This window comes from Dendrobates tinctorius, unplaced genomic scaffold, assembly GCF_039654945.1.
Source record: "Dendrobates tinctorius isolate UK_male_01 unplaced genomic scaffold, ASM3965494v1 ptg000382l, whole genome shotgun sequence".
NCBI classification, from domain to species: domain Eukaryota; kingdom Metazoa; phylum Chordata; class Amphibia; order Anura; family Dendrobatidae; genus Dendrobates; species Dendrobates tinctorius.
In genome coordinates, this window is record NW_027362048.1 from 6569 (window position 1) to 294926 (window position 288358).

General features: G+C 47.9%; 2 protein-coding genes across 5 annotated transcripts; both read right to left on the bottom strand.

The window, feature by feature from the left end:
- Positions 1-5067: 5067 nt before the first annotated feature.
- LOC141075955 (oxysterol-binding protein 1-like) lies at positions 5068-54041 on the bottom strand. The gene is made up of 6 exons (XM_073563153.1): positions 53650-54041; positions 12282-12490; positions 11943-12193; positions 10605-10797; positions 6576-6684; positions 5068-5206 (listed from the first exon to the last, which is right to left on the bottom strand). Exons 1-6 carry the CDS (start codon positions 53931-53933, stop codon positions 5083-5085), a joined length of 1170 nt encoding a protein of 389 aa, XP_073419254.1. The 5' UTR covers positions 53934-54041; the 3' UTR covers positions 5068-5082.
- A 23472-nt stretch (positions 54042-77513) lies between these two features.
- PATL1 (PAT1 homolog 1, processing body mRNA decay factor) lies at positions 77514-232986 on the bottom strand. 4 transcript variants are annotated; one of them, XM_073563150.1, is made up of 19 exons: positions 232829-232986; positions 212176-212266; positions 210365-210555; positions 192068-192145; positions 191669-191869; positions 191535-191591; positions 162837-162920; positions 159825-160018; positions 147453-147539; positions 139597-139777; positions 135955-136078; positions 132398-132495; positions 132237-132296; positions 128211-128356; positions 89919-90078; positions 89696-89836; positions 86403-86491; positions 78583-78732; positions 77514-77881 (listed from the first exon to the last, which is right to left on the bottom strand). In XM_073563150.1, exons 1-19 carry the CDS (start codon positions 232841-232843, stop codon positions 77863-77865), a joined length of 2166 nt encoding a protein of 721 aa, XP_073419251.1. In that variant the 5' UTR covers positions 232844-232986; the 3' UTR covers positions 77514-77862. The 4 variants fall into 4 exon arrangements, with proteins under 4 accessions (XP_073419251.1, XP_073419250.1, XP_073419252.1 ...); XM_073563149.1 differs by having other exon boundaries at positions 192068-192166; XM_073563151.1 differs by lacking the exon at positions 162837-162920 and having other exon boundaries at positions 192068-192166.
- Positions 232987-288358: the final 55372 nt, after the last annotated feature.

Sequence of the window (288358 nt, forward strand, 5' to 3'; positions counted from 1 at the left end):
GTGCTGAGCCATGGAGGGCTTTGTGGGTGAGGGTAATAAGTTTATACTGAATTCTGGAGTGGATGGGTAGCCAGTGTAATGACTGGCACAAGGTAGAGGCATCGGTGTAACGATTGGCGAGGAATATGATCCTGGCTGCAGCATTCAAGACAGATTGGAGAGGGGAGAGTTTGGTAAGAGGGAGACCGATTAGAAGAGAGTTACAATAGTCGAGACGAGAATGAATAAGAGAAACAGTAAGAGTTTTTGCAGAGTCAAAAGTAAGAAAAAGAAAGAGAAAGAAAGAGAGAAAGAAAGAGAAAGAAAGAGAGAAAGAAAGAGAGAAAGAAAGAGAGAAAGAAAGAGAGAAAGAAAGAGAAAGAAAGAGAGAGAGAAAGAGAGAAAGAAAGAGAAAGAAAGAGAGAGAGAAAGAGAGAAAGAAAGAGAAAGAAAGAAAGAAAGAAAGAAAGAAAGAGAAAGAAAGAAAGAGAAAGAGAGAGAGAAAGAGAAAGAAAAAGAAAAAGAGAAAGAAAAAGAGAAAGAGAGAAAAAGAGAAAGAGAGAAAGAGAGAAAGAGAAAGAGAGAAAGAGAAAAAGAGAAAAAAAAGAGAAAGAGAGAAAGAGTAAGAGAGAAAGAAAGAGAAAGAGAAAGAAAGAGAAAGAGAGAGACTAGGACGTCGTAACCGATGACTAGAAGGTCGCGGTACCTGGCTACTTTGTGGATTATCGGAAACGCCATTAGGTCGACGTCCGAGGTGCCTCATCTTTGACTAATCTGATTGAAGAAGACGGCGTGGAGAGATCACTCACATGACGCGAGGCCCTGACAACTCAGGTAGTCGGCTGCCCAATTGTCCACCCGTGTGATGTGGACTGCTGATATTGCGAATATGTGACCTTCTGCCCAAAGCAGGATTCTCACTACCCAAGTCAAGACCGACTTGCTGCGTGTCCCGCCTTGGTGATTTATATACGCCACGACTGTGGCATTGTCTGACTGAACGCGGACTGGGAGACTCTCGAGGCAATTCTGCCAGTGGAAAAGGAAAAAGGTAAATCACTGTTGATTTCCAGCAAGTTGATGGGAAGAGCCGCCTCCAGTGAATTCCAGTGACCCTGAATGGTGTGATGGAGAAAAGACCGCTCCCCATCCAAGGAGTCTGGCGTTAGTGGTGACAACTTGCCAGCAAGGCAGGAAGAGGATCTCCCATGCAGAACAGAGGCGGAGAGGGTCCACCATGACCATGTCAGATACTGTCTCACCTGGAGAGACAAGAGAATGGGCCGGTCTAGGGAAGAGGTCCTCTTGTCCCAAGCTGACAGGAGAGCCAGCTGAAAGGGACAGGTAAAGAACTGGGCAAAGGGCTCAGCTCCCATCATCTTCTCCAGTACACTCATGCAGAGTTGCCAGGGATGAAGACATGGCCATCTCAAAACAAGGATTCCCAGGCAAATAGAAGAAAACATCTCCTCTGGAAGGAAGATAGTGGCTCAAGCTGTGTAGAACAGTATGCCCAAGAATACAAGACGCCTAAATGGGGTCAGGGAAGTATTTTCCCCTGTTGACTATTCTGAAGGCTATGACGGCAGCTTCGGAAAGATGATGATGATGAGCAAGCCTTTGAAAGGAAGGAAGACCATGATAGATGTCATAACCTTCGTAAATACCCTGGAGGCAGAGGCCAGGCTGAAGGGAAGGGCCGTGATTTGGTAGTCTCCTAGAAAGCGAACCGGAGAAATCTCTAATGCGGAACACAAATAGTGATGTGCATCTAAGCAACCTGAATATCGACAGTAGAGAAAATCCTCCAGTACCATAGAGGCGGTTACCGAGCGCAGAGACGCCATTCGGAAGAGAGAGACGGAACCGCCGGTTAAACTGCTTGAGATCCAGAATAGGACAAAGGGAGCCGTCCTTCTTTGGAATGACAAAGAGAATGGAGTAAAAACCTGAAAAGCATTCATGAAAGGGAACTGGTACTATTACCCCTGTCCATAGGAAGGAAGAAAAAACATGAAAGAGGGGCAAGCCGGAAGGATAGCTTCTTTCACGTTCCACGCCTTTAACCAAAGAGTCCTCCGAAAGGGAACGATATTGCTCGAGACCCGAGCTGAGCGACTGGCAGCGTCCAGTGACATGGTCGGTAAATATTTCCCTGTGTGCGTGATCTGAACCACATGTCGGCTAGCTCCTCCAGAGTTGGAGAATTTTCGCCGAGGTGGAGATGGTCTGGCTACCCAGGAGAAAGAAAAGAAGGGACACATGGAGGTGCCTGCAGCTTCAAAGGCTGATTTTATCTAGGGACTCTGCCTGTCAGTGGAGTCTTTAAGGAAGGAACACTGAGATCAACAGTTGGCGACTGTGAACCTTTTTTTTTTTAATGAGGTTTGGATTGAATGGGTGTGTTGTGCGAACATATAAATCCCCTAAAACACAATTTATTAAAGTAGATTAAAAAAAACACCTATTCCAGTGAAAAAATGGCAAATGCCATAAATGAAAAGACCTAATCTGGGATGCTACATAGCCCTACAATAAGGCTTACTGATACCTTCCTAGCCGTGGAGGTTGGCACCCTATAAGAACGAATTTTGGCGCCCCCACTCAACGAGGATTGTCCCTCACTCCCCTACCAGTCCCTAATAAGACAGGAGGGAAAACAATAATCCGATAGTGCAGAAATGAATATTCAAATTGCCCTAAGCTAGAGCAAGACCCCAAACAATTGGTACTCCCGCATCCTGATCGCTTATAAACTAATATATCAAACAGACAGATGATAAAAATCAGCCCCCCACAGGTATCAAGTAACCTGGATAACATTATTCTGAGAAGGGAATGTGAGTGGATCTTCAGGTTACAGTCCCTCTCCCCAGATGGGATGAATGAGTGCATGTCATATACCTGTTTTATATAATAATAAAAAAAGTATTCCTGATATAGCCCGAATGTTCACAAATACGTGGTTTTGATTGATGGGGGTTCTTTATCTGGAGGGCATATCTGAGGATGCTTGTAAGGCATACGCTGCATTGAAAAGGCGGCATTTATTTGTTATATTGGTTTGCTGATTTGTATCTATATATAGAATTTTTTGTCCCCAATATGGTCTCTTTAATAAAAGGCATGTGATGAATTATTATGTGCCTTTATTTTTAGTGTAAATGAGCGAGACACATATATTTTGTACTTTGGAACATCTTGCGCCCTGCTTTGGGTTCAGCGTTCCGATCTCTCCATGGTAACCCTGGAGGCGGGGTTAGAAGGATGAAGACCGGAAGGTCCGGCGCCATTTTTGGTGCGCCCCGCTATGAAGTGTACACTGCCTGCTCCTCCCTGTATCCAAGGGCGGAAGCTTTTTGAATGCCGGTATTGAAGGTATGGAGCTAGATTATAGCTGCTGGAACCGGAAGTTCCGGCGCCATCTTGGATGCGCTCCACTGTGGAGCGCACGCCGGGGCTTTCCAGCCCGATATGTATCTGGGGCGGTTATGATGACGTGGGACACTAATACTGACGCTGAGGACAGGTGGCTATTGATTATGTTATCATGTGGATGCATTCGGGCCATCACTACCGTCTCTTATGTGATTTGACCACCGGATAGTGGGTGGGGCTGATTTGTGGCTGTGCATCATGGTGGTTATTTAAATCCACCCTTTCCTGACCACCGGTACCATCATGCATCATCTGGGTATCGTATATGGATATAATGGTTATTGATTGATCCTCCTGATGAACCGCTACAGGCGGAGAAACGCGTCAGGGTACACCTGCACATAAGTGACTGTTTATTATATTATGATTCATAATATACCCCTGAGAGGGGCGAATCTGTATTATCTGTCTCTTTGACATATTAGTCTGTCACAAATGATCATGATGTGGAGATATTAGAATTTTATATATCTGTGATATTATTCTGGGGTCCTGCTTTAGTCAAAGGCAATTTGAATATTCATTGTTGTATTATCTGAGGGGCATACCTGCACATGACAAGCAATTCAATAGTTTAAAATATACCCCTGTGGGGGGCTGATTTTTATCATCTGTCTGTTTGATATATTAGTTTATAAGCGATCAGGATGCGGGAGTACCAATTGTTTGGGGTCTTGCTCTAGCTTAGGGCAATTTGAATATTCATTTCTGCACTATCGGATTATTGTTTTCCCTCCTGTCTTAATAGGGACTGGTAGGGGAGTGAGGGCGCCAAAATTCGTTCTTATAGGGTGCCAACCTCCACGGCTAGGAAGGCATCAGTAAGCCTTATTGTAGGGCTATGTAGCATCCCAGATTAGGTCTTTTCATTTATGGCATTTGCCATTTTTTCACTGGGATAGGTGTTTTTTTAATGTACTTTAATAAATTGTGTTTTAGGGGATTTATATGTTCGCACTACTTTTTGATTCCCATGAGTTATACATTTCATATGTTCAAAATTGGATTGAATGGGTACAGAAAATCCAGTTGTTTCCCATCAAGAAAACAGATTCCCAGAATGTTCCCATTTTAGTGTGTCAAACTCTCTGTGATTAGCAAACGACCGAGATGGATATTTAACCCCTATACAGGGGATTGACAGATCCGGGGGATCTGCAGAGCAATCACATGGCCCCACTCATTAAGGTAATTAATATTCATTCCACGCCTATGGGAGTGGGAGACGTGAATATTCATTACCTTAATGAGCGAGGCCATGTGATCGCTCTTAAGGAAGTGTTGCTGGCGCCTTAACAAAGGAGATGCAGGGAAGGCATGTAGGATGTGTGCTGGAAGCCGGCGGCTTCGGTTGTCACTGTGCATGCTATAAGAGAAATGAATATTCATTTATTTTTAGCAGCGGCACAGGCTGTAGCCACAGACACCGGCTCCTGCCTCTGATCCGCTGCTCCCCCTCCCCTGTCGGCTTTCTGTGACTATTAACTCGTGTATGAGCCGAGAGGGGCTTTTTCCGCAAAAAAAAATGTGCTGAAAAACTTTGCTTATACACGAGTATATACGGTAACTGAATTCTGTGTTTCAACCTCTATCTCCTGCGGTCTTCAGATTACATAGCAAAATCTGCTGGACAAATTCCCTTTGATAAAATATATATCAGAAAATTCACTTTTCTTCTAAAAGTTCAAAATTTTCACTTCTAGAAGACTGTGTAACTTCCTGAATTTTGCTCCTTACCTGTTCCTCCATGATGTCGCAGCTTGCAGCACTGATGTTGCTACCAGATCGTCTGTAAAAGAAGAGATGACAAAATATATAGAAAGACATGTCTATTCATTTCATGAAAATACTAAGCAAGTATTAAATTCCTATAACAGGGCTTCTTATATTTTATGACACCAAATTAGTTTTAATCAGTTTACTGACATTTTACATAATTCTTTGGCTCTCAAGGTATGTTCATGGCATTTTCATGCATACTTTTACAGACAGAAAGTAACGTGGTATTTATCTTTTAAACCTATAGCCTTAACTCCTTCTGGACCAGGTGATTTTCCGCTATCATTTTTCTCTAACAGCCATAACTCAGTTTTCCTCTTTCTAGCAGTCTGAGCGCTTGTTTTTTTTTTTGCTGGATGTGTTGCAATTTTGAATGACCCCATCCATTTTATCGTGTGATGTACTGGAATGACGGAAAAAAAAATTCCAAGTGCGGCGAAAAAAAAAGAATTGCTTTTTTTTTTATTTACGCTGATTATTATACAGTAAAGATAACCTGTGATAATGATTCTTCAGGTCCGTACAACAAAAAAAATATAAAAAATTGGGAATTTGTATTTGAATATTTTCTTGGTGTTGCCATTTTCCGAGAGCCTATATGGTTTTAATTTAGGGACTATGCGAGGGATTATTTTTTGCGCACTAAGCAGATTTTTCTATTTAAATCATTTTGGGGTAGATACGATGTATTGATTACATTTTTTGAGCTGCTGAAGGGGGAAACGAGAAAAAAATAAATAAAAATATCGCCATTTTGCATTCGGTTTTCTTTTTCTATTGTTGAAGTGTATATTTAACTTTAAAAAAAAAATCCTAATGGGAGAAAGGGTGGTGATCAAACTTTAAAACACAAAACACAAACAACACTTTTCAGCAAACCTCCAGGTGTCAGTGGAACCCAAAAGTGCTCCACAATCAAGCTGATGGGCAGTAGAACAATGTGCCCTCCTGGATGTTAGATGTAAATGCCACAGTCACAGATTAACAGCAGCAATTAACAGGTTAACTGCTGCATGCATAGTCCCGCCCCACAATGACAAGTCCCAATAGTTGCAATGACACCCCAAATCTGACATTGCCTGCAAATTGGTCCAATGTTGTAGAAAAACAAGCAGATGATTGTGTCAAATGCATGAAGAAATGATTTTGGTTTTTACAGCATGTGCATTAAAGGCCAATTCAACTCTTTGGATGGTCTATCAATACAGGACTAGGGCAACTTCTATTTGTTCATTGATGGTGGCCTCATATATATGTATATATATTTTGTTGGTTCACTTTTATGGTTAAGAAATTTTGAATTAAAAAGAAAAAAAAAGTTTTGCAGTTTTAAATGAAAGAATGAGCACATTTTTTTTTAAACATTCCTCGCCACTTACTTGTGCCCCAAGCCATCTTGGGAAGGACTGCTAATTATTTCAGGAGCATCAAAGAATTCATTCTCATCATCTTCATCACTAAGGTCTCCTTTGCCAGTCCCGCATGGGTCTAAAGACACAAAGGGAACTTGACATCATACATATACTTTTCACCAGGGCTGTGGAGTCGGAGTCGTGGAGTCGGAGTTAGTTTTGGTTGGAGTCGGAGTCGGTAGAAATGTACCGACTCCAGCTTTAAAAAAATGTATTAATATTTCATAATTGAACTTTCATATGAATTTTATAAATGTTACTCAAATATATATGTTCTATCAAACTATGAACAACAGTGATAAGCAGTTCTGATGGAGATAGAGACATTTCTTACTTCTTGTGTGTCACTGTTCTCCACTGCCCTTATCTAATCTTATACTTGGTTAACCTCATGCTGCCCCAACCCCCCTACTTACAATGTATGAAACTGAAAGTGAAAATGTGTTGCAAATTCTTAGTAGTAAAGCTCCTCCTCTAGACTAGATCATACTAGGTGTGCGTCTTCCAAGCATCTCACAGCTGCCTGCTACTCAGAAGAGGAAGACTGTAAGAAGTATTATCCTTTCAACAAACTTTGCATCAGTTAACTGTGAGTACATGAGGAATAATAACAGTATTACTGACCACTATATCAGTTGTACGACCTGGCAATAATTTTGTACAATTGTTTTTAGGAAAAACAATTGTCATTTGGATTGTGAATGCAGAATTAAAAACCTGAGAATGTCAAAGAAGCATCACATTAAATCAGCTGTATTTGAACATTTCACCATCACTCAAGATAGAAAACATTATGTCTGTCAGTGTATGACAAATGATCCAGACGAAAACAAATGCTGTGAAGCCAAGATGAGTGCATATTCAGGCAAAGATAAAAATGCTCCTACCAGAGCTTCTAATCTAAAGAGACATTTACAGCGCTTTCATCCAGAAGTACTGAAAGCAGTGGATGAGAAAGACTGCATCCAAACCAATGAACCAGTGCCCAGCTCTTCCAGCCAAACAAAGTAGCAGAGAACTTTGCAGCCATCAGTTGCAAGATATTTTGTCAGTGACAAAGTTACTGTGACAATGACAGTAGATACATTTAAAAAACAGATCATAGAGCTTGTTGTAAAGGATAGTGTGCCTATTTCATTATTTTCAAGACCAGCTTTTATGTGTCTGAATGGGGAAATGGCCCGCAAGCTTGGTGTTTCTCTGGAGAGAGAGAGAGTATTAGAAAATTAGTAATCGAAGAAGCTTTTAAACAAAAGGAAGAACTTAAAAAAACTCTCAAGGGACGTTTTCTGTTTCTTAAAATGGATGCCTGCACACGTCACAGAGTGAACTATTTTGCCATCAGTGTCCGATTTGTTTGTGACAAAAATGAAATAGTTACCAAGACATTGGCAGTAAAAGACACCAAAGCTCATCACACCAGTGAGTTTCTCCAGGTCTTGGTGGAAAAGGTTCTGCAAGACTATGAACTTAAAAAAGAGCAAGTTCTTTCTGTCGTAACTGACAATGCTTCAAATATGATAAGTACTATTAAGCTAATGAATGAGAGTAATGATGGTGACCAGCAGCTAGAAGAACATTCTGGGTCCACAGACACAGAAATGTTTGAAATAGAGGAACACAGTATTGTAACTGAGGAGCAAACTGAAGTTGCTTCAGATGAACAGCAACATGATAGTTTAGATGATCTTGTTGAAACTGTGTCAATATGTTCTTTCATTCATCACATGCGCTGTCTTGTGCATACGCTACAGCTGGCTATAAGAGACAGTCTGCAAGAAGGACATGCTGCTGCACTGATTGGCAAGGTGAGAAAATTGGCTACTGTTGCCAGAACCCCTAAAGTTGACTCAATTTTGAAGAGACGTGCTGGAAAAGGTGCAATTAATGATCAAGCCACACGATGGGGCAGTACTTACTTAATGATTCAGCGCTTGGTTGAACTGAAAACCTTTCTTGTAGACATGGCTAACCCTCAACTGACGCTAAATGAAAGTCAGTGGAATCAGGTGACTGAGCTGGAAAAATTGCTAGAGCACCCATTTACAGTGATTAAAAAATTACAAGCAGAGGACTTAACTCCAGGTATTTTCTTAAAGGAGTGGAAGAACCTGATGTTTCGCCTGTCCCAAAGAGGAGGGTTAATTGCAAGTGGCATTGCTACATCAATGAAACGGAGAGAGGAGCTACTATTACAAAATAACATTCTTTTGGCAGCTGTTTATGTAGACCCAATGCATCGGATTCTTCTAGATGATCAACAGCTAAGTAAAGGAAAAGAAGCTCTGCTTGAAATAGCAGTAAGGATGAAAGGGTTGCAGAACAGTCAGGAGGAACAAGAAGAATTTGGTCGTCCTGCCACATCTTCACCCTCATCATCAACTGATGAAGAATTTAATTTCGAAAAATATTTGGATCACAAGGACCGTGCAAAGCGTTCCCGCATAGAAGAGGGGATGACTCTTCTAACCAAAGTTGACTCAATTTTGAAGAGACGTGCTGGAAAAGGGGCAATTATTGATCAAGCCACACGATGGGGCAGTACTTAATGATTCAGCGCTTGGTTGAACTGAAAACCTTTCTTGTAGACATGGCTAACCCTCAACTGATGCTAAATGATCAACAGCTAAGTAAAGGAAAAGAAGCTCTGTTTGAAATAGCAGTACGGATGAAAGGGTTGCAGAACAGTCAGGAACAAGAAGAATTTGGTCGTCCTGCCACATCTTCACCCTCATCATCAACTGATGAAGAATTTAATTTCGAAAAATATTTGGATCACAAGGACCGTGCAAAGCGTTCCCGCATAGAAGAAGAGTCATCCCCATCAAGGAACACAGCGAGTACATTTCAGCAGAATTTTTCATGTGCACTAAAAGAAATTGAGAAATTTGACCGTTCATCAAAAATAACAGTGCAACAAGCGATTCCTCTGTATCCTGACATTGTCAGAGATGTTGCCCGAGTGGTTACTGCTTTGCCACCAACACAAGTTAGTGTAGAGAGGTTGTTCTCTGCTCTCAAAATAATTAGATCAGTAGTTTTTGCTCTAAGTGGTCTGATTACTTATATGATGGTGAGAAACTGAATAAGCACGATGTTTAATATTTTACAACAGTAAATTTGTTGTTATGAATTGGCCATTTATGAAGGAGTCGGAGTCTGATAAAATCCAGGAGTCGGAGTCGCAACTGTGGCTTACCGACTCCACAGCCCTGCTTTTCACCCACCTGGACAATTTGTGATAATGGTGTGTCTGGATGTGCTAAATTTTGAACCAAGGACAGATTGGCTGAATGATCCATATATCCTAGACACTACATAGCCAGCAACGCAATACAAAACTACAATATAACCAACACTGTAATACTTGATTCCAAGAACAAAGGATACACACACCACTTGTACTGTTAAATTTGCAGATGAAAATCAATATTAGAGTTGGATTGGAACCCAAGACCTCAGTAATGCATAGAAACGGTACTAAACCTGCCCTTCTTCAGCTGGTGGCAAAGAGACTGGCAAGGGGAGATAAACTAAAAGCCTCTGTGAAATGTAAGTAATTTGAAACCCAGAAGTTTCCTCCAGCACACTGTGTTTAAGGGGGATGGGTTTTTGTGGACAACAATAGAGCAGGTGGGAGGTTGTCCACCTTATCGCCACCCCAGGGTGTGGTCTGGGGTGTAAATAGTCTGCCTTCTGAGGCAGTGTTCAGTAAGCCTGGAGAGAGGAATGCAAGTACTAGGTGTCCGGACAAGGAAGCTGAACATGCATATGTTGGTTTTTCCTGAGTGGGAAGATTCCTGCAACCACACGGACTGTGCTGTATATTTTGCTCTTCCTTAGTCCAAGAAGGCCTTAATTTATTTTTATAAAGCTGCACTGGCTTATTCAGCATTCCTAATAAACCAGTGACAGTCTTAAAGAGACCGTGTTCCATCGTCTATCTACGTGTGCAGCCGAGTGAGCCAATCTACTACAGGGTGCACGGAATCTCACCTTTAGAAATCCCAGAACGAGTCTCTGCAGGCAGCACAGTGGCTCCACGGAAAACCCGCTCCAGGTGGTTGTGCTGCTTTGCTAACTGTTCCAACGTCTCTTCTAAGCGTAACCTCTGATCTCGTTCGTATTGCAAAGCTCTCTGCCAGCGCTTACTGTGACTCTCTGCGAGAGACATGAAATCTCGACATGCCTGAATGGAAAAAAAGAAAGAATGGGAGAAAATTCAGGATTCTCAAATCAGTTTATTTTTCCTGCATAGAAGAAGGGTTCTGAGAAACAACACTGTTTACATTGTTGGTTTTGTAGTGTATCTGCCTGGGAAATTCTGAGCAGAAGATGGCCATCTGACATCCAAATGCCACAACAGTAAGGACAATCTCATTAAACCAGGATTATTGTGGTGGTGAAGGGGGGGTTGTAAAGACACCTTTACGTTCAGGTAGGCTTTCCACTTAAAATACTTACACATCAATGAGACGATATTGAAACAAATAATTCTAGGCATTATTTATACTTCACCAAAATGCTTTACAATGTTATATGTAGATTGTATTATTTTGCATTCCTTGACATTTATATCTAAGTATAAAGATAGAAAAAAAAAATAGACTGGAAGCAGCACTACAATGGAAATCCGTGAAAAAAGTGGACTTTATTCACACAGATACTTGCAGCGCTTCAGCTCCTCATTTGATGCCCTTCTCAAGCATTGCATGTATCTGTGTGAATGAAGTCCACTTTTTTTTCACCGATTTCCACTGTACTGCTGTTTCCAGTCTATTTTTTCTACATTTGGAGGCTTCTTGGCTAATTGCTTGTGGAAATACTGCGCACACCACATCAAGACTGTGTGACTATTTTTCCTTATTACCATAAAGCACAATATTGCATTAACAGCACAGCTGAATTATTAAAACAAACCTCATACTTGTGACTGAGGGGTGTCAGCATAATCAGCAGAGGAACTGTACCAATCCGAGAGGCAAGCATGAAGGATATTTTGTTTTTTTAGACAAACAGTAAAGCTGTTAATAGGAGATTAAAGAATGCAATACCCAACAGCTTGCCTGTCTCAAAACTTCATACTTGGCTCCAGTACTTGCCCAGTTCCTCTGCTTACAGCGATGACTGCCTCTGGCGGGCACGTGACAGGACAGGAAACTCTGTGCAGACATCAGAGGACAGGCATCAGTCACAGAAAGGTGTTTTCTCTATCCCATCAAACAGCCAAGCTGATAAAAAGGGGTTGTCCAACTCCTTTAACAGATTCATATACTGCTAAATTAAAAATAAATGTACCATCAAGAATTGTACTGTATAGTCCTTCTCACTCACATTTATCATAGCATTAGAGGTGATCCTGAAAAGTGTTGCTCTTTCATTGACCTGCTTGATCTTTTCGGAGCTGTCTTGAGGGAGGCGCAGACTCTCTAACTCACTCAGAGAGCGTTGCAGTGCGGTGCCATGTTTCGCAATAAGGTCATTGCATGTACCCAGATCTTCAACCTTCCCTGAGAGTGCACGCAGCGTGCTGTGAACTTCTGCTTTATCTGTCTGAGAAGTGGGATCATCATCTCCAGAATCATCTGCAAGAGACAACCAGTATAGTTATCCTATTCAGCAGCAATAAGTCAGCAAGGCGTATGAATTCCAACAGCTTCAAGTCTGGCTTACCCGATTCTGCCTGCATCTTGACAGCCCGCGCCTTGGCAAGCTCTAATGCTGTAATCCATCGTTGGCGCTCCACTTCAGAGCTTGCTTTCAGGTGATATGTCTGAGCTCCACCATTGGAAATCACAAAATTACAGGAATCCTCCACAGAAATATTGGCAGTGGCCAGATTGATCGTGCCCCGACAGGTATGCCGCATCTCTGCTTTCGATCTGCAGAAAAACAAATGTAGAGTAACTTTAGAAGAACTTTATGTGAACAACAACAGTTTGCGGGTACTCTTACTGTGGGCAACAGTAACGTTAAAGGGAACCTGTCAGATGGATTGTGCACAGCAACCTACAGACAGTGTCAGGTCAGTGTCGTTATACTGATTACAATGATACCTGGGTGATGAAATCAGTCTGTACAACCTGATTTATGGGGCAGTAATCACAAGAGTTCATCAACACAGAAGTCTCCTGCGTCAGCAGGTCACCATTTCAACCTGATCTTTCTGCTCCCCACTAATGAGAGAACATAGCATTCATTCATTTCATGGAACAAAACACATCACTGTCAGGAAAAGTGTTAAATACGATAAAATTACTATTCAGCTTAGAGATATCAAAGACTAAGAGGAGAAAGAAAAGGATTGAATCAAAAGGTTAATACAGAGGGTATTTTCTGGGAATCCTGTCAATTCTCAGTGACATGCAGTGATGTCTCCAATGTGATAACCTATGGGTCAGACTATGGTGTCACAATGCACAGCGTGCCAATCAGGAGGTGTGCACAGGGGACTGTCTTCCTTCTGACACTTATCTCACTGCACCTACAGAATGCTCAGTTATAGAAAAGGAAGTAAGCAATTCAAGTATATGTAAACATTTGCAACCATTTTTATTGCTTGGAGTTGCCTACTTTCAGGAAACTGGACCCCAAACTGTAAAATACCTGACCAGCTCACCCAGGTCCAGCATCGGCTCTCAACCGCAGCTCCAGTCCTGATATTTTGGCTGTAGCAGTTACATTACGAGTCATCACCAGCTAGTCACTGAACTCCATGGCTCATACACAAAGCTCAGCGGCAGTGCTGAAGTTCATGGAGCTGACCATCTACAGTGGCGATGTGTCCTTTTGATGCAGCATTCCCACAGCAGCGGCAAGAAGCCAGGGCTGGAACCAGGGAGGGAGAATACCTGTTGAGTTTATCAGTTAGGTATTTTGCACAGTTTGGGAACCATGTTCATGAATGTGGACAAACCCTTTAAAGCAACTTTATAAACCTCCTTTAAGGGTATGTGCACACGTTGCAGATTCTGCTGCGGATCCGCAGCGGATTTGGCCCTGCGGATCCACAGCAGATCTGCAAGTGATATACACTCACTGGCCACTTTATTAGGTACACCATGCTAGTAACGGGTTGGACCCCCTTTTGCCTTCAGAACTGCCTCAATTCTTCGTGGCAGAGATTCAACAAGGTGCTGGAAGCATTCCTCAGAGATTTTGGACCATATTGACATGATGGCATCACACAGTTGGCGCAGATTTGTCGGCTGCACATCCCTGATGCGAATCTCCCGTTCCACCACATCCCAAAGATGCTCTATTGGATTGAGATCTGGTGACTGAGGAGGCCATTTGAGTACAGTGAACTCATTGTCATGTTCAAGAAACCAATCTGAGATGATTCGAGCTTTATGACATGGCGCATTATCCTGCTGAAAGTAGCCATCAGATGTTGGGTACATTGTGGTCATAAAGGGATGGACATGGTCAGCAACAATACTCAGGTAGGCTGTGGCGTTGCAACGATGCTCAATTGGTACCAAGGGGCCCAAAGAGTGCCAAGAAAAAATTCCCCACACCATGACACCACCACCACCAGCCTGAACCGTTGATACAAGGCTGGATGGATCCATGCTTTCATGTTGTTTACGCCAAATTCTGACCCTACCATCCGAATGTCGCAGCAGAAATCGAGACTCATCAGACCAGGCAACGTTTTTCCAATCTTCTACTGTCCAATTTCGATGAGCTTGTGCAAATTGTAGCCTCAGTTTCCTGTTCTTAGCTGAGAGGAGTGGTACCCAGTGTGGTCTCCTGCTGCTGTAGCCCATCTGCCTCAAAGTTCGACGCACTGTGCGTTCAGAGATGCTCTTCTGCCTACCTTGGTTGTAACGGGTGGCAATTTGAGTCACTGTTGCCTTTCTATCAGCTCGAACCAGTATGCCCATTCTCCTCTGACCTCTGGCATCAACAAGGCATTTCCGGCCACAGAACTGCCGCTCACTGGATTTTTTTTTCTTTTTCGGACCATTCTCTGTAAACCCTAGAGATGGTTGTGCGTGAAAATCCCAGTAGATCAGCAGTTTCTGAAATACTCAGACCAGCCCTTCTGGCACCAACAATCATGCCACGTTCAAAGGCACTCAAATCACCTTTCTTCCCCATACTGATGCTCGGTTTGAACTGCAGGAGATTGTCTTGACCATGTCTACATGCCTAAATGCACTGAGTTGCCGCCATGTGATTGGCTGATTAGAAATTAAGTCTTAACACACAGTTGGACAGGTGTACCTAATAAAGTGGCCAGTGAGTGTACAGTACCATTTTAGCCAAAGTAAAACAAAAACGCTGTGTGCATGCCGCAGATTTTTCTGCGCGGATTTGAATCAGCAGCATGTCACTTCTTTTGTGCAGATCCGCAGGGTTTTGACATATGCAGGTGTCAAAATGCAGGAGATAGCCGCACAAAATCTGCAGAAAACCCGCAGTTAATCTGCACTAAATCTGCAGGTAAAACGCAGGTCAGTTTACCTGCGGATTTAGCAAAATTCCACAGCAGAATCTGCAACGTGTGCACATACCCTTACAGCTGCTTTGCAGACCATAATGTCTCCAGGTTTAAAGATTACAAATAATCCTTTTAGTTTTCCCCTACGCTCATAAAAGTGTCCACACACAGACTAAAGTTCATGAATCTGGACAACTTCAACCAGTACCAACAATTGTTTCAGCTGAATGGTCACTGTCATGGCTTGGGACAAGGAGAAAAAAAAAAAAAAAAAGTTGGTCATGTTTGAATTTTTAAGATCTCTCATTCCCAGACAAATGTTCCAAGAAGTATATTTCACTCTTCGCTCGTTGTCACTGAAAATGTATGGTCTAAGACTAAACTCAAGAGCACTGGGAATACTCATACACTTGGCAGGTGTACCCCTGATGGAGGGCTATGAAGACTGGTCAGGAACTTTTAGCAATGGCCACTTTTAGGGATACGTCTTCAGCTCATAAAAAAAACCTGAGGAAGGAGGGGAGAAGAGTGTTGAACATGAGGGTTTAGGGCAGAAGCTGGCACTATATTTTACAGTCACAAGTTATGTAACCTCATACAATGATCGACACAGAGCTACAATTTATTTGCAGCCTATAGCTGGCAACCTTTAGGGAGAAAGTCAGCGTAACCATGAAGTCACCTAGCCAAAAAATAAGTGCAGTGCTATCATATGACAGCTGTCAACTACACACCTTTACCTGTGCCCTTTTTGCTAACCTTTCACCAATCTGAGGTTGCCCTTTTTAGTGGGCAGCCCCAGGCTGGTGATTTTAATAAAAAAGTCAAAAGTGCTCCTAATGTCCCCTTAAAAGGGCCTTTCTACAATAGTCAGCCCGAACTTCCAGGTTGTGAGATTCCAGCATGTACAGCGTAATCCCACAACTGTTTGCAGCCTTACTCACAGTGAAAGAAGGAGATCACTCTTGATGCAGAAGACAAGCACTACATTGTACATTAATGTTACCATTGGGTAACCGCTTAGCAGAGCAGTAACAGGTAGGCAACCGCTTAATAGAGCAGTAACTGTTAGGCAACCGCTAAATAGAGCAATAACTGGTGGGTAACCGCTTAGTACAGCAGTAACTGGTAGGTAACCGCTTAGTACAGCAGTAACTGGTAGGTAACCGCTTAGTACAGCAGTAACTGGTAGGTAACCGCTTAGTACAGCAGTAACTGGTAGGTAACCGCTTAGCAGAGCAGTAACAGGTAGGCAACCGCTTAATAGAGCAGTAACTGTTAGGCAACCGCTAAATAGAGCAATAACTGGTGGGTAACCGCTTAGTACAGCAGTAACTGGTAGGTAACCGCTTAGTACAGCAGTAACTGGTAGGTAACCGCTTAGTACAGCAGTAACTGGTAGGTAACCGCTTAGTACAGCAGTAACTGGTAGGTAACCGCTTAGTACAGCAGTAACTGGTAGGTAACCGCTTAGTACAGCAGTAACTGGTAGGTAACCGCTTAGTACAGCAGTAACTGGTAGGTAACCGCTTAGTACAGCAGTAACTGGTAGGTAACCGCTTAGTACAGCAGTAACAGGTAGGTAACCGCTTAATAGAGCAGTAACTGGTGGGTAACCGCTTAGTACAGCAGTAACTGGTAGGTAACCGCTTAGTACAGCAGTAACTGCTAGGTAACCGCTTAGTACAGCAGTAACTGGTAGGTAACCGCTTAGTACAGCTAAAACTGGTAGGTAACCGCTTAGTACAGCAGTAACTGGTAGGTAACCGCTTAGTACAGCAGTAACTGGTAGGTAACCGCTTAGTACAGCAGTAACTGGTAGGTAACCGCTTAGTACAGCAGTAACTGGTAGGTAACCGCTTAGTACAGCAGTAACTGGTAGGTAACCGCTTAGTACAGCAGTAACTGCTAGGTAACCGCTTAGTACAGCAGTAACTGCTAGGTAACCGCTTAGTACAGCAGTAACTGGTAGGTAACCGCTTAGTACAGCAGTAACTGGTAGGTAATCGCTTAGTACAGCAGTAACTGGTAGGTAATCGCTTAGTACAGCAGTAACTGGTAGGTAACCGCTTAGTACAGCAGTAACTGGTAGGTAACCGCTTAGTACAGCAGTAACTGGTAGGTAACCGCTTAGTACAGCAGTAACTGGTAGGTAACCGCTTAGTACAGCAGTAACTGGTAGGTAACCGCTTAGTACAGCAGTAACTGGTAGGTAACCGCTTAGCAGAGCAGTAACAGGTAGGCAACCGCTTAATAGAGCAGTAACTGTTAGGCAACCGCTAAATAGAGCAATAACTGGTGGGTAACCGCTTAGTACAGCAGTAACTGGTAGGTAACCGCTTACTACAGCAGTAACTGGTAGGTAACCGCTTAGTACAGCAGTAACTGGTAGGTAACCGCTTAGTACAGCAGTAACTGGTAGGTAACCGCTTAGTACAGCAGTAACTGGTAGGTAACCGCTTAGTACAGCAGTAACTGGTAGGTAACCGCTTAGTACAGCAGTAACTGGTAGGTAACCGCTTAGTACAGCAGTAACTGGTAGGTAACCGCTTAGTACAGCAGTAACTGGTAGGTAACCGCTTAGTACAGCAGTAACTGGTAGGTAACCGCTTAGTACAGCAGTAACAGGTAGGTAACCGCTTAATAGAGCAGTAACTGTTAGGCAACCGCTAAATAGAGCAATAACTGGTGGGTAACCGCTTAGTACAGCAGTAACTGGTAGGTAACCGCTTAGTACAGCAGTAACTGCTAGGTAACCGCTTAGTACAGCAGTAACTGGTAGGTAACCGCTTAGTACAGCTAAAACTGGTAGGTAACCGCTTAGTACAGCTAAAACTGGTAGGTAACCGCTTAGTACAGCAGTAACTGGTAGGTAACCGCTTAGTACAGCAGTAACTGGTAGGTAACCGCTTAGTACAGCAGTAACTGGTAGGTAACCGCTTAGTACAGCAGTAACTGGTAGGTAACCGCTTAGTACAGCAGTAACTGGTAGGTAACCGCTTAGTACAGCAGTAACTGGTAGGTAACCGCTTAGTACAGCAGTAACTGGTAGGTAACCGCTTAGTACAGCAGTAACTGCTAGGTAACCGCTTAGTACAGCAGTAACTGGTAGGTAACCGCTTAGTACAGCAGTAACTGGTAGGTAATCGCTTAGTACAGCAGTAACTGGTAGGTAATCGCTTAGTACAGCAGTAACTGGTAGGTAACCGCTTAGTACAGCAGTAACTGGTAGGTAACCGCTTAGTACAGCAGTAACTGGTAGGTAACCGCTTAGTACAGCAGTAACTGGTAGGTAACCGCTTAGTACAGCAGTAACTGGTAGGTAACCGCTTAGTACAGCAGTAACTGGTAGGTAACCGCTTAGTACAGCAGTAACTGGTAGGTAACCGCTTAGCAGAGCAGTAACAGGTAGGCAACCGCTTAATAGAGCAGTAACTGTTAGGCAACCGCTAAATAGAGCAATAACTGGTGGGTAACCGCTTAGTACAGCAGTAACTGGTAGGTAACCGCTTAGTACAGCAGTAACTGGTAGGTAACCGCTTAGTACAGCAGTAACTGGTAGGTAACCGCTTAGTACAGCAGTAACTGGTAGGTAACCGCTTAGTACAGCAGTAACTGGTAGGTAACCGCTTAGTACAGCAGTAACTGGTAGGTAACCGCTTAGTACAGCAGTAACTGGTAGGTAACCGCTTAGCAGAGCAGTAACAGGTAGGCAACCGCTTAATAGAGCAGTAACTGTTAGGCAACCGCTAAATAGAGCAATAACTGGTGGGTAACCGCTTAGTACAGCAGTAACTGGTAGGTAACCGCTTACTACAGCAGTAACTGGTAGGTAACCGCTTAGTACAGCAGTAACTGGTAGGTAACCGCTTAGTACAGCAGTAACTGGTAGGTAACCGCTTAGTACAGCAGTAACTGGTAGGTAATCGCTTAGTACAGCAGTAACTGGTAGGTAATCGCTTAGTACAGCAGTAACTGGTAGGTAACCGCTTAGTACAGCAGTAACTGGTAGGTAACCGCTTAGTACAGCAGTAACTGGTAGGTAACCGCTTAGTACAGCAGTAACTGGTAGGTAACCGCTTAGTACAGCAGTAACTGGTAGGTAACCGCTTAGTACAGCAGTAACTGGTAGGTAATCGCTTAGTACAGCAGTAACTGGTAGGTAATCGCTTAGTACAGCAGTAACTGGTAGGTAACCGCTTAGTACAGCAGTAACTGGTAGGTAACCGCTTAGTACAGCAGTAACTGGTAGGTAACCGCTTAGTACAGCAGTAACTGGTAGGTAACCGCTTAGTACAGCAGTAACTGGTAGGTAACCGCTTAGTACAGCAGTAACTGGTAGGTAACCGCTTAGTACAGCAGTAACTGGTAGGTAACCGCTTAGCAGAGCAGTAACAGGTAGGCAACCGCTTAATAGAGCAGTAACTGTTAGGCAACCGCTAAATAGAGCAATAACTGGTGGGTAACCGCTTAGTACAGCAGTAACTGGTAGGTAACCGCTTACTACAGCAGTAACTGGTAGGTAACCGCTTAGTACAGCAGTAACTGGTAGGTAACCGCTTAGTACAGCAGTAACTGGTAGGTAACCGCTTAGTACAGCAGTAACTGGTAGGTAACCGCTTAGTACAGCAGTAACTGGTAGGTAACCGCTTAGTACAGCAGTAACTGGTAGGTAACCGCTTAGTACAGCAGTAACTGGTAGGTAACCGCTTAGTACAGCAGTAACTGGTAGGTAACCGCTTAGTACAGCAGTAACAGGTAGGTAACCGCTTAATAGAGCAGTAACTGTTAGGCAACCGCTAAATAGAGCAATAACTGGTGGGTAACCGCTTAGTACAGCAGTAACTGGTAGGTAACCGCTTAGTACAGCAGTAACTGCTAGGTAACCGCTTAGTACAGCAGTAACTGGTAGGTAACCGCTTAGTACAGCTAAAACTGGTAGGTAACCGCTTAGTACAGCTAAAACTGGTAGGTAACCGCTTAGTACAGCAGTAACTGGTAGGTAACCGCTTAGTACAGCAGTAACTGGTAGGTAACCGCTTAGTACAGCAGTAACTGGTAGGTAACCGCTTAGTACAGCAGTAACTGGTAGGTAACCGCTTAGTACAGCAGTAACTGGTAGGTAACCGCTTAGCAGAGCAGTAACAGGTAGGCAACCGCTTAATAGAGCAGTAACTGTTAGGCAACCGCTAAATAGAGCAATAACTGGTGGGTAACCGCTTAGTACAGCAGTAACTGGTAGGTAACCGCTTAGTACAGCAGTAACTGGTAGGTAACCGCTTAGTACAGCAGTAACTGGTAGGTAACCGCTTAGTACAGCAGTAACTGGTAGGTAACCGCTTAGTACAGCAGTAACTGGTAGGTAACCGCTTAGTACAGCAGTAACTGGTAGGTAACCGCTTAGTACAGCAGTAACTGGTAGGTAACCGCTTAGTACAGCAGTAACTGGTAGGTAACCGCTTAGTACAGCAGTAACTGGTAGGTAACCGCTTAGTACAGCAGTAACTGGTAGGTAACCGCTTAATACAGCAGTAACTGGTAGGTAACCGCTTAGCAGAGCAGTAACAGGTAGGCAACCGCTTAATAGAGCAGTAACTGTTAGGCAACCGCTAAATAGAGCAATAACTGGTGGGTAACCGCTTAGTACAGCAGCAACTGGTAGGTAACCGCTTAGTACAGCAGTAACTGGTAGGTAACCGCTCAGGCTGGTTTCACATTTGCGTTTTTAGCGCTGGAAAAAAACGCATACGTGCGCATGCGATTTTTCCCCTATATTTAACATGGGTGCGCATACCTGCGCGCTGGCATGCGCACGTATGCGATTTTCATGCGCTGCGTTTTTTTGGGGTGTGCGTTGGTATTTTCCAGACGCAGCAAGTTGCATTTTTTGGGCCTGGAAAAAAGCGCATGCGCACGTATGCGCACGTTTTGCGCTAAAAATGGCCATTATAGCCTATGGATGCGCATACGTGCGGACTGGCATGCGCAGGTATGCGTTTTTTTAGCGCTGAGTTTTTTGGGTGGTGTCCACTTGTTATCCTAGTTATAATCTTCTAAAGTAAAAAAAAAAAAGTCTATATAAAGGAGGTGCCTGCCAAAACTCTGCCACTACTACACTGACAGATTGAAGAGCAGACAGTCAACCAAGAACCCATTATATCAGCGAAGAATGTGAGTATATTACATTATATGCCTGTCCTTTTAAATTATGTATGTACTAATGATTTTTATTATTTTTACATGCAGTATGTCTTCAGAATCCGAGTATTCCCCATCGCGGCAGGAATTGGCGCAAGCAGACCGTGAGGTGATTATTTTCGTGCATCTGGTAAGTATATCTGCTGCTTCTCCAAATCTCTTACGTTTTTTTCAACTTTTTTAAGACATCGTCATCATCATCTGCGGACGGGACTAGTGAGGGCGAAGAGCAGGAGCAGCGAAGCCAAGTCCCGGTGGTGATACGGAATGTAAGTATCAAATGATTTGTAATGTTCTTTATTTTTTATCTTCTATTTTTACTCTTTTTTTTGTTTCTTTTTTTGTAACTTTTTATTCAATTTAAATTTGATTATTCTAATGAATGTGTTTTGTCTAGGTTCCACAACGGGATGAAGACGTCTACCTGGATAATGAGCAGCTCATCAGCCTGGTCCAGGAGCGTTCGCCGTTGTGGGACAGCCGTGACCGGCTGTACAAGGACAATGTGGTGACCCGGCGGCTATGGAATGAGGTGGCCGCAGCGTTGATGGATGGCTGGGACAGCGCCACAGCATCCTCCAAAAAGGCGTTTAGTGAGTATTTCCCTGCTCTGTATTGTGCCGCAGTGACTGTTGTCCTTGACGGCACTGTTGGGTTTCGTGCTAGGCATATTCTAGCAGGAAACCCAACAGTGTCATCGGGGTCTACAGTGACTGCTTTGAGTATTGTATTGCTACATTGTGCCTCAGTGACTGTTGTCCTTGACGGCACTGTTGGGTTTCGTGCTAGGCGTATTCTAGCAGGAAACCCAACAGTGTCATCGGGGTCTACAGTGACTGCTTTGAGTATTGTATTGCTACATTGTGCCTCAGTGACTGTTGTCCTTGACGGCACTGTTGGGTTTCGTGCTAGGTGTATTCTAGCAGGAAACCCAACAGTGTCATCGGGGTCTACAGTGACTGCTTTGAGTATTGTATTGCTACATTGTGCCTCAGTGACTGTTGTCCTTGACGGCACTGTTGGGTTTCGTGCTAGGTGTATTCTAGCAGGAAACCCAACAGTGTCATCGGGGTCTACAGTGACTGCTTTGAGTATTGTATTGCTACATTGTGCCGCAGTGACTGTTGTCCTTGACGGCACTGTTGGGTTTCGTGCTAGGTGTATTCTAGCAGGAAACCCAACAGTGTCATCGGGGTCTACAGTGACTGCTTTGAGTATTGTATTGCTACATTGTGCCGCAGTGACTGTTGTCCTTGACGGCACTGTTGGGTTTCGTGCTAGGTGTATTCTAGCAGGAAACCCAACAGTGTCATCGGGGTCTACAGTGACTGCTTTGAGTATTGTATTGCTACATTGTGCCGCAGTGACTGTTGTCCTTGACGGCACTGTTTTTTTTTATCAACAGTGGACAAAGTCCGAACACGTTGGCGTTCGATCAAGGACCGCTTCAACAGTGATGTTCGTGCTGAGGGCCAGGTTCGCAGTGGATCTGCGTCAAGGACCAGAACTAGATACCGTCACTATCACGCGTTGCAGTTCCTAAGACCGGTCCTTGCCACGAGATCGTAAGTATTATACATTTTGGGTTTTTATTTTTATTAATCTGTGTTTTTCTAATCCACAGCTGATGCTTCTTGTAAAGGCATGGTAGTAATGATTTTCCTTTCTTCCACAGCACCTGGAGCAGCACCCTGCAACCTGGCCCTGGAGCGGTCCTTCCTCGGACGTCCTCTGACCCGTCCCAGCCATCCGACAGCCGGGAAGCACCTTGCAGGTCAACCACACACACAGCTGGTGACCAGGAAGCTGGGCCATCAGGTGATCCCCTGTCCCAGGTATCTGCCACTGGTTATGCGGGCACTACCCGCCAGCGGCAGAGGGCCTTGGACAGGAATGTCTTGCCCGAGTTTATGCATTTGAGCGAGACATTTAATTCCAGCCTCAAGTCACTGTCCGACAGAGTTGAAAGCGGTTTTGCACTCATGGAACGTGGTTTTAACCACTTTGAACACCGCTTCAATTCTGTAGAACAGCGCCTTGACCGTCTGGAGGCCGACCTCAACAGACCAGCACACCATTTTTTTAGTAAGATTGAAAAGGGCATGGCGGAACACCTTAGTCCTGATCAACAGCTGAATGTGCTGCAGGCCTGCAACAATGCTTTCTTGCAGGCTATGCAGCATAATCGGTACGGTCAGCAGTCAGTGGTGTCCTTTCCACCTGTGCCACCATTGACTCGCTTCACCTCACTACCGACTTGTGCTGCATACCACTGCACGGACACCTCTATTCAAAGCCAGGACACCCACCGTTACACCACCACAAGTCTGAGTGCAGCTGGTCACTTCACCGACACCACCATGGCAAGCGCTGCTCCTGTCTGGAGCACCACCGCCAATCCCATGCATGCGTGGAGCTCAGCCACCACTAGGCAAACATGGAACAGCCCTGCCGCTACAACAACATGTAGTAGCCCTGCCACCACCACTCTGCAAACCTGGACCATCACTGCCGCCACCAGTCCTCCTGCAAGGACGAGCACTGACAACGAAGAGCAGCAGCAGCCACCTCAGCAGCAGCAGCCACCTCAGCAGCAGCAACCACCTCAGCAGCAACCACCTCAGCAGCAGCAGCCACCTCAGCAGCAGCCGCCACCTCAGCAGCAGCCGCCACCTCAGCAGCAGCAGCCACCTCAGCAGCAGCCGCCACCTCAGCAGCAGCCGCCACCTCAGCAGCAGCAGCCGCCACCTCAGCAGCAGCCGCCACCTCAGCAGCAGCAGCCGCCACCTCAGCAGCAGCAGCCGCCACCTCAGCAGCAGCAGCCATACCAGCAGACGGGGGACCTACATTCCATATTTGCCCCTAGTTCAAGGCGAAATCAATCAAGGCGGGCATTGGGCCAAAGTCGGTCCAGGCACACAAGCCTACGGCGACATGCCATTACAACTAATGTACCTGAACAGATTTCCTCTCCTCCAAGTGTTCCTAGTTTAATTCCCTTAACTGGACTACCTTCCCCCACAAGTTTTGTTGCCCCTTCCCCTCAAACACCGTCTTCAACTGCAAGTGTTGCATATTCCCTGCACACCCCCAAATTGAAACCATCTGCCCCAAACGCCGTAAAAAATAATTTTTAGGTTTATTTTTGTGATAAAAAATAAATTTACATTTGTGGTTCACCATTACTAAGTTTCATTAATGTTGTTTGCGCCGCTCACACACACTGATGGGTAAATACATGTTAAAAACCAACCCAAGGCCTAGTATAGTCATATGTGAAATAACATGGACTAGTATAGTCATACCAAGGCCTAGTGTAATAACTCGAGTTTTACCAACTTGGATCTGGTTTCATGAAAAACAAACTGTTGAAACTTGTCTTAAAAATAAGTTTCTTTCTAGTTTCACCAGTTTGTTTTTTGTGAAACAAGATGCTAGTTGTTAAAAATCGAGTTATTACAGTAGGCCTTGGTATGACTATACTAGGCCGTGGTATTTCACATATGACTATACTAGTAGGCCCAAGGCCTACTATACTCATATTTGAAATACCACGGCCTAGTATAGTCATTCCAAGGCCTAGTGTAATAACTCTAGTTTTACCAACTAGAATCTGGTTTCATGAAAAACAAACTGTTGAAACTTGTCTAAAAAATAAGCTTCTTTCTAGTTTCACCAGTTTGTTTTTTGTGAAACAAGATGCTAGTTGTTAAAAATCGAGTTATTACAGTAGGCCTTGGTATGACTATACTAGGCCGTGGTATTTCACATATTACTATACTACTAGCCCCAAGGCCTACTATACTCATATTTGAAATACCACGGCCTAGTATAGTCATTCCAAGGCCTAGTGTAATAACTCTAGTTTTACCAACTAGAATCTATTTTCATGAAAAACAAACTGTTGAAACTTGTCAAGTTTCACCCGTTTGTTTTTTGTGAAACAAGATACTAGTTGGCCAAAATCGAGTAGGCCTTGTTATGACTATACTAGGCCGTGGTATTTCACATATGAATATACTAGTAGGCACAAGGCCTAATATACTCATATTTGAAATACCACGGCCTAGTATAGTCATTCCAAGGCCTAGTGTAATAACTTGTAATGGAGCAGATTACATGAGCAGATTACATTCATCCACTCAATGCTGACTTGTATTCCCCATGGACTTTCATTGGGGTTGGGTTTTGAGGGTTGTGTTTTGAGAAAATCACATACTTTGTTTTAAACTAGTTGCACAATTTTCTCTTGAAAAAAAATTGTTTCCTGATTCATGGCCTGCAGCTTTGCTCATTCCAATATATTTCACGCAGACTAGCAATGCTGCATTTTAACTCATATGTGTATTTACCTGCCCAGGTGTGTGAACATAAAAAAATTCAGTTATACATGGGAAGTTTTTTAATTAATTGGAGTTTAAAAAGTATAGTGCACTCAGTATTGGTATCAAATAAGGATTTTTATTACCATAAACAAACAACAACATTACACCATTTCATCTTGCCAGTGCACCCGTCCTACATCAGAAATAAAGTAGGCCGCAAATTTGTCCCTCATTTGGCCAACTTCAACGGATGACCTGAGAGTGTGCTGAGTGAATTCAGGCAATGGGTTAGGAGCATCATCGTCCAGTTCAAAGGTCGGGTGCTCTTTAGCCATCACAAAGTTATGTAGAACCACACAGGCCTTCACCACCTCATCGACTGTTTCAAGTTTAAGATTAATGGCCGTGCCCAGAATTCGCCATCTGGAAACAAGAATCCCAAAAGCACACTCGACAGTTCTTCTGGCCCTGGTCAGCCTGTAATTAAATATTTTTTTGGTGTGGTCCAAGTCCCGGCTGGAGTAGGGTTTCAGTAAGTTTCCGCACATTTGAAAAGCCTCATCGCCAACCATTACAAAGGGCAGTGGCGGAGCTTCGGTGTGAGGAAGAGGCCGTGGCATAGGGAAATTAAATTGGTTGCCATACAACCTCCGGCCCATGTCTGAGTTTTTAAAAGCCTGTGAGTCATTACCATGGCCAAATGCTCCAATGTCCACTGCTACAAACATACATCCGGCATCCGCAATCGCAATGAGTACTATTGAAAAGTACTTTTTGTAATTATAGTACTCAGATCCCGTTCTTTGGGGTTTGATGATCCGTATGTGTTTCCCATCAACAGCTCCCAAACAGTTGGGAAAATTGCATACTGTCCAGAATTTGTCAGCAATTTCCATCCACTTTTCAGCGGTGGGCAGGGGCATAAATTCTGGGCAAAGAACATTCCAGAGAGCCCGGCAGGTGTCAGCAACAATTCCAGACAAGGTAGAGATTCCAATACGGTACTGGAAGTGTAGTGAAGATAGGGTTTCTCCAGTCGCCAGGAATCTGTGAACAGACAAAGAAGTAAAATTAATATTTATGTATATTATTTTTAAAAACTATAAAATAAAATATTAGTACATTCACGAAAACTAATTACCCAAGGTTTTGAATACTAAATTTACAAAAAAAAACATCAGACCACACCCCTTGGTTTTTAAAACATACCGTAATGTCACCAGTAGCCGTTCCTCAGGAGGAATCGCACGACGGAGCTGTGTGTCCTGTCTCCGGATGGATTGTTGGACACGAGCAAGCAAATCCATGAAACTTTCGTGGGACATCCGGATATAATCTGTAAATTTCTCCGGGTTTGCCCGTAGCTCGCTGTAGAGGGTGTGGTATGCCCCACGGCTCTCCCGGAGTTCAACAATCGGATGTATCCACATACGCCGCCGTCTTCGCTGCCTCTCTCTCTTCCTTTGTTCATGGCAAGCAACTGCATACGCCTGAGCCATCGCGATGTCCAAATCCAAGTTGAAGTGAAAACTCTTCCAGCGCAGATCCATGGTCACGAGAAGAATCAAGCAAATGTGAAGAATACTGTAGACAGGGTCTATATATTAACATACCACACCCACAATGAAGTCCCATTGGTCTTGTGTGTTGTTGAATGGTTGTTTTTTCATTTTTGTGGGGTTTTTCAAAAATCTGTAAAAAAACGCTAACGCACAAAAAACGCATACAAACGCGCAAAAACGCTGCGTTTTTTTCCTGCATGCGCATAAAAATGCTTGAAAAAAACGCAGCGTTTGTATGCATTTGTATGCGTTTTTTTAATGCGTTTTTTTGCGGGAAAAACGCGCTGCAAAAAAAAGCAAGTGTGAAACTAGCCTTAGTACAGCAGTAACTGGTAGGTAACCGCTTAGTACAGCAGTAACTGGTAGGTAACCGCTTAGTACAGCAGTAACTGGTAGGTAACCGCTTAGTACAGCAGTAACTGGTAGGTAACCGCTTAGTACAGCAGTAACTGGTAGGTAACCGCTTAGTACAGCAGTAACTGGTAGGTAACCGCTTAGTACAGCAGTAACTGGTAGGTAACCGCTTAGTACAGCAGTAACTGGTAGGTAACCGCTCAGTACAGCAGTAACTGGTAGGTAACCGCTCAGTACAGCAGTAACTGGTAGGTAACCGCTTAGTACAGCAGTAACTGGTAGGCAACCGTTTAGTACAGCAGTAACCGGTGGGTAACTGATTAGTAGAGCAGTGACTGGTAGGCAACCGCTTAGTAGAGCAGTAACTGGTGGGTAACCGCTTAGTAGAGCAGCAACTGGTAGGCAACCGCTTAGTAGAGCAGTAACTGGTAGGCAACCACTTAGTAGAGCAGTAACTGCTAGGCAACCGCTTAGTACAGCAGTAGCATCTCTCTCACACTCCTCGCCCCAGCAACAAACATGGTGGAGGAGTTGGCTTGCTCCTGTCTGATACCTGCTCCTTTACCCCAATTCCTCTGCCACCCTCCGCTACTCTTCCCTCGTTCGAGGTGCACTCCCCCTCCACCCGGCTGTCATCTACCGCACCCCAGAACTAGTCATCTCCACCTTTCTCGACCACTTCACCTGGCTACTCCATTTCCTTTCTACTGACATCCCCACCATCGTCATGGGCGATTTCAACATCCCCATTGACACTTCCACCCTGGCTGCCTCTAAACTTCTATCGCTCATGGCTTCCCTCGGCCTCACTCAATGGTCCTCTGCGGCCAATCACAAAGATGGTCACACGCTGGACCTTATCTTCACACGTCTCTATTCCGTCACTAATCTCAATAACTCACCCCTCACCCTGTCTGACCACAACCTACTGACATTCTCTTCCCTCTCCTCTCCTACTCCACAATCCCCGCTCCATAAACCCACTCACCCTCGCAGGAATCTCAATTTACAATCACTCTCTGAGTCCCTTCTCCCTCTTACAGACATAGCTTCCTTTCATGACACAGACTCTGCTGCCACTTTTTATAACACCACAATAACAGCAACACTTGATTCGGCTGCCCCCCTCACGCAGAACAAAACTCGAACAACAGGCAGCCCTGGCTGACCAGCCTGACCAAAGAACTGAGACGGGTTTCCAGAGCCGCTGAGCGGAGATGGAAGAGAACCCATTCCACTGAGCACTTCAACGCATACAAGCAGTCCCTTGCCAGCTTTAAGTAAACGCTCTCTGCCGCAAAACAAACTTACTTCGCATCTCTCATATCCTCCCTGGCTCACAACCCTAAACAGCTCTTCAACACTTTCAATTCTCTACTCCGTCCCACAGCACCTCCTCCCTCTCCTCTCATTTCTGCTGAAGACTTTGCCTCCTTCTTTAAGCAGAAGATCGATACGATCAGACAAAACTTTGGCCCGCAGCCCCCAATGCCCCTCTTAGCCGGTCAGCCATGTTCTGCAAAAGCCAGCTTCTCCACCATGACAGAAGATCAGCTCTCCACCCTTGTCAAGATCACACCTCACCACTTGTGCCCTCGACCCACTCCCGTCCCACCTCATCCCTAACTTGGCCATAGTCTTCATCCCATCTCTAACACACCTCTTCAACCTTTCACTTACAAATGGTGTCTTTTTCTCATCCTTCAAACATGCCTCAATCACACCAATCCTCAAAAAGCCCTCCTTTGACCCATCCTCTGTGTCTAACTATCGCCCGATATCTCTTCTCCCTTATGCCTCAAAACTACTGGAACAGCATGTATATCTTGAACTGTCCTCCCACCTCTCCTCCTGTTCCCTCTTTGACCGGTTACAATCTGGCTTCCGACCGCATCGCTCAACTGAAACTGCCCTAACTAAAGTCACTAACGACTTACTAACCGCCAAGAGCAAGCGACATTACTCTGTCCGCCTCCTGGACCTGTCCTCTGCCTTCGACACCGTGGACCATTCCATCCTGCTACAGAGTCTCTCCTCTTGGCATCACAGACTTGGCCCTATCCTGGATCTCGTCATACCTAAGGCTGTGTGCACACGCTGCGGAATTCGCTGCGGATTCATCCGCGCAAATTTTGCAAAATTCGCAGATAAATCCGCAGGTCAAAAGACCTGCGGATTAGCCTGCGGTTTTACCATCTCCACAATGGTGGAGATAGGAAATCGCTGCGGATTCCGCAGAAAGAATTGACATGTGAATTCTTTCTGCGGTTTCAAAACCGCAGGAAAACCGCGCGGAAAAATCCGCACCGTCTACACAGCGTTTTTTTTTTCCATTCATTTGAATGGTACTGTACACCGCAGCTAAAACTGCTGTGGGTCCGCAGCGGCCAAATCCGCTGCGGAACCGCAGCAGAATCCGCAGCGTGTGCACACAGCCTAACTGATCGAACATTCAGTGTCTCCCTCTCACACACCACCTCCTCACCTCGCCCCCTGTCTGTAGGTTTTCCTCAAGGCTCTGTCCTAGGACCCCTACTATTCTCCATCTATACCTTCGGCTTGGGACAGCTCATAGAATCCCACGGTTTGCAGTATCACCTCTACGCCGATGACACGCAGATCTACCTATCTGGACACAACCTCACCTCCTTACTGATCGAAATCCCACAATGTCTGTCTGCTATCTCAGCCTTCTTCTCTGCTCGTTTTCTCAAACTGTACATGCACAAAACAGAATTCATCATCTTTCCCCCATCTCACTCTACCCCTCCACCAGACCTATCCATCAATGTCAATGGCTGCTCTCTTTCCCCAGTCCCGCACGCTCGGTGCCTTGGGGTGATCCTCGACTCTGCGCTCTCTTTCAAACCACATATCCAAGCCCTCGCCTCCTCCTGCCAACTCAAACTCAAAAATATCTCCCGGAACCGCTCATTCCTCAACCACGAAACCACAAAAAACACTAGTGCATGCTCTTATCTCCCGCCTCGACTACTGCAACCTCCTCCTCTCTGGCCTCCCCTCTAGCACTCTGGCACCACTCCAGTCCATCCCACACTCTGCTGCCTGACTAATCCACCTGTCTCCCCGCTACTCCCCAGCCTCCCCCCTATGCCAGGCCCTTCACTGGCTTCCTATAGCTCAGAGACTCCAATTCAAAACCCTAACCATGACATACAAAGACATCCACAACCTGTCTCCTCCATACATCCGTGACATGGTCTCCAGGTACCTACCCACACGCAACCTGCGATCATCTCAAGATCTCCTTCTCTACTCTCCCCTTATCTCTTCTTCCCACAACCGCATACAAGACTCCTCCCGTGTTCCCCCATACTCTGGAACTCTCTGCCGCAGCACATCAGACTCTCACCATCAACGGAAACTTTCAAGAAGAACCTGAAGACCCACCTGTTCCGACAAGCTTACAGCCTGCAATGATCCTCGGTCTACTGAACCACCACATGACCTGCTCTACCCTCTCCTACTGTATCCTCACTCATCCCTGTAGACTGTGAGCCCTCGCAGGCAGGGTCCCCTCTCCTTATGTACTTGCGTCCCCCTTGTCTTACACATGTTTATTATACTTGTCTATATTTCCCCTTTTCACATGTAAAGCGCCATGGAATAAATGGCACTATACAAATGCACAATAATAATAACTGGTGGGTAACCGCTTAGTAGAGCAGTAACTGGTGGGTAACCGCTTAGTAGAGCAGTAACTGGTGGGTAACCGCTTAGTAGAGCAGTAACTGGTGGGTAACCGCTTAGTAGAGCAGTAACTGGTGGGTAACCGCTTAGTAGAGCAGTAACTGGTGGGTAACCGCTTAGTAGAGCAGTAACTGGTGGGTAACCGCTTAGTAGAGCAGTAACTGGTGGGTAACCGCTTAGTAGAGCAGTAACTGGTGGGTAACCGCTTAGTAGAGCAGTAACTGGTGGGTAACCGCTTAGTAGAGCAGTAACTGGTGGGTAACCGCTTAGTAGAGCAGTAACTGGTGGGTAACCGCTTAGTAGAGCAGTAACTGGTGGGTAACCGCTTAGTAGAGCAGTAACTGGTGGGTAACCGCTTAGTAGAGCAGTAACTGGTGGGTAACCGCTTAGTAGAGCAGTAACTGGTGGGTAACCGCTTAGTAGAGCAGTAACTGGTGGGTAACCGCTTAGTAGAGCAGTAACTGGTGGGTAACCGCTTAGTAGAGCAGTAACTGGTGGGTAACCGCTTAGTAGAGCAGTAACTGGTGGGTAACCGCTTAGTAGAGCAGTAACTGGTGGGTAACCGCTTAGTAGAGCAGTAACTGGTGGGTAACCGCTTAGTAGAGCAGTAACTGGTGGGTAACCGCTTAGTAGAGCAGTAACTGGTGGGTAACCGCTTAGTAGAGCAGTAACTGGTGGGTAACCGCTTAGTAGAGCAGTAACTGGTGGGTAACCGCTTAGTAGAGCAGTAACTGGTGGGTAACCGCTTAGTAGAGCAGTAACTGGTGGGTAACCGCTTAGTAGAGCAGTAACTGGTGGGTAACCGCTTAGTAGAGCAGTAACTGGTGGGTAACCGCTTAGTAGAGCAGTAACTGGTGGGTAACCGCTTAGTAGAGCAGTAACTGGTGGGTAACCGCTTAGTAGAGCAGTAACTGGTGGGTAACCGCTTAGTACAGTACGCAGCTGCGCTGAGTAAGTGCAAGTAGTGAGGTTTTACTATTTCATCAGTACAGACATCCGCTTTAACTGAATGTTGATGAGCTGCAGCCGACAAGTCGTCACCCCCAGGAAAAAGAGGGAACGTTTCTCCTTGTAGAGTGACGTGCCTGACATACGACATGCAATGCGCCTCTGAGATATTAAATATGCACACTGCCTCATCAGGTAAGAAGAGGACTAAAACTAGTGCCAGCAATCCTAAGGCTATGTGCACATGGTGCGGATCCTCCCGCGGATTTTTCCGCACAGATTTTACTAAATCCGCAGGTCAAATGACCTGCATTTTTCCTGCGGATTTCTTCCTTTTTTTTTTTGCGGTTTTTGTGCGGTTTTCCACCTACGGATTTGTAGAATGGAGCAGGTGGAAAACTGCAGCAAAACCGCACAAAAGAAATGACATGCTGCTTTTTTTTTTCCGCACAAAAAACGCGCGGAAAAATCCGCAGCATGTGCACAGCGAGTTTTTTTTTTTTTTTTTTTTTTTACATAGGCTATAATGGTACTGTACATCACCTGCAGTTCTGCTGCGGATCCGCAGTAGAAACCGCACTGTGTGCACAGACCCTAAAAGTCAATGTTGAAATTTACTTGTAGGATTGCTACATCCAGTAGGTGGCACTAGAGTGCAAGTCCTCCTCCTCTGTGAAGAGGCAATTTGTTTATTTAATTTCTCAGGAAAAAGCAACTGTGACATAGCTAAACCCGCCCAGCTGCAGGAGGGAGTGGCCAGTATATATTCTATGTCGGGTCCTGGATTTATTAAGCTGGAGTTGTCCAGTAGTGCACAGCGCCTTTAACAAATACTTATGTACATGTATAAAAATCTTGTTTCTTTAAAGGGAACCTGACACCAGTTTTGTCATATATCAACTAAAACTATAAAACTATCACCTTATTCAGTGCCTGTGCTGTATTACACAAATGCTTATATAAAAATCATGACTCCCACTGTATACCCCAAAAAACCTTTTTAAGTTCTCCCGCACTGTATGGCAATCCGGTCGGTCTGGTCCGATGGGTGTTGTTTCGGGCCTCTCCATCCCTCCCCCCGGGTTGCTGCGCACCGCCCTCCTTTTTTAATTGACGTGGATGATGCCTCATGTCATCCACATTGCTAGCTGAGAAGCTGCACCTGCGCACAGAAATTGCGACAACTCACTATGCCTGGCTGGTCCTACTACGGGCGCATGCGCACTTATGCTTTCGGTTCTGCCCGCAGTATGGCAAAGCAAAGTGCGCCGGCGCAAGATGCGATTTCTGTGCACAGGAGCGATATTTGGCCTGGCAAAGTGGATGGCGCAAGGCATGTTCCACATCAATTAAATAAGGAGGACGGTCAGAAGCAAATGCCAGCAAAGTTAAGTAGTATGGCTCCACAACTAAGGGTACGATTACATGAGACGATAGCAGCCATTCAACCACCGCCAACTGGTTAAATAGAAACCTACTGGTGGCTGTTTTATAGTCTGTTTAGACTGAATGTTCATGCACACAGAAGATTGTTAACATAATCGTTCTGTACGTATAGAATGATCAATAACACAATCGATCTATCATGGGACATGCTGCTACAAACAGTTTTCATGAGAACATAGATTTTTATGTAAGATTAAAAATAATTTCACTTGATTAACGAGCAGTTATCGTCAGGGGTGGATTAAGGGTAGCCAGGGCCCCGGGCTGTTCAGACTTTGTGGGCCCACCGGTGATGTGACGGGGTCGGGAAGTCACTAGTTTTCATGACGCATACTGTGCGTCAAGGAGCGGGAAGGGGTTAAATACTGAGGTAAAAAACAGGGCTGTGGAGTCGGTAAGCCAAACCTGCGACTCCGACTCCTCAATTTCCCTTACACCGACTCCGACTCCAACTCCGACTCTGACTCCCACACATATTGCTTATATTTAAGTGAAAAATTTATTGTAGTACAATGTGAACCTCAGACATTTAATCATTTTTATGATCCAATAATCAAGATATTTAGATAGAACAGAATATATATTGGTGTACTACCCGGTTTTCATTCTTTTTGGTACAGATACGATATGGATAGACAGATATGGATAAATGGATAGATAGAGCAGATTTCTAATCTGCTTTTGATATTGAAAACATTATCTATGAGCTCAAAAACCTTTCAGGTGATGCGGTTTTTTAAAAAGATGATCAGCTTTTGCAGCTGAAAAACGTATCCTCAAAAAACACAGGAAAAACGCTGTGTGTGAATGTAGCCTTAGATCAGGAATAGAACAGCCATTTATAGGACATTTCATAACTTTCCCAAACTCCTATGAAAAAATATTCAGCACATCCTGAATTGAATTACTGTACCCAATTTATTATATATTTTAGGAGTCGGAGTCGGTCCATTTTATACCGACTCCAACTCCGACTCCACCAAAATGAGCACCGACTCCGACTCCACGACTCCGACTCCACAGCCCTGGTAAAAAACTCAGAAAATACACGTGTGCACGAGGCCTCACAAATACTGAGGTAAAAAAAAAACAAATACTCAGCGTGTCCATGAGGTCTTACAAATACTGAGTGAAAAACTCACCAAATACTCAGCGTGTGCATGAGTCCTTATAAATACTGAGGTAAAAACTCACCAAATACTCAGCGTGTGCACGATGCCTTATAAATACTGAGGTAAAAACTCACCAAATACACAGCGTGGACACGAGGCCTTATAAATACTGAGGTAAAAACTCACCAAATACTCAGCGTGTGCACGAGGCCTTACAAATACTGGAAGGCTTCCACCCAACATTAGTCCTGACTCACCTGTACCTAACATCGAAACCAGCTAATAGTCTGCAATCACCTGCTGACCTGGACCCATGACCTGTCAGACAAGTTACTTCACATGAGTCACACAGAGGCTTCTGCTTCATGAACTTCCCCAGATAGAAGAAGCATCCTCCGGTGTGAAGCCTGTGGCCGGATACACAGGAAGAGACGCTCCTCGTCACAGGCTGTGCCCAACATGGCAGCAGAGCGGTTAACGCCACAGACAAGTCACCATCTCCTCACACACTGGACACGACGCTGCATCTGCCGACGAACAAGCGCACATTGCGCAATATTAGTCATGTCCCAGATGCTCAGCATGTGATGACCAAGGGGGGACAAAAAAGACCCCAGGATTGGAACAGGAGCATGGGAAAGTGGACGGCGGTCGGAGTGGCAGAGTTTATATAGGGGTCGGAGTAAAAAAAAAAAAAAATTATTATATACACACACACATATTACTACATGCGGGCAGCGCACACATGCACAACCCTCAGGTTGTATAATTTTCAACTCGTCAAAACATTTCTCTCAGTAGGCCAAGAAAGAAACGTGGCTGGAATAAAGTACATCTCATAGTAACTTATGTGTGAGGCAGAGGTTTCAAGACCCGCCATCTCGTGCCCACCTTACGAGAGGTGCCCACTGCCCACATATAACAAACTTGATGCAGACGACTTCCACTATGATGATTGGTTACCGGCCGCCCGACCACACCCATTTCACAACTAGTCACACCCATGTCCACGCCACAACCACACCCATTTAGCACTGCTGATCACACTGACTGGTACTGAGGGCACAGTGGCTGGTAATGAGGAAAAGAAAGGAGAGAGAGAGAAAGGAGAGAGAGAGAGAGAGAAAGGAGAGAGAGAGAGAGAGAGAAAGGAGAGAGAGAGAGAGAGAGAGAGAAAGGAGAGAGAGAGAGAGAGAGAGAGAAAGGAGAGAGAGAGAGAGAGAGAGAGAAAGGAGAGAGAGAGAGAGAGAGAGAAAGGAGAGAGAGAGAGAGAGAAAGGAGAGAGAGAGAGAGAAAGGAGAGAGAGAGAGAGAAAGGAGAGAGAGAGAGAGAGAGAGAAAGGAGAGAGAGAGAGAGAAAGGAGAGAGAGAGAGAGAAAGGAGAGAGAGAGAGAGAAAGGAGAGAGAGAGAAAGAAAGGAGAGAGAGAGAAAGAAAGGAGAGAGAGAGAGAAAGGAGAGAGAGAGAGAAAGAAAGGAGAGAGAGAAAGAAAGGAGAGAGAGAAAGAAAGGAGAGAGAGAGAAAGAAAGGAGAGAGAGAGAGAAAGAAAGGAGAGAGAAAGAAAGGAGAGAGAAAGAAAGGAGAGAGAACGAAAGGAGAGAGAGCGAACGAAAGGAGAGAGAGCGAACGAAAGGAGAGAGAGCGAACGAAAGGAGAGAGAGCAAACGAAAGGAGAGAGAGCAAACGAAAGGAGAGAGAGCAAACGAAAGGAGAGAGAGCAAACGAAAGGAGAGAGAGCAAACGAAAGGAGAGAGAGCAAACGAAAGGAGAGAGAGCAAACGAAAGGAGAGAGAGCAAACGAAAGGAGAGAGAGCAAACGAAAGGAGAGAGAGCAAACGAAAGGAGAGAGAGCAAACGAAAGGAGAGAGAGCAAACGAAAGGAGAGAGAGCAAACGAAAGGAGAGAGAGCAAACGAAAGGAGAGAGAGCAAACGAAAGGAGAGAGAGCAAACGAAAGGAGAGAGAGCAAACGAAAGGAGAGAGAGCAAACGAAAGGAGAGAGAGCAAACGAAAGGAGAGAGAGCAAACGAAAGGAGAGAGAGCAAACGAAAGGAGAGAGAGCAAACGAAAGGAGAGAGAGCAAACGAAAGGAGAGAGAAAAAGGAGAGAGAGAGCAAACGAAAGAACAGAGAGAAAGAAAGAGGGGAAAAAAAGAAAGAAAAGAGGGGACAGAAAAAAAGAACAAAGAGAAAAAGAAAGGGGAAAGGACAGAGCTAAAGAAAGGACAGAGCTAAAGAAAGGACGAACAGAGAGAGAGAAAGAAAGATTAGAGCGAAAGAAAGAGGGGAAAGAAAGAGAAAAAGAACAGAGCGAAAGAACAAAGAGAAAGAGAAAGAAATTACAGAGAGAGAGAAAGAAAGAAAAATTCTATAACGATACTATACCAGTCTGGCTCACATTGTAGCGCCCACCTGAGCCTCCTGGTGCAGAAAATATCATGATCCACTCACATGGCCGACATCCCCCATTCTAAGATGATCCCGCTGTCCGCGCTGTTGGAGGAGGACACGGTGATGGATCTGAAGCATTCCCTGAAGTGCCTCCATGGTTCTGTCAATCTCCTCCCGAAATTACCTCATTTACGGTCAGCTTCCAGCACGTCACTTCCGATGGAACGTCACGTGCGAGTTTTCAAGTGCTCCTCGGAGCTCCGCCGCGTACTCCTGTGTCCGCGGGAAAAGTTAGTTCCCGGTCAGGGCAGTGGCGCAGACTCTCAAAATCTGGAACGGTTTGGAGTTATGAATGCTCCCCATCATGCACCTTGTACATGCATGGCTCCACACACCTCATACACACACGATTCCCCTTTGTATGCCTGCCTCGTACACACACGGCTCCACTCAGTACACACATGGCTCCACTCCGTACACCTCGTACACACGCGGCTCCGCTCCGTACACCTCGTACACACACGCAGCTACATCCACCCTGTAAACCCCTCCTGACCCCACACATACTTGACCGATTCAGCATGATGACAACCAGCACAGCAGAGTCCTGCATAGTTACATACATCGAGAGCTGTGCGTGCGCACAGGACCTGTGATGAGGTCACAGGAGGGGAGGAGTCAGGAGTTACATGATCACGGGCCTCCGACTGAGATACAAACACCAGAAAGGAAGGTGGTGTCAGGTAAAGAGCAAGGAAAACAGCATACACATAGGACAGGACGGTGGTGTCAGGTAATGAGCAAGGAAAATCGCTTACACACAGGACAGTGGTGTCAGTTAACAAGGAGAAGAGCATACACCCAGGCTAGGACATTGGAGTAAGGTAGTTAGTAAAAAGCGCATATACAGTACACACACAAGACAAGACAGTGGTGTCAGGTAATGACTAATTAGAACACCGCATTCAATGGGCAAAACGGTTGTGTCAGGTCACAAGAAAGGAGAACAGCATACACAAAGGACAAAACTGGACAGTGGTGTCAAGTCCCAAGAAAGGAGAACAGCGTACACACAAAAGGACAGAACGGTGGTGATTAGACACAAGAATAGAACAGCATACAGAGGACAGTGGTGTCAGGTAATGAGTAAGAAAAGCATACAACAGGACAGGACGGTGGCGTCACGTAACGAGTAAGGCTGGTTTCACATTTGCGTTTTTTTTCCGCGGTAATTTAGCGCTAAATAGCGCATGCGTTTTTTTTTCCTATACTTTGCATGGGATGCGCTTATGTGCGCATACACATGCGTTTGTACGCGTTTTACAGCGCATGCGTTTTTTTGCGGTATGCGCTCGGGCGCACAAAATGCAACCTGTTGCATTTTTTGTGCGTCCGATTTGCCTCAAAAAAATGCATGCGCGCGCAATGCGTTTTTTTACAGCAAGACACCCAATATAAGTCTATGGGTGCGCATATGTGCGCATTGGCATGCTTATGTATGCGTTTTTTTGCACATGCGTTTTTTTTTGTTAACCATGGAATTTAGGGGTTTGGGTTAGAGTTAGGGTTAGTTAAGGGGGTGTAGGGTTAGGGTCAGGGTTAGTTAGGGTTTAGGGTTTGGGTTAGGGTTAAGTATGGTTTGGCTAAGGGTTAGGGTCAGGGTTAGTTAGGGTTAAGTATGGTTTGGTTAAGGGTTAGGGTCAGGGTTAGGGTCAGTGTTAGTTAGGGTTTAGGGTTTGGGTTAAGTGTGGTTTGGTTAAGGGTTAGGGTCAGGGTTAGGGTTAGTTAGGGTTTAGGGTTAAGTATGGTTTGGTTAAGGGTTAGGGTCAGGGTTAGGGTTAGTTAGGGTTTGGGTTAGGGTTAAGTATGGTTTGGTTAAGGGTTAGGGTCAGGGGTTTGGGTTAGGGTTAAGTATGGTTTGGTTAAGGGTTAGGGTCAGGGTTAGGGTCAGGGTTAGGGTTAGTTAGGGTTTGGGTTAGGGTTAAGTATGGTTTGGTTAAGGGTTAGGGTCAGGGTTAGGGTTAGTTAGGGTTTGGGTTAGGGTTAAGTATGGTTTGGTTAAGGGTTAGGGTCAGGGTTAGGGTTAGTAAAGTCATGGTTTGGGTTAGTGTGAGGGGCCACCTAATGTTGGAAAAAACCGCAAACGCGGTAAGAACGCACTAAAGACGCATACAAACGCATAAAAACGCTGCGTTTTTTTCATGCATGCTCATAAAAATGCTTGAAAAAAACGCAGCAGTTGTATGCTTTTGTATGCGTTTTTTCAATGCGTTTTTTTGCGGGAAAAGCGCGCTGCAAAAAAAAAGCAAGTGTGAAACTAGCCTAAGATGACCATACATAGGACAGGACGGTGGTGCCGCCATGTAACGAGTAAGAAAAAAAATCAGCGTTTACAATGGACAGGAAAGTTGTGTTAGTTCACGTAAAAGGAGAAGAGCGTACACAACGGACAGTGGTGTCAGGTATCGAGTAAGGAGAACAGTATACACACAGGACGGGACGGTGGTATCAAGAAACAAAGGAGAACAGCGTACACAGTAAACAGTGCTGTCAGGTAGCTAGTAAGGGGAAAAGTGTACACAGGATAGGAGATAACAAGCAAGAAGAAGAGTTTACAAACAAGACAGTGGTGTCAGGTCACAAAGGAAACCAGCGCACACACAGAACAGTGGTATCCTGTAACAAGAAAGAAAAGCGTGCACACTGGACAGTGGTGTCTGGTAACGAGTAAGAAAAAGAGCGTACACACAGGTCAGGATGGTGGAAGAAGGCAATGGGTGAGTAAAGTGCAGGTAGAGGACAGGACGGTGGTAACTAAAACGTTGAGAAGAACAGTGTAGATTCAGTATGCTGTAGATAACAAGCAACACACTGATCAAATAGGACAGTGACATCCTGAGTGAACAGACTTGGCGGTTTAAGAGGGGGGTTAACAAATCACAAGTTAATATGCTGTATATACAGAAGAGAACAGAGGTGATAAGTCAGGACTACACCAGCTGGGTACGAGCGCTAATATATGACAGCATGTCGGGTCAAGTACTCTGTAGATACAAGATGGTGGTGATAGGCCAAAGGTGAAGTACAGTGAACATATACCACTGCAGCATGTATAAGGGTTAAAATGACACGGTAATAGGTCTGTAGGTGAATAGTACACTGTCAGTATACAGCTGGGCATGGCAGATTATATAAAGTCAATAGGGATACTCTGAGTTAACAATACACAGACAAGTACAGGACATTGGGTGACAAGTTAAAGGGGTTGTCCGGGCTTTTCACATAATCTCAGTACATATCTGGGCTGCAGAATTATGACAATAAGTAATTTACTTTCTGTCACTAGTTTGCACGGTTTTCTAGATATTCTGAACAGAACGTCCAAGGGGGGGGGTGTTATGGCATTGAAATGAGAACTGGTCGTAACCGCCTACTCTACTCCAAACATGCCCTCTATAGCAACAACCCCTCCCTCCATAGCTACAGGCCCTCCCCGTCCACATGAAGAAGCCCTCATCACACAGTAACAAATCCTCCCCCTCTAGCAGCCTCACTGCAGAGAGCAGACCACCCAGCTGCTCCTCCCCCAGACACATGCTGAACAGTGATCTATGGAAAGTGAAACCAGTGAGGGAAAATCGTCCTGTATTCTGGGCCACTCCATGATTACAATACATAACTCATTATCAGTAATTCCTTCTCTCACTGTCCCAGGCTGCTGGCAGCAGTGAGAACAGACTGTGTGATGGCCAGTGATGGGGGTCTGCAGCTTCTAGTCTGCACAGGGGATGGCAGTCACTGATGTAATCTGTTGTGTGACAAAGCCTCTGCTGTGTGAATGAGACAGCTCTGTGTCACTGATGTCTTCACACAGCAGCAGATTTGGTGCAGTGTATGTTTGAGCACTGTGTCTCTAATGACACAAATACTGATGGGAGCAGCCTGTCCCAGAATACAGGACAATTTTCCCTCCTCACTAGTTTCACTTTCCATAGATCACTGTTCAGCGTGTGTCTGGGGGAGGAGCAGCTGGGTGGTCTGCTCTCTGCAGTGAGGCTGCTAGAGGGGGAGGATTTGTTACTGTGTGAGGAGGGCTTCTTCACGTGGACGGGGAGGGCCTGTAGCCAGGGCTGTGGAGTCGGTAAGCCACAGTTGCGACTCCGGCTCCGACTCCTTCATAAATGGCCAATTCATAACAACAAATTTACTGTTGTAAAATATTAAACATCGTGCTTATTCAGTTTCTCACCATCATATAAGTAATCAGACCACTTAGAGCAAAAACTACATTTATTAGAATACAATTAGAATATAGCAAATAACTTTTATAAACTTTTCTAAACTGTAAGTAAATATGCAATAAACACTTTTATGCAGTTAATAAGAAATCTATAAATTTGTCCTCAGAAAAAGTATTGCCTCTGTCAGATCCTCCTTCATGAATGCCCTCAAATCTGATCTAATTATTTTGAAAGCAGAGAACAACCTCTCTACACTAACTTGTGTTGGTGGCAAAGCAGTAACCACTCGGGCAACATCTCTGACAATGTCAGGATACAGAGGAATCGCTTGTTGCACTGTTATTTTTGATGAACGGTCAAATTTCTCAATTTCTTTTAGTGCACATGAAAAATTCTGCTGAAATGTACTCGCTGTGTTCCTTGATGGGGATGACTCTTCTTCTATGCGGGAACGCTTTGCACGGTCCTTGTGATCCAAATATTTTTCGAAATTAAATTCTTCATCAGTTGATGATGAGGGTGAAGATGTGGCAGGACGACCAAATTCTTCTTGTTCCTGACTGTTCTGCAACCCTTTCATCCGTACTGCTATTTCAAACAGAGCTTCTTTTCCTTTACTTAGCTGTTGATCATTTAGCATCAGTTGAGGGTTAGCCATGTCTACAAGAAAGGTTTTCAGTTCAACCAAGCGCTGAATCATTAAGTACTGCCCCATCGTGTGGCTTGATCAATAATTGCCCCTTTTCCAGCACGTCTCTTCAAAATTGAGTCAACTTTAGGGGTTCTGGCAACAGTAGCCAATTTTCTCACCTTGCCAATCAGTGCAGCAGCATGTCCTTCTTGCAGACTGTCTCTTATAGCCAGCTGTAGCGTATGCACAACACAGCGCATGTGATGAATGAAAGAACATATTGACACAGTTTCAACAAGATCATCTAAACTATCATGTTGCTGTTCATCTGAAGCAACTTCAGTTTGCTCCTCAGTTACAATACTGTGTTCCTCTATTTCACACATTTCTGTGTCTGTGGACCCAGAATGTTCTTCTAGCTGCTGGTCACCATCATTACTCTCATTCATTAGCTTAATAGTACTTATCATATTTGAAGCATTGTCAGTTACGACAGAAAGAACTTGCTCTTTTTTAAGTTCATAGTCTTGCAGAACCTTTTCCACCAAGACCTGGAGAAACTCACTGGTGTGATGAGCTTTGGTGTCTTTTACTGCCAATGTCTTGGTAACTATTTCATTTTTGTCACAAACAAATCGGACATTGATGGCAAAATAGTTCACTCTGTGACGTGTGCAGGCATCCATTTTAAGAAACAGAAAGCGTCCCTTGAGAGTTTTTTTTTTAAGTTCTTCCTTTTGTTTAAAAGCTTCTTCGATTACTAATTTTCTAATACTCTCTCTCTCCAGAGAAACACCAAGCTTGCGGGCCATTTCCCCATTCAGACACATAAAAGCTGGTCGTGAAAATAATGAAATAGGCACACTATCCTTTACAACAAGCTCTATGATCTGTTTTTTAAATGTATCTACTGTCATTGTCACAGTAACTTTGTCACTGACAAAATATCTTGCAACTGATGGCTGCAAAGTTCTCTGCTACTTTGTTTGGCTGGAAGAGCTGGGCACTGGTTCATTGGTTTGGATGCAGTCTTTCTCATCCACTGCTTTCAGTACTTCTGGATGAAAGCGCTGTAAATGTCTCTTTAGATTAGAAGCTCTGGTAGGAGCATTTTTATCTTTGCCTGAATATGCACTCATCTTGGCTTCACAGCATTTGTTTTCGTCTGGATCATTTGTCATACACTGACAGACATAATGTTTTCTATCTTGAGTGATGGTGAAATGTTCAAATACAGCTGATTTAATGTGATGCTTCTTTGACATTCTCAGGTTTTTAATTCTGCATTCACAATCCAAATGACAATTGTTTTTCCTAAAAACAATTGTACAAAATTATTGCCAGGTCGTACAACTGATATAGTGGTCAGTAATACTGTTATTATTCCTCATGTACTCACAGTTAACTGATGCAAAGTTTGTTGAAAGGATAATACTTCTTACAGTCTTCCTCTTCTGAGTAGCAGGCAGCTGTGAGATGCTTGGAAGACGCACACCTAGTATGATCTAGTCTAGAGGAGGAGCTTTACTACTAAGAATTTGCAACACATTTTCACTTTCAGTTTCATACATTGTAAGTAGGGGGGTTGGGGCAGCATGAGGTTAACCAAGTATAAGATTAGATAAGGGCAGTGGAGAACAGTGACACACAAGAAGTAAGAAATGTCTCTATCTCCAGCAGAACTGCTTATTACTGTTGTTCATAGTTTGATAGAACATATATATTTGAGTAACATTTATAAAATTCATATGAAAGTTCAATTATGAAGTATTAATACATTTTTTTTAAAGCTGGAGTCGGTACATTTCTACCGACTCCGACCAAAACTAACTCCGACTCCACGACTCCGACTCCACAGCCCTGCCTGTAGCTATGGAGGGTGTGGTTGTTGCTATAGAGGGCATGTTTGGAGTAGAGTAGGAGGTTACGACCAGTTCTCATTTCAATGCCATAACACCCCCCCCCCTTGGACGTTCTGTTCAGAAAATCTAGAAAACCGTGCCAACTAATGACAGAAAGTAAATTACTTATTGTCATAATTCTGCAGCCCAGATATGTAGAGATTATGTGAAAAGGCCGGACAACCCCTTTAAGGCTGTGTGCCCACGTAGCGATTTTTAAGCGTTTTTGCCGCGATTTTCGGTGCGAAAACGTTTAAAAATCGTGTACAGAACGCCCCCCATGCATTCCTATGGCATTCCGCACATGCTGTGCTAATGCTGCGCTTTTCTCCGCGGCGGAATCGCATCGCGGAAAAAAATCGCAGCATGGTCATTCTTTTGTGCGGAATCGCAAATAATTGCCGCGATTCCGTACCCATAGGAATGCATGAGAATCGCTTACTTCCCGCATGTGGCTATGCCCACCATGCGCGAAGTTAAGCGTCTCATGTGCGGTTGGTACCCACGGTGTGGAGGAGAGGAGACTGTCCTCCAGGCCCTGGGTACCATACCCCTGTAAAAAAAATAAAAAAAAAATAAAAAAAATCGGGGTATATTTACCTTCCGACGTCCCGCGCTGCATTCCCGGCCTCAGCGCTCCCAGTAATGCCTTGCGGCAAGGTCCTGTGATGACGGAGTCTCACGTGACTCTAGCGGTCTCATGAGATCGCTATAGCAATGCGAGACCAACGTCATTACTGGTCTCGCAAGGCATCGCTGGGAACGGGAGCGCTGCTGAGACTGCGCGGGACGTCGGAAGGTGAATATAACCCGATTTTTAATTTTTTTTAATCATTTTTAACATTCTCTCTTTTACTATTGATGCCGTGTAGGCAGCCTCAATAGTAAAAATCCGGTCACACTTGTCAAACACTATGTTTGACGAGTGTGACCAACCTGTCAACCACTTTCCAAGCGATGCTTCAAATCGCTTGGAAAGTGCTTGAATATTGCACGCGAAAATTGCGGCAAAATCGCGGTAAAAAACGCGCGATTTCTGGGAAGGAGTCCGGATTTCAGTGTGCGTTTTAAAACGCTACGTGGGCACATAGCCTAAGGGTTTATGAGAAAGGACAACAGAAAGCCTCCCTGTGATCACACGACTGTTTGGACACTCCGTTTAAGAAACAATAAGTGATTTGCTGCTTCAGTTTTGAAACGGAAAGCAGAGAGGCCACATGGGTTATTATGGAGGCCTTCTGGGTTCCATGTTTTAAAACTGAAGAAAAAGTTCCACATGGAGGACTGTTTCCGTCTTAAAAATCAACAGCAAATGAACCCCATAGTAAATAGGCACTGGTGTGTCCAGATTAGATTACTCATTCCACAGAAAACTGCACTGAAGATGAAACAAATACACGTGAATGGAGGCGACAGGCCGGGGGCACGCCGCAGCCGACAGGCCGGGGGCACGCCGCAGCCGACAGGCCGGGGGCACGCCGCAGCCGACAGGCCGGGGGCAGGTCAGGCTACACTGTAGAGACAGGCCGGAGGCGACAGGTCAGGCTACACTGTAGAGACAGGCCGGAGGCGACAGGTCAGGCTACACTGTAGAGACAGGCCGGAGGCGACAGGTCAGGCTACACTGTAGAGACAGGCCGGAGGCGACAGGTCAGGCTACACTGTAGAGACAGGCCGGAGGCGACAGGTCAGGCTACACTGTAGAGACAGGCCGGAGGCGACAGGTCAGGCTACACTGTAGAGACAGGCCGGAGGCGACAGGTCAGGCTACACTGTAGAGACAGGCCGGAGGCGACAGGTCAGGCTACACTGTAGAGACAGGCCGGAGGCGACAGGTCAGGCTACACTGTAGAGACAGGCCGGAGGCGACAGGTCAGGCTACACTGTAGAGACAGGCCGGAGGCGACAGGTCAGGCTACACTGTAGAGACAGGCCGGAGGCGACAGGTCAGGCTACACTGTAGAGACAGGCCGGAGGCGACAGGTCAGGCTACACTGTAGAGACAGGCCGGAGGCGACAGGTCAGGCTACACTGTAGAGACAGGCCGGAGGCGACAGGTCAGGCTACACTGTAGAGACAGGCCGGAGGCGACAGGTCAGGCTACACTGTAGAGACAGGCCGGAGGCGACAGGTCAGGCTACACTGTAGAGACAGGCCGGAGGCGACAGGTCAGGCTACACTGTAGAGACAGGCCGGAGGCGACAGGTCAGGCTACACTGTAGAGACAGGCCGGAGGCGACAGGTCAGGCTACACTGTAGAGACAGGCCGGAGGCGACAGGTCAGGCTACACTGTAGAGACAGGCCGGAGGCGACAGGTCAGGCTACACTGTAGAGACAGGCCGGAGGCGACAGGTCAGGCTACACTGTAGAGACAGGCCGGAGGCGACAGGTCAGGCTACACTGTAGAGACAGGCCGGAGGCGACAGGTCAGGCTACACTGTAGAGACAGGCCGGAGGCGACAGGTCAGGCTACACTGTAGAGACAGGCCGGAGGCGACAGGTCAGGCTACACTGTAGAGACAGGCCGGAGGCGACAGGTCAGGCTACACTGTAGAGACAGGCCGGAGGCGACAGGTCAGGCTACACTGTAGAGACAGGCCGGAGGCGACAGGTCAGGCTACACTGTAGAGACAGGCCGGAGGCGACAGGTCAGGCTACACTGTAGAGACAGGCCGGAGGCGACAGGTCAGGCTACACTGTAGAGACAGGCCGGAGGCGACAGGTCAGGCTACACTGTAGAGACAGGCCGGAGGCGACAGGTCAGGCTACACTGTAGAGACAGGCCGGAGGCGACAGGTCAGGCTACACTGTAGAGACAGGCCGGAGGCGACAGGTCAGGCTACACTGTAGAGACAGGCCGGAGGCGACAGGTCAGGCTACACTGTAGAGACAGGCCGGAGGCGACAGGTCAGGCTACACTGTACAGACAGGCCGGAGGCGACAGGTCAGGCTACACTGTAGAGACAGGCCGGAGGCGACAGGTCAGGCTACACTGTACAGACAGGCCGGAGGCGACAGGTCAGGCTACACTGTACAGACAGGCCGGAGGCGACAGGTCAGGCTACACTGTACAGACAGGCCGGAGGCGACAGGTCAGGCTACACTGTACAGACAGGCCGGAGGCGACAGGTCAGGCTACACTGTACAGACAGGCCGGAGGCGACAGGTCAGGCTACACTGTACAGACAGGCCGGAGGCGACAGGTCAGGCTACACTGTACAGACAGGCCGGAGGCGACAGGTCAGGCTACACTGTACAGACAGGCCGGAGGCGACAGGTCAGGCTACACTGTACAGACAGGCCGGAGGCGACAGGTCAGGCTACACTGTACAGACAGGCCGGAGGCGACAGGTCAGGCTACACTGTACAGACAGGCCGGAGGCGACAGGTCAGGCTACACTGTACAGACAGGCCGGAGGCGACAGGTCAGGCTACACTGTACAGACAGGCCGGAGGCGACAGGTCAGGCTACACTGTACAGACAGGCCGGAGGCGACAGGTCAGGCTACACTGTACAGACAGGCCGGAGGCGACAGGTCAGGCTACACTGTACAGACAGGCCGGAGGCGACAGGTCAGGCTACACTGTACAGACAGGCCGGAGGCGACAGGTCAGGCTACACTGTACAGACAGGCCGGAGGCGACAGGTCAGGCTACACTGTACAGACAGGCCGGAGGCGACAGGTCAGGCTACACTGTACAGACAGGCCGGAGGCGACAGGTCAGGCTACACTGTAGAGACAGGCCGGAGGCGACAGGTCAGGCTACACTGTACAGACAGGCCGGAGGCGACAGGTCAGGCTACACTGTACAGACAGGCCGGAGGCGACAGGTCAGGCTACACTGTACAGACAGGCCGGAGGCGACAGGTCAGGCTACACTGTACAGACAGGCCGGAGGCGACAGGTCAGGCTACACTGTAGAGACAGGCCGGAGGCGACAGGTCAGGCTACACTGTAGAGACAGGCCGGAGGCGACAGGTCAGGCTACACTGTAGAGACAGGCCGGAGGCGACAGGTCAGGCTACACTGTAGAGACAGGCCGGAGGCGACAGGTCAGGCTACACTGTAGAGACAGGCCGGAGGCGACAGGTCAGGCTACACTGTAGAGACAGGCCGGAGGCGACAGGTCAGGCTACACTGTAGAGACAGGCCGGAGGCGACAGGTCAGGCTACACTGTAGAGACAGGCCGGAGGCGACAGGTCAGGCTACACTGTAGAGACAGGCCGGAGGCGACAGGTCAGGCTACACTGTAGAGACAGGCCGGAGGCGACAGGTCAGGCTACACTGTAGAGACAGGCCGGAGGCGACAGGTCAGGCTACACTGTAGAGACAGGCCGGAGGCGACAGGTCAGGCTACACTGTAGAGACAGGCCGGAGGCGACAGGTCAGGCTACACTGTAGAGACAGGCCGGAGGCGACAGGTCAGGCTACACTGTAGAGACAGGCCGGAGGTGACAGGTCAGGCTACACTGTAGAGACAGGCCGGAGGTGACAGGTCAGGCTACACTGTAGAGACAGGCCGGAGGTGACAGGTCAGGCTACACTGTAGAGACAGGCCGGAGGTGACAGGTCAGGCTACACTGTAGAGACAGGCCGGAGGTGACAGGTCAGGCTACACTGTAGAGACAGGCCGGAGGTGACAGGTCAGGCTACACTGTAGAGACAGGCCGGAGGTGACAGGTCAGGCTACACTGTAGAGACAGGCCGGAGGTGACAGGTCAGGCTACACTGTAGAGACAGGCCGGAGGTGACAGGTCAGGCTACACTGTAGAGACAGGCCGGAGGTGACAGGTCAGGCTACACTGTAGAGACAGGCCGGAGGTGACAGGTCAGGCTACACTGTAGAGACAGGCCGGAGGTGACAGGTCAGGCTACACTGTAGAGACAGGCCGGAGGTGACAGGTCAGGCTACACTGTAGAGACAGGCCGGAGGTGACAGGTCAGGCTACACTGTAGAGACAGGCCGGAGGTGACAGGTCAGGCTACACTGTAGAGACAGGCCGGAGGTGACAGGTCAGGCTACACTGTAGAGACAGGCCGGAGGTGACAGGTCAGGCTACACTGTAGAGACAGGCCGGAGGTGACAGGTCAGGCTACACTGTAGAGACAGGCCGGAGGTGACAGGTCAGGCTACACTGTAGACACAGGCCGGAGGTGACAGGTCAGGCTACACTGTAGACACAGGCCGGAGGTGACAGGTCAGGCTACACTGTAGACACAGGCCGGAGGTGACAGGTCAGGCTACACTGTAGACACAGGCCGGAGGTGACAGGTCAGGCTACACTGTAGACACAGGCCGGAGGTGACAGGTCAGCAGTACAGTCATGGCCAAAAGTTTTGAGAATGACACAAATATTATATTTTCACATGATCTGCTGGCCTCTTGTTTTTATGTGTGTTTGTCAGATGTTTTTATCACATACAGAAATATAATTGCAATCATATCATGAGTAGCAAAAGGTTATATTGACAGTTAGAATGAGTTAATGCAGCAAGTCAATATTTGCAGTGTTGACCCTTCTTCTTCAGGACCTCAGCAATTCTCCCTGGCATGCTCTCAATCAACTTCTGGATCAAATCCTGACTGATAGCAGTCCATTCTTGCAAAATCAATGCTTTTATTTTGTCTGAATTTGAAGGTTTTTGTTTGTCCACCTGTCTTTTGATGATTGACCACAAGTTCTCAATTGGATTAAGATCTGGGGAGTTTCCAGGCCATGGTCCCAAAATCTCTATGTTTTGTTCCCTGAGCCATTTAGTTATCACCTTTGCTTTATGGCAAGGTGCTCCATCATGTTGAAAAAGGCATTGTTGATCGCCAAACTGCTCTTGGACGGTTGGGAGAAGTTGCTCTTGGAGAACATTCTGTTACCATTCTTTATTCATGGCTGTGTTTTTAGGCAAGACTAAGAGAGAGCCCATTCCCTTGGCTGAGAAGCAACCCCACACATGAATGGTTTCAGGATGCTTGACAGTTGGCATGAGACAAGATTGGTGGTAGCGCTCACCTGGTCTTCTCCGAATAAGCCGTTTTCCAGATGTCCCAAACAATCGAAAAGGGGATTCATCAGAGAAAATGACTTTACCCCAGTCCTCAGCAGTCGACTCCCTGTACCTCTTGCAGAATATCAGTCTGTCCATGATGCTTTTTCTGGAGAGAAGTGGCTTCTTTGTGTCATGATCCAGTGTTGGATCTGGTGGTATTAAATTGCACTGGGTGAACTTTTTTTACTTTGGAAAGTTCCAAGGTGTCTTGACTGTCCCCGGTGGTGGTTAGCAGTATTGCACTTTAGGTTTTTGTGCACTTAATTAGGGATCAGGTGTTACACCCGATAAAGGTGTGCTAGAGGTGTGCAATCACTGCCTGTGATATTGTGAGTTTGTGTCCACTCTGTTTTTGGAGAGCCTGGATGAAGGATGGAGCTGGTGAGGAGTCCTGCGCAGCTTAGCCAGGGGGGACGTGTTGCAGCTATGGTGTCTGGACGAAGGGCTGGCATGGCGTGGTGGAGTCGCAGTGATGGTGTCAGCGGGAAGTGTCTGCATGGGCTGGTGGAGTGGCTACTATGGAGAGTGGCGCTCACCATGTGGGACTTGGCCGCTGAGCTGGACTCAAGCATGCTCGACTTCGTGTCAGCAGCTGAACACTTCCTTGGGACTCTGGTACTAAGCAGCTGCAACTGGTGTTGGACTCTGCTCCGAGGCTGCACTAAGGTGAAGGATCCTGTTATGGTGATGGATCCAGGTGGAGGAGAAGATGCACTCAGGTGGAGGGCTCTGTTGCTGGGAGCGCACGCAACAGAGCAAAGCTAAGTGGTGTTTCCCCTGTATTGTCTCTTTCCTCATGTGTGTTATTAGTGCAGTGGTGGGATTAGTTTCCGCACCGACCTATTCCCTAGTGAGGGTTTAGGGTCAGGGCGAGCTAGGGCGTTGAGGTACGCGTGCGGCGCCCGGTGCGGAACCGGCATAGGGAACGTTAGGAGTGCAGGGACACTGGCTCAGGGGAGCTCAGGAGGTCTCCAATTCCCTTTTCCCTATTGCAGGGCCCACCATTGTTAATGTTTCCCAGGTCCCCCTTATTATTTAAATTCGCCATACTGGAGGCGGGGTTTCCAGAATGTTTATTAACGTGTAATACCTAAATTCGCCAGGTGGAGGCGGCGTATCCACCTGCACGTATTATTTAAATGCGCCCCACTGGAGGCGGTGTATCCAGGGTCACGTGTGTTATGGGTCCGCCTTGCGGAAACATCTGCGTCCTGACACACGTGATCATGACACTTTGCTGCCCTCCTTGAGACCAGGCCTTGCTCCAAGAGTCTCCGCCTCACAGTGCGTGCAGATGCACTCACACCTGCCTGCTGCCATTCCTGAGCAAGCTCTGCACTGCTGGTAGCCCGATCCGCAGCTGAAACACTTTTAAGAGACGGTCCTGGCGCTTGCTGGTCTTTCTTGGGTGCCCTGGAGCCTTTTTGGCAACAAGGGAACCTCTCTCCTTGAAGTTCTTGAAGATGCGATAGATTGTTGACTGAGGTGCAATCTTTCTAGCTGCGATACTCTTCCCTGTTAGACTATTTTTGTGCAGTGCAATGATGACTGCACGTGTTTCTTTAGAGATAACCATGGTTAACAGAAGAGAAACAATGATGCCAAGCACCAGCCTCCTTTTAAAGTGTCCAGTGGTGTCATTCTTACTTAATCTTGACAGATTGATCTCCAGCCCTGTCCTCATCAACACCCACACCTGTGTTAATGGAGCAATCACTGAAACGATGTTAGCTGGTCCTTTTAAGGCAGGGCTGCAATGATGTTGAAATGTGTTTTGAGGGATGAAGTTCATTTTCTATGCAAATATTGACTTTGCAAGTAATTGCTGTTAAGCTGATCACTCTTTATAACATTCTGGAGTATATGCAAATTGCCATTAGAAAAAATGAAGCAGTAGACTTTGTAAAAATTAATATTTGTGTCATTCTCAAAACTTCTGGCCATGACTGTACACTGTAGACACAGGCCGGAGGTGACAGGTCAGGCTACACTGTAGACACAGGCCGGAGGCGACAGGTCAGCGGTACACTGTAGACACAGGCCGGAGGCGACAGGTCAGCGGTACACTGTAGACACAGGCCGGAGGCGACAGGTCAGCGGTACACTGTAGACACAGGCCGGAGGTGACAGGTCAGCGGTACACTGTAGACACAGGCCGGAGGTGACAGGTCAGCGGTACACTGTAGACACAGGCCGGAGGTGACAGGTCAGCGGTACACTGTAGACACAGGCCGGAGGTGACAGGTCAGCGGTACACTGTAGACACAGGCCGGAGGTGACAGGTCAGCGGTACACTGCAGACACAGGCCGGAGGTGACAGGTCAGCGGTACACTGCAGACACAGGACGGAGGTGACAGGTCAGCGGTACACTGTAGACACCGGACGGAGGTGACAGGTCAGCGGTACACTGCAGACACAGGACGGAGGTGACAGGTCAGCGGTACACTGCAGACACAGGACGGAGGTGACAGGTCAGCGGTACACTGCAGACACAGGACGGAGGTGACAGGTCAGCGGTACACTGCAGACACAGGACGGAGGTGACAGGTCAGCGGTACACTGCAGACACAGGCCGGAGGTTACAGGTCAGCGGTACACTGCAGACACAGGCCGGAGGTTACAGGTCAGCGGTACACTGCAGACACAGGCCGGAGGTTACAGGTCAGCGGTACACTGTAGACACAGGCCGGAGGTGACAGGTCCGCGGTACACTGTAGACACAGGCCGGAGGTGACAGGTCAGCGGTACACTGTAGACACAGGCCGGAGGTTACAGGTCAGCGGTACACTGTAGACACAGGCCGGAGGTTACAGGTCAGCGGTACACTGAAGACACAGGCCGGAGGTTACAGGTCAGCGGTACACTGTAGACACAGGCCGGAGGTTACAGGTCAGCGGTACACTGTAGACACAGGCCGGAGGTTACAGGTCAGCGGTACACTGTAGACACAGGCCGGAGGTTACAGGTCAGCGGTACACTGTAGACACAGGCCGGAGGTTACAGGTCAGCGGTACACTGTAGACACAGGCCGGAGGTTACAGGTCAGCGGTACACTGTAGACACAGGCCGGAGGTTACAGGTCAGCGGTACACTGTAGACACAGGCCGGAGGTGACAGGTCAGCGGTACACTGCAGACACAGGACGGAGGTGACAGGTCAGCGGTACACTGCAGACACAGGACGGAGGTGACAGGTCAGCGGTACACTGCAGACACAGGCCGGAGGTGACAGGTCAGCGGTACACTGCAGACACAGGCCGGAGGTGACAGGTCAGCGGTACACTGCAGACACAGGCTGGAGGTTACAGGTCAGCGGTACACTGTAGACACAGGCCGGAGGTGACAGGTCAGCGGTACACTGTAGACACAGGCCGGAGGTGACAGGTCAGCGGTACACTGTAGACACAGGCCGGAGGTTACAGGTCAGCGGTACACTGTAGACACAGGCCGGAGGTTACAGGTCAGCGGTACACTGAAGACACAGGCCGGAGGTTACAGGTCAGCGGTACACTGTAGACACAGGCCGGAGGTTACAGGTCAGCGGTACACTGTAGACACAGGCCGGAGGTTACAGGTCAGCGGTACACTGTAGACACAGGCCGGAGGTTACAGGTCAGCGGTACACTGTAGACACAGGCCGGAGGTTACAGGTCAGGGGTACACTGCAGACACAGGCCGGAACTAATGCACGTTTAGAGCTGTAAACATGAGAGGAGCAATACATTACCGGTAATAGGACAGGAGGCCATTGCTGAGGACGAACCACCTCCGCTGGTAACCTTTGATATAGTTGGTCCACTTGAAAAGCCAGCCTTCCCGAGCTGAGCCAGAAGCGGAGCCCGAGGAGCTGCTGGAGCTCTCCCGAGGCGGGGCCGGGCCGGAGCCTGGTGGCGGCGGGGCAGGCGGAAGCGGAGGTATAGCTCCCGGCGCCGGGCCGGCAGGAGGCGGAGGAGGCAACAGAGTCGGGGACACTGAACCGGAAGCGGCGGACCCAGCGCGCACCTCCGCCATCAGGAGACACCGAGGCGGACGAGCCGGAACCGGGCTGCCGGAACCAGAAGAAACGTCATAGACGGATGGGTGTGCATGATGGAGGCGGGGCCTCGGGAGGACGTCCGGCTTGGGCAGCGCTGACTGCGGAGGAACTCCTTGGCCGGGGTACCGCGCTGCTTCCTCCTTGGCCGGGGCTGCTTTTTTTCCTCCTTGGCCGGGGTACCGCGCCGCTTCCTCCTTGGCCGGGGCTGCTTTTTTTCCTCCTTGGCCGGGGTACCGCGCCGCTTCCTACTTGGCCGGGGCTGCTTTTTTTCCTCCTTGGCCGGGGTACCGCGCTGCTTCCTCCTTGGCCGGGGTTGCTTTTTTTCCTCCTTGGCCGGGTTACCGCGCCGCTTCCTCCTTGGCCGGGGCTGCTTTTTTTCCTCCTTGGCCGGGGTACCGCGCCGCTTCCTCCTTGGCCGGGGTACCGCGCCGCTTCCTCCTTGGCCGGGGTACCGCGCCGCTTCCTCCTTGGCCGGGGCTGCTTTTTTTCCTCCTTGACCGGGGTACCGCGCCTTTTCCTCCTTGGCCGGGGTACCGCGCCGCTTCCTCCTTGGCCGGGGTACCGCGCCGCCTTCCTCCTTGGCCGGGGTACCGCGCCGCTTCCTCCTTGGCCGGGGTACCGCGCCGCCTTCCTCCTTGGCCGGGGCTGCTTTTTTTCCCTCCTTGGCCGGGGTACCGCGCCGCTCCCTCCTTGGCCGGGGCTGCTTTTTTTCCTCCTTGGCCGGGGTACCGGGCTGCTTTTTTTTCCTCCTTGGCCGGGGTACCGCGCCGCTTCCTCCTTGGCCGGGGTACCGCGCCGCTTCCTACTTGGCCGGGGCTGCTTTTTTTCCTCCTTGGCCGGGGTACCGCGCTGCTTCCTCCTTGGCCGGGGTTGCTTTTTTTCCTCCTTGGCCGGGTTACCGCGCCGCTTCCTCCTTGGCCGGGGCTGCTTTTTTTCCTCCTTGGCCGGGGCTGCTTTTTTTTCCTCCTTGGCCGGGGTACCGCGCCGCTTCCTCCTTGGCTGGGGTACCGCGCCGCTTCCTCCTTGGCCGGGGTACCGCGCCGCTTCCTCCTTGGCCGGGGTACCGCGCCGCTTCCTCCTTGGCCGGGGCTGCTTTTTTTTCCTCCTTGGCCGGGGTACCGCGCCGCTTCCTCCTTGGCCGGGGTACCGCGCCGCTCCCTCCTTGGCCGGGGCTGCTTTTTTTCCTCCTTGGCCGGGGTACCACGCCGCTCCCTCCTTGGCCGGGGCTGCTTTTTTTTCCTCCTTGGCCGGGGTACCGCGCCGCTTCCTCCTTGGCCGGGGTACCGCGCCGCTTCCTCCTTGGCCGGGGTACCGCGCCGCTTCCTACTTGGCCGGGGCTGCTTTTTTTCCTCCTTGGCCGGGGTACCGCGCCGCTTCCTCCTTGGCCGGGGTTGCTTTTTTTCCTCCTTGGCCGGGTTACCGCGCCGCTTCCTCCTTGGCCGGGGCTGCTTTTTTTCCTCCTTGGCCGGGGTACCGCGCCGCTTCCTCCTTGGCCGGGGTACCGCGCCGCTTCCTCCTTGGCCGGGGCTGCTTTTTTTCCTCCTTGGCCGGGGTACCGCGCCGCTCCCTCCTTGGCCGGGGCTGCTTTTTTTTCCTCCTTGGCCGGGGTACCGCGCCGCTTCCTCCTTGGCCGGGGCTGCTTTTTTTCCTCCTTGGCCGGGGTACCGCGCCGCTCCCTCCTTGGCCGGGGCTGCTTTTTTTCCTCCTTGGCCGGGGTACCGCGCCGCTTCCTCCTTGGCCGGGGTACCGCGCCGCTTCCTCCTTGGCCGGGGCTGCTTTTTTTCCTCCTTGGCCGGGGTACCGCGCCGCTTCCTCCTTGGCCGGGGCTGCTTTTTTTCCTCCTTGGCCGGGGTACCGCGCCGCTTCCTACTTGGCCGGGGCTGCTTTTTTTCCTCCTTGGCCGGGGTACCGCGCTGCTTCCTCCTTGGCCGGGGTTGCTTTTTTTCCTCCTTGGCCGGGTTACCGCGCCGCTTCCTCCTTGGCCGGGGCTGCTTTTTTTCCTCCTTGGCCGGGGTACCGCGCCGCTTCCTCCTTGGCCGGGGTACCGCGCCGCTTCCTCCTTGGCCGGGGCTGCTTTTTTTCCTCCTTGGCCGGGGTACCGCGCCGCTTCCTCCTTGGCCGGGGTACCGCGCCGCTTCCTCCTTGGCCGGGGTACCGCGCCGCTCCCTCCTTGGCCGGGGCTGCTTTTTTTCCCTCCTTGGCCGGGGCTGCTTTTTTTCCTCCTTGGCCGGGGTACCGCGCCGCTTCCTCCTTGGCCGGGGTACCGCGCCGCTTCCTCCTTGGCCGGGGCTGCTTTTTTTCCTCCTTGGCCGGGGTACCGCGCCGCTTCCTCCTTGGCCGGGGTACCGCGCCGCTTCCTCCTTGGCCGGGGTACCGCGCCGCTTCCTCCTTGGCCGGGGTACCGCGCCGCTCCCTCCTTGGCCGGGGCTGCTTTTTTTTCCTCCTTGGCCGGGGTACCGCGCCGCTCCCTCCTTGGCCGGGGCTGCTTTTTTTCCTCCTTGGCCGGGGTACCGCGCCGCTTCCTCCTTGGCCGGGGTACCGCGCCGCTTCCTCCTTGGCCGGGGTACCGCGCCGCTCCCTCCTTGGCCGGGGCTGCTTTTTTTCCTCCTTGGCCGGGGCTGCTTTTTTTTCCTCCTTGGCCGGGGTACCGCGCCGCTTCCTCCTTGGCCGGGGCTGCTTTTTTTTCCTCCTTGGCCGGGGTACCGCGCCGCTTCCTCCTTGGCCGGGGCTGCTTTTTTTCCTCCTTGGCCGGGGTACCGCGCCGCTCCCTCCTTGGCCGGGGCTGCTTTTTTTCCTCCTTGGCCGGGGTACCGTGCCGCTTCCTCCTTGGCCGGGGTACCGCGCCGCTTCCTCCCGTTGGGCACTCGAGGAAAATTGCATTGGTTCGCTTGAAGTGGAATGTCCCGTCACTGCAGCCTATGCCGCCGTTACTATTCTGTCAGAGTGGGTGTCTGCTGTGGTGAAATACTGAAGGCCTGCAGCTCATTAAAGGCAATGTGACAGATCCTCCATGCCTCCTCAAACCACCAGCATTTGTAGCTTCCTTTATAAATTCCCTTTATTACAATTGACACAAACATCTTTAGATAAAGTATTTCTGAAGGCTGTTTATCATATACAAATTAAACTTTTGACTAGTTGATGGGGTTTGTTTCCGCAGACTAATCGTCATATGCAAAGTGTTGTTACACCCTCTGGGAATCAAATAGTGCTCCGTCCCCCCAAGTCTTGCCGTGCGGCTAAGAAAATGGAAAGCTGCACTCTGGTTTAGAATGGTCCATCTAGTAAATTGGGACTGCATTACTGCCATAAAACATTGGTTAAGAGCTGAATTATGTACATGTGAAATTTTGAAAAATGCAAAATTTGATATCGGAAAGTTTACAGTAAATAGAAGGTACTTGGCACATTGGCCAATGTTTAGGAATCCACCTGCAATGTCAATGCAGACAATACAGCGGGGTCTCTGTCCGGATCAGGCTAGTTTCACATTAGCGTATGGAGGAGCTGCGGACTTCCTCAGTGAAGCTCCTCCCACTGCTGCGCCTCTTCAGGTCAGCTCCGCCTACGTCGGCACACTGCCTGCGCACCCTGTCTTTAACATTGGGTACACAGGCCATGCCGATGTATGCGGATGCCTACGCATGCGTCTTTTTGACGGTGCAGCGACCGAACCAAAATGCAACACGTTGCGTTCGGCGCAGGTCTCCGCACTGTCAAAAAGACGCAGGTATCCGCATACATCGGCACGGCCTGCGTACCCAATGCTAAAGATAAGGTACACAGGCCGCATGCCGACGGAGGCAGAGCTGACCGGAGGAGGTGCGGCAGTGGGCGGATCTTCACCGAGGAAGTCCGCAGCTCCTCCATACGCTAGTGTGAAACTACCTAAGACACCTCTTCTGGACTAAAAAGCCAACAATTTATGGGGCAGGAAGGAACCAGCTAGTTAAAACCACCTGAATCTGCTAGAATTGGATATGGGAGTTCACATGTCACATAAGTTTGCTACAAAGAGAAAAAGGCTGACCAGCACATCCCTATTATTTATTTTGTACATGAGACTGGTTACATCAAAATACAAATATCACAGTAAACAAACTAATAATGACAGACTGGTACAGAGGGGAGAGGACCCTGCCCTTGCAGGCTTACTTGCTACAGGATTATAGGTAAGGAGACAGTAGGTCAGGGGTTGCAGTAGCTCCGAAGGTGTTGAGGTAGCTGTGTGGTCATTACAGGTTGTAAGCTTTTTTCAAGAGATGGGTTTTCATGTTCCGTCTGAAGGATCCAAATGTGGTGGATAACCGGACGTGTTGGGGCACAGAATTCCAGAGGATGAGGGATATTCGGGAGAAGTCTTGGAGGCGATTGGGTGAGGAGCGAATAAGTGTGGAGGAGAGAAAGAGGACCGGAGATTACGTGAGGGAAGATATTAGTTCGGAAATATATGGAGGAGAAAGGTTATAGATGGCATTGTAGGTCAGTGTTAGTAGTTTAAACTGGATACGCTGAGAAATTGGGAGCCAGTGAAAGGATTTGCAAAGATAGGAAGTAGGAGTGTAGCGAGGAGAGAGATTAATTAGTTGGGCAGCAGAGTTGGGGATGGACTGGAGGGGTGTGAGAGTGTTAGAAGGTAAGCCACAGAGGAGGATGTTGCAGTAGTTGAGGCGGGAGATGATTAGGGCATGCACAAGCATTTTGGTAGAGTGAGGAAAGGACGGATTCTGGAAAAAATAATCAAAAATTGATCCAAAAAGGGTATCCAACAGTTAAATCATATATATCCCTACAAATTATCTTTATTGATTAGAAAAACCATATGCAATGGTTCACACCAAAAAAAAACATACACAAACAAAAACAACCGTGTTCTAAAATTACCAATTAAAAATGGGTAAGCTAGAAGTCCCTCTTACGTCAACTAGGCTGTCGCCTTCCTGGCTGCGGAGGTTGGCACCCTAGGAGGAGGAACGTTGTGGCCCCCCCGCTCCACGATGGCTGACCCTGGGAGCCCTATATTCCCTGCAGCCATTTGGGGAACCCTTCCCGATGTCCTAAAAGAACCCCTATCAAAAGACATAGAAGATTGTATATCTAAGAGGACCTTAGACCCCAATTAAAAACAAAAAAGAACACAATAGGCAATTGGTGACTGACAATTTCACAACGTGGTCAAAGGATAACAATACTCCAGGGGTTTGGGCCCTTGGCTTGCCAAAATAGACTGTAGTCTCTTAACATGCAGACTAAATTTCAAAAGTTGCTACAGAAATTAGATACTGCTTACACTGCCAACTAATAGTTGGCATAGATGACAAAATGGTGCTCAGAAAACTATTAGAACCAACTCAGATGTGGTCACTGTAGGAAAAACCTAATGTTGGTTAAATCAGTGTTTTCTAAGCATGCAGTGTATGTTCATACTCTTTCCAATAGCAACAAAAAGACCAACAATGCCACATTTCAAATGTGACCAAAAATGCTGCATGATGTTGCCCCAAAGAAGTTATAACCCCATCATTAACCACGTATATAAAATGGAAGTGGTTTCTAAGCATGCAGACTGTGTTCAAAAACTGCTGCAGTAGATACTGCTTTTTAATGCCAATTGTTAATGACACAGATAAGCACCAATGCTAAACCAACTTAAAACTACAACCAACATTAGGTTTTTCCTACAGTGACCACATCTGAGTTGGTTCTAATAGTTTTCTGAGCACCATTTTTTGATCTATGCCAACTATTGGCAGTGCAAGCAGTATCTAATTTCTGGGATGAGTATCAATGGCGCTTGTGCAAAAGAGTTTTATAGCAGCAATTGCTTAGACACTTGTCACACTGTCAAAAAAATAATGGAACACAATGTAAAAAGCATGCGCATAAAATACTCAAAGAAAAATGGGGTTTGAGCACGTATAATAGTCAAAAATCAATAAGGATCAACTCTATCCCACATAAAAAATAAACATATATGTATAAGAATGTTTAGAATCCAGAGGATGCTGTTCACAATATAAAAATGATGATCCAATGTTCATGCAGTGAAATCTCAAGCGCCAAAGCATGAGCTTAATAGTTTAAAAGCAGTACCTGTAGCGATGATGCAGTGGAAATTCTCCTTCCGGTGAGTGATATAGTAAAAAGTATGCTGTAACTAGCAGCGTATGACCAAAAAGATATTCTTTTAAGGTACAGGGGCCGTCCCGGCCAGCGGCAGCCTCCTGCCTCCTTCCCTGAGGAAGCCACAATTTGTGGCGATACGCGCGGGAATTTATCCCCCACCTCTCTCTCCCCTTGCCAGGGCCCTGGCTCGCATCTTTGTAGCTGATGTGTGAACTTTTTTTTGCCTTGGGAATAGGTTTGTTTATCTATCTATCTATTGCAGTTTACCAGTCTTATTATTTCCTGGCGATTGTTTAAAAAGTCTGGATTGAGTGTGGCTATTATTGCCTTCTCTCTGGCATACCTTTTCTCCTTGATATTTTGATGCTTGCTTTATTGGACCCATATGGCACTAGTTATATGCTTCGGCTACATGCACTTTAAAATTATTGTGTATACAATCTAGTTCTTCTGGGGTATTTTTTTGGTATCCATTCTAAGTCCCTTGCTGGGACTTTTATATATTTAATCTACTTTTCATATCTGGGTCTGTATGACAGCACTTATGCAATTGTATTAGTTATAAATTCATGCAACATTGATGTGACATAGCAGCTGTTTTTTCATCTCTCCCAGAATTGTCTGAGTATCCCAATGGTGAATGTTGGACCACCTGTAGCAGTTCCTATATATACTGTATAGACATATATATCTTTTGTGCTGTTCAGGGGAGATTTTCAGGTGTGGGGTTATCATTGCCTTTATTTTACGGCATGATTTTGAACAGGATTTCTCTTTTTTTAAATGTCTTTTAATATTTTTTTTTTTTTGCTGTTGTATTATAGCTATTTAATAAAGTGTTATGTTTTTTATACATGTTTGAGGTGCTCCTTGATTATGGGCGTGATCTTTTTCTTGTTCTTGGATTCTAGATGCCAGCTAACTTAACAATTCTAAGAAAATAGAAAGCTGCACTCTGAATTGTTTAGAATGGTACATCTAGAAAATTGGAGCTGCATTACTACCATAGAACATTTGTTAAATGCTAAGCAGCACTGTACAACAATATATGGGGTATTGCCACATTGTCATGTTCAGCAGAAATTGTGGGACAAATTTTATTGCCATATTTTCCCATATGAAAATGTTAAATCTGAGGCTAAAACGGATTTTTTTTTTGTTAAAAATGTAATCATTTTCACTTCCCAATGGTATACAATTATGTGGGGCACATGTGGTGTCAACATGTTCTCTGTGCCTCTAGATAATTGGGGGGTGTAGTTTGCAAAAAGGGGCCACTTATGGGAGGTTCCACTGTTGTGGCACCTCAGGGGCTCTGCCAATGCACTCTCAAACCATTCCAGTAAAATCTGAACTCCAATATGGCACTTCTTCCCTTCTGAGCTGTGTACTGTGCCGCAAAGGTAGTTTTCAATCACATATGGGATATTGGCGTACTCAAAATTGCACAGTGAATTGTGCTGTCCATTTTCTTCTGTTTCCCTTGTGAAAGTCAAAATTTGGAGCTAAAGCAACATTTTTGTGAGAAAGTAACATTTTCATTTTTATGTTCCTCATTGCTTTAATTCATGAGAAGCTCCTGAAGGGTTAATAAACATCTGTAATGGAAATATGTATACAGCTCTGGCAAACATTGAGACCACCACATCTAAACCCTGTCATAGGCAGCCCATTCTCCAGAACTTAACCCCATTGAAAACCTCTGGAATGTAATCAAGAGGATGATGGATAGTCACAAGCCATCAAACAAAGAAGAACTGCTTACATTGTTACGCCAGAAGCAGAGTGAAAGACTGGTGGAAAGCATGCCAAGACGCATGAAAGCTGTGAATAAAAAACATGGTTATTCCACAAAATATTGATTTCAGAACTCTTCCTTAGTTAAAACATTAGTATTGTTGTTTCCTAAATGATTATGAACTTGTTTTCTTTGCATTATTTAAGGTCTGAAAGCAATGTTTGTTTTTTTTAATTTTAACCACTTTTCTTTTTCAGAAAAAAAGACAATGTATTGCTTGGAAATTGGGAGACATGTCAGAAGTTTATAGACTAAAAGAACAATTTTACTCAAATTAGCCTATAAAGAGAAAAATCATACAAACTGAACATTTGAAAGTGGTCTCTTAATTTTTGCCAGAGCTGTATGTATGGCCGGCAGTTAACTAGCATCTGTCCGTAGGCTGCAGGTCTCACAAGAGTCACAGCATATGTTTCCAGGCTGCAGCTCTTTAAAAAGGTCACAACATATGTTATCCTGAGAAGACTGTTTTCCTGCTGTGACCTGAGGGGGCCTTCCTGAGCGCACACAGATTTGGAGACCTTTCACACCTTCTGGGGCCCTTGAAGGGAGATGCCAAATTGCAGCCTGACACTGTATATTTACTATGACAAGAAAGGTTACACAAAGAGTGTTCAGAGAAAAAATAACATTCATCTGTAAAGTAGCCATGGTCCAGTGACAAATCAGGAATTAGAATATTAACGTGAGAGGCTGGTCTAGAAATCTGATCTCCAGGTTAAATCTATAAATTAGGCCTTACACAAAGAAAGTTGTTCACAGTCGAGAGATAGCCATGCTGACGTGATACATTTCATATTCCCCTGGAAATAGAATACCAGACTGCATGGTTTATATATTTCTGTAAGTTTCTCCCTTTATTTTTAGAACCTTTTTGCATATTTGTATGGCACTTGTTATTTCCATATTTTTTTTTTTTATACATTTAAAACTGTACTGCACTGTACCTATTTCTATTAAAGCTTAAAACTTTAAAGTATGAACCTTGTTGCTCTAAAAGAATCCATAGCCTTAGATTGTGTGACCCTGCTGATTGGCAGACAGTAATAGTAGTAGTACTTCCGGGACTCTTCACCCGTGTGTTCGGTGAGTGGTGGCAGTGTATATGAAGCAGGGTGCTTGGTCCATGTTGGAGTGGGATTTATGCTCCCATTGCATCATAGGCCAGAGGTGGAATGCTGGACTGAGTGAGAGGATAGATTAACCCTTGCAGGCGCAACCACAAGTCACGTGCTGAGAAGCGGGTATGGGACAAATTGGTTGCAGGGCGGTGGGACAGAATTTATTTCTATTAGTGCATGGTGTACGCAATTATTCCCTGTACTAAAGAATTGATATCCTTGCGATGAGTACACCAGTTCTGCAAGGGTTAACTCAATGTTTACTTAGACATACTTTCAAACGGTTTCCCTTCCCCGTTTACTTTTCTATCTTTTATTTTGCAAAAGGCCGTTCATTGATATGGCAGCCCTGTACAAGAAGCAGATCAAAGAGGCTCTGATCGACCTCTGTGAGCAGAGAGAAATAGAGACAGCCGGCAAATCCAAGGAACTGCTGATATAGGCCTTGGTCGAGCAGTACATAGTTCAAAATAATGAAGCGCCTCGCCAAAATGAGAGTCCACCTCAGAGAAACCCAGCAATGGCAGCTCTTTCACCAGATACCTAATGGAGGTGCCAGTGCTGCGGAGCCTATGGACTTTACTTTACAAATGGACTTACAACAGCTGTGAACAAGTGATTTCAATTTGCGCCTGCAGCTTATTCTACAGTACCGACAGGCTGAGAGAGGCTGCGGCTGCAAAACGCCGGGACCAGGTTGAGAGGCTGCTGCTGCAGAATGCCAGGAGCGGGCTGAGAGGGAGGCTGCAGAACGCCAGGAGAAGAGCGCTTTAAAGCATCAGATGGCTCAAATAGAAAGGGGTAACAGTCCTCAGCTAACCCCCTCTCAGGACAAATTAAAGGAGACCACATTTTGAAAATCCTGTGATGGAGAAGGATACGGACTTAGACTTTCGGGGGTTTGAAAAAACCTGCAGGCAATATCATCTACACCGTGAGCAGTGGGCGCAGTATCTAACTCCAGGTTTGACAGGCAAAGCTCTGGAAGTTTTTGCTGGCCTCCCACCAGAGATAGATGGGAACTATGAGGCAATAAAAGAGGCCCTGATCAGGAAATACAACCTAACCCCAGAGGAGTATCGGAGAAAGTTCTGGAACCTACAACGTGGATCAACTGACAGCTATGCGGATGTTGTGAACACCTTGAGGACCAAGATCCACCAATGGATCAGGGGACATTCTGTTAAGTTTTGAGGACTTAACGGATCTTATGGTCAAGGATCAATTTCTTCATATGTGCCCCACGGATGTACAACAATTTGTGTATGATCAAGAGCCACAAACTGTGGATCAGGCTGAAAAGACTGCAGACTGTTATGTGTCTAGCAGGATGCCTGAGGTGCGTAAGCCACCAGGATTCAACTGGAAGGGATGTAAGCCAAATGGGGACCCTTCTCCCTCTGCCGGCCGATCACCAGTGCTACCCAAGCCCACCTCCTATGTGGTCCCGGGGACTATTCTTTAGGCAATGCAAAACGATGCTTCTCCTTCAACAAAGTGGGACATGTCAATGCAGTCTGCCCCGATAGGGAGAAACGCCCTACTACAACCACAAAGCCGTCTGCGTCCCCACCTTCTGTCCTCTTTGTGGCCAGCTCTGATGTGAGGACCAATGAGAACTGTCAATCTATCACTCTGGGCAATAAAGTCACCATTGGCTTCAAGGACACTGGAGCAGAGATAACTGGTGCGTCCAAAAATGGTTAACCCTGCAGATATACCAGGAAAGACTTTCTATAACCGGGATTGCCGTGCCCATGGCCCTTGTATACCTGGACTGGGGAGCAGAGAAATTGAGAGAGGTGGGAGTAGCAGAGGCTATTCCCATTAATGTGTTGCTAGGCACAGACTTGGTTAGGATGGTGTTCCACTATATCCCTCCCTTGCAAGCAAATGCTTCAGAGAAGGTAGAAGCAAGTGACCCGCCTGAGATCCCGTGCGAGGGAAAATGTACCAATGCAGAGAAATGTATGCATGTGGCACCTGTGAACCGGAGTCAGGCTGCAGCTCAGACTCAACCCCAGTGCCAGCAAGTCCGCGCTTGAAAATCCTGGAGGGAGCTTCGTCGCAGAAGCGCGGCCAGCTAAGGAGAAAGTGTTTTGTGTCTTTTTATTGAAAGCGGCAAGCCGCAATATGTTTCGCTGGCAGAATGGAGACACATGGACCATCAAGGTGTGGTTGATGTGCACATCTTGCGCTTTTTTATATTGGACATTTGCAGAGAGATCTTAAGGGTATGTGCACATGTTGTGGATTAGTCTGTGGATTTTTCTGCGGAGAATCCACATGTCTTGGCATAAAAAGCAGGGCTTAACGCTTGCGGTTTTCCCGCAGAATTGATGCGAATTCCTTGCGGTTTTCCTGCAGACTGTAGTGCGGATTTGTTGTGAACTTTCTTCCTTGTGCTGAGAGAGATTTGTTTATGAGCCAGAATGGAAACCACAGCTGCGGATCCACAAAAAGAATTGACATGCTGCAGAAAATAAACTGCTGTGAGTCAGCGCGGAATTTTCCACAGCATGTGCACAGCGTTTTTGCAATACCCATTCATTAACATTGTGTGAACGCTGCACTGCGGATTTGAGGCAATTCCACGCGTTCACAAACGCTGCGGAAAAATCCGCAACGTGTGCACATACCCTTAAAATTGCTGTTGGGAGAAGGTGCCCTTCAACTATGAGACACCTGGCGCAGTTTGCAAAAGAAGAGTGGTCCGAAATTCCATTTGTGATGTATAAGAATCTTGTTTTTGGTTATTGTAAGCGATTTATTGCAGTTATTTATTCCAAAGGGTGTGGAACCAAATATTAAGTTGAGGGTGCCAACAATTTTGTATTGCCCATTTTTGTGTAAAATCAAAATTTGCCTCTTTTTGTTGTGTTTCAATACACACAAAGGAAATAAACATGTGTATAACAAAATAAGTGTAACTTCAAAAATTTTCTGAAAGAAATACTTTTTCTGGAACAATTCTAAGGGTGCCAACACTTTCGTCCATGACTATATTACTTTACAAATACATATTTTTGGTAGATTTAATTTAAAGTACCGGGTGAGTCATAAAGGATGGACGTTTTTAAACTAATCATAAAATCGTTAAATATTTATTAAATATAAATGTATTCACAGATTTGGTTACGTATACTAATAGCATTTGACAAATTCAAGTGTGGAAAACAACATCTGCCATGTGGTGGCAATTATCAGTGATGCATTTCCAAAGGCGTTCTTGGAAGTTGGCATCAACACGTTCCAACACAACTCTGTCGATTTGGGCAACTTCCACTCGAATAGCTTCCTTCAGTTCTTGTAATGATCGAGGCTTAAGCTTGTATGCACGTGATTTGAGGTGACCCCATAAGTAATAATCGCACATGGACAGGTCTGGGGACCTAGGAGGCCAATTAATATCGCCAAACCTGGAAATGATGCGACCAGGGAAGAGAGGGCGAAGAACGTTCATTGTTGCTCCGGCTGTGTGGGCCGTTGCCCCATCTTGTTGAAACCACACACTAGAGATGGGGATATGTTGCCGTCGTAACTCAGGAACAAAGAAGTTATTTATCATGGCGATATAACGTTGTGAGTTCACGGTAACAGTATTGCCATTATCGCCTTCGAAAAAGTACAGACCGATCACGCCATATTTGCCCATAGCGCACCACACCGTTACCTTAGGGCTGTGCAGCGGTACGTGCCGTTCGTGGAGCCCCCGGTGGTCGTTTGTTCATTAGTGTACCTCGTGTACGGAGTGCTTCAACCCAACGTAGGATAGTGTTACGAGCGGGAACAGCTTGATTTCTGTGAATATTGAAATGACGCCGAAACTCACGCTGAACGGCTGTGATACACTCATTATTCTTGACAAAACTGTCGTACGCAAAAACGCGATGTTCTATCGTCCACGGCACCATAGCTTAAACTGAAACTAAAATAAAAACAATGCTTTCACCTCACAAACATAACCCCGCCTCCCGCACATCTCTACCTCCACCTGGTGGTGAGTTATAGCCACTTCAAATACATCCGTCCTTTATGACTCACCCGGTATAATGTTTTCATGTATTTATATTTTCATAACAGTTGCACATATACAGTACAGACCAAAAGCTTGGACACACCTTCCATTCCTTGTGTTCTTTAGCCCAAACAAGTCTCTTCTGCTTGTTGCCTGTCCTTAGCAGTGGTTTCCTAGCAGCTATTTTACCATGAAGGCCTGCTGCACAAAGTCTCCTCTTAACAGTTGTTGTAGAGATGTGTCTGCTGCTAGAACTCTGTGTGGCATTGACCTGGTCTCTAATCTGAGCTGCTGTTAACCTGCGATTTCTGAGGCTGGTGACTCGGATGAACTTATCCTCCGCAGCAGAGGTGACTCTTGGTCTTCCTTTCCTGGGGCGGTCCTCATGTGAGCCAATTTCTTTGTAGCGCTTGATGGTTTTTGCCACTGCACTTGGGGACACTTTCAAAGTTTTCCCAATTTTTCGGATTGACTGACCTTCATTTCTTAAAGTAATGATGGCCACTCATTTTTCTTTACTTAGAATTTGTATTATGGCAAGAAAAAAGCAGCTAACAGTCTATTCAGTAGGACTATCAGCTGTGTATCCACCAGACTTCTGCACAACACAACTGATGGTCCCAACCCCATTTATAAGGCAAGAAATCCCACATATTAAACCTGAGGGCACACGTGGGAAGTGAAAACCATTTCCGGTGACTACCTCTTGAAGCTCATCAAGAGAATGCCAAGAATGTGCAAAGTAGTAATCAAAGAAAAAGGTGGCTTTGAAGAACCTAGAATATGAGACATATTTTCAGTAGTTTCACATTTTGCTAGTTATATAAATTTCACATATGTTAATTCATAGTTTTGATGCCTTCAGAGTGAATCTACAATTTTCATAGTCATGAAAATAAAGAAAACTCTTTGAATGAGAAGGTGTGTCCAAACTTTTGGTCTGTACTGTATAAATGTATTTATATTAGTCATAGCTTTATTTATGCAACTGTTTATTCTATAGAACTTACATTTCCTATTTCAATATATTCCATATTTCCATTTATCTTCATATCTATACCTTCAACCTACTACATATCTTTAGAAATATTCAAACATATTGATCATGTGGCTACTAGGCCACCCAAGTGATCAAAAAGTGTCTACACAAAAGGACCTAATACAATGTTTTTATTGAAATACACTGTAATAAAATAAATTTTAGTGCCAATATTTTCTTATCTTATTATAGTGTATTACAATAATGTTTTTATTGAAATACACTATATTATGTCCTTTTGAGTAGACACTTTTTGATCACTTGGGTGGCCTAGTAGCCACATGATCAATATATTTGAATATTTTGTGAAGTGCTGCCCTTCCTGTGTTTAAGGAAATGGGCCTGGGTAGTATGTTTATCATATCTTTAGAAATACAGAATTATTTGCACTAGCCTTCATATGAGCTGATATATTTACTTTTTGGATATATGCTTTGATGGTGGCTTGTGCTGATGTATACAGGGACTATCGCAATGTATTTAGTGGGGCTATATGGGGTGGTGATACAACATATAAGGTAACTGTGTGAAGACTCACTGTATATAGAGGCATGGTGGTGCTTATACTCACACTATATACAGGGGGCTATGTGGGTGCTCACACAAGGGGCTGTGGGTATCCACACTGTAAATAGGGGGGCTGTGTTTGGGCTCATATGGCATATAGGGTAGGCATCAGCATATTTAATTCTGGTCAATATAAAATAATTATAATGAACATGCAAGTATTAATATTGAGCAGAATAGCAGCCTATTCATTCAGCCCTCCACAACAGTGAGTCTCACGTGGTCCCTCAGGAAAATTTATTATCCACCCCTGGTATAGCCCAATCTAAGCACATACACGCCAGTACCAGTAACAGTCTTGATAATCTCCATATTAGAGGCTGGTATTTATGGCAAGTCCCTTTAAGTGTACCTTCCCACCTGCTTGTTTTCCCATTATCCCCCCCCTTTGATTGACAGTTTGGGATTGATAGAGCCAGAGAAAGCCTGTAGGTAGATGGGAAACAGCAGGTGGGAAGGTGTACTTAAATGTTTGGACTCACCATGGTGCAACAAGCGCCTATACTTGGTTTAAACAGTCATTTTGTGCAGACAGTTCCTTTAAATTGTTTTAGATACCATTTATGCGGTGATTAGCAGGTGCCCTGTCTGTGGGAATTCTTCTGAAGCTTTCCTTTAAATTATTTCATTAAATAAGTATATTTTTAGAGACCCAACACTCAGTGGGTTTGTAATTCTACAAAATGTGTGTTTTTAGTAGTCACTCAATGTACACAGCAAACTTTTTTATATTTTAGATCATGTAATATTAACAAGTTAAATGAAACAAATTTCAGCTCACCGGTAAAGACATCTTGAGAATCAGAACACGGAGCCACCGTGTCATGCCGTGAAACAATTCTAATGAGAAAATAGTCCAGCTCCAAGATGAAGTGAATAAATTCTTTATTCACTAGAACATTTTCAACTAGAGGATAAAAATGTCAGCATAGGTGGTGCAAAAAGGAGATTTTTGTGTAATCACCGTAAAATCTCTCTCTTAGCCTCTAATAGGGGGAAACAAAACCATGGGTGTTATGCTGCTGTCCACTAGGAGGCGACACTATGCATAATCTGAAAAAGAAACTATGGCTCCTCGTCTGCAGTATACACCCCTGGACGGCGTTAGCCTTCTCCAGTTTTGTGCAAAAGCATTAGGAGGAACATAACAGAAATAACATAACCATGCCTGTAAGAAGGCCACTATGTACGAGCTCAAAGAACAATATAAGAACTAAACCGTAACAACAGCCCGTAAGGGCAACAGGGGTGGGAGCTGTGTCCCCCAAATAGAGGCTAAGAGAAAGATTTTACGGTGAGTACACAAAGATCTCCTTTACTCTGTCGCCTCATTGGGGGACACAGAACCATGGGACGTCCCAAAGCAGTCCCTGGGTGGGAAGCAATGGACGAATATTGTGCAGACAGGTCCCTAAACTTGGGCACCGCCGCCTGCAGAACCCGTCTACCCAGGCTCGCGTCCGCTCATGACTGGGTATGAACTCTGTAGTGTTTAGTAAACGTGTGTAGGCTAGTCCAAGTGGCCGCCTTACACACTTGTGGTGCCGAAGCCTGGTGCCGAATGGCCCAGGAGGCCCCTACCGCCCGTGTAGAATGTGCCGTAATACCGGCCGGAAGAGACTTTTTAAGGCGGTAAGCCTCTTGTATGGTGGATTTGATCCACCTGGCAAGGGTAGCTTTGGAAGCCAGCAGACCCTGGCGGACGCCTTCCGGAAGAAGGAAAAGTGAATCAGACTTCCGGAAGGGTGCAGTCCAAGACACGTATATACGCAATGTCCTGACAAGGTCAAGCGTATGCAGAGCCTTCTCCACTCTATGAACTGGAGCCGGGCAAAGGGATGGCAGTGAAATTTCCTCATTGAGGTGGAAGTTGGACACAACCTTTGGAAGGAAGGAAGGGACCGTACGAAGAACCACCTTGTCCTGGTGAAAAGCCAGGAAGGGCCGTCTGCAGGAGAGTGCTGACAGTTCAAACACCCTGCGTAGCGAGGTGATGGCTACCAGAAAGACCACCTTCTGGGATAGAAGGCGGAGTGGGACTTCCTTAAGGGGTTCGAATGGTGGTCCCTGCAATGCTGTCAGGACCAGGTTGAGGTCCCACGTTTCTAGTGGACGCCTGTAGGGGGGAACCAATCGGGAAACCCCCTGAAGAAAAAAGTCCTTACATGCGGCTTGTTAGCAATGCGTCTCTGAAAAAGCACTGAGAGCGCTGACACCTGGCTCTTTAGCAAGCCCAGGGACAGCCTGGCATCCAGACCCGATTGGAGAAAACCAAGTACTTTGGGGAGGGAATAAGGGAGTGGGATCTGGCCACGAGATTTGCACCAGGTAAAGAAGGCTCTCCAGGTACGGTAATAAATCTTGGCGGAGGCTGGCTTCCGTGCCCTGATCATGGTTCCAATGACGTCCGGTGAGAGCCCTGCCTGGGTTAGAACCCAGGTTTCAAGGGCCACGCCGTCAAATTAAGAGCCCCTGAGTTCTGGTGGTAGAACGGGCCTTGTGACAGAAGAGCAGGACGGTCGGGGAGACGCCAGGGAGCGTCTGCTGTAAGTTGAACGATGTCGGCAAACCATGTACGTCTGGGCCAGTCCGGAGCGATTAGGATGGTTGGAACTCCCTCTTGTTTGATCTTCCTCACCACTCTGGATATCAGGGGGAGAGGTGGAAAAATGTACAGAAGCTGGAACTGGGTCCAGTCCTGAACCAGGGCATCTGCTCTGAGCGACCGCGGATCGTGCCATTGGGTCCACGTCCGGGGTCCCCCAGGGATGGCAGATCTGGCGAAAAATTTCAGGATGGAGAGACCACTCTCCCGAGTCCATTCCTTGTCTGCTGAGGAAGTCGGCTTCCCAGTTGTCCACACCCGGAATGTGGACTGCAGAGAGTACCGACCCTGTGTCTTCCGCCCAGTGGAGGATAGGTGTCACTTCTCTCATTGCCTGGGTACTGCGGGTCCCGCCTTGGTGGTTCACATATGCCACTGCTGTGGCACTGTCCAACTGTACTCTGAGAGGCTGCCAGTAAGTGACGAAAAGCTCTCAACGCCAGGAAGATGGCCCGAATTTCCAGGATGTTGATGGGCATGTTCGCTTCCACTGGTGACCAAATTGCCCTGTGATGTAGGTGCACCGCACCCCAACCTGTCAGGCTCGCGTCGGTGGTCAGGACCTTCCATTGACCTGTAAGAAAGGATTTCCCTGTTGCAAGCGAGGTTGGCTTGAGCCACCAGTGTAGGGACCTCCTGGTTGACGATGTTAGCTGGAACTCCCTGTCGAGGGAAAAAGGATTCCTGTCCCAGGACTTGAGAATGGCTAGTTGAAGAGGCCTGAGGTGAAACTGGGCAAATGGGACCGCTTCCATTGCTGCCGCCATCCTGCCGAGGACTCTCATGGCTAACCGGAGATCGGGGGGACTGCGGAGGAGGATGCGAACTCCTAGACGGAGAGCCAGTGCCTTGTCCTTGAGAAGGAGCACCAGACCCCTGGAGGTGTCGAATAGCATCCCCAGGAAGGTCAGAGACTTTCAGAGTCGATGACTTTTGTAGGTTGACTAACCAGCCCAGGCGACTCAGTGTCGATTGTGATTGAGACGCTGAGCTCGCAGTCCTTGAAGGTGGAAGCCTCGATGAGGCTGTGAGAACTGCTTGTTAAGGATAGCCTTAAATTCAGGGTGATTAAAGACCTTAGGCGGTTTCAGAACACCTTCAAAAGGAAATCTTGTGTTCTGGGGCCTCCGGGGGCAGATCAGAAATATCCAGCACCCGATGGATGGAAGAGATTACATCCTCAACTAGCGCTGTATTGCTAGGGGGAATTGGGAGCAGGGACCCCTCCGTTTCGTTGTCTGAGGCGGAGTCACAGATGCCTTCCGAATCTTGTGTATCGCTGAGGCGTCCCCTGGTGGGTCAACTGGGGCGGAGGTCTTCTGTGATCGGGGATCGCTGTGGGGATCTGCGTTGTCTGTCTCTGGTAGGGGACGGTCTAGGTGACCTGGAACTTCAGTGTCTCTCCCTAGAAGGGGATGACCGTGTGCTATGGGATGACGCAGATGAACGCAACCTGTGGGTCCGCTTACGTCTGGATGTGCCCGGGACGGCATGTCCCAGAGTCGCTATCCCTTTGCTGGGTAATGTTCATAGCCGAGGTATGACCCTGCAGAGCCTGAAGCAATGTGGAAGTTAGGTTATCTATAGACTGCGTCATAGATTGCCACATCTGAGTAGCCCATTGCGGCGTGGTAGCAGACACCGAGGCATTGGTAGGGGCTTCTTGGGGTTCTGACCCAGTAGACTGGATACAGTCCTGGCAGTGCGGGTACGTGCTGCCACTGGGGAGAGTGGTTTTGCAGGCTGTGCAGAATGCATAAAAGCAGTCCTGCCTGGTTCTCTTGTACTTTGAGCCTGGCATAGTGCACAGAGTGCAGAAAGGGCTGGCTATGCAGAGGACCCTACAGGGGTGGCTATGCAGAGGAACCTATAGGGGAGCCTTATAGGGAATATGGATTCACAGCCGAGTAAAAAAAAAAAAAAAAACCCAGCTGTGATCTTACCCCACCAGTTTGCCCCTAGGTCCTGCGCCGAAGATCCACAGTCCTGTCCCCCCCGGAGACTGGCTGGCCTGTTCCTGCTGATGTCCTGCAGCAGAAATGGCCGCCAAGAAGAGGAGGAAGGGGAAGAAGGGGGCGGAGAGCTGAAAAAGCACGGCAGAGCTGTGTAAAACGCACCCTGTCTCGATCCGCCCCCTCTATGACACTGTAGAGTGTCATATTTGTCATCCGGGGGGCAGGCCAGAGAGGAGGCGGCGGCTTCAGCTAGGCCAAAGCCGCTGCCTAAATTAGATGCCTGATGCCCAGAAAGGCTCCAGGCCGGCACGAAAGTCCGGGAGGGGGTCAGATCTGAACCGGATTCCCCCGGATTTAAAGGCAGGCTAGCGGAGGGGCTATAAGCGGAAGGGGGGCCCTGTGAGGGATCCCCCTGAGGCACTATAGAGCTGGTGCTGCCGCAGAGACAAGGGCGCAGGGAGCCCTGTTTCTCTATTGTGCCATCTTGCCTGCACTCCCCCCAGCGCCGACAGGATCCCGCAGCTGGGCTGGGGTCCCTGGATGCAGCCGCAGTGTGCTGGCCTATGCTGCTGGGAGCTGCAGAGTGCTGCCTGTACAGACCCTACCTGAGGCATCTCAACCTAATGCACCCAGAGGGGGATTAGGGAGGGTGCTGCTGTCACCATCAGGGGGCTTTATCCTCGCCTCGACCTCAACCCAGAAACCAAAAGGAATTGGGGAAGGAGGGGGGTCTCGACTTCGAACCAGCACCCGAGGGACTGGGGAAGGAGCGACAGGGGAAGAGCCATCTCTACTTCAACCGGGCACCCCGTAATAGGGGACCGAGGAAGGGGCCATGCCGGGAGCCTCACAAGAGACTGACTTTTCTTCATCTGCAATCCCGTCGGAAAAAAACGGAGTGAAAAAAAAAAAAAAAATGTAGGTGTGCCTCCTATGCGACACTAAGCAAAAATTGGAGAAGGCTAACGCCGTCCAGGGGTGTATACTGCAGAGGAGGAGCCATAGTTAATCTTTTTTTCAGATTATGCATAGTGTCGCCTCCTAGTGGACAGCAGCATAACCAGGGCTGTGGAGTCGGACTCGGAGTTAGTTTTGGTTGGAGTCGGTAGAAATGTACCGACTCCGACTCCAGCTTTAAAAAAAAAAATGTATTAATATTTCATAATTGAACTTTCATATGAATTTTATAAATGTTACTCAAATATATATGTTCTATCAAACTATGAACAACAGTGATAAGCAGTTCTGCTGGAGATAGAGACATTTCTTACTTCTTGTGTGTCACTGTTCTCCACTGCCCTTATCTAATCTTATACTTGGTTAACCTCATGCTGCCCCAACCCCCTACTTACAATGTATGAAACTGAAAGTGAAAATGTGTTGCAAATTCTTAGTAGTAAAGCTCCTCCTCTAGACTAGATCATACTAGGTGTGCGTCTTCCAAGCATCTCACAGCTGCCTGCTACTCAGAAGAGGAAGACTGTAAGAAGTATTATCCTTTCAACAAACTTTGCATCAGTTAACTGTGAGTACATGAGGAATAATAACAGTATTACTGACTACTATATCAGTTGTACGACCTGGCAATAATTTTGTACAATTGTTTTTAGGAAAAACAATTGTCATTTGGATTGTGAATGCAGAATTAAAAACCTGAGAATGTCAAACAAGCATCACATTAAATCAGCTGTATTTGAACATTTCACCATCACTCAAGATAGAAAACATTATGTCTGTCAGTGTATGACAAATGATCCAGACGAAAACAAATGCTGTGAAGCCAAGATGAGTGCATATTCAGGCAAAGATAAAAATGCTCCTACCAGAGCTTCTAATCTAAAGAGACATTTACAGCGCTTTCATCCAGAAGTACTGAAAGCAGTGGATGAGAAAGACTGCATCCAAACCAATGAACCAGTGCCTAGCTCTTCCAGCCAAACAAAGGAGCAGAGAAATTTGCAGCCATCAGTTGCAAGATATTTTGTCAGTGACAATGTTACTGTGACAATGACAGTAGATACATTTAAAAAAACAGATCATAGAGCTTGTTGTAAAGGATAGTGTGCCTATTTCATTATTTTCACGACCAGCTTTTATGTGTCTGAATGGGGAAATGGCCCGCAAGCTTGGTGTTTCTCTGGAGAGAGAGAGTATTAGAAAATTAGTAATCGAAGAAGCTTTTAAACAAAAGGAAGAACTTAAAAAAACTCTCAAGGGACGCTTTCTGTTTCTTAAAATGGATGCCTGCACACGTCACAGAGTGAACTATTTTGCCATCAATGTCCGATTTGTTTGTGACAAAAATGAAATAGTTACCAAGACATTGGCAGTAAAAGACACCAAAGCTCATCACACCAGTGAGTTTCTCCAGGTCTTGGTGGAAAAGGTTCTGCAAGACTATGAACTTAAAAAAGAGCAAGTTCTTTCTGTCGTAACTGACAATGCTTCAAATATGATAAGTACTATTAAGCTAATGAATGAGAGTAATGATGGTGACCAGCAGCTAGAAGAACATTCTGGGTCCACAGACACAGAAATGTTTGAAATAGAGGAACACAGTATTTTAACTGAGGAGCAAACTGAAGTTGCTTCAGATGAACAGCAACATGATAGTTTAGATGATCTTGTTGAAACTGTGTCAATATGTTCTTTCATTCATCACATGCGCTGTGTTGTGCATACGCTACAGCTGGCTATAAGAGACAGTCTGCAAAAAGGACATGCTGCTGCACTGATTGGCAAGGTGAGAAAATTGGCTACTGTTGCCAGAACCCCTAAAGTTGACTCAATTTTGAAGAGACGTGCTGGAAAAAGGGCAATTATTGATCAAGCCACACGATGGGGCAGTACTTACTTAATGATTCAGCGCTTGGTTGAACTGAAAACCTTTCTTGTAGACTTGGCTAACCCTCAACTGACGCTAAATGAAAGTCAGTGGAATCAGGTGACTGAGCTGGAAAAATTGCTAGAGCACCCATTTACAGTGACTAAAAAATTACAAGCAGAGGACTTAACTCCAGGTATTTTCTTAAAGGAGTGGAAGAACCTGATGTTTCGCCTGTCCCAAAGAGGAGGGTTAATTGCAAGTGGCATTGCTACATCAATGAAACGGAGAGAGGAGCTACTATTACAAAATAACATTCTTTTGGCAGCTGTTTATGTAGACCCAATGCATCGGATTCTTCTAGATGATCAACAGCTAAGTAAAGGAAAAGAAGCTCTGTTTGAAATAGCAGTAAGGATGAAAGGGTTGCAGAACAGTCAGGAGGAACAAGAAGAATTTGGTCGTCCTGCCACATCTTCACCCTCATCATCAACTGATGAAAAATTTAATTTCGAAAAATATTTTTGATCACAAGGACCGTGCAAAGCGTTCCCGCATAGAAGAGTCATCCCCATCAAGGAACACAGCCAGTACATTTCAGCAGAATTTTTCATGTGCACTAAAAGAAATTGAGAAATTTGACCGTTCATCAAAAATAACAGTGCAACAAGCGATTCCTCTGTATCCTGACATTGTCAGAGATGTTGCCCGAGTGGTTACTGCTTTGCCACCAACACAAGTTAGTGTAGAGAGGTTGTTCTCTGCTCTCAAAATAATTAGATCAGATTTGAGGACATTCATGAAGGAGGATCTGACAGAGGCAATACTTTTTCTGAGGACAAATTTATAGATTTCTTCTTATTAACTGCATAAAAGTGTTTATTGCATATTTACTTACAGTTTATAAAAGTTTATAAAAGTTATTTGCTATATTCTAATTAATGTAGTTTTTGCTCTAAGTGGTCTGATTACTTATATGATGGTGAGAAACTGAATAAGCACGATGTTTAATATTTTACAACAGCAAATTTGTTGTTATGAATTGGCCATTTATGAAGGAGTCGGAGTCGCAACTGTGGCTTACCGACTCCACAGCCCTGAGCATAACACCCATGGTTCTGTGTCCCCCAATGAGGCGACAGAGTAATATTGCGTTATCAACGCGTTTCTGGTGTCCAGGCACCCTTAGTCATGACTAAGGGTGCCTGGACAACAGAAACGTGTTGATAACGCAATATTTTGCACCACCTATGCTGACATTTTTATCCTCTAGTTGAAAATGTTCTAGTGAATAAAGAATTTATTTTTTTTACTTAATCGTCAAGCTGGACTACTTTCTCATTGGAATATTAACAAGTCACCATCTGGATTTTAATCTAAAAAAATCTGATAAACTCAACTATTTTTCTTGCTTTCAACTTGTCATATCAAAGCATCTTTTATATTCTAATAACCAGTGTTGGTAGGCACATGTACAAATGCGTGGTCATTAATGAGTCCAGTTTAATAATACTTTATATTTATTTACATGGCGCTATATATGTATAAAAAAAATAAACAGGATTCATCTTAAAGATCCTTTCAGTGACATTAGCAATGATGGATCTCACAGAGCCATTCTTTAACAACATCCTACACAAAAAACAGTATGGGCTCAGCCTGGTACATATTCTGTCTCGCATCGGTTTAGCTGTGTCTTCCTGTAGATGGAGGGCAACCACGCCTTTCTCCTTACTGCAATGCTTCATCATATACACCTTTGCGGAAACATAATAAAACCTTACATAAAACCCTTGAAGCAAAGACTGAAAGGTAGTTTAGGGCTGCGGAGAGTCCAAGGTGCAGTTTTTCTCACGGACTAGGAGCGGACCTAAATTTCAAGGAAAAACAAACTCTTAATGAACAAGATATGTACAGTCATATGTTAAAGTTTGGGCACCCCTATTAATGTTAACCTTTTTTCTTTATAACAATTTTGGTTTTTGCAACAGCTATTTCAGTTTCATATATCTAATAACTGATGGACTCAGCTATATTTCTGGATTCAAATGAGGTTTATTGTACTAACAGAAAATGTGCAATCTGCATTTAAACAAAATTTGACCGGTGCAAAAGTATGGGCACCTCAACATAAGTGACATTAATATTTCGTAGATCCTCCTTTTGCAAAAATAACAGCCTCTAGCATTTTTAGCTTACATTGGGGAATACAGAACTTAAAAGGGGGTTGTCCAAGTAGTGGACAACCTCTTCACTACCAATGAGATGGGTGATCTCTATTGCCCGACTACTGTCAAATGGCTTTTCAGTTCTATGTAGTCACTGCAGTACAATAAACCAGACCATATTCTCTCAAATTTAGGTCTTTATTGTCTGTGCTCTGAATGGTCCAAATGGGATGTTCTCTAGCACCAAAGGAAAGTAGTTAAAACTTAGCCTGTAATCATATAGCATAACAAGTGGCAGAATGTGCACATATTAAAGCCATAATGCTTACACATTTGAAAGCCTTAATCATGTATTGCCTACAGCTTCATACAGCAGGTAAAAAGAAAAAAAATACAATTTCACCTGAACTTTGACTGCAATTGACTGAGACTCTGATCATCGAGGTAACGTGAAAAGTGCAGTAGAGCTGTGTCCGGAAAGCAGAGGGGCTGCGGTAGGAATCTGGCTTGGACCTGCAAAAGGCAATGGGCAACTTGTGCAACAAGGGGTGTCCTAAAACACAAAACATGCAAATTCATATAAATCAGCAGATGAATATGCAAGTCTTGCTTGCGCAGAAGTCTGTACACAGAGGCTGATGCATTTTCCTGACAGCTTAGCAACACAATCATTACACAAAGCAAGTGGCTGCTCATGGGCCAAAATTAAAAGGAAAATGAACATGACAGGTTTAGCTGTGCAAGGCTGAAAATAATAAATATACATAAAAAATACACATATATATATATATATATATATATATATATATATATATATATATATTTTACACACACACACACACAGTATATACATACACACACAGTATATACATACACACTCGTGTGTAAGCCAACCCCCTAAATTTGCCACAAAAAACTGGAAAAACTTATTGACTCATGTAAAGCCTAGGATGGAAAATGCAGCAGCTACTGGTAGATTTCAAAAATAAAAAAAGATACCAATAAAAGATTACTTGAGACATCAGTAGGTTAAATGTTTTTGAATATCCATATTGAATCGGGAGCCCCATATAATGATACATACAGTTCATGATGGCCCCATAAGATGCTCCACACAAAATACACCCCATATAATGCTGCACAAAGGTTAATAATGGCCCCATAAGATGCTCCACACAAAATACACCCCATATAATGCTGCACAAAGGTTAATAGCCCCATAAGATGCTCCATAAAATATGCCCCATATGCTGCTCCATAAAGGTTATGGCCCCATAAAATATTCCATAGATTATGCCCCATATAATGTTCCATAGATTATGCCCCATAAAATGCTTCATAAGTTGCTCCATAGATTATACCCCATATGCTACCCCATAAAATACTCCATAGTTTATGCCCCCATATGCTGCCGCTGCAAATAAAAATGACACTCACATCTCGTCGCTGGGGGCCCGGTGCCGGTGTCCTGAGTAGGCGGGGACAGGTGCTGATGTCACCGCTGGCTCAGGACCCCGGCACTGGTGATATTTACCGATCCCCGCTCCATGGCTGCACGTCACTCTGTTTGCTGGGTCCCTCTGTCAGTGACGTTCAGGCAGAGGGCGTGGTGCGCACTAACTACGTCACCGCGCCCTCTGACCTGAACATCACAGAGGATGCAGAGGAGAGGACAGAGCAGCGCACGATGGAGTGGGGGCAGGTGAATATAGCATATACTTACCCCCCTGGTCTCTGCAGCCCCTTCTCCCGGTCTCAGGCTCCCTCCTTCAGTGGTCACATGGTACCGCTCATTTAAGTCATAAATATGCGCTTATTCAGGACTTTAATGAGCGGTACCACGTGACCGCTAAAGGAGCCCGAGACCGCGCCAGGGGGGTAAGAATGATGTCTGACACCCCCGCTCCCCCTCCGACCCCTGGTATATGACTCGCGTGTAAGCCAAGAGGGGGACTTTCAGCCCCAAAAAATGGGCTGAAAATCTCAGCTTATACGAGGGTATATATATCGGAACTTTCAGCCTTGCACAGCTAAACCTGTTGTATTCATTTTCTTTTTAATTTTGGCCCATGAGTAGCCATATGCTAAATGGAAATATAGAATATAGATATTGAAATAGGAAATGTAAGTTCTATAGAATAAACAGTTGCATAAATAAAGCTATGACTAATATAAATACATTTATACAGTACAGACCAAAAGTTTGGACACTTTCTCATTCACAGTTTTATTTTCATGACTATGAAAATTCTAGATTCACTCTGAAGGCATCAAAACTATGAATTAACACATGTGGAATTATATAAATAAAAAGTGTGAAAACTGAAAATATGTCTTATATTCTAGCTTCTTCAAAGTGGCCACCTTTTGCTTTGATTACTGCTTTGCACACTCTTGGCATTCTCTTGATGAGCTTCAAGAGGTAGTCACCGGAAATGGTCTTCCAACAGTCTTGAAGGAGTTCCCAGAGATACTTAGCACTTGTTGGCCCTTTTGCCTTCACTCTGCTGTCCAGCTCACCCCAAATCATCTCGATTGGGTTCAGGTCTGGTGACTGTGGAGGCCTGGTCATCTGGCGTAGCACCCCATCACTCTCCTTCTTGGTCAAATAGGCCTTACACAGCCTGGAGGTGTGCTTGGGGTCATTGTCCTGTTGAAAAATAAATGATAGTCCAACTAAAAACGCAAACCGGATGGAATAGCATGTCGCTGCAAGATGCTGTGGTAGCCATGCTGGTTCAGTATGCCTTCAATTTTGAATAAATCCCCAACAGTGTCACCAGCAAAGTACCCCCACGCCATCACACGTCCTCCTCCATGCTTCACGGTGGGAGTCCATCCGTTCACCTTTTCTGCGTCCCACAAAGACACGGTGGCTGGAACCAAAGATCTCAGATTTGGACTCATCAGACCAAAGCACAGATTTCCACTGGTCTAATGTCCATTCCTTGTGTTCTTTAGCCCAAACAAGTCTCTACTGCTTGTGGCCTGTTCTTAGCAGTGGTTTCCTAGCAGCTATTTTACCATGAAGGCCTGCTGCACAAAGTCTCCTCTTAACAGTTGTTGTAGAGATGTGTCTGCTGCTAGAACTCTGTGTGGCATTGACCTGGTCTCTAATCTGAGCTGCTGTTAACCTGCGATTTCTGAGGCTGGTGACTCGAACTTATCCTCTGCAGCAGAGGTGACTCTTGGTCTTCCTTTCCTGGGGCGGTCCTCATGTGAGCCAGTTTCTTTGTAGCGCTTGATGGTTTTTGCCACTGCACTTGGGAATACTTTCAAAGTTTTCCCAATTATTCGGACCAACTGACCTTCATTTCTTAAAGTAATGATGGCCACTCATTTTTCTTTACTTAGAATTTGTATTATGGCAAGAAAAAAGCAGCCAACAGTCTATTCGGTAGGACTATCATCTGCGTATCCTCCAGACTTCAGCAAAACACAACTGATGGTCCCAACCCCATTTATAAGGCAAGAAATCTCACCAATTAAACCTGAAAGAGCACACCTGTTAAGTGAAAACTATTTCCGGTGACTACCTCTTGAAGCTCATCAAGAGAATGCCAAGAGTGTGCAAAGCAGTAATCAAAGCAAAAGGTGGCTACTTTGAAGAACCTAGAATATAAGACATATTTTCAGTTGTTTCACACCTTTTTGTTAATTATATAATTCCACATGTGTTAATTCATAGTTTTGATGCCTTCAGGGTGAATCTACAATTTTCATAGTCATGAAGATAACGAAAACTTTTTAAATGAGGTGTGTTGAGGAGATTGGGATCCAGCAAAAGGATGAAAGTTCACCAGATTTGTAAAAACTACTTCTTTATTAATCCATTATGTCATAAAAAGTAAGAGGAACTCCAATCAATTATGTCATATACATACATATATATATATATATATATATATATATATATATATATATATATACACACACACACTCACTGGCCACTTTATTAGGTACACCTGTCCAACTGTGTGTTAAGACTTAATTTCTAATCAGCCAATCACATGGCGGCAACTCAGTGCATTTAGGCATGTAGACATGGTCAAGACAATCTCCTGCAGTTCAAACCGAGCATCAGTATGGGGAAGAAAGGTGATTTGAGTGCCTTTGAACGTGGCATGATTGTTGGTGCCAGAAGGGCTGGTCTGAGTATTTCAGAAACTGCTGATCTACTGGGATTTTCACGCACAACCATCTCTAGGGTCCGAAAAAGAAAAAAAATCCAGTGAGCGGCAGTTCTGTGGCCGGAAATGCCTTGTTGATGCCAGAGGTCAGAGGAGAATGGGCATACTGGTTCGAGCTGATAGAAAGGCAACAGTGACTCAAATTGCCACCCGTTACAACCAAGGTAGGCAGAAGAGCATCTCTGAACGCACAGTGCGTCGAACTTTGAGGCAGATGGGCTACAGCAGCAGAAGACCACACCGGGTACCACTCCTCTCAGCTAAGAACAGGAAACTGAGGCTACAATTTGCACAAGCTCATCGAAATTGGACAGTAGAAGATTGGAAAAACGTTGCCTGGTCTGATGAGTCTCGATTTCTGCTGCGACATTCGGATGGTAGGGTCAGAATTTGGCGTAAACAACATGAAAGCATGGATCCATCCAGCCTTGTATCAACGGTTCAGGCTGGTGGTGGTGGTGTCATGGTGTGGGGAATTTTTTCTTGGCACTCTTTGGGCCCCTTGGTACCAATTGAGCATCGTTGCAACGCCACAGCCTACCTGAGTATTGTTGCTGACCATGTCCATCCCTTTATGACCACAATGTACCCAACATCTGATGGCTACTTTCAGCAGGATAATGCGCCATGTCATAAAGCTCGAATCATCTCAGATTGGTTTCTTGACCATGACAATGAGTTCACTGTACTCAAATGGCCTCCTCAGTCACCAGATCTCAATCCAATAGAGCATCTTTGGGATGTGGTGGAACGGGAGATTCGCATCAGGGATGTGCAGCCGACAAATCTGCGCCAACTGTGTGATGCCATCATGTCAATATGGTCCAAAATCTCTGAGGAATGCTTCCAGCACCTTGTTGAATCTCTGCCACGAAGAATTGAGGCAGTTCTGAAGGCAAAAAGGGGTCCAACCCGTTACTAGCATGGTGTACCTAATAAAGTGGCCAGTGAGTGTATGTATGTATGTATGTATGTATGTATGTATGTATGTATGTATGTATGTATGTATGTATGTATGTATATATATATATATATATATATATATATATATATATATATACACACACACACACACACGCTGAAGAGCCCGGCGCTGCCCAGGCATAGTAACTGGTTAGTTGTAGCAAATAATAATTATCCTCCATCCCATAGTCCCATGCCTATATACCCATCCTCCATCCCATAGTCCCATGCCCATACACCCATCATACATATTCGCCATCCCATAGTCGAGTGCCCATATACCCATCGTACATATCCGCCATCCCACAGGCCCGTGCCCATATACCCATCATACATATCCTCCATCCCATAGTCCAGTGCCCATATACCCATCACACATCCTTCATCCCATAGTCCCATGCCCATATACCCATCATACATATTCTCCATCCCATAGTCCAGTGCCCATATACCCATCATAAATATTCTCCATCCCATAGTCTCATGCCCATATACCCATCATACATATTCGCCATCCCATAGTCAAGTGCCCATATACCCATCACACATCCATCTCATAGTCCCATGCCCATATACCCATCATACATATCCTCCATCCCATAGTCCCGTGCCCATATACCCATCATACATATCCGCCATCTCATTGTCCCGTGCCCATATACCTGTCATACATATCCTCCATCCCATAGTCCAATGCCCATATACCCATCACACATCCTCCATCCCAGTCCCGTGCCCATATGCATATCCGCCATCCCATAGTCCCGTGCCCATATACCCGTCATACATATCCTCCATCCCATAGTCCAGTGCCCATATACCCATCACACATCCTCCATCCCATAGTCCCGCGCCCATATACATATCCGCCATCCCATAGTCCCGTGCCCATATACCCGTCAAACATATCCTCCATCCCATAGTCAAGTGCCCATATACCCATCACACATCCTCCATCCCATAGTCCCGTGCCCATATACATACCCGCCATCCCATAGTCCCGTGCCCATATACCCGTCATACATTTCCTCCATCCCATAGTCCAGTGCCCATATACCCATCACACATCCTCCATCCCATAGTCAACCATTATGACATCATAATGAGCGGCGGCGGGGCTTGCGACATATGACATCAGCGTCGCCATGGCAACCGTTGTGACATAATGAGGGGCGGGGCTTGATACGCACACACTGCTTCCCCAGTATGCAAATAGGGGCATTATAACATCACAATGAGGGGTGGGGCTTGACACGCACACACACTTTTTCCCCCAGTATGTAGATAGGGGCAAAATTGTTTGGCGAATTGGAACGCGCCGGGTTAAAATTTCGCCTCACAACACAGCTTAGGACGCTCTCGGGGTCCAGACGTGCGACTGTGCCAAATTTTGTGGCTGTAGCTGCGACGGTGCGGATGCCTATCCCGGACATACACACACACTCTGAGCTTTATATATTAGAATATATATATATATATATATATATATATATATATATATATATATATATATATATATATATATATATATATATATACACACATACATACACACACATTAGTTATCAGTCACATGGGATAGTTGCCCATTACAGCCAATCACATTTCAGAGACACCATTGGAAGACTTACTTCTATAGAAAATATGAACCTAATGTGATATTCATCCCCCTGATACATGACTAATGTAGCACTGACACATCCTGATATGTTTACTTTTGTATGCTGTGAGTATTTTCTTTTTACATGGTTTTGTCTGTAGTGTTATGCTCTGCTCAAAAGGAAAGTGCATAATGGTGGAGAACATCAGTTGTATGGATCAAGAAAGTTCCTGGTCATCGCTTCCAGTCGAGCAGAGGCTGTCTGAGCGGCACGGAAAGCAATATTCTCCAGGCTAGCTTTTCACCGGAGATGCATCTTGTGTGCCTTAAATTTGTTCAATCCACGCTGGATCTTAAAATACATTGATACTGGGATATAAACCTGTGTAGGGACTTCATGTTCAAAGATGGTGTCCTGTGAAAGATTTTTATTAGATTTCTAAAAGAAAAAAATAGATTTCAAATCTACCAGTCACACATGTGAAAGGAACAACTCCTCTGCATCTTGTGTACAAAAACAAATCTCCATTTTTTTTTCTTCTTATGAACAGTCAAGAAACAGTGTTGATATGTAGAGGTACGTGCCATAAAATAATCACAGATTACACGATTGTGTTCCCTACTAGTCAAGTCCTTGCAGCACGTTAACCGACAAAGGGAAGTATTCGTGCACATTGGCACAGGGAAGGGTTAACTAGGAAAGATTAAAGTACAATATATATGATGGCGCATACAAGATGATCAGCGCTTGTTTACTGGCCTGTTTATACAATACTAAAATAAAAAAAACAAGCGGATGGGAACAGAATAAAACCATAACATAACTATAATATGATCACTCTGTCCCAAAATGCATCATGTGGCCAACAGCACATTCCCCATTTTCATTGGGCAGTGTCCTGCAGATAAAGTGCATTTAGGCAGGCCGGTAAGCAGTATAAATCATTAAGAGAGGATTGTCCTCTCATTGATGAGGGAAAAATGTTGTCCAGCCTCCAATTTTTTGAATGGCAAAACGGATCACACATGCTGTGTATACAAAAATATAATAGGGCCGAGTCCTCAAGACTGGTGTTGCGCATGCTCGTGCCATGCCAGTCTTGACAGTACACAACGCCGAATTCATTACGAGATGCATGCCACTCAGTGAGATGGTGCCTCTAGTTAGCGACATGCACCTTCATGTGCAGCACCAGAACTACTACTCCAGACAGATTTGATTAAATCAACAGAGGTGTTGCCATGCCCAGACTCCTCCTGCCCAGTCTCCTCCCCAGCTTCACCCATTTCAGCAGAGCTGACGTACAAAGTCGTGACAATGCCAAAATTTGCCAAATCCTTACACAACTGTGGGTTGTGCAAAAATTTTGTGACTTTTCAAAGCTTCTAAGACACTATTGAGGTGTTTGAAGAATCGACCACATTGTCTTGTAGACAATTTTCATTTAATGATCAGATGATACAACATACCAGAGAGATTGGTTCAGTGCGGTAGGACATTTAGAGCTCATCAATTCTTCACCTCGGTCAAGAATCTGGCAAAGGAGGGTCAAGCCGAGCTGTGGGGTAATAAGAACAATACAAGAGCGCATGGTGATGTTACTATGCTCACTAATATAAGCAATAGATAGAAAAACACTTTGCTCAATAAGATTCAACATGTAGTCACCTTATAAGGAAAAGTGCCTAGTTTTCTACTGTCGTGGAGCCTTTCTGCTGTACTCATGGCAGAAAGCATAAGCCATCTAGTTTTAGCAGAATGCAAAGGGATTGAGTGTACACATTACTGCTAAACTCGTCTAGTTTCCTAGCATGGGCCTAAAGTCTGTTTGAAATGATTGGGAAGGAGAGGTCACTCCTGCACTGCTGCTAATGAATCTACAATGGTTTCCAACAGACAAAAATTTATTAAATAGGTTTACAGGGTCAACGTGTTTCAAGGTTGTGCAGCACCTCTTCATCAGGACAGAAACCTAGACCACACAAAAAACAGTGTGAAAATTACACACTGTGCAATAAAAAAATAAAAAAAAGTTGCTTCTTGATGCAAGGCCTAAAGGTCACCCTAACAAATAATTGCTTTAACCCCTTACTGCCATTGGACGCAATAGTACGTCCAATGGCAGTACCCCAGCTTTGATGAGGGCTCCAGCGGTGAGCCCGCTGACATGTGCCCGCATAAGAACCAGAGGTCTCCTAGAGACCTCTATGGTTGTTGATGAGGCATTGCTATGAGCGCCACCCGGTGAACGCCGCTCATAGCAATGCTGTAATTCTGCTCATCGATTATATGTAGCCGAGCCGATTGAGTTGTCGATGCTTCTAGCCTCCCATGGAGATTATTGAAGCATGCCAAAAAAAAAAAAAAAAAAAGTTTAAATCACCCCCTTTCGCCCCGTTCAAAATAATAATAAAAAAAAAAAAAATCACACATACACATATTTGGTATCGCCGCGTTCAGAGTCGCCCGATCTATCATATCAATAAAAAAAAGGATTAACCCGATTGCTAAACTGCGTAGCAGGGGGGAAGAAAAAAAAAAAAAAAAAAAAAAAAAAAAAAAAAAAAAAAAAAAAATCGAAACGCCAGAATAACGTTTTTTCTTGTCGCCGCAACATTGCGTTAAAAAGCAATAACAGGCGATCAAAATATCGCATCTGCACATAAATGGTATTCTTAAAAACGCCAGCCCAGTGCACAAAAAATAAGCCCTCACCCAACCCCAGATCATGAAAAATGGAGGCGCTACGGGTATCGGAAAATGGCGCAATTTATTTTTTTTTAGCAAACTTTGAAATTTATTTTCATTACTTAGATATAAAAGAACCTAGACATGTTTGGAGTCTATGAACTCGTAATGACCTGGAGAATCATAATGGCAGGTCAGTTTTAGCATTTCGTGAACCTAGCAAAAAAAAAAGCAAACAAAACAAGTGTGGGATTGAACCTTTTTTTGCAATTTCACTGCACTTGGAATTCTTTTCCCGTTTTCGAGTACACGACATGCTAAAACCACAACTCGTCCCGCAAAAAACAAGCCCTCACATGGCCATATTGACAGAAAAATAAAAAAGTTATGGCTCTGGGAAGAAGGGGAGGGAAAAACGTAAAGCCAAAAATTAAGGGGTCAAATGTGGGTGTGATTACTATTTGAGAAAGTAAAGGAATTTGATGGTTTTCCCTGTGGCATCAAGTTTTACTGTTTCTATGTTCTTTCCGGAATCAATTTTCATGTGATAATGAGTGGTCTCATATAACATGAATATGGCCTTGTTATATGAATGATATTTTCACTAGTGATGAGCGAGTAGCATTGTTGCTCGGATGTTCTCCGAGTGTTGGCGTGATCGGAGATTTAGATTTTCGTCTCAGCTGCATGATTTACGACTGCTAGACAACTTGAATACATATGTGGAGTGCCTGTTTGTTAGGGAATACCCACATGTATTCAGCCTGTCTACAAGTCGCAAGTCATGCAGCTGAGAGACGAAAACTAAATCTCCGAGCACGACAAAATACTCGCAGATCACCTGAGCATGCTCAGGGACATCCGAGTAACAATGCTACTCGCTCATCACTAATTTTCACCCTTTGGCATAGAATCACGCATAATTCTGATATGTGCGCTCATTATCTAAATGATAAATATAGGTTGAAATCCTGTATAAAAGGCCACTGAGAACATTATGCACTCTGGATGTTTAAGTGACTGGATATGAACTGTGATACGCCGCGTTCACATGTTCAGAATATATGGTGAGTTTTATATCTCCGTATTTATAAGCCAAAACCAGAAGTGGAACAATCAGAGGTAAAGTATAATAGAAACTCGTGACCACTTCTGTATTTGTCACCCACTCCTGGTTTTGGCTTACAACTACTGATGTAAAATATTGACCAATTATTGAACGTGTGAACATGGTCTTATACTCCAAGCGAACAGATAAAAGTTCCTTAAAGTCTGACAGTTTCCTCAATTTGTAAAATTAGATTGATACAACCATTTGCAGATAGAGTGGGTATAACAAGAAAGATACAAAAAGTGGGAGAAGAGTGAAGAACCCAGCCACATTATCAATTTGGTATTTCCAGTAGCTCCAAGAATGAACAAGAGTAATGAACAAGAGGCATTTTTTATATACACATGACGGCCATACTCAGAAAAGTATAAATACTATAGTGGTGCTTCAAAGTTTGTGTCTGGAAAGACAAACCACATGTCAGTCTCCGCGGGTGAGCCTTGGGCGTCTCTGGACGCATAGTGGACGTGAGATTTCTTGAAATCCCCTCCACTATGCTGTAACATCTGGACGCTGCGGGTTGGACACTGCAGAGGTACGCACTGTCCAACCCGCAGCGTTTACTGACCTTATGCACTATGTAGAACAGGAGGTCAGTTTTCACTGCATGACTCATCAGTCACTGCAAAAGTCCCTGACAGGGGAGGAGGTGAAAAGGGGACTGATTTCTGCAGGGACAAGAAACTTACTGTTTCTACATAGAGCAAAGAGAAGAGTTAACTGGGTAGAAATGCAAAATGAGCAATTGTAAGTACACAGTGCTAGATAATATGATGACTGCAACATATTAAGAGGATACAAACTTTGTTGGAAGGAGTAGTTCTTTAACATGATAAAATGGAGCGGTATAGGTACAAGCACAATGCCATTGTCGATCTACTGGACCAAACATTTAGAAAAGACTTTTACACATTTACATAATTGTGTATGTTATTTTTTTCTAAAAAAGCATTTAAGCTTTACCTTATTCTGGAGAAGAGATGTAAGTTGCTGTTGAGGAGAAGTAACGCCAGATCCACAGAGACACTGCAGCAGAGAAGTGATGCTTGATCCAGACAGCTGGCTCACCACTTGAGCACAGGGAACAGCCAGGCATGGCAAAATCTGGGAGAGATCAGTTGTAACAAAATTTGCTTGAAACATATAAGAAATGGAGATTTGCAAAACACTAGTAAAGAATGGACACCTGATCTTGAACATCTTTCTTGATGAGGAAGGGCAAGCTGTGTGCTGCAGTGGAAATCAATGAAGTACACTGCTGCAAAGGAAAGAAAGGGAGAATCCGTCCCACCAAGCGCTTTCCCTTTCTAATGCACATGATCTGGACAATCTGTTCCTCAGTTGCTCTGTGGGTAAAGTTGAAAGCAGGATTAAGCAAACTGCATGTATCTAATCAACAGAGAACCTAACCTAGTTTGTTTAATACTATTATTTGTCCAATTTCAATATGGAATTGTGTCATTTGTTTCCTTAACACCTTCAAACCACAGTCTGTTTTCACCTTCACGACCAGGTCAAAATTGCTCAATTCTGACCAATGTAACCTTTATGTGGTGGGAACTATGGAACGCTTCAATGATCCCACTGATTGATATTTTTTGTGACACATTGTACTTCATGATAGTATTAAATATTCAGTGTGAAAATATCATTTAATCAAAATTGAGATTTTGAAAAAAAATCCCGATTTTTTAATTTTCAAACTTTTTTTAGAGTTTAAAAATTCAAAGAAAAGAAAACACACAAAATACTGAACGACATTTACCACATGTCTACTTTATGTCAGCCTCATTTTTAAACATTACGATGTGTAATAGGTTTAAAAATTAGCAGTAATTTTTCATTTTTCCAAAGTAACTGAGGGTCCGATAAGTCAGACCCTATTGTAAAAATGGCACCCCTCGTGGTATTCAAAACTGCATTTGCAAAGTTTGTTAACTCTTCAGATGTTCTAACAGCAAATTGAAAGAAAATAAAAAAAGTTACATATTTATAGTGAAAATATTGCTTTAGCGCCAATTTTTTCATTTTCATAAGGGTAACTGGAGAAACTGGATCACTCAATTTGTTGCACAATTGTTTCTGAGTATGTGATACCCCATATGTGGGGAGAAAACTACCGTCTGAAAGCAGTGCTTGGATGGGAAGAAGTGCTATTTGACTTTTCAAGTGCAGAATAGACTATGGACACCATTGTTGCATTTGAAGAGCCCCCGAGGTGCCAAAATAATAGACTCCCACCCATAAGTCACCCCCCCCCCCCCATTTTGGAAACTACACCCCTCAAGGAATTTATTCTATGGGTGTGGTGAATACTTTAATATTTTGAACCTACTGATTCACAGAATTTAACAATATTGGAACAGAAAAATGAAATATATTATTTTCCACAAAAATGTTGCTTTAGTCCCACATTTTTCATTTTCACAATGGTAACAAGAGAAAATGGATCAACCAATTTGTTTTGAAATTTCTCCTGAGTACGCCGACACCCCATCTGTTTGGGCACATGGCAGGGCTTGGTAAGGAAGAAGCTCCATTTGACTTTTGAAGCACAGATTTGGTAGGATTAGACTGCGGGCACCAAGTAGCATTTAAAAGGAGCCGCTGGGATAAAATAGCAGAAACTTGCCAAAAGTGACCGCATTTTGAAAACTACACCTCTTGAGGATTTCGTCTAGAGGGGTGTATTGTGCATTTTAAACTCACAGCTAATTCACAGGATAGTGTAAACATTCAGCTGTGGAAATAGAAAGAAATTCCCACTTCAATTTTGTTTTAGCCCCAAATTTTCAAAAGGGCTAAGAAAATAGACCATATACTTTGTTACACAATTTCTCCTGAGTACGCCAATACACCATGTGTGGTCGGAAACTACTTTTCATATCCAATGGAAAGCTCAGAAGGGAAGCAGCACCATATAGAAATGCAGATTTTGCTTGAATGGTTTGCAGGTGCCATGAGCCATTGGAAGAGCCCCTGAGGTGCCCTATTGTAGTGCGAATATAAAAAGGAGATTTTTGTGTACTCACCGTAAAATCTCTCTTAGCCTCTAATTGGGGGACACAAGACCTTGTGTTATGCTTTCTGTCCACTAGGAGGTGACACTATGCTTAATCTGAAAAAAATTTGGCTCTGGCTCCTCCTCCACAGTATACACCCCTGGGCGGCATCCGCCTTACCTCAGTTTTTGTACCCAAGCAGTAGGAGGAGATAACAAATCCAACATAACCAAGCCTATAAACAAAGGCTACTATGTACAGCTCAAGGAACAATATGAGTACCCAACATAATAACAGCCCGCAAGGGCAACAGGGTGGGAGCTGTGTTCCCCAATTAGAGGCTAAGAGAAAGAGATTTTACGGTGAGTACACAAAAATCTCCTTTACTCTGTCGCCTCATTGGGGGACACAAGACCTTGGGACGTCCCAAAGCAGTCCCTGGGTGGGAAGCAATGGACGAATATTGTGCTGACAGGTCCCTAGACTAGGGACACTGCCGCCTGCAGTACCCGTCTACCCAGACTCGCTTCCACTGAGGACTGAGTATGCACACTATTTTGTTTCGTAAACGTGTGTAAGCTAGTCCAAGTGGCCGCTTTACACACGTGTTGTGCTGAAGCCTGGCGTCGAATGGCCCAGGAGGCTCCTACCGCCCGTGTGGAATGTGCCGTGATACCGGCCGGAATAGGAGAATTGTTTAGGCGGTAGGCGCCATGGATGGTGGACCTGATCCACCTGGCAAGGGTAGCTTTTGAAGCTGGTAAACCCTTGCGAATGCCTTCTGGAATAAGGAAAAAAAAAGGAATCAGACTTCCGGAAGGGTGGAGTCCTAGACACACACACATACGCAATGCCCTGGCAAGGTAAAGAGTATGCAGGGCCCTCTCCACTCTATGAACCGGAGCCGGGCAAAGGGTCGGTAATGAGATGCCCTCATTGAGGTGGAAATCAGACACAACCTTTGGAAGGAAGGATGGAACTGTACAGAGAACCACTTTGTCCTGGTGGAAGAATAGGAAAAGCTGTTTGCAGGAGAGCGCTGACAGCTCAGACACCCTGCGTAGCGAGGTGATTGCCACGAGGAAGACCACCTTTTGTGATAAAACTCGAAGTGGAACTTCCTTAAGAGGTTGAAAAGGAGGTGCCTGTAGAGCAGGTAGGACCAAATTAAGGTCCCACGTATCCAGTGGACGTCTGTAAGGAGGGACCAATCTGGAGACTCCCTGAAGAAACGTCCTGACTTGTGGTTTGTTAGCAATACGCTTCTGAAAGAGCACTGAAAGCGCTGACACCTGACCCTTAAGCGATCCTAAGGATAGGCCGGCGTCCAGACCTGATTGAAGGAAACCACGAACTTTCGGAAGAGAGTAAGGGAACGGAATTCGCCAACGAGAGAGTCGCACCAAGTAAAATACGTTTTCCAGGTACGATAATAAACTTTGGCGGAAGCTGGTTTCCGTGCCCTGATCATGGTTCTAATGACGTCTGGAGCAAACCCTGCCTGGGTTAAAACCCAGGTTTCAAGGACCACGCCGTCAAATTGAGAGTCCCTAAATTCTGGTGGTAGAACAGGCCATGAGACAGGGGATCGGGACAGTCTGGAAGACGCCAAGGGGTGTCTGCTGTAAGCTGAAGGATGTCGGCGTACCATGTACGTCTGGGCCAGTCCGGCGCAATTAGGATGGTCGGAACTCCTTCCTGTTTGAACTTCCTCATGACTCTGGCCATCAGGGGAAGAGGTGGGAAAATGTACAGAAGCTGGAACTGAGTCCAGTCCTGAACCAGGGCATCCGCCCCGAGCAACCTCGGACCGCGTGTCCTTGCCATGAAAATGGAGACCTTGGCATTGAGATGAGATGCGAATAGGTCCACGTCCGGAGTCCCCCAGCGATAACAGATCCGACGAAAGATTTTGGGATGGAGACCACTCCTCCGAGTCCATTTCCTGTCTGATGAGGTAGTCGGCTTCCCAGTTGTCCACACCCGAACTGTGGACCACTGAGAGTACTGATTTCTTGTTTTCTGCCCAGCGAAGGAGACGCGCCACTTCTCTCATTGCCTGGGGACTGCGAGTCCCACCTTGGTGGTTCACATATGCCACTGCCGTGGCATTGTCCGACTGCACTCTGATGTGAGAGGCCTTCAGCAGATGGCAAAAAACTTTTAGCGCCAGGAAGATAGCTGGTATCTCCAGAATGTTGATGGGCATGGTCGCTTCTATTGGAGACCACGTGCCCTGTGAAGTAGGTGCACTGCACCCCATCTTGTTAGACTCGCATCGGTGGTCAGGACTTTCCATCGACTGGGAAGAAAGAATTTTCCTTTGGCCAGTACGGGTGGTTTAAGCCACCAGTACAGTGATTTCCTGGTTGACTCAGTCAGTCGGAACTCCCTTTCGAGGGAGAAAGGTTTCCTGTCCCAGGATCTGAGAATGGCTAGTTGAAGAGGTTTGAGGTGGAACTGGGCAAATGGTACCACCTCCATTGCTGCTGCCATCCTGCTAAGGAGTCTCCTGGCAAACCGAAGAGATCGGCAAGGTATGTGGATTAACATGCGAACTGCACAGCGGATAGCTTGTACCTTGTCCTTGGGAAGGTGTACCAGACCCCTGGAGGTATCGAATAGAATCCCTAGGAAGATCAGTGACTGACTCGGGAGTAGTTGACGACTTCTTAAAGTTGACTAGCCAGCCTAGACGAGTTAGTGTGTTGATCGTGATCGAGACGCTGTCTTCGCAGTCTTTGACAGTAGGTGCCTTGATGAGTAGATCATCCAGACATGGGACGACCACTATGCCTCTGAGTGTAGGACATCCATGGTGGCTGCCATAACCTTGGTGAATGTTCTGGGAGCCGTGGCTACTCCGAAAGGCAAAGCCACGAACTGGTATTGATTCTGCCCTATTGTGAACCTGAGAGATCTTTGATGAGCAGGCGCAATAGGGATGTGCAGGTATGCCTCTTGTATGTCTATGGAGGCGAGATATTCTCCCTGTTCCATAGCCGCAATGATGAATCGAAGGGACTCCATGCGAAACTGCCGAACTCTTACAAACTTTTTGAGTTGCGTTAGGTCCAGGAATTGGCCGAACGCTGCCTCCCTTTTTGGGAACCACAAATAGGTTGTAGTAGAGTCCTCGGAATCTCTCGTTTTCGGGAACCCGTATTATGACTCCTGCTTGAAGGAGAGAGAGACACTATTTCCTTGACCCACCTGTCCTCTGTAATAGGCAGCCAGACTTGCTGAAAGTTTAAAAGTCGACCGCCTACAGGTGGGGGTGTCTTCCGTATTTCGTGAGTCATGACGAGGAGAAATTCTGGAATTTCCCTCCTTTGGGCTTTGCCTGGCCTGATGTTGACCGCCAATTCTTGTCCGTCCTGTGTGCTGTCCTTTGGTTGTCCCTGTGAGGGGGAACGGTTGTAATTCTGTGAAGGACGTGAAGCGGCCTAGCCTGAGGAGTTCCGAAAAGACCGGAACCTAGCCTGGTTACGTCGCTTAAACATACGTTTAGGTTGCGGTTGGGGAAGAAAGGTACTCTTACCCCCCATGGCATTGGAAATCATCTTGTCTAATTTTTCCCCGAAAAAAAAAAAAAAAATCTCCCACTGACGTACGGGAGATCCGTAAGAGGCTTGTTTGAAGACGCGTCCGCTTCCCATTCTCGCAGCCAGAGGATACGTCTGATTGTAATTACATTCGCTGCTATACCTGCTACGCCTCTTGCAGAATCAAAAGCTGCAAGGCGTATGTAATCTGCCACCACCGCTATCTGAACTAATTGATCGTACATCTGAGGAGCAGACTTTTGGAGGTTCTCCTGCAATCTTTTGGCCCATTCCAGAATGGCCGTGGCTGCCCACGTTGAGGTGGGAGCCAGGGAGGCTCCTGCAGCCTCAAAAATTGAACGAGCCATGCGCTCAACCTGCCGATCTGCTGTATCCTTCAGGGTTGAGCTATCTGGCTGTTAGAGGAGAGACTGTGCTGCAAGCTTAGAGATAGGGGGATCGATTTCCGGTGGATCTGTCCACTTCTTGGTCTTTTTGAGGAAAAAAAAAAAAAAAAAAAAAGTATCTAGCCCTTTTTTACGGTTGGCGAATTTTTTGGCAGACTGCGAAAAATGCTTATCAAGGATGTCCTGAAAGCTTGGGTGAAAAGAAAAAAACTTTAGGGACTTCAGGGGCCCCTCAAAACAGATCTTATGTTTTGGGGGTTCTTGGGGAGCATCGGATAAAACCAGCACCCGATGAATAGAAGTGATAATGTCCTCAACTAGCGCTGTATTGCTAGGAGGACAAGGAGCCTGAGACTCCTATGTTTCCTTTTCTGATTCGGAGTCACAGATGCCCTCTGAATCCTGCGCATCGCTGAGGCGTTGCCTGGAGGGAGATCTGGACCGCCGCTTTTCCATGCCCGAAGATCTCTGTGGAGATCTGCTGCGCCCGTCTCTGGAATGAGACGGTCTAGGAGACCTAGAATTAGAGTGTCTCTGCCTAGAGCAGGACGACCGTGAGCCATGGGAGGATGTAGCTGAACGTGACCTATGGGGCCGTTCACTACTAGCATTGCCAGGGACTGCCTGTCCGCTTATAGCTGGGATATGACCCTGCATAGCCTGAAGCAATGTGGAAGTCAGCGTATCTATGGACTGTGACATAGATGCAGCCCATACCGGCATGTCAGTGGAGTTGAAACAGTGACAGGAGCCTCTTGGGGCACTGACCCAGCATTTTGGGAACAACTCTAGCAGTACGGTGCATGTTGCCACTGGGAAGATTGTCTCTCTCTTCTTCTTTCGGACCTGGAGACAGACATAGTGCACTGAGTGCCGGCAGGTTATTCTGACCAAAAACCTTACAGGGGTGGCTATGCAGAGGAGCGCTATAGGGAACCTATAGGGAGTCTGCGTCCACAGCAGGATATTATCCTGCTGTGCCTTACCCCACCGGTGTGCTCCTAGATCCGGCGCCAGCAGAAAAACTTCGGTTCTGCGCCCCCTGGAGACTGTGCAGCGTTCTTGAGTAATATAGCAGCGCTGCTGTCTTCCCTGAGGTAAAGAGGTGGGAGGGAGGAGGGGCGGAGCAGAAAAAGGGCACGCAGACAGGTAAAACTGCGCCTTCCTGGCTCGATCCGGCCCCTGTATGACGCTGTGCAGCGTCATTATCATCATCCAGGGGGGCAGGCCGGGGGCGGTAACAAGGGGCGGCGGCTTCGGCTTAGGCCGAAGCCGCGGTCTAAAGTAGAAAATCCTGCCCGGGAAGGGCTCCAGAGCGGCGCGGTAGTCCGGAGGGGGGCGGAAAACGAACCAAAACCCCCCCGGATGAGTGCCATATCGCCCTGACGCCCCTATATACGCAGCGCAGCCCTGTGAAGGGTCTTTTTGACCCCTTTTGAGGGCTGACGCTGCCGCAGGGACAGGAATCCCTGCATACTGTGGCCCAAATATGACAGCCCCCGGCCCCATAGCAGACCTCAGCAGTGCTGGGGCTACAATAAAGTTAGCACTGCGAACGCAGCTCCTACCTGTGGCGTCTCAACCTAACATCCCTAGAGGGGGTTAGGGAGGGCGCTTCACCGCCATCAGGAGGAATTCTTCCTCACCTCAGCCTCAACCCAAAAAGCCCAGGGCCTGGGGAAGGAGGGGGGTTCTCGACCTCGAACCATGCACCCGAAGGGCTGGGGAGGGAGCGACATGGGGAAGAGCCATCTCTACCTCAACCGGGTACCGCTAAAAAGAGGACCGAGGAGGGAGCCATGTCGGGAGTCTCAGAGAGACCCTCTTTTCTTCATCTGTGTCAAGAAGAATCTTCTTAGGTGTGCCTCCTTGCGACACTAAGCAAAAACTGAGGTAAGGCGGATGCCGCCCAGGGGTGTATACTGTGGAGGAGGAGCCAGAGCCAAATCTTTTTCAGATTAAGCATAGTGTCGCCTCCTAGTGGACAGAAAGCATAACACAAGGTCTTGTGTCCCCCAATGAGGCGACAGAGTAAATGGCTATTTTTGAGTCCATATTGAAATATACAGCATGCATTCAGAACATGACAGAGCTGCATTTCTGGTCAAACAGTTACAGACCGAGAATGACGTAATCTGTCTGTGGTGGGTTTATCAGACCATTAAGGCCCCGTTACACAAAACGATGTCCCAGCGATCCCACCAAGGATCCGACATGATGGGATCACTGGGACATCGTTGGGCTGATCGCTGGTGAGCTGTCACAAGACAGCTCCTCCAGCGATCAGGACCAGCGACATGGACGGTGGTTTCTAATGTAAACATCGGGTATCCAAGAGTCTCGGCTCTTGGATACCCGATGTTTACCTTGGAAACCGGCGTACACGCTAGCTCCTGGATACCCGATGTTTACATTAGAAACCAGCATCCTGATCGCTGGTCTCTCGCTGCCACACGCAGCCGATGCATGCTGGGCAGCAGGACACCATCGATTAAAAAAAATGGCCCAGGCCGATCAAGCACGATCAGCGATAACCAGCAGGGGGGCCGGTCGCTGATCCCAGTCACATACAGCGATCTCACTATCGAGATCACTGTGGTGACGGGGCCTTTAGATAGCTGCATTTCTGATGTGAAAGACAATGCTCGCAAGTGACAATCTTCAGAACTGTTGTTTCACAAATAGTTCTAAGTTTCTATGTCATTGTAAATCATTAAGGTTTATTTAACCTCTGTCTGTGTTGGTTTTATCTAAATACATGTGGCTTTTATATTGTAAGGGTTTTTGTTTTGTTATTTGGTAATAGTGTGTCAGAGAATGCAAAATGTGAAGAAAAAAAATTCTAGATTTTTTTTAATTGATTTTCAAAGTTCGGAAAAAGTGCAAATTTCGGTGTTGCCTGCCTTTACATTTCTCCTCATAACTCAGATAGAGAAACAAAATAAACACCATTCTACTCAGAACTGTACAGGCTTTCACTAGATATGTCAGAAGAGTATCTTTGTTAATATTTTACCCACGCGAATGCAAACGCAAAATCTTAAAACGCATTTTCGATAAAAACATTTAATTTAAAAATTTCAAAAAATGCACATGTGCCTGCTATGCGCCTAGCCACATCTGTACCAAAATTCAAGTTGGGATCGCGATGGGATCATATTTAAAAATATATCTATTACAGTGTCAATTCGAAAATCTTGGATTCAGATTTGTTCAGCCTGTGGTCTAAAAGTGTGGGGTCTATATTTACCAAATCCATGATTTGTAGATATTACTGTATTATTTTACAGGTTAGAAGAAGAGGACAGAGGAGAATGCTTTGTTAGGGCTCAACCTGAGAATAAACAGGGGTAGACAGTGAATGCAGAGCAGATGACAGGCCAGCAGCTCTGTCAATCATGTTAAGTATCTGCACCCCACAGAGTCAGGAAGACAGAGCTTCCGAGCTTTCATGTCCTGACATGCCTGGACATGTTCACTCTTGAACAAACAATAGTCTCTAAACAGGCATCAAGGGAGCCGGTGTGCTCCAATGTTGGTGAATGTGTTTAAAGTTTGAGTAAATTTATATTAATAGTTTAATGCTTTACTTATTATTAATGGCTAATACACACACAGCGCTATTCTGAGTGATCATCGTTCAGAAAAACACCCCCATTGATTTCAATGGGGTTAAACACATGCAGTGTTTGAGTAAATCACTGCTTGCACTACTTTTTGATTGCGGCAATAAACGCAGCATTTATCACGATTTATATAAACTGCCATAGTTTTCACTCGCGATAAAAAAACTAATGCAGATATAGTGAAAAATAGGTAGAAAAATGCTGCCAAAACTGCAGCGTTTATCCGCAGACAGAAAAAGCTGTGTGCGCCCTAGCCCTAATACTTACTTTATAGTAACACAGTTATATCTCAAGTGTACTATAAATCTTTATTTTTATTACCCATCTTCCTTAACCCCTTTCTGCCATTAGACGTACTATCCCGTCCATGTGCCCTGGGACTTAATTCCCAAGGACGGGATAGTACGTCTAATGCGATCAGCGGCGCCCACGTGGTGAGCGCCGCTGATCGCGGCCGGGTGTCAGCTGATTATCACAGCTGACACCCGGCACAATGTGTCAGGGGCGGTCACGGACCGCCCCGACACGTTAACCCCTTGTACACCGTGATCAAACACGATCGCGGTGTATCGGGAGTTAAAGGGAAGCTTCGCCAGGGAGGGGACTCCCTCCGTGCTTCCCTGAGCCCCCCACGGCAGTGCAATGTGCAGCGCTGCTGCGGGAGGCTCTTTCCCTACAGGCCCCCGGATCCAAGATGGCGACGGGGGACTGTAGGGAGTGGACTTCCTCACTGCCTGCAAAGCGCAGGCATGAGGAAGTCTGCAGAACTGCCTGTGACAGATTGCTGATCTGTCACAGTGATGTGATGTGACAGATCAGCGACTATGTAATAAAGTAAAAAAAAAAAAAAAAAAAAAAAAAAAAAAAAAATCGCTAAATAAATTAGTAAAAAAAAAAAATATTCCCCAATAAATTCATTCTTTGAAAAAAAAAACAAAAAAAAACAATAAAAGTACACATTTGGTATCGCCGCGTCCGTAGCGACCCGCCCTATAAAACTGTCCCATTAGTTAACCCCTTTAGCGAACCCCTTAAAAAATAAAAAACGAAGCAAAAAATAATGATTTATTATACCACCGAACAAAAAGTGCAATAACGCGCGATCAAAAAGACGCATATAAATATCCATGGTACCGCTGAAAACGTCATCTTGTCCCGCAAAAAACGAACCGCCATACAGCATCATCCGCAAAAAAATAAAAAAGTTATAGCTCGCAGAATAAAGCGATGCAAAAATAATTATTTTTTACATAAAATTGTTTTCATTGCAAAAAACCGACAAAACATAAAAAAACGACCTAAATGAGGTATCGCTGTAACCGTACTGACCCGAAGAATAAAAGCGCTTTATCAATTTTACCGCACGCGGAACGGTGTAAGCGCACCCCCCCCCCCCAAAAGAAATTCATGAAACGCTGGTTTTTGTTCATTCTGCGTCCCAAAAATCGGAATAAAAAGCGATCAAAAAATGTCACGTGCCCAAAAATGGTACCGATAAAAACGTCAACTCGTCCCGCAAAGAATAAGACCTCACATGACTCGGTGGGTCAAAATACGGAAAAATTATAGCTCTCAATATGTGGTGATGCAAAAACTTTTTACAATAAAAAGCGTCTTTTAGTGTGCAACAGCCGCCAAACAAAAACCGCCATAAATAGTAAATCAAACCCCCAGTTATCACACCCTTAGTTAGGGAAAAATAAAATTAAAAAAAAGTATTTATTTCCATTTTCCGGCTAGGGCTAGGGTTAGGGCTAGGGTTAGGGCTAGGGCTAGGGCTAGGGTTAGGGTTAGGGTTAGGGTTAGGGTTAGGGCTAGGGCTGGAGTTATAATTGGGGGGTTTCCACTGTTTGGGCACATCAGGTGCTCTCCAAATGCAACATGGTGTCTGATCTCAATTCCAGCCAATTCTGCGTTGAAAAAGACAAATGGTGCTCCTTCCCTTCCAAGCTCTGCCATGCGCCCAAACAGTGTTTTACCCCCACATATGGGGTATCAGCATACTAAGGACAAATTGCAAAACAACTTTTGGGGTCCAATTTCTCCTGTTACCCTTAGGAAAATAAAAAATTGGGGGCAAAAATATCATTTTTGTGGAAAATAATGATTTTATTTTCACGCCCAGGCGTTATAAACTTCTGTGAAGCACTTGGGGGTTCAAAGTGCTCACCACACATCTAGATAAGTTCCGCGGGGGGTCTAGTTTCCAAAATGGGGTCACTTGTGGGGAGTTTCAATAGTTTAGGTACATCAGGGGCTCTCCAAACGCACATGACACCCGCAGACCAATCCATCAAAGTCTGCATTCCAAAACGTCACTACTTCCCTTCCGAGCCCCGATGTATACCCATACAGTAGTTTTCTCCCACATATGAGGTGTCAGCGTACTCAGGACAAATTGGACAACAACTTTTGGGGTCCAATTTCTCCTTGTACCCTTGGGAAAATGAAAAAGTTGGTGACTAAAAGATCATGTTTGTGGAAAAAATACGATTTTTGTATTTTCACGCACGGGCGTTATAAACTTCTGTGAAGCACTGGGGGGTTCAAAGTGCTCACCACACATCTAGATAAGTTCCTTGGGGGGTCTAGTTTCCAAAATGGTGTCATTTGTGGGGGGTTTCTACTGTTTTGGTACATCAGGGGCTTTCCAAACGCAACATGGTGTCCGATCTCAATTCCAGCCAAAAACATCAAATGGCGCTGCTTCCCTTCCAAGCTCTGCCATGCGCCCAAATAGTCATTTACACCCACATATGGGGTATCAGTGTACTCAGGACAAATTGCACAACAACTTTTAGGGACCTATTACCCTTGGAAAAATAAAAATTGGGGGTGAAAAGATCATTTTTGTGGGAAAAAATATGATTTTTTAATTGTACCGCTGCACGTTATAAACTTCTGTGAAGCCCTTGTGGGTTCAAAGTTCTCACCACATATCTAGATAAGTTCCTTGGGGGGTCTAGTTTCCAAAATGGGGTCACTTGGGGGGGGTTTAAACTGTTTAGGTACATCAGGGGCTCTCCAAACACAACATGGCGTCCGATCTGAATTCCAGCCAATTTTGCATTGAAAAAGTCAAATGGCGCTCTTTCCCTGCTGAGGTCTGCCATGCGGCGAAACAGTGGTTCCCCCCCACATATCAGGTATCGGCGTACTCAGGACAAATTGCACAATAACTTTTGCAGTCCAATTTCTCCTGTTACCCTTGGTAAATTAAAAAAAATTGAACCTGAAGTATTTTTTTAGTGAGAAAAAGTTAAATGTTCATTTTTTTTTAAATATTCAAAAAATTCCTGTGACGCACCTAAAGGGTTAATAAACTTCTTGAATGTGGTTTTGAGCACCTTAAGGGGTGCAGTTTTTAGAATGGTGTCACTTTTGGGTATATTCTATCATATAGACCCCTCAAAGTGGCTTCAAATGTGATGTGGTCCGTAAAAATAAAATGGTGTTGCAAAAATGAGAAATCGCTGGTCAACTTTTAACCCTTATAACTTCCTAACAAAAAAAAATTTTGGTTTCAAAATTGTGCTGATGTAAAGTAAACATGTGAGAAATGTTACTTATTCAGTTTTTTGTGTGCTATATCTCTGAATTAAGGGCATAAAAATTCAAAGTTGGAAAATTGCGAAATTTTCAAAATTTTCGCCAAACTTCCGTTTTTTTCACAAATAAACGCAAGTTATTTGAATGAAATTTTACCACTAACATGAAGTACAATATGTCACCAGAAAACAATGTCAGAATCACCGGTATCCATGGAAGCGTTTCAGAGTTATTACCTCATAAAGGGACAGTGGTCAGAATTGTAAAAATTGGCCTGATCATTTACGTGCAAACCACCCTTGGGGCTTAAGGGGTTAATATTAACTATTTCTCACACAGCAATGGCTGCTACTTCTCAAGGAACAGCATTTTATAATATCTGCTGTTGCAATCCTTTTGAAAAAAACTGGACACAGCAAGAAAAAAAAATCTTAGGCCGCAAACAAGATTGGATGCTTCATATAAATCCATCAATCAATGCAGGCATGAAAATTTGTGACAGTTGTAGAAAGCAACTTGAAAGAGAAAAATACTCTGCAGGCAGAAAATTTTGAAGAACCTGTAACTTCCAACACAGAGGATTTTATAAATCCTGATGTAACAATAGAGCATTTTAATAAATCACTTTCTAACATCGAAGAATCACCCATTGCAAAAAAAAAAAAAAAAAAAAAAGTCCATTATCCAGGTTATTGCAAAAAATGTTTGAAAGAGTCACAAAAAAATTGACCCTTGAGCTGGTAGGTGAAACAGTTGAAGGTGAAGGAAAATGACACTGATTCAGAGATCATTCTGCAGCTTAAAGATAAATTTAAATCCACCCATAGCAGAAGTGAACAGTTCATGATACTGACTACACTACCGAAGAGTTGGACATACAAAAGAATAGAAAATGAATTTAACGTTAGCAATAGAATGGCTAGAAAAGTCAAATCTCTAGTTGAACAAAAAGGTTTCATGTCTTGTCCAGATCCTAAACCAGGCAAAACATTAGATGACGCTAAAGTGGGTAAAGTGAAAGATTTTTACAATAGTGATGAAGTGAGCCGAATTATGCCTGGCAAGAAAGATTGTGTGACTATGAAAGTCAACGGTACGAAAACTCATGTCCAGAAGATGCTGGTTCTTACCAATTTGAAAGAAATCTATGAACTTTTTGAAGAAAAAAAATTCCACTTCTGCCAAAGTAGGGTTTTTAAAATCTGCTGAACTGCAACCGAAGAATTGTGTCCTGGCTGGTGGTAGTGGTACACACTCAGTATGCGTATGTACTTCACACCAGAACACTAAGCTCATGATTGTAGGGGGTAAGCGGAAAGATATTCAGATTGGCGAGTCCAACCTTGGCGATTACAAAGTATGTCTGCTTCAAATATTGTGTCCAGAAAAGAGTTGGAGTTATCTCAATATTTGCAAAAAAAATGTCCTTCAGTATTGGCTCTCAAAGAAAAATTATTAAATTATTTTGAAGAGGCTATGGTAGATAATATAATATATAAACAGTGGATATCTGTTGATAGATGTACTTTTGACACGGTTTGTAAATGTGCAGAACATTTTATAGAATGTTTTTCTGAACAGCTGATAGTCCTTAAGAAACACTCATTTATAGCTCGCCAACAGTCTGACTACTACAATCACCTCAAAGAAAGCATCAAACAGAATGAGGCAGTAATAAGCTTAGACTTTTCAGTGAACTATTCCTTTGTTGTTCAGAATGAAGCAGTCTTTTCACTGGAACAATGAACAAACAACTGTGCACCCTTTTGTGATCTATTACAATGAGAATGGAGAAATAAAGTACAAAAGTGTATTTATGATATCTGTGTGCTTACTTCATGATTCAATAGCTGTTCATTTGTTCCAAAAAATTGATTTCATTGATAAAAGCGGACATCCTACCAAGTTTGAGCAAGAATATATCAACAAAAGTCCAAAGAAGATTAATAGGGCACTTCAACCATAGGTATACAACTATTCCCCCATTGAAAAATGAAGGGCCAAAGAACAGATTCCACAATAATAATCAAGTTTCAGCAAGGTCTACTACTTTTCGGATGGCTCTTCTGCACAGTATAAAAACAGGAAAAACTTTATAAATGTATGCAATCACAAGAAAGATTTTGGAGTGGAAGCTGAATGGCACTTTTTTGCCACTGCTCAAGGCAAAGGTGTATGTGATGGTTTAGGAGAGACAGTGCAACGCCTTGCAGCTTGAGCTAGCATTCAGAGGCCATATTCAGACCAAATATTAACACCCATGCAACTTTTTACATGGAGTGAGAAAAATATTCTTAACATCTAGTTCATGTATTGCACAAACAAGGACTACGAACATCGGTTACAGGAAGTAGAACCCATCAAAGGGACTCAGCAATACCACACTTTTATTCCATGTAGTGAAACAGAAACAAGGATTTTTTTTATTCAGCAAAGACCGTGAAGTCCATGAAGTGGTAGAAGGCGGCACAAGATTGGCAATAAATGACATAACTGGTTATGTGACCTGTGAATATGATTGGTGCTGGTGGCTGGCTACTGTACTCTCCAAAGATTGTGCAAATGAAGTAGAAGTGACTTTTGTGCATCCTTCTGGTCCAGCGCCATCTGGTCCAGCGCCATCCTTTGTGTATCCGAGAAAACCCAGACAAGTGAACAAAAATCAGATTAAGTGTACCGTTACACCTAGCGATGCACCAGCGATCCCGACTAGCGATATAACGCGGTCAAGATCGCTGGTGCATCGCTAGGTGGTCGCTAGTGAGCTGCCACACAGGCAGATCTCACCAGCGACATCGCTGGGGACGGGGATCGCTACTTACCTGTCAGACGAGGCGATCCTGCGTCCTCCCGCCCCGGCTCCACGCGTCGCTCGTCGTCACAGCAGGAAGCGCCGCAGGAAGCTGACGACGAGAAATGATCCGGCAGCTTCTCGCGTGATCAGCGATAACCAGCGGGGGAGCCGGTCGGAGGTAAATATCACATGCAGCGATATCGCTAGCAATATCGCTGCAACGTCACAAAATCGGTGACTTTGCAGCGATATTGCTAGCGATATCGCAGTGTGTAACGGGGGCTTAACTCAGGTGGAGCCGAACACCATGACAGGCCGTACATACTCTGACACAAAAGGAAATGGTCATTGCTAGTAAGCGCTTATGGACAAGATTACATTTCACCCACTAGAAGGGACAAATTGAGGATAAAAGGCCAGTTTAAAAAAGTACTATTAATTGTTTGATTAGTTCATATTTTATAGTTTGATTAGTTCATATTTTATAGAACGAGGATTTAACTACTAATCTATTCTTAAACACGTCATAAATTACATGTTTAGTGATATAATAGAAAAAAATTGTTACATGTGTAAATAGGTGGTAAAAATATTGGTTCTTTAAATCTTGTTTTTTAGGATGAGACTGTATTTAGAAAATCACACTTGCATTCAGGTTGAAAATGCTGAGCAAGTTGTGTGATGATTAAGATGTATTTATTCTGGCACTTCCGTTATTTGTTTTTTTGTTTCTTTATTGTTGCATATAAATGTTGAATTCAATAAGTTGTAATTTGAAAAGAAAAAAGGAAGAAACTCAAACATAAAATCAGATGATTAAAGGCTTACAAAAAAAATTATATATATTTGATAGGTCCCAAGTTGAATCCCTGTACAAATATAAACAAGGACACAAGTAACACGCATGCAGTCTCACAGATTTAAAACATACGTTTTTTTCACAACTGCGAATCAAAATTTTGAATTTGAATTTCTCCAAAACAAAATATAAAGAAACAGTCTTGTGACATATTAAATGAAAGCTGATACCATTCTGAGAAAAATGATGCCTCTCCCACCTCTATCTTAATTCTAGCCCGAGATATGATAAAAAATGTAAAGCCATACCAGGCCAAAAGTCGCGCTTTCAAAACTTGAGAAGTCTGTAAAAAATTAACTGATGAAAAAAAATCAAAACTTTTAATTTGTAATTAACTAAAGTTGTACTTCATAATAAAAAACGTCAGGTAAAAAAAATATTCTTATTTGGATCACTTGATCTGGAATGACCCGATACATGCCTATATGACTATACTATTGTGGGATAAAAACAAAAAATTATCTTCATCAAAATGGCGACGGTCACAGCTTGCACCATTTTCATGAAGTTCCTTTTTTTTCCTAACCCGACAATAGTATATGCAGTATGTAAAATAGGGGGCAGGTCATTGAAGGATCATCAACCAGTATCATTTTAATCAGTATAACAATGCCAACCTGACAGTGTCCGTAGTTTACTGAGCAAAATGCTGCTGACAGGTTCCCTTTAAATCACTATAACCGCATGGTGAACAGCGAATATATTTATAATAAAAAAATACAACTCTGTTCACCAAAAAAATAAATAAATAAAAAAGTTACAGCTCTCAGAATATATCAATTTTGACTGATTTTAGAAAAAAAATAAAAACAGGGATTTTTGTGTGTATTCACCGTAAAATTCTTTTCTTCAAGCCAATCATTGAGGGACACAGGACCATGGGTGTTATGCTGCTGCCACTAGGAGGACACTAAGCAAATATATAAAGAAAATTGACTCCTCCTCCGCAGTATACACCCTCTGCTGGCTCTATCCTGATCCAGTTCGGTGCTAAAGCAGTAGGATTTCACAGATAGCAAACAAAAAATGCAACATGTCTAAAGAACAAAGGACAACCACAAGCCAACAGGCTAACCGGGTGGGTGCTATGTCCCCCACTGATCGAGCCAATCAATGGGGGACATAGAACCCACCCTGTTGGCTTGTGGTTGTCCTTTATTCTTTTGACATGTTGCATTTTTTGTTTGCTATCTGTGAACTCCTACTGCTTTAGCACCGAACTGGTTCAGGATAGAGCCAGCAGAGGGTCTATATTGCGGAGGAGTCAATTTTCTTTATGTATTTGCCTAGTGCCCTCCTAGTGGCAGCAGCATAACACCCATGGTCCTGTGTCCCCCAATGATTGGCTTGGAGAAAAGGATTTTACAGTGAGTACACAAAAATCCCTGTTTCTCCTTCGACTCATGGGGGGGGGGGGGGGGACAGGACCATGGGACGTTCTAAAGCAGTCCCTGGGTGGGAAACAGCACAACAGCTGAACCTTATGCACCCAACGATTAATCTGGCCTATAGATGCGCTACTGTCGATTGCAGAATTTGTCTGCCGAGGCCCGCATCTGAAGATGCTTAAGGCCTCTTTCACACTTCCGTTTTTTACAATCAGTCACAATCCGCCAGGTTTTGAAAAAAAACCGGATCCTCAATTTTTTTTTGAGGATCCGTTTTTTTCCCATTGCCTTGCATTAATGGCGGATTGTGACGGATTGCCGTCTGTTGCATCCGTTTTTTGTGAGGATCCGCCAAAAGTTGCTGTCCGTCACCATCCTCAAAGATTTCAAAACGGAGCTTGTAACGTTTTTTCCTCTGGCGCATCCTCCAGACACTCATTTAACCCGAAATTCTTTCTGGGTGCCGGACAAAAAAAAAAAACTCTCTCTCTCCAGCGATTCCTTTAAATTTCTTCATTTTCAGGATCCGTCTGAAAACGGATCCTGTGCCATCCGTTCACATCAGTTGAGAACAGATCCGCTTGTCCGCCTTTTTGGCGGATTATAACTGATGCAAAAAACTGAAGTGTGAAAGAGGCCTAAGAATGAATATTGTAATGCTTAACCAACGTGTGAAGACTGGACCAATTTGCAGCCTTGGAAAATTGTAAAGTAAAGACCTCATAAAATACATCACACCAACAAGATCTAAAACTATCAAAGGTGTACATTATTAATAAGGACATAATGCTGGAAAAATCGCACAAGGAAACCATGATAAACAAGAGAAAACTGCGATCAAAACATTTTTCAACATGTGCTATTTGGTGGACCCCTTCCCCTCCTGCTACTGTTGTATTAATAAAATATCTGAGCCTTGGAAACTTGGTGTAGCGACGCCTGGAGCCGAATGGCCCAGGAAGCCCCCACAAACCGAGTGGAGTTTGCCTTGAGGCCTGTCGGGATTGGCTGACCTCTGACACGGTAAGCTTCTTGAATTGGAGAGCGGACATATCTGGCTACTGTAGCTTTAAAAGCAGGTAGGCCTTCTCTGAGTCGCTCTGGAAACACAGAGGGAATCCGTTTTGCGGAAAGGCACTGTTTTGGAAATATACTTCCTGAGTGCTCTCACCGAATCCAAAGTGTGGAGAGCCTTTTCAGTTCGATGAACCGGAGCTGGGCAGAACGAGGGCAAGACTATGTTCTTATTCAGATGAAAAGAAGAAACGACCTAGGAGAAGCCCCTTCACCCCCAAGGGTGGTTTGCACGTTCATGACCGGGCCAATTTTTACAATTCTGACCACTGTCCTTTATGAGGTCATAACTCTGGAACGCTTCCATGGATCCCGGTGATTCTGACACTGTTTTCTCGTGACATATTGTACTTCATGATAGTGGTAAAATTTCATTCAAATAACTTGCGTTTATTTGTGAAAAAAATGGAAATTTGGCGAAAATTTTGCAATTTTCCAACTTTGAATTTTTATGCCCTTAAATCACAGAGATACGGCACACAAAAAACTTGATAAGTAACATTTCCCACATGTTTACTTTACATCAGCACAATTTTGGAACCCAAATTGTTTTTTTGGACGCCATGTCACGTTTGGAGAGTCCCTGATGTACCTAAACAGTGGAAACCCCCCACAAGTGACTCCATTTTGGAAACTAGACCCCCCCAAGGAACTTATCTAGATATGTGGTGACAACTTTGAACCCACAAGGGCTTCACAGAAGTTTATAACGTACAGCGGTACAAATAAAAAAATCATTTTTTCCACAAAAATGATCTTTTCACCCCCAATTTTTATTTTCCCAAGGGTAACAGGACCCTAAAAGTTATTGTGCAATTTGTCCTGAGTACGCCAATACCCCCACATGTGGGGGTAAACCACTATTTGGGTGCATGGCAGAGCTTGGAAGGGAAGCAGCGCCATTTGACGTTTTTGGCTGGAATTGAGATCGGACACCATGTCGCGATTGGAAAACCCCTGATGTACCAAAACAGTGGAAACCCCCCACAAATGACACCATTTTGGAAACTAGACCCCCCAAGGAACTTATCTAGATGTGTGGTGAGCACTTTGAACCCCCAAGGGCTTCACAGAAGTTTATAATGCCCGGGCATGAAAATAAAAAAATCGTCTTTTTTCCACAAACATGATCAATTAGTCCCCAATTTATTTATTTTCCCAAGGGTAACAGGAGAAATTGAACCCCAAAAGTTGTTGTCCAATTTGTCCTGAGTACGCGGACACCCCATATGTGGGAGAAAACTACTGTATGGACACACGTCGGGGCTCGGAAGGGAAGTAGTGACGTTTTGGAATGCAGACTTGATGGAATGGTCTGCAGGTGTCATGTGCGTTTAGGTACATCAGGGGCTCTGCAAACTATTGAAACTCCCCACAAGTGTCCCCATTTTGGACACTAGATCCCCCACGGAACTTATCTAGATGTGTGGGGAGTACTTTGAACCCCCAAGTGCTTCACAGAAGTTTATAACGCCCGGGCGTGAAAATAAAAAAATCATTTTTTTCCACAAAATGATATTTTTGCCCCCAATTTTTTATTTTCCTAAGGGTAACAGGAGATATTGGACCCCAAAAGTTGTTTTGCAATTTGTCCTGAGTAGGCGGATACCCTATATGTGGGGGTAAAACACTGTTTGGGCGAATGGCAGAGCTTGGAAGGGAAGGAGCACCATTTGACTTTTTCAACTCAGAATTGGCTGGAATTGAGATCAGACACCATGTTGCATTTGGAGAGCACCTGATGTGCCCAAACAGTGGAAACCCCCCAATTCTAACTCCAACCCTAACCCCAACACACCCCTAACCCTAGCCCTAACCCTAGCGGGAAAATGGAAATAAAAACATTTTCTTTTAATTTTATTATTTTTCCCTAACTAAGGGGGTGATAAAGGGGGGGGTTTGATTTACTATTTATAGCGGGTTTTTATGTTTTGGCATCTGTCATACGCTAAAAGACGCTTTTTATTGTAAAAATAGTTTTTGCATCACCACATATTGAGAGCTATAATTTTTCCGTATTTTGACCCACCGAGTCATGTGAGGTCTTATACTTTGCGGGACGAGTTGACGTTTTTATTGGTACCATTTTCGGGCACGTGACATTTTTTGATCGCTTTTTATTCCGATTTTTGGGACGCAGAATGAACAAAAACCAGCGTTTCATGAATTTCTTTTGGGGGGGTGCGTTTACACCGTTCCTCCTGCGGTAAAATTGATACAGTGGTTTTATTCTTCGGGTCAGTACGGTTACAGCGATACCTCATTTAGGTTTTTTTTATGTTTTGCCGGTTTTATGCAATGAAAACGATTTTATATAAAAAAATTATTATTTTTGCATCGCTTTATTCTGTGAGCTATAACTTATTTTTTCGCTGATGATGCTGTATGGCAGCTCGTTCTTTGCGGGACAAGAGGACGTTTTCAGCGGTACCATGGATATTTATATGCGTCTTTTTAGTCGCAAGTTATTGCACTTATTGTTTGGCGGTGTGACAATAAATCATTTTTTGCTTCGTTTTTTAGTTTTATTTTGTAAGGGGTTCGCTAAAGGGGTTAACTAATGGGACAGTTTTATAGGGCAGGTCGTTACGGACGCGGCGATACCTAATTTGTGTACTTTCATTGTTTGTTTTTTTAATTTCCAAAAAATGGATTTATTGGGGGAATTTTTTTTTTTCTAAATTTATTTGGCGATTTTTTTTAAATTTTAACACTTTTTTTTTTAACTTTATTACATAGTCCCAGGTGGGACATCACTGTCCTGTGACAGATCGCTGATCTGTCACATCACAGATCAGCGATCTGTCACAGGCACTGCTGCAGACTTCCTCATGCCTGCGCTTTGCAGGCACTGAGGAAGTCAGCTCCCTGCAGGCCCCGTCGCCATCTTGGATTCGGGTGCCTGCAGGGAAGGAGCCCCCCGCAGCAGCGCTGCACATTGCGCTGCCGTGGGGGGGGCTCAGGGAAGCACGGAGGGAGCCCCCTCCCTGCCGATGCTTCCCTTTAACCCCCGGTACACCGCGATCATGTTTGATCGGTGTGCAAGGGGTTAACGTGTCGGGGGCGGTCCGTGACCACCCCTGACACATTGTGCCGGGTGTCAGCTGTGATAATCAGCTTACACCCGGCCGCGATCAGCGGCGCTCACCACGTGGGCGCCGCTGATCGTGCTAGACGTACTATCCTGTCCATGGGCATAGGGGCCCGGGGCCCATGGACGGGATAGTACGTCTGATGTCAGAAAGGGGTTAACTCCACCTTGCCCTGGTGAAAGACCAGAATGGAGATTTGCAAGCCAAAGCCGCCAATTACGAGATCCGCGTGATGGATGTTACTGCCACAAAAAAGGGAACTTTCCAAGAAAGAAGATGGTGAATACGCATGGAGGTAGGTTTCCGAGGATTGATCATGGTGGACGCTACTTGTTGCGAGAAACCGGCCTGGGCAAGGATCCAGGATTTAATGGCCAGGCTGTTAAACTCAGCACTCTGCAGTTCTGGCGGTAAATGGGCCCCAGAAAGAGAAGGTCCGGTAACCGCCAGGGAACATCGGCGGCTAGTTGCACTAGTTCCGCGCACCATGCTCGGCTTAGCCAGTCTGGTGCGACGAAAGTCACCGGAATACCCTCCGCCTTGATCTTTTGGATGACCCTTGGGATTAGCGGAAGTGGCCAAAAAAAGTAAGGGAGGCGAAACTGATGCCACTGATGCACCGGAGCATCTTCTCAGATGACTGATGGGTCTCAGAACTGAGCAACGAATGCCGGAACTTTGGCGTTTAGCCTGGAGGCCGTGAGATCCATATCTGGAATACCCCAGCGCTAACAAATATGCAGAAAAACTTCCGAATGAAGGAACCACTCTCCCTGAGGCCATACCTTGACAGCTGAGAAAAACTGCCGCCCAATTCTGTACTCACGGGAAATGAACTGCAGAGATGGCAGAATGGTGTGTCTTGGGCCAAAGCAGAATGTGTGCTACTTCGAGCATCGCTCTCCTGCTACGTCTGCCCCACCCCCGTCGATTAATGTACGCCACCGTCGTGGCGTTGTCTGACTGGATCTGAACGGGATGGCCGAATCTCGAGGACTGTAATGGTAATGTAAGATATGATGTGCGATTCCCTGGCTTATCACATTACAGAATCTTCTATTTACACACTGAACTATGCTATGTTAGTGTGGGGGCTTGGCCCCCTTTCCATTCCTTAGCTTGTCACACATTGCAGCTCTGAGCCTGCAGCACACACGCTCTCTGTAACACTACACCAGGTCTTTCCTGTCTCCCCCTCGCCTTCTCACTGCAAGGAATTTTAATTAGCTAGTAGAAAGACTTTTGTCTGAGCATGTGGTCATATACAAGTGTGGGAAATATTAAAAACACCGTATCTCGGACCCTGTCGTGACAGATATGATACTGACATATTGAGACGTGCTCCGATGAGGCTTCACTACCATGGATCTGGCTAAATCCTAGTATCAACAGAACCAGAGAAACGGTTTTCTCCTGATCGGTGTGGAATAACTCGTTCGAGTCTGGTCTTGAATGCCAGCGACAGGCTGGAAAAGATGATGCTATGTGCGTTTCTACATGAGGTACCCTCTATGAGTTATGGTTATGATAAGCTTTTCAGTAAGATTGCAACTGTAAGAGCAGGAGGCAGGTCAGTCACCAGACAGCCCCCTTTGGTGATGTCACAAGCCCAGACTTATAAGTCTGCAACTGAGCCCCCCCCAGATAGTTGCTGCTTGGGAGCTCTGTGCCACAAGACCTCATCCATGAACTACGATGTCTGGCTCCACCCCCAGCATGGTTCTGCCAGAAATTATCTAAGCATCATGTGAGTGTTCATTTTCTGATTTCAACCTCTTTATTTTGTTATTTGCATTGTACATATATTTTTGTTTCATTTCGTAAAACCTTTTTATCTTCTGTAAACACTGCCCATCTATTGGGAAAAAACTATAAAATTTATTAAGTTCTTCCTCCTTGCTCTGTGACGAATTCATGTGCCTGTAAGCTAATTACGCTACTGATTCGGGTTTGCTACGAACCCCTCTTAATTTTAAATATTAATACGAGGAATCGTTAGCTGGTGGCAGCGAAGTGTGGTCCCGGTTGGTTGGGTGAAGCTGGCAGCGACGGAAGGGGTTTTATAAGCTTTTGTGTGGCTGCGGCCAGAGCATTGATAATTCCCTCGATGTAGCGCGCCTACCAGCCAGTCCACAGTGAGCGGCCCGTCCAGCGACCAATTATCCTAGGTGTAGTTACCTGACTGACCTGAGGGTAAGGGGGGGAGCCGGAGAGCTGCGAGTTCCAAAGTGGAACTGAAAAGTGGGATATCCATAAATCCCGACAGCTTGGAACATTGTGGCAGTGGTGGGGTAACAAACAAACCCCCTGTGGTAAATTGTTAGGGCAAGACTAGCTTGCTGTTTTTTTTTATCACATGGTGCCAGCAGAGGGATAACTAAGACAAGCCCCCCTGTGCTTGTGATAGCCTTGTGCGGCCAAAGGTCACATCCCCCTTGTCCATGACATATCGGTGTCACCGGTGGGATCGTGACAAGGACGGCACGGTGGCTCAATGGATAGCACTACAGCCTTGCAGCGCTGGGGTCCTGGGTTCAAATCCCACTAAGGACAACATCTACAAGTAGTTTGTATGTTCTCCCCGTGTTTGCGTGGGTTTCCTCCCACGTTCCAAAGACAGTTGTCCTATGCCGACAGCAATGCCTGCTGCAGAGGACGGCGATGAAGTTGGGAAACGGTACTGGCTCGATCGACGCCACCATCTGCAAGTAGTTTGTATGTTCTCCCCGTGTTTGCTTGGGTTTCCTCCCACGTTCCAAAGACAGTCGTCCTATGCCGACAGCAATGCCTACTGCAGAGGACGGCGATGAAGTTGGGAAACGGTACTGGCTCGATCGACGCCACCATTTTTCCCAGGACTTGCATGCTGAACTGCAGGGCAAGAGAAAACTTCCGGGCTCCCAGATCAGCGTTGAGATCTTTCCTCGAGGGAGAATTACCAACCCTCAGGGAAGTGTCCATGATCATCCCCCAAAAAAAGAAAGATTTGTTGGGATGGGGACTTTGTCTAGGTTCAGCTATCCAACCCAGACGAGAGAGCGTGTCCTCCATGACACTGACACTCTCTGCACAGGCCTGGAAGGACGATCTAGATAGGGCAGAATCACCATGCCTCAAGAGTGCAGAAAGGACATGGCAGTAGCCATGACCCTGGTGAACACTCTGGGACAGCGGCGAGACTGAAGGGCAAGGCCGTGACTGAAAAATGTCAGTCTCCGATAGACCTGAGAAGATTGGAATGTGAAGATTTGCGCCCTTGATGTCGACAGATGCGATGTATTCCCGTTTCCAACGAGGCGATAACAGACCGGAGAGAATCCATTCTGAATGAAGCACTTGTTTATCAGCTTTAGATCTAGGATGGGGCGCATGGTTCCGTCCTTTTTTGTGAGGACTAGGAACGATGACTCCATTGTTGCGGAGAGCGTATATGGCTTGATAAAATGGAACTGCAAGCGCCTCTGTCCTCGGAAGACGCGACTGGAAGAAGCGCGTTGGCGGGGGAGACGCAATTTCTATTTTGTATCCGGAGGACACCAGATCTCTGACCCATTGGTCTTGAGCGACCACCAGCCAGACCTGACGAAGGAAGAGCAGACGGCCGCCTACTCTGTCCTGTGTCCTCCGGTTACCGGAATGAGTCATTAAGCAGAAAACTTGCTTGAATGAAGTTTGTGAATCCCTATCCCTGTGCGGGGAACGGGCTGAGCTAGAGGAAACTGTTGCGGATGACCAGCTGGAGGTACTGCGAAAAGGCCAGAAGCGAACCTGGCGTAGGTTCCGAAAAGGCCAACTGGGCCTTTGCCAACGGAGGAATTTGCTCGTTCCTCCAGTAGGATCCGAGATAATTTGGTCAAATTTATCCCCAAACAAGCGCCCACTCTGATAAGGCAGGGAGGTTAGAAATTTATTGGAAGCGGAGTCTGCTCGCCACTCCTGGAGTTATAGGGCTCTCCAGTTAGCCACAACTAGAGGCATGCATAACGTAATCCCTGGCCAGGACAATCTGGTAAAGCGAGACTGACCGCCTCAGGAGGTAGGTTAATGTCTCAAACGATCTTAGCTAGAGCCACTACACGGGCTACCATAGGTCTGGCCACCATGAGGTGGCAAAGGAAGGGAAGAATCCTGCTCCGGCAGCCTCAAAGACTGACCGAGCAAGATTGTTTATCTGGCAGTCAGTGGAGTTTCTGATGGACGAACCGTCAGGCAGTGAAGGGAGAGATTTGGAAGCAAACAGTGGTATGGGTGGATCCACTGCAGGGGACTCGATCCACTCCTTTCTTAGTGTAGGAAACACCATGCCCTGCAAAAGGGTACCTGGCTTCCAGCAGTTTTTGCCCTGTGAATCGCTTGACCGGGCAACTTCTATGCCTCTGAGCAATGTCCGTAAACTCAGGGTGGTTGGCAAAAACCATGTGAGGACGTTTGGTCATGTTAAAAGACACGGTGTGATCCGGGCTAGTATCGGGTGCTTTTACTTTCAGGACTTCATGAACCACATCAATGAGAGAATGTAGAGATTCCTAGTACTCTAGCGAGTCCGGGTCTACCGCTACATCAGACTCATATTCTGAGTCGTGTTCGCTGCAAACCCTGGTGAGCGGAAGTGTGAAGCAGAGACTGAGGACACCGAGGCACAAGAGTGTCTGGGGGACGAGTTGTGGGGACGTTTTCTAGAAGATTGCCCATCTTCTGCCGCAGTCCGGCCCCTGTCTGAGGAAGACTCATGAGGTGGAAGGATCTATAGCCTTGGCCAGAGAGGCCATTTTTTGTGCCAGAGAATAAGAGTCAGTGATAAGCGGTCATAAAGGAGCGTTTAGGAAGCAACCCAGGGGCAGACAAGGATGTCAGGTCTCCACCGCAGCTCCAGCCGAAAACCTCCAATGCATAATAGGAGCAATGAGAAAATGGAAAACGGTCTTATGAGCGCAGGAAAAAGACTCAGACAAGAGATGGGTTTAAACCACAACGCATTTCGACGGAGGATCAGTCTTCATCAGGTGGAAGTTTTAAACTTTAAACTTCCACCTGATGAAGATGGATCCTCGGTCTAAACGCGTTGTGGTTTAAACCCATCTCTTGTCTGAGTCTCTTTCCTGCGCTTTTAAGACCATTTTCCCATTTACTGTGCCAGAGACATAGCCCATTGGGGAGGACTAGGCCCACTAGGGTCGGCATGAGCAGGGGGCTCCTGTACGTACAAGTGGTCACAGGCTGCACCAAATGCCTTACAGACGTTGTAGTGTGTGCATTACATTTTATTGAGATATAGGGGAGTGCTGCGCTATGGAGAGCTTTGTGTGAGACATACACCACTGTGTTTTACATATTGCCCATACTTTGATGCTGCTTAGAGGCAGCTGAAGGGAAGGGGTTAAGCGCTGTGTACCAGCTTCCCAGGTCTTGATCTGTGCCCCAGAGAGGTAGTCTGCTCTGTGGATGTGAAATCCTATAGTTACACTGTGCATGTGCATACCCCAACCTGTATGACACAGGTGCGGAAAAGGGGGGGGGGGGGGGAGGCGAGAACAAGACGGCGCTTCTCGTGAGGAAAAAGAAGCGCCAGTCGAAGGGGGCGGAGACAGGGCCTGAGGGGCAGGATGTGGCCGCAGCGCTGCTCGCTCAAAGCGAGAGTCGTCTTAAAAAAAGTGGGCGGAGTCGCCGGGTGGGCGGAGCTTGGCCTATCCTGGTCAGAAGCTGGGGGCTAAATTTTTGGCCGCAGCGGTGTCGCGGCAATGGCAGTGGCGCAGGTAGTGCGGCGGCACTGGGGCCGCGGAGGTAGTGCGGCGGCGCTGGGGCCGCGGAGGTAGTGCAGCGCTGGGGATGCAGCAGAGCCGGATGGTCAGTGTAGTAGGCCCAGATTGGGGTTGTGGGCCGCACAGATCCTCCTCAATCCACCTTCCCTTTGATAGGGAGGTGGAGAGCTCTCGCTCGCCTCCAGTCACCATCCACTTTCGGGCAGTGGTGGTGCATGGAGCCTCTGCATGTTACCTGAGGTAATTTGTCTTGTCAGGATTGGAGAGGCAGGCTGGCATGTCCGGCTGAAGAACCTGGCTCCAGAAGGGGGTACTTGGGGGCGACACCCCATGCTCCCATCTGTTGCTGATGTGGGGAGAGCGGACCCATTGAAGGGATCCGTTGCCCCTAAGGAGAGCCTAGGCCGGCGTTGAGGTTGCAGGAGGGGAGACGACACTCAGAGTGCCAGCCTGTTGATGATTTTGAGAGATCGGGACATTGAAAGGCCCCGTCGCCCCTTCAATTCGTTAAAAAAAGTTAAAAGGTAAAATTAAAATAATAACGTCAGAGTCTGACATTACAGACACTAAGCAAGAACAGGTTCAGGATAGAGCCAGCAGAGGGTGTATACTGTGGAGGAGGAGTCAATTTTCTTTGAGTATTTGCTTAGTGTCTTCCTAGTGGCAGCAGCATAACACCCATGGTCCTGTGTCCAATGAGGCGAAGGAGAAAAATATATAAAGCTGACATCGCTGTAACTGCTCTGACCCCAAGAATAAACTAGTCTTTTCACTAATACTGCACAAAATTAGAAGAACAATTTGTGTACTGTTGTCTATTTGTTTAGAATACCTCCCAAAAATCGCTTGGTCGAAAGGGAAGACCAAAACCTGCAGAGAGATCAAAGTTCAGAACTTGAAATGTATGAACCATAAACCAAGTCAAACTCGATGTCAGAACAGAAATGGACAAAACGGTACTCTAATTACTTGGAATTAGGATGGACTCAATCCGGATATTTCCAGTCAAACAATGGATCTGCTATTCTGGCAACAATAACCGAAGAAAATGTTACTTTTAATCTCAACAGACGATTGGCCGGCACTGTCTAGAGGTCCAATGCATTCAGTGAGAGAGTCCTTGATATGACTACAAGGATCACCAATCCATGCCACAATTATACAAGTCTACTCACCAAAAACAGATGCAGAGGAGGAAGCTGAACTATTCTACAATTGAATTCAAGAGGAAGTAGACAATACACGAAAACAAGACTTCCTCATTATCATGGGAGACTGAATGCCAAAATGGGCCATTACAAACATGGAACCATTGCGCTTTGTGAACAAAACAAGGCTGGAGGAAGATTTATTAACTTTTAGACGACAAATCAACCGTCCATCATGAATAACACCTTCCAAAATCACAAACGGAGACTACACATAGACATCACCAAATGGGGTCTTTAAGAACCCATTGACTTTATATGTGTTCGCCAAAGATAGAGGTGATCGACCATTACCGTCAAAACAAGGCCAGGAGCTGACTGTGGAACTGATCAAGAACGTATGGCAGCAAAGATTAGAGTCAAGTTACAGGCTAGACAACAGGCAGTTTCCAACTTCGATTTGACCAACATACCTGAAGTGTTTTGTAACGGTCTGCACAACAGATTTACACCACTGGACACTGCTGAAAGAAAACCTGAGGAATTATGGACACATATAAAAGACTTATTACTAAAGATGCCAGTAAGACAATAAGAGGCAGAAGAGACCTCTGCAGCCATGGTTAACAAAAGAGACCCTAAAGATCGTCGAAGAAAGAGAAATGGAAAGAAAAACAGTCATTCGAGGAGACAAAGCTTTATTATTAAAAGATATGTAGAGATAGAAAAAACATCTGAAGGGCAAGATCAAGGAAGGCATACCTAAAGATCAGAGATACAACTAAAGTTGCAACCAAGATTGGGCATGTTGAAAGATGCAAACAGGAACAAATTAACGGAGCCAGAACAGATAAAGGAAAGATGGAAAAAGTACTCTGAGCGCCTCTACAAGAACAAACTGACACGGAAAGAAACAGACTGGAAATGATAGAGAGCCAAACAATTCTCAAGGACAGCGCCTCACAACAAGTTGGTGAATTTGCATCACATTTATTCCGCCTCCAGTTGTGACACTTCGATCAAAAGAGATCTTTATCAAGCACTCTTTTCAAGATCTCTTTTGATCGAAGTGTCACAACTGGAGGCGGAATAAATGTGATGCAAATTCACCAACTTGTTGTGAGGCGCTGTCCTTTATTATCAGGTAAATGCTATGGGCAAATCAACAATGAAGTCACTGGACAAGGTCTTCAAAATACAGTAGGGATGAAGATACGGCTCAAACATAGTTTGGCCTTTTCAGTGGTAACATACGTATGTGAAACCTGGACGATAAAGAAACAAGCCAAAAGAATCGATGCCTTCAAAATGTGGTTCTGGAGAAGGATTTTAGCAATACCATGGATGGCAAGAACAAAATTTTGCAACTAATCAAGCCAGACATGTCACTCGAAGCAAGGATCATTAAGCTACCACTTACCTACTTTAGACACATCATACGAAGAGAGCAATCAGTGGGAGAAAGACCTCATGGTCAGAAAGAATAGAAGGAACTAGGCAAAGAGGAGGAACAGCTACTAAGATAACGGCACCAAAAACCCCAGTGGACCTAATTAAGGTTGCACAAGATCGATCTTCCTACAAAGCATTCATGCATCAATTCACCGTGGCTCGAGACCGAGCCGAAGGCTGTTACGGGGTTCCAAGTAGATCTCAAAAAAACGTGGTTCAGCCAAAATCCCAACGAAACCACTCACTATAATGAGGCAGATGGAGGCAAAAAAAGAGTCTCAGTCTGATAGTGAGTGGTTCCGTTTCATCTGAATCATACTTTTGTGGGATTCACAAAGAAACCTTGTCTTAGTGCTCAGAGTAGAAAACAAGAATATGATCCCAGCTTTCTACTAAAAGTGATCACAAAATGTTATGTACTCCAAAATGTTACCAATAAAGGCCCTAACTTATCCAGCACAAAACTAGCCCTCACAGAGGTCTGTCACCAGCCACTGGAAATATAAGAGTACACACGTTACTGGTAGAACAAAAGAAACTGGAAAAGCGACAGCTTCCACCTCCTCAACTAAAAACAAGTGAAACCTGCACTTTCTAATCCAAAAGCCCCCTCCTGAGCCTAAACCGCCATATGCCGCCATATGTGTGTAGCATTATTAAAGTCGGAAGAGCCAACTTTATGGGGTGCATGTCTCCAGAAACACAAGCTAGGCATAACGTATGGGCAATAAACCGACAGATTTGCAATTTTCCAGAATAAACCATGTCGTGGATGTTACTAAATAGTCACTGCCGATGTAGAAGAACTCATAGAGAGGTGCAGTTTCTACAATGGGGTCACCTACTTAAATCTAAGTTCTAAAAGCCAAGTAGCGCTTCTTCCCATCCGATCCCTGCCGTACACTGAAACAGTAGTGCACAACCAAATATGGAGTACTGTCAAGTTCAGGTAAAAATTGTCTTCTCCATTTTCTCTTATTACCCCTCGAGGGGCATTACAGCCTTGAGGCTTTTGAACATGAAAAGGAGGTCTGGGCTGCAGCTGATCTCTAACTTCCTTTTAATGTTCAATTCGTGTGGAGGCGGGGACAGCGACTCCTGCACAAATTGGGCACCAGGCTTACGTGTCATTCCACCGCACCAGAGCTCCAGGACCGCAAGTGCTGACACCGCTGGAATGACATTGGCATGGGAGGAGAGTATAGGTTTTTTAGAATTTTAATCAGGACTAAACGTTGAGTTCAAGAGGGGGTTGTCCAAGTAGTGGACAACCCCTATGAGTATTCAGTTTTCACTGCCTCGTCTTATAAAATTCTATGATCTTGTTTGTGGATTAAGAACACTCACCATACTCAGACTAATTCATTATGGAGTTTAGTTTTTAAATGGTGGTCACTTACGGGTTTGTCTGGTTTTTTTTGCATCTCAGGAGCTCTGCAAATGTAAGACAGTATCCAAATTTGTGCTCCAAATATTAAAACAGGGCTCTTTGTTTTCTGAATTTTGCCAAGCCCCCAAACAGTAGTTGTTGTTTCTTTTACCGCATATGGGGTATCACTGAGTATGGAAGTAATTAGATAAATTATGCGGTCCATTTTCTCCTGTTATCTCTTGTGTAAAAAGTATACATATGGTGCTAAAACCACCATGGTTACTTACCGGTAGCCGGTTTTTCCGGAACCCATGACAGCACCACCTGAGAGAGGGATCCGCCCCGCCAGGACAGGAACCTACTGAGACATAAGGGGCGGCACCTCTCCCCCGCTTCAGTTGGGTTACAGAGCATTGAGAGGACTTCCCGGTTAGTTACATGTTTAATCCAACACCACAACACTCAAAACACCCTACTAATTGTGCACACCATACAGTGAAAAAGGGGGGGAATGTACGGGTGCTGTCATGGGTTCCGGAAAAACCGGCTACCGGTAAGTAACCATGGTGGTTTTCCCTTCACCCATGACAGCATCACCTGAGAGATTTTTGGAGACTTCGAAACACCTTAGGGAGGGACCACCGCTTGCAGCACCCTTCTACCAAAGGTTAAGTCAGCAGAGGAGGATAGATTTAATCTATAGTGCTCAGCAGAGGAGGATAGATTTAATCTATAGTGCTTAAAGAAGGTTGAAGGTGAGGCCCAGGTAGCGGCCTTACAAATTTGTTCGATTGATACCTCTGCCTTTTCAGCCCAGGAGGTCGCCACGGCTCTGGTGGAATGAGCCTTGATGCCGTCAGGAATCGGGATACCACTAGCTGAATAGGCTACACTAATGGCTTCCCTGATCCATCTAGCAATAGTCCCTTTTGAAACCCCATAGCCTTTCCTGGCACCCTGAAAAGCTACGAATAGGGACTGTGACCTCCTCCACTGGCTAGTGGCAGATATATATTCTACAAGAGCTCTTTTAACATCCAGACTATGGAATTTTTCCTCCCCCAGATTTTTTGGATTTTCGCAAAAGGATGGAAGAACAATTTCCTGACCCCGATGGAAATCTGACACTACCTTGGGCAGATAACTGGGGTCTGTTCTTAACACTACCCTATCCTGAAAGACTTGCGTATAAGGAGGATTTACTGAGAGAGCCTGTAAGTCGCTTATCCTGCGGGCTGATGTGAGGGCTACTAACAGGATCGTTTTTAGGGTCAAAAACTTTAGGGGTAGCTGATGTAATGGCTCATACGGTTCTTTTGTAAGGGCTTCTAACACCAGGTTTAAATCCCAGGGGGCTATTCTAGGTATTGGAATAGGCCTAGCTCTATGGCAGGATTTAATAAATCTGGCTATCCACCTATCTGATGCCAGTTTGCAATTGTAGAGCGCCCCTAGTGCCGACACCTGAACCTTAAGTGTGTTTACTGCTAACCCCATCTGCAACCCAGATTGTAAGAACTCTAGGATGTCACTAATCGGGGGTTCTTTCCCTAACGGCTTACCCAAGAACTGTAGGAACTTATCCCATGTTCTGCCGTAGATGTTAGTAGTCACCGGTTTCCTGCTTTTTAGCAGAGTGGCCACCAGCCCAGGGGAGAACCCCCTATCTATTAAAAGCGACCTTTCAAATTCCACGCCGTCAGATGGAATCCTTTGACCTGAGCGTGCAATATTGGACCCTGAACTAGTAGGTCCGGGATTTCTGGCAGAACCCAAGGATCGGAGAGGGACATCTTCCGTAGCAGAGCGAACCAGGGCCTTTTTGGCCAAAATGGAGCTATTAGAATCACCCTGGCTTGATCGTTTCTGATTTTTCTTACCACAGTCGGGATCAGAGCTACTGGGGGGAATGCGTAAGCCAGTCTGAAGTTCCACTGGATGTGCAATGAGTCCACTGCCCATGGGTTTTCCCTTGGGTTTAGAGAGCAGAACCTTTCTGTTTGCCTGTTGTGCTTGTTTGCAAAGAGGTCTATCACCGGTTCCCCCCAAAGCTGAATTAACTTTTGAAAAATGGATCGGTTTAGCGCCCATTCTCCTTGCCTCAGGGTATTGCGACTCAGGAAATCTGCCTCTATGTTTTCTGCCCCTTTTATGTGTAGGGCTGTCACGGAGTGTAGGTGATCCTCTGCACTGCTCAGAATGTCTGTTGCTGCTTCCATTAAGGAGTGTGATCTTGTCCCTCCTTGGTGGTTGATGTATGCCACTGCTACCTTGTTGTCTGACATGATGCGTACATCTCGACCCTGGAGTAGCGGAATGAAGTGGTTTAGGGCCTTGCCCACTGCCCACAGTTCTCTCAGGTTGGAGGATTCCTTCCTTTCTTGAGGTGTCCAGGAACCCTGACCTATGAGGCCCCTTAGGTGTGCCCCCCACCCCGAGGAGCTTGCATCTGTTAAAATTATATCTGTCGCCTGTCTGTCCCATGGTATTCCTAAGGTCAGATTTGTCTCGTTCAACCACCAGTTGAGAGAGTCTCTGGTTTTTAAGGAAAGCTCCAGCTTTCCTTCCAAACGCCCTCTTAGCGATCTTTGTGCTCTTAGTATCTCCCCCTGGAGTTGCCGGGTGTGAAACTGAGCCCACCTGACCGCCGGAATACAGGATGTTAGGGTACCTAGCAGGGACATTGCTTTTCTTAATGTCATACATGGTTGGTTTCGGCCCGCCAAGGCCAGATTTTGCACCTTCTCCATCTTGGACTCTGGGAGCAGACACTCTTGCCTTTCTGAGTCCAGTATAAATCCTAGGAAGGTCTGTTTCTTTAGGGGTTGTAATTTTGATTTTTTGAAATTGACTATCCACCCTAACTCTTGCAAGGTGTTGATCACCTGAGTCAGCTGTGCTGTACAGTGGTCCTCTGAACTGCCCACTATAAGAAAATCGTCCAGGTATGGTATTATGACCGTATCGTGAATCCGGAGAAAGGCTGTCACTTCCGCTATGACCTTGGTGAAGACCCTCGGGGCTATGGATATGCCAAACGGAAGAGCCCTGAACTGAAAGTGCCTTAGTGTGCCCTGAATATAAAGCGCTACCCTCAGGTATTTCTGGTAATCTGGATGGATAGGGATGTGGTAATACGCATCCTTTAAATCGACTACGGCCATGAAGCAATCTTGATGTAGCAGCTTCACTGCCGTAGTTACTGATTCCATCTTGAAGGTGGGGTTCTTTATCCATAGATTGAGGCGTCTGAGATTTATGATTGTCCTGAACGACTGATCCGGTTTTTTTATTAGGAAAAGGGGTGAATAAAACCCCTTTCCTTCCTGTAAGGGTGGCACCTCGGACAGTACCCGCTTGTCTATCAGGCTCAGGATTTCTGTTTCTAAGGCCAGTTGTTCTTCGGTCATCTTCCTGATAGGTGTGATGACGACCACGGATTTTGGCTGACGAATAAAGGGGATTTTCAGGCCTTCTTTTAGGATGCTCAGAATCCAGGTGTTGGAGGAGATCTTTTCCCAGGCCTGGAAAAAGAGTGCCAATCTCGCTCCTACTGGAATACTGGCGTCACTGTGGTGACTTTTTGGAGGTGGAGGTGCCTCCACCAAACATAAACCCTGATTCTTTCTTCTTTTTATCCTCCCATCTTCTTCTGTCAGCGGGAGGACGCCCTCTATTGAATCTCCCCCTCCGAAAGGGCTGTCTCCTCTGATCCATAGGGAATCTGGGGAAGCCTTTTTTCTTATCGCCTGCTTTCTCCAGAATATCGTCCAAGTTCTTGCCGAACAGGAATCGACCATCGCAGGGGAGAGAGCACAATTTGGCCTTGGACTGAAGGTCACCCGGACAGCCCTTAAGCCATAACGCGCGTCTAGCAGCATTTGATAGTGACGCTGCTCTGGCTGTCAATCGCATAGAGTCCGCCGAGGTATCTGCCAGAAAAGCCGCTGCCCCGTGCAAGAGATACATGTCTGATAAGATCTTCTCTCTTGGGACCCTTGACGCCAGCTTCTCTTCTAACTGCTGCAGCCAGATCATGAGGGAGCGTGCCGTGCAGGTGCCCGCTATCGCCGGCTTAAGACCTCCTGCTGTCGCTTCCCATGCGTGCCTCAAATATGAGTCCGCTTTTTTGTCTAGCGGGTCTCTAAGAACCCCTGCGTCTTCCAAGGGCAGGGCCGACCTTTTGGAAGACCTGGACACCGCTGCATCTATTTTTGGGACTTTGTCCCATATTTCCGTATCCTTGTATTCAAAGGGGTATCGTCTCTTAGAGGCGGATGGAAGGGCCCCCGATTTTTCAGGCTTTTTCCACTCCTTCTCAATAAGCGCCTGGATTTTCGCGTTTACTGGAAAGGTTCGTTTTTTCCTCTCCTGAAGCCCCCCAAACATGACGTCCTCTAGGGTTTTAGCCGCCCTTTCTTCCTGTAGGCCCATTGTGGTTCTAATGGCCTTTAGGAGGGCATCTGTATCTTCTACAGGGAAACATGGCTTACCCCCTGTGTCACTATCTGAGGAGTCTGAGGAGGATGATTTTTCCGCCTGAGATGATACTGATGCGGAATCTGAGGGGGAACTAGGGAAATCCTTCCTGCTTTTTTTCCCTTTTTTCAATAAGGACTTAATTGAGCCTTCCATTTCTGACCTGAGGGCAGATATTAGATTGGCTGTGAAACTAGGCGCTTCCTCCGCCATAGTCCGCTGAATGCACGAAGCACAGAGATCTTTTTGCCAGTCTCTTGCTAGGGGAGATTTACATATAGCACAATCCCTATTGTTCTTCTTGCTTCCTGCTTTTCTGGGCCTTTCCTACAGGGTGAAGCATACAATAGAAAAACCCCCTATTAATATACTGCTGACATTCACGAAGATCACTCACCACCCGTAATCAAGGGTACCGGATTTGGAGGCTGCGTCGGAGCACCTGACCCGCGCTCTTTGGACCTTGAGGAGTGCCCCGACCTGCGGCTGGGGCGACTGCTGCTTGAATGGCTTCCATGCTTTCTGCCAGAGGGCTGTGAGGGAGGCAGGGACGCTGAACGTTACTGCTCGGACTCCATCTTGCACCACCGATCTACAGCTGTCTTTCCCCTTTTAAATTGCATGCCTCCGCCTGGTGAGCATCTTCCTCCCCTCCCCCCTGCGACCGCCGGCCCAGCGCTTCAGAAAGCCGGCCGGCGTCGCACCCGGCGCCATTACACCGTCGCCTTCTGCTGACGTCAGCCAGCGCACCCAGCATTCCAAGCGCCGCTGACGTCAGCGGCCGGAAGACGCCAGCGTCTCTCCCCTACCACGGGGATCGAGATGCGGCGTGCGCGAGGGGAGGGCGGCGCGGTGGGGGCTTCCCGGAGCCACCGGGATCCCATCCACGCCCGCACGAACCCGGAGCCCCAGGGACCCCGGGGACTGCGCTTCCAGGACCCGACGGCCGGCGCTACAGGTAAGCTACCTGTTCTTCCCGCGCCGGGACGGGCCTGGGTCTTTATCTTTCTCTTCGCCCATGACAGGCACCGCCACAGTGGGATTCCTTCCAGGACAGGAACCCAACTGAAGCGGGGGAGAGGTGCCGCCCCTTATGTCTCAGTAGGTTCCTGTCCTGGCAGGGCGGATCCCTCTCTCAGGTGGTGCTGTCATGGGTGAAGGGAAAACTGTATTTTAGAGGAAAAAATATGCTCCGTACATCCCTAGATTAATTTCTTGAGAGTTGTAGATTCCAAAATGGGGTAACTTGTGGGGGGAATATACCGTACAAATTGGAAATTGTAGCTTAAAAATTGCCAATTTTTTTGCCAAAATTCCAATATTTTCCCAAACTCAAAACACATCAATCTAAGTTACCACTGAAAGTACAATGTGTCACAAACAATTTCAAAATCAGTGGGGTATGTTGAAGCGTTCCAGAGTTATTACCACAAAGTGACACTGGTCAAATTTTAAAAAATTGGGCTTGGTCATTAAATTCAAAACTCCCTATGTGATCACGGGGTTAAACAGTCTGAACCATGATTTGAGTAATCACACCCAAAAGATCCCTATATGTAAATTACTGAATTACAAGTTACAGCCATAGAACCGTGGAATCGATAAGTGCTAGATAATGGAAGATTGACTGAGGAATTTCAAATGTGATGTGATACCAGAACTGTATTAACAGTGAATTTAATTAGAAGGGTAACAAATGGGAGGGGGAAGTGCACTGATCTGATATTTTACTACTCATAACTTTATATACATGAAATTTATTATTAAATATTAATTAACTGACAAACTTGTAATCTTTAAGCCCAAATTTAGATAAAACTGCTTAAAGAAATGCAAGTTAAATGTGAAGATGTCCTGTGCAACTATAATCAGATTCCAGCTACATTAGCCCTTCTACTAGATTTCATACATTTCTCTCAATGAACCATTTACCTCTCACTTCCTTCCTTGACCCTGAGGATGTCACAGAGCTGCTGCACCTTCTGCCTACGTTCTTCAGTCAGTGCTTCCCGCTCGTCTTCACAGCAAAGGGAAAAACGCCGTTCAAAGTCTTCCAGCTCTAACAATACAGAAAATGCCTGCAACAGAGTGTTGTCATGCTTACTGATCAGCTAAAACCAGAGCATTATTTGTAACCTCAAGTGTCAGGGGTCATTGATACCTTGCCTTGTGAACAAGTTTTTCCTGTGGCTAGGATATGCTATCCATATAGCACGTGCAGTCCACAAATAACCGTAATTTACTGGAACTCACAGAGCCAAAGCTCAACTAACTACCAAGACTGTAGCATTATGCATCTTTCAGCCCATTGCTAAACAAGCACTTCAGTTCTTCACTCTACCAACCAGTTCTCAGATTTCTGATCTTGATCAATCAAAATATATGGTACGTCTGAATTTTTCTACAAACCATCGAGAAATTTTTCATGGTGAACTCACCGATGCACTGTGAGACTTTTTCTAACAGTGCTAGCGGTGATATCACCGAGGTCCCCGCAGTTCAGGGGCACGGCTGGGAACGTAGCCTCAGTGACCTGCGGTAACCTCCATGACGTCACCGCTAGACACGGAGGCAGAGTTCGCAGCAGCTCATTCATCACTGGTTCTCATCCTGGACTGTCACATCTTGGCACTGTCCAGGTTAAAAACGGTTTATCCCCAGACATGAATTACGGTGTGGGACAGAATGACGGACAGGTGAGGGATATGTTTTTTTATTTTCTATTTATTACAGGAGACTAGGGCTTCAATGAAATGGGCGTTAGTTGAATATAACGGTGTTTGTTATTTTTATATAAAAATGAAAAAGTGCGTTATGTTTTTATTTCGAATAAAGGACTTTATTCTGGCTGTGTGTTTATTTACAATACAATAGGATTAGTAATTGATAGGCATCTTATAGACACCTCTCCATTACTAAGTAGTGGGCTTGATGTCACCAGACAATACAAAGGTAACCTCAACCTCACAAATATGAACCCCACAGCCACAGTGCAATTGGAAAGAGCTGGGCAAAGCACCAGAATCGGAGAATCTAACACTTCTGGGTGGCTGCATGCTGCTTTTTTTTTAGGTTGGGGGGAGGGGGGCACCATCCATGGTCCCTTACCAGCCTGAGAATACCAGCCCCCAGCTGTCTGCTTTATCTTGGCTGGTTGTCAAAAATGAGGGGGACCCCACGGCGTTTAAAATTATTTAAATATAAAAACAGTGTGGGGACCCCTTTATTCTTGAAATCCAACCTTGCTAAATCCAACAGCTGAGGATTGCAGTCAGTTTTGCCTCGCTGGTTATTAAAAATTACAGGTGAACCCATGCCTTTTTTTTCTTTTTATTTTTAGAGTGCAATCGTCGGCTGATGAATACTTCCCATCAGCCACTGCCTGCTCTCACTGTTATTAGCGGCAGCAGGCGTTCGCTGATGAGAGTGGTAGTCCCGTCAGTTCACGACAGTGACCGGAGGTAAACTTTTGACCTCTGATCACAGTTGCGGTCTCACGCTGACATCATGTCCCTGCAGAGCTCTGACCGAGTGTAACGATCTTACCACGGTCAGAACAGCCGGTAAGATCAGAGCCTTAGCGAAAACTTGATAATTTACCGAATTTTATGGAAAATGCTCGGGAATCCGAACACAAATCCAAATGTGCAACGTTTGTGACAACTGAGATCTTCAAACATTTGCTCATCAAGTTTGCTCATCTCTAATTCTGACTCTTCACAACTTTCCATTTTTTGCATATATGTGACCTAAAACTAAATTGGATTTTCACAAATTTAACAGTAAATAAAGAGAACCAAATGAATCAAAAGTAACTTGTCATGTCTTTTCTTGAGGAAAATAAACCAGTATAACATCAGTTAGTGGCAAAAGAATGTGCACCTTTGCTTTCAGTATCTGGTGTGCCCCCTTGTGCACAAATAAAAGCATCTAAACAATTGTTCATCAGGCCTCCACATCAGCTTACAGCAGTTTTAGCTCATTCCTCCCTTCACAAAATAGTTTCACATCTGTAATGTTGGCGGGTTTTCTCTAGCTCACTGTTCTAATAAAAAGCCTTTGACATTCTTAAATTCTGATTTTAGAATAATTTTATTTATATAGCGCCAACATATTCTGCATCACTTTAAAATTCAGAGAAAACATGTGTAGATAATATCGGACAATTCGTAACACATACCAAGAACAAGGGCCCTGCTCAAAGGCTTACAACTTTATTTTTTGTAGAATGACTTGTGAGATTTGGGTCATTGTCTTTCTGCATTTGCTTGGATTCAGCTCAGGCAGATGTCCTGACATTTTCCATTATAATTTGCTGATAAAATTGAAAGTGTATTGTTCCAATGATAGCAAACTGCCCTGGCCCAGAAGCAGCAACACAGGTTGAAATCATGTTCACAGATGCGATAAGGTTTTTGTACCACAATGTGTTTTTCTCTCTATTTTGGTCAGTCACCAAAAGCCTACTGGCTTGTCCAGCTGATTTTTAAGCCAACTGCAAATGGACAACAATGTTCTTCATTGAGAGCAGTTGATTTCTCCTTGCCATCCTGCTATGCCACCATTGCCTTTCAATGTCATGGACTCATGAACATTAGTTAATGTGAAAGGGCTTTACTTACTTAAAGGTCACCTTGGGATCATTTGTGATCTTGTAGACTATTATACAACTTGCTCTTTGAGTTATCTTAGCTGGTTGACCATTCCAGGTGAGGCCAAAAACCAGAGGATTAACTAGAGTCTGATGGGTCCAGTGCAAAATTTGTACCTAGACCCCGACCTACGTATTATTGGTCAGATGTATGGGCTGTTGCATTCTAAATCCTATAAAGACATGAGTCTCCTTCTAAATAACATAATAAGTCCCCCATCCTGAGCCCCTCCCTGGTATAGTGTCCCTCATCCTTGGCCCCTTGCAGTAACAGTGTCCTCTATCCTGGGTCCCTTTCAATAACAGTGTCCTCCCATCCTGGGCCACTTTCAGTAACTGTATCCCCCATCATAGGCCTCTTCCTGGTATAATGTCCCCCCCAACCTGGGCACCATCCTGGTATAATGCTCCCCACAACCTGGGCCTTATCCAGTATTAATGTCCCCCATCCTGAACACCTTCCTGGTATAATGTACCCCATCGTGAGCCCACCTTGTAATAATGTTTCCCGTTCTGCTACTGTTCTTTAACACATTTAGGAAAAACTAAATAATTCTTCTCAACTTCCCACAAAACGTGGTGTCCTATTCCATAGCCGGTGAAGAGGTAGCTGACTTCGGTGTGCCTGCTATTGGCTGAAGGTGTGAACTACAGTGCAGGGACCTGGTGAGGCTCTATGCCGCAATACAGCTCAGCTGAATGTGCATCCTCGGACTCTCCTGCACGGGCCCGGTCATACTAGCGATCATTAAACCCCTGGTAAGAATAGTCTTGCATTATATACATTTGTATACAATCTGCCTGAGTGGGAATTCATGGAGACCAAACTATTTTGATGGTTTTGTAATCTTTTCAAGCCCATTGAGCATCAACCACTTCATCTGAGGTTGTCAGAAATCTCCTTTGTTCATGCCATAATGTGCTTCCACAAACGTGTTGGGAAGACAAGACTATGATAAATCTTAGTTCTTTAAAAAAAAAAATGGATTGCAAATTTGCAGCCGATTGTCATCCCATTGGCTGAAAAAGTCAGACTAATTTCACTTTTAAATTATCTTCTCATCTTAAAGATTCACATACCTCTGCCAGCCACAGACAGGCTCATTTTCTGCCATAAAAAAAAAAATGGCTAAGACTAACATTTTTTTTACTCATTTGATATATTTGGTTTTCTATCTAATTTTAGGACTTGTGTGAAAATATGACAGTTTTAGGTTCTGAACAGTGTACAAATTTTCAAGCATCACTGGATGTCTTATTAGTACTAGATTACGGTGTTATTAAAAAAAAAAAAAAAAAACCTTTACCTTCTCAATGATAATAAGAGTTTGGCGTCTTTTGTCGCGTACTTGCTTCTCTCGATTTTCCTGTAGCGAAAAAAAAAAAAAAAAAAAAAAAAAAAAAAAAAAAAAAAAAAAAGCATTTTTATGATATTTGGGGAAACAAAAAGAAAAAACTGATAACTTACCTCTTCATCAGAGCGATGCGTTGCCACAGCATCAATCATCTTTCGTGGGTTGTTCACACTGGAAACGGTCAGCTTTCCAAGAGAGCCTTCAAACTGCACTGTGCATTCCAAACAAAATCTTGTGTTATTACTCTTAGAGGGAACCCATCAGGTAATTCATGCTGCTCCCAACACAGACCTGGTCAGGCAATTGTAGCCATAGCCATGTAAATTAGTCTCCTCCAACAATGGCCTTTCTGAGAAAATATAATATGCAGATCCAGCCAGGGGACCAAAATATTTGGCCCAATAAAAATAATAAAGTTTATACTCGCCTCCCATGGCGCCGTTCCCACGGTGTTGGCACTCCGCCACCCCCTGGGCTGTTATGCGGTTGTGGTGACACGGGACCCAGCGCACCAATCAACGCTAGCGTCACAATCTCTGCCTTCCGACAAATCGAACATGAAAAGAAAGCTAGGGATCAACTGCAGCCCTGACTTTCTCTTCATTTTCTATGTGTCTGAAGGCAGAGACAGTGACACCAGAGCTGATTGGGTGCCAGCATCACGCGTCGCAACACCCACACGAGTGCTTAAGGGAGAACAATTGCAGACACCGTGAAAAAAAGTGCCTGCACGGGAGGTGACTATAGGCTTTTTATTTTATCGTAGCTAAGTGATGGGTAAGAGAAGTTGTCCAAAGAGTGGACAATGTCTTTAACGTTAACCGTGAATTGAGATAGTTATGTTTTGCATTTAGTGATTAAATAATCTTAAAAAAATCTTAGAAAAATTTCAAACTTTCAATTTTTTTTTTTTACCAAATCTTCACTTTTGATGCGATTGTGTGACAATACTTGCCTCAGGACTGCAGTTTTTAAAATGCGTGTTTTCTAAAATATTAAAATCTTCTGTCAGTAAGTTTAACATGTCAGGTGGGTCACAGAAATTAATGGAATGTAGATAGGAAGAAAAGTAAAAACATTCACATTTAGAGGTTTCACTAAAATGTTGCTTTAGTCCCAAATTTATCATTTTCACAAGGTATAGAAGGAGAAATTTATCCCCAAAATACATTTATTTTGAATGTGGCACTATTTTATTGTCTGTACATGTCCCCGCTTAATTGTAAAGTGCTGCGGAATATGTTGGCGCTATATAAATAAAAATTATTATTCTATAGGTAGCTGAAATCTACTGTTTGGGCACATGGCAGGGCTCAGAAGCACCCTCGCTCTATAATCAAGAGGAATAAAGTTCATTTCCTTCTGGCTGCGGGCGTCTAAATGCTGGCGCGGGCAGTTTCAGAACGCTATTAGCCTGCAGATTAACCCAATATCTGCAGATTAATAGTGTTTTGTTTTTTTTCACGTGAACAGTTCTCTTTAAGGATTTTTTTGGGGTAGCAATGCTATTTTTGAGGGTCACAATATGGTAATTTTCACACTGGTCACTGATGCTATCCTAGACTCAGCAGCGTAGCTACCGGTGGGGGCAGGGGTCAGTGGCCCCAGACCCCGCACTCTGAGGGGGCCCACCAAAGCTACACTACACTACTTTTCTGCGGCAGAGCAGGGAGAATCGATCTCCCTACTCTGCTGCCCGGCCGCTATGGGCCCGAGAAGGCGTGAGGGGCCCCGGTGCCAACAGTGGGCCCCCCACCTCTCAGCCAGCAATGTCGTCCTGGGCTATTCTGTGCGCACAGGACCTGTGATGAGGTCACAGGAGGGGAGGAGTCAGGGGTCACATGATCAGGGGCTTCAGTGGCTGCAGGACTCTGCTGTGCTGATTGTCATGGTGCTGGCTGGATGAGGTGAAGTTTCTGCGTAGGGTCAGGAGGGGTTTACAGTGCGCGCACAGAGGAGCGGAGCCGAACGTGTACAGGGGGTGCCGAGGAGCGGAGCCGCACGTGTACAGGGGGTGCCGAGGAGCGGAGCCGCGCGTGTACAGGGGGTGCCGAGGAGCAGTAATAGGGACATATGCGGCAGCAGCGGCTCAGTATTGGGGTATTAGGTGCAGTAATAGGGACACATACGACAGCAGTGGCTCAGCATTGGGGTATCAGGTGTATTAATAGGGACACAAGGCAGCAGCAGCTCAGCATTGGGGTATCAGATGCAGTAATAGGGACACATACGGCGGCAGCGGCTCAGCATTGGGGTATCAGGTGCAGTAATAGGGACACATACGGCAACAGTGGCTCAGCATTGGGGTATCAGGTGCAGTAATAAGGACACATACGGCAGCAGTGGCTCAGCATTGGGGTATCAGGTGCAGTAATAGGGACACATACCCCGATGCTGAGCCACTGCTGCCGTATCAGGTGCAGTAATAGGGACACATACGGCAGCAGCGGCTTAGTATTGGGGTATCAGCAGGATGAGGGGTTTTTGCAGGTTGGGGATACATGGTGATGGAGCTGGAATATGAGAAGTGAAACGTGTCGTTGTTGTATTCTGAGTCGTGGCTGGAGGAGTCGTCATGTCGGTCTGGGCCAGATGGAAAAGTGAAAAGTGAACGATTCCATCAGAAAGATCGTCAGCAGTAAGACACCAACTATAACTGTGCAGTAATCACTTATGTTTTGTAAGACTGGTATTTACCACTGACCATATGTCGGTAATATTCATGTTGGTCTTTATATAAAGATTATTTTCAGTAACAGCGCAGTCATCTCCTACATCCACTATTAGGGTGCGTCACCGATTTGTAATTAAAGTTACCTAGTTAGGGGCCCACTCAGAAGTTTCGTCCCCCCTGAGCAGAAAACCTAGCTACGCCTCTGCCTAGACTCATAGGTCTCGTTTTAAACAAATCCATACCCATTAGCAGCAGCAGAAGGACAAGGGCTACCTTCTGTATTGAAGCATCTATGAGAAAAGAGGCAATAGGTGGAGCTGTCACCTATGGTGGATTTCCTGATCAATTGTCTATAGAGGTGTTACCTGTCATTGTAATCATGAGTGATAAAACTGAACCTGCTGAAAACTCTTTCTGAAAGGACAGGAAGCAGGAGACTAAAAAAAAAACTTCAGTGGCCAGTGTGAAAATTGCAGAATTACTGTTTAATATATGAAAAAGAAAAAAAAAAAAAATACAAATATTTTTTAAAAAACTACATGAAACTCAAAAACCTAATTTAAACAGTCAATTTTTTTAGAACATTAAAGGGCCAATTCAAACATCCTGCACAAGAAAACTGTGGTGAAACTCTTGCAAATATCACAAACTTTAATCTTGGTGCCTTTATTCCAGCTCCACCACCTTTTTTTAAAAAAAGGTGTGCAGCCCAACGTAGCTTCATGAGAGGGCCATAGCACAGCCCAACAGATTCATTATAATGACATATGGCACAAAAATGGTGCCAATTTTAGTAGAACTGTGATCTGGGTCGAGGACTCGAGAACATTTCTGTCTCTGGTGCACGGCAGCTGAAAGATGTGACGTATTTGTAGAGAGACCTGCAAATTTGGTGCATCTTACTTGATTCGACTCTGCATCAAGACTGGTGTACAAAACTCCAGTCTTGATGCATTGGCTCATAGAACTATGTGTGCTTTTATTCTAACCACTTACCTGGTTTGTAAGCGTGCTCCAGTTTGGCTACTTGCGGTGTAATCAGTTTAGTCCGTTCCTTTTTGGGACCCTCATTCAGTCTGTCTTGACTGGAGGAAAGCTTTTCTAGCTTCTCAAAGTAATTCTAGATTTCACAAGAAAGTTAGATTACAAACATTACAAATAAACATTTGATCATTCTATGGGTCATTTTGTATGTTATGTATACACTTTCTAGATTTTGCAGTCAATCTACCACAGCTGTAGAAGAGCCTACATTCTAAGTGTACTTGAGGTCAACACACAGTAGTCCTTGCATCCCTCCTTCACTGTGCCCCGTTAGGCACATACCTACTGAACGTATGGGCCTGACAGTAGGCAGAGACTTAAGAGCCTTTCTCACATAGCGAGATCACTAGAGATATTGCTAAAGCGTCACCGATTTTGTGACGCAACAGCGATCTAGCCAGCGATCTCGCTTTGTGTGACACGTACCTGCGACTGGCCCAACCGCTGGATATCACTGATCGTGCTCGAATGACCTGGGCCATTTTTTCATCGTTGGCGTCCCGCTGGCCAACATGCATCGCTGTGTTCGGCACCGACTAGCGAAGTCGTTGGCGACACAGAACACATGGACGCAGGTGGAAGTCATCAGAATCGCTGCGGTGTGACAGGTAACAGCGACTCCCGACGGATCGCTGTATCGCTGCTGCGTCGCTGGAAAGATCTGCCTGTTTGGCAGCTCACTAGCGACGCACCAGCGATCCTGACCAGGTCGTATCGTTGTCGGGATCGCTGGTGCATCGCTAAATGTAACGGTACCCTTAGTGTGGAACGAGCCTAAGGGATGAAGACAAACTGTAGGCTGACTTCTCATAGCTAATGTAAGTGATTTACATTTATGCAATTTTAGCATTTTCTGTGGAATTTCACCTCAATTCAAATTGTAAAGAGCTGGATTTAAATAATATAGTATTATGGGAAATCTACATTACACAGACTTTTAGGGTATACAAAACTGTAGTATTCCTCTGTGATTTTAAAATTAGGGACAAACAAGGCACTAGGTTTAAGATTAACCCACTAATTACAGCCCATATGCCTTTTCATGGAGGTCATTAAGAAGCCTATTCCTTTGTACCGCCTATTCATAGCACCAAAGAATAAATAGTGCACCCACGGGATGAAAATGCAGCAGGTGTAGGATGAATACTACACCTTGACACTGCTTCATCGGTCATTTAACTCCTGGATGCTGCGGTTAATAGCAACAGTGGAATATAGATGGTTACACTGAGGGTGCAGGCTCCTTCTTTAACCCCCAGCTGCACCTAGTAATTGTGGGGTCTTGATGGTTGCCATGGCAACCTGAAGCCACGAAATGGCCTCAGAATAAGGTGGCCTGTTAGACCTTGCCATAAGTAGAGTCTAACAGGAATTGTGTCAGCATAAAACTAGCAGGTCTTAAGTACTATAATATAGAAGAACTGCAGTGTATGGCATAAGCTATCAAACAGAAAATAGTAAGTCCAATAATTGGCTTAAAAAAATATTACTGAAATAAAAAAGAAACAGAAAATTTGCACAAATAAAAGTCCTGTCTGGATTGCGGTTTAGGAACTTCCTCGATCTGCATAGTGTTCCTGACCGCCTGGACTAACTCGTCAGTGTCCTCCAGCCTGAACAGGAATTTCCTGCCTGGATCCTGTCTGTCCGCCAGGATCTCTCCTCCCTCCTCCGGATCAGAGCCCCGGAAGTCAGACTCCTCGATAGAGCTTGCTTCGGAAACTGGGACTGCCTCCCACCTCGGACGCTTGCGGCTCGGCCCTGGACTGAGGGACTGCTGCCGTGCGAGGCTGGCTCTGGAGGCTTGGACTTCATCCCGTATCAAGGATCTCATCTCGGAGAGGAGGGATGGCTGTTCGTCTCTTATGCCCCTTGATGTGCAGGGTCCACAGAGGGTTTTGCTATGCGTGTCTGGCAGCTTTGCCCTGCATACAGGGCATCGGACCGACTTGGATGTGGCCTTGGCAGGGTCCTTAGTCACTGACGGGGGGGGCTTGCTGGGGTTCCCTTTTCCTATCAACATAAGATGGGGTAGCCATGTCAGTCGTCCTGGGCTGCGGGGATGGGTGTGGGGAGGGTGGTCTGGGCCAGGCGCACTTAACCCTCCATTCGCCGGAGCCTCTGCGTCCATCCTGCAGCGATCTGCGCTTCCAGAGAGACGGTGAACCCCTGGAGCACGCGCTGCGATTCAAACCCGCCGTGTGACGTCACCGGCAGTGACGCACGTGCTCTCGTGATAGGCCGGGTCTTGCAGATTTCGCTTCCTCCCGGACTCTAGCCCCGCCTGCGCCTTAGACGGCGGTCTCCTCGTGACGCCGGCGCCCGGCCAGCTGCCTTCGGGGGACCGACAATCGCCTGCCATGGCGGCCAGCGACAGGAGCCAAGAGCCTCCCACCGGGAGGAGTGGCTGCCTCCAGCAGCGTCATCCTGCTCCTGGCCTTTGGGGCAGAGGGACTCCCCACCGGGAAGTTTCGGCCCGGGCGTCTTGACAGGGGGAAGGTTTGGACTGGCCGCCCGATCCCCCTGGGCCCTCTGGTAAGCTTCTGCAGCTCCTCTCGCGTGTCCCTCCATGCAGGGACAGGAAAAACACTGAGGGAAATGGGGTGGGACGGGACCTTTTAACCTCTCGTGTGCTTTCTTGTCCCTGTAAGGAGGAGGACGACGTCCTCCATGGTGCGGTCAGGGGGACATGCTGGAAATGTGGAATACTAAGAGACGATATTGGAGAACTCGGTGAAGACAAAGATCATTCCCCCGGCAGACCATCTCGGCTATGTCTCCCATACACAGGAGCGCTCAGCCTAGTGTGCATGGGTGCTCTATGAGAAAGCAGCCGCCAGATATATCTGGCCACGCTGATCTCCAGGAGAGCGATATGAAGTTTGAAAATGAACATGCCCAGTCGACATCTCCCTCAGCCATCAGTTGTCAGGGGCCCCTATACACATTAGGGTACCGTTACACATAACGATGTCCCAGCGATCCCACCAACAATCCGACGTGGATGGGATCGCTGGGACATTGTTAGCTGATCGCTGGTGAGCTGTCACATAGACAGCCCCTCCAGCGATCAGGACCTGCGAGCACGAGGCAGACCGGCGTAGCTCTGCTATCTGCTACTCCGGTCTGACAGACTGGAGTAGCAGATAGAGCTACTCCAGTCTGTGCACCGCTCTGCCTCCGCCTCCCGCCCTGCCTGCAGTGCACGCTGGTATCTAGGGTAAATATCTGGTTTGTAAGGGCCCCACAGCCCTTAGAAAACCAATGTTTACGTTGGTAACCAGCGTGCAGCGTCGCTCATCGCTGGCTCCCGCTGCCACACGCAGCGATGCGCGCTGGCAAGCGGGAGACCAGCGATGAAAAAACGGGCCAGGACGATCCAGCACGATCAGCGATACCCCGCAGGGGGGCCGATCACTGCTGGATGTCACACACAGCGATCTCGCTGGAGAGATCGCTGATGTGTCGCGAGATCACTGTGTGTAACGGGCCCCTTAGACTGTTGGCCGAAGCCATCGTTAGTAGCTACATTAATCTAATGTATAGGGGCCTTCAGAATGTGATATCTCAAGATCAGTGCTTTAAAACATTTACCTGATAATAGAAGTCATCATGGTAGGGGTCCGTGCTCTGCAGCTGGAGGAGCTGAATACGACAGACCCACTCTTTCTCTCGTTGTAGCATAAGACCTGCATAGGGGTCACGCCGATTAACTTCTGTGTGTGAGGGCCTGGAAGAGCGATCTCCCCCAGGGCCACCGACACCTCTGTGTTGGCTGAAAAACATATGGTGCAATAAATACTTAATTTGTTTTCCAAATGTTTTATTTGAGTTTCAATAAATAGGGAGGATGGGGGAGGAAAGATGGGGGAAAAAAGGGGGGGGAATATAAAGGGAAAGAAGGAAAAAGGAAGGACAATGACGTCCAAATATAAAGACGACATAAAATGAAACCCGTTAATGCAGAAGCATATTATGCAGTGAATTATTACAAAGGTAGGTATTTAAGCATATAATATATTAATATATATGTTACAAAGACCCAAACACAAGGGGCCTTAGGCAGGTGCACTCTGGGTGAAGACTTGAGAACTCCAGCCATCTAGACCATTTCCTAGAATATTTAGCAAATTGATCATGCACATTCGCAAATTTCAATTCAAAAGAATGATGAAGGCTAAGTTTGTCTATAATTTCATTAATTTGTGGCGGTTTTTCCAAAGAAAGGCAATACTATGTTTGGAGACTAGTAAAATGTACATAATCAATAGTTTGTTAGAAGTATCAATTTTGTCGGCGTCCAGAGAAAGGGCCAGACGAGGAGACAAAATAAGTCATGTTCCTAGGATAAAATTGATAAAGGACAGAAATCTTTCTCCAAAAAGGAACAATTTTGGGACACTGCCAAAATATATGCAAGATATTTCCTGGCCTTCCACAACCCCTCCAACAGAGCGGAGAATTGTCAGGGTGGATTCTATGAAGTCTAACGGGTGTATAATACCATCTCGTTAAAAGCTTGAAGTGGGTCTCTTGTAGTGATAAGGAAATGGAAGAGGCATACGAGAGAGTACATGCCTGTTCAAGGTCAGAAGGGTCAATTGTCGTGTGCAATTCGGTTTGCCATTTGACAATATTTTGAGCTTTACCGCTTCAAAGCTATTGTTACACCATTTGTACGTGTACTCAAAACTTCAAAAAATATTATGATCTATATTACAAATAAGGTTAACTGCTGGTTCAGAGATTCTCAGGTAGATAGTAAGGAACTCATGGATTATGTCTTTGAGGATAACATATTGTAAGAAAGCAGGGGTAGTAGATTGAAATCTTTCCTTGAGTTTATTGTAAGGTGTACAAGTAACACCATCGTATACATCTTTAATTTTTTTAAGTCCAAGTTCAGACCAAATGGGGTCAATGGTCTGATTAGATGCTTGAAAGATAACTGATAGAGCCAGATTTTTTTATTGTGACTTTTGTTAGAGCCTCTTTTTGGAGTAGAAATTGTTTTCCAAGCTTCAGAAACAGCTTGAAAAATCGGATGAGAATTTGTAATTAATTTTTTATGAAGGAGTTGGTTCAGAATTAGTAGGTGGAGAGGTTTATAATTATTAAAGGACAGTTCTAGTTCATGCCAAGCTGGTGTCGTATCATGAGGCCACCAGTATGAGCTTTGTTTGACTAAATTTGCAATGTAATAGGCCGTAATATTTGGGGAACCAGCTCCACCATAAGATTTATGGTTGTATAGAATATTTGCTGCTATTCTGGGTCTTTTGTTATTCCATATAAAGGAGTTTAATGAGGCTTGAAGGTTTGTGAGAGAGGAAGTGGGTATTTTTAAAGGCAGCGAGCGAAGTAGATATAGGATTTTTGGGAAAATATATGACTTGACCATCATGATTCTTCCCCATCAAGAAAGCCCATCATCTTTAGATGTACGGAATTCATTAAAAAGCTTTTTAGTAAGCAGCTCTAGGTTTATTTTTATTAGAGAGTTTAAGTTTTTGACGAATTTTAGGCCTAGATATGTCAGCCCATCAGTGGCCCACCCCCAAGGTGAGAGGCCCTCAATTTCCTCTTGGTCTGATCCTAGGTTAAAGCCAAGTATTTTGGATTTTGAGTCGTTTATTTTAAAATAAGAGATTTTAGCAAAAGTCTGGATTAAGGTTTGTAAGGCAGAGATAGAGTTGCTTGGATCTGTGAGGGCAAGAATAATATCGTCTGCATACAATGCTATTTTAAAATCTCTGTGCAAAGTTTTGATTCCCGAGATCTTTGTGCTGTTCCTGATTAGTTGGGCCAGAGGTTCAATAGCTATTGCAAAAAGCAATGGTGACAATGGACAACCCTGTCTGGTCCCATTAGCTATATGAAACGTAGAGGAAAGATGATTGTTGGTATAAACCCTCGCACCAAAGCCATAATACCTCTCGTGATCTGAGAAGTCATTCCAAATTTTTTGAGAGTTGCTTCGAGATATGACCAATTAAGGCGGTCGAACGCTTTCTCAGCATCAAGAGAGATAACAATGGCCCTGATTTTGTTCGAGGAAATAAGCTTAATTATGTTAATGAGTATTCTCCTACCATCTATGGATTGTCTTCCTTTGACGAAGCCTATCTGATTATTGAAAATTAAACTCGGGAGGAATTGATTTAGTCTATTGGCCAGGATCTTTGCAAAAATTTTTACATCTGTATTGATGAGGGATATAGGTCTATAATTAAAAATTTGGCTAGTCTCAGAATTTGGTTTTGGGATTACAATAATTGTCGCTTCCAGCATCTCTTTAGGAAATTGACCTGTTTGGAAAGCTGAGTTAAATACTTTGACAAGGTGGGGGGTTAATATATTACTAAAAGACTTGAAATAATCATTACTAAACCCGTCTGGGCCGGGTGATTTGAATGCTTTAAGTTTATGGTATCTAGGACTTCTTGTTCATTGAAGGGAGAAGACAAAAATAATAAGTCTTCAGGGTTAAGCTTTGGAAGGTTCATACTGGAAAGAAATGATCCAATCTCTGAGGTAGATGGCTGCATATTGTGGTTGTCTTGGTTGATATTGTACAGATTTTTGTAATAATTGGCAAAAGCTCCTACAATATCTTTAGGGTGGACCAGGGATGTACCATTAGAGGAAGTTATACTGTCAATTATATTCCGTTTCCGTATATTCTTAGTTCTGTTTGACATGTATTTAAGGGCGATTTATAGATAAGTAATGTTTGCATTTTGCTGATCTAATAGCTGAGTCATAAAAATTGAATATGATTTTCCTTAACTGCAACCTGAGATCAGTAAGTTCTGATAATACAGCTTGTTTGTTAGAGGAAACAGAGGATCGACATAGTTCCTCTTCTTTAGATTTAATAGACTGTTTTAGAGTAAGGATTTTATCCCTATTAATTTTTTTTTTGTCTGGAGGAAATTTGAATCAAGACTCCCCTCAACACCACCTTGTGAGCATTCCAATAGGTAAACGGATTGAGGAGGTTTGATTCATTTTCACTAAAATAATTTTGTAAGGCTGAGCTGATTTCAGATTTGATGGTGGGGTTATGAAGCAGAGAGGAGTTGAATTTCCACATGAATTGGGGATGAATTGGGGACCCTATTATCAGTTCTGCAGTTACTGGGGAATGATTTGAAATAGATTTATTAAGTATGGAGCTGGAGGAGAACCTTGGCAAGGAGAAGACATCTGTGAGTATCAGATCTATTCTAGATGCCAACTGATGGCCATCAGAAAAATGAGTAAATTCTCTAGATGTGGTGTTCAAACAGCGGAATGAGTCGAATAGCTCGTGATTATAAATCCAGCTGTTCAAGGATTGCGCTTTTTGTCTGCCTGAGAGGTGGAGTCTAGAACACCATATTAAAGTCCCCTAACAAAAGTAGGGTTCCTGACTGTAAGGTGTCTAATTTTCTCATTAGCTTATTCAGGAACCTAATTTGTCTGATGGTGGGAACATAAGTATTAACTATTGTGAAGGTTTGGCCGTTGAAATTTGCACAGGAGAATATGATAATGTCCTTTTTTGTCTTTTACTTCAGAAAGCAATTCAAAAGGAAATTGAGTTACTAATCAGGGTTAAAACCCCAGCTTTCTTTCATGGGCCGCAAGATTCAAATACAAATGGGAAATTTTTGAGATTTACAGAAGGGTGGTTGTCTTTTTTGAAGGCATACAACCTCAGGATGCATCCCGTTAATCTCCCTACCAATGGAAAATCTCTTCCAAGGGCTATTTAGCCCCCTGACATTGTATGATCCGAATTTTATTTTCATGTTACAAGAATGGCTGGGTTCGTATGAAGTGGGGTAGAGGAAATGCAGAAACCAGAGTGCACCTACCTTTGTAGAACTTAGTTGGCCAAAAACCTCAAACTATATACCTATTTGAAACCAGAAACAAGAGAGACAAAAACAATAAGAACAAAATTGTCCTTCAGGAAGAGCCGATCTGGAAGGCTCTAATTCCTTAGTGGGGAAAGTTTGTGTATGGATCCCATTGGAGGCATCCCTTGGCATAACACTAGTCCCAGAAGGAAAATAATCTCGTGTGATATACGAGTCCATAAAGTAGTAGAGAAGTGAGAAAACTTGTGGAAAGAATAATAAGCAGTACAGTACAATACATTGACCAAATAATCAAGAAGCGTAGAGAGGCCTTATAACAAGGTGAGTAAACATATTGGCCAGGTCTCTCCGTTGGATCATCCCTTCTCTGACGAGCGCCCAGGGTCTTGAGAGTTGGAGATTCTATGGCGGTCAGGTATCCTGTAGTAGGACAGGAAATCTCTTACTTCTTTAGGTGAGAATAGGACGGTCGTCTTTCCTTTGTAGAGTATCAAAAGTTTAAGTGGGAAGCCCAATTTATAGGGGATATTATTTTCCCTCAAGGTGGAAGTGACTGGCTTAAAAGACTTTCTTCCATCATTTCCTATGAAAGATCCGTAAATAGCTGAAGGTGAGCATAGGGTTCTTGAAAACCTCCTAGATCTTTAACCGATTGTTGAATTTTTTTCCTTAATCTTGAAGAAGTGTATCCTTAAGATGGTATCTCGAAGTAGATCTTTATCGATATTCCGTGGTTTGGGAAGTCTGTGGATCCTATCTATGATGAGATCTTGGTCTGTAAGTGGCGGTAGTATTTTTTTGAAAATTGTCTTGACGAAGTCTTCTAGTTTATCCGGTGAGATAGATTCTTGTATTCCTCTTATTTTCAAGTTGTTTCGTCTGTTCCTGTCTTCTATATCCGCAACTTTAATTTTAAGTCTGTGAAATTCAGATTTGAGGTCATGGGTGTCTTTTGATAAATCATCAGTGTGTTCTTCCACTACAGTTAACCGTTTTTCGTGGTTGTCTAACCTGCTGCTAAGTTTATCCAAGGTGGACTGTAAAATTTTATTTTGGCTATAAAATGATTGAGACATACTGGACGAGATTTTCTGGGCGAGAGTATCCATGTAAGGATATAACATCCAGATTTTGGGAAGGAGAAGGATTGGTGTTATCCATCTTAAATTTTGACCTTTCCGGCGAAAAGTTTGGTGAATTTTCTCAAGACTCAGGACTTGAAGCGTCGGCTGGTGATGTGAATTTTTCAGAAGTTTTACCAGGATTTTTCCTTTTTGATGAGAGAGATGTATCCATGACCTCTTTATGAGGAGATCTGGCCTTAAATGGGTTAACAATATCCACGTGATCTTTAAAGTGAGGATTGTAAGAATCCTGAAATTTTTGTGCTTTTTGAGGAGTCGTATTAGACACTTTCGTTGATTTGGACACTGGAGTAGCCTTGTGACTCATCTTGTGCCCTTTTTTGAATCCTGCCTTGCAGGGATTATATTAGAGAGAATTGATATTATTGGTGAGGTTTATACTGAATAAACGTTAAAAATATAGAAAATTCTTGTGTCTTCCTATGCCTTTTTATAAAAGGGACCGTAAGGAATGAGATACACACCACAGAATCAGATGGCACTTTTAATATTGTATGATGCATACAGTAAAATCCTTTATTAACTGCGCGCCGATATAGACGCACTCCCTGTGACTTTAAATGCAGCCGTGACAGGCGGCTAGTCTTCACACAGGGCTCAGTGACGTCAGTCACCACTCATAAAATATGCAACAGGGGAGCCGGCAGCTGATACACGGCACCGCTGAAGAAAGGCAGATCACCCCAATGGAGCCGCACAGGAGCGGTGGGGAGCGAAGGTAACATAGAAATAGCCACAAATCACGGACTATTTTGTGTCCTTCCGCCTCACAGATCTGTTATGACAGGAAAATGGTGTACTTGAGATAGGACGTTGAGATGAAAGCGATCCCGCCACAGCCGTTATAGCTCCCGCAGCCTTGCACAAAGCAGGGGAATATAGCTAAATTAGGACACCCTGGGACTTCCAAAGGGTCTAAAACAGACAAGAGGAGATTCCAAAAAAAAAAAAGTCAATGTCTTAATTATGCAATGAGAGAAATCCTGTCAGATTAGGCACAGGGTGGGGACTATTTTGTATCCTTCCACCAAATCAGCTGGTATATGACAGGATTTTTGTAAAAAAATATCTCCAAAAGACAATAAAAATCTATAAGATGTGGTAGACAAGCGTGGAGATACTTTTTCTGAGGACAAGGACAGCCGGTGGGTAATGGAGGGAGCAGGGAAAGGATTTTTTCACTCACGGTTCAAAATGGTGTCACCTTGCAGTAAAATGGCGGGAAAAGGCCTCAGATTTCAAAAATGTCTTTTTTAATGTCCAAAGCTCAGACAAGGGGTATCAGAATGTACCTCTGAGTAACGAGAAAACAATCCTTCCGTGGGTTATCGAAGAGAGCAATTTTATTTTGTTTTGTCGCTTTAGGAGATGCCTCCTCAGAGATCCTGAGCCGTGCGCGTTACACCATCGCCAGCTCAGGCCACGCCCCCTAAATACTTAATTTGTAAGGATAGTAATAACTGCTCACTAAACATTTGTAAAACAATTTGGAGTTAAATTATGAACAAAATGTAGTCCTGTAGTCCCGCATTAATGCGACGGTCTAGCCCAACTTTAAGTTATTTCATAGCATTTTAAATACAAATAGATTAAAAGCAATCTGTCAGAACAATCCCTCCATACTGGGTTAAATAATGCCATCCGTACCAGTACTAATGCAAAGTGTTGTTCTGCAAGTGGAAAAAAAAAAAAAAACAGTTTTAAAACACATGCAAATGAAGCTCACGTGCTCTGGGTGTGACAAAGCACTTCCAAGCCTCTGCCTTTCAGGCTCTATTCCCCACCTTCTCCTCACTGACTTGACTACACATTCAGTGAGCTGTCAAGGTGTAATCTGAGTACTATTTTTAATATTGTAACTTGCAGGAAAAAGTTTGTAGTTTTTTTTTCTGCAACTCAGACCATAAAACATATGGGTTCTGTGAAGGACACGGCAGAACACTACACTACATGAAAATCGGACGTCTGAATGCGGCCTAAAAGTCAAAATTATAGCTACATGTCCAAAACCAATACAAAGTTATCTTTGGCAAAAAATCTAACTTGATTCTTTGAATTGTCTTCTCTCTGTCCCTCTCTCTGAAACATATAACTTGGCAGACAGCAATATGACATTACCTTGCATATAATGGAAGTGTGTAACATGGAACAGCTGAGCATATCCAACTATATGATGTGTAAATATTTCAAATACAAAATGCTACAAGAGAAATGGCACTGACAATGCTTTAGAGGGGCTGTCCACTATCGGATATCAGCTCTGGCGGAAAGTCTGCAGCCTAATAAGTAGCTGCAACAATCATGTGACCTTTGACGTGACCACTGGTAGAAGCAGCAGACGCTGGGAGGGATGCATATATATTTTTATTACTGCCTCTTTAGCTGTTTAGAAAGGTTTGTCCAGCAGTAGGTAATCCCTATAACGTTAATTACTTACTTGCGGTTCTGCTGACGCTGGAAAAGTAGACGCCTGTGCTGAGGGTGCAGGTGAGTGGTATCTGGGCGGAACTGCAACGGCTGAGGCCTGAAAAACATAATGCCATAGTCATTTTTGACCTGGTGCCATTAAAGGGGTTGTCATGGCAACATTTACTTGGAATATTTAAAGATCTTTCCGGGCTCGTGCACAGACTGCTCCAAGATCTGCATTCACTCCAGAAGTCAAAAGTCATCATTGCCGCAGTGGGCCCGCCGAGGCCTGAGATCAGATGCTATGGTCAGGTGACCTCAGAAGTGCATAATCAGAAACGTCAGACGTTGTGCTGCTGAAATCACCCGACTGTGGCAATCATACACCGCAATGGTCCTGCTGCTGCTGGAACAGTGACATCTCTCTCTTGGTGTAAATGCACAACTCTGAGCGACTTGTGCAGGATCCTGGGACGCATCAATAGTGCCAATCACTCCATTTATTTTCCAAGCCACGGTACAATTTTAACTCTGCAGCACAAAGCACCGTTGTGCGTCAACCACACAGTACCCTCCCATCTTGTTCCTGCACAGGCACACTTCTCCCTGCCGAGAGCAGAGCAAAGCACCGTAGTGCGTCATCCACACAGTACCCACACAGTGATCACCATAAAAAAAAAAAAAAAAAAAAAGCCACGAGGCAAAAAAGTGCCTTTTCTGTAAAAGCACCAAAACTTACAAAAGTGGTATTGCAGTAATCGTACTGACCCGAAGAATAAAGGGTCAACGTCATAAAAAAAATCCAAAAAAAATACTTGAATTGCTGGTTGTTTATTCTGCCTCCCAAAAATTAGAATAGAAAGTGATAAAAAAAAAAAAAAAAAGTGATTGAAAATGGTACCCATAAAAACATCAGCTCAAAAAAACAAGCACGCACATGAATGTCAGCAGAAATATAAAAAAAAATTTAAGTCACAAACTACGGTGATGCAAAAACTTAGTTTTGCAAAAAATAAAAAACAAAAAACGTCTTTTAATGTGTGATAGCAGCCAAACAAAAAAACCCAATACGAATCTGGTATCACACTGACCCGAAGAATAAAGTTGTATAATCAGTTATATCACACCAGGAACAGTGTAAAAAAATAAAGCCAATTCTTCACCTGCTGTTTATTTTGTTTATTCTACCTCCCAAAGATTGCAGTAAAGTTTGACGCATAGTTATCCTGCGCTCTGCGCTGAGGGCTTACACCGTGTAAATCTCTGAAATACATGGTTCAGACGGAACCCCCAGGTGGAAGTTTCCCTATAATGAGGCAGATTAAAGCACTGTGGACACCTGAAAGAAGAGAATACCCCTACAACCATAGAATCCAAAAAAAATATATCGGACCACAAGAAATATATTCAAATAAAAATGCCTTTATTTATACAAAGTGGCAATAGAGTAGTAGAATATATTTGTATAAATAAAGGCAATTTTAGGGGTATTCTCTTCTTTCAAGTGTAATTGAGTGTTCGTCACGTCCTCCTTTCCGGCACACCTGGTGGTCTATATCATAATGCACATATATAGCATTTTTCTGATATATATATATATATATATATATATATATATATATATATTCTTGACAGCTCATTGAAATGGTGATTTATAGTGAGATCAGGTGTACGGTATTTTGCTTTTTGTTGCTCTGTGGACACGGTCTGACTTGTGATCGGCAGTGTCCGTCTTTTTAAGGATGCACATAAGTGAGGTTGGCTAAAGTTTTGTGCATTTCTGAAAAGAAAATGAACAGAGGCCAGACGGAGTCCAGAGTAACTCAGCTGCCTATAGTGAATGGATCTCTCAGGGGTTTCATCTGAATCATGTCATTCGGAGATTGAGATGAAAACCCCAATTTAAGTGCTCAGCGTAGAGCACAGGATAAATGTGATCCAAAATGCTATATAAAATGTTCCCAATGAAAGCTTCAACTCAAGCCACAAAAAAGCATTTGGGGGGGGGGGGATTTCCTCACTAAGGTCACTCATATGCCAATGGAAATCTAGGGGTTTTCCAAGTTCCTGGTAGCACAAAGTTCACATCAGAGGAGAGAGAAAGTAAATGGAAAAATCGCGGCTTTTTTTCTGGTCGTTGTTATACGGTTAATAACGGCAATTGCAAAAGTGGGGTCGGTAAAAACCGACCCGAATTATGTTCTCTGGGGTCTCAGCTATCCCTGGCAGCCGAGACCCCGGAGGAAATCCGACTCTGTGGGGAGCTATACACTTTTTCCACAGCGCCGTTAATTAACGGCGCTGTGCTTTAAGTACCCTTAACTGCCGCCATTAAAAGGCGTATCAGCGGTCATTAAGGGGTTAAATATATGGTAGAACTGACCTGGCAATATGATTCTCCAGGGTCAGTATGAGTATGTAGATAAATAAAAAAAATAGATATATTTTCTAAGTGGTAAAAATAAATTCTGTAGTTAAAAAAATAAATCAAAAATTAACTTCTCACTATGTTCCTGAGATTCACGTTATAATTTTTCTTATTACAAGCTGTGTGATGGCTTATTTTTTTGTGACCTGAGCTGACTTTTTTATTGATACCATTTTGGGGTAGATACAATGTTTTGATTGCCTCTTATTGCATTGTTACGGAGACCAAAAAAATTTAATTCTGGCATTTGGATTTTTCTCTCTTTACGCGGTTTAACGATCGGATTAATTTTATATTTTGATAGATTTAACATTTCTGAATGTGGCAATACAAAATTTTTTGTTTTATTTCTTAAAAGGGAACCTGTTTAGTATGTTAACCCTTTTACACCCCAAGGCTGTTTGTACCTTCATAACCAGGCCAAATTTTACAAATCCGACCAGTGTAACTTTATGTGGTTATAACTCTGAAACGCTTCAACGGATCCCACTGATTCAGAGAATGCTTTTTTGTGACACTGCACTTTTTGATGATAGTGCCCTGGGACTTAATTTCCAGGGACGGGATAGTAAGTCACAGCGATCAGCGGCGCCTACGTGGTGAGCACCGCTGATCGCGGCCGGGTGTGAGCTGCTTATCACAGCTGACACCTGGCACAATGTGTCAGGGGCGGTCACGGACCACCCCCGACACATTAGCCCCTTGCACACCGCGATCAAACACGATCACGGTGTACCGGGGGTTAAAGAGAATCATCGGCAGGGAGGGAGCTCCCTCCGTGCTTCCCTGAGCCCCCCCACAGCAGCGCAATGTGCAGCGCTGCTGCGGGGGGCTCCATCCCTGCAGGTCCCCGGATCCAAGATGGTGACGGGGACCTTTGGGGGCCTGCAGGGAGCTGGCTTCCTCATGCCTGCAAAGCGCAGGCAAGGAGGAAGCCTTGTGCAGTGCCTGTGACAGATCGCTGATCTGTCACAGTGATCTGTGATGTGACAGATTAGCGAGCCCCCAGATGTCCCACCTGGGACAATGTAATAAAGTAAAAAAAAAAATAAAGTGTAAAAATAATTAAAAAAAAAAAAAAAATCACTAAATAAATTTAAAAAAAAAAATATTCCCTAATAAATTCATTTTTTTGGAAATTTAAAAAAAAACAAAACAATAAAAGTACACATATTTGGTATCGCCCCGCCCTATAAAACTGTCCCCATTAGTTAAACCCTTTAGCGAACCCCTTAAAAAATCAAAAGATATATCATCATACCGCCGAACAAAAAGTGCAATAACGCGCGATCAAAAAGACGCATATAAATATCCATGGTACCGCTGAAAAGGTCATCTTGTCCCGCAAAAAAAAAAGAGCCGCCATACAGTATCATCAGCAAAAAAATTAAAAAGTTAGAGCTCGCAGAATAAAGCGATGCAAAAATAATTTTTTTATATAAAATGGTTTTCATTGCATAAAAGCGCCAAAACATAAAAAACGACATAAATGAGGTATCGCAGTAACAGTACTGACCCGAAGAATAAAAGCGCTTTATCAATTTTACCGCAGGCGGAACGGTGTAAACGCACCCCCAAAAGAAATTCATGAAACGCTGGTTTTTGTTCATTCTGCGTCCCAAAAATCGGAATAAAAATCGATCAAAAGATGTCACGTGCCCGAAAATGATACTAATAAAAACGCCAACTCGTCCCGCAAAAAATAAGACCTCACATGACTGTGCGTCAAAATATTGAAAAATTATAGCTCTCAATATGTGGTGATGCAAAAACAGTTTTTACAATAAAAAGCGTCTTTTAGCGTGCGACAGCTGCAAAACATAAAAACCGCCATAAATAGTAAATCAAAACCCCCGTTCTGACCCCCTTAGTTAGGGAAAAATAATAAAATTAAAAGAAAATGTATTTCCATTTTAGGGCTAGGGGTGTGTTGGGGTTAGGGTTTGAGTTAGAATTGGGGGGTTTCCACTGTTTAGGCACATCAGGTGGTCTCAAAACGCAACATGGCGCCTGATCTCAATTCCAGCCAATTCTGCGTTGAAAAAGTCAAATGGTGCTCCTTCCCTTCCAAGCTCTGACATGGGCCCAAACAGTGTTTTACCCCCACATATAGGGTATCCGCCTACTCAGGACAAATTGCAAAACAACTTTTGGGGTCCAATTTCTCCTGTTACCCTTAGGAAAATAAAAAATTGGGGGCAAAAATATCATTTTTGTGGAAAAAAATGATTTTTTTATTTTCACGCCTGGGCGTTATAAACTTCTGTGAAGCACTTGGGGGTTCAAAGTGCTCACCACACATCTAGATAAGTTCCTTAGGGGGTCTAGTTTCCAAAATGGGGTCACTTGTGGGGGGTTTCCACTGTTTAGGTACATTAGGGGCTCTCCAAAGGCAACATGACACCCGCAGAGCATTCCATCAAAGTCTGCATTCCAAAACGTCACTACTTCCCTTCCGAGCCCTGGCGTGTGCCCATACAGTAGTTTTCTCCCACATATGGTGTATGAGCGTACTCAGGACAAATTGGACAACAACTTTTGGGGTCCAATTTCTCCTGGTACCCTTCGGAAAATAAAAAAATTGGTGACTAAAAGATCTTGTTTGTGGAAAAAATACGATTTTTTTATTTTCACGCCCGGGCGTTATAAACTTCTGTGAAGCACTGGGGGGTTCAAAGTGCTCACCACACATCTAGATAAGTTCCATGGGGGGTCTAGTTTCCAAAATGGGGTCACTTGTGAGGGGTTTCCACTGTTTAGGTACATCAGGGGGCTCTCCAAACGTGACATGGCGTCCGATCAGAATTCCAGCCAATTTTGCATTGAAAAAGTCAAACGGCGCTCCTTCCCTTCTGAGCTCTGCCATGCACCGAAACAGTGGTTCCCCCCCCCCACATATCAGGTATCAACATACTCAGGACAAACTGCACAATAACTTTTGCAGTCCAATTTCTCCTGTTACCCTTGGTAAAATAAAAAAATTGAACCTGAAGTATTTTTTTTTTTTAAAAAGTTAAAGTTTAAATATTCAAAAAATTCCTATGAAGCACCTGAAGGGTTAAATTAACTTCTTGAATGTGGTTTTGAGCACCTTAAGGGGTGCAGTTTTTAGAATGGTGTCACTTTTGGGTATTTTCTATCATATAGACCCCGGAAAGTGGCTTCAAATGTGATCCGTAAAAATAAAATGGTGTTGCAAAAATGAGAAATCGCTGGTCAACTTTTAACCCTTATAACTTCCTAACAAAAAAAAAAAAACTTTTGGTTCCAAAATTGTGCAGATGTAAAGTAAACATGTGGGAAATGTTACTTAAGTTTTTTGTGTGCTGTATCTCTGCGTTAAGGGCATAAAAATTCAAAGTTGGAAAATTACGAAATTTTCAAAATTTTCGCCAAATTTCCGTTTTTTTCACAAATAAACGCAAGTTATATGAATTAAATTTTACCACTAGCATGAAGTACAATATGTCACGAGAAAACAATGTCAGAATCACCGGGATCCATGGAAGCATTTCAGAGTTATTACCTCATAAAGGGACAGTGGTCAGAATTGTAAAAATTGGCCCGGTCATGAATGTGCAAACCACCCTTGGGGGTTAAGTGGGTAAGAAAGTTTTAAGGGTTAAAAGTTTACCAGCAATTTCTCATTTTACTAATAAAATTTACAAAACCATTTTATTTATTTAGTGACTTTGAGGGGTGTATATGGTAGAAAATACCCTAAAGTGACACCATTCTACAAACACCTCAAGATGCTCTAAGCCACATTCAAGAAGTTTAATAACTCTTCACGTGCTTCACAGGAATTTTTAGAATGTGAACGGTTACAAATTTTACTTTAGACCCTTTTTTCATATTTTTGCAAGGGTAACAGGAAAAAAATGGACCCCAGACATTGTTGTGCTATATCTCCTGAGCATGTCGATACCCCATATGTGGGAGAAAGCCACTGTTTGGGTACACAGCAGGGCTTGGAAAGGAAGGAGCACCATTTCACTATTTGAACTTAAAATTTGATGGCATAATTAGATGACGCCATGTTGCATTTGGAGAGCCCCAGATAACACTTTTATTTCTATAGCGCCAACAAATTCCGCAGCAATTTACATTTTAGAGGGGACTTGTACAGACAATAGACTTTACAGCATAACAAACATACCATATTTTTTGGATTATAAGACGCACCCCAAATTTTGAGAAAAATAGGAAAACTTTTTTTTTTTTTTTTAATAAAATGGCGGTGCGTCTTATAATCCCTGCGTCTTACTGTTTATCAGGGGGTGGTGGTTGCGATAAAGCGGGGTCCCAGGCTGGGATGAGGGGGTGTTCCGATGTGCGGCGTTGCTACAGGGAGATCTGACGACATTTGCGAATGTGCCGCCCTCCCCAGCGGCCATTTTGCCCAGAGTCCACCACACAGGAAATCACAGAACTGCAGGGCCGGACACAGCGCAGCAGCACGCCCATAAGGTTATCCGAATTATAAGATTACCCCCATTTTCCTACCCAAATTTGGGGGGAGAGTGCATCTTATAATCCCAAAGATACGGTAGATCAACAGATGCCAAAAGGAACGAGGACCCTGCTCGCAAGCTTACAATCTATGAGGAAATAGGGGAGACACGAAGGGTGGCAACAATTGCTTTCACTGTTCAGATCAGCCATAAATCGGGTGTTCATGTAATGCTGCTTGAACCGGTTATCAGCCAGAATATGTACAAGTACAGACACATAGGGCTATTAAATGCATAAATTGTATGGTGTTTTCTGAAAAGGCAGGCATGATGTCAGGAGAGAAGGTGTATAATTGGGTGTCATCAGCATAGAGATGGTAATGGAAACCAAAATCTGATTGCTTGTCCAATAGGGGCAGTATACAAAGAAGAGAGGGCCTAGGACTGATCCTTGAGGAACCCCAGGACTGATCCTTGAGGAACCCCAACAGTAAGTGGAAGATGAGAGGAGGAACCAGCAAAAGATACAGTGAAGGAGCAGTCAGAGGTAAGACGAGAACCAGGACAGAAAGGCGTCCTTGAGGCCGATAGAGCAGAGCATAGTGAGAAGGAGCTGACGATCCACAGGGTTGAATGCTGCGGAGAGATCTAGGAAAATTAGCATGGAGTAGTGACCATTAAATTTAGCTGTTAGTAGATCACTAGAGACTTTAGTGAGGGTAGTTTCAGTAGAGTGTAGAGAGCGGAAACCGGATTAAAGAGGGTCGAGAAGAGATTTATCAGAGAGATAGCGGATAAGACGGGAGTGAATCAGGCGTTGGAGGAGTTTAGAGATGAAGGGAAGATTAGAGACAGGTCTATAGTTAGCGGCACAGTTTTGGTCGACAGTTTTTCATTGACAGATGACGGACGGGAGTGGGGACTTGCCCTTTTTTGTGGACTGAGTTGAAGCTTTAAATTATGAACATTTTACGTAACATTCTGGAGCACATTTATGCTGCGCTCTACACTGAGCACCTATATTGGTGTTTCCCTGTAAATCTCCAAGTGACGCAATTCAGATGAAACCCCCGAGGGATCCATTCACTTTAATGACGCAGCAGATACTGTTGACTGTCAGGCCTTTGATCAGCAGTGTCCTTTTTTCAGAGGTGTACAAAACAGGTCAGACAGTGTCCACAGTGTATCCATCTGCCTCATAGGAAATCTTGCACCGCGCACTGTCTGAATCATGGATTTCAGAGATTTACAAGGATACGTCTAAGGTCGTAAAGGGGTTAAAATAAAGGCATAACTATTTTGGCAATAAATATACAGGAGTTTAGCGGGGAGATTCATTAGTCGGGCAGCAGAATTAAGGACGGACTGGATAGGTGCAAGAGTGTTAGAAGGTAGGTCACAGAGGAAGATGCTGCAGTAGTCGAGGCGGGAGATAACGGCATGCACAAGCATTTTGGTAGAGTAAGGCCGGTTTCACATTCGCGCTTTTGAGCGCAGCGGCGACCTGCGCACGGCCGCCGCTAAGCCCCGCCCCCTGCCCCGCCTCCACCAGTATCTCCGCCTCCGGGCGCATGACGTTGCATGCGTCCCCTATCTTCATCACAGAGGGCGCAGGCCGTGCGCAGTCTGCGCACAGTCTGCGTTTGACGGCGCATGCGTCCTTTTGACGGTGCGCCGAGCACAACCAAAATGCAACAGGTTGCGTTTGGCGCTGCTCGGCGCACCGTCAAAAGGACGCATGCGCCGCCAAACGCAGACTGTGCGCAGACTGCGCACGGCCTGCGCCCTCTGTGATGAAGATAGGGGACGCATGACGCATGCAACGTCATGCGCCCGGAGGCGGCGATACTGGTGGAGGCGGGGCAGGGGGCGGGGCTTAGCGGCGGCCGTGCGCAGGCCGTCACTGCGCTCAAAAGCGCGAATGTGAAACCGGCCTGAGGGTTGAGGAAAGGATGGATTCTGGAAACATTTTTGAGCTGGAGGCGACAGGAGGTGACGAGAGCTTGGATGTGTGGTTTGAAGGACAGGGCAGAGTCAAGGGTTACTCCGATGCAGCGGATTTACGGGACAGGGAAAAATGTGATGTCATTTATTGTGATAGATGGATATGGTAGGGAAGAAATGCGAGATGATTAAGATGTAAAAATAATTAGTTCACATTTGTCCACTTTGAGTCTGAGGAAGCGAGAGGAGAAAAAGGAGGATATGGCTGATAGACACTCTGGGATTCTGGAGAGCAGAGAGGTGACATCTGGACCAGAAAGGTAGATCTGAGTGTCATCAGCATATAGAAAGTACTGGAAGCCAAGACCTTATGAGTTGTCGCAGGCCAAGGGTATAGATTGAGAAGATTAGGGGTCCTAAGACAGAGCCTTGAGGGACACCAACAGAAGGAGGGCGAGATGTGGAGGTAGTATGGGAGTAGGAAACGCTAAATATTCCGTTGGTAAGGTATGCGGAGATCAAGGATAGGGCAAGGTCTTTGACACCAATGGAAGAGAGGATCTGTAGTAGGAGGCAGTGATCAACTGTGTTGAAGGCAGAGGACAGGACTAGAAGGAGGAGTATAGAGAGAACTGTCTGTTAGTACGTTTGGTCAGGGCAGTCTCAGTGGAATGGTGGGGACAGAAGCCAGATTGTAGGTTGTCGAAGAACGAGTTAGATACAAAGCGAGAGAAAAGTTCAGCGTCGACATGCTGTACAAGGCATTTGGAAGCAAATGGGAGCAAAGATAACGAGCGTTAGCTGGACATAGCACTCGTGTCAAGGGATTTTTTTTGAGGATAGGCGTGATTGTGGTATGTTTGAAAGCAGAAGGAAAGGTACCAGAAGTTAAGGCCCCATCTCACATAGCGAGATCACTGATGTGTCACTGATTTTGTGACGCAACAGCGATCTCACTACATGTGACACAGCGGCGACCGCACAAAGAATGAGCATGCTGCGTATTTTTCCGCGATGCGATTTTGCCACGGAAAAATAAGCAGCATTAGCACAGCATGTGCGGAACGCCATTGAATACAATGGCTTGCTTATTTTATCCGTTTTAGCAGCGTTTGAGGCAAAAAAAAAAATGCGGCAAAAACGCATAGAATCCGCGGGAGTTCCGGACGTGTGCACACAGCCCAACCATTTTTCTACACAGCTTCTGCATTTCAAAAGTAAATTGACTTTACCATTAACAAAATGTTCATTTTTAAAGAGATAGTCTAGTCAAAAATGACAAGTCTGCAGTCACTCTAACTGCAGACTTGTGAATCCTCCCACAGTGCACTGGTGACCATTTGCGCTATTGAGCACGCTATTTAGCGTTTCGCCGCCAGCTTCTTCCGGGGGCGACGAATCGTGCGTCGGGGTAAGGGGACGCTGAGCTACACATGTCTGTGACCAGGTAATAGGTCTCTCTTTACTTTACACCCATATTACAATCTAGTTTCTTCACTTGGTGGTGCTAATATTATAGCGGTCACACTTGTGTCCAACTTTATGACTTTTGGTATGCAAGAATATTTATTTTCTTCATATGGCTATTTTTGCCTGTATCACATGAATGCTGAAAGCGCCTGTGAATCGTTCTTTTGGATATTACTGCATGCTGTATTGCACTAACTGAGAGACATATAATGTTGAATTGGCATAGTATATCATAGCACAGTGTACTGTAGATTTAATATCTATATTTATTATATACTTTCTTTGCTCAGTGTCCCCTGGACAGCATTATGCTTTTTAACTCTCAGTTTTGTATTTTAAAACTACCTGAATAAAATTTATTGTATTTAATATTTTTGGGATCTCTTCGTTCCTCCCTCATTTCTACGATATATGGTAGATTAGAGTTACCAGCGATCTCGCTGTGTGTGACGGGGCCTTAACCGTACAGGGACATGGTCTGATCATATCCTGGGCAGGGGACGAAGCAAAAGAGAATACAGACATTACTGCATGGGGATCACAGTTGATTGTTCAAGAACAGGTAGGGAAATGTTTTACCTCACAGAAATTATCAGCTGTGATCCCATGCTGTCCTGTCTTTATACTCTATTTTGCTTGATCCCCTGCCCAGGAGCTGTGGTATGATCAGACCATGTCTCTGCTCGGTCAGACAACCATTACACAGCAGGGGCACATTTATAAGATTTCAGCACAGGAACATTTTTTTTCAACCATCCAATTGTGGAACTTATTATTCAAAGATCTAGTGTTTAAAATGAACTTTTGTTTGCAGGAAAATCCATTTAAAGATTTATCTTAAGGATTTGAAATGCATGATCGATGGGGTTGAAATCTGGTGAGTGACTCGGCTATTGCACAATATTCCAGTTCTTTGCCTTAAACTCCTGGGTTACTTTCACAGGTATTGGATCATTGTCCATTTGTGCTGGGAAGCACGGTCGAATCATCCTTGCTGCATTTGGTTGAATCTGAGCACAAAGTATAGCCCTGTACAGTTCAGAGTTCATCCAACTGTTCTGTCTTCAGTCTCACCATCAATATACAGAAGTGATCCAGTGCCATTGGAGGCCATGCATGCCCATGTCATCACACTGCCTCCACCATGTTTTACAGAGGATGTGGAGTGTTCTGGATCATGAGCCATTCCAAACCTTCTCCATACTTTCTTCTTCCCATCATTCTGGTACAGGCTGATCTTAGTTTCAGCTGTCCAAAGAATGCTTTCCAGACGTGTGCTGGCTTCTTTAGTTGTTTTTTGGCAAAGTCTAATCTGGCCTTTATTTTTTAAGGCTGATTAAAGGTTTGAACCTTGAGGTGAGCCCTTTGTATTTGCTCTCATGGAGTCATCTCATTATGGTAGACTAAGAAACTGATACACCTACTTCCTGTAGAGTGTTCTTCAATTGAATGGATGTTGTGAAGGGGTTTTTCTTCACCATGGAAAGGATTTGGAGACCATCCACCACTGTTGTCTTCTGTGGATGTTGACGGATTTTTTTTTTTTTCAGCCTAAAGATGGTCTGTTTCTACTCCATTGACCACATGTTGTGGGTTCACAGAAACAGCTTGCAAATATAAATGCCACACGTGAAATTCAGCTCCAGATCTTTTACCGCACAACTGATGATGGATTAAATGAAATTCAGCTCCAGTTCTTTTACCGCACAACTGATGATGGATTAAAAAGGGAATAATCCAAGCAGCCTATTAAAGAGCTTTTGAGATATTCAATTACCTTTGGTCCCTTTATAAAAAAAAAAAAAAAAAAAAAAAAAAAAAAAGGAGGCATCTACATAATAAATAGCTGTAATTCCTAATCCCTTACTCCAATTAGGATGTGAATACTCTCAAATGAAAGCAGAGAGTCTGCACTTTATGCCCATATTAATTATATATCTGCATCATGAATATATTTTGGTAAACAAAATGCCAAAACTTGCGTCAAGGTCCAAATATTTCTGGATCTAACTATTAGAAAACTATACATTTTCATAGCATAATGAAGCTATTACTGAAATCAGAATACCTTTTTAACTTTACTTTTATTCATTTGACAATCTACCTTATATTTTTCGAATGGGCTCCTGGGGCAGCTGCAGAGGGAACACCGAAAAAGGGACGGAACCCTCCACTTCCTGGTGGAACCATCGACCCTACATGTCCCTGTAAAAGCTTAGGTGTGACACCAGCCATAACAGGCCCATGGAGGCCACCAGTACGAGCATACTGACTAGGAGACATCCGGCCTGCTGCTGCCTGAAAAAAAAACAAAAAAACATAAGTTAGAGAAGAAAAAAAACAAAAAAAAAACCCCTAAAATTCTGAACGATTAAAATGGAAAAAATAAGACAGGCAAGTGATAAAAAAATATATCATGCAACAGCAATATTGACCCTAATGTAAGAAAAATTGCAAAGGGATAAACAACCATTTCCGGAGATTTTTCATGGGCAACAGTAAGCAACGACAAATGAATTTTTGTTGTTACTCACTGTAAATTAAATTTCTCCTTACATTCATTTGGGGACACAGACGTTGGGTTATAACTGCTACTAATAGGAGGTGGACATAAGTAATGAAGTGTTTGTTCTCCCCACTAACAACACTCCTCCTGGAGACACTCAGCTGAATCAAGTAGTAGCAAGCACCAGAAATGAAAAATCTGGACGGGTACCGCTAATAAAGAACAGATATCTCTTGGGAAAATTAAACCAGATAAAATACCCATATGGCTATGTTCACACTGCATGTTTTGCTGTTTAGTGGTTCCACTCCATATTATAAAAGAATACAATGACAGGTAATGCCTCGATATACAGCTGATAGCACAGGATCTACCAATCACATTAGATGTCACAGCTCCTCCTGCCCTCTACAAGAACCTTTGCACATGTTCATTACCAACTTTAATAACAAAGATATTGTTCGGATCACTTATTGTCGATATGTTGTCTCCTGAAATAATGGGAAGACAATCTAAAAAGGCCCCAGGGACTAAATTGCAAAAGCTCCATTCCTTATTTTTGAGATAGATGTATACCGTATACACACATACATCTGCTTTAAACAACTTTCTGGTAGCTTTCCTTTATCTACTTAGCGTCAGCCTCCCAGTAGCTATAACCCTTGGACTGTGTCCCCGACGTGAAGGAGAAATTTTCTTGAGACCCTTAACACCATATGCTTCACATCTTCAGCTCAACAACTATGTTGTAGGTGACTTGAATTATTGACAAACCAGGATCCACAAGCAGAAAAAGAACCCAGAAAAAGAACTACTGCTGAATCTCCTCTTATACTGGACCACAAACATGAACATGTTACACATCTTGATTCTGACTGCTTCTTACGTTTCAAATCTACTCCATACATTGAATTCATTAAATATTGGCAATGGAGTTTTCCTAGGATTGTTAAACCTGGCTTAATGAAAAAAAAATGCTCTTTAGCTCTGCAAAGTATAACTGAGAAGACTATGCAGAGGCCAACCAGGCACTGTACTGACAAATTCTTCTTCTATTCAAAAGAACACCACTGATGAAAAAAAACAGATGTACTCTTAAAATTAAAGAGTACTCCAGAGAAATAAAGAGCAACTCCCACAGACCACTTCAAAAATAATAAAGGCTCACATTCAGATTAGTGTTCTCAATTGTCACAGTTTGTGCTACTCAGAACTACCTATCTGATGTAAATGCAAATCCTGACTGGCCCCCAATCTGCACATCACAGATCAGGGAGTGTAGTCTGTGTGGCTCCAAATATAAGCCCCTTGATAATGATCAGGGGGTACGACATGTTTATTGCTTGTTCAGCATCCAGCCTCTGACCAAGCCTGATGTCATTTGTCTTCCTATCCTTTTTGCTCTGCATGCCCAACCCCCTTTTATCCAGAGCTAAGGGTATGTGCCCGCGATCCAGAATAGCAGCGCTTTGGGTGCAGCACATCTGCACTGCATCCAGATTGCTGTGCTCTAGGTTACAAGCACAGAGGATGGGATTTTGAGAAATCGCATTCTCACTATCCACTGTGGAGATTTGACACTGCGTGAACTCACCGGCAGCGCAGGTTTACGAGCTGCAGCATGTCAATTATCTCCAGCGGACACCCTAGTCTTCGCTGCATAGTCTCATCCATAGCCATTCATTACATGCAGGAAATCCGCATGGTTCAGCGAAAACAGCAGATTTACCTGCATGACTAGAAAGCAGCGTTTTGGATGCAGTGAAAATATGCTGCGTTCACAACACTGCAATATCCTAATCGTGGGCACATAGCCATAGGAGCAGCATCTCCGTCACAGTGAATAGTTCTGAAAAACACACAATGTGACAACTAAACATTATTATGGATGTGAGCCTTAAGGGTAATCTCACACTTGGTGTTTTTTCAGGATTTTTTCTGCAGCAAAACCTGATAACTTGGCAGAAAAGAAGCTGCAAAACAGCATGTTTTCCTTGTGTTTTTTTGCTGTGGTTTTGGCATGCTAGATTTGTCTCTTGTGCATGCTGATTAGTTTAGTGCTGAAAAAAGTCCTATTTTAAAGAATCAGGTTTTGGCACAAAAAACACCGCAATACAGGATACCGGTGATTTTGGTGCATTTTTTCAGCTACCCATTCATTTCAATGAGTGAAAAATGCTGAAAGAAGCGACATGTTCCATTGTTTAAAAAACATGCAAAGCACAAAATACTGACAAAAAGAACCAAGCTGTGTGCATGAGATTTCTGAAATCTCAGACTTTGCTAGTACTGTGAAACGCAGCTAGGGCTGCAAAAACGCCTAGTGTGAACTTAGCCTTGTAGTTTTTGATGGTATGTAAATGTGAATACTGTTTTGTATCCCAGGTGTACACCTTTAAAAAGGTGGTGTAAACTATGTTTGGAAAAATATATTCATGGTCAAAGATTTCTGATCTGAAAACTTAGAGGCAAACTTCAACTCTGCAGTTGATTAATTATGCTTAAAAACCTTTCAGGTCAATACTATGCATTACTTGTCCCTCTCATGAGAAGTAATAGGGTAAGAGATACAGTACTTAGCCCCCCCATATAGAGACAAATGAGGGTTACCTGAGCTCCTCCTATAAGCTGTGCCCGCTGAAGTGGGGACAGGGCAGAAGGGAATGGGTGTCTCAAAAGCGTCGCTGGGTTACTCTGCAGAAAAAAAAAAACTAAACACTAGTCTAACATTTAAACATTGGGGAAAACACTGAGAAAGACTACATGATAAAATTACAGGCTAGGCATACAGTGATGAAAATAAGTATTTGATACACTGCCAATTTTGCAAGTTTTCCCACCTACAAAGAATGGAGAGGTCTGTCATTTATATCGTAGGTACACTTCACCTGTGAGAGACAACCTTTAATAACACAAAATCCAGAAACTCACATTTAATGATTTTTACATAAAATTTAAATTTTATTACCTGAAATAATTTTATACAATAGAAAAACAGAAGTTAATATTTGGTACAGAAACCTTTGCAATTAAAGAGGTCAGACGTTTCCTGTAGTTCTTCCCTAAATTTGCACACACTCCCAGCAGGGATTTGGGCCCACTCCTCCATACAGATCTTCCAGATTTCAGGGCTGGCGATGGGCAACATTGAGTTTCAGCTCCCTCCAAAGATTTTCTATTGGGTTCAGATCTGGAGACTGGCTACGCCCGCTGCAGGACCCTAAACAGCCTCTTACGGAGCCACTTCATAGTTGCCCTGGCTGTGTATTTCTGGTCATTGTAATGCTGAAAGACCTGAGCCTGAACCTGCTCTTACTGAGGGAAGGAGGTTGTTGGGAAAAATCTCCCAATACATGACACCATCCACCCTCCCTTCAATACAGTGCAGTCGCCCTGTTCCCTTTGCAGATAAACACCCCCAAAGTATGATGCTTCCCTCACCATGCTTCACAGCTGGGACAGTTCTTTGAGTTCTACTCATCCTTTTTCCTCCAAACATGGCAAGTGGAATTGATACCAAAAATATCAATTTTGGTCTTATCTGACCACATGAAATTCTCCTATGCCTCCCCGCTGGACCATCCAGATGGTCACTGGCGAACTTCAACCGGTCTGGACATGTCCTGGCGTGAGCAGGGGGACCTTGTGTGCCCTGCAGGATTTTAATGCTAATGATAATGTTTGAGACTGTGGTCCCAGTTCTCTTCAGGTCAATGACCAGGTCCTCCCGTGTAGTTCTGGAGTGATTTCTGATCTTTCTCAAAATCATCCTTACTCCATGAGGCAAGATCATGCATTAAGCCCAAGACCGAAGATCAATATGCATTTGTGTTTCTTCCATTTTTTAATAATTGTGCTAACAGTTGCTTGTTGCCTTCTCACCAATCTGCTTGCTTATCATGTAGCCCATTCCAGCCTTGTGCAGGTCTACAGATTTGTCCCTGGTGTCCTTAGGCTAGTTTCACACTAGCGTTTGGAGGCGCAGCGCACATTCGGTGTGATGCTCCGCCCCCTGCCCGCCTCCTCCGGTCAGCACCGCCTATGGCCGCATGACGTTTTGCATGCGACCTGCCTACCCCATCTTTAGCATTGGGTACGCAGGCCGTGCGCAGGTATGCTTTTGCCGGTGAATGTGTCCTTTTGACGCTGCGCCGGGCGCATCAAAACGCAACACAGAGCGTTTGGCATTGGTTGGCGCAGCGTCAAAAGGACGCACGCACCGGCAAAAGCATAGCTGCGCACGGCCTGCGTACCAAATGCTAAAGATAGGGTACGCAGGTCGCATGCAGCGCCATGCGCCCATAGGCGGAGCTGACCGGAGGAGGCGCGTCAGGGGGCGGACAATCATGCCAAGCATGCGCTGCACCTCCAAACGCTAGTGTGAAACTAGCCTTAGACAGCTCTTTGGTCCTGGCCATGGTGGAGAGGTTGGGGTGTGATTCAGTGTTTGGACAGGTGTCTATCATACAGGTATATTCAAACAGGTGCAATTAATCCAGGTAAAGAGTGCAGAGGAGGAGGTCATCTTAAAGCTAACATGTCTGAGCCTGAATTCTGGCTGGTTGGTAGGTGATCAAATACTTATTTCATGAAATAAAATGCTAATTATGTAAAAATCATACAATGTGATTTTTAGATTGTGTCTCTCACAGCTGAAGTGCACCTATGCTAAAAATTACAGACCTCTCCATTTTTTAGCAGGTGGGAAAACTTGCAAAATTGGCAGTGTATCAAATACTTATTTTCCTCACTGTATATCAACATTTATTTTATAGCGAAGCAATCATTAGTAAATTTCCTATTGTTTAAATCCGTTTTTAGTGTTAAAAGTACTTTAATTTTGGCAATCTTTATGTGCATAAAAAATTGTGGTAAAAATTAAATAGATCTGGTGCAAATTTTCACACTTGGCACAGAGGCTTTTTCAGGCTAACTTTCTGTTTCAGGAAACAAAACGTGTATGGTTGAAGATATTTCCCATCCCTCAGTTAACTTGATGGACAAATGTCTTTTCAAAGCAAGATTATCTATATAATAAATGTGCATAGTCACAACAGTCAGACCCTGACCTTACCTCTTGTGTGTAAAGGGACTGTCAGCACAGAATGACTGTTCAAACCAAGTAAAGGCGTTCAGGGCTTCATGGCGAGGCCAATCAATTATACACACCTTCCCACCTGTTTCCCCTCAATCTCGACCCCCTCCTCTTTGATTGACAGCTCTGGCTTCATAGATTCAGAGAAGGTGGAGATATATGGAAACCACGCAGGTGGGAAGGTGTACATGAAGGTTTGGCCATGCAATGATTGACAGAATCTGTACTTGGTTTGAACAGCCATTGCACATAAACAGAGTCCCTTTTAAGCCATGACTGCTCCCCCGCTGCTGATCGCACGAGAACGTCCTGGGCCGTTTCTCGTCGTCTGCTTCCTGCTGTGACGAGCGACGCGTGGACGTGGGCGGGAGGACGTCAGGATCGCCTCGTCTGAAAGGTATATAGCGACCCCCGACCCCTGCGATGTCGCTGGTGAGATCTGCCTGTGTGGCAGCTCACTAGCGACCACTTAGCGATGTACCAGCGATCCTGACCGCGTCATATCGCTGGTCGGGAGCGCTGGTACATCGCTAAGTGTGACAGTACCTTTGCCAAAATTGATCAGTCAGCTACTACTGATAAGATTCAATGTAGATAGAAAGGAGAGGAGGGAGGAGCTCTGTCTCCAGCTCCACCCATCTACATAGTTGTGTGTCCATATCAGCCGCCATCTCCTATCTCAGTAATGGGAAACAGTCTTCACTGAATACAGATTTTACCTCAGAATTGAGAATTTTGATAATGACTGATCAAATCTGGCAGAGAAAGAAGCAAATTTCTCTGATAAGATATATTCCAAGGTTGCTTATTTTTACATTCATTATTGCTTTATGAAAAAGAAACTAAAGTTTACCCTTTATGTTTCTAATAAGCAAGTGTAAAGAACGTTAAGGGACGGGAGCAGGGTCAGCTGTGACATTGCCTATTGTGGAGGGTGGTGGATCCTGTGTATAGAGGTGTTACCTGTCATTGTAATCCTGCCTGATAATATGGAGCCTTGTATAAATAGGAAAAGCAAGTCTAAAAAAAGCTCCATTGAGCAGTGTGAAAATTACAAGATAACCAATTTTGTTTTTTTTAAAGGGAACCTGTCAGCAGGATTGTGCACAGTAACCTACACAGTGTCAGGCTGGCACCGTTATACTGAATAAAGGGAACCTGTCAGCAGGATTGTGCACAGTAACCTACACAGTGTCAGGCTGGCACCGTTATACTGAATAAAGGGAACCTGTCAGCAGGATTGTGCACAGTAATCTACAGTGTCAGGCTGGCACCGTTATACTGAATAAAGGGAACCTGTCAGCAGGATTGTGCACAGTAACCTACACACACTGTCAGGCTGGCACCGTTATACTGAATAAAGGGAACCTGTCAGCAGGATTGTGCACAGTAACCTACAGTGTCAGGCTGGCACCGTTATACTGAATAAAGGGAACCTGTCAGCAGGATTGTGCACAGTAATCTACAGTGTCAGGCTGGCACCGTTATACTGAATAAAGGGAACCTGTCAGCAGGATTGTGCACAGTAATCACACACTGTCAGGCTGGCACCGTTATACTGAATAAAGGGAACCTGTCAGCAGGATTGTGCACAGTAACCTACAGTGTCAGGCTGGCACCGTTATACTGAATAAAGGGAACCTGTCAGCAGGATTGTGCACAGTAATCTACACAGTGTCAGGCTGGCACCGTTATACTGAAAAAAGGGAACCTGTCAGCAGGATTGTGCACAGTAACATACACACTGTCAGGCTGGCGCCGTTATAATGAATAAAGGGAACCTGTCAGCAGGTTTGTGCACAGTAATCTACAGTGTCAGGTTGGCACCATTATACTAATTAAAACGATACCTTAGTTGAGGACATCCATCTTGAGGTTGTTGTGTAATCTTTATTTGTAGTTTTGGGCGAATGATATGCCTGTGCCCCGGGATGGCCTGTGGAAGGGACTTCATGTGGTGCTCTGCTTACATATGCATCTGTCTGGCTTATGACAGGTCACTGATCCCTCACTGACCTGCCCCCTATTTTACATATTGCATGTAATATTGTTAGAAAAAAAAAAAAAAAAAAAATCACATGCATCAGGCAGGCGCTAGCACCTGCATTGTAGCATCAAACGGGGGGATACTATATATATTTGTTTTATTTAGTTAAGTTTTTTTTTTTTTTCAAAACAAAATGGCACCAGTGGCCACACCTGCGCAGTAGCATCTATCACGTTCCAATGGATGCTACTGCGCAAGCATCATCTTGATGAAGTCTAATATTTTCTCTCTGACAAAAACAGGATTTTTGCTTACTCACCGTAACATTTCTCGGATCCTTCACTAGGGGACACAGGAAACCATGGATGTATGCTGCTGCTACTAGGAGGCTGACACTATGCACAAAAAAATTTGCTCCTCAGCAGTGTACACCCCACCGAGTGTCACTAGGTTAGTTAGTGAGAAGGCAGTAGGAGAAGCAGCGTGTAAAAGAGAAACGAAAAAAAAACTCAGAGTAACAATATAAATACAGTAAATAGAGCTGATAAATTTGGGAGGGAGCTGTGTCCTCCCCCCCCCCCCCCCATGAAGGCGTTGAGAAACAGATTTTACGGTAACTAAAAATCCTGCTTTCTTTATCAATTCATTGGAGGACACTGGAAACAATGGGATGTCCCAAAGCTGTCCCATGGGAAGGGAACAGCACAAACTCCGTTCAGGTCAGAGAACTAACCACTGCCACCTGCAAGATCCTTATACTTAGGCTAGCGTCCGCCAAAGCGTAGTTATGGACCTTGTAAAATTTGGCAAATGTGTGGATGGAAGACCAGATTCCCGCTTTGCAAAGTTGTAAGGCGGATGCCCTATAGCGTACTGCCCAGGAGGCGCACAGTGCTTTGGTAGAGTGTGCCTTAATCCTAGGGGGAGGCACTCTGACTTGACCCAGCACACTTCCACGATTGCAGTCCGGATCCAACAAGCAATCGTAGCCTTGCAATCCTCCACGCAGACCTTCAGGAACAACAAACAGTCAGTCTTCCGGAAGAGGGTGGACCTAGCCAGATAGGCACGCATCACCCTGACAAGGTCTAACCTGTTCAGTTAACACTCTAGAGGATGAGTCGGAGCCAGGCAAAAGGAAGGGAGGACAATATCCTCATTAAGATGAAAGGCGGACACCACCTTGCGAAAGAAGGAAGGAAGGCATTGGCCGCAAAACCACCTTGTCGTGGTGGAGAACCACGAAAAGGGAGGCAACAGGAAAGAGCCACAAATTCAGAGACGCGCCTAATAGAAGTATCTGCCACAAGAAACACCACCTTCCAAGAAAGAACAGATAGATTTATTGAAGTGGTTCAAAGGGAGAACTCCTGCGGGCCTCTAAGGACTAAACTGAGGTCCTAAGGATCAACAGGTGGTGGTATCTGGTATGGAGGCACTGCATGTAATACCCCCTGGGAAAGGTTATGACCTGAGAATGGAAGGGTAAGTTCTTCTTGAAATTACTGGAAAGGACTGATACCTGACCCTTTAAAGAACTGAGAGCAAGACCTGCGTCAAGACTGGCCTGAAGAAAAAGACAGAATAGAAGGGAGAGAAATGGACATAGGTGCCATGTGATTAGCCTGACAGCAACAGAAATAGGCTTTCCAAGACCGATAATAGCCCCGAGACAACGACTGCTTCCTAGCCCGGATGATAGTCTGAATCACCCGACCTGAAAACCCAGACCTCTTAGAAACGCGGTTTCAAGAGCCACACCATTAAATCAAACAACCGAGAATTTGGGTTTGGTCAGTGGAGGTGTATCAGCATTTGGTTCACGTCTCAGTTGTTTGATGGTGGCGTTCTCAAAACGTTTGAAATGCTCAGGAATGAGTTTCCTTTGAGTTAAAAGTTATTCTTTGTATTTGCGGTTGAGACACGCCCTAAACAAATATAATGAAGTGTGGCATGTGGTTTTGCAGTCAGATAGTCTGTTGAAATTTATAGGACCTCAGAGGAACATGAGGGGGTTTACCATTTTAATGTACAGGGGCCTGTTACCGACACATTTTTACTAAGGCATCCGTTAATGCTAAGGGAAAAATGGATGGCAGACTTGGGTTCCCTTTCGGAGTCTCAGTGGGAGTCCATATTACAATATATCCCCAAGGTAGCTAGGAGTGAGGCTAGGAGGGTGTCACAGTTATACTTAAGCCCCCGTTACACACTGCGATATCGCTAGCAATATCGCTGTAAAGTCACCGATTTTGTGACGTTGCAGCGATATTGCTAGCGATATCGCTGCATGTGATACTTACCTCCAACCGGCTCCCCCGCTGGTTATCGCTGATCGCGCGAGAAGCTCCTGGATCATTTCTCGTCGTCAACTTCCTGCTGTGACGATGAGCGACGCGTGGACACAGGCGGGAAGATGCAGGATCGCCACGTCTGACAGGCAAGTAGCGATCCCCGACCCCAGCGATGTCGCTAGCGAGATCTGCCTGTGTGGCAGCTCACTAGCGACCACCTAGCAATGCACCAGCGATCCTGACCGCGTCATATCGCTGGTCGGGATCGCTGGTGAGTCGCTAGGTGTAACGGTACCCTTAGTCTATATGGTGTACAGGACCCCGGTATGGATGATGAAGGCAGGACTAGAGGAGACTCAAAATGCCCAAGATGCTCGGAAGGAGCCGACCTTCTACACATGATGTGGTCGTGTTCTCGCCTTCAGTCCTTTTGGGTGAAGGTGCTCAATTTGATCCAGGAAGTGATGGGAGTTAATATTGTGCTAATCCGCTGACCTGCCTCTTGGGATGTGTGGATGATATTGCTACTGATGAGTGTGAAAGATTGGCTATTGCAAGAATGCTGTATGCGGCTAGGAAGCTTATTGCGATGCATTGGTTAGATGAAAAAACACCCGTTCAAAAAGAATTTGTGAATAAGATAAACTTAATTGTTCTCATGGAAAGGAATATATACCGTAAGAGAGGTCAACATTCAAAACTCGAAAATGTGTGGGATGGATGGATTATCCGGGTGTGGCATCAGCTGAGTTGTTGCAGAGTAGGGTGGGAGTTGTTTAACTGCTCTTGTGGGCATTTCTACTTGTACAGTTGAACATCGATGAAGCTGTATGTACTTTTATCACGATGTGATGAATCAGGTTGTTAATAAAAAGGTTCAAGGAATGGGGATTGGGGGGAAAGGGGGGTGGGTTTTCAGGCAAGGGTGTCAGGTCTTGTTAAATTAAAATGTATTAATCTCTGCTTTGAACATTATGTAACTGTCTGGAGTTTGTGTCAGACTGTGATACAGTCTGGAATTATGTTTTAATACTTGATTTAAAAAAACAAAACAACAAAACGAGAAATCTAGTGGAAGATCTGCCCCTGGGAAAGAAGATCCAGTCTGTCTGGGAGCCTCCAAGGAGCATCTGCGAGAAGATTGAGGACCTTTGTAAACCAAGACCTCTTGGGCCAATTTGGTGCAATTAGAATGACCGGCATCCGTGCTGCTTTGATCTTTTCCACACAGGCTGGGAAGGAGGTGGAGAGGAGGGAACAGATAGGGAAGGGCAAACTGTGACGCAAACTGTGACCAGGTTATCGCCAGAGCGTCGGTGCCCACCGCAAGAGGATTGCATGACCTGGAAACAGACTATTGGACCTTCCTCTTCAACTGGGACACCATGAGATCTACATCTGGAGTGCCCCATCGGCAGCAAATCTGATGGAAGACGTCCTGATTTAACGACCACTCTCCCACCTCGAAACACTTGAGTGAGAAAGTCAGCGGCCCAGTTGTCCACGGTCGGAATATGCACCGCACATATCACCGGAACCTTCATCTCTGCCCAGAGGAGGATCTTGGATACCTCAGACATGGCCAAGGGGCAGAATTGCTCCCTGGCAGTTGATATATGCCACCGCCATGGCATTGTCTGTATGAACCCAAACAGGCAGGTCCCTGAGAAGCATCTCCAAATAGAGGAGGGACAGAAGAATGGCCCGTATCTCAGGGATGTTGATCGGCAGGGAATATTCCTCCGGAAACCAACGTCTGTGAACCGTTGTCAAGTTGCAAAAGACTGCACCTCAGGCGAAAAGATTGGTGTCCGTCATCACCACCTGGCAGTGAACGGGAAGGAAAGCGGGGATGACAGCCATCAGCTTACAGACCTCCCGAGAGGAGCCAAGAACTGGACGGTCCAGAGAGAGAACAGATCTGTTCCACTGCGATAGTATGGCTTGTTGAAGCGGTATGGAGTGGAATTGCGCTAAAGGGATCGCCTCAGATGCTGCCACCACCTTTTCCTAGGACCGCCATGGCCAAGCAGAAGGATGGAGGCCAAGGACTCTGCAGAGAGCGAACCCCCTACTGGAGGGTTGCCCTCTTCTCCTTGGGAAGAAAAACCCTTGCCTGAACAGCATACTAAGGAATATCAGGTGCTAAGTAGGGACAAGGCAAGACCGACTAACCAGCAGAGTAGAGACAGTGTTTTGAGAATGATGGACAAGCTCTCTTGGGCTTGGTAAAAGGAGGGAGCCTTGATGAGAACGTCGTTGAGGTATGGGATGAGCACTAGGCCTCTGATCCATAGAACGACCATCACCGCTGCCATGAACTTCGTGCAGACCCTGGAAGCGGTTACGAGACAGAACAGAGAGACAAATTGAAAATGGTCCTGCCGCACTGCAAAACACGGAAATTTCTGATGCCCTGGAAAAATAGGGACATGGATATAGGTGTCTTGGATGCATATGGAGCACAGGAACTCCTGCGACTCCATGGAAGCTATACTTGAACAAAGGGACTCCAACCTGAAATGTCGCAGACGGACCCTTTTGTTCAGTAATTTCAGATCCAGGGTGGGTCGAACTGAGCAGTCATTCTTCGGCACTACGAAGAGGTTAGAATAAAAACCCACAAAACGTTCTTGGGCTGGGACGGGAACAATGACTTCTGATTTGAGAAGGAAGGCAATAGAAGCAGAAAAACCCCAGAACCAGAGAAGCATCACTTGGAGGACGCGATTCGAAGAATCGATCTCAGGCCTCGAAATGTAAATCTTGAAGATACAACTTTTCTCTGACCCAAGCGTCCTCAACCGAAATGAGCCAGACATCCCTGGAGAACAGAATACCCACCCAGCCTGGGGGAATCCCTGGGTTTCAGAGAGTGTATGCACTAAAAGGTTGAAACAAGAGCGCAATAGGGTCTTATCCGGGTAAAATGTATAAATAGTAAAGGTATTATACTCACCTTCTCAAAGAGAAAGTAAAGCCTGTATAGTATGTCAGCCTGCTGCACGTCCAACGGTCCACAGCGGAACCGTACCAAAGTTAATAAGGAATAAATTCTTGGACTTTAAGTGCGCTGCCAGACAAATTCCATAACAACACAAGGTTAAAAAAGTTAACCCTTTAATCCCTACGCGTTTCGAAGCATAACGCTTCTTCAGGGGTTGACACATGAATACAGAGAGCTGTCATTGCATTTATACATACACGGTTCAAATTTGGCGCCATCAAGGACATGAGGTGTGCCGCAAAGGTCAAAGATCAAAGTAGTTCAAGCGTCTTGAAGAGTTCATAGAGGTTAAACGTTCCATAATTAAAAAAACAATTATATCTTTATTATATTTTACAGATAAGAGAAAAAAAGAGAAAGAAAAAATGAAAAAATGGGGAAAAAAATATTAAAAGAGGGGAGAAGGAAAAAGAACCCACGACGTGAGGACAAGAAAAAGGATCAAAGTCCGACAGACATACCACTACACCAAGGAGAGTGCTCGGACTTAAAAAACGAATTATAATCCACCAATCGGAACGAATCTCCGCAATAAATATGTATAAAAGTAATAAAATGATGCATATGTGTATATGATTAAAAATACGTTAAAAAGGAATTTAGTATATGAATGATGAATAATGAAAAATTAAAAAAATTGCAAAATGTGTCACCATTATTTTATTTTAAATTCCATGAGAGATCAGTGGCGCAGGACAACGCACCCACAGAAAAAAAAATATATATATATACCTGCAGAAGAAACCAAGATCGCTCACAGCCCAAGACAAAAAGAACAAGAAAAAACACAAACTTGGCACCAATACTTTAAATGATTGGAGATATTCGTTATATAAATATATTAAAAACGCATTAAAAATTGAAAAAAAGGGAAAGGAAAAAATTATAGCGAGGTCCACTTTAACCATGGACTAGTTAATATGGAAAAAAGAAAATGAAAAGAAGCAAAGCTGTATGCATGCCACAATTAAGAGCAGAAAAACGCATCGGTTATTTTATTTCAGAAGTCTATTAAGGATCCGAAATTTTAAGAGCACAAACCAGACCAACAGAAAAAAATTATGGGAAACGAAAAAATGAAAAATAACAATCATAATACCAAGAGAATGTATAGAAAAAATTAACCCATTGGTTTCTATAAAAATGACACATTGCGTTATATATAAAAGAAAAACACATATATTAAAAATTATTATGGAATAAAAGCGCATTAGTAAATTTATTCCCAAGAAGCGGAATTTGAAGAACATGAACCCGAATAACAGGAATAAATTAATGAAAAATTATGGTACCGAAAAATTGTGTGTAAATGAAATTAACCCATTGTGTTGGACCATTGTGTTAGGAAAAAATATATATATATATTGGTGAAAGAGCAAGAGGGGATGGGACTAAATGTGAAGAGAAAAACGCTGGAGAGAATTATACCATTATGCACTTGTGAAAAATAGAAATGAGAAATATAAACATAAAAAATATATATATGAAAGATATACATTTTGTGACCAAGGATTGGGAAGCATAAACCCGACTAACATGAATAAATCGCACGAAGCGAAACTGTAAGGGAGATTAACCCATTGTGTTAAATATTAATGAAAAAAAGGGGAGGAAGGGACCACGTGTGTGAAACGTGAAGGAAGGGAGATGCACCAAAAACCACAGTGCATAGAGGGACATCAATCGAAGATTGTATGATAAAATTGTACAATAAAGGAAATAAAATTATATAATAAAACATAATTATACTAGACAATAAATGGATTAAACAATTAGTGGAGGTTACATATAACAGAAAAAAGGGGGTATCAAAGAAACACTTCAGAAATTTCATTTAACCCATTAGGTTTCAGAGTGTTCAACCTATAAATCCAGAAGATTTCTTTCCTGTTTAGTTGTCCCATCCTATCAGGATGGTTAAAGGGAATCTGTTCGATGGGACTGATCTTTAATCCTTGAGGGTTTTTGTCATGTTTCAAAGTAAAATGTCTGGATAGACCATGCGTTTTTCTCTTCACATTTAGTCCCATCCCCTCTTGCTCTTTCACATATATATATATTTTTTTTTTTTTTTTTCCTAACACAATGGTCCAACACAATGGGTTAATTTCATTTACACAATTTTTCGGTACCATAATTTTTCATTAATTTATTCCTGTTATTCGGGTTCATGTTCTTCAAATTCCGCTTCTTGGGAATAAATTTACTAATGCGCTTTTATTCCATAATAATTTTTAATATATGTGTTTTTCTTTTATATATAACGCAATGTGTCATTTTTATAGAAACCAATGGGTTAATTTTTTCTATACATTCTCTTGGTATTATGATTATTATTTTTCATTTTTTCGTTTCCCATAATTTTTTTCTGTTGGTCTGGTTTGTGCTCTTAAAATTTCGGATCCTTAATAGACTTCTGAAATAAAATAACCGATGCGTTTTTCTGCTCTTAATTGTGGCATGCATACAGCTTTGCTTCTTTTCATTTTCTTTTTTCCATATTAACTAGTCCATGGTTAAAGTGGACCTCGCTATAATTTTTTCCTTTCCCTTTTTTTCAATTTTTAATGCGTTTTTAATATATTTATATAACGAATATCTCCAATCATTTAAAGTATTGGTGCCAAGTTTGTGTTTTTTCTTGTTTTTTGTCTTGGGCTGTGAGCGATCTTGGTTTCTTCTGCAGGTATATATATATTTTTTTTTCTGTGGGTGCGTTGTCCTGCGCCACTGATCTCTCATGGAATTTAAAATAAAATAATGGTGACACATTTTACAATTTTTTAATTTTTCATTATTCATCATTCATATACTAAATTCCTTTTTAACGTATTTTTAATCATATACACATATGCATCATTTTATTATTACTTTTATACATATTTATTGCGGAGTTTTTTAAGTCCGAGCACTCTCCTTGGTGTAGTGGTATGTCTGTCGGACTTTGATCCTTTTTCTTGTCCTCACGTCGTGGGTTCTTTTTCCTTCTCCCCTCTTTTAATATTTTTTTCCCCATTTTTTCTCTCTCTTTTATCTGTAAAATATAATAAAGATATAATTGTTTTTTTAATTATGGAACGTTTAACCTCTATGAACTAAAGACGCTTGAACTACTTTGATCTTTGACCTTTGCGGCGCACCTCATGTCCTTGATGGCGCCAAATTTGAACCGTGTATGTATAAATGCAATGACAGCTCTCTGTATTCATGTGTCAACCCCTGAAGAAGCGTTATGCTTCGAAACGCGTAGGGATTAAAGGGTTAACTTTTTTAACCTTGTGTTGTTATGGAATTTGTCTGGCAGCGCACTTAAAGTCCAAGAATTTATTCCTTATTAACTTGGGTTTCAGAGAGGTGACATGCAGTGAAAAAATCTGCCAGGTCTACTTCTGGAGGATCTACCCTGTAAGTTGAGGGGAAGCCTTGAGGGGGTAGGTTTGAAGGAAACACTTTTCTTATCCTGGCGAACCTGCTGCCTCTCTTGGGGGGGGGGGGGGGGGGAATCTTACTGTCAAAGAGAAAAGGCGAAACGGCCGCAACTTGCGCTTCAAAGAACGTTGAGGTTTGGCGTGAGGAAGGATAGAACTCAACCTTCCGGTGGCCTCCTTAATAATTTGGTCCAGCATGGAGCTAAATAGACGAGATTCCTGGAAAGGCAAGCTAATAAGGGACTTTGACGATAAGTCCGCCTGCCACGTCTTAAAGCCAAATGGTTCGGAAGATCGCCACTATATTGCTGGACGCTTGAACAACACAAAGCAGGGTCCAGGGAGGCAGATATCACATACTTTCCTGCATGAGAGATCTGGACCACTAAGTCAGCCGATTCTTCCATCCGGGCCCCAGAATGCCCTGACGTAGCTGCTTAGCCCATGCGCAAAACAGACTTTGACATCTAGGTGATAGCAAAGGCAGGGTACAATGTAGAAGCGGCCACTTTAAAGGCTGATTTAGCAAACGACTCTATGAGCCCATTATTGGTGTCCTTGAGGGATGCTCCATCCATAAAAGGAATATCCGTGTTGCTAGACAGTCTGGAAACTGAAGGGTTCACAGTTGGACAGGCGGTCCAGTTTGCACTAAGTGCAGAGGCAAAGGCGGATAGGATGCAGAGGCATTTCCCTGTCTGGAAGCGTCTGTTCTGGTTTTCCCATTCCCTGGAAAGGGCCTCCTCAAATTCCCTAGGAGGGGCAAAAACCTTTGGAGCTAGTCTCGACCATATAAAGGAAACAGCCTGATCTGCTGGTGCCGTAGCAGTGTCCTTAATGTTAAAGATCTGACTGAACGCAACAATGAGGCTCTGGACCAAGTCTTTCATGTTACAGGCCTGGTTAGAATCCAGGTGCAATTCAGCTTTGAAAAATACAACCGAGACCGCCTCAGAGCATGACTCAAGACAGTAAGACTGGGAAGAAGCAAAGCGCTGGGAGGAGCCAGGTGAGAGGGTGCGAGAAGAGGACATGGAACAATGCTCCAGCCTAGATCTCTTAAGGCCCATGTTGAAAGGCATAGTCAATGAATCCTGTGATCCATTGGTGGCATTTAGTTTGTCTTTGAACTATTTGTAAATAAAATGAAAATATGCATATTATCCCCTGTATCATGCTACTGCGCAGGCGCCAGCACCTGCCTGATGAATGTGGATTTTTTTTCAAACCATATTAAATTCAGAATGTAAAATATGGGGCAAGCAACTGAGGGATCAGTGACCTTTCACAAGCCATACAGATGAATAAGTAAGCAGAGCACCATAAAGCCCCTCACAGGCCGCCCCGGTGTACAAGAATCTCAATCACTGAAAACTGCAAATCAAGATTAAACAACCACAAGACGGATTTCATCACAAAGGTATCACTTTAATCAGTATAACGGCGCCGACCTGACACTGTCTGTAGGTTACTCAGCACAATCCTGTTGCCAGGTTCCCTTTGATAACGATGAAAAAAAATGCAACACTGAAAAAAAAAAAAAACACTTGTAACACATATCTAATTTAAACAATAGGTCATTTTCTGATAACTTCCATTTAAAGGGAATAAGTCACCAGGTTATTGCTGCACTATCAGAAGGCAGCATGATGTAGGGACAGAAACACTGATTCTACAAATGTGTCACTTACTGAGCTGCTTGCTGTAGTTTTGATTAAATCAATCTGCTGTAGATCTACCAGTTCTCTAAATGCAGAGTGCTGTATGACCACGCCCACATCACTGATTGACAGCTTTCTGTGTACACTGTGCATAGGCAGTATGCTTCCCAAAAGTGGCAGGTGAAGGAGGGAATAAGATAGAGTACTAATATAGAGGGCTATATTTCTGCAGGATCACCAGTCCTCTTCAGTGATAAAACTGTGTAGTCTCCGCAGCATGTTAACAAAACTAGGGCAAACAGCCCAGTAACCTACACCGCTGGAAACAGGGTCAACTGTGATAAGGTTTAAAAAAACAGCCAAGTCTTTGTAAGCGCAAACTAACAGTATAAACTGAGCACTAAACTTGAAGGAGATATAACTCCTATATAGAAATCCAACCTGGAATATTGTGTCCAGTTTTGGGCACCACATTTTAAAAAAGACATCAACAAACTGGAGCAAGTTCAGAAAAGAGCGACCAGAATGGTGACCGGTCTGCAAACCCTGTCTTATGAGGAAAGGTTGCAGGATTTGGGAATGTTTAGTTTGCAAAAGAGAAGACTGAGAGGAGACTTAATAGCTGTCTACAAATATCTAAAGGGCTGTCACATTGTAGAAGGATCAACTTTATTCTCATTTGCACAAGGAAAGACTAGAAGCAATGGGTTGAAACTGAATGGGAGGAGACACAGATTAGATATTAGAAAAAACTTTTTGACAGTTAGAGTGATCAATGAGTGGAACAGGCTGCCACGAGAAGTGGTGAGTTCTCCTTCAATGGAAGTCTTCAAACAGAGGCTGGACAGACATCTGACTGGGATGATTTAGCGAATCCTGCTTTGAGCAGGGGGTTGGACCAGATGGCCCAGGAGGTCCCTTCCAACTTTACGATTCTATGATTCTATGAACCTTTAGAATTCTATGCACTGTTTTGCAGAAACTGAAGTTTAACCAAGTATGCTAATTAGGACGAACCTCTGACTTGGCAAAGAGACTCCGTGCACCACTCCCTTAACTTTGGACTTCGGTTCCTCAGTGAATGGTGACTGATAGCCTGGAGTGAGCACCATCTGCAGAGAAAGCTTAGGGTACCGTTACACCTAGCGATCCCGACCAGCGATATGACGCGGTCAGGATCGCTGGTGGTCGCTAGTGAGCTGCCACACAGGCAGATCTCACCAGCGACATCGCTGGGGACGGGGATCGCTACTTACCTGTCAGACGCGGCGATCCTGCGTCCTCCCGCCTGGCTCCACGCGTCACTCGTCATCACAGCAGGAAGCGCCGCAGGAAGTGACCGACGAGGAACGGTCCAGGAGCTTCTCGCGCGATCAGCGATAACCAGCGGGGGAGCCGGTCAGAAGTATCAGACATAGCAATATCACGGTAACGTCACAAAATCGGTCACTTTACAGCGATATCGCAGTGTGTAATGGGGGCTTTAGACCAGCCAGCTCTAAGTAACCAGTGAGGGATGTGGGGCGAATGCAAAATCTGAGGGCAGAATAGTGCACGGAGCTATTTAGTCCCATCAACAGTGTAATAGGCACACTCATTAGCATACTTGGATAAACACCAGTTTCTTCACCTGAAGATTTTTAGAGGGACTATATTACATAGAGCAGTGGTCCCCAACCTTTTTTGCACCAGGGACCGGTTTCAAGCAAGACCATTCTTCCATGGCCCGGCAGGGCGGGGATGGAGGTGTGGCAGGGGCGGGGCTTTTGTCATAAGGGGGTGGGGCTATGGACACGGTTGTAGTGTAGCAGTGCATACTTATAATTAAATAACATTTATAATGTGACTCAACTCACCATAGGTTTTGAATGAGTGCTCCATCACCCCCTTCTCCCCATCATTGCCTTCACCTCATCACTCCCTTCTCTCAAACATTGCCTTCACCCCATCACTGCTGTCTCTCCATCATTGCCTTCACCCCATCACTCCCTTCTCCCCATCATTGCCTTCACCCCATCACTGCCATCTCTCCATCATTGCCTTCACCCCATCACTGCTGTCTCCCCATCATTGCCTTCACCCCATCACTCCCTTCTCCCCATCATTGCCTTCACCCCATCACTGCCATCTCTCCATCATTGCCTTCACCCCATCACTCCCTTCTCCCCATCATTGCCATCTCTCCATCATTGCCTTCACCCCATCACTGCTGTCTCTCCATCATTGCCTGCACCCCATCACTGCCATCTCTCCATCACTCCCCTCACGGTCTTCTCCTCATGTCCCCATCTCCTCCAGGGCCAGGCTACACAAACACAGACCAACACACACACACAGACATACATGTACACACACAGACAGACAGACATACACACACACACACACACACACACACACACACACACACACACCACCTCTCTCCTCTCACCTGTCGCAGCATCGCCCACGCTTCCTCGCTCTGACACAGCAGCGGCCGCGCTCTTCTCTGTGTCAGTCAGAGACAGGAAGCGCGGGCGGCGGGCAGGAAGCTGGACGCAGTGGATGGGTCCTTGCAGCTCCGCTCCTGCTATTCCCTCTTGCAGGCAGCAGAGCTGCTTGGATCGCTCCCTGGCCGCCGTTAAGAACTGCTGCGTGCCGCCCCAGCCCCCGCTACGCCACTGACCGCCCCTGGCTCCCCTTGTGTCCGCGGACCGGCAAGGGCACTGCAGCGGCCCGGTGCTGGGCCGCGGACCGGCGGTTGGGGACCCCTGACATAGAGGACCAGTCACCAGGTTCTCTCTATATAAACCAAATCCACGACCTGTGCACATGTCAAAATCACTTTTGCAGTCACCAAAAAATGGCTCCGCACTGTGATCCTCCCTTGCCCTTTTGCCAAAACCCAGAAGGAGGAGTCACGAGCACATGTGAACAGATCCCGCCTATATTTACTGCAGTCGTATTGCAAGCAGTACACTAGATTTTCATGGCAAATTTCAGCAGATGCTCCCCCTAGTTTTTAAAAGTGGAAAATGAGAAACCATTGAAAATGATATACCATTTAAACATAAAAAACATTAATACTTTACATTTTTTACAATAGTCAAGTAATTTGGGGGTAAATTCCCTTTAAGACATCTTAAAGAGCACTCCATCAACCTGTTTATAAGTGGCTAGCTCCTTCGCATATCTATGAATATACTTTTATAATCTTCCCGTGCACTAATTGGCACTATCCAGTCTGACAGATGTGGCTGGTACGTGCGCAGCACATCCTCTGCAATAACTGGCCCTCTGCCTTTATTGACAGATAGCCACCACAGACACTGTTGCACCTGTGGAGCCCATTCTCTACTGTGCAAGCACAAGAGTTGATATATATGGGGGGGGGGAAGGAAGAAGATTCCAACAAAGGACAATTGACACATAAGATATAGAAAATGAATACAAAACTTTATTTGAACATGGAGGACAGACAAAAAATGGTGGTAAAAGACATGGGTATAAATAAACCCTCACAAGCAGGGGCGGGCTAGGTCCACATGGGAATAAATCATAGGCATATAGTAGCAAGTATATGGAAATAAAGATAGACTATATATTAATAGTAAAAGGCTATCAGTGATTGTCAGTGTGAATGAATATAAAGCTTACATCACACTAATAATGATGGTTGTTAAAACATAGCGGTATGTTATGATTGGGTCACCAAGGAGGAGAGCAAGCCCAAGCTAAGCCACAGAAAACCAGAGAGGTTGGTAACCAAGCAGATTTCAGACCCCTGATCCTATCCACACAACTAGCAGTAGCCATGGAGCGTGCCTACGATGATCCTAGAAGCCTCGGCACAGCCGGAGAGCTAACTAAACCTAAAGCAAGAAAGGGGAAATCTAAACTGACCCAGAGCAAACCCCAAAGGAATAGATAGCCCCGAAACATATATTGTCGGTGAGACAAGATGAAAACACAAACGCAGGTAGGAAAATAGACTGAGCAAACGATGGAGCCCACACTTAACTATAAAGGACAGGAAAGGAAAGACACTGTCTGCAATCACGCAAAAAACCCTGCAAAAAGGTCCAACACATCTGATGCAAAAATACTGAAGTCGCACGACTTTGCCCACTATATTAGCACTCTGGTATATTCTGAAAGCAGAGCAAAAAGAGGCCAATCTAATAAGGGACAAAAACAAACTGGCACAAGCAGTAACATAAGGATGGAAATTCAGCAGAGCCCCACCCGGAGCTGGCTGACCCACACAAAACTGAAATAGACAAAACCAGATCAAATGTGAACAGAATAGCAAAAGAACACTTAGCTGATCATGCAGGGACTGAGCTGGAAAGACCTCAGGAGGCAGGAAAAAAAACCACAAGCAGGGATAGAGGGAATCGGCTGTCTTAAATCCAGTCTGAAACCCCTGATCTCCAAATCGTAGTCCTCATTATCAGGTGGCAAGCCTCTGTTAATCAGATCAGCTCCATTACCTCCAGTAACCACCAGAGGGAGCCCAGAAAGAGAACTCGCAACCCCTCCGTCAACCTAACCAGCTCCACCACCTTCAGCAGTAACCAGAGGTAGGCCAGAAAGTGAATTCACAACAGCGGTATAAAGATGTAAGTTACTTTAAATAAGGGTGAATCAGAGTCCAATCCCAGAGGGCCTGCCTGCCACCCCTATGTACGTTTCGGATGAAAACTCCTTCATCAGGAGGCGTAACAATGTAAAAAACATGTGACATTATATAGGGAAGGAACAGGAAGTGATCAAATGGAGAGAATTTGTAACCATGGAAACCATGATGCAGTCACCACCGCGCGACAGAGCAGTCAGGTACGGGGAACACCGTGGAATCACGCAATCCCCTACCCACCCGTCAGCGCGCAGCAGAGAAGCGGCACCATGGCAACCAAAGACGCCGAGTCAGAAACGCAGTCCTGTGCAGTCCGATCCACCAGTGTATATTTACACTGAGAGATCCGGTCACATGACCAACAAGGGGCGGACCTGTTCAGACTGTGCATGTCTAAAGAAAACAAAACCCCGCTATTTACATATACATACAGCTTATAGGTACTTTAGCCCTAATCTTTGCATTTTTTCATTTGTTGTATGTGGCTTTTTTTTTCCAGCCATACCTGTCTTTATTCATTGCACATAGTTGTATGTTTGCTAGAGATATTTTATGCACTTTAACACTTTATATATAAAAAGCATTTCTTGTTTAGTGTTATCTGTCTATTTACCTCGTTTCATTAACTAAGCCTATGTAATATGGGTATCTATGATTTTTATATTTTAATATTAAGCTGATTTGCTATATTCATGGTCCCAAGTATATTTAATTGCGGCTATGTGCCTTTTTTATACACTTATGTGTTTTTGTGCCATTTTCTAATAAAGGCTATTTTGAAAATTACTATTTTTTATTAGTATTATTGTATACATATTTTTACTACCACCGATTCCGGCTTGCTTTTACTTCCGCCATTAGGGGGTATACTAACCTACGACACATTCAGTGAAATATATATTTTCTATAAATTTGACGCTGTGGTATTAATATAGCGCCCTCTTGCTTAATTTTTTATTCCCATGTGGACCTAGCCCGCCCTTGCTTGTGAGGCTTTATTTATACCCATGTCTTTTACCACCATTTTTTCATCTGTCCTCCATGTTCAAATAAAGTTTTGTATTCATTTTCTATATCGTATGTGTCAATTGTCCTTTGTTGGAATCCTCTTCCTTCCCCCCATATATCACGTATTGTGACAATTGGCTGTGATTATATGTCCATCTTTGTACATCTGATAAATTTTTATTTTTTTTTTTTTTTATCATTTTTGAATTAAAATTCTAATTTTTCTACATCATTTACGATCAATGTACTGATATTTAGAGGTCTGTCATATATTGTTAAAAGCACAAGAGTTGAGCAGATTGTGGATGACATACGAGACGTCTGCAACATGAATCAAGGCAGGAGGATGGCAAATGAAGGGACAGAGGAGACCCCAAGCAAAAAGACCAACAAGTTGCAAAGAACTGGATAGCACCGATTAGCATAGGGCAGAATCATTGGATACGCGGGGGTGCTAGGCTCTTATTAATAGGATGCTTGAGTGCTACTTAACATGACTTAGCTAATACATGAAAACCTGGTGACATGTCTTTTAAAAGGCTATGGCCCCAATTCTTTAAGACTGGTGCTTTGCACGCCAGTCTAAAATTTACAATTGAGTGAGATACAGCAATTTCTTTAAGCAGTATACACCACTTAAATGAATTAAAGGGAATCTGTCACCCCTTGAGATATCATATAATGATATCATTCAATTGTGTGTCACATAAGGATTCTCTTAATATTTTTGCTTCCCCCTGACCCCGCACCTTTCATGCATAAATACCTTTTTTATATTGGTTCAGATGTATGTAAACTGCCATGGTCCGGTCCGCTGGGCGGGGCTTATTCACCTGCTCCCCCGTCCCTGTCTTGCTCTACACAAGAAAAAATACGTAGAGCAAGACAGGGAGGGATGGGAGCAGGTGAATAAGCCCCGCCCAGCAGACCGGACCGTGGCAGTTTACATACATCTGAACCGATATAAAAAAAGGTATTTATGCATGAAAGGTGTGGGGTCAAGGGAAGGAAAAGTACTAAGAGAATCCTTATGTGACACACAATTGAATGATATCATTATATGATATCTCAAAAAAGGGGTGACAGATTCCCTTTAAGAATATCTTACAACTGACATCTTCTGCCAGAAATGTTACTCCATTCACGGGCTGGAGCATATTTCTTATGTAATTTACCTTTGTGGCGCAAATTATGATGAATTTGATGGAAGGGCTTCGCTATGCCCTGTCCCAACTCTGAGCAGTGCATACATTTTGTGATTATTCAATGGATTTCATACCATAAAACAACTTGTTGAATCAGGGCCTGTGTGCTTAGTTTATACTGTCAATTTGGGACGACAACCTGCAAATAAAAGCTTAATTTGCTTCTATCAAGTACGACTGAGTGCCACAAGCACATAAGAATTTACATACATGGGACAAATTTGTTTCACAGGGAAAATTGCAGAGGCAAAAACCACTGATTATGTGCAGAAATGCTTAAAATTTTGCCTTTTGAATTTCAGGGAGCGAAATTCAGGGTAAAAAAGTATAAAGCTTTGAAGACAAATTGCATTTTAGAAGTCAGAAGAAGAACCAAGGCTCTCATCAGTTAGTTGGGCGTGCCCCTGTAGGTGTGTGAATGTACAAATATATTGCAGTCCTGGCAAAAAAAAAGCTACAAATTTTGGTTTTCAAAAAGTTTGCTTCTTCTGTATTTATAGTGGCAATTTGCATGAATTCTAGGTTATGAAGAGTAATTAGATGAATTACAAAAAAACTGCAAAGTAATCCCTTCCCATGAAGATCATTATCTTAATCACAAAAACCTAATTTCCACACCTGCTTGCTTCATTTCAGTGATTTGATTGTTAGGTCAGAAGAGGGTTAACAAGGACATGCATGGTTGCTGAAACTGAATTCTAAAGGTACTGTCACACTTAGCGATGTACCAGCGATCCCGACCAGCGATATGACGCGGTCAGGATCGCTGGTACATCGCTAAGTGGTCGCTAGTGAGCTGCCACACAGGCAGATCTCACCAGCGACATCGCTGGGGACGGGGGTCGCTACTTACCTGTCACACTAGGCGATCCTGCGTCCTCCCACCCGGCTCCACACTCGTCGCTCGTCTCTCCACAGGAAGCGCCGCAGGAAGCTGACGACGAGAAGCAGTCCAGGACGTTCTCGCGCGATCAGCGATAAACAGCGGGGGAGCGGGTCGTAGGTAAGCATCAGACAGCGATGTCGCTAGCAATATCGCTATAACGTCACAAGTTATAGCGATATTGCTAGCGATATCGCTTAGTGTGACAGTACCTTAAGAGCAGAGACCAGTATCTTTAAAAAAGGGCACTAAGTTCTTGAAGTCACTCTTTTCACCATTTATCGGATCATAAGGGTATATGCACACGCTGCGGATTCTGCTGCGGATTTGGCCCAGCGGGTCCGCAGCAGATTCTGCTGCGTTGTACAGTACCTTTACTTCCTATGGAAATAAAAAAAACGATGTGCACATGCTACGGGTTACAATCCGCAGCATGTCAATTCTTTGTGGGGATTCCGCTGCAGTTTCCTACCTTCACCATTGTGAGGTGAGAAACCGCAGGTCTTTTGACCTGCAGATTTACCTGCAGATTTTACAAGATCCGCAGGGAGAGATACGAAGCACTAAAAACAACGTGGGCACATAGCCTAAAAAACAAAGAAATTCAATTGATGTACTTAAAGGCTTCAAGGTGCCCAAGAAAGTCCAGCAAACGCCAGAATCCTAAAGACGATTTTACTACGGGAACAGTTCTACACCATTGGCGGCTGGCGTGATGTCAAGAAGGGCAGCAAAGAAGCCACTTTTCAAGAAAAACCATCAAGGGCAGAATGTAATTCTGCACAAAGTACAGGTATTGGACTGCAGTAAAATATTTTTCTTCTGATGATGCCCCCTTCTATTTGGACATCTGGTAGAATGATTCTCTAGAAAAGTCAAGGTGAGCGCCACGATGAGTTCTGTGTCTTATGTGGGTTTTCTTTTCATCCATGGGTTCAAAGAGGAGATCCCAAGAGGGAAAAAAAAAACCCACCAGATTCCTGTGCTGCTATAGTTCAACCAAATAGAGGAAATCCAGTAGATTGTAGAAATTGGTTCCAATATCAGTACTTTATTTATGGTACATACAGAGAACGCGTTTCGAGGTCCATTCAGTGACCTCTTCAGGTCGAATGTACAGAAATGAAGATAAATCAGAAGTTGGCGGTTTATATCATATCGAGGTTAGGCCACTGCAGAACTAGGGCGTCCGCTCCGATGGCGCATGGATCACGCAATGAATCGAGGAACCATGTTAGTCTTGAGGCCATAAAATCCACATCCGGAGTCCCCCTGCGATGGCAAGTCTGCTGAAAAAACTTCCAGATAAAGAGACCACTCTCCTGAGGCAAGGTCTTGGCAACTGAGAAAATCCACCGCCCAATTCTCTACACGCGGGGTGTGGATTGCTGAGATGGGCGAATGGTTGGTCTCAGCCCAATGGAGGATGTGACTCACTTTGTGCATGGCCATCCTGCTCCAAGTACCCCCCTGATGGTTGATATATGCCACAGCCGTGGCGTTGTCGGATTGGATCCTGATGAGGTGACCTGCGAGGAGATGGTGGAAACTCAGTAGGGCTAATCTGATCGCTCGAATGTCCAAGATGTTGATGGAGAGACGTGACTCTCGAATTAACCAACGACTCTGTGCCGTGTGGTGATGAAAAAACCGCACACCAGCCCAGAAGACTGGCGTTGGTGGTCACCATCGACCATCGTACTGTGAGAAAGGACTTCCCTTGATTCAGGGAGGATTTCAGTGTCCACCGCTTGGGGGCTTGTCTGACCCGCAGAGACAGCAGGAACCGACGTTCCAGGGAGAACGGGTTCTTGTCCCAAGTTAACAGCAACGCATGTTGTAATAGGCGGAAATGGAACTGTGCGAATGGGACCGCTCCATCGCTGCCACCATCCTTCCGAGAACTATCATGCTGAAACGCATGTAGTGAGAAACCGTTCGGGAAAGCGTCCGCGCTTCCTGTTGTAAGGCTCGGACCTTTTCTGGAGAGAGAATGACCAACCCACAGGAAGTGTCGAAGATCATTTCCAAAAAGGAAATCTGCTGGACCGGTGTTGGGGAAGACTTTCCGAAGTTTATCTTCCGACCCAGGCAACAAAGTGTATGCACTGTGATTTCCACGGATCCCTTGTAGGCTGGAAGGGAAGAAACCTTGATCAGCAGGTTGTCCAGACACAGCAATACCACCAGTCCCCAAGCGTGAAGAATGGCCATGACCGCCGCCATGACCTTGGTAAAGACCTTGGGGGCGGTGGCGAGTCCGAAGGGCAAGGCAACGAACTGGAAGTGTTCCTCTCGAATTGCAAAAAGCGGGACTGCTGGCAAGACGGGTAAATCGGGATGTGAAAGTAAGCATCCTTGATACCGACGGATGCTAGGGACTCTCCTTTTTACATGGAGGCGACAACCAATCGGAGGAATTCCATTCGGAATCGCCGTACCTTGACAAACTGATTGGCTGCATCGTTGCTTCCTTCTTTAGAACCACAAAAAGGTTTGAATAAAAACCGCTGAACCATTCGTCTTGAGGGACCGGAAGGATGACTCCGTCCTTTTGCGGCGCATGAACGGCCCGAAGGAAGGCTGTGGCTGAATGACAGCAGACGGCCGCCTACTTTGTCGGTGTCTGCCGGATACCACAACAAGTCAATGAGTAGAGGATCGGCTCCCCTAGATCCAGATGCTTTTGGCCTGGGTTTCCAAGAGCGGTTAGGTCTGTTAGAGACCTGGGAACCTCTGTCTCCACGCGGGGACCGACCTGATCCGGAAGAGAAGGTTGTGGAAGACCAGCTAGAGCTGTTGTGAAAAGGTTGAAAAAAGAAATCGGCTGTTGATTCCAAAAAACGGCCAGACAGCCCTTTGTTGGGGAAGAAACTTACTCTTCCTCCAGGAAGTGTCAGAAATGAGCTGGTCTAGTTTTTCTCCAAATAGGCAACCAGTTTGATAGGGCAGAGAAGTCATTGATCTCTTGGAGGTGGAGTATGCCCGCCAGTCGCATAGCCATAGGGCTCTTCTAATGGAGACTGCATTAGCAGCTAACTGAGCAGCGCAATTAGTGGCATCTAAAGAGACGTCCACTACAAAATCCCCTGCATGAATTATCTGCTTGGCGACACTGGTTGTCTTCGGAGGAAGATTGCTACCTTGGAAGGCAGTAATTAAGACTTCTGCCCAAGTGGTCATTGCCTTAGCTACTCAACTTGCCACGAAAGATGGGAAAAGTGACGCTCCTGAACCTCCAAAAACTGAACGAGCGAGGTGGCCAATTTGACGATCGGAGGGGTTTCTGACTGAAGAGCACTCAAACGGATCGAAGCGTTATAGAAGCAAAACACGATACAGGAGGATCCACAGAGGGGGACTGTAACCAATCCTTCATTAGATCTGGAGTAAAGGGGTATTTAGTCTCGATAGGCTTTTGCCCTGTGAACCGTTTATGTGGTCAGTTCCTATGTTTCTGGACAATGTCCTTAAACTCTGGATGGCTGGCAAATACCCTGCGCACACGTTTAGACTTCTTAAAGGAGATAACGTGTTCCAGAGCGGGAATATTCTCCTCATCCAACGTCAGAAACTTGTTGACTGACTGTAAGAGAATCAAGCGACTCAAGGACATTTGGGGAAACCTGAGGGACTGACATGTCAGACTCGAATTCAGAGTCATGTTTCTCTGCGAACATTAGGAGAGGGAGAGCGAGAGACAGAACTCGCCAATGCTGACGCGCGAGCGTGACTAGGGGACGCGTCATGGGTCCTCTTTCTAGTGACCCGAGGATCCCTTGAATGAACACCGCCCCTGCTGGTGGACGGATCCCGGCCGTTGCCAAAGCCCTCCTCGGGCGATAAAGACACGTTCTGACTTAGAGGATTCCCAGAGGGAGTCTATAGCCTAGGTCAGTGACTCCACAGACCGTGACAAGGACGCAGCCCACTTAGGCCGGTTTCACACTAGCGCATTTTCAGCGCGCGCACGGCCGGGGGTAGCTCCGCCCCCGAGCCGGCTCTCTGCCCGGCGTGCCCGCCCCTTGCCTGTAGCGCCGCCTCCTAGCGGACGGCGGCGCCTGCGATCGGCGCACCCTATCTTTAGCATAGGGTGCGCCGATCGTGCGCAGGTCGTGCGCTAGTTGCGCTTTGACCTGCGCTGCGCACTTATGACGGTGCGCCGTGCGCGCCAAAATCCGAAAAGTTCGATTTTGGCGCGCACGGCGCACCGTCAAAAGTGCGCAGCGCAGGTCAAAGCGCAACTAGCGCACGACCTGCGCACGATCGGCGCACCCTATGCTAAAGATAGGGTGCGCCGATCGCAGGCGCCGCCGTCCGCTAGGAGGCGGCGCTACAGGCAAGGGGCGGGCACGCCGGGCAGAGAGCCGGCTCGGGGGCGGAGCTACCCCCGGCCGTGCGCGCGCTGAAAATGCGCTAATGTGAAACCGGCCTTAGGGGGACTAAATGCAGGGAGCACCTTGCAGCGGCGGCAGATGGCGTTTTATCACAAGCCGGGTCGCAATCCGTGCATAGCAGATTAGTCTGAGCACTGGGAAAGGCAGTCTTGCAGGTGGTACAAGCGGTAAAGAATGAAGTGCGCTTCTTAGTTGCCCGATTTTGTCTCTTTAGACTGAGACAGTGCCCCTGAAAGGGTTACAAGCAGAGTCAGGGCTGCAGCTGCAGGGAATGTGAAGAGAAGGGGTTAAGCTTTTATCTGAGGGCAGATGCAGCTTACCCAAGGTCCTGACGCTGTGTCCCTGGGAGGAAAAGCGGTGGCCCTGTAGTGTCACCAGGTGCTGTCCATCCGTGTGCGCACCTCCGCAGCCGTCACAGAGCCGGAGGTGCAGAGAAGGTGTTAAGGACATGGCCACTGAGACTAGCAGGGCGCCTCTCGTACAGAGCGAGTGGCGCCAAAGTGGGCGGCGGTGCTAACGGTGGGAGGCGCTATGTAAATCGCAGCCTAGTAGGCCGAAAAGCCGGGGACTAAATTTTTGGGCCTACCTGCGGCGAGCGCCGGGTGAAGAGGGGAGTCGTGACGGGGCGCCGGTATACCGCCGCTGAAACTAGGTCAGCGCTTCTCCCAGGGACCAGGACCTGACCCCATACCTCCAATCCAGTGCTCGCGCCGGCTGCGCTGTCCAGGAGCCTTCAGATCTCATCCTCCCAGGCGATGTAGCAGAGCCGAAGGAGTTCTTAAAGGGGGTTTACCTCAATTGATCCTCCCTATGGGCAGGGGGGATGGAGAGGCCATCGGGCTGATTCAGGGCATCCGAAAGCGCTTCCAAAGTCTTCTCCTGCACTCTGTGCGCTTGCCTCATATCCGTGCGGGGAGACCGGGACCGTAAAGGAACCGTCCCCAGAAGAATCAGGTATGCCCCAGTCGTCGCAGGAAAGTGTACGGGGAGATATACTCCACGTGCTCGCCTGTTGTTGGTTCAGGGGAGAGCGGGCCGTTGAAAGGAACAGTTGCCCCCTTCACTCCATTAAAAAATAAAAATTTACAGAAAATTCAAAAATGAAAACGGTGGTGTCTGAAGCCAGACCCAAGTGCCTCCTACAGACACTAAGCAAGAACTGGGGAATTCCCAGCCAGAGAGAGGGTGTATACTGCAGGGGAGGAGTTAACTTTATTTTCTGTGTTCACTTAGTGTCCTCCTAGTGGCAAGCAGCATAACACCCACTGACCCTTTGCGTTCATGGCCAGGAAAGTCCACAGAACTCAATATCATTGAGAACCTGTGGTCAATCCTCAAAAAGTGAGTGGACAAACACACAAAAATTGTGATAAACTGCAAGCACTGAAGAGACAAGAATGGGCGGTCATCAGTCAGGATTTGGCCCAGAAGAGGATATCCAGCAAGAACAGGACGAAGGGCAGAAGTCTTGTAAAATAAGGGACACCACTGTAAATATTGAGTATTTGCATAAACTTGATGTGTGTGTCAATAAAAGTATAAAAACTTATCAATTGTATTTCAGTAACTATAGAAACATCTGAATAAAAAGATCAAAAACCCTGAAGCAAACTTTGTGAAAACCAAAATTTGTGTCAGTCTCAAAACTTTTGCCATAACTGTAGTGTGCACACACAGGTGTACTGTATGTGCTCAAGATAGAGGACTGCCAGTATAGGAATAATTTACCGGATGGTTGTTGAAAGAAGAGGCTGCTCGAATGTGGATAGGATTTGGGCATAAAACCTGAAAAAACAATAATAATTAGTAAATATATTGATGAGAATGTAATCCAATAGCATTATGACTAATGATATAAGAACCTGCTGCTGACTGAACATGGGGCCAACATATTTTGGAGGAGTCCCAATAGGCACGGCTCTCACAGGTGGACTGCCTATTACAGGAGAGGTGGATCTTCGAGGCAAAGCTCTCTCGGAGACATCTTGTTCAGTGCTGTCTCCGTTGGGGGGAGGAATGGCAGCCAAGCCATACTCGTGTAGTATAGAGAGTGGACTCATATCCTTTAATGAAAATCAAGAGTCAATAAATTAATTTGCAACATTTCGATTTTTATGTGAAAAAATGTTTATTGCTGGGTCTATGACAACTTGCAAAGCATTTAAGATGCAAAAGAAAAAATGTAGACTATGACCCCAAAATGCAAAAAAAAAAATGCACATGGCATGTAACTAACGTGACTGCGCTGTATTTTGGCTTACCTCTGTAAGCGAGGGTCCTCTGATTGGCCGCAGGCCTGAAGAAGATTCCCATATACTTGAGTTTATCCCAGAAGATAGCTTGAAAATATAAAGAATTACCTATTAAAAAATATGCAAAATGTACTGGTGAACATAAATCAGTTTACCTACATAATAGGGATCAATGCCTACCAGCCACTCCCTACCATTATTGACTATAAAACCAGAGGGGCAGATTCATCAAGATTGGCTTTTTGTTTGCAAGCCTTGAAGGAAAGTCCACTGGAGTAAAGGTACTGTCACACTTAGCGATGTACCAGCGATATGACGCGGTCAGGATCGCTGGTACATCGCTAAGTGGTCGCTAGTGAGCTGCCACACAGGCAGATCTCACCAGTGACATCGCAGGGGTCGGGGTTCGCTACTTACCTGTCAGACGAGGCGATCCTTATGTCCTCCCGCCCGCGTCCACGCGTCGCTCGTCGTCACAGCAGGAAGCCCAGCAGGAAGCTGACGATGAGAAACGGTCCAGGCCGTTCTCGCGCGATCTGCGCTAACCAGCGGGGGAGCCGGTCGGAGGTAAGTATCAGTGACGTTATAGCGATATTGCTAGTGATATCGCTTAGTGTGACAGGCCCTTAAGATGTGCGCCTCTTAAAAGGAAATTTGTCAGCAGGAATTCCTCAAACGCAGGCCAGTTTCACCAGTCCATTCCTCATTTACTGAGAAATCAGTGCTTGGAATGATATGCAAATGAGAGAGAGGAGCCATTTGTCTGAAGCGTCTGTCACTCCAGCTCTATTACTCACCTAGCTCCAACTCCTCTTGCTTGTCTGATGACTTTTGCCTGAAGTCACATAACCAAGGCAGCGGTGCTGGGAGTGGAGTAGAGATGGAGGGCCAGAAGCTTCAGATTTACAAATTGTTCATTAGCCTCCTTGTCAGTTCTGGTTCAGTAGCTTCATACTTTTGTTGAGCTTATCTTGCTACTATGACACACAGGTTTGACAGTGCTTAGTCTGCAGTCTACACTGTTATCACTACATTTGTAGTGATTAGGAATAACGACATTTGAACAATTTAAAGACGACAAACGTTCAAGTAATGAATAGGCCAGGTGCTTGTGATTTTGCAGGAGTGATAAAGCAGCTGGTTGGGAGCATAGAGGGAAGGGAAGGTGAGCAGCAGCTAGCTGCTGTATAGAAATCAATGGTTTAAAAAGAGTTGGCTGGTATTCTCAGGGGTTGACTCCCAATCCTGGAATGCACCCATGGCGCATAGTTGGACAGGGTCTAGCTTCTTGGAAACACCTTATATAAAGGTAAAAGCTCCTACTTGAACAAAAGCACATCGAACAATCACGTTAATTGCAAACTTTCCAATTTTCATGCATGCTGTCTTACCCATACCAATTTAATGAGAATAGTTTGTAGTTGCTATGACCTCTCTCATACACCACACACAAAAATGGATTACCTCTATTCATTACTTTTTAGCACACAAAGAAGCAGCAATATGGAGGAAATTATACAGCAGTAGTGATCAGATCAGTGAAGATGCAAATCCAGTTCTGCGATGAGGTAAAAGATTTGTTACAAAGCTCAGCAAGATCTGGGTCTCTACCTGTGCACACTCCTTCAGGTAGAGTATACTAGGAAATGTAGACTGACAACACATTGCGCTGGCAGTCAAAGTTATCCTGTTTTTCGAATGTATGGGGCGTTCAGGAGGCATATTTCTATACCACATACCGTTAGGACCAAAAATATATGGACAGTGACAAGTTTTGGCATTTTAGCTGCTTACCTAAAGAAATTCAAGATACAGTTGTATAATCAATATGTGCTTTAAGTGCAGACTTTTAATCTAAGGGTTCGGCCACATCTGCATTTAAACTCAGCAATTGCAATGTGAGAAAACCTCATATTGCACTTGCTACAATGTTAGGCAATACCCGCCTCTTGAGAAAGCAAGGAAAGATCCACACGAAACACGCGTTGGGGTTGGAACCACCTGGCTTTGTGCACTGCACTTTTTCCCTCCTATAGGGTAAGAGAATGATCTTTGTTTCATTTAGCATGATGTATTTGAAATGCAGCCCTGGGCATAGTCAATACACTTAATTGGTCATTATGACCAAAGTAGTACTCAGCCCCTTGACGGTTTTACACTGACCTGTGTGGCATATAATTATCCTTACATCAATTTACATTGATCGGTTGATGCTCACTGTTTTTGTGTACCTAACCCTATTGGCGTTAATTAGTATACTGTGTTTCATGTCTGTCCTTTTTGTATCCAAGTTTTACACTGTTTGGCCATTTATGGTTGAAATAAATATGAATACAAATACAAATTGTTAAACCAATAAAATCTGCATTTTTTTCCTCTGTTTTGAACATTATGCATTGGAGTGTTTTTTTTCCAAATGTGACTATTTGGCACCTTGTGATGCATGGCCCATTTATCACTATGCTACTGGGTTTTTTGTCTCTAATGTTAGTCAATGAGTAAGTACTCATCCAAGTTCTTCCTCACCAAAAATTGGGGTGAGGTTAAAGTTTGGAGCTTGATGCATATGGGTACGTAAAACAGCCGAGACTCACCAATTTAAGTCAATGAGTGTCAGGAAGAGGGAAGGAGAAGAAAAAAAAAAAAAAAAATCTCATGGCACACAGACCATGCATGCGCTCTGCGATTTTTATGCACCCACCTCAGAAAATCCGACATTCCATCTGCCAAGTCTAGTAAATTTACAGCATAAACCGTTAAGAGTAGAATACATATAGATAGAATAAAAGGAAAAAATGGCGTTGAATCCCCCATATTATATTTAACTAGCTGAGGGAAAGCAGACAGCTGGAGGCCTAGTCTGGGAAAGGGGTGGTAAACAGAGCTTCCCAGGCTATTAATATCAGCCAACAGCTGTTTACTAAACCTATACTGGTTATTAACAAGTTCCCCCCTCAAAAAAAAAAAAAAAAAAAAAAAAAAAAAAAAAAAGGGCGCGGGGGGTAGCCCTATTTTTAATAACTAGCAAAGGCTAGGTAGACAGCTGCGGGCTGATATTAATAGCCTAGGAGGAATTGTCTCACAAAACGAGTGGTAATGTAAGTGAAGTGACTGGAGTTTATCAGCTATGAACTCTAGTCGCCTTACTGAAGTCAGCGCTTGGCACTGAAGCTGCGTTCTCATGCTCAGCGTCTCGTGGATGCATCCAGATGTAGCAGAGTTGGGTAAGTCGAAGGACGTATAGATTATCGGCAGACAGACGACGATCTGTTTTTTTAATTTTTCTTTGTCCATTTGGGTAGTGTTTATTTCAAAGGACTTTGCTCTCAATATGTGATTTTTTTTACTTAAATTGGCAGAGTTTAAAACTATAAACTTATAGACGCCTCTCCATTACTAACCCCTTGGCTTGATGTCAGCTGACATCAACATTAATACTAATACCTTATTTGCCACCGCATCAGGGCAAGTAGGAAGAGCTGAGGCTAAGCGTCAAAATTTGATCTAATGGATGAGCCATTACTTCTGAGGTGGCTGTAGGCTGATGTTCTTAGTCTGAGAGGGGGCCAATATCCATGGTCCCTTCCTACGCCATAAATGTCTGCCCACAGCTGTCTTCCTATACTTTGCTAGTTATAGGGGATCCCACATTTTTTTTTAGAGAGATGGGGGGGGATGTCACCCCTTGTTTACAATCAGTAAAGGCAAAATACACAGCTGTGAGCTGATATTAATTGCCAGGAGAGGTCCACGTTTATTACCCCCTTCCCAGACTATAAACATCATCCCTCAGCTGTCTGTTTTACCTCCGCTTTTTAAGAATAATATAACCCACACCATTTTATTCTTTATATAAAAAAAAAGAGAAGATAGTAATATCCTCATAAAGCAAATAGATGAAGCAGCGACTCAAGGAGAAGTCATTATTATGGGGGACTTCAACTACCCGGAAATACATTGGGGAACCGAAACCTGCAGTTCCAGCAAACGTAATAGGTTTTTGACTACTATGAGAGACAATTACCTTTCACAACTGGTTCAGGACCCAACAAGAGGGGGGGCACTGCTGGAACTAATATTAACCAACAGGCCAGACCGCATATCAAATGTAAGGGTTGAGTGTCACTTGGGTAATAGTGATCACAAAATAGTAAGTTGTCATGTATCCTTTAATAAGATGTGTAGTAGAGGGGTTACAAGGACACTAAACTTCAGGAAAGCAAATTTCCAACAGATGAGAGATGATCTTGGTGCAATTAACTGGGACGATATCCTGAGACATAAAAATACACAAAGAAAATGGGAAACGTTTATTAGCATTCTAAATAGGACGTGTGCACAATATATACCATATGGGAATAAACATGCGAGACATAGGAGGAAACCACTATGGCTAAATAGTGCTGTAAGGGGAGCAATAAGAGATAAAAATAAAGCATTTAGAGAATTAAAGCAAGTAGGTAGTGATGAGGCATTAACTAAATACAGAAGATTAAATAAATTCTGTAAAAAGCAAATCAAAACAGCAAAGATTGAGACAGAGAGACTCATTGCCAGAGAAAGTAGAAATAATCCCAAAATATTCTTTAACTACATAAATAGTAAGAAGCTAAAAAATGATAATGTTGGCCCCCTTAAAAATAGTCTGGGTGACATGGTGGAGGAGGATGAGGAAAAAGCCAATATGCTAAATGACTTTTTTTCAACAGTGTTTACACAAGAAAATCCCATGACGGATAACATGATCAGGGATAAAAATTCTCTGTTAAAATGTCACCTGCTTAACCCAGCAGGAAGTACGGCGGCATCTAAAAATCACTAAAATTGACAAATCCCCGGGCCCGGATGGGATACACCCCCGAGTACTGCAGGAATTAAGCACAGTCATAGATAGACCATTATTTTTAATCTTTAAAGATTCCATAATAACAGGGTCTGTACCACAGGACTGGTGTATAGCAAATGTGGTGTCAATATTCAAAAAGGGGACAAAAACTGAACTTGGAAATTATAGGCCAGTGAGTTTAACCTCAACTGTGGGTAAAATCCTGGAGGGTTTTCTAAGAGATACTATACTGGAGTATCTGGAGAAGAATAACCTCATGACCCAATATCAACATGGGTTTACAAGGGACCGTTCCTGTCAGACTCATCTGATAAGCTTTTATGAAGAGGTAAGTTCTGGACTGGACCAAGGGAATGCAGTGGACGTGGTGTATATGGACTTTTCAAAAGCTTTTGATACAGTGCCACACAAAAGGTTGATACATAAAATGAGAACAATGGGGATAGGGGAAAATATGTGTAGGTGGGTTAAGAGCTGGCTCAGGGATAGGAAACAAAGGGTGGTTATTAATGGAGCACACTCGGACTGGGTCACGGTTAGCAGTAGGGTACCACAGGGGTCAGTTTTGGGCCCGCTTCTTTTTAACATTTATTAATGACCTTGTAAGGGGCATAGAGAGTAGAATTTCAATATTTGCAGATGACACTAAACTCTGCAGGGTAATCAATTCAGAGGAGGACAATTTTATATTACAGGAGGATTTATGTAAACTAGAAGCTTGGGCTGATAAACAGCAAATGAGCTATAATGGGGATAAATGTAAGGTCATGCACTTGGGTAGAACGAACAAGATGTATAATTATGTGCTTAATTGTAAAACACTGGGCAAAACTGTCACTGAAAAAGACCTGGGTGTATGGGTGGACGACAAACTCACATTTAGTGGCCAGTGTCAGGCAGCTGCTGCAAAGGCAAATAAAATAATGGGATGCATTAAAAGAGGCATAGATGCTCATGAGGAGAACATAATTTTACCTCTATATAAGTCACTAGTGCGACCACACTTAGAATACTGTGTACAGTTCTGGTCTCCGGTGTATAAGAAAGACATAGCTGAACTGGAGCGGGTGCAGAGAAGAGCGACCAAGGTTATTAGGGAAATGGGGGGTCTGCAATACCAAGACAGGTTATTACACTTGGGGTTATTTAGTTTGGAGAATCGAAGGCTTAGGGGTGATCTTATTACAATGTATAAATATATGAGGGGACAGTACAAAGACCTATCTAATGATCTTTTTACTCTTAGACCTGTGACGGGGACAAGGGGGCATCCTCTACGTCTGGAGGAAAGAAGGTTTAAGCATACTAACAGACGCGGATTCTTTACTGTAAAAGCAGTGAGACTATGGAACTCTCTGCCATATGATGTTGTAATGAGTGATTCCCTACTAAAATTTAAGAAGGGACTGGATGCCTTTCTTGAAAAGTATAATATTACAGGGTATATACACTAGTTTCCTTAGTGTTGCGTAGATCCAGGGAGCTAGTCTGATTGCCGTATGTGGAGTCGGGAAGGAATTTTTTTCCCCAATGTGAAGCTTACCGTTTGCCACATGGGGTTTTTTGCCTTCCTCTGGATCAACATGTTAGGGCAAGTTAGGATAGGATGGGTTGAACTAGATGGACTTAAAGTCTCCCTTCAACCTTAATTACTATGTTACTATGTTACTCACGCACTGTACTAATTATATATCTCATTGACATTTCTTACCATCAACTATCTGAATAAAAGAATGTTTTATTAGTACGAAAACTAACTTGAAATTACAAAGTTACTGTATTTAAAAGTGATGTTAAAAACACATTGCATAGGGACTGAATACGCTTTTATAAGGACACTAGGTGAGGGGGAAAAAAAACCGCATGACACTCGCTTTTCTGGCTGAGAATTTCAGCCACCTTTTTTACATAGATGTGAGCATAATCTTTACAGCTCTTTAATATATAGCTGCATCTTTTTAAAAGAACCAAAGGGGAATTGGACAATTCTTTCAAAAGCTCTAACAGGCTGAATGGGCCATTTCCTCATTAATCCATCATCTGTTATGCAGGTAAAAGGTCTGGAGCCGATTCCAAGTATGGTATTTGCATTTGGAAGCTGTTGCTGTGAACCTACAACATGTGGTCAAAGGAGCTCTCAAAGGAAGAAAGAAAAACTACTGGTGAGCTTGTAAACGCCAAAATACCTGGACATTAACGGAAAATAACATTGGTGGATGATACAAGGGGCGCCTGAAAAGTTTGAGGCCCATCCATGAAATCTTTTTTGCATGGTCTAGTTTTGCAATGCAATATGTTAGTTAGTTGAATGGTCTCATGAGCAAACTGGATTTATTTTGATTTTTTTTTTCCGATACAGCATTTTAAAGTTGGGTCGCAAGGCTGAAATATGGAAATGGAGAAGTTGGCAAAGTTCACACATCGGCTGTGGCAATGGCTGCAATTCACTCCTGTGGTTTCCAACTGCTTCAGCACCCACCCTATTCCCCTGATTTGGCTCCTTCGGACTACCACCTATTCCCACAGATGAAAGCACCTAGGTGGAATTGCAGCCATTGCAACAGCCGGTGTAAACTTTGCCAACTTCTCCATTTCCATATTTCAGCCTTGCGACCCAACTTTAAAATGCTGTAACGGAAACAAAAAAAAAAAATCAAAATAAATTCAGATTGCTCATGAGACCATTCAACTAACTAAATAACATTGCATTGCAAAACAAGACCATGCAAAAAAGATTTCATGGGTGGGCCTCGAACTTTTCAGGCGCCCCTCGTAGCAGAATCCTTTCCATGGTCAAGAAAAGCCCCATCCACAACATCCACCCAATTGAATCACACTCACCATGAGGCAGGTGTATCAGTTTCTAAGTCTACCATAAGGAGAAGCCTTCATGAGAGCAAATGCGGAGGGTTCACCTTAAGGTGCATACCACTAATCAGCCTTAAAAATAGAAAAGCCAGATCAGACTTTGCAAAAAAAAAAAAAAAAGCCATCTAAAGAAAAGAGGGATTTTGGGTTCTTACCGTAAAATCTCTTTCTTGGAGCCTTCATTGGGGGACACAGAATACCATGGGTGTATGCTGCTGCTGCTAGGAGGCTGACACTATGCAAAACAAGAAAATTAGCTCCTCCCCGGCAGTATACACCCACCGACAGGCACCAAGCACCTCAGTTGGTGAAAAAGCAGTAGGAGAAGCAACCAAAAACAATGAACATATGTACCAACCCAACAAGGGACCCAAAGACCCAGCACGGTACAACTTAAACAGGGAGGGTGCTGTGTCCCCCAATGAAGGCTCCAAGAAAGATTTTACGGTAAGAACCCAAAATCCCTCTTTCTTTATCGCCTTATTGGGGGACACAGAATACCATGGGACGTTCCAAAGCAGTCCCGAGGGTGGGAACAGCAATAAAAGGAACGACAGAAGGAAGGGCTTAGGTTGGCCGGTGCGCGACCGCCGCCTGCAGAACCTTCCTACCAAGAGCTGCATCAGACGAGGCCTGGGTATGAACCCTGTAGAACTTCGCAAAGGTGTGCAAAGACGACCAGGTCGCGGCCCTGCAAAGTTGTGAGGCCGAAGCCTGGTGTCGCACAGCCCAAGGAGCCCGAACAGCCCGGGTGGAGTGGGCTTTCACTCCCGGAGGGGGCCGTTTCTCCTGAAGTCGATAGGCTTCCAGGATGGTAGACCGAATCCAGTGAGCAATTGTGGATTTGGAGGCCGGAAAACCCTTCCGGCAACCCTCAGAAATGAGAAGCGGTCCTGGCAAGGTAAACACGCAAGGCTCTCACTACGTCCAGTTTGTGGAGTGACTTTACCAGAGGAAGAGCAGGCGTAGGACAAAATGATGGACGGACGATATCTTCTTTAATGTGAAAGGAAGATACCACCTTTGGAAGGCCTGAGAACAACCTTATCTTGGTGGATAAGGTACGGAGAACGACAGGATAAGGCCGCCAGCTCAAACTCTCCTGATGGAAGTAATGGCGATTAGAAAAGACACCTGCCATGAAAGACAGAGGGATGTCCTGGATTGGTTCGAATGGTGCCTACTGGAGGGCACCAAGAACAAGATTGAGATCCCATGGATCTATCGGAGAATGATGAGGAGGAGCCACATGGGCGACTCCTTGGAGAAAAGTCTTCACTTGCGTAAGGAAGCTAGATCCTTCTGGAAGAGGATTGCTAGGGCAGACACCTGGCCTTTGAGAGTACTGAGGGATAGGCCCGCATCCAAACCAGATTGGAGGAAATGAAGAATGGATGGAATGGAGAATGACAGTGGAAGAACCTCGTTATCACTCTAACGGAAAAAGGCCTTCCAGTACCTATGGTAAATGCGGGAGGAAGCTGGCTTCCGAGCCTTGATCATGGTCTGAATGACCCGGCTGGAAAACCCTGAATCCTTCGGAATTGCATCCTCAACGGCCATGCCGTTACACTCAGAGACTGAGAATGCTGGTGGTAACGAGGGCCTAGCGAGAGAAGATCTGTACGGTCTGGAAGCCTTCGTGGGACGTCCACGAGCATGTTCACCAACTCCGCGTACCAAGGGCGTCTCAGCCAGTCTGGAGCCACTAGGATGACTGGAATGCCCTCTATCTTTTTTGACCACTCTAGGAATGAGGGCAAGGGAAGGAAAAGGTAAGGCAGCTGGAACTGGGACAACGGAATTACTAGGGCGTCGCAACCGACGGCTAGAGGATTCCTGGACCTGGCTACAAAGTGAGGAACTTTGTTGTTCATCCAAGATGCCATGAGATCGACGTCCGGGGTGCCCCAACGCTGGCATATTTGACTGAAGACTGTGGGATGAAGGGACCATTCGCCTGACGCTAGACCTTGGCAACTCAAGAAGTCGGCTGCCCAATTTTCCACCCCTGGAATGTGAACAGCGGAGATCGCCGGAACGTGACGCCCTGCCCAGCGCAGGATCCTTGCCACTTCTGACATTACCTGCCTGCTGTGAGTACCGCCCTGGTGGTTTTCGTACGCCACAGCCGTGGCGTTGTCTGACTGAATGCGGACTGGTTTGCCTACAAGGAGATGCTGCCAACGAAGGAGAGCAAGGAGGATTGCCCTGATCTCCAGAAGGTTGATGGGCAGGAGAGTCTCCTAGGCGTTCCAGCGCCCTTGGGCCGTTTTCTGATGGTAAACCGCCCCCCCATCCTAGGAGACTGGCATCGGTGGTGAAGACCTGCCACCGAAGCGGAAGAAAAGACCTTCCACGGAGAACTGACGCCGGCAATGTCCACCAAGTCAGCGATTGTCTGACCCTGAGCGGAAGAAGAATGGGGCGGTCCAGAGAAAACGAGGTCTGTCCCAGACTGACAGGAGGAATAGTTGGAGAGGGCGAGAGTGGAATTGTGCGAAGGGCACTGCTTCCATGGAAGCTATCATCTTCCCCAGGACCCTCATGCAGGACCGAAGGGACTTGATCCTCGAGCGTTGTAGAGGCTGGATCCTTTTGGAAAGGGTTGAAAACTTGTCCCTCGGTAGAAACACCCGGGCTAGGTTCGTGTCGAACTCCATGCCCAAAAAGGTCAGACGTTGGGTAGGGCGCAGGATGGACTTCTCCTCGTTGACTATCCATCCGAGGCGGCTGAGGGCATCCAGGGTTATCTGAAGACTGTGAAGACAGTCTTGGCGGGACGAACCCTTGATCAGGAGATCGTCCAGGCAAGGGATGATAAGAATCCCTCTGGATCGAAGGATGGCCGTGACTGTTGCCATCACCTTCGTAAAGACACGGGGAGCGGAGGCTAGTCCAAAGGGGAGGGCCGTGAACTGATAGTGATTGTCCTGAATCGCAAAGCAGAGGTATCTCTGATGCCGCAGAGAAATGGGGATGTGGAGGTAGCCATCCTGTATGTCCACAGAACAGAGAAACTCTCCGGATCTTCACGTCGCTATTGAGGAACTTGAGGTCCAAAATTGGACGAAGAGAGCCGTCCTTTTTCGGGACTACGAAGAGATTCGAGTAGAACCCTAAAAAACGTTCGTTTGCAGGAACGGGAACGATGACCCCTGCGGAAAGGAGGGAGGAGACGGCCTGAAGGAACCCTGGAATCTGTGATCGCTGTCTTGGGGATCGAGACAGAAAGAAGCGACTGGGGGAGAAGAAAACTCGATTTTGTATCCGGATGTGATGATTTCCCTGACCCAAGCGTCGTCGATAATGGATAACCATGCGTCTTTGAAAGAGGAAAGTCTGCCTCCCACCCTGGAAAGATTTCCAGGTGGGGGTGACCCGTCACTTAGATGAAAATCTGTCGGATCGGGAGCCTGAAGACCTGGAGGGCTGACCTCTGGATCTCCAGCGGGGAGCTGGCTTATAAGAAGGCTTTCTCCGGTCTCTGGAAGCAGGATGCCGGTACTGCTGGGATGAACCTTCTGCGGGAGAGGAGGGGCGAAAGGACCTAAATGGCAGAGAAGCCTTCCTGTTAAAGAACCTCTTAGGACGGGACTGGGGAAGGGAAATGCTCTTTCCACCAGTGGCATCCGAGATTTGCATTCCACGACTTCAACCAAAGAAAGCGGCGTATGGCTATTATGTTGCTGTTAGCTCTTGCTACGCACCCAGCCGCGTCCAAGGAGGCAGCCAAAAGGTATTTGCCCGTCTGACTAAATTGGTCTGCTAAATCCGCCAGCTCGTCCTGAGGGGCTGCTGCTGAAATGCGTTTGCGCAGAATCTTTGCCCAAGCTGAAATGACCTTCGCCACCCAAGCGGAGGCAAAGATAGGACAGAGGGGAGAGTCGGATGCCTCAAAAATTGACTTAGCCAACAACTCTATTTGCCTATCTGTTGGATCGTTAAGAGAAGCTCCGTCCGGAAGGGAAAGAACTGTCTTAGAGGAAATCCGAGAAACTGGTGGATCTACGTCGGGAGCTTTGGTTCATTTCGTGACTAGATCTGCATCGAAGGGATATAGTACATCTGAGTACTTGCGGCCTGAAAAACGTTTCTCAGGATGTTGCCAGTGATTGGCTAAGGAAGTGTCGAACTCTTTGTGATTAGGAAAGGTTCGAGATGGAGGCCTCGCTTTCTTAAAGGAAACAGGGCATTCCTGAGGGGGTGCCTTATCCTCCTTTATCTTGAGAGTTTGGAATATAGCCGATATGAGACTATCTACCATATCCCGAGTTCTAGCTATGTTGTCCGCTTCTGAGTCAGATGCAGATTGGGAATCATCGTCTGACCTAGGATCGTCTGTTGAGGATGGAGACAAAGAGCGTAGCCTGGGAGAAGCAGAGGGACCCTGCGAACTGGAAGAAGAGCCAGACAGGACCCGCTTCCTAGAGCCCCTACCCGGCTTGTCCGTCTGAGGGTCGCGGTCAGGTGCTGGCGACTCACCGTGAGAGGAGGTCGGCGCACAGGTGGCTGCAGATAGCTGGGGTAACCACTAAGACCTGGACCAGAGATTGAGACACTTTCTTGAGATCAGAGACCGACTGAGACCGCCACGACCCACTCAGGGGGTGGGGTGCTCTCAACCCGGGGCTCGGAGTGCTCCTGAGGGGCAGACATGGAGGACGGGCTGCAGGGCGGACAGAAGGGAGACGACTGACCTGATACCCACTTCTTTTTACGCCGCGCGCAAGCGTAGTGAATAACAGTGGGTCCTAGAGCAGAGAGCCCCTGCAGGATTGGGCATATGTCAAAGGGGTAGAAACACTGCCTGATGTGGAACTGCGGATGGGAGCTAATTCTAGCGTCAGCTAAAGCAGCGCCGAGCCTACCGAGGTTCAGGTGCAGAAAAACCAGCGTTGTGTCCCCCAGAAAGAAAACTTGTGAAGAGAGAGGCAGGAAGAGACGCTAGCGATGGGCGGGGCTTAATCGCCAAGCCCTGATTGGGAGAGGACCGAGGAGGGGGAGCGGTAAATGTCCCACTGACAGGGCTGAAGTGAAAGCAGCCCTGTGATATGCTGTAAAAGTGCGCGCAGGGAGAGGGGAGAAGCTTCCTTAACTTTTTTTTTTTTTTTTTTAAACGAAAGTGAAAGTGCTCCCTCTGCCCTCATGAGCGACGGCGCGCCCGAAGCAAAGAAACCACAGGGACAGGACCCACAGAGACCGGGAGGCCACAGGGATAGGAAAGTCACAGGGACAGGGCAGCCACCGGGTAGGATGCTGCCTGTGGTGGCCACCGCTGAACCCCCCGATGAAAAGCGCGTCTAACAGCGCTTGGAGAAGGAAAACTGGCGGGAAATTCAAAAAGGTACTGATCCTGATAGCGTGGCTATTTTAATACAGCGCAGTACTGGCTGTAACGCTGCAGGGCTAGGGGCCATATTTGAGAGCGGGGCTGGAGGGGACATCTGGATCTGCTTACCTGACGTCCTTGAGGAGGATGACCGCAGGGGCCCACGATAGCCAGCAGGCCGCTGGGAGAAACGATCCTCAGTACCCGCACTATGTCCGGATGGTGCAGAAGACGGCCATGGTAGGGGAAACGTCACCGCTGGCGACTGCCGTCTTCCTCTCAGCCCTGTCCCGGGAGAGGGGTGAGGAGGGTACTCGGCTAGGACCGGCCACCGTTATAAGCCCATAGCACCCGAGGGTGATGGGGGAAGGTCCTGCCTGCGGTCCTGAGAGTTGCGATGTGGGTGACACCACACTGCTCGCTCAGCCGCATTAATAGGAAAAGCAGGATGAACTCACATCCCATTTCCTGATGCTGTATCTGAAAAAGAAAGGGGAAATCATTAAAAAACACAACAAAAACCTGAAAAGAAAAGGATTAAATGCGGATCTGGGGATATCCCGGTCCGCCTCCTACAGACACTAAGCACAAACTGAGGTGCTTGGTGCCTGTCGGTGGGTGTATACTGCCGGGGAGGAGCTAATTTTCTTGTTTTGCATAGTGTCAGCCTCCTAGCAGCAGCAGCATACACCCATGGTATTCTGTGTCCCCCAATAAGGCGATAAAGAAACAATCTTTCTTCTGGAAAAGCACTATTTGGACAGCTAAAACTAAGATCAACCTGTACCAGAACGATGGGAATAAAAGTATGAGAGGTGGCTTGGAACGGCTCATGAGCAAAAGCGCACCAAAACCTTTGTAAAACATAGTACAGGCAGTATGAACGCACACACTTTAATATCTGTGATTCTTATACATATTCAGTAAAGTGTCCATTCTGTCTGCAAGCGTCTATTTTTGTACATCTTCACAATCAAAAAAATATCCTTAACAGTCTCCCCTTTGGAGATATGCAAAATCAAAACCCTGATCTCATCAAGCCTATCGATCTTTCCTACTGCACCGATGATGGTTGTTTTCACCGCTTACAAGATGACTCTAGTAGATGGACCCTTCCACTGGCATTAGGATTACTAGTGTTTATTGGTGATTTGACTGAAGACAGACGCAGTCGTATGAATCCTGAAGTGTACAGGGGTATACCTTCTGCTCATATTCAACCAAATATAGCAATGTTGATTTGACAGTGCTTTACAGTACAGCAGCAAACTCTTGGGTTGCTTATACAGTATGTTTTGAGTCAAAGAAGTGAAATATTATGCAACAGAGTCACGAGTTAATACAGCTTAAGGCAGAAAGATCCAGAAACAGGCAACAACTGAAGTCAGCTCTAGTAATGGCTTGGCACAGCATCATCACAAAGGAGGAAACCTAGCATTAACCCCTTTACCCCCAAGGGTGGCTTGCACATTAATGACCAAGCCAATTTTTTAAATTATGACCACTGTCACTCTGAGGTTATAACTCTGGAACGCTTCAGGGTATGTTCCCACGTAGTTTTTAGTCTCTGCGGATTTTGTAGAGAAAACCGCAGGAAATCCGCAGGACAAAGTGCTGCGGTTTTTCTGCGGATTAGCTGCGGATTATCTGCGTTTTTTCTGCGGTTTTGCCCTGCGGTTTTACACCTCATAATGGATGAGGTGTAAAACCGCAGCGTTTCTGCACCAAACAATTGACATGCTGCGGATTGTAAACCGCAGCAAAACCGCGCGGAAAAATCCGCAGCATGTGCACAGCTTTTTTTTATTTCCATAGGAAATAAAGGTACTGTACAACGCAGCAAAATCTGCTGCGTTTCTGCAGAGCCAAAAACGCTGCGGAAACGCAGCAGAATCCGCAGTGTGTGCACATACCCTCAACGGATCCCACTGATTCTGAGACCGTTTTTTCGTGACATATTGTACTTCATGTTGGTGGTAAAATTTCTTCGATGTGACTTGTGTTTATTTATGAAAAAAATGAAAATGTGGCAAAAATTTTGAAAATGTAGCAATTTTCAAACTTAATTTTGTGCCCTTAAATCAGAGTCATATCGCACAAAAAACTTAACTAAAATTTACCATAGCACAATTTACCACAGCACTCAGCACAATTTTGGAAACAATTTTTTTTTTTTGTTAGGACATTATAAGGGTTAAAAGTTGACCAGCAATTTCGCATTTTTCCAACAAAATTTACATTGCATTTTTTTATTTATTTATTTATTTTTTTTTTTAAGGACCACCTTCACATTGGAAATGAGTATAGGGGGTCAGTATGACAGAAAATACCCAAAACTGACACCATTCTAAAAACTGCACCCCTCAAGAAGCGCAAAACCACACTCAAGAAGTGTATTAACCCCTCAGGTACTTCACAAGAACTAGAGCAATGTGGAAAGAAAAAAATGAACATTTTACTTTTTTCACAAAAAAAAAAATTTACTTTGCAACCTAAGGGTGTGTGCACACGCTGCTGATTCTGCTGCGGATCCGCAGCAGTTTTGATCCTGCGGATCTGCAGCAGTTTCTAGTTTACAGTACCATTAAAATCAATGGAAAATGAAAACCGCTGTGCAGACAGTGCAGATTTTTCCGCGAAGATTTGCTGCGGTTTCAAAACAGCAGCACGTCAATTCTTTGTGCGGATTCCACTGCTGTTTGGCACCTGCTCCATGACAGGTGTCAAACTGCAGGGGAAAACCACAGAAAAACCGCAGGTCTTTTGACCTGCGGATTTACCTGTGGTTTTTGACAAATCTGTGTGGGAAAATCCGCAGGACAATCCGCAGCGTGTGCACACAGCCTAAGTTTTTTATTTTCAAAAGGGTATCAGGAGAAAATAAAACACAAAATTTGTTGTGCAATTTCTCCAGAGTATGCACCCATATGTGGGGGAGAGTTAGGGTACGTGCACACGCTGCGGATTCCGCTGCGGATTAATCCGCACGGATTTTGCAAAAACCGCAGATAATCCGCAGGTCCAAAGACCTGCGGATTATCTGCGGATTCACTATCTCCACAATGGTGAAGATAGGAACCCGCAGCGGTTTCCGCAGAAAGAATTGACATGCAATTCTTTCTGCGGATTCAAAACCGCAGCAAATCCGCGCGGATTTTTCCGCAGCGTCGGCACAGCGGTTTTTATTTCCCATTCATTAGAATGGTACTGTACACCGCAGCTAAAGCTGCTGCGGGTCCGCAGCGGCCAAAACCGCTGCGGAAATGCAGCGGTATCCGCAGCGTGTGCACGTACGCTTACTGTTTGGGTGCATAGCAGGGCTCAGAAGGGAGGGAGCACAGTTTGACTTTATGAACCCAAAATTGGCTGGAATCAATGAAGAGCGCCATGTCGTGTTTGGAGACCCCCTGATGTACCTAAACAGTTCAAACACCCTCCCCTCCAATTCTAACTCCAACCCTAACAAAGCCCTAGCCCCAACCCTAACCCCACCTATAAACCTAACCCAAACCTAATTCTAGATATAACCCCAACTATAACATCAACCATAACGAAAAAATGGAAATACATACATCTTTTTTATTTTATTATTTTTAACTAAGGGTGGGTGATAAAGAGGGTTTGATTTACTATTTTTTTTATTTTGATCGCTGTGGTAGGGTCTATCACAGTGATCAGCAGATCTCAGTGGGCACATAGCGCCATTTTTTTTTAAAGAAGACGCCAAGGGCCAGGGGATGCAGCCGGAAGGAACAGGGGACATCGCAGGTACGGGGGGGGGAGCGGGGGCTCGTGGGACCCCATTTCTCTCTCCTCTGATGTGCTGCATCACATCAGAGGAGAAATAAATGGGAAATGTGACCTTTTTGTTGCGGTCGTCATTATTCCGTCAATAAGGGTGGTTGCAAAACTGAGGTAGATAAAAAAAAAAAAAAAAAAAACAGCCCGGAATCATGTTCTCCGGGGTGCAAGAAACTTATTTCTGAGCACCGTTAAAAAGCAGAGCTGAAGAACAAGCATCCTTGACTGCTGCTGTTAAAAGGCGCGTCGGCAGTCGTTAATGGGTTAAGTATCGATCTGTAAAAGTAAAGGAGCTGCTAAGAGGTGGAAAAATAATCCTGAGTAGTTGTGTAGATGGAGGACACAGAAGATTTAATAAAAGCTTACCCTCAATGGTAACTGGCCAAAGAGGCTATTTATCGGTCAAGCAGGGACTATTGGGAAGGGAGGAATCGTCATCAAAATAAGATATGCGAAACAATAGGCCGTGGAAAGAAAAGTAGGCTGTCTCCATACCAGGAAGAGAGTATGTAGGAATGCAGTCTGGTAAGGGGAAAAGCCTGTAAAAAACAATGGCACCGTGAAACAGAAAAGACGCTAGCAGGAGTCAGTGATGGAGGATTCTGCTGCCAAAACATGACCCAGGTCTAGGCATTACTGAGCTTCAGGATGTGGGATAAAGAAGGATTTGGATCTTCACTTTCCTTGAATTCTATTCTCCTGAGCTTCCAGTTGAGACCAGCAAGGTCACCCCCTTCAGTAAGACCATAAATAAATTCAGTCGGCAATCTTGAAATTGCAGTGCTTGCAACAAGGGATGGTGTACCATTTATAAACAATTATAGAAAGACAGGCGTTCGCGTGTATTAAAGTTGTTTTTCAAGGTTTATTCCATCAGATCAAATAATAAACACTTAATTATGTGTTTTGGCTGTACCTACAGTGCCAGTCTTTTTATCATCGTTCAATTTGTGAGAAGCAGAACTGATGGAAAGTATGCTCGAATCTGGGTCACCCCTGGACATTGTGGACAGGAAAATTTTGCTGCTTTTATCTGCCTTTTTTTAGCATGGTCTCGGCACACTGGAGCTGACATTAGCACTCCTGTACAGGAAGGAGGATAACAAGGACACCTTGTGAGACCCAGCTTCCATATGAAGGGAGAAAAAAAAACTACCATGAAATATATATAAAAATCCTGCAAGAAAAAAAAATATAAAAAAAGTCCTGCAAGACAGCAGACCACCCCTACCACCTACTGATAAGCTAAAAATGTAGTGCTGCAAGAGTGGATGAGTCAGTAAGGGAAACACTTTTGTGGCTAGGGTCAGCCCCACAGTGGAAGGAGGCTACTCAAGATGCCCATTTCTCCCAATGACACAAACAAAAATGGGTATACCGACACTCAAATCAATGCAGTTAGTCTTTACATGATTGTTTAGTTTTTCCATTTTTGTCAGAGGGAAATCCTATTAATTACCGGAGTCCGTGTCCCACGAGGGAGGGATGGCTCTTCTATCTCCTTCACAAGCTGATTAAGACTGTGCTCTAGCTCTTCTTGTTGCTCTTCCAATGGGTCATTAATAGGAGATATACTTCTGGCCAAAAGGTGAGAAGATGGGATCTTCTCTATCTCTGCCAGACGGTCATGTTCCTCCCGCCAGTCATCATCTGCAAAGAAAAGAGCAATTGAGCAGGTTCATTCAGTAGCTGTCTTGGCAGTAAAATAGTGGAATAAAGTGGACAGTACATTAAAAGCAAGACATGTGTTAGCCGGCTACTGAGTCTTTTTCAGACTCACTACAAAGGAATTTTTGTTTCTCAATGCATCGGCCATCAGAAGAACCTAAGCTTATTGAAACAACAGAACGTTTTAAGTTTGTTGTCCCAAGAAAACATCAACTTCTTAATATGAAGCTTCAGCAGTAATCAGATTATCTAGCATCAATCACATACAGGAGATGCTTCAAAAAGGAATGCATAAGGCCTCTTTCACACTTCAGTTTTTTGCATCAGTCAAAATCCGCCGAGATAGAGATAGAGATTTTTTTTGTCCGGCACCCAGAAAGAATTTCGGACTAAATATAAAACGTTGCAAGCTCAGTTTTGAAATCTTTGAGGATGGTGACGGACAGCAACTTCTGGCGGATCCGCAAAAAAAACGGATGCAACGGACGCCAATCCGTCACAATCCGCCAATAATGGAAGTCAATGGGGAAAAAAACGGATCCTCAAAAGAAAATTGCGGATCCGTTTTTTTTTTTCAAAACCTGGCGGATTGTGACGGATTGTAAAAAACTGAAGTGTGAAAGAGGCCTTACCCCTGCAAAGGGATACAAGGCAGGGGAAGAGTCAAATGGGTGGCCATCCATTGAAGTCTGCATAATCAGGTTTATCTGAACCGTAGTTAGTCACACTGTATTATGGCATGGTGACGGTAGACTGGGAGGTGAAGCTGCTGAGGCGACCATACGACACGCAGGTATCATGTGGTTGCACTTCTCCAAGCCCAATGACGGATCCAGGAGAGGGTATGCCTGGAAGGACCATTTAACTCAAGTCCTGGTATTTCCTATACAATAGCAATAAAAGTAAAATCACCCCATAAACCAATTTAGGCACACATTTGTTTCAGAATTTGAGTTCCCAGACTTGTAAATTTGTTTTATTTATCTGCATTACTAGCATATTTACTAATACAAACAATTTTTAGGTTTTGGGAGGCCACAGTCACTAAAAATGGAGTTTCTCATTTAGGTTTTGGGAGGCCACAGTCACTAAAAATGGAGTTTCTCATTAATGTGAGAGTTCAAATATTGTACCAAAAAACTGAAATAAGGGAAGCTATACTGATTAAGTAGATGACATCCTACTTGTATTGATTACCTACTGCATGTTCTTACATGAGGACTAGACAAATCCCAGGTGCCAGTGTCCATACAAAATTCCTGCTGGCACAACTATTTTGGTAATTGTTGACATTTTATGGACGTTCCTTGTGTCTTGGTTCTAAACCAAATTTCATCCCACAATGATGGAGAAGGCTACAAAAAGCTGATGTGGCAGCAGTGCAGAGAAATGTATGTATTTCTCAAAAATGCATCAATGACATCTGCTCCAAAGGGCAAGAATAAACACATAGGACAGTTGACCACAAGTCACAATAAGAAATTAACCTCATGCTCTGTGCTATTTATTCTATTAAATCACCAGTTTTCCAAAGCAGATGTTTAACCACCAATCCTCTCAATGAGGCATGAACAATACAGTCTGTAGTCAGATCCAGCTCACCAATTGCTCCAGCTCCAAATGTATCATCATTAAACTGGTCAATGTCCTCATCCTCCTCAAGGTCAGGAAAGCCATCACCATCCTCGAGAGACTAAAAAGGAAAATATAGTTCAGTCAATTGCATGGTACAAGTAAGAGTGTATTCTAGTACCTGCCTCCTAACCTGACCGTTCAGCATTAAAGAAAGAACAGTCAAAATTACCTATACAAGTCTGTGATTAACATAATGGACAGGAGAAGCTTTGCAGCTTTTTTTTTTTTTTTTTTTTTAATTAATGAAAAAAAAAAAAATAACTGATGAAACTGATAGTGAAAGCTGACATACAGGCCAAACAATGATGAAGACAGAAAAAGTTCATCAGCTCACCCATATTTGTTGTAGTTCCAAGTGCCTGATCCTGCACGGACTGGGCTGAGCAGCCTCGGAAGAGATAATCAGAAAACAGGTGAATTCCTGCTGGAATTCACCTGTTTTCCAAACAATGATGAACCACTGTCTTTTTATATACCGTATATTAGAAAGATCATGGACATCTGAATGAGGGTTTAGTCATGCGACAAGGCTCCTCAACCCCTAAATGACATACCTTTTTATCTTTGTACATGTTCTTGGTTAATGGTGAGCAGTCTAACTCATTTTGGTTAACTGGATCATTTGGTTCAGTTTAATAAATAGAGTTGGCCCTTTTGAATCCTAAACTGATCCCTATTTTAATCTGTTTACAAACAGATGAACACAGCATTTAGGTTAAAACCACCCAATGCCATTGGAGTCAAACTTGCACCTACTTGCACTGGAGCTTCTGGCTTGGTTTCTATTCAGTCGCATTGGGAGTGCCTGATGCTCTTACTGGGGTGGCGACTCTCATGGTTTACATAAGGCCTGTTTCACATTTCCGTTTGTTTCCATCAGTCAAAATCCACCGTTTTGGGGGCGTGGCTATGTAGAGACAGAGTGAGGACGCACCTGGCTAGAGCTCCTGCCATTCGGCCAGCGGACCCTTACACCTGCGGCACATTTGTTGGTCCACGGACCCCTCGGGACTCTGTGGCGCCCCGGGACCCCCGCGGGAGAGCGGGGTTGGACTCCTGGGAGTCTGTGACTGTGAAGACCGGGGCGGCCGGCGGGGCCTGCACGGGACGGCGGCCATCTTGGAGGCGCGCGCTCTGACTGTGGAGACGCGGCGCCGGGCTCACTTGCTGCAGCGCTGACAAACGGTGAGCGGCTACCCTGAATTATTGTGAGGGACAAGCGGTGTGCCCTGAAAAATTGGGACCCGCGTCCCTTCTCTGCTACATCACCTGGACTGCCGGCACCATTACTATAGGGGCTTGGATTTCTCTGACTGCTATCCTGTGTGGAGCTGTGGGTCTCTATCTGCTGCTCGGGGCTGGACATTACCTCCCTGTGTGACTTTGCGGGTCTGTGCTGGCTCCTGGGGCCCTGCAGCCACCATCTGATAATTTTGCTCCGTCTAACCTTGATTCGGGGGACCCCGGGGTGCAATGTTTCTGATATCCAGTTGTGCCCTTTTGCTATTAAAATGAGTCGTTCCAAGGGGTCTGGAACAGCGGCTGAAAAGCTGAAGGAATATGCCAGAATAGACCATGCTGGAGTTTCAAGATCTCTTAAAAATCATCCCTCACAGGCTCAGCGTAAGAACCGCCCCTCTGAGGGTGGGGAGGACAGTGAGCAGGAGGAATTAACCCTTAGGCTGCATAAGTTGTTCAGACGCCTGCTTATCACCTTATCCAGGACATCCCTGTCTGGGAAGATAGAGGACATGCACACTGAGGTGGGACGCCTCCGACAAGACATGCAAGCCATGAAGGGTCGCATTACGGAGGTGGAGACACGGGTGTCCCAGGTGGAGGACACTATCACACCCATGGAAGCTAAACTAAAGAAAGTGGCAGGCTCTATGAATGCGTGAAGGCAAAAAGCAGATGACCTGGAGAATCGAATGCGTCGGAATATCCGAATTATTGGTCTACTGGAGCGCTCGGAAGGACAACACCCGGAGCAATTCCTAGAAGATTGACTCAAAACCACTTTGGGAGATGAATTCTCCCCAATCTTTGCGGAAAGGGCTCACAGGGTCCCCACTAGGCCTCTTCCTCCTGGAGCCCCACCTAGACCTTTTCTGGCACGTCTCCTCAACTGCAGGGATAGAGATGTGGCTTTGCGTCTGGCGTGGCAAAAGAGTCCTATCAAATTCAACAATGCCACGATTTCAATTTTCCCAGACTTCTCTATGGAACTCCAGAAACAACGGGCACAGTATACGGAGGTCAAAAGACATCTATGGGAGAGGAATGTTATGTATTCGATGATTTACCCGGCCCGGCTCCAGGTGGTCCATGAGGGTTCTACTTTATTTTTTACAGATCCGGCGGAGTGGCTACGTTCTCACAAAGGGTCTGCTGCAAAGGAATCCTAACGTATCTATGGCTAGTTGGTATTTTTTCTATTACTCGGCTGATTGGAGCTCTACGCGAAAGCGTCCAAGATACCAACAATATCGGACACTGAGCTCAGTGATGGTATCCCCTAGTTTGCTTTGTGATGGGAGTACAGGACTCTGCTCCCGCGTTGTTTATTTACGTTTACTTTGCTTTTTTGCCGTAGTGATTTTTTGTATTTTTTAGGTAGTAACCGCAGCCGACAACAGCTTCAGTCTCTAGGTGATGTCTCTAAATTTTGCCCGGGAATATTATGCACCATATTCAACAGAGTAAAACATGGGGTCTGAGTTGATATGCATGACATGGAATGTCAGGGGTATAAAAACTCCTCGAAAAAAGATCAAGGTTTTCTCACAGGTCAGACATTATCGCCCTCACATTGTGGCCTTGGTGGAGACGCACCTGACTAGGGATACAGCGAGGTGCTTACAGAAGCCTTGGATACAATGGTCTGCCCATACATTCCACACCAGCTACTCGAGAGGGGTCTCACTGTTGGTACATAAAGATGTCAGATGGGAAGCTAGGGAGACTGGGAGGGACCCTGAGGGTCACTTTTTGTCCATGCATTGATAAACACCAGGAAATATGTGGTCTTAGGTATCTATAATCCCCCCCCGGCCCGTATATCCATTCTGCAGAAGGCAATGGGATTTGCCCTTAATTACCCAGACGCTGATGTTAATTGTATGGGAGACTTTAACATGGTCATTAACAACTGCCTTGATAAATTGAGGCTGGATGACGGAGTGACTGGGGGGTCCTCTCCACCCACTACAACCCCGTCATTATTTATGGGGGGTGGCAGGTGGTTGGATTTGTGGAGGGTGCTTCATCCTGAGTTAAGGGAATATACCTGCCACTCGTCCACTAAATGCTCTCTATCACGCATAGACTACATATTTGGTTCTAGTGGTCTGGCAATGTGGGTGGCAGATATAGAACATGGAAGTAGGGGCATTTCAGACCATAGTCCCGTCATCCTTAAACTCAAATATGTGCAACTAAAACAATGCGATAGCTTGGAGGTTGAATCCTTTCTGCTTAAAATTAATGGGTCCTCCTAACAAGACGATTATTCAGTTGCATTGCTTCATCGCGTCCCACCCAGAACCTCAGGATATTAATTTACTTTGGGATGCCCTTAAGGCATACCTGAGGGGCTGTTTGTCCTCCGCGATCTCATATATTAAGCGGGTAACCTCAGGAAAGGATGATGAGGTGGAGCAACGACTAAAAAGACTCAGAGGCTACATATATATCTAACTAAACCAGTGGGAACAGGAATGAGTGGCTGGCTGCCCAGAGGTTATATACTCAGTATGTGGACACTAAATCTAAGCATAAACTATTCTTTACCCGTCAATCCTATTTCGAATTGGGGAACCAGACGGGCAAATTTTTGGCCTATCTGGTTCGCCAACATAACACCTCCAACACAATATTACAGATTCGTAGGGCGGATGGTATATTGGCGTCTTCGACTGAGTAGATTCTTGGCTGTTTTCAGGATTACTATAGGTCACTATATGAATCTAAAAGTGAGTTTGACACTTTGGGGTGTTTAGACTATTTGTCAGATGTGTCATTCCCCACATTAGACCCTGAGCAGCGGGCCCTTATGGACACTGTGTTCACCGCAGAGGACATAGAAAATGCTATGACAGACATGGCTTCTGGGAAGGCCCCTGGACCGGATGGGTTTCCTGTTGAATTATATAGGAAGTACTGGGAAATATTGACGCCACTTTTGGTGAAGGTATTTAGGGGAATTCTATGCCCGAGTCCTTTTATGAGGCTAACATCATAGTGCTTCAGAAGGAGGGGAAGGACCCTTTGGAATGTGGATCCTATCGCCCCATTTCGTTAGTGAATGTGGACTATAAAATTTTCACCAAGATCCTAGCTACCAGACTGAATTCAATAACATTGAACCTTATACATCCTGATCAAAACGGGTTTTATGCCTGGTAAAAGTACTTCCATCAATATCAGAAGAGTCCAGTCAATAGTCCAATATAGCTCCCTAATGCCAGACAATAAATGGGCACTGGCATCGTTAGATGCTGCCAAGGCTTTTGACTCTCTTGAATGGCCTTTCCTCGCCGCATGTTTGCAAAGGTATGGGTTTGGCAATAAATTTATAACATGGATCAAAATATTATATATGAAACCTAAGGCCCGTATTATAGTAAATAACTCTATATCTGAATCTCTCTCATTACATAGAGGAACCCCTCAGGGTTGCCCTCTTTCCCCGGCCCTCGCCCTTGCGATTGAGGCACTAGCAATACGTATAAGGTCTTCCCCTAACATCCAAGGTATAGATATAGCAGGTCGGGTGGATACCATAGGCCTTTATGCCGATGATATGGTGATAATCTTGAATGATGTTGAGGAAATTTGCCACAGGTGATATCCCTTATAGATAGATTTAGTAAATATTCAGGTTTACATATAAATTGGGAAAAGTCTGCGCTGTTAGGCCTCTTTCACACATCCGTCTGTCACCATCAGTCAAAATCCGCCGTGTTGCTAAAAAACACGGATTCTGTCTCTCTCTAGGCACGGTTTCCTTTAAATTTATGCCTTATCCGGGTCCGTCAAAATAACGGTCCGGTGACACCCGTTTGTCTCAATCCGCCAACGGATCCGTTTTCCGCCATTTTGGCAGATTTCAACTGAGCTATAAAAAAAAAAAACGATGTGTGAAACAGGCCTTACCCCTTTCCCATGCCCCAGCTGGAGGCTCTCTCCTCGCTGTCTATTGTATCTAGTTTTAAATATTTGGGCATTCACATATCTCACAATAGTACGCTTGATCTGCAACTTAATGTCCACCCATTGCTGGAACTAGTTAAAGTTAAATTTGCATCCTGGAGTAGGCTCCCATTATCTGTGGCTGGACGTACTAACCTGATTAAAATGATACTGCTCTCTAAATTCAGCTACTCCCTTCAGCACAGTGCGGTTGCACTGCCCAGGTCCTTTTTTGTACATCTCAATTCCCTGGTCACGTCCTTTATATGGGGGAAAACTACGCCCAAACTTAAATTGTCCACTTTACAAAGACCAAAGAAGGAAGGTGGGGCGGCGTTGCCAGATTTTTTCCTATATTACTTGGCCGGGCAGGCTAAAGCCTTGAGTGGATGGATGCCGGGTAATTGCCTTCCCAATTCTGAAAGTCACTTGTTTCACGCTGCACAAGCAGATTGCCCATTGGGGTTCCACGAGTTGGAGAAAACTCATGTCCCACGTCTGCTACCCCTGCTCCGGTTGGCACGATTAATATGGAGACAAATCAAGAACGTAATTTGGTTTAAAGATTTTATAGCTGAAATGCCCCTCTGGAATAACTACTTTCCGGGGTTGTTGGATCACCCATCCACCGTTTTTTGGATTCAGTGTGGCATCTCTTCATTGGGAGACTTGTATGACCAGGGGATCTTAAAGTCTTTTGAACAATTACAGGTCGCACATGATAGTCCGAGATCTCAATGTTTTCGTTATCTGCAGCTGAGATCGACTCTTCAATCACATGAGGGATAGGGGTGTGGACCGTACTATTTCATCCAGGGCTGTGGAGTCGGTGCTCATTTTGGTGGAGTCGGAATAAAATGGACCAACTCCGACTCCTAAAATATATAATAAATTGGGTACAGTAGTTCAATGCAGAATATGCTGAATATTTTTTCATAGGAATTTGAGAAAGTTATGAAATGTCCTATAAATGACTGTTCTATTCCTGATCTAAGGCTACATTCACACACGTTTTTCCTGCGTTTTTTGAGGATACGTTTTTTCAGTTGCAAAAGCAGATCAGCCTTAAAAAAAACTGCATCACCTGAAAGGTTTTTGAGCTCATAGATAATGTTTTCAAAAGCAAAAGCAGATTAGAAATCTGCTCTATATATCCATTTATCCATATCATATCTGTACCAAAAAGAATGAAAGCCAGATAGCACACAGACTAACACTCCTTTTTTTTTTTTTTTTTTTTTTTTTTTTTTAGCACCAGTCAGGTACACCTCATAGCTGCCCAAATGGACGCCCAGGACAGGCATTGCTCGTCTACAGTAACATCAACATCAACTGATAGTTGGAATAAATAGACTGCATTCATCACATCTTCTTAAGGTGCAGGCTTTATTTTCAAGTGTAGGGGTGTGAAGTATGAGGTTCTGCAGCAGCTGAGGTGTGCAGTATGAAATTCTGCCCCCCCTAGGTTTGATCCTGGCTACGCCCATAGTGTGAATGTAGCCTGAGGATCTAGGCTTTATCTTGGCCGAGGTGTGTGTGTGTGTGTGTGTGTGTGTGTGTGTGTGTGTGTACGTGTGTACACACACACACACAGAGTACAGGCCAAAAGTTTGGACACTCCTTCTCAAAGCGTTTTCTTTATTTTCATGACTATGAAAATTGTAGATTCACTCTGTAGGCATCAAAACAATGAATTAACACATGTGGAATTATATAATTAACAAAAAAGTATGAAACAACTGAAAATAATGTATGTCTTATATTCTAGGTTCTTCAAAGTAGCCACCTTTTGCTTTGATTTCTGCTTTGCACACTCTTGATGAGCTTCAAGAGGTAGTCACCGGAAATGGTTTTCACTTCACAAGTGTGCCCAGTCAGGTTTAATAAGTGGGATTTCTTGCCTTATAAATGAGGTTGGGACCATCAGTTGTGTTGTGCAGAAGTCTGGTGGATACACAGGGGATAGTCCTACTGAATAAACTGTTAGAATTTGTATTATGGCAAGAAAAAAGCAGCTGAGTAAAGAAAAACGAGTGGCCATCATTACTTTAAGAAATGACGGTTAGTCAGTCCGAAAAATTGGGAGCTTTGAAAGTGTCCCCAAGTGCATTGGCAAAAACCGTCAAGCGCTACAAAGAAACTGGCTCACATGAGGACCGCCCCAGGAAAGGAAGACCAAGAGTCACCTCTGCTGCGGAGGATAAGTTCATCCTAGTCACCAGCCTCAGAAATTGCAGGTTAACCGCAGCTCAGAATAGAGACCAGGTCAATGCCACACAGAGTTCTAGCAGCAGACACATCTCTACAACAACTGTTAAGAGGAGACTTTGTGCAGCAGGCCTTCATGGTAAAATAGCTGCTAGGAAACAACTGCTAAGGACAGGCCACAAGCAGAAGAGACTTGTTTGGGCTAAAGAACACAAGGAATGGACATTAGACCAGTGGAAATCTGTGCTTTGATCTGATGAGTCCAAATTTGAGATCTTTGGTTCCAACCACCATGTCTTTGAGCGACGAAGAAAAGGTGAACGGATGGACTCTACATGCCTGGTTCCCACCGTGAAGCATGGAGGAGGAGGTGTGATGGTGTGGGGGTGCTTTGCTGGTGACACTGTTAGGGATTTATTCAAAACTGAAGGCATACTGAACCAGCATGGCTACCACAGCATCTTGCAGCAGCATGCTATTCCATCCGGTTTGTGTTTAGTTGGACCATCATTTATTTTTCAACAGGACAATGTCCTCAAACACACCTCCAGGCTGTGTAAGGGCTATTTGACCAAGAAGGATAGTGATGGGGTGCTACGCCAGATGACCTGGCCTCCACAGTCACCAGACCTGAACCCAATCGAGAAGGTTTGGGGTGAGCTGGACCGCAGAGTGAAGGCAAAAGGGCCAACAAGTGCTAAGCATCTCTGGGAACTCCTTCAAGACTGTTGGAAGACCATTTCTGGTGACTACCACTTGAAGCTCATCAAGAGAATGCCAAGAGTGTGCAAAGCAGTAATCAAAGCAAAAGGTGGCTACTTTGAAGAATCTAGAATATAAGACATATTTTCAGTTGTTTCACACTTTAAATATATAATTCCACATGTGTTAATTCATTGTTTTGATGCCTTCAGAATGAATCTACAATTTTCATAGTCATGAAAATAAAGAAAACTCTTTGAATGAGAAGGTGTGTCCAAACTTTGGTCTGTACCGTATACATGTATACAGTGTATTACATATTTACAATTACAGTTTTGTGTTCTAAAGTTGTATTCCAATAAATAGATATTATGTTCTAAATATCTTGATTATTGGATCATAGAAATGATTAAATGTCTGATGTTCACATTGTACTACAATAAATTTTTCACTTAAATACAAGCAATATATGTGGGAGTGGGAGTCGGAGTCAGAGTCGTGGAGACGGAGTTGGAGTCGGTGTAAGGGAAATTGAGGAGTCGGAGTCGCAGGTTTGGCTTACCGACTCCACAGCCCTGATTTCATCTTTACCTCTGATAGGAATCCTTAAATAGCAGGGCCCCCATGGTCTCATATCCTCTTTGTATACATACATGCTGTCGGTAGGGGCAGAATCAACCATAAGCTCTATTAAGGGGAAGTCGGAACGAATCATCCCTAATGCGCAAAGAGGAGTGGTGTTATGAATGGGTCACCGAGGAGGAAAACTAAACAAGCCAAGTCACAGAAAACCAGAGAGGTTGGTAACTATGCAGATTGCAGATCCCTGATCCTAACCACACAACTAGCAGCAGCCGTGGAGCGTTCCTACGATGAATCTAGACACCTCGTCACAGCCGGAGGACTAAATAAGCCTAAAGCAAGAAAAGGGGAAAACCAACTGCCCCAGAGCAGACCCCAAAGGAATAGACAGCCCCCACACATGTATTGACGGTGAAACAAGATGAAAAACACAAACACAGGCAGGAAATTAGGCTGAGCAAACGATGGGGCCCAAACTAACTAGAAAGGAAAGACACTGTCTGCAATCTGCCCAAAAAACCCTACAAAAATAATGTCCAACACTTCTGATAACAAAATTAACCCTGAAGACACTAGACTTCTCCCACTATATCAGCACTCTGAAATATTCTGAGACAGAGCAAAAAAGAGGCCAATCTAATAAGGGACAAAAAGCAAATTGGCAAATACAGATAAATAAGAGTGGAAATTCAGCACAGCCCCAGCCAGGGCTGGCTGACCACACAAAAAACTGAATAGACCAACAAAATCAAGTGTGAACATTAGCAGTAAACACTTAGCTTGAGATGCCTGGAACAGAGCTGAAAACCAAGACCTGAAAAGCCAGAAGGAATCACCAGCACAGGGCGTCGGCTGTCTTAAATCCAGTCTGAGATTCCAGAGATCCAATCGTTATCCTCATCAGGTGGCAGATCTCTACTAATTAAATTAACCTCACTACCTCCTGTTACCACCAGAGGGAGCCTGGAAGGAGAACTCAACTGGTAGACCAGAAAATGCATTCACAACAGTACCCCCCTTGAGGAGGAGTCACCGAACCCTCATCCACGCCACCAGGCCGATCAGGATGGGCCCGGTGAAAAGCACAAACCAATCTATTGGCATGAATATCAGAGGCAGAGACCCAAGACTTAGCCTCCTGGCCATAACCCTTCCATTTGACCAAATACTGGAGTCTCCGTCTAACCAAACGAGAATCCAATATTTTCTCTACCTCATATTCCACATTGCCTTTAACCAATACAGGGTCAGGAGGTGCTGCCATAGGAATTACTGGCTCAACAAACCTCTTCAACAGTGATTTGTGAAATACGTTATGGATCTTGAACGTAACTGGAAGAGCCAATCGAAAAGGACCAGGATTAAGAATCTCCAAAATCTTTTAAGGTCCAATAAATCTTGGCTTAAATTTTGGAGATGCAACCTTCATAGGAATATTCTTAGACGACAACCAAACCATATCACCCACTTTAAACCGGGGAACAATGGTCCTATGCCAGTTGGAAAATCGCTGGGCCTTTTCCTGAGGGAGTGACAACTTATCCACCACTTGGTCCCATATCTGCTGCATTCTCTCAACCACAGTGTCCACACCTGGGCAGGATGAAGATTCCACTTGCTCTGAAGAAAATAGAGGATGAAACCCAAAATTACAGAAAAAGGGTGACAGAACTAGCTCTATTGGTCAGCGCGAATTCGGCCAAGGGCAAAAATGAGACCCAATCATCCTGATCAGCAGATATAAAACATCTCAAATAAGACTCCAAGGTCTGGTATGTTCTCTCAGTCTGCCCATTGGTCTGGGGATGAAACGCGGAGAAGGATAACTGAATTCCCAGATTGGAACAAAAGGCTTTCCAGAATCTGGAAACAAACTGGACTCCTCTGTCCGACACAATGTTCTCAAGAATCCCATGTAACCAAAGCACCTGTTGTAAAAACAAGGGCACCAACTCAGCGGAAGATGGCAACTTTGGGAGTGGTACAAGATGGACCATCTTCGAAAATCTATCACAAATCACCCAGATAACAGTCATTCTCTGAGAGACAGGAAGATCAGAAATAAAATCCATTGAGATATGGGTCCATGGCCTCTTGGGCACCCGCAGGGGCATCAGCAACCCACTAGAATGAGAACAGGGTTTAGACCGAGAACAAGTCCCACAGGACTGTACAAAATTCCTGACATCACGAGATAAGGCGGGCCACCAAAAAGACCGACTCACCAAATCTCTGGTACCAACGATAGCTGGATGACCAGCCAATGCGGAGCAATGGACTTCAGACATCACTCTCTTTCTCCACTGGTCAGGAACATACAATTTTCCCATAGGGCAACGCTCAGGTTTAGCCTCCTGAAATTCCTCCAGGGCGCGTCTCAAATCGGGCGAAATGGCAGAAAGAACTACCCCCTCACCTAGGATGGTAGTAGGCTCAGTCACATTAAGAGAATCAGCAAAGAAACTCCTAGAAAGGACGCCTGCCTTAACATTCTTAGTGCCCGGAAGAAAAGAGACCACAAAATTAAAACGCGTGAAAAACAAGGCCCATCTAGCCCGTCTAGGATTCAAGCGTTTGGCCGACTCCAGATAAATCAAATTCTTGTGATCAGTGAGGACCACAACTTTATGTCTAGCTCCCTTCAACCAATGTCTCCATTCCTCAAATACCCATTTCATGGCCAACAATTCCCGATTCCCCACGTCATAGTTGCGTTCAGATGGGGAGAACTTTCGAGAAAAGAAGGCACAGGGATTCATCTTAGAAGTCACAGGGTCTTTTTGGGACAAAAAAGCTCCTGCACCAACCTCAGAAGCATCTACCTCCACCTGAAATGGAAGTGAGACATCAGGTTGCCGTAAAACTGGAGCTGAAGTAAATCTCCGCTTAAGCTCCTGAAATGCTGAGACAGCCTCAGGAGACCAATTCAGCACATCAGCGCCCTTCTTGGTCAGATTAGTCAGTGGTTTGACAATACCAGAAAAATTACCTATAAATTTACGATAGAAATTAGCAAAACCCAAAAACTTCTGGAGAGCCTTCAAAGAAGTAGGCTGAACCCAATCATAAATGGCCTGTACCATGGCTGGGTCCATTTCAATAGTCGACGGAGACAAGATAAATTCCAAAAATGAAATCCTCTGTACACCAAAGAGGCATTTCGATCCCTTAAACAAGGAATTCTCCCTCAAAATCCGGAACACAGTCCGGACATGTTGCACATGAGAATCCCAATCACTAGAAAAGACAAAATATCATCCAGATAGATGATCAAAAACTTACCCACAAAGTCTCAGAAAATATCATTCATAAAGGACTGGAAGACAGAAGGGGCTTTAGTGAGCCCAAAAGGCATCACCAGGTACTCAAAATGTCCCTCCGGAGTATTAAACGCTGTCTTCCATTCATCCCCGTGCTTGATGCGAATAAGATTATGCGCCCCCCTGAGGTCAAGCTTAGTAAACCAGCAGGCACTCTTAACTCTGGAGAATAAATCAGACATCAGCGGTAACGGGTACTGATATTTAACCGTCATCTTGTTAAGTGAACGATAATACACGATCTTAATAAACCATCTTTCTTGGCCACAAAAAAAAAAAAAAAAAAAGCACCAAAAGGTGACCAGGATGGTCTAATATGACCCTTCTCCAACAACTCCTTAATATAGGATCGCATAGCATCATGTTCGGGTACTGATAAGTTGAAAAGCCGACCCTTGGGAAATATACACCCAGGCATCAACTCAATTGCACAGTCATAACTCCTATGAGGAGGCAAAGATGCAGACTTGCTCTCACTAAATACATCAGAAAAATTGGCCAGATAATCAGGAATATCATGAGACTGAGGAGAGGTGGAGAAAACAGGAGCATCCCTAAGGACACACTGACAACCCCAACTCACCACAGACCCAGATTTCCAATCCAAAACTGGATTATGAGTTTGCAACCAGAGAAAACCCAGAACAATAGTATCATGCAAACTATGCAGCACCAAAAATTTACAATTTTCTTGGTGGTCTGGGGCAACTCGCATTATCACCAGGCTCCAAAACTGAGGTTTATTCTCCACCAAAGGAGTAGCATCAATACCCCTCAAAGGAATAGGCGTCCGCAGAGGCGTCATGGACAAAGCACAACGTTTAGCAAAGTCCAAATCCATCAGATTCAAAGCTGCTCCTGAATCCACAAAAGCCTTAGTGGAAAACGTGGATAAGGAGCAGATCATTGCCAAAAGGAACTTAGGTTGTACACTGACCACAGAAAATGTGTGTGCAAAAGGTTTCTCTCGTTTAGGGCAGACAGAAATATGAGAGGCATCTCCACAGAAAAAACAAAGCTTATTATACCTTCTAAACTCCTGACGTTGCGCCCTAGACAAAACCCCATCACACTGCATAGGTTCAGACGTTTGTTCAAAAGGTGGCAGCGCCTGCCGTGTAGTTTTACGTTCACGTAAACGCCGATCAACATGAATGGCTAATGACATAGAATCATCCAGACCAGGGGGAACAGGAAATTCCACCATAACATCTTTTACAGTCTCTGATAAACCCTTCCGAAAGAGAGCTGCCAAATCACTATCATTCCATGTAGTAAAGACCACCCACTTTTGGAATTTTGGACAGTATAACTCTGCAGAATCCTGACCCTGGTTTAATGCCAACAGGGTTCTCTCAGCTTGATCAACAGCATCATACAACCCCAAGGCTTGAAAAAATGCATCCACAAAAGTCAGAATAGGTTTTTCAGGTGTCACAGAAAAAGCCCAATCCTAGGGATCGCCGCGCAGCAAGGAGATGACAATTTTAACCTTCTGCGCAGAGCTCCCCGATGAGTTAGGCTTCAAGGCAAGAAATAATTTACAATTATTCTTAAAATTCAAAAATTTAGACCGATCCCCAGAAAACACATCAGGAGTAGGAATCTTAGGTTCAGCAGCATGTGACTGAATGAGGTAGGTGGAAATTCCCTGCACTTCAGCAACAAGTTGCTCCACACGATCAGACAATTGCTTAATCTCCATCAGGAAAAAAAAAAAAATCCTCCTACGGCCCCAGAGAAAAAGAGGGAAAAAATACATTTAAAAAAAAATGGACACTTTTTTTTTTTTTTTAAACAATTTTTTCTGCTTTTGAGTACCCTAGATTCTGCGGTATGGCTGGTGATTCTGTTATGAATGGGTCACCGAGGAGGAAAACTAAACAAGCTAAGTCACAGAAAACCAGAGAGGTTGGTAACTATGCAGATTGCAGACCCCTGATCCTAACCACACAACTAGCAGCAGCCGTGGAGCGTACCTACGATGAATCTAGACACCACGTCACAGCCGGAGGACTAAATAAGCCTAAAGCAAGAAAAGGGGAAAACCAACTGCCCCAGAGCAGACCCCAAAGGAATAGACAGCCCCCACACGTGTTGACGGTGAAACAAGATGAAAACACAAACACAGGCAGGAAAATAGGCTGAGCAAACCATGGGGCCCAAACTAACTAGAAAGGACAGGAAAAGGAAAGACACTGTCTGCAATCTGCCCAAAAAACACCTACAAAAATAATGTCCAACACTTCTGATAACAAAATTAACCCTGAAGTCACTAGACTTCTCCCACTATATCACAACGGAAACGGATCCGTCTTTTGCATTTTTCACGGATTGCAACTGACCAAAAAAATGGAAGTGTGAAAGAGGCCTAAAGGAGACAAAGGATCAAGCAAACTTGTTTGCTATTGACCCATTACTAGGGTGTATTCAGCCAGCACAGAAGTTGAGCCCCATCTTTTTTGGGCATAAGTTGGTTGTGCTACACAGTCAACATCTGAAAGTAGCAGCAGCGAATGGAACTTATTTTGATTGCTGCTGTTTAACCGTTTAAATGCCACGGTCAATGACTGTGCAATTAAATAGCTTGCTTTCCTTTACGTTTTGTTGGGCTCCAATGCGATGTCAGTGCCGCACACAATAAACAAACACAGTAAGGCAAGACTTAACACTGGACCAGGGAGGGTGAATAAAGTTTGTTTTTTAAAAAATATGGAAACACCTACTTTAAAAAAAATCTAACAGAAACATTCACCCCTCTCCCATGTAGAAACACATGTAGTTCTTTCAAAGACAAGTCCAGAAATACGTTTACATAGTCAACATGTTGCTCCATTACTGAGAAAATGTGTGTTTGAACTGATATACAAGTGAGGCCATTATATATCAGAATCATCTGGCACTCCAGCGCTATTCCCCACTGTCGCCTCTTCCTGCTTGACCAACAGCCTCTATGATGTATAACTTTAGGCAAAGGTGTTGGCAGTCAAGCAGGAGCTAAGCAGGGAATAGAGCTGGAGTGACAGAGGCTTCTGATCCACCATAGCTCTTCAGCCTCATTTCATATTAATTCAAACACTGATTTCTCAGTAATGGACTGGCGATATATGATAAATAGAAAAAAGCGCGGACGGCACCGCTGTTACTGTATAATTCACGGTGGCATGTGGCATGCAGAGAACCAAAAACTGGAAGTCCCGGGTGCTGGACCTGGAAATAGACAATCCTTGGAATCCACACAGAAAAGAAGGTCGCACTCTTCGGGATGAAGAAATATCAAGCAGGTTTATTGACACATAAGATACATGTCAAGCCAGGGGAGTGACACTCTGCACTCTGTATGTCACTCCCTCGGCACATGTATCTTATGTGTCAATAAACCTGCCTGATATTTCTTCATCCCGAAGAGTGCGACCTTTTCTGTGTGGATTTCAGTAATGGACTGACCATGTAAGGGTATTACTGGACTTGTCTATGTAACAGCTACACGCACATATAAATAGTTGGTGGATGAATTCTCTCTCGGATTCCCTTGAGAATGGATTCACAAATCTCCTAGTCCATGTGAGCAAAGCACATGTAAGATTGAATGCTTCTGCCTACTTCCAAAGACTGCTTTAAGTATGGCCTCATTTGCACATCAGTGATCTTCTTTGTACTTTGACCAAACTCTGATGGTAAAAATGACACAATGACCGAACTCTGTTTAAAAAATAAAAAGGACTGATGAAACTTGAACCATTTTTCTAGTATGAGAAAATCATTGTCATGTGAATGAGCAATAAGATGCACCAACAATCTGTTGTGAGCAGTTTATGACCTCCTTAGGCTTAGGGTAAAGCTCCCACAATGAGTTTTAGGGATCATACCCATATGCAAAGACCAAAAAAAAAAAATGGTCTGATTTCCGGACCGAAAAAACAGACGAATGCCAATCGATTTCTGTGTGATTTTTAAACGGAACATTTGTATGACATGCATATGCAATGCGATTTTAACATGAGCTTTTACATACATAAGTTCTCTGCCCTTTACACATCATTTTAAAACGAAATATTCTTCAAAACATACATACATATATGCTGTTCCAGGTCGGTCGAGACAGCCGAAGGGCTGAAGCAGTGGCCCATGAGCCGCTCCCTGGCCTCCCCTGCTCGCTGTCATCGCCAGGCAGTGGTGAATATATTGGTGGAGGATGGGCCTGTTGACCCCTTCTTCTACCAATTAGCATGTTATACAGCAGACAAGTTAAAAGAAAAAGAAGAATTTGACTCCGTTAGCCAGTTAAAAAAAAAAAAAAAAAAAAAAAAAAAAGAAGATTGCTCTCACTGGGAAAAACAAGATAATCTTGTAGTTATATCTTTTAAATCGCTAAGAAACATTAAATAAATACTGTTACAAAACAAACTTTTGAGACTTCTTAAAGCCCCCTTCACACATAGCGAGATCGCTAGCGATGTCGCTAAGGCTACTTTCACACTAGCGTCGTGTGACGTACGTCGCAATGCGCCGTTTTGGGAGAAAAAACGCATCCTGCAAAGTTGCCCGCAGGATGCGGTTTTTCTCCATAGACTTGCATTAGCGATGCATTGCGACGTATGGCCACACGTCACATCCATCGTGCGACAATGTGTCGTGTTTTGGCGGCCGCGACGCACGAAAAAACATTACATTTAACGTTTTTTTTTCCTCGTGTCCGCCATTTTCGACCGCGCTTGCACGGCCAAAACTCCTCCCTGGACATTACAATGGGGCAGCGGATGCGTTGAAAAACTGCATCCGCTGCCCCCGTTGTGCAAATCTTTCACAACGTGCGTCGATACGTTGGCCCGACACATTGCGAAGGGCCCGTACCGACGCAAGTGTGAAAGTAGCCTTAAGCGTCACCGATTTTGTGACGCAACAGTGATATCGATAGCGATCTCAATACATGTGACACCTCCGACCGGCCCCCTCTGGCTATCGCTGATTGCGCGAGATTGTCCTGGTCCATTCGTCATCGGCTTCCTGCTTGCGCCAACGAGCAACTCCATGGACGCGGGAGGAAGTTGTCAGCAGAGCTGCCGTCTGACAGGTAAGTAACGACCCTCGACCGCTGCTGCATCGCTGGTGAGATCTGCCTGTTTGGCAGCTCACTAGCGACCATTTAGCGATGCACCAGCGATCCTGACCGGGTCGTATCGTTGTCGCGATCGCTGGTGCATCGTTAAATGTAACGGGACCTTTAGTCTCTTCATCAGGTATGGTATAACAAAGTTTCTGAAGAAACAAATTTGCACACACAAAATGCAAAGGCATGGCATAATAAATGGATATTTGAATAAACAAACTGAGCTCAGAAAATGAATCCTTAATTGGATTAGATTAGTGGTGTGAAAATTTTATAGTCCCATTATACTAGTGAGATCAGAGGTCTGGTGCCCCTCAATGTCTCTGGAGCAGATTCCTCAGATTCTGTAGTAAGGGTACCATTACACTTAGCGATGCACCAGCGATCCCGACAAACGTATGACCCGGTCAGGATTGCTGGTGCATTGCTAAGTGGTCGCTAGTGAGCTGCCAAACAGGCAGATCTCACCAGCAACATAGCAGTGGTCGACGGTCGCTACTTACCTGTCAGACGAGGCAATGATGACGTCCTCTGCCCACGTGTCTCTCGTCGCCACAGCAGGAAGCCGCCGACGAGAAATGGTCCAGGACGTTCTCGCACAGTCAGCGATAATCAGCAGGGGAGCCGGTCGGAAGTATCACACATAGCTATATCGTTAGCAATATCGCTGCTGCGTCACAAAACCAGTGACGTTATAGCGATATTGCTAGTGATATCACTTAGTGTGACGGGCCCTTTAGTCATAAATGCTCCTGACTGATTTAGTCCTGTATGGAGGAAATCAAAGACTATACTAAGCATGTATTCCCAAACCCTTCAAAGTTTTTTGATTTAAAGTTGCCTTTTAATATGACATCTCATATTGTTTATGTTGTGTCCTAAACCACAGAAATGATGAACGACAGGTAAATGTTTTGTTTTTTATCACATTAGCTGTGCACTGCTGAGACTCTGTGCACCAGAGACAAGAACAGAGAACCGGGGGAACAGGAGCAGAGTGAGTATGTGGAGTATTTTTTTTTGTGTGTATGCAAGGTTTGTATGTGCACAGAGAGGCCGCAGTGGTGGGGCTCACGCCGTGCACAGAGAGGCCGCACTGGTGGGGCTCACGCCGTGCACATGCGGTACATAGGGTATTATCATACTTAACTCTGCTTAAGGGATATAATAATTATATGTGAATATTAAGCAGAAATATTTCAGCCTATTAGTCCTGCTCCACACAACAGTAATGGTCTCATGTGGAAAATGTTCTGCCCACAGTAGGGTATAATTGAAAGTGCTTAACTTTCAATTCACCGTAATTCAAAACCTCTGATAAGAGCAATTGTGTTCTTTATTGTCTACAGCTTATTGGAGGATACTGCTGTTATCCAATTATGGCAGCTGAACATGTACTGCACTGAAACTGGCTGGAATCACTGGAAAGTAATGTTAGCCACGGCTAGTTTCAGTGCTATTGCGCTGCAGATTCAATGGTGCTTCAATTAGCAGCAATGGCGACTAGTGATGAGCGAGTATGCTTGTTGCTCAGAGCACACTCGGGTGTCATCCGAGTATTTTGGCGTGCTCGGAGATTTAGTTTTTGTGTCTCAGCTGCATGATTTGCGACTTGTAGACAGCCTGAATACATGTGAGAATTCCCTAACAAACAGGCATTCCACACATGTATTCAGCTTGTCTGCAAGTCGCAAATCATGCAGCTGAGACGACAGAAACTCAATCTCCGAGCACGCCAAAATACTCGGAGCATGCTCAGGAAAACCCGAGCAACGAGTATACTCGCTCATCATTAATGGCGACCAAACAGTTTGGACCAGTAGTACAATCAAGCTTCTGAGAAGCACCATAGGACAAACTCTTTAAAAGGCACCTTTCACTGGATGTTTTATGTAAAGTTACTCCTCTAATTGCAGTTCCTCCACTGATTCTAGAACAGTTTCTTTTTATTATCTCTCTACATTGTGCATAAGATTAGAACAGAGGAGCGCATAAAAAAAGTTCCAGAATCAACAGCACAGCACAAACTGGAGGAAGAACTCTGTTTACAGAAAAATATCCAGCGAAAGGTCCTCTCCAAATACATTTGGCACTAATCCAGTGGATAAATGTAATAAGTAGGAATTCATTGAGGAACACAGCCTATGAACTTTCTGTATGATCACTGGGACTCCCCATCGATCGCAAGCAACTTGTGTGCAAGGCCAGCCACAGCTCCCTTCAGCATGGAAAGAACCGCTTGTCACTTTCATTGCTGGTGAATGGAGCAGCGTATGATTATGAGCAAAGCTACTCCATTCACACACAGGTCTCGCCCCCCGTTCTCATTAGTGGAGGCACCAAATAAGTAGTGGTACTAGATGTCAATACGTTAAAGGTTTGTCTGCTACTTGGCATAAACCTTCTCTAAAGTTCCCAGAGACACAAGTTTTTATACTCAGCTCCTGGAAAGTCAGCGTGGAAGTGGTATCAGAGGCAGGCATTCATACGAGTTATGTGAGGGATGTCCACAGAAGTGTGAGCAAAGCAGCCCACTAGTGGCATCTGACTGGCTGCAATGCTCACATGGTGCTTCATACTCTCACCAAAGTCTTGGCGCCGAACACTAGTAGAGCCTTTTATATGCTGTGGACAGCAGCGAAGATGTTTCCCCAAGTAGTAGACCACCCCTATAATGGAATGACGTGGCCCCCCCCCCCCCACATACGCCCACGGACGTAGCCCCCCCCCCACATACGCCCACGGACGTGGGCCCCACACATACGCACACGGAGCCGACGGACGTGGCCCCCCCACATACGCACACGGACGTGGGCCCCCCACATACGCACACGGACGTGGGCCCCCCACATACGCACACGGACGTGGGCCCCCCACATACGCACACGGACGTGGGCCCCCCACATACGCACACGGACGTGGGCCCCCCACATACGCACACGGACGTGGGCCCCCCACATACGCACACGGACGTGGGCCCCCCACATACGCACACGGACGTGGCCCCCCCACATACGCACACGGAGCCGGCGGACGTGGCCCCCCCACATACGCACACGGAGCCGACGGACGTGGCCCCCCCACATACGCACACGGAGCCGACGGACGTGGCCCCCCCACATACGCACACGGAGCCGACGGACGTGGCCCCCCCACATACGCACACGGAGCCGACGGACGTGGCCCCCCCACATACGCACACGGAGCCGACGGACGTGGCCCCCCCACATACGCACACGGAGCCGACGGACGTGGCCCCCCACATACGCACACGGAGCCGACGGACGTGCCCATCTCCCCCACGCCAATGTTGCCAGCCCCTACAATCCCACTGGTGAAGCTGGGCTCTATATAAGAATACATACGAGACCCCTCTCTCAATCTTGGGAGGACACTGTAACTTTCACCCCACCCACCATTCTGTCCGGCTCCGGACTGCTGCTCCATGAAACTGAAGCACTCAAGTCCTGACCCAACCTCCACACCCCCGGGTCTCCATTCTTACCTGAAACCGTAACATGTCTTTCGCTTTCCCACTCTCACACTCTCCTCCCCCTTTCTCTGCGAAGCGCGCTCACGAGCTCCCTCCTCTTTCCAGTTCTCGATTCTGATTGGCTGTCGGCACGAGCGCGTTCCCGACTATTTCTTCTTTGATTGGTTGTATTGCAGGGCGTTCGCGTCCTCTGGTATAATACGTCCAGTGGCGCGTGATCAGCGTGCTCGCTCTGTTGCCAGGTGATCTGCGTCTGACGTAATCCGAGGCCTTGCCTGCCTTGCTGGAGACTTCAAGAGCAGTAACTTTATTACTACGGACAATCCTCTATTATTACAAGTTTGATGTGCAAGAGTCGCTGGTGTCATAAATAATCCTGGCACAATAATCAGCCTTCCCTCTTCCTGTAACACTCCTCAGCAGCGCTCACTGTAATCCACACTCAGCAGCAGAGCTCACTGCGCCTCACACTCAGCAGCAGAACTCACTGCGCCCCACACTCAGCAGAAGCGCTCACTGCGCCCCACACTCAGCAGAAGCGCTCACTGCGCCTCACACTCAGCAGCAGAGCTCACTGCGCCCCACACTCAGCAGCAGCGCTCACTGCGGCCCACACTCAGCAGCAGAGCTCATTTTGCACCACACTCAGCAGAAGTGCTCACTGAGCCCCACAATCAGCAGCAGCTCGCACTGCGGCTCACACTCAGCAGCAGCTCTCACTGCGGCCCACAATCAGCAGAAAAGCTCACTGCGCCCCACACTCAGCAGCAGCTCTCACTGCGGCTCACACTCAGCAGCAGCTCTCACTGCGGCCCACACTCAGCAGAACAGCTCACTGCGCCCCACACTCAGCAGCAGAGCTCACTGCGCCCCACACTCAGCAGAAGCGCTCACTGCGGCCCACACTCAGCAGCAGCGCTCACTGTGGCCCACACTCAGCAGCAGCGCTCACTGCGGCCCACACTCGGCAGCAGAGCTCACTGCGCCCCACACTCAGCAGCAGAGCTCACTGCACCCCACACTCAGCAGCAGAGCTCACTGTGCCCCACACTCAGCAGCAGAGCTCACTGCGCCCCACACTCAGCAGAAAAGCTCACTGCGCCCCACACTCAGCAACAGAGCTCACTGCGCCTCACACTCAGCAGAAAAGCTCACTGCGCCCCACGCTCAGCAGCAGCGATCACTGCGGCCCACACTCAGCAGCAGAACATACTGTGCACCACACTCAGCAGAAGTGCTCACTGAGCCCCACACTCAGCAGCAGCGCTCACTGCGGCTCACACTCAGCAGCAGAGCTCACTGCGCACCACACTCAGCAGAAGAGCTCACTGCACCCCACACTCAGCAGCAGCGCTCACTGCGGCCCACACTCAGCAGCAGAACTCACTGTGGCCCACACTCAGCAGCAGAGCTCACTGCGCACCACACTCAGCAGAAGTGCTCACTGAGCCCCACACTCAACAGCAGCGCTCACTGCGGCCCACACTCAGCAGCAGAGCTCACTGCGCACCACACTCAGCAGACGTGCTCACTGATCGCCACACTCAGCAGCAGCGCTCACTGCGGCTCACACTAAGCAGCAGAGCTCACTGCGCACCACACTCAGCAGAAGTGCTCACTGAGCCCCACACTCAGCAGCAGCGCTCACTGCGGCTCACACTCAGCAGCAGAGCTCACTGCGCACCACACTCAGCAGAAGAGCTCACTGTGCCCCACACTCAGCAGCAGCGCTCACTGCGGCCCACACTCAGCAGCAGAGCTCACTGCGCCCCACACTCAGCAGAAAAGCTCACTGCGGCCCACACTCAGCAGCAGAGCTCACTGCGCACCACACTCAGTAGAAGTGCTCACTGAGCCCCACACTCAACAGCAGCGCTCACTGCGGCCCACACTCAGCAGCAGAGCTCACTGCGCACCACACTCAGCAGAAGTGCTCACTGAGCCCCACACTCAGCAGCAGCGCTCACTGCGGCTCACACTAAGCAGCAGAGCTCACTGCGCAGCACACTCAGCAGAAGTGCTCACTGCGCCCCACAATCAGCAGCAGCGCTCACTGCGGTCCACACTCAGCAGCAGAGCTCACTGCGCCTCACACTCAGCAGAAAAGCTCACTGCGCCCCACACTCAGCAGCAGGGCTCACTGCGCCTCACACTCAGCAGAAAAGCTCACTGCGCCCCACGCTCAGCAGCAGAGCTCACTGCGCCCCACACTCAGCAGAAGTGCTCACTGCGCCCCACACTCAGCAGCAGCGCTCACTGCGGCCCACACTCAGCAGCAGAGATCACTGCGCCCCACACTCAGCAGCAGCACTCACTGCAGCCCACACTCAGCAGCAGCGCTCACTGCGGCCCACACTCAGCAGCAGCGCTCACTGCGGCCCACACTCAGCAGCAGAGCTCACTGCGCACCACACTCAGCAGAAGTGCTCACTGAGCCCCACACTCAGCAGCAGCGCTCACTGCGGCTCACACTCACCAGCAGAGCTCACTGCGCACCACACTCAGCAAAGAGCTCACTGCACCCCACACTCAGCAGCAGAGCTCACTGCGGCCCACACACAGCAGCAGAGCTCACTGCGGCCCACACTCAACAAGTGCTCACTGCGCCCCACACTCAGCAGCAGAGCTCACTGCGCACCACACTAAGCACAGAGCTCACTGCGCCCCACACTCAGCAGCAGAGCTCACTGCGCCCCACACTCAGCAGAAGTGCTCACTGCGGCCCACATTCAGCAGCAGAGCTCACTGCGCCCCACATTCAGCAGCAAAGCTCACTGTGGCCCACACTCAGCAGCAGAGCTCACTGCGGCCCACACTCAGCAGCAGAGCTCACTGCGGCCCACACTCAGCAGCAGAGCTCACTGCGCCCCACACTCAGCAGAAAAGCTCACTGCGGCCCACACTCAGCAGCAGAGCTCACTGCGCACCACACTCAGTAGAAGTGCTCACTGAGCCCCACACTCAACAGCAGCGCTCACTGCGGCCCACACTCAGCAGCAGAGCTCACTGCGCACCACACTCAGCAGAAGTGCTCACTGAGCCCCAAACTCAGCAGCAGCGCTCACTGCGGCTCACACTAAGCAGCAGAGCTCACTGCGCAGCACACTCAGCAGAAGTGCTCACTGCGCCCCACAATCAGCAGCAGCGCTCACTGCGGTCCACACTCAGCAGCAGAGCTCACTGCGCCTCACACTCAGCAGAAAAGCTCACTGCGCCCCACACTCAGCAGCAGGGCTCACTGCGCCTCACACTCAGCAGAAAAGCTCACTGCGCCCCATGCTCAGCAGCAGAGCTCACTGCGCCCCACACTCAGCAGAAGTGCTCACTGCGCCCCACACTCAGCAGCAGCGCTCACTGCGGCCCACACTCAGCAGCAGAGATCACTGCGCCCCACACTCAGCAGCAGCACTCACTGCAGCCCACAGCAGCAGCGCTCACTGCGGCCCACACTCAGCAGCAGCGCTCACTGCGGCCCACACTCAGCAGCAGAGCTCACTGCGCACCACACTCAGCAGAAGTGCTCACTGAGCCCCACACTCAGCAGCAGCGCTCACTGCGGCTCACACTCACCAGCAGAGCTCACTGCGCACCACACTCAGCAAAGAGCTCACTGCACCCCACACTCAGCAGCAGAGCTCACTGCGGCCCACACACAGAAGCAGAGCTCACTGCGGCCCACACTCAACAGAAGTGCTCACTGCGCCCCACACTCAGCAGCAGAGCTCACTGCGCACCACACTAAGCACAGAGCTCACTGCGCCCCACACTCAGCAGCAGAGCTCACTGCGCCCCACACTCAGCAGAAGTGCTCACTGCGGCCCACATTCAGCAGCAGAGCTCACTACGCCCCACATTCAGCAGCAGAGCTCACTGTGGCCCACACTCAGCAGCAGAGCTCACTGCGGCCCACACTCAGCAGAAGTGCTCACTGCGGCCCACACTCAGCAGCAAAGCTCACTGCGCACCACACTCAGCAAAGACCTCACTGCACCCCACACTCAGCAGCAGAGCTCACTGCGCCGCACACTCAGCAGAAGTGCTCATTGCACCCCACACTCAGCAGCAGCGCTCACTACAGCCCACACTCAGCAGCAGAGCTCACTGCTCACCACACCCAGCAGAAGTGCTCACTGAGCCCCACACTCAGCAGCAGCGTTCACTGCGGCCCACACTCAGCAGCAGCGCTCACTGCGGCCCACACTCAGCAGCAGCGCTCACTGCGGCCCACACTCAGCAGCAGAGCTCACTGCGCCCCACACTCAGCAGAAGTGCTCACTGCGGCCCACATTCAGCAGCAGAGCTCACTGCGCCCCACATTCAGCAGCAAAGCTCACTGTGGCCCACACTCAGCAGCAGAGCTCACTGCGGCCCACACTCAGCAGCAGAGCTCACTGCGGCCCACACTCAGCAGCAGAGCTCACTGCGCCCCACACTCAGCAGAAAAGCTCACTGCGGCCCACACTCAGCAGCAGAGCTCACTGCGCACCACACTCAGTAGAAGTGCTCACTGAGCCCCACACTCAACAGCAGCGCTCACTGCGGCCCACACTCAGCAGCAGAGCTCACTGCGCACCACACTCAGCAGAAGTGCTCACTGAGCCCCACACTCAGCAGCAGCGCTCACTGCGGCTCACACTAAGCAGCAGAGCTCACTGCGCAGCACACTCAGCAGAAGTGCTCACTGCGCCCCACAATCAGCAGCAGCGCTCACTGCGGTCCACACTCAGCAGCAGAGCTCACTGCGCCTCACACTCAGCAGAAAAGCTCACTGCGCCCCACACTCAGCAGCAGGGCTCACTGCGCCTCACACTCAGCAGAAAAGCTCACTGCGCCCCATGCTCAGCAGCAGAGCTCACTGCGCCCCACACTCAGCAGAAGTGCTCACTGCGCCCCACACTCAGCAGCAGCGCTCACTGCGGCCCACACTCAGCAGCAGAGATCACTGCGCCCCACACTCAGCAGCAGCACTCACTGCAGCCCACAGCAGCAGCGCTCACTGCGGCCCACACTCAGCAGCAGCGCTCACTGCGGCCCACACTCAGCAGCAGAGCTCACTGCGCACCACACTCAGCAGAAGTGCTCACTGAGCCCCACACTCAGCAGCAGCGCTCACTGCGGCTCACACTCACCAGCAGAGCTCACTGCGCACCACACTCAGCAAAGAGCTCACTGCACCCCACACTCAGCAGCAGAGCTCACTGCGGCCCACACACAGAAGCAGAGCTCACTGCGGCCCACACTCAACAGAAGTGCTCACTGCGCCCCACACTCAGCAGCAGAGCTCACTGCGCACCACACTAAGCACAGAGCTCACTGCGCCCCACACTCAGCAGCAGAGCTCACTGCGCCCCACACTCAGCAGAAGTGCTCACTGCGGCCCACATTCAGCAGCAGAGCTCACTACACCCCACATTCAGCAGCAGAGCTCACTGTGGCCCACACTCAGCAGCAGAGCTCACTGCGGCCCACACTCAGCAGAAGTGCTCACTGCGGCCCACACTCAGCAGCAAAGCTCACTGCGCACCACACTCAGCAAAGACCTCACTGCACCCCACACTCAGCAGCAGAGCTCACTGCGCCGCACACTCAGCAGAAGTGCTCATTGCACCCCACACTCAGCAGCAGCGCTCACTACAGCCCACACTCAGCAGCAGAGCTCACTGCTCACCACACCCAGCAGAAGTGCTCACTGAGCCCCACACTCAGCAGCAGCGTTCACTGCGGCCCACACTCAGCAGCAGCGCTCACTGCGGCCCACACTCAGCAGCAGCGCTCACTGCGGCCCACACTCAGCAGCAGAGCTCACTGCGCACCACACTCAGCAGAAGTGCTCACTGAGCCCCACACTCAGCAGCAAAGCTCACTGCGCACCACACTCAGCAAAGAGCTCACTGCACCCCACACTCAGCAGCAGAGCTCACTGCGTCCCACACTCAGCAGAAGTGCTCACTGCACCCCACACTCAGCAGCAGAGCACACTGCGGCCCACACTCAGCAGCAGAGCTCACTGCTCACCACACTCAGCAGAAGTGCTCACTGAGCCCCACACTCAGCAGCAGCGCTCACTGCGGCCCATACTCAGCAGCAGCGCTCACTGCGGCCCACACTCAGCAGCAGAGCTCACTGCGCACCACACAAAGCAGAAGTGCTCACTGAGCCCTACACTCAGCAGCAGAGCTCACTGCGGCTCACACTCACCAGCAGAGCTCACTGCGCACCACACTCAGCAAAGAGCTCACTGCACCCCACACTCAGCAGCAGAGCTCACTGCGGCCCACACACAGCAGCAGAGCTCATTGCGGCCCACACTCAGCAGATGTGCTCACTGCGCCGCACACTCAGCAGCAGAGCTCACTGCGCACCACACTAAGCAAAGAGCTCACTGCGCCCCACACTCAGCAGCAGAGCTCACTGCGCCCCACACTCAGCAGAAGTGCTCACTGCGCCCCTCACTCAGCAGCAGAGCTCACTGCGGCCCACACTCAGCAGCAGCGCTCACTGCGGCCCACACTCAGCAGCAGAGCTCACTGCTCACCACACTCAGCAGAAGTGCTCACTGAGCCCCACACTCAGGAGCAGCGCTCACTGCGGCCCACACTCAGCAGCAGCGCTCACTGCGGCCCACACTCAGCAGCAGAGCTCACTTTGCACCACACTCAGCATAAGTGCTCACTGAGCCCCACAATCAGCAGCAGCTCTCACTGCGGCTCACACTCAGCAGCAGCTCTCACTGCGGCCCACAATCAGCAGAAAAGCTCACTGCGCCCCAAACTCAGCAGCAGCTCTCACTGCGGCTCACACTCAGCAGCAGCACTCACTGCAGCCCACACTCAGCAGAAAAGCTCACTGCGCCCCACACTCAGCAGCAGAGCTCACTGCGCCCCACACTCAGCACAAGCGCTCACTGCGGCCCACACTCAGCAGCAGCGCTCACTGTGGCCCACACTCAGCAGCAGCGCTCACTGCGGCCCACACTCAGCAGCAGAGCTCACTGCGCCCCACACTCAGCAGCAGAGCTCACTGCACCCCACACTCAGCAGCAGAGCTCACTGTGCCCCACACTCAGCAGCAGAGCTCACTGCGCCCCACACTCAGCAGAAAAGCTCACTGCGCCCCACACTCAGCAGCAGAGCTCACTGCGCCTCACACTCAGCAGAAAAGCTCACTGCGCCCCACGCTCAGCAGCAGAGCTCACTTCGCCCCACACTCAGCAGAAGTGCTCACTGCGCCCCACACTCAGCAGCAGCACTCACTGCGGCCCACACTCAGCAGCACAGTTCACTGCGCACCACACTCAGCAGAAGTGCTCACTGAGCCCCACACTCAGCAGCAGCGCTCACTGCGGCTCACACTCAGCAGCAGAGCTCACTGCGCCCCACACTCAGCACAAGCGCTCACTGCGGCCCACACTCAGCAGCAGCGCTCACTGTGGCCCACACTCAGCAGCAGCGCTCACTGCGGCCCACACTCAGCAGCAGAGCTCACTGCGCCCCACACTCAGCAGCAGAGCTCACTGCACCCCACACTCAGCAGCAGAGCTCACTGTGCCCCACACTCAGCAGCAGAGCTCACTGCGCCCCACACTCAGCAGAAAAGCTCACTGCACCCCACACTCAGCAGAAAAGCTCACTGTGGCCCACACTCAGCAGCAGAGCTCACTGCGCCCCACACTCAGCAGCAGCGCTCACTGCGGCCCACACTCAGCAGCAGAGCTCATTTTGCACCACACTCAGCAGAAGTGCTCACTGAGCCCCACAATCAGCAGCAGCTCGCACTGCGGCTCACACTCAGCAGCAGCTCTCACTGCGGCCCACAATCAGCAGAAAAGCTCACTGCGCCCCACACTCAGCAGCAGCTCTCACTGCGGCTCACACTCAGCAGCAGCTCTCACTGCGGCCCACACTCAGCAGAACAGCTCACTGCGCCCCACACTCAGCAGCAGAGCTCACTGCGCCCCACACTCAGCAGAAGCGCTCACTGCGGCCCACACTCAGCAGCAGCGCTCACTGTGGCCCACACTCAGCAGCAGCGCTCACTGCGGCCCACACTCGGCAGCAGAGCTCACTGCGCCCCACACTCAGCAGCAGAGCTCACTGCACCCCACACTCAGCAGCAGAGCTCACTATGCCCCACACTCAGCAGCAGAGCTCACTGCGCCCCACACTCAGCAGAAAAGCTCACTGCGCCCCACACTCAGCAACAGAGCTCACTGCGCCTCACACTCAGCAGAAAAGCTCACTGCGCCCCACGCTCAGCAGCAGCGATCACTGCGGCCCACACTCAGCAGCAGAACATACTGTGCACCACACTCAGCAGAAGTGCTCACTGAGCCCCACACTCAGCAGCAGCGCTCACTGCGGCTCACACTCAGCAGCAGAGCTCACTGCGCACCACACTCAGCAGAAGAGCTCACTGCACCCCACACTCAGCAGCAGCGCTCACTGCGGCCCACACTCAGCAGCAGAACTCACTGTGGCCCACACTCAGCAGCAGAGCTCACTGCGCACCACACTCAGCAGAAGTGCTCACTGAGCCCCACACTCAACAGCAGCGCTCACTGCGGCCCACACTCAGCAGCAGAGCTCACTGCGCACCACACTCAGCAGACGTGCTCACTGATCGCCACACTCAGCAGCAGCGCTCACTGCGGCTCACACTAAGCAGCAGAGCTCACTGCGCACCACACTCAGCAGAAGTGCTCACTGAGCCCCACACTCAGCAGCAGCGCTCACTGCGGCTCACACTCAGCAGCAGAGCTCACTGCGCACCACACTCAGCAGAAGAGCTCACTGTGCCCCACACTCAGCAGCAGCGCTCACTGCGGCCCACACTCAGCAGCAGAGCTCACTGCGCCCCACACTCAGCAGAAAAGCTCACTGCGGCCCACACTCAGCAGCAGAGCTCACTGCGCACCACACTCAGTAGAAGTGCTCACTGAGCCCCACACTCAACAGCAGCGCTCACTGCGGCCCACACTCAGCAGCAGAGCTCACTGCGCACCACACTCAGCAGAAGTGCTCACTGAGCCCCACACTCAGCAGCAGCGCTCACTGCGGCTCACACTAAGCAGCAGAGCTCACTGCGCAGCACACTCAGCAGAAGTGCTCACTGCGCCCCACAATCAGCAGCAGCGCTCACTGCGGTCCACACTCAGCAGCAGAGCTCACTGCGCCTCACACTCAGCAGAAAAGCTCACTGCGCCCCACACTCAGCAGCAGGGCTCACTGCGCCTCACACTCAGCAGAAAAGCTCACTGCGCCCCACGCTCAGCAGCAGAGCTCACTGCGCCCCACACTCAGCAGAAGTGCTCACTGCGCCCCACACTCAGCAGCAGCGCTCACTGCGGCCCACACTCAGCAGCAGAGATCACTGCGCCCCACACTCAGCAGCAGCACTCACTGCAGCCCACACTCAGCAGCAGCGCTCACTGCGGCCCACACTCAGCAGCAGCGCTCACTGCGGCCCACACTCAGCAGCAGAGCTCACTGCGCACCACACTCAGCAGAAGTGCTCACTGAGCCCCACACTCAGCAGCAGCGCTCACTGCGGCTCACACTCACCAGCAGAGCTCACTGCGCACCACACTCAGCAAAGAGCTCACTGCACCCCACACTCAGCAGCAGAGCTCACTGCGGCCCACACACAGCAGCAGAGCTCACTGCGGCCCACACTCAACAAGTGCTCACTGCGCCCCACACTCAGCAGCAGAGCTCACTGCGCACCACACTAAGCACAGAGCTCACTGCGCCCCACACTCAGCAGCAGAGCTCACTGCGCCCCACACTCAGCAGAAGTGCTCACTGCGGCCCACATTCAGCAGCAGAGCTCACTGCGCCCCACATTCAGCAGCAAAGCTCACTGTGGCCCACACTCAGCAGCAGAGCTCACTGCGGCCCACACTCAGCAGCAGAGCTCACTGCGGCCCACACTCAGCAGCAGAGCTCACTGCGCCCCACACTCAGCAGAAAAGCTCACTGCGGCCCACACTCAGCAGCAGAGCTCACTGCGCACCACACTCAGTAGAAGTGCTCACTGAGCCCCACACTCAACAGCAGCGCTCACTGCGGCCCACACTCAGCAGCAGAGCTCACTGCGCACCACACTCAGCAGAAGTGCTCACTGAGCCCCAAACTCAGCAGCAGCGCTCACTGCGGCTCACACTAAGCAGCAGAGCTCACTGCGCAGCACACTCAGCAGAAGTGCTCACTGCGCCCCACAATCAGCAGCAGCGCTCACTGCGGTCCACACTCAGCAGCAGAGCTCACTGCGCCTCACACTCAGCAGAAAAGCTCACTGCGCCCCACACTCAGCAGCAGGGCTCACTGCGCCTCACACTCAGCAGAAAAGCTCACTGCGCCCCATGCTCAGCAGCAGAGCTCACTGCGCCCCACACTCAGCAGAAGTGCTCACTGCGCCCCACACTCAGCAGCAGCGCTCACTGCGGCCCACACTCAGCAGCAGAGATCACTGCGCCCCACACTCAGCAGCAGCACTCACTGCAGCCCACAGCAGCAGCGCTCACTGCGGCCCACACTCAGCAGCAGCGCTCACTGCGGCCCACACTCAGCAGCAGAGCTCACTGCGCACCACACTCAGCAGAAGTGCTCACTGAGCCCCACACTCAGCAGCAGCGCTCACTGCGGCTCACACTCACCAGCAGAGCTCACTGCGCACCACACTCAGCAAAGAGCTCACTGCACCCCACACTCAGCAGCAGAGCTCACTGCGGCCCACACACAGAAGCAGAGCTCACTGCGGCCCACACTCAACAGAAGTGCTCACTGCCCCCCACACTCAGCAGCAGAGCTCACTGCGCACCACACTAAGCACAGAGCTCACTGCGCCCCACACTCAGCAGCAGAGCTCACTGCGCCCCACACTCAGCAGAAGTGCTCACTGCGGCCCACATTCAGCAGCAGAGCTCACTACGCCCCACATTCAGCAGCAGAGCTCACTGTGGCCCACACTCAGCAGCAGAGCTCACTGCGGCCCACACTCAGCAGAAGTGCTCACTGCGGCCCACACTCAGCAGCAAAGCTCACTGCGCACCACACTCAGCAAAGACCTCACTGCACCCCACACTCAGCAGCAGAGCTCACTGCGCCGCACACTCAGCAGAAGTGCTCATTGCACCCCACACTCAGCAGCAGCGCTCACTACAGCCCACACTCAGCAGCAGAGCTCACTGCTCACCACACCCAGCAGAAGTGCTCACTGAGCCCCACACTCAGCAGCAGCGTTCACTGCGGCCCACACTCAGCAGCAGCGCTCACTGCGGCCCACACTCAGCAGCAGCGCTCACTGCGGCCCACACTCAGCAGCAGAGCTCACTGCGCCCCACACTCAGCAGAAGTGCTCACTGCGGCCCACATTCAGCAGCAGAGCTCACTGCGCCCCACATTCAGCAGCAAAGCTCACTGTGGCCCACACTCAGCAGCAGAGCTCACTGCGGCCCACACTCAGCAGCAGAGCTCACTGCGGCCCACACTCAGCAGCAGAGCTCACTGCGCCCCACACTCAGCAGAAAAGCTCACTGCGGCCCACACTCAGCAGCAGAGCTCACTGCGCACCACACTCAGTAGAAGTGCTCACTGAGCCCCACACTCAACAGCAGCGCTCACTGCGGCCCACACTCAGCAGCAGAGCTCACTGCGCACCACACTCAGCAGAAGTGCTCACTGAGCCCCACACTCAGCAGCAGCGCTCACTGCGGCTCACACTAAGCAGCAGAGCTCACTGCGCAGCACACTCAGCAGAAGTGCTCACTGCGCCCCACAATCAGCAGCAGCGCTCACTGCGGTCCACACTCAGCAGCAGAGCTCACTGCGCCTCACACTCAGCAGAAAAGCTCACTGCGCCCCACACTCAGCAGCAGGGCTCACTGCGCCTCACACTCAGCAGAAAAGCTCACTGCGCCCCATGCTCAGCAGCAGAGCTCACTGCGCCCCACACTCAGCAGAAGTGCTCACTGCGCCCCACACTCAGCAGCAGCGCTCACTGCGGCCCACACTCAGCAGCAGAGATCACTGCGCCCCACACTCAGCAGCAGCACTCACTGCAGCCCACAGCAGCAGCGCTCACTGCGGCCCACACTCAGCAGCAGCGCTCACTGCGGCCCACACTCAGCAGCAGAGCTCACTGCGCAACACACTCAGCAGAAGTGCTCACTGAGCCCCACACTCAGCAGCAGCGCTCACTGCGGCTCACACTCACCAGCAGAGCTCACTGCGCACCACACTCAGCAAAGAGCTCACTGCACCCCACACTCAGCAGCAGAGCTCACTGCGGCCCACACACAGAAGCAGAGCTCACTGCGGCCCACACTCAACAGAAGTGCTCACTGCGCCCCACACTCAGCAGCAGAGCTCACTGCGCACCACACTAAGCACAGAGCTCACTGCGCCCCACACTCAGCAGCAGAGCTCACTGCGCCCCACACTCAGCAGAAGTGCTCACTGCGGCCCACATTCAGCAGCAGAGCTCACTACGCCCCACATTCAGCAGCAGAGCTCACTGTGGCCCACACTCAGCAGCAGAGCTCACTGCGGCCCACACTCAGCAGAAGTGCTCACTGCGGCCCACACTCAGCAGCAAAGCTCACTGCGCACCACACTCAGCAAAGACCTCACTGCACCCCACACTCAGCAGCAGAGCTCACTGCGCCGCACACTCAGCAGAAGTGCTCATTGCACCCCACGCTCAGCAGCAGCGCTCACTACAGCCCACACTCAGCAGCAGAGCTCACTGCTCACCACACCCAGCAGAAGTGCTCACTGAGCCCCACACTCAGCAGCAGCGTTCACTGCGGCCCACACTCAGCAGCAGCGCTCACTGCGGCCCACACTCAGCAGCAGCGCTCACTGCGGCCCACACTCAGCAGCAGAGCTCACTGCGCACCACACTCAGCAGAAGTGCTCACTGAGCCCCACACTCAGCAGCAAAGCTCACTGCGCACCACACTCAGCAAAGAGCTCACTGCACCCCACACTCAGCAGCAGAGCTCACTGCGTCCCACACTCAGCAGAAGTGCTCACTGCACCCCACACTCAGCAGCAGAGCACACTGCGGCCCACACTCAGCAGCAGAGCTCACTGCTCACCACACTCAGCAGAAGTGCTCACTGAGCCCCACACTCAGCAGCAGCGCTCACTGCGGCCCATACTCAGCAGCAGCGCTCACTGCGGCCCACACTCAGCAGCAGAGCTCACTGCGCACCACACAAAGCAGAAGTGCTCACTGAGCCCTACACTCAGCAGCAGAGCTCACTGCGGCTCACACTCACCAGCAGAGCTCACTGCGCACCACACTCAGCAAAGAGCTCACTGCACCCCACACTCAGCAGCAGAGCTCACTGCGGCCCACACACAGCAGCAGAGCTCATTGCGGCCCACTCTCAGCAGATGTGCTCACTGCGCCGCACACTCAGCAGCAGAGCTCACTGCGCACCACACTAAGCAAAGAGCTCACTGCGCCCCACACTCAGCAGCAGAGCTCACTGCGCCCCACACTCAGCAGAAGTGCTCACTGCGCCCCTCACTCAGCAGCAGAGCTCACTGCGGCCCACACTCAGCAGCAGCGCTCACTGCGGCCCACACTCAGCAGCAGAGCTCACTGCTCACCACACTCAGCAGAAGTGCTCACTGAGCCCCACACTCAGGAGCAGCGCTCACTGCGGCCCACACTCAGCAGCAGCGCTCACTGCGGCCCACACTCAGCAGCAGAGCTCACTTTGCACCACACTCAGCATAAGTGCTCACTGAGCCCCACAATCAGCAGCAGCTCTCACTGCGGCTCACACTCAGCAGCAGCTCTCACTGCGGCCCACAATCAGCAGAAAAGCTCACTGCGCCCCAAACTCAGCAGCAGCTCTCACTGCGGCTCACACTCAGCAGCAGCACTCACTGCAGCCCACACTCAGCAGAAAAGCTCACTGCGCCCCACAGTCAGCAGCAGAGCTCACTGCGCCCCACACTCAGCACAAGCGCTCACTGCGGCCCACACTCAGCAGCAGCGCTCACTGTGGCCCACACTCAGCAGCAGCGCTCACTGCGGCCCACACTCAGCAGCAGAGCTCACTGCGCCCCACACTCAGCAGCAGAGCTCACTGCACCCCACACTCAGCAGCAGAGCTCACTGTGCCCCACACTCAGCAGCAGAGCTCACTGCGCCCCACACTCAGCAGAAAAGCTCACTGCGCCCCACACTCAGCAGCAGAGCTCACTGCGCCTCACACTCAGCAGAAAAGCTCACTGCGCCCCACGCTCAGCAGCAGAGCTCACTTCGCCCCACACTCAGCAGAAGTGCTCACTGCGCCCCACACTCAGCAGCAGCACTCACTGCGGCCCACACTCAGCAGCAGAGTTCACTGCGCACCACACTCAGCAGAAGTGCTCACTGAGCCCCACACTCAGCAGCAGCGCTCACTGCGGCTCACACTCAGCAACAGAGCTCACTGCGCCCCACACTCAGCACAAGCGCTCACTGCGGCCCACACTCAGCAGCAGCGCTCACTGTGGCCCACACTCAGCAGCAGCGCTCACTGCGGCCCACACTCAGCAGCAGAGCTCACTGCGCCCCACACTCAGCAGCAGAGCTCACTGCACCCCACACTCAGCAGCAGAGCTCACTGTGCCCCACACTCAGCAGCAGAGCTCACTGCGCCCCACACTCAGCAGAAAAGCTCACTGCACCCCACACTCAGCAGAAAAGCTCACTGTGGCCCACACTCAGCAGCAGAGCTCACTGCGCACCACACTCAGCAGAAGTGCTCACTGAGCCCCACACTCAACAGCAGCGCTCACTGCGGCCCACACTCAGCAGCAGAGCTCACTGTGCACCACACTCAGCAGAAGTGCTCACTGAGCCCCACACTCAGCAGCAGCGCTCACTGCGGCTCACACTAAGCAGCAGAGCTCACTGCGCACCACACTCAGCAGAAGTGCTCACTGAGCCCCACACTCAGCAGCAGCGCTCACTGCGGCTCACACTCAGCAGCAGAGCTCACTGCGCACCACACTCAGCAGAAGAGCTCACTGCGTCCCACACTCAGCAGAAGTGCTCACTGCACCCCACACTCAGCAGCAGAGCACACTGCGGCCCACACTCAGCAGCAGAGCTCACTGCTCACCACACTCAGCAGAAGTGCTCACTGAGCCCCACACTCAGCAGCATCGCTCACTGCGGCCCATACTCAGCAGCAGCGCTCACTGCGGCCCACACTCAGCAGCAGAGCTCACTGCGCACCACACAAAGCAGAAGTGCTCACTGAGCCCTACACTCAGCAGCAGAGCTCACTGCGGCTCACACTCACCAGCAGAGCTCACTGCGCACCACACTCAGCAAAGAGCTCACTGCACCCCACACTCGGCAGCAGAGCTCACTGCGGCCCACACACAGCAGCAGAGCTCATTGCGGCCCACACTCAGCAGAAATGCTCACTGCGCCCCACACTCAGCAGCAGAGCTCACTGCGCACCACACTAAGCAAAGAGCTCACTGCGCCCCACACTCAGCAGCAGAGCTCACTGCGCCCCACACTCAGCAGAAGTGCTCACTGCGCCCCACACTCAGCAGCAGAGCTCACTGCGGCCCACACTCAGCAGCAGCGCTCACTGCGGCCCACACTCAGCAGCAGAGCTCACTGCTCACCACACTCAGCAGAAGTGCTCACTGAGCCCCACACTCAGGAGCAGCGCTCACTGCGGCCCACACTCAGCAGCAGCGCTCACTGTGGCCCACACTCAGCAGCAGAGCTCACTTTGCACCACACTCAGCAGAAGTGCTCACTGAGCCCCACAATCAGCAGCAGCTCTTACTGCGGCTCACACTCAGCAGCAGCTCTCACTGCGGCCCACAATCAGCAGAAAAGCTCACTGCGCCCCAAACTCAGCAGCAGCTCTCACTGCGGCTCACACTCAGCAGCAGCTCTCACTGCGGCCCACACTCAGCAGAAAAGCTCACTGCGCCCCACACTCAGCAGCAGAGCTCACTGCGCCCCACACTCAGCACAAGCGCTCACTGCGGCCCACACTCAGCAGCAGCGCTCACTGTGGCCCACACTCAGCAGCAGCGCTCACTGCGGCCCACACTCAGCAGCAGAGCTCACTGCGCCCCACACTCAGCAGCAGAGCTCACTGCACCCCACACTCAGCAGCAGAGCTCACTGTGCCCCACACTCAGCAGCAGAGCTCACTGCGCCCCACACTCAGCAGAAAAGCTTACTGCGCCCCACACTCAGCAGCAGAGCTCACTGCGCCTCACACTCAGCAGAAAAGCTCACTGCGCCCCACGCTCAGCAGCAGAGCTCACTGCGCCCCACACTCAGCAGAAGTGCTCACTGTGCCCCACACTCAGCAGCAGCGCTCACTGCGGCTCACACTCAGCAGCAGAGCTCACTGCGCCCCACACTCAGCACAAGCGCTCACTGCGGCCCACACTCAGCAGCAGCGCTCACTGTGGCCCACACTCAGCAGCAGCGCTCACTGCGGCCCACACTCAGCAGCAGAGCTCACTGCGCCCCACACTCAGCAGCAGAGCTCACTGCACCCACACTCAGCAGCAGAGCTCACTGTGCCCCACACTCAGCAGCAGAGCTCACTGCGCCCCACACTCAGCAGAAAAGCTCACTGCGCCCCACACTCAGCAGAAAAGCTCACTGTGGCCCACACTCAGCAGCAGAGCTCACTGCGCACCACACTCAGCAGAAGTGCTCACTGAGCCCCACACTCAACAGCAGCGCTCACTGCGGCCCACACTCAGCAGCAGAGCTCACTGCGCACCACACTCAGCAGAAGTGCTCACTGAGCCCCACACTCAGCAGCAGCGCTCACTGCGGCTCACACTAAGCAGCAGAGCTCACTGCGCACCACACTCAGCAGAAGTGCTCACTGAGCCCCACACTCAGCAGCAGCGCTCACTGCGGCTCACACTCAGCAGCAGAGCTCACTGCGCACCACACTCAGCAGAAGAGCTCACTGTGCCCCACACTCAGCAGCAGCGCTCACTGTGGCCCACACTCAGCAGCAGAGCTCAATGCGCCCCACACTCAGCAGAAAAGCTCACTGCGGCCCACACTCAGCAGCAGAGCTCACTGCGCACCACACTCAGCAGAAGTGCTCACTGAGCCCCACACTCAAAAGCAGCGCTCACTGCGGCCCACACTCAGCAGCAGAGCTCACTGCGCACCACACTCAGCAGAAGTGCTCACTGAGCCCCACACTCAGCAGCAGCGCTCACTGCGGCTCACACTAAACAACAGAGCTCACTGCGCACCACACTCAGCAGAAGTGCTCACTGCGCCCCACAATCAGCAGTAGCGCTCACTGCGGTCCACACTCAGCAGCAGAGCTCACTGCGCCTCACACTCAGCAGAAAAGCTCACTACGCCCCACACTCAGTAGCAGGGCTCACTGCGCCTCACACTCAGCAGAAAAGCTCACTGCGCCCCACGCTCAGCAGCAGAGCTCACTGCGCCCCACACTCAGCAGAAGTGCTCACTGCGTCCCACACTCAGCAGCAGCACTCACTGCGGCCCACACTCAGCAGCAGAGCTCACTGCGCCCCACACTCAGCAGCAGAGCTCACTGCACCCCACACTCAGCAGCAGAGCTCACTGTGCCCCACACTCAGCAGCAGAGCTCACTGCGCCCCACACTCAGCAGAAAAGCTCACTGCACCCCACACTCAGCAGAAAAGCTCACTGTGGCCCACACTCAGCAGCAGAGCTCACTGCGCACCACACTCAGCAGAAGTGCTCACTGAGCCCCACACTCAACAGCAGCGCTCACTGCGGCCCACACTCAGCAGCAGAGCTCACTGCGCACCACACTCAGCAGAAGTGCTCACTGAGCCCCACACTCAGCAGCAGCGCTCACTGCGGCTCACACTAAGCAGCAGAGCTCACTGCGCACCACACTCAGCAGAAGTGCTCACTGAGCCCCACACTCAGCAGCAGCGCTCACTGCGGCTCACACTCAGCAGCAGAGCTCACTGCGCACCACACTCAGCAGAAGAGCTCACTGCGTCCCACACTCAGCAGAAGTGCTCACTGCACCCCACACTCAGCAGCAGAGCACACTGCGGCCCACACTCAGCAGCAGAGCTCACTGCTCACCACACTCAGCAGAAGTGCTCACTGAGCCCCACACTCAGCAGCATCGCTCACTGCGGCCCATACTCAGCAGCAGCGCTCACTGCGGCCCACACTCAGCAGCAGAGCTCACTGCGCACCACACAAAGCAGAAGTGCTCACTGAGCCCTACACTCAGCAGCAGAGCTCACTGCGGCTCACACTCACCAGCAGAGCTCACTGCGCACCACACTCAGCAAAGAGCTCACTGCACCCCACACTCGGCAGCAGAGCTCACTGCGGCCCACACACAGCAGCAGAGCTCATTGCGGCCCACACTCAGCAGAAATGCTCACTGCGCCCCACACTCAGCAGCAGAGCTCACTGCGCACCACACTAAGCAAAGAGCTCACTGCGCCCCACACTCAGCAGCAGAGCTCACTGCGCCCCACACTCAGCAGAAGTGCTCACTGCGCCCCACACTCAGCAGCAGAGCTCACTGCGGCCCACACTCAGCAGCAGCGCTCACTGCGGCCCACACTCAGCAGCAGAGCTCACTGCTCACCACACTCAGCAGAAGTGCTCACTGAGCCCCACACTCAGGAGCAGCGCTCACTGCGGCCCACACTCAGCAGCAGCGCTCACTGTGGCCCACACTCAGCAGCAGAGCTCACTTTGCACCACACTCAGCAGAAGTGCTCACTGAGCCCCACAATCAGCAGCAGCTCTTACTGCGGCTCACACTCAGCAGCAGCTCTCACTGCGGCCCACAATCAGCAGAAAAGCTCACTGCGCCCCAAACTCAGCAGCAGCTCTCACTGCGGCTCACACTCAGCAGCAGCTCTCACTGCGGCCCACACTCAGCAGAAAAGCTCACTGCGCCCCACACTCAGCAGCAGAGCTCACTGCGCCCCACACTCAGCACAAGCGCTCACTGCGGCCCACACTCAGCAGCAGCGCTCACTGTGGCCCACACTCAGCAGCAGCGCTCACTGCGGCCCACACTCAGCAGCAGAGCTCACTGCGCCCCACACTCAGCAGCAGAGCTCACTGCACCCCACACTCAGCAGCAGAGCTCACTGTGCCCCACACTCAGCAGCAGAGCTCACTGCGCCCCACACTCAGCAGAAAAGCTTACTGCGCCCCACACTCAGCAGCAGAGCTCACTGCGCCTCACACTCAGCAGAAAAGCTCACTGCGCCCCACGCTCAGCAGCAGAGCTCACTGCGCACCACACTCAGCAGAAGTGCTCACTGAGCCCCACACTCAACAGCAGCGCTCACTGCGGCCCACACTCAGCAGCAGAGCTCACTGCGCACCACACTCAGCAGAAGTGCTCACTGAGCCCCACACTCAGCAGCAGCGCTCACTGCGGCTCACACTAAGCAGCAGAGCTCACTGCGCACCACACTCAGCAGAAGTGCTCACTGAGCCCCACACTCAGCAGCAGCGCTCACTGCGGCTCACACTCAGCAGCAGAGCTCACTGCGCACCACACTCAGCAGAAGAGCTCACTGTGCCCCACACTCAGCAGCAGCGCTCACTGTGGCCCACACTCAGCAGCAGAGCTCAATGCGCCCCACACTCAGCAGAAAAGCTCACTGTGGCCCACACTCAGCAGCAGAGCTCACTGCGCACCACACTCAGCAGAAGTGCTCACTGAGCCCCACACTCAAAAGCAGCGCTCACTGCGGCCCACACTCAGCAGCAGAGCTCACTGCGCACCACACTCAGCAGAAGTGCTCACTGAGCCCCACACTCAGCAGCAGCGCTCACTGCGGCTCACACTAAACAACAGAGCTCACTGCGCACCACACTCAGCAGAAGTGCTCACTGCGCCCCACAATCAGCAGTAGCGCTCACTGCGGTCCACACTCAGCAGCAGAGCTCACTGCGCCTCACACTCAGCAGAAAAGCTCACTACGCCCCACACTCAGTAGCAGGGCTCACTGCGCCTCACACTCAGCAGAAAAGCTCACTGCGCCCCACGCTCAGCAGCAGAGCTCACTGCGCCCCACACTCAGCAGAAGTGCTCACTGCGTCCCACACTCAGCAGCAGCACTCACTGCGGCCCACACTCAGCAGCAGAGCTCACTGCGCCCCACACTCAGCAGCAGCGCTCACTGCAGCCCACACTCAGCAGCAGCGCTCACTGCGGCCCACACTCAGCAGCAGAGCTCACTGCGCACCACACTCAGCAGAAGTGCTCACTGAGCCCCACACTCAGCAGCAGCGCTCACTGCGGCTCACACTCACCAGCAGAGCTCACTGCGCACCACACTCAGCAAAGAGCTCACTGCACCCCACACTCAGCAGCAGAGCTCACTGCGGCCCACACACAGCAGCAGAGCTCATTGCGGCCCACACTCAGCAGAAGTGCTCACTGCGCTCCACACTCAGCAGCAGAGCTCACTGCGCACCACACTAAGCAAAGAGCTCACTGCGCCCCACACTCAGCAGCAGAGCTCACTGCGCCCCACACTCAGCAGAAGTGCTCACTGCGCCCCACACTCAGCAGCAGAGCTCACTGCGGACCACATTCAGCAGCAGAGCTCACTGTGCCACACATTCAGAAGCAGAGCTCACTGCGGCCCACACGCAGCAGCAGAGCTCACTGCGGCCCACACTCAGCAGAAGTGCTCACTGCGGCCCACACTCAGCAGCAAAGCTCACTGCGCAGCACACTCTGCAAAGACCTCACTGCACCGCACACTCAGCAGCAGAGCTCACTCCGCCCCACACTCAGCAGAAGTGCTCACTGCACCCCACACTCAGCAGCAGCGCTCACTGCGGCCCACACTCAGCAGCAGAGCTCACTGCTCACCACACTCAGCAGAAGTTCTCACTGAGCCCCACACTCAGCAGCAGCGCTCACTGCGGCCCACACTCAGCAGCAGCGCTCACTGCGGCCCACACTCAGCAGCAGAGCTCACTGCTCACCACACTCAGCAGAAGTGCTCACTGAGCCCCACACTCAGCAGCAGCGCTCACTGTGGCCCACACTCAGCAGCAGCGCTCACTGCGGCCCACACTCAGCAGCAGAGCTCACTGCGCACCACACAAAGCAGAAGTGCTCACTGAGCCCTACACTCAGCAGCAGAGCTCACTGCGCACCACACTCACCAGCAGAGCTCACTGCGCACCACACTCAGCAAAGAGCTCGCTGCACCCCACACTCAGCAGCAGAGCTCACTGCGGCCCACACACAGCAGCAGAGCTCATTGCGGCCCACACTCAGCAGAAGTGCTCACTGCGCCCCACACTCAGCAGCAGAGCTCACTGCGCACCACACTAAGCAAAGAGCTCACTGCGCCCCACACTCAGCAGCAGAGCTCACTGCGCCCCACACTCAGCAGAAGTGCTCACTGCGCCCCACACTCAGCAGCAGAGCTCACTGCGGCCCACACTCAGCAGCAGCGCTCACTGCGGCCCACACTCAGCAGCAGAGCTCACTGCTCACCACACTCAGCAGAAGTGCTCACTGAGCCCCACACTCAGGAGCAGCGCTCACTGCGGCCCACACTCAGCAGCAGCGCTCACTGTGGCCCACACTCAGCAGCAGAGCTCACTTTGCACCACACTCAGCAGAAGCGCTCACTGAGCCCCACAATCAGCAGCAGCTCTCACTGCGGCTCACACTCAGCAGCAGCTCTCACTGCGGCCCACAATCAGCAGAAAAGCTCACTGCGCCCCAAACTCAGCAGCAGCTCTCACTGCGGCTCACGCTCAGCAGCAGCTCTCACTGCGGCCCACACTCAGCAGAAAAGCTCACTGCGCCCCACACTCAGCAGCAGAGCTCACTGCGCCCCACACTCAGCAGAAGCGCTCACTGCGGCCCACACTCAGCAGCAGCGCTCACTGTGGCCCACACTCAGCAGCAGCGCTCACTGCGGCCCACACTCAGCAGCAGAGCTCACTGCGCACCACACTAAGCAAAGAGCTCACTGCGCCCCACACTCAGCAGCAGAGCTCACTGCGCCCCACACTCAGTAGAAGTGCTCACTGCCCCCCACACTCAGCAGCAGAGCTCACTGCGCACCACACTAAGCAAAGAGCTCACTGCGCCCCACACTCAGCAGCAGAGCTCACTGCGCCCCACACTCAGCAGAAGTGCTCACTGCGCCCCACTCTCAGCAGCAGAGCTCACTGCGCCCCACACTCAGCAGCAGAGCTCACTGCGCCCCACATTCAGCAGCAGAGCTCACTGCGGCCCACACTCAGCAGCAGAGCTCACTGCGGCCCACACACAGCAGCAGAGCTCACTGTGACCCACACTCAGCAGAAGTGCTCACTGCGCCCCACACTCAGCAGCAGAGCTCACTGCGCACCACACTAAGCAAAGAGCTCACTGCGCCCCACACTCAGCAGCAGAGCTCACTGCGCCCCACACTCAGCAGAAGTGCTCACTGCGCCCCACACTCAGCAGCAGAGCTCACTGCGGACCACATTCAGCAGCAGAGCTTACTGCGCCCCACATTCAGCAGCAGAGCTCACTGCGGCCCACACTCAGCAGCAGAGCTCACTGCGGCCCACACTCAGCAGAAGTGCTCACTGCGGCCCACACTCAGCAGCAAAGCTCACTGCGCACCACACTCAGCAAAGACCTCACTGCACCCCACACTCAGCAGCAGAGCTCACTGCGCCCCACACTCAGCAGAAGTGCTCACTGCACCCCACACTCAGCAGCAGCGCTCACTGCAGCCCACACTCAGCAGCAGAGCTCACTGCTCACCACACTCAGCAGAAGTGCTCACTGAGCCCCACACTCAGAAGCAGCACTCACTGCGGCCCACACTCAGAAGCAGCTCTCACTGCGGCTCACACTCAGCAGCAGCTCTCACTGTGGCCCACAATCAGCAGAAAAGCTCACTGCGCCCGAAACTCAGCAGCAGCTCTCACTGCGGCTCACACTCAGCAGCAGCTCTCACTGCGGCCCACAATCAGCAGAAAAGCTCACTGCGCCCCAAACTCAGCAGCAGCTCTCACTGCGGCTCACACTCAGCAGCAGCTCTCACTGCGGCCCACACTCAGCAGAAAAGCTCACTGCGCCCCACACTCAGCAGAAGAGCTCACTGCGCCCCACACTCAGCAGAAGCGCTCACTGCGGCCCACACTCAGCAGCAGCGCTCACTGTGGCCCACACTCAGCAGCAGCGCTCACTGCGGCCCAAACTCAGTAGCAGAGCTCACTGCGCACCACACTAAGCAAAGAGCTCACTGCGCCCCACACTCAGCAGTAGAGCTCACTGCGCCCCACACTCAGCAGAAGTGCTCACTGCACCCCACACTCAGCAGCAGCGCTCACTGCGGCCCACACTCAGCAGCAGAGCTCACTGCTCACCACACTCAGCAGAAGTGCTCACTGAGCCCCACACTCAGCAGCAGCCCTCACTGCGGCCCACACTCAGCAGCAGCACTCACTGCGGCCCACACTCAGCAGCAGAACTCACTGCTCACCACACTCAGCAGAAGTGCTCACTGATCCCCACACTCAGCAGCAGCGCTCACTGTGGCCCACACTCAGCAGCAGCGCTCACTACGGCCCACACTCAGCAGCAGAGCTCACTGCGCACCACACGAAGCAGAAGTGCTCACTGAGCCCTACACTCAGCAGCAGAGCTCACTGCAGCTCACACTCACCAGCAGAGCTCACTGCGCACCACACTCAGCAAAGAGCTCACTGCACCCCACACTCAGCAGCAGAGCTCACTGCGGCCCACACACAGCAGCAGAGCTCATTGCGGCCCACACTCAGCAGACGTGCTCACTGCGCCCCACACTCAGCAGCAGAGCTCACTGCGCACCACACTAAGCAAAGAGCTCACTGCGCCCCACACTCAGCAGCAGAGCTCACTGCGCCCCACACTCAGCAGAAGTGCTCACTGCGCCCCACACTCAGCAGCAGAGCTCACTGCGGCCCACACTCAGCAGCAGCGCTCACTGCGGCCCACACTCAGCAGCAGAGCTCACTGCTCACCACACTCAGCAGAAGTGCTCACTGAGCCCCACACTCAGGAGCAGCGCTCACTGCGGCCCACACTCAGCAGCAGCGCTCACTGCGGCCCACACTCAGCAGCAGAGCTCACTTTGCACCACACTCAGCAGAAGCGCTCACTGAGCCCCACAATCAGCAGCAGCTCTCACTGCGGCTCACACTCAGCAGCAGCTCTCACTGCGGCCCACAATCAGCAGAAAAGCTCACTGCGCCCCAAACTCAGCAGCAGCTCTCACTGCGGCTCACGCTCAGCAGCAGCTCTCACTGCGGCCCACACTCAGCAGAAAAGCTCACTGCGCCCCACACTCAGCAGCAGAGCTCACTGCGCCCCACACTCAGCAGAAGCGCTCACTGCGGCCCACACTCAGCAGCAGCGCTCACTGTGGCCCACACTCAGCAGCAGCGCTCACTGCGGCCCACACTCAGCAGCAGAGCTCACTGCGCACCACACTAAGCAAAGAGCTCACTGCGCCCCACACTCAGCAGCAGAGCTCACTGCGCCCCACACTCAGTAGAAGTGCTCACTGCCCCCCACACTCAGCAGCAGAGCTCACTGCGCACCACACTAAGCAAAGAGCTCACTGCGCCCCACACTCAGCAGCAGAGCTCACTGCGCCCCACACTCAGCAGAAGTGCTCACTGCGCCCCACTCTCAGCAGCAGAGCTCACTGCGCCCCACACTCAGCAGCAGAGCTCACTGCGCCCCACATTCAGCAGCAGAGCTCACTGCGGCCCACACTCAGCAGCAGAGCTCACTGCGGCCCACACACAGCAGCAGAGCTCACTGTGACCCACACTCAGCAGAAGTGCTCACTGCGCCCCACACTCAGCAGCAGAGCTCACTGCGCACCACACTAAGCAAAGAGCTCACTGCGCCCCACACTCAGCAGCAGAGCTCACTGCGCCCCACACTCAGCAGAAGTGCTCACTGCGCCCCACACTCAGCAGCAGAGCTCACTGCGGACCACATTCAGCAGCAGAGCTTACTGCGCCCCACATTCAGCAGCAGAGCTCACTGCGGCCCACACTCAGCAGCAGAGCTCACTGCGGCCCACACTCAGCAGAAGTGCTCACTGCGGCCCACACTCAGCAGCAAAGCTCACTGCGCACCACACTCAGCAAAGACCTCACTGCACCCCACACTCAGCAGCAGAGCTCACTGCGCCCCACACTCAGCAGAAGTGCTCACTGCACCCCACACTCAGCAGCAGCGCTCACTGCAGCCCACACTCAGCAGCAGAGCTCACTGCTCACCACACTCAGCAGAAGTGCTCACTGAGCCCCACACTCAGAAGCAGCACTCACTGCGGCCCACACTCAGAAGCAGCTCTCACTGCGGCTCACACTCAGCAGCAGCTCTCACTGTGGCCCACAATCAGCAGAAAAGCTCACTGCGCCCGAAACTCAGCAGCAGCTCTCACTGCGGCTCACACTCAGCAGCAGCTCTCACTGCGGCCCACAATCAGCAGAAAAGCTCACTGCGCCCCAAACTCAGCAGCAGCTCTCACTGCGGCTCACACTCAGCAGCAGCTCTCACTGCGGCCCACACTCAGCAGAAAAGCTCACTGCGCCCCACACTCAGCAGAAGAGCTCACTGCGCCCCACACTCAGCAGAAGCGCTCACTGCGGCCCACACTCAGCAGCAGCGCTCACTGTGGCCCACACTCAGCAGCAGCGCTCACTGCGGCCCAAACTCAGTAGCAGAGCTCACTGCGCACCACACTAAGCAAAGAGCTCACTGCGCCCCACACTCAGCAGTAGAGCTCACTGCGCCCCACACTCAGCAGAAGTGCTCACTGCACCCCACACTCAGCAGCAGCGCTCACTGCGGCCCACACTCAGCAGCAGAGCTCACTGCTCACCACACTCAGCAGAAGTGCTCACTGAGCCCCACACTCAGCAGCAGCCCTCACTGCGGCCCACACTCAGCAGCAGCACTCACTGCGGCCCACACTCAGCAGCAGAACTCACTGCTCACCACACTCAGCAGAAGTGCTCACTGATCCCCACACTCAGCAGCAGCGCTCACTGTGGCCCACACTCAGCAGCAGCGCTCACTACGGCCCACACTCAGCAGCAGAGCTCACTGCGCACCACACGAAGCAGAAGTGCTCACTGAGCCCTACACTCAGCAGCAGAGCTCACTGCAGCTCACACTCACCAGCAGAGCTCACTGCGCACCACACTCAGCAAAGAGCTCACTGCACCCCACACTCAGCAGCAGAGCTCACTGCGGCCCACACACAGCAGCAGATCTCATTGCGGCCCACACTCAGCAGAAGTGCTCACTGCGCCCCACACTCAGCAGCAGAGCTCACTGCGCACCACACTAAGCAAAGAGCTCACTGCGCCCCACACTCAGCAGCAGAGCTCACTGCGCCCCACACTCAGCAGAAGTGCTCACTGCGCCCCACACTCAGCAGCAGAGCTCACTGCGGCCCACACTCAGCAGCAGCGCTCACTGCGGCCCACACTCAGCAGCAGAGCTCACTGCTCACCACACTCAGCAGAAGTGCTCACTGAGCCCCACACTCAGCAGCAGCGCTCACTGCGGCCCACACTCAGCAGCAGCGCTCACTGCGGCCCACACTCAGCAGCAGAGCTCACTTTGCACCACACTCAGCAGAAGCGCTCACTGAGCCCCACAACCAGCAGCAGCTCTCACTGCGGCTCACACTCAGCAGCAGCTCTCACTGCGGCCCACAATCAGCAGAAAAGCTCACTGCGCCCCAAACTCAGCAGCAGCTCTCACTGCAGCTCACACTCAGCAGCAGCTCTCACTGCGGCCCAAACTCAGCAGAAAAGCTCACTGCGCCCCACACTCAGCAGCAGAGCTCACTGCGCCCCACACTCAGCAGAAGCGCTCACTGCGGCCCACACTCAGCAACAGCGCTCACTATGGCCCACACTCAGCAGCAGCGCTCACTGCGGCCCACACTCAGCAGCAGAGCTCACTGCGCCCCACACTCAGCAGCAGAGCTCACTGCACCCCACACTCAGCAGCAGAGCTCACTGTGCCCCACACTCAGCAGCAGAGCTCACTGCACCCCACACTCAGCAGAAAAGCTCACTGCGCCCCACACTCAGCAGCAGAGCTCACTGCGCCTCACACTCAGCAGAAAAGCTCACTGCGCCCCACGCTCAGCAGCAGAGCTCACTGTGCCCCACACTCAGCAGAAGTGCTCACTGCGCCCCACACTCAGCAGCAGCACTCGCTGCGGCCCACACTCAGCAGCAGAGCTCACTGCGCACCACACTCAGCAGAAGTGCTCACTGAGCCCCACACTCAGCATCAGCGCTCACTGCGGCTCACACTCAGCAGAAAAGCTCACTGCGGCCCACACTCAGCAGCAGAGCTCACTGCGCACCACACTCAGCAGAAGTGCTCACTGAGCCCCACACTCAACAGCAGCGCTCACTGCGGCCCACACTCAGCAGCAGAGCTCACTGCGCACCACACTCAGCAGAAGTGCTCACTGAGCCCCACAGTCAGCAGCAGCGCTCACTGCGGCTCACACTCAGCAGCAGAGCTCACTGCGCACCACACTCAGCAGAAGAGCTCACTGTGCCCCACACTCAGCAGCACAGCACACTGCGCCCCACACTCAGCAGAAGTGCTCACTGCGCCACACACTCAGCAGCAGAGCTCACTGCGGACCACATTCAGCAGCAGAGCTCACTGCGCCCCACATTCAGCAGCAGAGCTCACTGCGGCCCACACTCAGCAGCAGAGCTCACTGCGGCCCACACTCAGCAGAAGTGCTCACTGCGGCCCACACTCAGCAGCAAAGCTCTCTGCGCAACACACACAGCAAAGACCTCACTGCACCCCACACTCAGCAGTAGAGCTCACTGCGCCCCACACTCAGCAGAAGTGCTCACTGCACCCCACACTCAGCAGCAGCGCTCACTGCGGCCCACACTCAGCAGCAGAGCTCACTGCTCACCACACTCAGCAGAAGTGCTCACTGCACCCCACACTCAGCAGCAGCGCTCACTGAGCCCCACACTCAGCAGCAGCCCTCACTGCGGCCCACACTCAGCAGCAGCACTCACTGCGGCCCACACTCAGCAGCAGAACTCACTGCTCACCACACTCAGCAGAAGTGCTCACTGAGCCCCACACTCAGCAGCAGCGCTCACTGTGGCCCACACTCAGCAGCAGCGCTCACTACGGCCCACACTCAGCAGCAGAGCTCACTGCGCACCACACGAAGCAGAAGTGCTCACTGAGCCCTACACTCAGCAGCAGAGCTCACTGCAGCTCACACTCACCAGCAGAGCTCACTGCGCACCACACTCAGCAAAGAGCTCACTGCACCCCACACTCAGCAGCAGAGCTCACTGCGGCCCACACACAGCAGCAGAGCTCATTGCGGCCCACACTCAGCAGAAGTGCTCACTGCGCCCCACACTCAGCAGCAGAGCTCACTGCGCACCACACTAAGCAAAGAGCTCACTGCGCCCCACACTCAGCAGCAGAGCTCACTGCGCCCCACACTCAGCAGAAGTGCTCACTGCGCCCCACACTCAGCAGCAGAGCTCACTGCGGCCCACACTCAGCAGCAGCGCTCACTGCGGCCCACACTCAGCAGCAGAGCTCACTGCTCACCACACTCAGCAGAAGTGCTCACTGAGCCCCACACTCAGCAGCAGCGCTCACTGCGGCCCACACTCAGCAGCAGCGCTCACTGCGGCCCACACTCAGCAGCAGAGCTCACTTTGCACCACACTCAGCAGAAGCGCTCACTGAGCCCCACAACCAGCAGCAGCTCTCACTGCGGCTCACACTCAGCAGCAGCTCTCACTGCGGCCCACATTCAGCAGAAAAGCTCACTGCGCCCCAAACTCAGCAGCAGCTCTCACTGCAGCTCACACTCAGCAGCAGCTCTCACTGTGGCCCACACTCAGCAGAAAAGCTCACTGCTCCCCACACTCAGCAGCAGAGCTCACTGCGCCCCACACTCAGCAGCAGAGCTCAATGCACCCACACTCAGCAGCAGAGCTCACTGTGCCCCACACTCAGCAGCAGAGCTCACTGCGCCCCACACTCAGCAGAAAAGCTCACTGCGCCCCACACTCAGCAGAAAAGCTCACTGTGGCCCACACTCAGCAGCAGAGCTCACTGCGCACCACACTCAGCAGAAGTGCTTACTGAGCCCCACACTCAACAGCAGCGCTCACTGCGGCCCACACTCAGCAGCAGAGCTCACTGCGCACCACACTCAGCAGAAGTGCTCACTGAGCCCCACACTCAGCAGCAGCGCTCACTGCGGCTCACACTAAGCAGCAGAGCTCACTGTGCACCACACTCAGCAGAAGTGCTCACTGAGCCCCACACTCAGCAGCAGCGCTCACTGCGGCTCACACTCAGCAGCAGAGCTCACTGCGCACCACACTCAGCAGAAGAGCTCACTGTGCCCCACACTCAGCAGCAGCGCTCACTGTGGCCCACACTCAGCAGCAGAGCTCACTGCGCCCCACACTCAGCAGAAAAGCTCACTGCGGCCCACACTCAGCAGCAGAGCTCACTGCGCACCACACTCAGCAGAAGTGCTCACTGAGCCCCACACTCAAAAGCAGCGCTCACTGCGGCCCACACTCAGCAGCAGAGCTCACTGCGCACCACACTCAGCAGAAGTGCTCACTGAGCCCCACACTCAGCAGCAGCGCTCACTGCGGCTCACACTAAACAACAGAGCTCACTGCGCACCACACTCAGCAGAAGTGCTCACTGCGCCCCACAATCAGCAGCAGCGCTCACTGCGGTCCACACTCAGCAGCAGAGCTCACTGCGCCTCACACTCAGCAGAAAAGCTCACTACGCCCCACACTCAGTAGCAGGGCTCACTGCGCCTCACACTCAGCAGAAAAGCTCACTGCGCCCCACGCTCAGCAGCAGAGCTCACTGCGCCCCACACTCAGCAGAAGTGCTCACTGCGTCCCACACTCAGCAGCAGCACTCACTGCGGCCCACACTCAGCAGCAGAGCTCACTGCGCCCCACACTCAGCAGCAGCGCTCACTGCAGCCCACACTCAGCAGCAGCGCTCACTGCGGCCCACACTCAGCAGCAGAGCTCACTGCGCACCACACTCAGCAGAAGTGCTCACTGAGCCCCACACTCAGCAGCAGCGCTCACTGCGGCTCACACTCACCAGCAGAGCTCACTGCGCACCACACTCAGCAAAGAGCTCACTGCACCCCACACTCAGCAGCAGAGCTCACTGCGGCCCACACACAGCAGCAGAGCTCATTGCGGCCCACACTCAGCAGAAGTGCTCACTGCGCCCCACACTCAGCAGCAGCGCTCACTGCGGCCCACACTCAGCAGCAGAGCTCACTGCTCACCACACTCAGCAGAAGTGCTCACTGAGCCCCACACTCAGCAGCAGCGCTCACTGCGGCCCACACTCAGCAGCAGCGCTCACTGCGGCCCACACTCAGCAGCAGAGCTCACTTTGCACCACACTCAGCAGAAGCGCTCACTGAGCCCCACAACCAGCAGCAGCTCTCACTGCGGCTCACACTCAGCAGCAGCTCTCACTGCGGCCCACATTCAGCAGAAAAGCTCACTGCGCCCCAAACTCAGCAGCAGCTCTCACTGCAGCTCACACTCAGCAGCAGCTCTCACTGTGGCCCACACTCAGCAGAAAAGCTCACTGCGCCCCACACTCAGCAGCAGAGCTCACTGCGCCCCACACTCAGCAGCAGAGCTCACTGCACCCACACTCAGCAGCAGAGCTCACTGTGCCCCACACTCAGCAGCAGAGCTCTCTGCGCCCCACACTCAGCAGAAAAGCTCACTGCGCCCCACACTCAGCAGAAAAGCTCACTGTGGCCCACACTCAGCAGCAGAGCTCACTGCGCACCACACTCAGCAGAAGTGCTCACTGAGCCCCACACTCAACAGCAGCGCTCACTGCGGCCCACACTCAGCAGCAGAGCTCACTGCGCACCACACTCAGCAGAAGTGCTCACTGAGCCCCACACTCAGCAGCAGCGCTCACTGCGGCTCACACTAAGCAGCAGAGCTCACTGCGCACCACACTCAGCAGAAGTGCTCACTGAGCCCCACACTCAGCAGCAGCGCTCACTACGGCTCACACTCAGCAGCAGAGCTCACTGCGTACCACACTCAGCAGAAGAGCTCACTGTGCCCCACACTCAGCAGCAGCGCTCACTGTGGCCCACACTCAGCAGCAGAGCTCACTGCGCCCCACACTCAGCAGAAAAGCTCACTGCGGCCCACACTCAGCAGCAGAGATCACTGCGCACCACACTCAGCAGAAGTGCTCACTGAGCCCCACACTCACAAGCAGCGCTCACTGCGGCCCACACTCAGCAGCAGAGCTCACTGCGCACCACACTCAGCAGAAGTGCTCACTGAGCTCCACACTCAGCAGCAGCGCTCACTGCGGCTCACACTAAACAACAGAGCTCACTGCGCACCACACTCAGCAGAAGTGCTCACTGCGCCCCACAATCAGCAGCAGCGCTCACTGCGGTCCACACTCAGCAGCAGAGCTCACTGCGCCTCACACTCAGCAGAAAAGCTCACTACGCCCCACACTCAGTAGCAGGGCTCACTGCGCCTCACACTCAGCAGAAAAGCTCACTGCGCCCCACGCTCAGCAGCAGAGCTCACTGCGCCCCACACTCAGCAGAAGTGCTCACTGCGTCCCACACTCAGCAGCAGCACTCACTGCGGCCCACACTCAGCACCAGAGCTCACTGCGCCCCACACTCAGCAGCAGCGCTCACTGCAGCCCACACTCAGCAGCAGCGCTCACTGCGGCCCACACTCAGCAGCAGAGCTCACTGCGCACCACACTCAGCAGAAGTGCTCACTGAGCCCCACACTCAGCAGCAGCGCTCACTGCGGCTCACACTCACCAGCAGAGCTCACTGCGCACCACACTCAGCAAAGAGCTCACTGCACCCCACACTCAGCAGCAGAGCTCACTGCGGCCCACACACAGCAGCAGAGCTCATTGCGGCCCACACTCAGCAGAAGTGCTCACTGCGCCCCACACTCAGCAGCAGAGCTCACTGCGCACCACACTAAGCAAAGAGCTCACTGCGCCCCACACTCAGCAGCAGAGCTCACTGCGCCCCACACTCAGCAGAAGTGCTCACTGCGCCCCACACTCAGCAGCAGAGCTCACTGCGGACCACATTCAGCAGCAGAGCTCACTGTGCCACACATTCAGAAGCAGAGCTCACTGCGGCCCACACGCAGCAGCAGAGCTCACTGCGGCCCACACTCAGCAGAAGTGCTCACTGCGGCCCACACTCAGCAGCAAAGCTCACTGCGCAGCACACTCTGCAAAGACCTCACTGCACCGCACACTCAGCAGCAGAGCTCACTGCGCCCCACACTCAGCAGAAGTGCTCACTGCACCCCACACTCAGCAGCAGCGCTCACTGCGGCCCACACTCAGCAGCAGAGCTCACTGCTCACCACACTCAGCAGAAGTTCTCACTGAGCCCCACACTCAGCAGCAGCGCTCACTGCGGCCCACACTCAGCAGCAGCGCTCACTGCGGCCCACACTCAGCAGCAGAGCTCACTGCTCACCACACTCAGCAGAAGTGTTCACTGAGCCCCACACTCAGCAGCAGCGCTCACTGTGGCCCACACTCAGCAGCAGCGCTCACTGCGGCCCACACTCAGCAGCAGAGCTCACTGCGCACCACACAAAGCAGAAGTGCTCACTGAGCCCTACACTCAGCAGCAGAGCTCACTGCGCACCACACTCACCAGCAGAGCTCACTGCGTACCACACTCAGCAAAGAGCTCACTGCACCCCACACTCAGCAGCAGAGCTCACTGCGGCCCACACACAGCAGCAGAGCTCATTGCGGCCCACACTCAGCAGAAGTGCTCACTGAGCCCCACACTCAGCAGCAGAGCTCACTGCGCACCACACTAAGCAAAGAGCTCACTGCGCCCCACACTCAGCAGCAGAGCTCACTGCGCCCCACACTCAGCAGAAGTGCTCACTGCGCCCCACACTCAGCAGCAGAGCTCACTGCGGCCCACACTCAGCAGCAGCGCTCACTGTGGCCCACACTCAGCAGCAGAGCTCACTGCTCACCACACTCAGCAGAAGTGCTCACTGAGCCCCACACTCAGGAGCAGCGCTCACTGCGGCCCACACTCAGCAGCAGCGCTCACTGCGGCCCACACTCAGCAGCAGAGCTCACTTTGCACCACACTCAGCAGAAGCGCTCACTGAGCCCCACAATCAGCAGCAGCTCTCACTGCGGCTCACACTCAGCAGCAGCTCTCACTGCGGCCCACAATCAGCAGAAAAGCTCACTGCGCCCCAAACTCAGCAGCAGCTCTCACTGCGGCTCACGCTCAGCAGCAGCTCTCACTGCGGCCCACACTCAGCAGAAAAGCTCACTGCGCCCCACAATCAGCAGCAGAGCTCACTGCGCCCCACACTCAGTAGAAGCGCTCACTGCGGCCCACACTCAGCAGCAGCGCTCACTGTGGCCCACACTCAGCAGCAGCGCTCACTGCGGCCCACACTCAGCAGCAGAGCTCACTGCGCACCACACTAAGCAAAGAGCTCACTGCGCCCCACACTCAGCAGCAGAGCTCACTGCGCCCCACACTCAGCAGAAGTGCTCACTGCCCCCCACACTCAGCAGCAGAGCTCACTGCGCACCACACTAAGCAAAGAGCTCACTGCGCCCCACACTCAGCAGCAGAGCTCACTGCGCCCCACACTCAGCAGAAGTGCTCACTGCGCCCCACTCTCAGCAGCAGAGCTCACTGCGCCCCACACTCAGCAGCAGAGCTCACTGCGCCCCACATTCAGCAGCAGAGCTCACTGCGGCCCACACTCAGCAGCAGAGCTCACTGCGGCCCACACACAGCAGCAGAGCTCACTGTGGCCCACACTCAGCAGAAGTGCTCACTGCGCCCCACACTCAGCAGCAGAGCTCACTGCGCACCACACTAAGCAAAGAGCTCACTGCGCCCCACACTCAGCAGCAGAGCTCACTGCGCCCCACACTCAGCAGAAGTGCTCACTGCGCCCCACACTCAGCAGCAGAGCTCACTGCGGACCACATTCAGCAGCAGAGCTTACTGCGCCCCACATTCAGCAGCAGAGCTCACTGCGGCCCACACTCAGCAGCAGAGCTCACTGCGGCCCACACTCAGCAGATGTGCTCACTGCGGCCCACACTCAGCAGCAAAGCTCACTGCGCACCACACTCAGCAAAGACCTCACTGCACCCCACACTCAGCAGCAGAGCTCACTGTGCCCCACACTCAGCAGAAGTGCTCACTGCACCCCACACTCAGCAGCAGCGCTCACTGCAGCCCACACTCAGCAGCAGAGCTCACTGCTCACCACACTCAGCAGAAGTGCTCACTGAGCCCCACACTCAGAAGCAGCACTCACTGCGGCCCACACTCAGAAGCAGCTCTCACTGCGGCTCACACTCAGCAGCAGCTCTCACTGTGGCCCACAATCAGCAGAAAAGCTCACTGCGCCCCAAACTCAGCAGCAGCTCTCACTGCGGCTCACACTCAGCAGCAGCTCTCACTGCGGCCCACAATCAGCAGAAAAGCTCACTGCGCCCCAAACTCAGCAGCAGCTCCCACTGCGGCTCACACTCAGCAGCAGCTCTCACTGCGGCCCACACTCAGCAGAAAAGCTCACTGCGCCCCACACTCAGCAGAAGAGCTCACTGCGCCCCACACTCAGCAGAAGCGCTCACTGCGGCCCACACTCAGCAGCAGCGCTCACTGTGGCCCACACTCAGCAGCAGCGCTCACTGCGGCCCAAACTCAGCAGCAGAGCTCACTGCGCACCACACTAAGCAAAGAGCTCACTGCGCCCCACACTCAGCAGCAGAGCTCACTGCGCCCCACACTCAGCAGAAGTGCTCACTACGCCCCACACTCAGCAGCAGAGCTCACTGCGCACCACACTAAGCAAAGAGCTCACTGCGCCCCACACTCAGCAGCAGAGCTCACTGCGCCCCACACTCAGCAGAAGTGCTCACTGCGCCCCACACTCAGCAGCAGAGCTCACTGCGGACCACATTCAGCAGCAGAGCTCACTGCTCCCCACATTCAGCAGCAGAGCTCACTGCGGCCCACACTCAGCAGCAGAGCTCACTGCGGCCCACACACAGCAGCAGAGCTCACTGCGGCCCACACTCAGCAGAAGTGCTCACTGCGCCCCACACTCAGCAGCAGCGCTCACTGTGGCCCACACTCAGCAGCAGCGCTCACTGCGGCCCACACTCAGCAGCAGAGCTCATTGCGCACCACACGAAGCAGAAGTGCTCACTGAGCCCTACACTCAGCAGCAGAGCTCACTGCAGCTCACACTCACCAGCAGAGCTCACTGCGCACCACACTCAGCAAAGAGCTCACTGCACCCCACACTCAGCAGCAGAGCTCACTGCGGCCCACACACAGCAGCAGAGCTCATTGCGGCCCACACTCAGCAGAAGTGCTCACTGCGCCCCACACTCAGCAGCAGAGCTCACTGCGCACCACACTAAGCAAAGAGCTCACTGCTCCCCACACTCAGCAGCAGAGCCCACTGCGCCCCACACTCAGCAGAAGTGCTCACTGCGCCCCACACTCAGCAGCAGAGCTCACTGCGGCCCACACTCAGCAGAAGTGCTCACTGCGGCCCACACTCAGCAGCAGAGCTCACTGCGACCCACATTCAGCAGCAGAGCTCACTGTGGCCCACACTCAGCAGCAGAGCTCACTGCGGCCCACACTCAGCAGAAGTGCTCACTGCGGCCCACACTCAGCAGCAAAGCTCACTGCGCACCACACTCAGCAAAGACCTCACTGCACCCCACACTCAGCAGCAGAGCTCACTGCGCCCCACACTCAGCAGAAGTGCTCACTGCACCCCACACTCAGCAGCAGCGCTCACTGCGGCCCACACTCAGCAGCAGAGCTCACTGCTCACCACACTCAGCAGAAGTGCTCACTGAGCCCCACACTCAGCAGCAGCGCTCACTGCGGCCCACACTCAGCAGCAGCGCTCACTGCGGCCCACACTCAGCAGCAGAGCTCACTGCTCACCACACTCAGCAGAAGTGCTCACTGAGCCTCACACTCAGCAGCAGCGCTCACTGTGGCCCAAACTCAGCATCAGCGCTCACTGCGGCCCACACTCAGCAGAAGTGCTCACTGCGCCCCACACTCAGCAGCAGAGCTCACTGCGCACCACACTAAGCAAAGAGCTCACTGCGCCCCACACTCAGCAGCAGAGCTCACTGCGGCCCACGCTCAGGAGCAGCGGTCACTGCGGCCCACACTCAGCAGCAGAGCTCACTGCTCACCACACTCAGCAGAAGTGCTCACTGAGCCCCACACTCAGCAGCAGCACTCACTGCGGCCCACACTCAGAAGCAGCGCTCACTGCGGCCCACACTCAGCAGCAGAGCTCACTTTGCACCACACTCAGCAGAAGCGCTCACTGAGCCCCACAATCAGCAGCAGCTCTCACTGCGGCTCACACTCAGCAGCAGCTCTCACTGTGGCCCACAATCAGCAGAAAAGCTCACTGCGCCCCAAACTCAGCAGCAGCTCTCACTGCGGCTCACACTCAGCAGCAGCTCTCACTGCGGCCCACACTCAGCAGAAAAGCTCACTGCGCCCCACACTCAGCAGAAGAGCTCACTGCGCCCCACACTCAGCAGAAGCGCTCACTGCGGCCCACACTCAGCAGCAGCGCTCACTGTGGCCCACACTCAGCAGCAGCGCTCACTGCGGCCCACACTCAGCAGCAGAGCTCACTGCGCACCACACTAAGCAAAGAGCTCACTGCGCCCCACACTCAGCAGCAGAGCTCACTGCTCACCACACTCAGCAGAAGTGCTCACTACGCCCCACACTCAGCAGGAGAGCTCACTGCGCACCACACTAAGCAAAGAGCTCACTGCGCCCCACACTCAGCAGCAGAGCTCACTGCGCCCCACACTCAGCAGAAGTGCTCACTGCGCCCCACACTCAGCAGCAGAGCTCACTGCGGACCACATTCAGCAGCAGAGCTCACTGCGCCCCACATTCAGCAGCAGAGCTCACTGAGGCCCACACTCAGCAGCAGAGCTCACTGCGGCCCACACACAGCAGCAGAGCTCACTGCGGCCCACACTCAGCAGAAGTGCTCACTGCGCCCCACATTCAGCAGCAGAGCTCACTGCGCACCACAATAAGCAAAGAGCTCACTGCGCCCCACACTCAGCAGCACAGCACACTGCGCCCCACACTCAGCAGAAGTGCTCACTGCGCCACACACTCAGCAGCAGAGCTCACTGCGGACCACATTCAGCAGCAGAGCTCACTGCGCCCCACATTCAGCAGCAGAGCTCACTGCGGCCCACACTCAGCAGCAGAGCACACTGCGGCCCACACTCAGCAGAAGTGCTCACTGCGGCCCACACTCAGCAGCAAAGCTCTCTGCGCAACACACTCAGCAAAGACCTCACTGCACCCCACACTCAGCAGTAGAGCTCACTGCGCCCCACACTCAGCAGAAGTGCTCACTGCACCCCACACTCAGCAGCAGCGCTCACTGCGGCCCACACTCAGCAGCAGAGCTCAATGCTCACCACACTCAGCAGAAGTGCTCACTGAGCCCCACACTCAGCAGCAGCCCTCACTGCGGCCCACACTCAGCAGCAGCACTCACTGCGGCCCACACTCAGCAGCAGAACTCACTGCTCACCACACTCAGCAGAAGTGCTCACTGAGCCCCACACTCAGCAGCAGCGCTCACTGTGGCCCACACTCAGCAGCAGCGCTCACTACGGCCCACACTCAGCAGCAGAGCTCACTGCGCACCACACGAAGCAGAAGTGCTCACTGAGCCCTACACTCAGCAGCAGAGCTCACTGCAGCTCACACTCACCAGCAGAGCTCACTGCGCACCACACTCAGCAAAGAGCTCACTGCACCCCACACTCAGCAGCAGAGCTCACTGCGGCCCACACACAGCAGCAGAGCTCATTGCGGCCCACACTCAGCAGAAGTGCTCACTGCGCCCCACACTCAGCAGCAGAGCTCACTGCGCACCACACTAAGCAAAGAGCTCACTGCACCCCACACTCAGCAGCAGAGCTCACTGCGCCCCACACTCAGCAGAAGTGCTCACTGCGCCCCACACTCAGCAGCAGAGCACACTGCGGCCCACACTCAGCAGCAGCGCTCACTGCGGCCCACACTCAGCAGCAGAGCTCACTGCTCACCACACTCAGCAGAAGTGCTCACTGAGCCCCACACTCAGCAGCAGCGCTCACTGCGGCCCACACTCAGCAGCAGCGCTCATTGCGGCCCACACTCAGCAGCAGAGCTCACTTTGCACCACACTCAGCAGAAGCGCTCACTGAGCCCCACAACCAGCAGCAGCTCTCACTGCGGCTCACACTCAGCAGCAGCTCTCACTGCGGCCCACAATCAGCAGAAAAGCTCACTGCGCCCCAAACTCAGCAGCAGCTCTCACTGCAGCTCACACTCAGCAGCAGCTCTCACTGCGGCCCAAACTCAGCAGAAAAGCTCACTGCGCCCCACACTCAGCAGCAGAGCTCACTGCGCCCCACACTCAGCAGAAGCGCTCACTGCGGCCCACACTCAGCAGCAGCGCTCACTAAGGCCCACACTCAGCAGCAGCGCTCACTGCGGCCCACACTCAGCAGCAGAGCTCACTGCGCCCCACACTCAGCAGCAGAGCTCACTGCACCCCACACTCAGCAGCAGAGCTCACTGTGCCCCACACTCAGCAGCAGAGCTCACTGCACCCCACACTCAGCAGAAAAGCTCACTGCGCCCCACACTCAGCAGCAGAGCTCACTGCGCCTCACACTCAGCAGAAAAGCTCACTGCGCCCCACGCTCAGCAGCAGAGCTCACTGCGCCCCACACTCAGCAGAAGTGCTCACTGCGCCCCACACTCAGCAGCAGCACTCGCTGCGGCCCACACTCAGCAGCAGAGCTCACTGCGCACCACACTCAGCAGAAGTGCTCACTGAGCCCCACACTCAGCATCAGCGCTCACTGCGGCTCACACTCAGCAGAAAAGCTCACTGCGGCCCACACTCAGCAGCAGAGCTCACTGCGCACCACACTCAGCAGAAGTGCTCACTGAGCCCCACACTCAACAGCAGCGCTCACTGCGGCCCACACTCAGCAGCAGAGCTCACTGCGCACCACACTCAGCAGAAGTGCTCACTGAGCCCCACAGTCAGCAGCAGCGCTCACTGCGGCTCACACTCAGCAGCAGAGCTCACTGCGCATCACACTCAGCAGAAGAGCTCACTGTGCCCCACACTCAGCAGCACAGCACACTGCGCCCCACACTCAGCAGAAGTGCTCACTGCGCCACACACTCAGCAGCAGAGCTCACTGCGGACCACATTCAGCAGCAGAGCTCACTGCGCCCCACATTCAGCAGCAGAGCTCACTGCGGCCCACACACAGCAGCAGAGCTCACTGCGGCCCACACTCAGCAGAAGTGCTCACTGCGCCCCACACTCAGCAGCAGCGCTCACTGTGGCCCACACTCAGCAGCAGCGCTCACTGCGGCCCACACTCAGCAGCAGAGCTCATTGCGCACCACACGAAGCAGAAGTGCTCACTGAGCCCTACACTCAGCAGCAGAGCTCACTGCAGCTCACACTCACCAGCAGAGCTCACTGCGCACCACACTCAGCAAAGAGCTCACTGCACCCCACACTCAGCAGCAGAGCTCACTGCGGCCCACACACAGCAGCAGAGCTCATTGCGGCCCACACTCAGCAGAAGTGCTCACTGCGCCCCACACTCAGCAGCAGAGCTCACTGCGCACCACACTAAGCAAAGAGCTCACTGCGCCCCACACTCAGCAGCAGAGCCCACTGCGCCCCACACTCAGCAGAAGTGCTCACAGCGCCCCACACTCAGCAGCAGAGCTCACTGCGGCCCACACTCAGCAGAAGTGCTCACTGCGGCCCACACTCAGCAGCAGAGCTCACTGCGACCCACATTCAGCAGCAGAGCTCACTGCGGCCCACACTCAGGAGCAGAGCTCACTGCGGCCCACACTCAGCAGAAGTGCTCACTGCGGCCCACACTCAGCAGCAAAGCTCACTGCGCACCACAATCAGCAAAGACCTCACTGCACCCCACACTCAGCAGCAGAGCTCACTGCGCCCCACACTCAGCAGAAGTGCTCACTGCACCCCACACTCAGCAGCAGCGCTCACTGCGGCCCACACTCAGCAGCAGAGCTCACTGCTCACCACACTCAGCAGAAGTGCTCACTGAGCCCCACACTCAGCAGCAGCGCTCACTGCGGCCCACACTCAGCAGCAGCGCTCACTGCGGCCCACACTCAGCAGCAGAGCTCACTGCTCACCACACTCAGCAGAAGTGCTCACTGAGCCTCACACTCAGCAGCAGCGCTCACTGTGGCCCAAACTCAGCATCAGCGCTCACTGCGGCCCACACTCAGCAGAAGTGCTCACTGCGCCCCACACTCAGCAGAAGTGCTCACTGCACCCCACACTCAGCAGCAGCGCTCACTGCGGCCCACACTCAGCAGCAGAGCTCACTGCTCACCACACTCAGCAGAAGTGCTCACTGAGCCCCACACTCAGCAGCAGCGCTCACTGCGGCCCACACTCAGCAGCAGCGCTCACTGCGGCCCACACTCAGCAGCAGAGCTCACTTTGCACCACACTCAGCAGAAGCGCTCACTGAGCCCCACAACCAGCAGCAGCTCTCACTGCGGCTCACACTCAGCAGCAGCTCTCACTGCGGCCCACAATCAGCAGAAAAGCTCACTGCGCCCCAAACTCAGCAGCAGCTCTCACTGCAGCTCACACTCAGCAGCAGCTCTCACTGCGGCCCAAACTCAGCAGAAAAGCTCACTGCGCCCCACACTCAGCAGCAGAGCTAACTGCGCCCCACACTCAGCAGAAGCGCTCACTGCGGCCCACACTCAGCAGCAGCGCTCACTATGGCCCACACTCAGCAGCAGCGTTCACTGCGGCCCACACTCAGCAGCAGAGCTCACTGCGCCCCACACTCAGCAGCAGAGCTCACTGCACCCCACACTCTGCAGCAGAGCTCACTGTGCCCCACACTCAGCAGCAGAGCTCACTGCACCCCACACTCAGCAGAAAAGCTCACTGCGCCCCACACTCAGCAGCAGAGCTCACTGCGCCTCACACTCAGCAGAAAAGCTCACTGCGCCCCACGCTCAGCAGCAGAGCTCACTGCGCCCCACACTCAGCAGAAGTGCTCACTGCGCCCCACACTCAGCAGCAGCACTCGCTGCGGCCCACACTCAGCAGCAGAGCTCACTGCGCACCACACTCAGCAGAAGTGCTCACTGAGCCCCACACTCTGCATCAGCGCTCACTGCGGCTCACACTCAGCAGAAAAGCTCACTGCGGCCCACACTCAGCAGCAGAGCTCACTGCGCACCACACTCAGCAGAAGTGCTCACTGAGCCCCACACTCAACAGCAGCGCTCACTGCGGCCCACACTCAGCAGCAGAGCTCACTGCGCACCACACTCAGCAGAAGTGCTCACTGAGCCCCACAGTCAGCAGCAGCGCTCACTGCGGCTCACACTCAGCAGCAGAGCTCACTGCGCACCACACTCAGCAGAAGAGCTCACTGTGCCCCACACTCAGCAGCACAGCACACTGCGCCCCACACTCAGCAGAAGTGCTCACTGCGCCACACACTCAGCAGCAGAGCTCACTGCGGACCACATTCAGCAGCAGAGCTCACTGCGCCCCACATTCAGCAGCAGAGCTCACTGCGGCCCACACACAGCAGCAGAGCTCACTGCGGCCCACACTCAGCAGAAGTGCTCACTGCGCCCCACACTCAGCAGCAGCGCTCACTGTGGCCCACACTCAGCAGCAGCGCTCACTGCGGCCCACACTCAGCAGCAGAGCTCATTGCGCACCACACGAAGCAGAAGTGCTCACTGAGCCCTACACTCAGCAGCAGAGCTCACTGCAGCTCACACTCACCAGCAGAGCTCACTGCGCACCACACTCAGCAAAGAGCTCACTGCACCCCACACTCAGCAGCAGAGCTCACTGCGGCCCACACACAGCAGCAGAGCTCATTGCGGCCCACACTCAGCAGAAGTGCTCACTGCGCCCCACACTCAGCAGCAGAGCTCACTGCGCACCACACTAAGCAAAGAGCTCACTGCGCCCCACACTCAGCAGCAGAGCCCACTGCGCCCCACACTCAGCAGAAGTGCTCACTGCGCCCCACACTCAGCAGCAGAGCTCACTGCGGCCCACACTCAGCAGAAGTGCTCACTGCGGCCCACACTCAGCAGCAGAGCTCACTGCGACCCACATTCAGCAGCAGAGCTCACTGCGGCCCACACTCAGCAGCAGAGCTCACTGCGGCCCACACTCAGCAGAAGTGCTCACTGCGTCCCACACTCAGCAGCAAAGCTCACTGCGCACCACACTCAGCAAAGACCTCACTGCACCCCACACTCAGCAGCAGAGCTCACTGCGCCCCACACTCAGCAGAAGTGCTCACTGCACCCCACACTCAGCAGCAGCGCTCACTGCGGCCCACACTCAGCAGCAGAGCTCACTGCTCACCACACTCAGCAGAAGTGCTCACTGAGCCCCACACTCAGCAGCAGCGCTCACTGCGGCCCACACTCAGCAGCAGCGCTCACTGCGGCCCACACTCAGCAGCAGAGCTCACTGCTCACCACACTCAGCAGAAGTGCTCACTGAGCCTCACACTCAGCAGCAGCGCTCACTGTGGCCCAAACTCAGCATCAGCGCTCACTGCGGCCCACACTCAGCAGAAGTGCTCACTGCGCCCCACACTCAGCAGCAGAGCTCACTGCGCACCACACTAAGCAAAGAGCTCACTGCGCCCCACACTCAGCAGCAGAGCTCACTGCGGCCCACGCTCAGGAGCAGCGGTCACTGCGGCCCACACTCAGCAGCAGAGCTCACTGCTCACCACACTCAGCAGAAGTGCTCACTGAGCCCCACACTCAGCAGCAGCACTCACTGCGGCCCACACTCAGAAGCAGCGCTCACTGCGGCCCACACTCAGCAGCAGAGCTCACTTTGCACCACACTCAGCAGAAGCGCTCACTGAGCCCCACAATCAGCAGCAGCTCTCACTGCGGCTCACACTCAGCAGCAGCTCTCACTGTGGCCCACAATCAGCAGAAAAGCTCACTGCGCCCCAAACTCAGCAGCAGCTCTCACTGCGGCTCACACTCAGCAGCAGCTCTCACTGCGGCCCACACTCAGCAGAAAAGCTCACTGCGCCCCACACTCAGCAGAAGAGCTCACTGCGCCCCACACTCAGCAGAAGCGCCCACTGCGGCCCACACTCAGCAGCAGCGCTCACTGTGGCCCACACTCAGCAGCAGCGCTCACTGCGGCCCACACTCAGCAGCAGAGCTCACTGCGCACCACACTAAGCAAAGAGCTCACTGCGCCCCACACTCAGCAGCAGAGCTCACTGCTCCCCACACTCAGCAGAAGTGCTCACTACGCCCCACACTCAGCAGCAGAGCTCACTGCGCAACACACTAAGCAAAGAGCTCACTGCGCCCCACACTCAGCAGCAGAGCTCACTGCGCCCCACACTCAGCAGAAGTGCTCACTGCGCCCCACACTCAGCAGCAGAGCTCACTGCGGACCACATTCAGCAGCAGAGCTCACTGCGCCCCACATTCAGCAGCAGAGCTCACTGAGGCCCACACTCAGCAGCAGAGCTCACTGCGGCCCACACACAGCAGCAGAGCTCACTGCGGCCCACACTCAGCAGAAGTGCTCACTGCTCCCCACATTCAGCAGCAGAGCTCACTGCGCACCACAATAAGCAAAGAGCTCACTGCGCCCCACACTCAGCAGCACAGCACACTGCGCCCCACACTCAGCAGAAGTGCTCACTGCGCCACACACTCAGCAGCAGAGCTCACTGCGGACCACATTCAGCAGCAGAGCTCACTGCGCCCCACATTCAGCAGCAGAGCTCACTGCGGCCCACACTCAGCAGCAGAGCTCACTGCGGCCCACACTCAGCAGAAGTGCTCACTGCGGCCCACACTCAGCAGCAAAGCTCTCTGCGCAACACACTCAGCAAAGACCTCACTGCACCCCACACTCAGCAGTAGAGCTCACTGCGCCCCACACTCAGCAGAAGTGCTCACTGCACCCCACACTCAGCAGCAGCGCTCACTGCGGCCCACACTCAGCAGCAGAGCTCACTGCTCACCACACTCAGCAGAAGTGCTCACTGAGCCCCACACTCAGCAGCAGCCCTCACTGCGGCCCACACTCAGCAGCAGCACTCACTGCGGCCCACACTCAGCAGCAGAACTCACTGCTCACCACACTCAGCAGAAGTGCTCACTGAGCCCCACACTCAGCAGCAGCGCTCACTGTGGCCCACACTCAGCAGCAGTGCTCACTACGGCCCACACTCAGCAGCAGAGCTCACTGCGCACCACACGAAGCAGAAGTGCTCACTGAGCCCTACACTCAGCAGCAGAGCTCACTGCAGCTCACACTCACCAGCAGAGCTCACTGCGCACCACACTCAGCAAAGAGCTCACTGCACCCCACACTCAGCAGCAGAGCTCACTGCGGCCCACACACAGCAGCAGAGCTCATTGCGGCCCACACTCAGCAGAAGTGCTCACTGCGCCCCACACTCAGCAGCAGAGCTCACTGCGCACCACACTAAGCAAAGAGCTCACTGCGCCCCACACTCAGCAGCAGAGCCCACTGCGCCCCACACTCAGCAGAAGTGCTCACAGCGCCCCACACTCAGCAGCAGAGCTCACTGCGGCCCACACTCAGCAGAAGTGCTCACTGCGGCCCACACTCAGCAGCAGAGCTCACTGCGACCCACATTCAGCAGCAGAGCTCACTGCGGCCCACACTCAGGAGCAGAGCTCACTGCGGCCCACACTCAGCAGAAGTGCTCACTGCGGCCCACACTCAGCAGCAAAGCTCACTGCGCACCACAATCAGCAAAGACCTCACTGCACCCCACACTCAGCAGCAGAGCTCACTGCGCCCCACACTCAGCAGAAGTGCTCACTGCACCCCACACTCAGCAGCAGCGCTCACTGCGGCCCACACTCAGCAGCAGAGCTCACTGCTCACCACACTCAGCAGAAGTGCTCACTGAGCCCCACACTCAGCAGCAGCGCTCACTGCGGCCCACACTCAGCAGCAGCGCTCACTGCGGCCCACACTCAGCAGCAGAGCTCACTGCTCACCACACTCAGCAGAAGTGCTCACTGAGCCTCACACTCAGCAGCAGCGCTCACTGTGGCCCAAACTCAGCATCAGCGCTCACTGCGGCCCACACTCAGCAGAAGTGCTCACTGCGCCCCACACTCAGCAGAAGTGCTCACTGAACCCCACACTCAGCAGCAGCGCTCACTGCGGCCCACACTCAGCAGCAGAGCTCACTGCTCACCACACTCAGCAGAAGTGCTCACTGAGCCCCACACTGAGCAGCAGCGCTCACTGCGGCCCACACTCAGCAGCAGCGCTCACTGCGGCCCACACTCAGCAGCAGAGCTCACTTTGCACCACACTCAGCAGAAGCGCTCACTGAGCCCCACAACCAGCAGCAGCTCTCACTGCGGCTCACACTCAGCAGCAGCTCTCACTGCGGCCCACAATCAGCAGAAAAGCTCACTGCGCCCCAAACTCAGCAGCAGCTCTCACTGCAGCTCACACTCAGCAGCAGCTCTCACTGCGGCCCAAACTCAGCAGAAAAGCTCACTGCGCCCCACACTCAGCAGCAGAGCTAACTGCGCCCCACACTCAGCAGAAGCGCTCACTGCGGCCCACACTCAGCAGCAGCGCTCACTATGGCCCACACTCAGCAGCAGCGTTCACTGCGGCCCACACTCAGCAGCAGAGCTCACTGCGCCCCACACTCAGCAGCAGAGCTCACTGCACCCCACACTCTGCAGCAGAGCTCACTGTGCCCCACACTCAGCAGCAGAGCTCACTGCACCCCACACTCAGCAGAAAAGCTCACTGCGCCCCACACTCAGCAGCAGAGCTCACTGCGCCTCACACTCAGCAGAAAAGCTCACTGCGCCCCACGCTCAGCAGCAGAGCTCACTGCGCCCCACACTCAGCAGAAGTGCTCACTGCGCCCCACACTCAGCAGCAGCACTCGCTGCGGCCCACACTCAGCAGCAGAGCTCACTGCGCACCACACTCAGCAGAAGTGCTCACTGAGCCCCACACTCAGCATCAGCGCTCACTGCGGCTCACACTCAGCAGAAAAGCTCACTGCGGCCCACACTCAGCAGCAGAGCTCACTGCGCACCACACTCAGCAGAAGTGCTCACTGAGCCCCACACTCAACAGCAGCGCTCACTGCGGCCCACACTCAGCAGCAGAGCTCACTGCGCACCACACTCAGCAGAAGTGCTCACTGAGCCCCACAGTCAGCAGCAGCGCTCACTGCGGCTCACACTCAGCAGCAGAGCTCACTGCGCACCACACTCAGCAGAAGAGCTCACTGTGCCCCACACTCAGCAGCACAGCACACTGCGCCCCACACTCAGCAGAAGTGCTCACTGCGCCACACACTCAGCAGCAGAGCTCACTGCGGACCACATTCAGCAGCAGAGCTCACTGCGCCCCACATTCAGCAGCAGAGCTCACTGCGGCCCACACACAGCAGCAGAGCTCACTGCGGCCCACACTCAGCAGAAGTGCTCACTGCGCCCCACACTCAGCAGCAGCGCTCACTGTGGCCCACACTCAGCAGCAGCGCTCACTGCGGCCCACACTCAGCAGCAGAGCTCATTGCGCACCACACGAAGCAGAAGTGCTCACTGAGCCCTACACTCAGCAGCAGAGCTCACTGCAGCTCACACTCACCAGCAGAGCTCACTGCGCACCACACTCAGCAAAGAGCTCACTGCACCCCACACTCAGCAGCAGAGCTCACTGCGGCCCACACACAGCAGCAGAGCTCATTGCGGCCCACACTCAGCAGAAGTGCTCACTGCGCCCCACACTCAGCAGCAGAGCTCACTGCGCACCACACTAAGCAAAGAGCTCACTGCGCCCCACACTCAGCAGCAGAGCCCACTGCGCCCCACACTCAGCAGAAGTGCTCACTGCGCCCCACACTCAGCAGCAGAGCTCACTGCGGCCCACACTCAGCAGAAGTGCTCACTGCGGCCCACACTCAGCAGCAGAGCTCACTGCGACCCACATTCAGCAGCAGAGCTCACTGCGGCCCACACTCAGCAGCAGAGCTCACTGCGGCCCACACTCAGCAGAAGTGCTCACTGCGTCCCACACTCAGCAGCAAAGCTCACTGCGCACCACACTCAGCAAAGACCTCACTGCACCCCACACTCAGCAGCAGAGCTCACTGCGCCCCACACTCAGCAGAAGTGCTCACTGCACCCCACACTCAGCAGCAGCGCTCACTGCGGCCCACACTCAGCAGCAGAGCTCACTGCTCACCACACTCAGCAGAAGTGCTCACTGAGCCCCACACTCAGCAGCAGCGCTCACTGCGGCCCACACTCAGCAGCAGCGCTCACTGCGGCCCACACTCAGCAGCAGAGCTCACTGCTCACCACACTCAGCAGAAGTGCTCACTGAGCCTCACACTCAGCAGCAGCGCTCACTGTGGCCCAAACTCAGCATCAGCGCTCACTGCGGCCCACACTCAGCAGAAGTGCTCACTGCGCCCCACACTCAGCAGCAGAGCTCACTGCGCACCACACTAAGCAAAGAGCTCACTGCGCCCCACACTCAGCAGCAGAGCTCACTGCGGCCCACGCTCAGGAGCAGCGGTCACTGCGGCCCACACTCAGCAGCAGAGCTCACTGCTCACCACACTCAGCAGAAGTGCTCACTGAGCCCCACACTCAGCAGCAGCACTCACTGCGGCCCACACTCAGAAGCAGCGCTCACTGCGGCCCACACTCAGCAGCAGAGCTCACTTTGCACCACACTCAGCAGAAGCGCTCACTGAGCCCCACAATCAGCAGCAGCTCTCACTGCGGCTCACACTCAGCAGCAGCTCTCACTGTGGCCCACAATCAGCAGAAAAGCTCACTGCGCCCCAAACTCAGCAGCAGCTCTCACTGCGGCTCACACTCAGCAGCAGCTCTCACTGCGGCCCACACTCAGCAGAAAAGCTCACTGCGCCCCACACTCAGCAGAAGAGCTCACTGCGCCCCACACTCAGCAGAAGCGCCCACTGCGGCCCACACTCAGCAGCAGCGCTCACTGTGGCCCACACTCAGCAGCAGCGCTCACTGCGGCCCACACTCAGCAGCAGAGCTCACTGCGCACCACACTAAGCAAAGAGCTCACTGCGCCCCACACTCAGCAGCAGAGCTCACTGCTCCCCACACTCAGCAGAAGTGCTCACTACGCCCCACACTCAGCAGCAGAGCTCACTGCGCACCACACTAAGCAAAGAGCTCACTGCGCCCCACACTCAGCAGCAGAGCTCACTGCGCCCCACACTCAGCAGAAGTGCTCACTGCGCCCCACACTCAGCAGCAGAGCTCACTGCGGACCACATTCAGCAGCAGAGCTCACTGCGCCCCACATTCAGCAGCAGAGCTCACTGAGGCCCACACTCAGCAGCAGAGCTCACTGCGGCCCACACACAGCAGCAGAGCTCACTGCGGCCCACACTCAGCAGAAGTGCTCACTGCTCCCCACATTCAGCAGCAGAGCTCACTGCGCACCACAATAAGCAAAGAGCTCACTGCGCCCCACACTCAGCAGCACAGCACACTGCGCCCCACACTCAGCAGAAGTGCTCACTGCGCCACACACTCAGCAGCAGAGCTCACTGCGGACCACATTCAGCAGCAGAGCTCACTGCGCCCCACATTCAGCAGCAGAGCTCACTGCGGCCCACACTCAGCAGCAGAGCTCACTGCGGCCCACACTCAGCAGAAGTGCTCACTGCGGCCCACACTCAGCAGCAAAGCTCTCTGCGCAACACACTCAGCAAAGACCTCACTGCACCCCACACTCAGCAGTAGAGCTCACTGCGCCCCACACTCAGCAGAAGTGCTCACTGCACCCCACACTCAGCAGCAGCGCTCACTGCGGCCCACACTCAGCAGCAGAGCTCACTGCTCACCACACTCAGCAGAAGTGCTCACTGAGCCCCACACTCAGCAGCAGCCCTCACTGCGGCCCACACTCAGCAGCAGCACTCACTGCGGCCCACACTCAGCAGCAGAACTCACTGCTCACCACACTCAGCAGAAGTGCTCACTGAGCCCCACACTCAGCAGCAGCGCTCACTGTGGCCCACACTCAGCAGCAGCGCTCACTACGGCCCACACTCAGCAGCAGAGCTCACTGCGCACCACACGAAGCAGAAGTGCTCACTGAGCCCTACACTCAGCAGCAGAGCTCACTGCAGCTCACACTCACCAGCAGAGCTCACTGCGCACCACACTCAGCAAAGAGCTCACTGCACCCCACACTCAGCAGCAGAGCTCACTGCGGCCCACACACAGCAGCAGAGCTCATTGCGGCCCACACTCAGCAGAAGTGCTCACTGCGCCCCACACTCAGCAGCAGAGCTCACTGCGCACCACACTAAGCAAAGAGCTCACTGCGCCCCACACTCAGCAGCAGAGCTCACTGCGCCCCACACTCAGCAGAAGTGCTCACTGCGCCCCACACTCAGCAGCAGAGCTCACTGCGGCCCACACTCAGCAGCAGCGCTCACTGCGGCCCACACTCAGCAGCAGAGCTCACTGCTCACCACACTCAGCAGAAGTGCTCACTGAGCCCCACACTCAGCAGCAGCGCTCACTGCGGCCCACACTCAGCAGCAGCGCTCACTGCGGCCCACACTCAGCAGCAGAGCTCACTTTGCACCACACTCAGCAGAAGCGCTCACTGAGCCCCACAACCAGCAGCAGCTCTCACTGCGGCTCACACTCAGCAGCAGCTCTCACTGCGGCCCACAATCAGCAGAAAAGCTCACTGCGCCCCAAACTCAGCAGCAGCTCTCACTGCAGCTCACACTCAGCAGCAGCTCTCACTGCGGCCCAAACTCAGCAGAAAAGCTCACTGCGCCCCACACTCAGCAGCAGAGCTCACTGCGCCCCACACTCAGCAGAAGCGCTCACTGCGGCCCACACTCAGCAGCAGCGCTCACTATGGCCCACACTCAGCAGCAGCGCTCACTGCGGCCCACACTCAGCAGCAGAGCTCACTGCGCCCCACACTCAGCAGCAGAGCTCACTGCACCCCACACTCAGCAGCAGAGCTCACTGTGCCCCACACTCAGCAGCAGAGCTCACTGCACCCCACTGTTAAATATTAATAATCCGTTAATTTCTTATAAGACCCAGTTCTGTAGAATGCTTTAGCTTACATGACATAGGCTATTTTTAAGCTTGGCTCATGGTAGAAAGACAGCTCCATATATGTAGAGACCACGTGCTTTAGGAGACGTATATAATTCATGGCTAACTGTAGAGGTCGCTCCTCTTCTTCCCTCACCATCATGAGAGACAGACGCAAGATGACATGACATAACAGCTGGTATATTACTTGACGGCGATGTGAGAAGCCGAACTGAGACACAGCAGCCATTTGCTATTCAGGATCTCGGAGAGAAGAAGAATACATGTTGCTTTTGCCATGTGGGATCTCAGAGCATGATCTAATGGACAATATCTCTTTCACTTATTTTTATTCACCTGTTTTTCTGTAATAACCTTTCTTTGATGGAAGAATCCAAATAAACCACTATATTTTTATCTGGTAACTAGTCCTGAGTATTTTACAGGATATGCATTATTTTACATTGGAGAGCCAGCCAGATCTGAATTTTTGTACTTTTTTGCGGATTTCCCTCAACTTGCACACACGGGGGATTGGACTTTGCTAACGTCAAATCATATGTGCAAGTTATCGGGAATTCCACTACTTACAAGAATCACATAGAACCTAGAAGTAAGAAGTACCAGATAGATTGAGAAGTACTACAAGTGCCAAAAGTACCAGACGTAAGCCAGACGTGTAAAGACAGGAACCCAGCGTTGTCCATCAAAGGGAACAAGCTGAGACATTTCAAGGTAAGAGAAATGGATGTCATTAATTGTCTTGCTAAGCAGAGTAAATTGAAATTTAAGTCTGTAGACAATTCTAATTCAGAAGTTTTATGGTTAAGTTTATATGCCGAGTGTGAACTCGAGAATCAGAGGTTAGATTCTAAGTTTTTCAATAGAGAAAGAGAGAGATTAAAAAATATTCTACAGATGGTAGATATATTTCATAGATCTGTGTCAGAGAAATCTAAAAATGATTGTGTAGAGGATAGTGATATTCCCGAGATTCACTGTAATGTGGAGAAACAGTTACAAGTAGTAGCAGCTATTGAAGGTGACCTTGCAGACGTGGAACAAGATGGAGAAGTAGGAGGAGACTTCAGAACTGACGTAGAGGACGTACAAGGGAAAGACGTACCACTAAAAATAGAAGACTCACAGGCCCAAATCCGAAGTAGCGTGAGGAAGAATTTGATAAAAATATGCCAAATAATTCCTGCTTATGACAACAAAATAGATGTTTATAGAAACTCTGAGATCTTTGAAAGTTGTACTGATAACTTTGATTTATCTAACGAGGAGAAGAATCAGTTGTTCAAAATGTGGATCCCTGTAAATTTTGCTAGGAGATTGTCTTTAAAGTTATCTGGTGAAACACATGAGAATTTAACTGATAAAGACAGATTAAAAATTCTCATTTTTTGTTCATCAAATGAAAATCATCCAGATATTGATATTCTTCAAAAATTAAGGATTGGTCGGAAGGAATGTATTTTTACGTTCATGTCCATATATGAACGTTTGTATAGAATGCTGAGTGAGAATGTCAAAACACCGTCCCTCATAAGGAGTTTTGTAAGCAAATTTTGGTTTCTAAATCCTGCATCTCGTGTTATTGCGTCACAAAAAGATTCTTTGTTTGAATGTGCGCAATTCCTTGAGTTTGCCAGAAAACACGAGAATCGTGAGAGGAAAGTAAATTGTGCTAATTTTGGAAAGACAGGCAGAGTAAAATCTTATCAGAAGCCTGTATTAGCAAAACCTTCTAAAATGAGTTTTCCCCAAATCTACGAAGAAAGAAAAAGAAAATCACATGTTTGTTATAAACCATATGGAATGATGCAAAAGAACACCGAAAAGACACAAATTGAATTAAGAAAAATGATGAGTTCTGATTTTCTTTCTGTAACAAAGATGGCCGAATTTAACAGACAGAAACAGGTGGTGAGTGACATCATGGCCTGTAAACTGAATACTCTGCTCCAAGAATCTATCAGCTTTAAAATGGCAAGAACCTTTCAGGATATTTTTTGCAGAGAAATAAGTATGGGTGTAGGAATTGGCTAGGAAAAAAGTAATATATATTGTGTAACAGTGTTATACAATTAGTGAGTTATAGAGTATAATCCTGTAGTTTTATGGTTTGTGGATATATACATATTCATACAGTATATATAGAGTGTTTGTAGAAGTAGAAATAGTAGAACTGTATTTTTTAATGAAAATTAAAATCTACATCAGTAATAATATTTAGAATATGAATATGATATTAACCTTATTTTTTATGTTTCCTTAGAATTTTCATTTCAAAGCAGGACTTAATCGAGAAAAATTCTCTTCCAAGGATTTATGCCTTTATTTACACAGGATGTTGCAATAATTGCATGATTTTATATATCTAACCCTTAAAAGGAAATAACCAATTGCTTTTTAAAATGTTCTGGGTGTGTGCTTTTTTACTGCATGGTTTGAATGACTACCACAGCAGGGGAATTTGAACCTTGTTCTAATAATACAAGTATACCAGTATACTATGTCCCTGTTCCTTAGGAAAAGAATTTTAAAGGGGGTCTCAACTTTTGCAAAGCAATGGAATTTTTTTTTTCCAGGCCTAAATGTCAAGTATAGCTATACATATATTTATGTCATGTGTATTTGGGGAATATTCAAAGAAATATTAAGAGACTAAATTGAAATAGTTTACAATGCATTGATAATTAGGATAATTTGGGTTAAATACGTGTATTCATCACACTTTCATATGTGAGGTATAAAGTTAATATGTGACACAGTCTGAGTGACAGTGACTGAGTGTATGAGCAGCTGCTGAGCGAGTAATGTGATACGTTTGTGAGACCTCAGGATCCTGAATGCATGAGAGAAAGAAAAAAAAAACCCCCCAAAGCTTTTATCTTTAGGAAATTATTAGAATATTAAGATACATAATGAAATATTATCTATACAAACATATATTTCTATATTTCTATAGTAATTATTATTTCTTGATTTAGTTAATTGTGGATAAGTGCAATCGCACAACAAAATAGAAAATAGTTTAGGAAGAAAATCTATTCTTTCCTTATCAGCTTTAGCTCTTTTAAACAGGCACCAGCACAGAGCCTGGTATTCACCAGCTGCATCTGGGAATAGTGGACCTTCCTTCTCTGTCCAAGTGTGTTAATCTTAAACTACATTTAAATTAATTTTTCCAAAGGATAATTTTATGATATTCAAATTAATTTTGATGGTTACACATCTTCAGACAAATAATGGTATAAGCAAGTATAAATTCACATAATTTATACATTAATTATTTTTAATTTTGGTTTTGATAAATGAATTATTTCATGAAACAATATTTTTTGGTATTAAGGGGGAAATATGTTTTTATCCTGACTACATAATCACATTTGATTAATACCTCTTCTTCACACATTTTAATAGGAAAAAAAAAAATATTAATAAGGTACAATGGTATAAGTATTGGGTATAATAACAAGTATTATAAAGAGTCATTTCTTTACACTAAGAGGAATTACATGCAAAGTTGCATGATTTGAATATTTTGATAACACAAGTTTATGACAATTATGAAATAATCCAGATCATGGAAATATTAAGGGTGTATGTTACTGAAGACATAACTACACTGCATCAACATAAAGGCCTTATTCTTATTTTTATTTTTATTCTTATTTTTCATTATTTTTAATTCTTTCACCAATATTTAGTAAAGTAATATCTACTGAGAATATTGCTTCATTAAATATAGCAATTATATGGTTCTATTACTAAGGAAAATGTTTCACTTCTGAGTTATATGCAACAATTCTTTTATTCATTCATTCGCTCACTCATATATTCTTATTTTGGTTCATGGCTTTACATTCCTACATATTATTAGTATAATAAATATATTCCTTATTAATAAAGATGAAAACACTGGTTACATAAAACACAGTGACACCTATGGGTTGAAAAAGGTAATTACACCTATGACATAAAAAAATGTTCTATCACATGAAAAATATGGATAATAATGTATTATCACTTATTATTGGTTTATTATTTCAAACATTGAAATCCATATACAGTACAAATTCTGATAATAATTATATGGATATTACTGATTGCTATGGTACGCTGTGATATTATAGGATAGGAAATTACCAGATTTGGTATAGAATAGGGAATGAAGACTTCAAGCAAGATACTGAAATTATATTAATAAAGACTTTTCACATTTCTAAACTTCATTGATTTTTATCAGTTGCAAGAAGAAGAATGCCGCGATCCAGAAATCCCAGAAGGTAACAAAGCTATGATTACTGAGTAATAGACTGTGTTAATTACAAATGCAGTATCCACCACTGACAGTCACAAGTGCAGTATCCACCACTGACAGTCACAAGTGCAGTATCCACCACCGACAGTCACAATTAAAGTGTCTAACCTGACAACCAGAGGATGATCCTATGATGCTGAGATGAACGGTGTTATCACATTCTTATCAAGTTCCAGAGGTTTTCAATCACCTGAAAAGCTTCGATGAAAGCTGGTGAACAATGAAGGTAATTATCAGGAAGCTACAACCCTGACATATGTCCTGTGCATTAGGACAAGGACTGGTTATGGTGCTATGTTTAGCAAGGAAGAGTCATTTTAACCCTTGCTTTGCTGACCAAAGACGTCACACCTGTTCAAAGACCAGTACCGATGGAGGATTCCAGAATATCCAAGGCGAGCCAATGTAAGCCCAGGTTTTTAAAGATGACACTGCACAGATATTAAAGCTGCATTTCATCTATAGACTTTGTTTCTTATCAACATTTGAATTTATGGACTTTGATTTGATACACCACACAATTCCTACAACATCTATATGCTATAAGAAAACTGTATTTTTAAAAGAACCAAGAAGAAGACATCAAAATGAAGACCAGATGACATCAGATGATGATGACTGGACCTGAGATGCTTCAATTTAGACTTAGGGAAGTATAATTATACATATTTTATATGAATATTGTTCACGGCTTACCATAACATGAATTCACATCAATTATGTCATTGAGTACTTATAACGGTAATCTAATATTATTATTATTATTAT

Excerpts from the sequence above, each read along its gene's own strand:
- LOC141075955 (XM_073563153.1), bottom strand. The coding sequence starts at position 53,933 with ATGGCGGAGGTGCGCGCTGGGTCCGCCGCTTCCGGTTCAGTGTCCCCG. Across the intron at positions 12,491-53,649 it reads GGCCTCCTGTCCTATTACCG|ATCGAAAGCAGAGATGCGGC; the intron begins GTAATGTATTGC and ends GTTTTTCTGCAG. Across the intron at positions 5,207-6,575 it reads CAAGATGGCTTGGGGCACAA|ACGATCTGGTAGCAACATCA; the intron begins GTAAGTGGCGAG and ends CTTCTTTTACAG.
- PATL1 (XM_073563149.1), bottom strand. Across the intron at positions 136,079-139,596 it reads ATGATGACTTCTATTATCAG|AATTACTTTGAGAAGCTAGA; the intron begins GTAAATGTTTTA and ends TGTGAAATCTAG. Across the intron at positions 78,733-86,402 it reads GCACTGAACCAATCTCTCTG|GACACCCCTTGTTGCACAAG; the intron begins GTATGTTGTATC and ends TTTGTGTTTTAG.